General features: G+C 42.5%; 4 protein-coding genes across 13 annotated transcripts; 3 read left to right on the top strand and 1 right to left on the bottom strand.

The window, feature by feature from the left end:
* Positions 1-89,199: 89,199 nt before the first annotated feature.
* Positions 89,200-120,111, bottom strand: cpsf2 (cleavage and polyadenylation specific factor 2). Its single transcript, XM_033027759.1, has 15 exons — positions 119,931-120,111; positions 118,316-118,491; positions 113,886-114,045; positions 113,484-113,589; positions 112,648-112,777; positions 112,205-112,320; positions 110,855-111,042; positions 108,934-109,224; positions 107,197-107,297; positions 106,020-106,220; positions 102,407-102,559; positions 102,069-102,294; positions 100,658-100,966; positions 91,020-91,154; positions 89,200-90,214 (listed from the first exon to the last, which is right to left on the bottom strand). The coding sequence occupies exons 2-15, from the start codon at positions 118,462-118,464 to the stop codon at positions 90,122-90,124; spliced, it is 2,358 nt and encodes a 785-aa protein (XP_032883650.1). The 5' UTR covers positions 118,465-118,491; positions 119,931-120,111; the 3' UTR covers positions 89,200-90,121.
* A 96-nt stretch (positions 120,112-120,207) lies between these two features.
* On the top strand, positions 120,208-127,116 carry ndufb1 (NADH:ubiquinone oxidoreductase subunit B1). 3 transcript variants are annotated; one of them, XM_033027762.1, is made up of 3 exons: positions 120,208-120,236; positions 124,179-124,319; positions 126,974-127,116. In XM_033027762.1, exons 1-3 carry the CDS (start codon positions 120,223-120,225, stop codon positions 127,008-127,010), a joined length of 192 nt encoding a protein of 63 aa, XP_032883653.1. In that variant the 5' UTR covers positions 120,208-120,222; the 3' UTR covers positions 127,011-127,116. The 3 variants fall into 3 exon arrangements, with proteins under 3 accessions (XP_032883653.1, XP_032883654.1, XP_032883652.1); XM_033027763.1 differs by lacking the exon at positions 120,208-120,236 and adding an exon at positions 120,886-120,923; XM_033027761.1 differs by lacking the exon at positions 120,208-120,236 and adding an exon at positions 122,193-122,233.
* A 5,122-nt stretch (positions 127,117-132,238) lies between these two features.
* Positions 132,239-243,411, top strand: atxn3 (ataxin 3). Of its 7 annotated transcripts, none has more exons than XM_033027764.1 (12): positions 132,239-132,323; positions 138,211-138,375; positions 140,468-140,512; positions 149,029-149,114; positions 149,367-149,433; positions 152,008-152,095; positions 165,038-165,176; positions 165,573-165,751; positions 184,661-184,793; positions 194,988-195,061; positions 237,248-237,337; positions 242,971-243,411. In XM_033027764.1, the coding sequence occupies exons 1-12, from the start codon at positions 132,300-132,302 to the stop codon at positions 243,039-243,041; spliced, it is 1,161 nt and encodes a 386-aa protein (XP_032883655.1). In that variant the 5' UTR covers positions 132,239-132,299; the 3' UTR covers positions 243,042-243,411. The 7 variants fall into 7 exon arrangements, with proteins under 7 accessions (XP_032883655.1, XP_032883656.1, XP_032883660.1 ...); XM_033027765.1 differs by having other exon boundaries at positions 165,573-165,745; XM_033027769.1 differs by lacking the exon at positions 242,971-243,411 and adding an exon at positions 180,591-180,682 and having other exon boundaries at positions 165,573-165,745.
* A 31,589-nt stretch (positions 243,412-275,000) lies between these two features.
* Positions 275,001-279,106, top strand: wdr89 (WD repeat domain 89). Of its 2 annotated transcripts, none has more exons than XM_033027772.1 (2): positions 275,001-275,161; positions 277,600-279,106. In XM_033027772.1, exon 2 carries the CDS (start codon positions 277,623-277,625, stop codon positions 278,787-278,789), a length of 1,167 nt encoding a protein of 388 aa, XP_032883663.1. In that variant the 5' UTR covers positions 275,001-275,161; positions 277,600-277,622; the 3' UTR covers positions 278,790-279,106. The 2 variants fall into 2 exon arrangements, with proteins under 2 accessions (XP_032883663.1, XP_032883664.1); XM_033027773.1 differs by having other exon boundaries at positions 275,144-275,165.
* Positions 279,107-280,092: the final 986 nt, after the last annotated feature.

Genomic DNA, 280,092 nt, shown 5'->3' on the forward strand with positions numbered 1-280,092 from the left:
TGGGGAATTATAGACCAGTTAGCCTTAAATCAGTAGTGGGGAAGATGCTTGAGTTGATTATTAAAGATGTGATAGCAGCGCATTTGGAAAGCAGTGACAGGATCGGTCAATGTCAGCATGGATTTATGAAGGGGAAATCATGCTTGACTAATCTTTTGGAATTTTTTGAGGATGTAACAAGTAGAATGGACAAGGGAAAGCCAGTGGATGTGGTGTATCTGGACTTTCAAAAAACCTTTGGCAAGGTCCCACGCAAGTATTAGTGTCAAAATGAGGGTACATGATATTGGGGGTAGGGTATTGACATGGATAGAGAACTGGTTGGCAGACAGGAAGCAAAGAGTAGGAATTAATGGCTCCTTTTCAGAATGGCAGGCAGTGACTAGTGGGGTTCTGCAAGGCTTGATGCTGGGACCCCAGTTGTTTACAATATATATTAACGACTAGACTAAGTGGGACCTGTTGGGTCCCATGTTCACACGGGAGGGCTGATCCCCACAATGCAATATTCCACCTCTCCACCAATGAGGGGGCTTTCTGGAACGCTAGTATGTGTGTTGGGGGCCGAAGGGACTGGTTTCCAGAGGGCTAGTATGGACATTGTGGGATGAATGGATTCGTGGGCTGGCAGCTCAGTCACAGGCCTGGTGGGCTGGCAGCTCATCCACTCAGGCGGGGTGGAAGATTGCAACCTTCACATGGTCCGCCCTGAGGAGGAGGAGGAGGAGGAGGAGGAGGAGGAGGAGGAGGAGGAGGAGGAGGAGGAGGAGGAGGAGGAGGAGGAGGTGGTGGTGGAGGTGGTGGTGGTGGTCACTCAGGGCTGGTGGGCTGGCAGCTCATAAACTGCCAGAACTTCTGTCCAAAACAGGTGAGAGACTCTGTGAGAGAGAGAGAAGGGGGCGAGGGTGTAGAATAGTAAGATTAAACGAGAACTTACCAGTTTGAAGTTTGATCGTTATTTTATGAGGAGATCAGCGGTGTGAAATCACAGATAACTGTAATGACTAAACATAGTAAGATTTGAGAAGTGATACCAGTTGAGTATATGATCAAGGGTGGGAGCGGAGGGCACGTATTCCCTCAACGTTACTCCTCATAAAATAACGATCAAACTTCAAACTGGTAAGTTCTCGTTTAATCTTACTATTTTACTTCGGAGTCACGTGAGTGACTACGTGAAGATTTTAAAGCTCTGTGATTTCATGCCTTGGAAACGAGTCCATGCATCACATCTGCCTTGATTATGGGGAGAATAATGTTAACATCATTAGACATCAATACGATATTGAAAACCCAACGATAAATATATTAACACCAAATTATAGCCCCTATTTATGGGGTAAAATTATATTACAGAACTTAAAATTGTTTCTGCAAATGTTCCAGGTTCAATGACTGGTTTGTTAAAAATTCGTTGGAAAGTTTTCTCCGTTGACCATCCTGCTGTCTTGAGGATTTGGTCCATAGGAACATCCAACTTCATAGCTGCCGATGTAGCTGCAGCCCTGGTGGAGTGAGATTTTAAAAATGCTAGTGTCTACTCCAGCCTTTATTAGGACCTGTTTTAGCCACATAGAGATGGTCTGGACTGTCACTGTTTTGAGTGGCTGTTTGTAGCTGATTAAAAGTGACATTTCTTTCCCTCTGATGATCTTAGTATACTCCATATATAATAGTAAGTGTGTTACAATGCAGAGACGATCATCTGTCGGGTAGGCCCTGAATTCTGTTTTAGGCCTGCTGACCCCTGTCTGTTCTGTTTGACTAATTCATTGATGTGAAAAGTTAAATTTCCAGATGAAATAGTCATGTTGTCCAGCCTTAGTTTCTGTAGTGACTGGACCCTTTGTGCCATGATCAAGGCCATCAGCATGACTGTTTTCATAGTCAGTTTCTGTAGGGACAGTGCTGTAGCTGGAGACCAGTTTCTTAACATGGTCAGTACAATGCTCACATCCCATATTTGGGAGTACCTGGTTCTTGGGGGATTAACATTAAAAATGCCCCTCATGAGTTTGGTTACCAGGGTGTGTCCCAACAGAATGTCGCTCTGTTCCTTGCCACAGGTATGTTGACAGAGCACTTCTGGCGCAGTTGATAGCACTATGACTGAGCCTCTCATCGTAATGGAGGCTTGCCAGGAATTCCAGAACAGACGGGATGTTCATAGATCTGTGGGTGATGTTTATTGTTGTGACAGTACTTCCCATTTCTTGATGACACCAAGTACTGTTTTTTGGCGGACTGTCTGTGGGCCGCTGAAATAATATCCACTGTTCGGTCCGTCAGTCCCAGGTGTAGTAGAGGTGCTTTCAAACTCTACAAATTAATAGGTTTATATCATTATGACATGGGTAACTTCCCCTTGTTGCGGGATGAACCAGTAAATTAGGTCTATGATGGATGGTGATGCATGGTTCTAATACCATGTCGAGTATCACCGGGACCCATGGTTGAGTAGGCCAATCGGGTACTATCAAAATACCAGACACGGAGTCTTGCTGTATATTCCTAAATACCCGACTGATGAGGCAGAAAGGAGGGAATGCATAAATAAACAATCCCCCAATGCAGCGAAAATGCATCTGTTGCTGCTGCCCCAGGTTCTGGTTCCCATGAACATAATTCGATAACTGGTGTGAGCCTGGATGCGAATAGGTCGATATCTGGTTTTCCATACCGTGCTGTAATTTCAGCAAATACATTTTTATCCAACATCCATTCAGTGTTTTCATTGAATTTGCATGACCTGTTGTCTGCCACCAAATTTAGTTTACCTGGTAAGTAGGTAGCTGATATCCAAATATCTCTCTGGATACACTATTGCCAAATTGTGTTGGCCAGATTGTCACATAATGTCGATTTGTTTCCACCCATATGGTTGATATATGCTACCACGGTGGTGTTGTCAATTTGTAGTCTAACATGCTGGTGATATAACCCAGAACAATATGATTTAAGGCCATGGAATGCACTTAACATTCCCAGGTAGTTTATGCCCAGTGTTTGTAATAATCATGCCTCCTGTGCATTCCATCTCCCACACAGCTGGAGATGGAATTGGTAGCACCCCATCCAAGTGCACTGGCATCAGTTTGTAGTTCCATAGATGGGTAGCTGATAATGTTTGGATTGGAACAATGCCTAATGTTATCTTTCCACCATTTTAGTTCCATTATGGCCTCTGTTGGTAGCTTCATTGGTCTGTCAAAATGACCACCATAATTTTTGAGTGCTCGTATTTTAGCCCTCTGTAATTTTTGATAATGTAACGGTCCGATTTGTGTGGCTGGAAACGCAGCCACTATTATGCCAATATTCTTGCTACCAGTCTGATGGATGGTTTTGTGATGTCAATGATTTTGCTGCAAGCCTCCATTAAGGCTGTAACCTTTTCTTTCGGCAAAGTCACTGACATGTGAACTGAGTTAAGGGTGAACCCCAGATGATCCATTGTGTTAAATAACATCTGTGGTCACCTATAATGGGTACTGTATAGCAAGCATCTTTTAAATCGATGCTTGCCATGTAGTAACCTTAGGAAATCAATTGCTTAGCAGTAACAAAGGTTTCCATCTAGTAATGAATATATAGTACGAAGTATTCAAATTAGTCAAATCTATGATGATGCGGCAACCACCATCTTGTTTATGATAAAGATTTTGGACACGAATTCCTGTGATTCGTGTTGGGTTTTCTCCATTACTCCTTTTTTATATGGCCACTGTAGTTCAGCATGCTCTTTTGATTTTTCTTTGATAGATAATATTGGCGGATGTATCAACACAACAGCCTTTGAGAACTGCAGACCATAACTTCTGAAACATTACTTTGATTTTTCTTATGTTTTTGTATAAATTCTATGGTATAACCCTATACTTCTGAAAATATAAGTGTCGGTAGTTCATTTATTCCATGCATCCAGATAGAATTGTAATCTCCCACCAACCTCGTAAGGAACCAGACCCACCTACCTCCATGGTTACTATTGGTAGGTTTGTTACTTTTTCGGCATCCTCCGTGGACGTTGAGGCGCCGGTGTCTGGATCTGTAGTTGGGTCGGTGTTGAGGGTTAGCGCATTCCCCAGGAAGGCCGGTCTGGGCCATGGCCTAAAAAGACCGATGTTGAATGTTCCTGGCCTTTGAGCTTTCACCAGTTTGTCTTGGCCGACTGGTGGTGCGTAGGGGTGCTGTTTCTGGCCGAAGTAGTTTTTAGACGTTGCTTTAATGAGCCCCAGGGTTTTACCCTCTTCGTCAAGTTCTTTTACCTGTTTTGATAAGTTGCCTCCAAATGGTAATATTGGTGGTTTGGAGGTTCCAGGTTTGCATAGGCCTGCAAATTAGGGTCTAAAGCCGGTTGGATGGCACTTCTTCCTAATGCTGTTTACTTGTATTGGTAGTTGCAAAATAAAGCCAGTTATCCTGGTGATCTTGTGTCATGTCTTTTTCGTTTATTTGTGCGGGCGAAAACCGTAATTCCCGCTGTTAGGACTTTCAGAACTTTTTGTAGTTTCAAGTCCCTGGCTCTGATTGAGGCTCCGACATGTTTTCAAATACACCGGTTGACACTGGGAACATTCAGTGTTTTGCAGTTCCCTGGTGGTAAGTGTCTTGCTGTGGTGTCCAATAATGCCTGTCCTTATAGCTGGTTGAATGACAAGTAGTCGAAACTTGCAGCTATTTTAGGTTCCAGGTTTTGGCCAGTTTGGTCGGGTTGAATAAACTGGGACACTATATCCAATAGGTTTTCTTGCACCCCATGTGCACTAGGGGTATGTTCTGCACCCCTCTTCAGGGTCAGCCCAGAATTGACCCCCTGTACTCCCCTCTGATGTGGGAGAAACACTGTGCAGCCCTACAAGAGGTACTGCTGTAGGACTTACTAGCTGCCCACTGTGACTAGTCACCATCTCCCGGAGCCTGTCACTTTGGAGTATTTGCTCCAACAGCCGCTCCAACTGGCTCCAATGCTCTCGGGCACTGGCCACCCGTGGATGCTCCAGTTCCTGCAGCCGCTCCAACCGGCTCCAATGCTCACGGGCATTGGCCGTCGCGGCTGCTCCTGAAGCCGCTCCAACCGGCCCCAATGCTCACGGGCACTGGCCGCTCACGGCTGCTCCAGTTCCTGCAGCCGCTCCAACCGGCTCCAATGCTCACGGGCATTGGCCGTCGCGGCTGCTCCTGAAGCCGCTCCAACCGGCCCCAATGCTCACGGGCACTGGCCGCTCACGGCTGCTCCAGTTCCTGCAGCCGCTCCAACCGGCTCCAATGCTCACGGGCACTGGCCGTCGCGGCTGCTCTGGTTCCCCGCTCCCAGCCGCTCCAACCGGCCCCAATGTTCACGGGCACTGGCCGCTCGCGGCTGCTCCTGAAGCCGCTCCAACCGGCCCCAATGTTCACGGGCACTGGCCGCTCGCGGCTATTCAGAGTCGGACTCATCGGAGTCAACGACTCTGTTAGTTTTTTGCTTCGCTCTACCGCCCGGCCGTGGCCGGTGCAGGAGCGAAGTCGGGCACAGCTGTTCCCATTACAGGAGATTGGCGTGCCGTTGGCTGCTGCTGCCGGCTGCCCGCAACTCCGCGGTTCTCCCCCACCAGCTTTTTCGCAGCCTTCGTGGATTGTGTCCATGTCTCCACCTGTAAGGTAAGTGGAAGGAACGCAGAGTCTCCTTACCTGCTGTTCCCGGCTTTCAAATTCTGCCGCTAAGGGGAACGTCGTTACCCCTGCTGTGACTCGTTGCAATGCGTGTAGCGATATGACACGCATGCGTCCTAGCGGGGTTCTTCACATAGTCACTCACGTGACTCCGAAGTAAAATCAATTTTAGACATTGTTCATCTATTTCTGCAGATCACAGCAATGAAGGAGGAAAGGATGCCATCTCTCTGGCCCTTCACACTGACCTGACTCACCTGGACAGACAGGGCACGTATGTGAGGATGCTCTTCATTGACTATAGCTCTGCATTCAAAACGGTCATCCCCACCAAACTCCACCAGCTAGGCCTCAGCTCACCGATATGCGCTTGGATCCTGAACTTTCTCACGGAGCGACCGCAGGCAGTGAGACTGGGCCCGCACCTGTCCTCCACCATCACCCTGAGCACCGGCACACCACAGGGTTGTGTACTAAGCCCCATGCTCTACTCCCTCTTCACTCACGACTGTGTCCCTGCATTCGACACCAACACCATCGTGAAGTTTGCAGACGACACAACAGTGATTGGGCTGATCACCAACGGTGATGAAACAAAATACAGAGCGGAGGTGCAGAACCTGGCGGACTGGTGCGCCAATAACAACTTGGCACTAAACACCTCCAAGACCAAGGAGCTGATTATTGACTTCAGGAGGTCCCATTCTGGAGAATACGCCCCAATCTCCATTTACGGGGAAAGTGTGGAGAGAGTGTCCAGCTTTAAGTTTCTGGGCACTCACATTTCAGAAGACCTCACATGGTCCACAAACACCGCCGCGCTGGTCAAGAAGGCACAGCAACGACTGTTCTTCCTGAGGACATTAAAAAAGACTGGTCTGCCCCAACAGCTGCTGACAACATTCTACCGCTGCACCACAGAGAGCATACTAACGTATGGCATCTCTGTGTGGTATCTCAGCTGCACGGATGCGGAGAGGAGAGCTCTTCAGCGCGTCGTCAACAGAGCGCAGAGGATCATCGGGACAGAGCTACCAGCCTTGGAGGGCATCTACCACACGCGGTGCCTCAGGAAGGCCCTCAGCATCCATAAGGACTCATCACACCCCTGCCACGGTCTGTTTCAACTACTTCCCTCCGGCAGACGTTACAAGGCCTTCTACGCCCGAACCTCCAGACTCAGGAACAGTTTTATCCCAAGAGCTATAGCGGCTCTGAACCGGCCCTAATGAGTGCCCCCCCCACCCACCCCATTTGGACAGTCTCCCTCAGATGGTCACGTCAATCAATTCAGCTTGTTTATTTATGTATTGCATTTATTTACCTTTCTTGTACATCAGTGGAGCTGCATACTAAATCTCGTTGCACTGACGTGCAATGACAATAAAAGATATATTATTATTATTATTATTATTAAGTCTATCATGGTCTGGATCTCACAGGGAGCCAATGAAGGGAGGGAGAAAAATAGTGGGGTGAGGTTTAATACTTGCAGGGGGAATTTTCAACTCTCAAAACACAGCTCAAGGCTCCTCTGCTTGCTCTGATAGTAGTTGTTTTTTTGAGGGACAAGCCTTTACTTTTGACGCTGTTACACTTTCAGAGGTGCATAAGGCCCTGAGATGTTTAGACACAAAAAAATCGGCAGGTCCAGACAACCTTGAGCCTTACTTCCTAAAGTTAGCCGCTGATTTTATTGCATTGCCTCTGACTTATCTTTTTAATCTATCCCTGGAGACAAACGAAATTCCCCTTATTTGGAAATCTGCCTTTGTTCTCCCACTGTTAAAAGGGGGGGACCCCACTGTGCTAAACAACTATAGGCCCATCTCCAAACTGTCTGTTTTAATTAAGGTGCTGGAATCCATTGTAAACCAACAACTGAAGGACTTTTTATCAACTAACAGTTTTTTATCTGAATTTCAATCTGGTTTTAGGAAAAAATATAGTACATCAACAGCTGCTTTAAAAGTAGTAAATGATTTTATTGAATTTTTAGACAATAAGCAACACATTTGCAGCCCTTTTCGTTGACCTATCAAAGGCTTTCGATACTGTGGATCATGCCTTATTGTTACAAAGACTATGCAGCATCAGTTTGTCTGATCAAGCTGTTTGTTGGTTTAAAAACTATCTATCAGGCAGATCCCAGTGTGTGCGAGCAGAAGGTATTACTTCTAGCTCTCTTAATGTATCCAAGGGTGTGCCACAGGGATCGGTTCTAGGACCTTTATTATTTACTATTTATATTAATAATCTAGATCATAAAGCTCCGAACGCAAATTTTCACTTTTATGCTGACGACACAATGATATATTGCTCTGCGTCTACCCCAAATCAGGCTCTCTGTCAGCTCCAAACTGCTTTTTACACTGTGCAACGTAACCTGTGTGATTTTAAACTTGTTTTAAATGCTGACAAGACAAAGCTCATGCTGTTCACTAAAGCTAAATCAAAGCCCTCAGACCTCCCTCCTATCACCACTTTGCAGGGCTCTGTGATTGAATCTGTGTCTCAATATAAATATCTGGGAATTATAATTGACGATTCTCTCTCTTTTAAACCTCATATCCAGCAACTTGTGAAAAAACTAAAGATAAAATTAGGTTTTTACTTTAGAAACAAATCTTGTTTTTCTTTTGAAGTCAAAAAAAGACTTTTTGCTGCAACATTTATGTCTGTGTTGGACTATGGTGATGTTTTATATATGAATGCATCTTCAAAATGCCTACAGTCTTTGGACACGGTCTACCACGGAGCACTGAGATTTGTTACTAATTTTAAAACCCTCACGCACCACTGCTCTTTGTATGCTCAAGTTGGATGGTTTGCCCTGTCCACCCGCAGACTCCATCATTGGCATATCCTTATTTATAAGACTATCCTCGGTGTTCTTCCTTCATACCTGCAGAAGTATGTAATTCGAAAAAGCACAGGAACTTATCAGCTCCGCTCTGAGGACTTGTTCTTACTAACGGTACCTAAAGTCCGTACTGAACTGGGGAAAAGGGCATTTAGTTATGCTGCTCCCTTCGCATGGAACCAGCTGCAGAATGAACTGAAACTTAAGGAGCTGGTTTCTATGAACAGATTTAAATCCCTTCTTAATGATGTTGAAGCGGGCTCTTCTGTCTGTACATGCTTTGTTTGATGACTGCCTGTCTTGGCCAGGACTTTTTAATCTCAATGAGACTTCTCCTGGTTAAATAAAGGTTAAATAAAAAATAAATAAAAAAACTTACTGATGGGCCGAAGGGACCCCTCCTGGGCTAGTACCAGCCTAATGGGATGAAGGGACTTTAAAAAAATTGGAGTGAAATCTCAGTGAAATGCACTTTTTCTGGACTTTTCCTGGCCTGGCACGAGCCTTTTGGGCCAAAATGCTCTTCCTAGGCTAATACAGGCATTTTGGGCAAAAGGGGCTGATTTCTCAGCTACTCGGGGCCTTGTGGGCTGAAATGGCAGGTCAAACAACTCATTTCATTTCATTACCATTTCAGTTTCAAGCACAGGGCAGGCCAAACAACTTATCTCATTTTCATTTCATTCCATTTCCATTGCCATTTCAGTTTCAAGCACAGGGCAGGCCAAACAACTCATTTTACTTTCATTTAGGGCGAACAAATAATTTATTGCAAGTACATAACTCAAAGTTCAGTAGACTCACAGTTCAGTTGACTCACAGCAGAATCAAAGTTGTGGCCTCTCCCTGGTGATCTTCCAGAGTGACTGACTCGCGTGACTGACTCGCGTGACTGACTTGCGTGACTGACTCGCGTGACTGACTCACTCAGGCATCCAGGGTTTTATAGTCCTGCCCCCCCCACCCCGGAAGGGGAGTTACCTTTATCATGACGATTGACAGGCAAGAGGACCAATCAGCTGATCTCAAGATTTTTTAAACACTCATAACTTTTTTATTTTTCATCGATCAGAAAAATCCTCGGGGCTGCCTCAGCGGAGGAGGACTTTGAGTAAGATGGACAAAAATCATAATGCTATAAGGTACCATTTTTTTCTAAAATCAATATACAGCCCAGACAGGAAGTGGTCAAGATGAGACTTTTAGTTATATAGATTTAGATGAGGGAATTAAATGAAAAATCTCTAAGTTTGCGGATGGCACAAAGGTGGGTGGCCATGTGAGCTGCGAGGAGGATGCAGGGTGAATGGGCAGAAGCATTGCAGATATAGTTTAATGTGGATAAATGTGAGGTTATCCACTTTGGTGGCAAGAACAGGAAGGCAGATTATTATCTGAATGGTGTCAGATTAGGAGAAGGGGAGATGCAATGAGACCTGGGTGTGCTTGTACATTAGTCACTGAAAGTAAGCATGCAGGTACAGCAGGTAGTGAGAGGATTTGAGTTTAGGAACAAGGAGGTCCTACTGCAGTTGACAGGGCCCTGGTGAGACCGCACATGGATTATTGTGTGCAATTTTTGTCTCCTAATTTGAGGAAGGACATTATTGTTATTGAGGTAGTGCAGCGTAGGTTCACCTGGTTAATTCCCGGGATGGCGGGACTAACATATAATGAATGGGTCGACTGGGCTTGTATTCACTGGAATGTATAAGGATGAGAGGATATCTTATAGAAACATAAAATTCTTAGAGGATTGGACAGGGTAGATGCAGGAAAAATGTTCCTGATGTTGGGGGAGTCTAAAACCAGGCGTCACAGTTTGAGAATAAGGGGTAGGCCATTTAGGACTGAGATGAGGAAAAACGTTTTCACCCAGAGAGTTGTGAATCTGTGGAATTCTTTGCCACAGAAGGCAGTGGAGGCCAATTCACTGCATGGTTTCAAGAGTATAAGAGTTGGATTTAGCTCTTTGGGCTAAGGGAAACAAGGGATATGGGGGAAAAAACATAACGGGGTACTGTTTTTGGATGATCAGCCATGATCATATTGAATAGCGGTGCTAGCCCGAAGGGCCGAATGGCCTACTCCTGCACCTATTTTCTATGTTTCTATGTGCACTACTTAAACGCTGTCAATAATTCCTTCCACCAATCTCGCTGCAATAAACCCCAGTACTCACCAAAAGGTCCTTTTCCTAAATGTATGCCCTGTTGTTTTATCTACCTACATCTGGTGTGAACCCTTTCTATATCCATCATAATCTTATATATCTAGATGACGTCATCTCTTAAACTTCTGTGCCCCAGGTAAATTAGGCCCAACTTCTCCAGTCTCTCCTCATAATTGAACTGCTCTTTCTCAGGAAATGTCCTGGTGCATCTCCACCCTCTCTCGTGCTATTAAATCTCTCCGATAGTGAGGTGACCAGAAATGCACACAGTACTCTAGATGTCACCTGGCCAATATTTTACAAAGCTGGAGCATAATCCTTCGTTCAATACCTCAACTAATGAAGGCTCCTAACCTTGAAGGTGGCAGTGCAGACAGAGAAAGTGATTAAGAATCCTTAATCACTTTATCTGTCTGCACTGCCACCTTCAATGATCTTTGGACATGAACTCCAAGATCATTCTGTATTCCAATACCCATTTGGACCCTCGCCACGGTGTATATCCCAACCTCACTGATACTCCCAAAATGCATCACCTCTCATTTATCTTCATTAAACTCTGTATGCCATCTCTCAGCCCATTTCACCCAAACATGCAGATCACATTTTGTCCTACTACTATCAACAACTGCCAATGTTAGTGTCATCTGTGAAGTTATTAATGATGCCTCTTCCATCAACATTCAAATCATTCACAATTGCAATCAGCAAGGATCCTAGCATCAATCTCTTCAGAACACCGCAAATCACAACATACCCCATCACAAAAACAACCCTCTACCATCACCTGTGTAGGAAGGAACTGCAGATGCTGGTTAATACCGATGATAGACATAAATGCTGGAGTAACTCAATGGATCAGGGCTGCATCTCTGGAAAAATGCGTTCTGAAGAAGGGTCCTGACCCTGAAACATCACTTATTCCTTATAGAGATGCTGCCTCAATGGATCATGGCTGATCTATCTCTCCCTCCCAACACCATTCTCCAGCCTTCTCCCCATAACCCCTGACACCTGTGACCCCTGACAAGTTAATGATGTCTCTGCCATGACCTTCTGTCTCCTATTGAGAAGCCCTCACCTTTTCCTTATTGGACCTTGTCAAAAGCCTCACTGAAGTCCACGTAAACCACATCTTCAGCACTGCCCTCATCAATACACGTTACTGTTGCTTGAAAAGACTTAAATCAGAATGGTCAGAAATGACCTGCCCTTGACAACATCATGTTGGCTACTTCTGATTAATCCCTGCCTTTCCAAATGATCATTAATACTGTCCCTTAGAAATGTGTCCAATATCTTCACCAGTCTATTACTCACCCAGGCTCATCCCACTGCCCTTCTTGAAGAAGGGACCACATGTGCCACCCTCCAATGGTCTGGCACCTCACTTGAAGATTTAAAACTCTCAATCAAAGCCACAGCAATTTTTGCCCTTGCCTCTCACAGCAACCTGGGATAAATCTCACCTGTGCCTGGGGATTTATCCAACTTTAAACCCATCAATGGATTGATTATTTTGTCTTTATTTACCACCAATTATTTTTTACATTTCGGATATATGTAACTACTTACACCTATATTCCCTTATACAATGGTGGGATTTGAAACCATGCCCCCCAAATCAATAATTCAGGTATTTTGTAATGTATAGTTTGTAATTGTAATAGTATGTAATTAATAGTAATGTTCAGTAATTCAGCCACTGCAGGGAAAATGCTCTGAATCCACAACATTTAGACCCAAGTGCCTATATTACAACAAATGATCCCAAAAATATTTTATTGGCTGCAAAGTGCTTTGGGATGTGCTGAAGGGGGTTATATAAATGAAAGTCTATTTTAAAAGTCGTTTGTGCTGAAAGCTGAATCAGTCTGTGCCTCCCAGAACCAGGGATGAAAGATGTGTGCACACAAGGATTTGACAGACAAAGTAAGGAGAAACTGCTTCATTGGTGGCAAGGCCCTGAGCCAGAAAATGTTGCTTTAAAATAATTGGCAAAGGAACAAAAATGAGGTATACATACATGTCCAGATTCAGGGACAGTTTCTTCCCAGTTGTTATCAGGCAACTGAACCATCCTGAACCATCCTACCGGATTCCAGAGTGCAGTCCTGAACTACTATCTAACTCATTGGAGACTAGGGTTGCCAACTTTCTCACTCCCCAATAAGGGACGTCGCCGGCCCTGATTTGTTCTGGTCTTTTCTTGCCTCCAGTTTCCTTCTCCCCACCATCTTTCAGTCTGAAGAAGGGTTCCCACCCAAAACATTGCCTATTCCTTTTCTCCAGAGATGCTGCCTGCCCCACTGAGTTATTCCAGCATTTTGCGTCTATCTGTCAATTTTATGAGTATTTGATTATGTATGTACCGTAATGTTCATGTCAGTGAAGGACCTCAGATGAACTAACTTGCCTTTTACCACTTACCATGTTTCCCATGTGTTGGTCTGGGCAGTTGGCATGTTACTTTGGCAGTGACAAGGACACTGCACATGCAATGAGGAAGCGATTGTTAAAAATGAAATTTGCCTTAAGTAACAAAGATATCAAGCGCATCAAGGACTGTATCTCTGGAACATCTAAGGTCGCGGGGATACCTAATAGACATGTTAAATTATGAGAGCCATAGACAGGGTAGACAGTCAGAACACTTTTCTCAGCATGGAAAAAGCAAACACACGGGGCATTGCTTTAAGGTGGCATGGGCAAAGTTTAAAGGAGATATGCAATACATGTTTTTACACAGAGACTGGTGAGTGCCTAGAATGTTCTACTGAGGGTGGTGATTGAGCAGATACGATAGTGGTATTTAAGAGACTTTTGGAAAGACATATGGACATGCAGAGAATGGTGGGATATGGATTATGTATAGGCAGATAAGAGATGGCACCATGTCCAATACAGACATGGGTGGATCGAAAGGTCTGTTCTATGTTCGTTGTATACTCACAGTGATAGAGTGAGTCTGGAGGATCAAAATGAATCACAGCAACTTCAACAGGCTGGCTTGAAACATTGCAACTCAAGTTCAGACTCAAGCATAGACAGAAGAAGGGGTAGTTACTGCTTGTCATTGGGTGAGGCAAGATGGCAGCTCAGCACACGAACATCAGGAACCTCGGCAATTATAATCAAACACAGGTATTCATCAATCTTGTGCAAAACCAATGGATTTGTTCTCCAGGACAAGCAATATCATCAGAAATTGAGAAAGGTGCTACAAATGTGACTGGTCAGGAGTGCTTCTTAAGAGGGCTCTGGAGGCTCAGTCATCAAAGCGTGGATTGATAAATTTCCAGACGTTACGGGAATCAAAGGGGGTACGGTGACACAGCGGTAGAGTTGCTTCCTTACTGCGCCAGAGATCCTGACTACGGGTGCTATCTGTACATAGTTTGTATATTCTCCCCATGACTAGCACAGTTTTCTCCAGGCACTCCGGTTTCCTTCCGCACTCCAAAGACATACAGGTTTGTAGGTTAATTAGCTTTGGTATAAATTATAAATTGCCCCGAGTGTATAGGGTCGTGTTAGTGTACGGGGATCGCTGGTCAGCATGGACACGGTGGGCCAAATGGCCTGTTTCCACGATGCATCTCTAAATGAAACCAAACTAAAGAAAGCGGGTGAGAATTGCACAAGAAAGTGCTACTGAAGGAGACCAGCTATATTTTAATGAAAATTGGAGAAGGCTTAAGAGTTGGACAACCTCTTCCTGCTTCTATTTCCTAACTTCTTAGATAGGGGTTGGTGTCGCAAAGAGAGATGTTAAACTACTTTCAGTTTTTCTTTTCATTCAAAGTGGAGAAAAATGTAGTATATCTAAGGTGTCAGAGGATATGGGTAGAAGGCAGGAGAATGGGGTTAGGAGGGAGAGATAGATCAGCCATGATTGAATGGCAGAGTAGACTTGATGGGTCGAATGGCCTAATTCTATTCCTATTCCTTATGACCATATGACCACAAAAACCACTGGAGTAAAGGCATTAGAGGTCATTCATAACAAAATCGGGTTGTACTGAAATGGTAAGATGGCCTAGGAGGAAGAAAGATTCCAAGGGGAGAAAGGACGACCATGGCTGACAAAGGATGTCAGGGACAATTTAAAAATTAAAGCGAAGAAGTACAACGTAGCAAAGATGAGTGGGAAGCAAGAGGATTGGGTAATGTTTAAAGAACAACAGAAGATAACCGAAAAGACAATACGGGAAGAAAAGATGAGGTACGAAGGTAAGCTAGCCAAGAATATAAAGCAGGATAGTAAAAGCTTCTTTAGGTATGTGAAGAGGAAAAATGTAGTTAAGACCAAAGTTGGACCCTTGAAGACTGAAAAAGGTGAATTTATTATGGGGAACAAGGAAATGGCAGATGAGTTGAATAGGTACTTTGGATCTGTCTTCACTAAGGCGGACACAAACAATCTTCCTGATATAGTAGTGGCCAGAGGATCTGGGGTGGCGGAGGAACTGAAGGAAATCCACATTAGGCAGGAAATGGTGTTGGGTAAACTGACGGGATTGAAGACTAATAAATCCCCAGGGCCTGATGGTCTGCATCCCAGGGTGCTTAAAGAAGTGGCTCTAGAAATTGTGGATGCATTGGTGATAATTTTCCAATGTTCTATAGACTCAGGATCAGTTCCTGTGGACTGGAGGGTAGCTAATGTTATCCCACTTTTTAAGAAAGGCAGGAGAGAGAAAACGGGGAATTATAGACCAGTTAGCCTGATATTGGTGGTGGGGAAGATGCTGGAGTCAATTATAAAAGATGAGATAGCTGAACATTTGGATAGCAGTAACAGGATCGGTCCGAGTCAGCATGGATTTACGAAGGGGAAATCATGCTTGACTAATCTTCTGGAATTTTTTGAAGATGTAACTAGGAAAATGGACAAGGGAGAGTCAGTGGATGTAGTGTACCTGGACTTTCAGAAAGCATTTGATAAGGTCCCACATAGGAGACTAATGGGCAAAATTAGGGCACATGGTATTGGGGGTAGAGTGCTGACATGGATAGAGAAGTGGTTGGCAGACAGGAAACAAAGAGTAGGGATTAACGGGTCCCTTTCAGAATGGCAGGCAGTGACTAGTGGGGTACCGCAAGGCTCGGTGCTGGGACAGCAGCTATTTACAATATACATCAATGATTTGGGATTCAAAGTAACATTAGCAAATTTGCAGATGACACAAAGCTGGGTGGCAGTGTGAACTATGAGGAGGATGCTATGAGAATGCAGGATGACTTGGACAGGTTGGGGGAGTGGGCAGATGCATGACAGATGAAGTTTAATGTGGATAAATGTGAGGTTATCCACTTTGGTAGCAAAAACAGGAAGGCAGATTACTATCTAAATGGCGTCAAGGTGGGAAAAGGGGAAGTACAACGGGATCTGGGGGTCCTTGTACATCAGTCTATGAAAGTAAGCATGCAGGTACAGCAGGCAGTGAAGAAGGCGAATGGCATGTTGGCCTTTATAACAAGAGGAATCGAATATAGGAGCAAAGAGGTCCTTCTGCAGTTGTACAGAGCCCTAGTGAGACCACACCTGGAGTATTGTGTGCAGTTTTGGTCCCCTAATTTGAGGAAGGACATTCTTGCTATTGAGGGAGTGCAGCGTAGGTTTACAAGGTTAATTCTCGGGATGGCAGGACTGTCATATGCTGAGAGAATGGAGCAGCTGGGCTTGTACGCTCTGGAGTTTAGAAGGATGAGAGGAGATCTCATTGAAACATATTAGATTGTTAAGGGTTTGGACACGCTAGAGGCAGGAAACATGTTCCCGGTGTTGGGGGAGTCCAGAACCAGGGGCCACAGTTTAAGAATAAGGACTGGCAGCAGCCTCTACCTACAGCCTGTCTGTTATTTCAATCTTTTTTATTATTTTTAGTTAGTCTAAAGTTTTGTGTTGGGGGAAACTTTAACTTTTCTATGTGGGGGAGGGGGACAGGGTAAGGGGGAAACCGTTTCCCAGTCTCTTCCTGGCGGGGACGCGACTATTTCTCCGAGTCGCGTCCTCGCGCCCCACCTCGCGGCCTACCAGCTGGATCGGAGTGGCCAGGGCCAGGGCTGCTACAGCGGCGGCGCAGCGCTGGAGTCACCGCGGAGCGGGCGATGCCTACCTGGGTCGCCGTTTGGAGCGTTGGGCCGTTGCTCCAACATCGTGGAGCTCTGGCGCGGAGAGCTTCCAACGCGGGCGGCGCAGAACAACATCGTGGAGTCCTGGGGCGCCTTGCAGAGGGTCTGCAGCAGCAGTCTCCACCCGGCGCGGCCTACGGACTTTAGGAGCCGCCGACTCCGGTAGGAGGGGGCCGACTCTGTGTCCACGCCGCTGAGGACGTCCCGCAGCCCCGACGTTGGACTTACAACACCCCGGTGAGCGGGCTTGAACATCGGGCTGCCCGTAGCGGCAACTGCGGAGGGCTTAGGGAGGCCCTGGCCATGGGGAACAGTGGAGGAAGAGACTGACTTTGGTGCCTTCCCACACAGTGGGAAACTCTGATTCTGCTGTGTGGGGATGTTTTATGTTAAATTCTATCGTGTGTTGTGTCCTTTATTTTTATTGTATGGCTGTATGGGAATTACATTTCCAACTGGCACGTGACGAATAAATGTATCTTGTATCTTGTATTAAGAACGGAGACGAGCAAACACACTTTTTCTCACAGAGAGTGGTGAGTCTGTGGAATTCTCTGCCTCAGAGGGCGGTGGAGGCCAGTTCTCTGGATGCTTTCAAGAGAGAGCTAAATAGGGCTCTTAAAAATAGCGGAGTCAGGGGATATGGGGAGAAGGCAGGAACGGGGTACTGATTGGGGATGATCAGCCATGATCACATTGAATGTCGATCCTGGCTCGTAGGGCCGAATGGCCTACTCCTGCACCTATTGTCTATTGCCTCCTACACTGCACAATATTATCACCCGATAAGGGTATGCTGCCGATATTTAAGAGGATATATTTATTTTCTATAAAATGCTCTAATCAGGCTGCAGCTTGTTTTCAAACATTAATACATAGGTCCAGCGGAAAAATTGTAAAGTGCTCCTTTCTTGCCACTGACATGTTTCTGAAAAGAATAACAAGTTCCTGAGAGAGGTTTCGAAGTGGTAATCTAATCACGATGCTCAAATAACATCATAAACCACAAAAGCAAAACCCCAGTGGTTGCAACACTCATCCAAGATGAGATTGCAACTTTGGAGTTGTTTTTCGATTTCTATTACTTTCTAAAATATGTTGCTTCAATTTCAAGTAGGGACTTCAGTCAGTTCTTATGCTGGTTGTGGCTGCTGTCCTTGATGATGGAGTTTAATTTTTTTTTATTGATTGAGATGGCTGAGCAGTAAATGGACCACAGCCAGTTATGACAAAAATAGCTGCAGTGCGTTTATGCATGAACAACATGAAGAAACCATGCATTCCGCTGATAATCCTGCAACTCTCAAGCTGGTCGGGAACCTAACCCACTGGGCAAACGGTTTCTGCTCATCGTCTGTTGATTTCCCCTCCGGACTCCTAAATTCCTCTTTGCCCCTCCATGTTTTATTTCCTTTTGCTCTTAGAAACATAGAAAATACGTGCAGGAGTAGGCCATTCAGCCCTTTGAGCCAGCACCGCCATTCAATATGATCATGGCTGACCATCCAACTCAGTATCCTGTACCTGCTTTTCCCTCATATCCCTTGATTCCGTTAGCCCAAATAGCTAAATCTAACTCTCTCTTGAAAACATCCAGTGAATTGGCCTCCACTGCCTTCTGTGGCAGAGAATTTCACAGATTGTCAACTCTTGCTCTTTCCCCTCTGATGTTACCCTTCCCTGTTTTTCACCTAAAGCTAGCACTTCTGTGGGATATTCTTACACACTGACCACCATGTTGTGTCTCTCGATCTGACCCGTCGTCTTGCACAACCAAAATGTGGAAGGAAATACAGGGAATCTGAACGCTGTCTGTTTTGGACAGGATCTGCAAAGGCAGATACGGGCGGCACGGTGGCGCAGCGGTAGAATTGCTGCCTTACAGCATCAGAGTTCGATCCTGACTATGGGTGCTGTCTGTACTGAGTTTGTACATTCTCCCCATAACCAGCGTGGGTTTTCTCCGGTTTTCACCCACTCTCCAAAGGTGTCCAGGTTTGTAGGCTAATTGGCTTGGTAAAATAGTAAATTGTCCCTAATGTGCATAGGGTGGTGTCAGTGTGCAGGGATCGCTGGTCAGCGTGGATTCGATGGGCCAAAGGGCTTGTTTTTTGTGCTGTATGTCTAAACTAAACTAAACTGGCCCACAGCCTAGATTTGCAATACTTCCAGGGCAAGAGTCACTAGCCTTCTGCACTTTGTGTTGCACAGTGAGTTGCAGATAGTGTGGAGGTATCAAGATAATCTGAAGAAGGGTTTCGGCCCGAAACATTGCCTATTTCCTTCGCTCCATAGGTGCTGCCTCACCCGCTGAGTTTCTCCAGCACTTTTGGCTATCTTCGCTTTTCCAGCATCTGCAGTTCCTTCTTAAACAAGATAATCCTTACCTCCTGAAGGATTAGTGACAGCCTGTGACAGGAAGGAGAGCTTGGGCTTATCTCAATGCCTTTAAACTAATGCAACATTTAAAATGTCTCTATGACATTCTGAACAGATACATTTAAAAACTATTGAAACTTACAAATATTTTGATGCAATTCAAAATAAATTATCATGTCTAAATCACAGCATTAATTTCGAGAAGACAAGACTATAAAAGCAGGAATGTAATGCTCAGGCTTTATAGGACACCAGTCAGACTGCATTTAGGGTATTGTGAGTAATGTTGGACCCCATATCTGCGGTGGGATGTGCTGGCTTTTACGTTAGAGGTACAGCGTGGAAACAGGCCCTTCGGCCCATTGAGTCTGCGCCAACCAGCGATCCCTGTACACTACCACTATCCCACTCACTCCAGACAGTTTACAATTTTTACCGAAGCCAAATTAGCCCTCAAACCTGTATGTCTTTGGAGTGTGGGAGGAAACCGGAGCACCCGAGGAAAAATCATGCGGTCATGGGGAGAACGTACAAAATCCGTACAGACAGCACCCGTAGTCAGGATAGAACCCGGGTCTCTGGTGCTGTTATGCACCAATTGTACCACCGCGCTGCCCATCACCGTGTGGTGTTGACAATGATCCCGGGGATGATTGGGTTAATTTATGATGAGCATTTGACGGCTCTGGATCTGTACTTGCTAGAGTTTAGAGGGATCTCATTGAAACTTACCAAATAGTGAAAGGCCTGCACAGAGTGGATGTGAAGAGGATGTTTCCACCAGTGGGAGAGTCTCGAACCAGAGGGCACAGCCGCAGAATAAAAATACCTACATTTAGAAAGGCAGGCATTTCTTTAGTCAGAAGGTGGTGAATCTGTGAAATTTATTGCTACAGACGGCTGTGGAGGCCAAGTCAGTGGGATTTTTAAAGTGGAGATTGATAGGTAATATGGTTGTCAATGGTTACAGGGAGAAGGCAGGAGAATGAGGTTGAGAGGGAAAGACTGATCAGCCATGATTGAATGGTGGAGCGGCTCGATGGGCCGAAATGTCTAATTCTGCTTCTATGACTTATGAACTTACGTAACTGTGTACATTATCATGTATATTGTATACTCTATGAGCTTCATGCAGACAGGGAATTTCATTGCACCCATCTGAATATGACAATAAACTAATCTGAATCTGAATTTAATTAAAATAAATGAAGGTTCCCATTTCTAATTAGAAATATGATTATCATATCATATCTATCTATTAATATATAAAACTCTCGCCCAAAATTCCGAAACGGAACTCCGTCCGGCTGTCACATTTCTTCCATTGATTCCCTGCAACTCCGAAACTGGACGCAGAATCGCCGACATCTTTTCCATTTCGGTAGAGATTTCACTTTTCTTTCTAAGTATCCGCTCCTCATTACATTCCGTCGTGTTTAAGTACACGTTTTTAATCAAATCCTTCCCCCCCCCCCCCCCAATATTTCAAAACTAAACTGGCTTCACACCCACAGAACCTTCACCAGCCCCAGCCCCTGCTGAACGTTCCATCGTGTGATGTCACAATGCCCAATCTTCACATATGTCCAATCGGAATGGATCCATTTACATATGCCTATGCAGGAGCCCAAGCCAATGGTGAACGTTCCATCGTGTGATGTCACAATGCCCAATGCTCAAAGACATCGTTGCCATAGAGAGGGAGTACAGAGAAGGTTCACCAGGCTGATTCCTGTTATGTCAGAACTTTCATATGAAGAAAGACTGGATAGACTCGCCTTGTAATCGCTAGATTTTAGAAGATTGAGGGGGTATCTTATAGAGACGTTTAAAATTCTTAAGGGGTTGGACAGGCTAGATGCAGGAAGATTGTTCCGGATGTTGGGGAAGACCAGAACAAGGGGTCAAAGTTTAAGGATAAGGGGGAACGCTGAATCGCCGACATCTTTTCCATTTTGGTAGAGATTTCTCTTTTCTTTCTAAGTATCCGTTCCTCATTACATTTCGACGTGTTTAAGTGTACGTTTTTAATCAAATCCTAACCCACCCCCCCCCCCAGTGGGGGCTACGGGTAGGGAACGGCTGCGTTGGGGGATCAGACCCAACGGGTTTGCCATTGGTCGTCGTGTTTAAGTGCACGTTTTTAATCAAATCCTAACCCACCCCCCCACCCCCAATATTTCACAACTAAACTGGCTTCTCACCCATAGAAGCAGCACCAGCCCCAGCCCCTGGTGAACGTTCCATCGTGTGATGTCACAATGCCCAATGTTCAAATACATCGTTGCCATAGAGGGAGTACAGAGAAGGTTCACCAGACTGATTCCTGGGATGTCAGGACTTTCATATGACGAAAGACTGGATAGACTCGGCTTGTACATGCTAGAATTTAAAAGATTGAGGGGGTATCTTATAGAAACTTACAAAATTCTTAAGGGGTTGGACAGGCTAGATGCAGGAAGATTGTTCCAGATGTTGGGGAAGTCCAGAACAAGGGGTCACAGTTTAAGGATAAGGGGTAAATCTTTTAGGACCGAGATGAGAAAAACATTTTTAACACAGAGAGTGGTGAATCTCTGGAATTCACTGGCACAGAAGGTAGTTGAGGCCTGTTCATTGGCTGTATTTAAGAGGGAGTTAGATGTGGTCCTTGTGGCTAAAGGGATCAGGGGGTATGGAGAGAAGGCAGGTACAGGATACTGAGTTGGATGATCAGCCACGATCATATTGAATGGTGGTGCAGGCTCGAAGGGCCGAATGGCCTACTCCTGCACTTAATTTCAATGGTTCTATGTTTCCCTCTCCGAAACCCCTCTCCCACCCATCCCTCTCTCCCCCACCCCCCTTCCCTCTCTACGCCACCCCCTTCCTCCTACCCCTCTGTCCCTCTTCCATCACTCCCCCTACCCCTCTCCACCTCCCTCTCCACTCTTTCCCCTCTCTCCCCCACCCCTCTCCCCCTCCCTCCCTCCTTCCCTACCTCCCCATCCTCCCCCTCCACCACATCTCTCTCCCCATCCCCCTCTCTCACCCCCTACCCCGCTCTCCTTTCCCTCCCAAATCTGTCCCATTTCCTCCACCTCATCTCCCCTCCCTCCCCTCTTCACATCCCCCCTCCCTCCCCCCACCTGTGTGTTTGGGGGTTGGTTAATATGAGTTTGATGCCGCAGCCCCCCCTCCCCCCCCCCCCCTGCAAAACGCCGTTGGGGAAACAGACCCAACGGGTCTGCACTTGGTCTAGTTAATATATAAAACTCTCGCCCAAAATTCCGAAACGGAACTCCGTCCGGCTGTCACATTTCTTCCATTGATTCCCTGCAACTCCGAAACTGGACGCAGAATCGCCGACATCTTTTCCATTTCGGTAGAGATTTCACTTTTCTTTCTAAGTATCCGCTCCTCATTACATTCCGTCGTGTTTAAGTACACGTTTTTAATCACATCCTAACCCCCCCCCCCCCCAATATTTCAAAACTAAACTGGCGTCACACCCACAGAACCTTCACCAGCACCAGCCCCTGCTGAGCGTTCCATCGTGTGATGTCACAAGGCCCAATCTTCACATATGTCCAATCGGAATGGATTCATTTACATATGCCTATGCAGGAGCCCAAGCCAATGGTGAACGTTCCATCGTGTGATGTCACAATGCCCAATGTTCAAAGACATCGTTGCCATAGAGAGGGAGTACAGAGAAGGTTCACCAGGCTGATTCCTGTTATGTCAGAACTTTCATATGAAGAAAGACTGGATAGACTCGCCTTGTAATCGCTAGATTTTAGAAGATTGAGGGGGTATCTTATAGAGACGTTTAAAATTCTTAAGGGGTTGGACAGGCTAGATGCAGGAAGATTGTTCCGGATGTTGGGGAAGACCAGAACAAGGGGTCAAAGTTTAAGGATAAGGGGGAACGCTGAATCGCCGACATCTTTTCCATTTTGGTAGAGATTTCTCTTTTCTTTCTAAGTATCCGTTCCTCATTACATTTCGACGTGTTTAAGTGTACGTTTTTAATCAAATCCTAACCCCCCCCCCCCCCCAATATTTCAAAACTAAACTGGCTTCACACCCACAGAACCTTCACCAGCACCAGCCCCTGCTGAGCGTTCCATCGTGTGATGTCACAATGCCCAATCTTCACATATGTCCAATCGGAATGGATTCATTTACATATGCCTATGCAGGAGCCCCAGCCAATGGTGAACGTTCCATCGTGTGATGTCACAATGCCCAGTGCTCATAGACATCGTTGCCATAGTGACAGTACAGAGAGTCAGATGTGGGCCGAGGAGCCTTCAAGACAACATGAGATGTTCCCATATTGTGTGAAAATATTTACGTCATTCACCCCTGAACCTCGATAAGAACACCACCTGCACATCTTAATTAAATTAGAGAAAAACGGAAAAGAGGTCGGGCATTTACACTTTTAAGGCTCTGTGTGTGTCGAAGCTTCGTGTGTGTGATGCCGCACCGCTAACCCCCCCACCACCCCCCCCACGCGTTGCCGAGACGGACCCGACTTCGACGACTTCAAGATACGATATTTTAAGATGGCAGGGACCCGACTTCGACGACCAAATCTCCCCTGGGGGCTACAGGTAGGGAACGGTCTTTATGCACTTTTCCAACTCTGTGTGTGGGGGTGGTTAGTGTGTGTGAGGCGCCCGCCCCCCACCCCCCCCCCCAGTGGGGGCTACGGGTAGGGAACGGCTGCGTTGGGGGATCAGACCCAACGGGTTTGCCATTGGTCGTCGTGTTTAAGTGCACGTTTTTAATCAAATCCTAACCCACCCCCCCCCCCCCAATATTTCACAACTAAACTGGCTTCTCACCCATAGAAGCAGCACCAGCCCCAGCCCCTGGTGAACGTTCCATCGTGTGATGTCACAATGCCCAATGTTCAAATACATCGTTGCCATAGAGGGAGTACAGAGAAGGTTCACCAGACTGATTCCTGGGATGTCAGGACTTTCATATGACGAAAGACTGGATAGACTCGGCTTGTACATGCTAGAATTTAAAAGATTGAGGGGGTATCTTATAGAAACTTACAAAATTCTTAAGGGGTTGGACAGGCTAGATGCAGGAAGATTGTTCCAGATGTTGGGGAAGTCCAGAACAAGGGGTCACAGTTTAAGGATAAGGGGTAAATCTTTTAGGACCGAGATGAGAAAAACATTTTTAACACAGAGAGTGGTGAATCTCTGGAATTCACTGGCACAGAAGGTAGTTGAGGCCTGTTCATTGGCTGTATTTAAGAGGGAGTTAGATGTGGTCCTTGTGGCTAAAGGGATCAGGGGGTATGGAGAGAAGGCAGGTACAGGATACTGAGTTGGATGATCAGCCACGATCATATTGAATGGTGGTGCAGGCTCGAAGGGCCGAATGGCCTACTCCTGCACTTAATTTCAATGGTTCTATGTTTCCCTCTCCGAAACCCCTCTCCCACCCATCCCTCTCTCCCCCACCCCCCTTCCCTCTCTACGCCACCCCCTTCCTCCTACCCCTCTGTCCCTCTTCCATCACTCCCCCTACCCCTCTCCACCTCCCTCTCCACTCTTTCCCCTCTCTCCCCCACCCCTCTCCCCCTCCCTCCCTCCTTCCCTACCTCCCCATCCTCCCCCTCCACCACATCTATCTCCCCATCCCCCTCTCTCACCCCCTACCCCGCTCTCCTTTCCCTCCCAAATCTGTCCCATTTCCTCCACCTCCTCTCCCCTCCCTCCCCTCTTCACATCCCCCCTCCCTCCCCCCACCTGTGTGTTTGGGGGTTGGTTAATATGAGTTTGATGCCGCAGCCCCCCCTCCCCCCCCCCCCTGCAAAACGCCGTTGGGGAAACAGACCCAACGGGTCTGCACTTGGTCTAGTATTATATAAAGCTCTCTTCGTTAGTATGTTTGTTTGTTCGTTTGTTTGGATGTAAGTCACATCTCCTCCAAAACCCAACGCCTTAACGGAGAAATTTTTATATATTCCGGTAGAGATTTAGCTCATGAATTAAAAAATCTCCTCATCTGAAAATTTGGTTCATTATTTCCCGAGTTTTTAACTAAAATTGTTTTAAATATAACTGCTGCATGATGTCACAATGCCTTTAATCCTCGTGACCAGCTGCACAGACTTTTTAATGCGCAGCCAGTTACATGGATTGAAGCCCGTGAACACGTGATCAAGTCGTCCAGCGCGCTCCGCTGGGCTTCTTGAAGTTCAACAACATGGCGGCGGCGGTCGTTATTGCAGAAAGAACGAGCAGGCTCTGCAGATCCCGAGGTCACCGGAGGTCACTGGAGGTCACCGGAGGTCACCGGCTTGCTTTTGAATCCTCTCCGTCTCCCCCGTCCGATCGTCTGTCACGCTGGTGAGTGCGCTGCCGGCCCTCCGCTGTTTTTCACAGTCCTCAGAGCGAAATAAAACCACATTAAAACTTTAAGAAACATGAAACTATAGGAAAATAATGAAAATCAAAACTTACAGAGGATCTCCAACCTCAAGCAGGTTCCCGATGCACTGTTGAATAAATGATACTTTATTATCACATGTGGCATGTCAGAGGGAAATTCTTTCTTTTGCATACCATGTCCAATCTAAGCAAAGAGTCGCCAGGTACAGGCTGCTGACAAAGTTACATAGTAGCATTGGTAATGCCGGAATTTATTTATTTTTATTGATTGAGATGGCTGAGCAGTAAAAGGACTAAAGTAACATTAGTCAATGGGCAGCACGGTGGCGGCACGGCACACGGTCGTAGTGTTGCTGCCTCACAGCGCTTTCAGCACCAGAGACTCGGGTTCGATCCCGACTACGGGTGCTGTCTGTACGGAGGTTCTACATGGGTTTTCTCAGAGATCTTCAGTTTCCTCCCACACTCCAAAGAGGTACAGGTTTGTAGGTTAATTGACTAAATCGTCCCTGTACCCTTTCCAGCCCAATGACACCTTTCCTATATCAGGGTGAACACTGAACACAATGCTCAGTGGATATTTTTAAGACAGAGATAGATAGATTCTTGATTAGTACAGGTGTCCAAAGTTATGGGGAGAAGGTAGGAGAATGGGGTTAGGAAGGAGAGATCGATCACCCATGATTCAATGATGGAGTAGACTTGATGGGCCGAATGGCCTAATTCTACTCCTATCCTCCTATCACTTATAACCTCATAACCTCATCAATGTCACCAAGTGTAGTCTCATTCTTATTAAATCTTTCCCCTCTCCCCTTGATTTTTAATTCCCCTATCTTGGATAAGACAGTGCATTCACCCTGTCTATTCCCCTCATGAACCTGTACACCTCTATTGGATCACCCCTCAGCCTCCTGCACTCAAGAAATAAAGTCCTAGCCTACCCAATCTCTCCCTATAGATCAGGCCCTTGGGTTCTGGCAACATCCTTGCAAATCTTCTCTGGACTCTTTGCAGCTTAATGACATCCCAAAGACGTGCAGGTTTCTAGGTTAATTGGCCTCTGTAAAATTACCGCAAGTTGTACGGAATGGATGAGAAAGTGAGATAACATAGAACATAGTAAGAACGAGTGATTGATGGATGGCGTGGACTAGTTAAGCTCAAGGGCTTGTTTCCATATCTTTCAAATCTGTATCCTTTCAAACCAATTTCAAAAATCAAATGTTAAAAAGTTGTAAAGTCCATGATGAATATTAGACATGTATATTCAGGGTCATTTTAAATTCGGGCCTTTGGGAACTAGGTCAGAGGTTCAGAAGTGAAAAGTGAATGTATTTACCGTGATTTCAAACAGTCGGTTGAGTTTCTACATTATTTTTTAACCGCAATCTTCCAGTGGCTCAGCTCATAAAAATGGGGCTGAATCTCCGTGAAGCATAGATTCCAATTTTCTCCACAGCTCAAACTTGGACAAAGGATCAACTATGATGCTGGGATTGCATCGGGGCGATCAAGCTGCTGCATCGGGGGGATGGCAGCTCCCCGCGCCAGGCGATCGGACCCTAGGTCGGGGCTAGTCGAACTTTCTGCATCGTTGGAGTTCCCCGACTCGGTCCCTACTCGAGACTGCGAGCTCCGCCATGTTGAAATCAGCAGGCCGCGGTTGCAGCGTTGATCCCAGGCCAGGGATCGGCTCCGCGGGTAAGTCCACGGCCACACGGTGGGGCTCAAATTCAGTCCCGAGCAAGGCCGCCAGCTCCATAATGTTAGGCCATAGAGCGACTGGAAATATGATCCGGAAAACAATCGCATCTCCGGCAAGGTAAGAGAAAAAAAAATTCCCCCAACCCCCTCCCCCGCCCCTCACATAAAACACACCAGAGAACATTAACACAAACTCACTAAAAATAACAAAAAAATATGAAAAAACAGTCAGACTGTTAGCAAGGCTGCCATCCTGGTGGTATATTCCTGATGTGCTTACAGCTTTGTCAGGATTTTCCCTGTAGATCTTATCACATTTAACAATATTTTTCTCTGTACTCTGGGTTAACACAGTGAGTCATTAGTTACATTGAGAAGGGTTGTGTCCAGCTTTGATTTTCAGACATTCTGAGTGATAGATGTCATATTATCTGCCACAGAGCACTGCAAGGTATTCCAGTGTCAGACACATGGGCTTGCATGGCTACCCCAAGAACAAAGAGAGTCCTGGTGAAAGGGGGCTGCCAAGAACAAAGTGCGACCATTTTTGTTTAGTTTAGAGATACAGTGCGGAAACAAGCCCTTCGGCCCACCGGGTCCACGCCGACCAGCGATCCCCGCACATTAACACTATCCTACACCTACTAGGGACAATTTTTACTCTTGCCAAGCCAATTAAACTACAAACCTGTACGTCTTCGGAGTGTGGGAGGAAACAGAATATCTCGGAGAAAACCCACATAGATCATGGGGAGAACATGCAAACTCCGTACAGACAGCACCCGTAATCAGGATCGTACCCGGGTCTCCGACGCTGCATTCGCTGTAAGGCAGCAACTCTACCACTGCGCCACTGTAACTCTATGACTTGAAAGGCTAAATGTATGAAGGTTGTCTCTCCTAATTGAAGAATTTAGGACCATGAAGTACTGTTTCAAAATACAATATAGACCATTTAGGACTGAGGTGCAAGAAAATATCTTCACTAAGAAGGTGGTGAATCTTTGGGATTCTTTACTCCAGATGGCTAGGGTCAATCATTGAGTTGATTCTAAACACAGATTCATAATTTTCTGGATATTAAGGTAATCAGGAAGTATGATGGATAATGCTGGAAAATGGCACTGAACATGAAGATCCATTATGATCTTGATGAATGGCAGAGAAGACTCAATATGATAAATGACCTACTTCTAATCCTTTTCATTTATGTTTACATTTAATGTCTTTCTCCCCTCATTTTCTAGGTGCTCCATTTTCCCCATTTATTTTCCTGTACCCTTTTTGTATAAATACTCTCTGTCGCTGATCACCCAATTCATCAAGTTATTCATCGTTATTAATAGTAAGATTAAACGAGAACTTACCAGTTTGAAGTTTGATCTTTATTTTATGAGGAGTTACGTCGAGGGACTACGTGAAGAAGGCCGTCCAGGCGCACACGCGTCAAACTTCAAAGCAGCGGTGTGAAATCACAGATGATATACTCCGAAGCATAATAGTAAGCTACGTGATACAAACTTAACTTACCTTTGATCTTATTAGGGTGGGAGCGGAGGGCACGTAGTCCCTCGACGTAACTCCTCATAAAATATAGATCAAACTTCAAACTGGTAAGTTCTCGTTTAATCTTACTATTTTACTTCGGAGTCACGTGAGTGACTACGTGAAGATTTTAAAGCTTCTGTGATTTCAGGCCGTAGATTGGGTTCCGGCGTATCACTGCATTTTGCTTGACTCTGAGTGAAAAACAGTCAATAACATGCAAACCATCATACTTGTTTAATTAATTAATGGTTTATTTTATGGTAAAACATTATGTGTCCCATTTTAATCTCTAGAGACATTTAATACTGAATTCAAAATAGTACCACCAAATACACCAGGGTCTGCAATTTCTTTGTGATAATACTTGTGCAACATCCTTTCATTTTCCCAACCTGCGGCCGCAAGGATATGGTCTATTGGAACGTCCAAATTCTTGGCCGCCAATGTTGCCGCAGCCCTGGTGGAATGAGGTTTAAATTTGTCAGTATCAATTCCTGCATCCAATAGCACCTTCTTCAGCCATCTTGAAATTGTTTGTGTTGTCACTTTTTTGTGTGGCTTTTATGGCTGATGAATAATCCAGATTCTACACCTGTAAGATGTTTGGTAGTCTCAATGTAGTATTTTAAATATGTAACTATACAAAGTCTTCGATCTGCAGGATATGCTGAAAATCAATTTACACCCCAAGACTCCTGGTCTGCTCTATTGGTCATAGACATAGAATGTAATTTCCTCTGTTTTCATTCCCATTCTGTCTATCCTTAACTTGTGTAATGTTTGTACTCTTTAAGCCGATACTAAAGCCATTAACATGACTACTTTTATCGTAATTTTGTCTAACGACAAATTTGAGATGGGATCCCAATCCCTAAGTAGCATTAAAGATGCCCTTCATGTATCTACAAGTCAAAGGATGTGATCCTAGAACTTGATGTTCCGATGGTCTCGCTAAGTATGCCGACAAATCATTCCTTTCTGTGTTGATCACACTATAGCTTAAATTATCATCAAAATGTAATTTTGACAAATTTCTACAACATCTGAAGCGTCTGCAGTGTGGTAAGAAATATTTTGTGCTGAAGAAACTGTTCCCATTTCTTAATATAAGAAATGTACTGCTTCTAGGTACTTTTTAGAATCTGCAAATCAATAAATCAATACGATCATGTAAAGGATGAAATTCACCAGTTACAGGGTGCACAAGTAGGTTTTCTTGTCTAAAGACATCCATAATGGGTTCAGTCACCATTTTTAACCCTAATGGATACCATGTTTGTGTGGGCCAATCTGGAACCACCAACCACCAAGCATAATCTTGTTTGATCTTCTGTAGACACCTATTGATGAGACAAAAGGGAGGAAATGCATACAAACATTCCACCCCAATTTAACATAAACTCATCTACCCCCTGGTGTTTTCCAAATTTTTTCACAATTTTGTGGAAAATGTCACGATTTAACATCCATTCTGTGTTGTCATTGAAATTTCTTGACCTAGTATCTGCAATTATGTTGAATTTACCTGGTAAGTAAATTGCAGAAAACCAAATATCTTTCTCAATGAACCAGTGCCAAATCATGTTTGCCAATCTGTCACATGCTTCTGACTTGATTCCACCCATGTGATTGACATGTGCCACTGCCGTAGTATTGTCAATCTGAACCTGTACATGCAAATTTTGTACCTTTTGGCAAGCCCATGCAATACACTTAGTAATTCAAGATAATTTATGCCATGAGTCTCGAGCAAAGGTTCTTCCTCCGCATTCCATCTATCTCCACAGCTTGAGATGGCATCCGCAGCTCCCCATCCCAGTGCACTTGCATCTGTTTGTAAAATGGTAGCTGGTGATTCAATCAGAATTTTCCTGTAAGAGTAATCCACATTTTAAATTTACCATTTTATATCCTCAATTGCTGTGTTAGTTAGTTGCATAGGCCTATCGAAATGTCCAGCATGTCTTCCCAATACTGACACCTTTGCTCACTGCAGCTGCTGATAATGCAGTGGTCCAAACTGAACAGCTGGAAATGAAGCAATTAACTTGCCAATTAGACTTGCTACTTGCCTGATTGATGGTTGTTTGCCTGCAATTAGCTCTTACAACCCTTAATCACTTGCAACTTTTTGGCCTTGGGTAAGCTCACTGTCTTGTGTTTTGAATTAATAGTGAACCCCAAGTAATCAATTATTTTGTTGTGTGTCAGTCTGGATTTTTCTCGGTGAATCACAAAGCCCAGTTATTGAAATGTAAGTTTATCTTTTAAAACTGAGGCTTGTTGCCATGTCTTCAGTGTCTCCCACAATAACATGTCATCCAAATAAGCCATTATCAAATGGCCTTGAGCTCTTATGCTAAGATTGTTTTCAGCAGTTCTGTAAACAATCTAGTAACTGAAGTTAATACATTAGGCAATGCTTTGAATTGCCACAATTGAGTCATCCAGACAAATTTGAAATCTCTACGATCTTTATCTTGGAGAGGTATGCTTGCCATATAGCATTCTGTTGAAATTAATTGCAAAGCATTAGTAAAATCTCCATTTTGAAATATTTATACTGTACAAAAGGTTTGCGATTTGTGAGGTTTTTTTATGTTGTTTCCTCTATTACCCCTTTTTTACTCAAAATATCAATTTCTATTTGAATTTTCTAATCTCTTCATTAGAGAAAATTGAATACTTTTTGGAATATGTTGAGTAGGGGAATTTCAGTCTGTTAAAATTCAATTCTAAACCTCATTATACTGCACAGTATATATGCATCAGATGTTATTAGTTTCCATTCTTTAAAAGCAAATTGTAACCTACCCCCAATTTGTAAGTAGGACACATCTGATATTCTTTCAGAACCAGAACCACCTACCTCAGGGTTTACCGGTATCACTTTTTGTACCTTGTCCCTTGTGGGAATACCATGTCCTCCACGTCCTGGGGTTTTATTCAGTTCCCCTTCGGTATAGATTTTGCCTTCTAGCTGTGCTGCCAAACATCGGTGGCTTCATCATCCCGATGGTTATTGATTCTTTGTTGAGAACCTTCAGTTTTTTGGCAAGCATCACTCCAAAGAGTAAGTATGGCAATTATATATTAGATGGTTTACAAAGCCCTGCAAACTTAGGATGTATATCACAGACTTACTCCAAAATGTGCATTACACATCATTCCCATCACATTTCCTTCTTCCAGATCTCTGGCAAATGCCGTAATGCTTGACCCCATTAATTTTAATACCCGCTGTAATCTCATTTCTTGAGCTCTTACTGCAGTGCCCATATAATTCCACACTTCTTTGTTAACAGCTGGAACTCCTAACCGAGCACAGTTCTGCGGGATTTTATATTTGTTCACAATTTCATCCATCGTTGCTTCCAACTGATGCGAAAGCAGGTAATTTATACTCTCTGCTATCTCCTCTGATAGAGGTTGTCCCTTGTTTCTGGGACTAGAGAACTTTTGGGCCAGCCCTGGCACTTTTCTTTTTTGCATTGGCTCTGGTCCTCAACTGATTCGTTATCAGAGTATTCTGGATATTCCTCCTCATAATGGGTTTCACCTGGATTTTCATATCAGGTATTACATGCGATGGGTCTATGATAGGCCTACGCTTTTTTGTTCCGCTTTGGGGTACATCAAGCTCTTCATTTGAGCTGTATATTGGCAGCCCACTTTTGGGTCCTGCTCCATATTCTGTGTCTCCTGTAGACCAACGCCTGTATTGTCTTTCAGACATTTCTGGTGCTGCCTCCATGTCAGGACAGCCCATATATTCATCTTTATCATCAGACATTTCGGTCGCTGGCTCAAATCTGGGCCAACGTTTCCCAGAACCTCTTCTGGGTGTTCCATGCGGTTGCTCTTTAAGCCCGCGTCTTTTATACTCCTTCTGGAGTTTGTTTTACCCATGAGGAATTCCAGTTTATAAATTCTATAGTTCAGACTCCTCAGACTCTTCCAGGCCTGTTATTTCTTTATGGCCTTGCTCCCTATGGGAGTTTCAACGGGAGTTTCAACGGGACTCCCCCCCCCCCCCCCCGTGTAAAATAGTTATTTCTTTACCGTCGACTTTTAGTCGGGCGCCCGCTACTCTCAGACACTTTGTGTTATTAAGTGCTTACTGCGGTGCGCTTACTATTCTTCCTCCCACCTTTCTCCATACATAAGACTTGCCTGTGTCTCTGCACGCAGTCTCCGGAGAAAAGCAGCCTGAGAGTAAAAGTAGAAAATACTTACATTCAGGTTTTCTTTCACTCACCGCTTGGAGGTTCCACACCTGCTACCGCGGTCGCAGCGCAATGCGTCTGACGAGATGACGCGCGTGCGCCTGGACGGCCTTCTTCACGTAGTCACTCACATGACTCCGAAGTAAAATAGTAAGATTAAACGAGAACTTACCAGTTTGAAGTTTGATCTGTATTTTATGAGGAGTTACGATGAGGGATTACGTGAAGAGCCCGCTCAGCACGCATGCGCGGCATACTTTAAAGCAGCGGTGTGGAATCACAGATAGACACAGTTATTGAAATAAACATAGTAAAGAAAAGGAGACATCAGTTATCAGTTTGACCCATATTATTGAGGGTGGGAGCGGAGGGCACGTAATCCCTCATCGTAACTCCTCATAAAATACAGATCAAACTTCAAACTGGTAAGTTCTCGTTTAATCTTACTATTTTACTTCGTAGTCACGTGATGAACTACGTGAAGATTTCAAAGCTCTGTGATTTCAAACTGTGTAACAGTTATGACTTCACTCACTGCCGAAGTTCTTGAGGGAGGAAGTGTGTTATCGTAATCAACCAATGAATCTGTTTGTAGAAAAACACAATGGTATTTTTTAACAATAAAAACAAAGAAATTAAATTGCTCCCCTGGACTTAAATTAAATATTTGCAGTCTGTAACATTTTTTCTGCAAATAAAGCAGGTTTTGCCAACGGCTTATTATAAAAAGTTCTGAACGTTCTTTCCCCCGACCATCCTGCTGTAGCCAGGATGTGGTCTATAGGCACGTCCATTCTTTTGGCCGTCAACGTAGATGCTGCCCTGGTGGAGTGAGATTTGTACATGTTAGTGTTTATCCCAGCAGCTTTTAGCACCTGCTTGAGCCATCTCGAAACGGTTTGGTTCGTCACCCGACCATAAGGTTTTTTATGACTGACCCATAAGGCTTTTTCACTCCCTCGAATATTTTTGGTTGTATCTATGTAGGACAGTAGGTGGGTCATGGCACATAACCGTGGTTCTGGCGGGTAAACCCGGAATTCCACGACTGGATTAGGTGTTCCTGGTCTGCTCTTTGATCAGTCCCTGGATAATGAAAGAGATCTGGTCTGGAGCTGTGATCATGTTGTCCAGTCGCAATAGGTGTGGTGACTGGACCCTCTGTGCAGATACAAGTGCCATCAACATGAGTGTTTTAAGGGTAGATTGTTCCAGGTTGAGGGATCTGGCTGGTGGCCATCACCTGAGGTATGTCAGGACCACACTGACATCCCATATATGGGTGTACCTTGGTCTAGGGGGGTTAGAGTTGTAAATACCCTTCATTAGTTTGACCACCAGCGGGTGGGACCCCATGGCCTGTTGTCCTGGAGCTTGTTTTAAATAGACAGACAGGGTACTTCTAGCTGTGTTGATGGCACTGTAGCTGAGTCCTTCATCGTGGTGAAGGTTCGCCAGGAATTCCAGTACGTTGGTAACTGTAGCGGTTGAGTAGGTGGTCCCTGTATCCAAGCAGTACTTCTCCCACTTTTTGATGCTGGACAAGTACTGTTTTCTTGTGGATGTTCGGAGGGATGTCGTGGAGTAATGGGAACCATGGCTGTGTAGGCCAGTCGGGTACTATCAAAATACCTGAAGCAGAGTCTATTTGTATTTTGCGTAGTACACGGCTGATGAGGCAGAAGGGAGGAAATGCATAGAAGAAGAAATTTCCCCAATCCAGCGCGAACGCATCTACCGCTGCTGCCTCAGGGTCTGGTTCCCAAGCGACATACATAGGTGCCTGGTGATTTAGCCTTAATGCAAATAAGTCGACATCTGGTGTGCCATATTGCTTAATAATCTTTGCAAACACTTTGGGGTTTAACATCCATTCGGTGTTGTCATTAAATTTGCGTGACCTGGTGTCTGCCACTGTATTTAGCTTACCTGGCAGGTAAGTTGCTGATAGCCAAATATGTCTTTCGACACACCATTGCCAAATTGTGTTGACCAATTTGTTGCATGATATCGATTTTATGCCGCCCATATGGTCAATGTAGGCCACCACCGTAGTATTGTCTATTTGTAACCGTACATGCAAGTGATGCATATTGGATGCATATGCTTTTAAACCATAAAAGGCACCCAACATCTCTAGATAGTTAATGCCCAGTGTAAGTAGTAATGATGACTCTAGGTTAGTCCCTCTACCACCTGTGCTGGATATGGAGTTAGTCGCTCCCCAGCCTTGAGTACTGGCATCTGTTTGGATAGCTAAAGTAGGGTTAATGATGATGATAGGGCTGAAACTATGCCAAACGTTTTCTGCCCACCACTGTAGTTCTGATATTGCTTCAGTGGGCAATTTCATGATACGATCATAATGACCTGCATGCCGTTTTAGTGCCTGTACCTTTGCTCTTTGTAAGTTTTGATGCAAAGGTCCAAATTGTGTAGCCGGAAATGCTGCTACCATTTCCCCAATTACTCTTGCTACTTGTCGAATAGTTGGTCGCTCGTTGACCATTAAATTGTTGCATGATTGTGCCAATTCAGTTGTTTTGTCTTTTGGCAAAGTTACAGACATGTGGGTTGAGTTAATTGTGAAGCCCAAGTAGTCCATGGTTGTGGATGGCTTCAACTTAGAGTTACCTGGATGTAAGACAAATCCCAAGGTTTCGAACAACTGTTTGGTAGCTGACACAGCTGATATGCCAATTCCATGGTCTTACCTACTATTAAGATATCATCAAGATATGCCATGACCATAGGTTTTTGTCTTCTTAATATTGCCAGGGCTGGTTTTAGTATCTTGGTGAATAATCTTGGGGCTGATGTTAAACCATAGGGTAATGCTTTAAACTGCCATTGCTGCCCCATCCAGGTAAATTTCAGGTATCTGCGATGATCCTTGTGAATGGGTACTGAATAGTAAGCATCTTTGAGGTCAATGCTTGCCATGAAGTATCCTTTGGAAATCAGTTGTTTGGCAGTAACAACGTTTCCATTTTGAAATGTACATACTTAACAAACATATTTAGTGAAGTTAAGTCAATGATGATGCGACATCCACCATCTTTTTTAGTATTAGTGAATATTTTTCTAGTATAAATTGTATTTTGTATCCACTAATGCTATTGAGTATATACTTGTCACTCGTGATAGACTCCCATGCTTCCTTAAACAGGTGTAATCTCCACCCTGTTAGTATTGCACCCCTACTTTCTATATGCTGGTAGGAACCAGACCCACCTACCTCCATGGTTATGGGTGTTTCTTCTGTCTCTTCCCAGACCAGCGAGTCTTGCGCGTTGTCTGACGTGGCAGTGATGTTTGGGGGTGGCGCATTTTCCATGGGGTCCGCTCTGGGCCTTGGTTTAAAAAAGACTTCAGGTGGTGATATGCGGACCCCGAGCTTTCACCAGTCCCATAGGGTAGACGTCGACTGGTGGACGCGATGGGGTGCTGCTGCTTGGGTATTGTTGTTTTGGGTTTGCTCGACCCGGAGCCTGCCCTCATGAGACCGAAAGTTTTTTAGAGGCCTCTTCCATATCCTTTACATTTTTCTTGAGGTCTTTGCCAAAGAGCAGTGTGTCTGGCTCAGTGGCTGGGGTTTTGCACAACCCCGCAAATTTTGGATTTAGGGCAGGTCTTATAATTTCTTTACGGAGGTTATTTATCTCGAACTGCGTGTTGCACAACAGCGCGAGAGTTGGTTAGTGGTCATCTCCGTATTGTCCACAGAACGAGCAAATGATGTGATGGCTGACGTCAGGAGCCTGAGGATCCACTGCAGTTTCAGCTCCTGGTTCCGAATATTGGTCCCGACGTGCCCCCAGATTTGGCTGTTGACAGCCGGCACTTTGAGAGACTCACAATTTTTTGGAGCTGTGTACAATTCTAAGGCCTCATTAACCACCTGCTCCTGTAGGGGCCTGTTGGAGAGGTGGTTGATGCTGGCCGCTAGTTTAGGCTCTATTGCCCTTCCTGCACGTGGGGCTGCCACGTAGCGGTCCACCACACCCAGCAGCTCTTCCTGGTCCTGCACCCCTTGCATACTCCCGACTTCTTCAGCCAGCTTCCTGACCAGCCCAGTCCTGGTCGCCAAAGCTGCTCTCGGGTGAGGAGGAAGCGATGGCCAGTGCACAAGGCACTGTGGAGGGAGTGCCTGAACTCCCCCTGCGAGAGCGCCCCTCACACAGCGCGTCTCGCTGGAGCACCTGCTCCAGGAGCCGTTCCATGCGGCACAGGCGGCTGTCTCTCCCCCGAACGGGTGGTGAGACGTCCCCGTCCGACGAGTCGGAAACCACCGGCCGGATGCTCTTCCTGGTGGCTTTACAACCAGCCCACTGCTCAGGCGCTAGCGGGACTGGTCTCGGCGCGGTGTCGGGGATGGCGGAGCGCTCGGTAAGCGGTCCTACGGCCTGTTGCTGCCCCCCCCAGATGGAACGTTCCTCCGTTGGAGTCAAGCGGTGGACAGGTTTGTTCAAGAGCCTTTGTTCTCTGCCTGTAAAACAAAGCAGAAGGCTCTCCTGTGAAAGAAACCCGACCTCAGGGTACTTACCTGACGGTCCGTTCTTTCCAGTGCCGAATTTACGTATAAGCTAAACAAGCTATAGCTTAGGGCCCCCACTTTCTAGGGGGGCCCCCGAAAAAATTGATGGGCCTCGAGGTCTAGGGGGGCCTCCGGCCAAGGCAGAACACCTACCATTCAACTCTGGGCGGCCCCCCTCTCTATCTCTCTCTCTCCATCTCCCCCCGCTATCCGTGTCCGGGCCGCAGGGCTCCGCTCGCTCCTCATCCGCCGGCACGGCAGGCCGCCTTGCACATGCGCACAACCACGGCCAGCACATCATCGGCCGCCCTGCGCATGCGCACTGCAACGGCAACTGGTCGGCGCTGGGCACTTTCTCCCTCGCTTTGAATTGTGGGAGATTTGGCCGCCATGGCTGTCCGGACGTTGGGGGCCTCACAAGTGGAACAGCTTAGGGCCTCTCTTCATCTAAATCCGGCACTGGTTCTTTCAATCTGTAGCGGGAGCGCCTGACTCCTGATGCGGCTGCTGTTGCACTGCTGAACGCAATGCCGCGCATGCATGCTGAGCGGGATCTTCACGTAGTCACTCACGTGACTCCGAAGTAAAATTAATATACTTTAGCTCTTGTGGCTTTTTGATTGGAATTGCTGGCTTTCTAAACAAGCAAAGTACAGGATTTTATATGAAAGGGAAATAACAGATCAAAGAAGCAACATTGGGATCAAATGTTGAGGATAAATTCAGGTAGAAGGAAATCATTTTTAACGGAGAGTGGAGATACATATTCCACAAATAAAAAATCAAAATACTAAATATGGAATGATTTTTCAGTGCCTGTGTGTGTTTTTGCAATTTAGCACAATATTGTAAATTAGGTGATGAGATAGTCTGACATTCTCATCCGAAAACATTTTAGGAAACTGCGGGTAAAGTCCATGATTTGCCATTCTTTAAATTTAATTGCAATTAATAGTTGGAAAATCAGTTCCTCTCATAATACTTGGCAAATCATGTTTCACACTTTGAGCAGGCAGTCTTCTCCCAGACCTCTGCTTTATAACGTCATGTATGTGGGTGGACTGGGCTAAGACTCAGATAGATTACTTCCAGCTCCCTGTGGTGAAATGTTTGGCTTCCGTCAGTTGGCTGCCTCCAACTGACTGTCAGTCGGTGATTGAGAAATCACTGCTGATGTTGCCAGCTTTCAACCTATAACTCTTTTGGCAGTAAGGGAGTTTCCTTCTGAGATTAAAACACAAAGTGCTGGGGTAACTCAATAGGTCATGCAGCATCTGTGGAAGGTGGCATTTTGGGACAGGACCAAAAGCTCCCGTACTGAGCATGCATGGTAGTCACAGGTCTTGCTTGGACCTTACAGTGGCAGATACTCGGGTTCGATCCTGTTTACGGGTGATGTCTGTACATAGTTTGTACATTCTCCCCGTGACCGTGAGTGCTGTGGTTTCCAAATGTAGGTTCATTGGCTTCAGTAAAAATTGTAAATGTTCCCTAGTGTGTAGGATAGTGCTAATGTATGGGGATCGCTGGTTGCTACGTTGGTGGGTCGAAGGGCCTATTTCCATGCTGTGTCTCCTTAGACCGCAGGAGGCTGAGGTGTCATCTTGTGGAGGTATATAAAATCATAAAGAGAATCCATAAGGTGAATGCACAGTCTTTTACCCAAAGTAGGGGAATCAAGAACCAAGGGACATAAGTTTAAGGTGAAAGGGAAAGACTTACTAAAAACCTGAGCGGCACAATTTTCACACAGAGGGTGGTGGGTATACGGAATGAGCTACCAAAGGAGGTATTTGAGGCAAGTAATATTACAACATTTAAAAGACATTTGGACAGGGATAGGAAAGGTTTAGAGAGTTATGGGCCAAATGCAGGCAAATGGGATTAGCGTAGATGGAGCATCTTGGTCACCATGGGCAAGTTGGGCCGAAGGGTCTGTTTCCGTGCTGTATGCCCCAATGATTCTCTGACGTGGGCAGAATGTTTGGGATTACGTGCATTCTTTTAGGTTAATTGATAATTAGCCTGTGAGTGAGTGGGAGAGGAGATGGGTCAGGTTCCGATTCAAATTTAGATTCAGATTAGTTTATTGCCATATATACAAGGAGTGAAATGAAATTCCTTGTTCGCATGAAGTTCATGAAAAAAACAATACACAAGTTAATGATAAATAAAATGGCAAGTGCGAAACTACAGAATGGTGCAAAGATTGTAGTGCAATGTGAAGTTGTGCAAAAAATCACAAACTACAATAACTAAAGGAGGTAGAGGTAAGAGTAAGCCTACCTGGCAGTGGGATGAAGCTGTTCTTAAGCCTGGATGTCTGCGCTTTCAAACGCCTATATGTTCTCCAAGAAAATAGAAGAGAGAAAAGGTAATGGCCAGGGTTGCAGGCATCATTGACAATACTTCCAGTCTTCTTAATGAAATGCACCATGAAGCTGTAGGTACTACAATTAGTCTGGAATTACTGTAGATGGTAAATGCGATCAGACCCCAAACTATTTGGTGGGTGGTAGAAGAGGAGTTGGGGAGCAGACATTTTTATTATTATAAATGGGCGGCACAGTGGCACAGCGGTAGAGTTGCTGCCTCACAGCGCCAGAGACCGGTATTCGATCCTGACTATGGGTGCTGTCTGTACGGAGTTTGTACGTTCTCACTGTGACCGCGTGGGTTTATTCCAGCTGCTCCGGTTTCCTCCCATGCTTGTAGGCTCATTTGTTTCAGTAAAATTGTAAATTGTCCCCAGTGTGCATGAGTGCTAGTGTATTGGGTTGTCACTGGTCGGAGCAGACCCGATAGACCGACTGGCCTGTTTCCACGCTGTATCTCTAAAGCCTAAAGTTGAACGTTTCTGCAGTGACTGGTTTATTAAAAAATAAACTCATTGTCCCCATGATGACATATTTTACTGCTTTCAGCATTGAACTGAGTGTTAATAATCATGGATTTTTGATCCAAATTTCTGACATTAAATAAATAAAACATTCCACATCAACTCAAAATGAAGAGATTATGTTGGCACAGGCAGATGGCCATGGTTGGAATTTTAATAGGATTTGTGTGTAAATATGACATTACTTCTACAGAAGCACATTACAGTTTATGCACTATCAGTCCATAAAAATGAGTCCAATTGAATTTTCTCTCAAACCATTTCCAGGCAGAAGTATTTGGATTTGCATTTCACGGTAGTAATTAGAGAAATTATGCACTGTAGCCCCTCGGACAAAAATAGCTTTTTCTAAGTAGTGCAGCCAAACCTCTCGTGCCTATTTGAGAGTTTAATGGCATCCTTGAAGTTTGGAAGCTTTGATAGTATTCCATCAGTACAGCTAATTATGGAAGCTTGAATGAAAGTACATCACATCTGCAGTCTTTACTAGGGAAACTTGATTGACCTTGAACCAAGTCGTGATCGGTTGGTAGCTGTCCTATCCTGCTGTGCACAATACAGCATGCCGACTGCAAGATGGGTTTTGATTGGACTTCGTTCACTCGTGTGTCAGACAACATATAAGCTGTTGGCTTCTGTCGTCGTCTAACATGTTGACAGAATTGGTCACCCGACTCGTCACAGAGTGCATCGTTACCTTGTTTCCGGGTATTGCCACTAGGAGGCTATTGTCATGATCCCCTTGAATGGACTGGTGGAATGGAAATTGGATGTTGGATAGTTTTCTCAGCAGTAATTCTATTATGGCAGGTGAAAGCATTCATTGATATTTAGTGTCCGAGAGTGACCACAGTGTGGAAAACAGGCTCTTCGGCCCAACTTGCCCACGCTGGCCAACATGTCCCAGTTACACTGGTCCAATCTGCCTGCATTTGGACTATATTCCTCCAAACTTATTATCCATGTACCTGTCTAACTATTTCTTAAACGTCGGGATAGTCCCAACCTCAACTACCTCCTCTGGCAGCTTGTTCCATGCACCCACCACCGTATGTGTGAAAAAATCACCCCTCAAATTCCTGTTAAATCTTTCCCCTTCACCTTGAACCTTTGCCCTCTAGTCCTCGACTAACCTACTCGGGGCAAGAGATTCTGTGCATCTACCCGATTTATTCCTCTCATGATTTTATAAGATCACCCCTCATCCTCCCAATCTGCATTGGTTTAATATTGGTGCGGTCGAAAGGCAGGAGTGGTGGGCTGCGTGACCAGACGGTAGGTGGGCTACGGCCTGTAGAGGAAAGCTGCCAAGACAGCTCCTGTCCTCATAGGAATTGAATTGAATTGATTTTATTAGGGACAGTGCATATTAATAAACATTTGCATGTAATATGCAAGATTGTAGCCAGTAGCTAATTTCCATCTTTAGTCCCACACAAGGTAAACACATCCCAAACAAGGTAAAAACAAAAGACAAAAACAAAAACAAAACAAACAATATGGTTTAGCCTGCAGTCATAACATAGAATAAATAACAAACACTCAACACAGTTTAAACACAGGAGGCGGCGCGACTGATGTCGCAGCGGCCTCTGCAGTCCGTCTGTCTTTTTTTATTTTATTGTCCTGTTGAGGGTATAGTTTGTGTTGTTTTTTTGACTGTGTATGTGTGGGGGGCGGGGGGTGGGTGGGGGGAAACTTTGAAATCTCTTCCCTGTACGGGGACCCGACCTTTTCCCTGTCGGGACTCTGTTGCCGTTGTGGCCTAGCATCGTGGAGCGGCCTCCAACCGGAACGACAGCTCAAGTCACGGAGCCTGCGGAGCTGCGGACTTACCATCGTGGAGCTGGCCGGCTTCGGAGCGTGGAGAGCTATGGTGGCGCGCGGCTGCGACCCGACTCCGGTGGATGGTGACACCGGGAGCTCACGGGTCCCCGGTGGGAGACCGCTTTGCGGGGCACCGGCAGCGGCGACTTCTCCCGCTCGAATTGCGGGGTTGAGAGTGACCTGGAGCGGGGCCTCACATCGCCCGGCGCGGCTTTAAATGGCCGCGGACTTGCTAGCGCCCGCCGGGGGCTCCAACATCAAGACCCGGGGCAGGGCCTTACATCGCCCGGCGCAGCTTTAAGTGGCCGTGGGACTTGCTAGCGCCTGCCGGGGGCTTTGACTTTGACTTCAGGAGAGGAATAGAAACATAGAAACATAGAAATTAGGTGCAGGAGTAGGCCATTCGGCCCTTCGAGCCTGCACCGCCATTCAATATGATCATGGCTGAGGGTTGGAGAATGGAGAGAATGGAGAGCAGGGGAGAGACAAGACTTTGCCTTCCATCACAGTGAGGAGGAGATTCACTGTGATGGATGTTTGTGTAAATTGTGTTGGTGTGTGTCTTGGTTCTTTTCTTGCATGACTGCAGAAACCAAATTTCGTTTGAACTTCATGTGAGGTTCAAATGACAAATAAACGGTATTGTATTGTATTGTATTGTACCAGGGAACTCGAGGGAGGGAACTGGCAATGGCAGAGGCAAGAGCAAGGACCAGTAAAAGAGCAAACCGGGAACTTACCGTCTGTACACTTAAGGTCCTATTTTCAGGGCTGCCAACATTGGGTGAGAGTTGGGAGTGAGAAATTGTGAGAGACCAAGCCTGAGGGAGTGTAGCAACCGAGGGGATGGGTGTGTGGGGGGGAGAGGTTGTGGGAGAGGGGTGCCCCCCTCCCATGGTACAGAGCTTTTGCATTTTTCAGCTTGAAATTGTGCAATCTGGTGCATACTGTAACAAGTCTTTTAACTTACACTTGAATGCAATATTTATGCTTTAAATTGGATTAGCTATGAATAAGTAGGCTAAATTACATTCCTAATTACATTCCACAGTAGAGCCAGGCTCTGATCAACAGGTGCAGCACATGAATGATCTTAGTATATTCATGTATGGAAATCAGATTATAATCAAACACTTGGCCCATGTTGACCAACCTGGGTCTCACTGACAACCTGGTACTACTCCTGACCCTGACTCCAGTTGCATACCTTCTCTCATTCCTGACCCTGAGTCCAGCCTTACACCTTGCCCCCTATTCTACCCTAATCATAGCTGCTTACCTGCTTAGGTTCCCAGTGCTGAACACTCCCATTGTCCCAGCTTTGACTGCACACCTAGTACTATTCCAGACCTTGACTCTGGATGCACACTTGGCCTTGCTCCTAGCCCCTCTGCACTGACAATATATCTGGCGCACACGTAAAGCCCCATAGCTGACCCCCTGGACTTAACCTATTATGTTCAAGTCCACAGGTGCTTATCTAATGCAGTAATCTTTTATGGGGCACTTCATGGACCAAATTTTTTATAACAAACTTTTCTATATCCATTGGCTTCCTTGTTATCTGACGTGCTAGTTACTTTGTCAAATAAGTCATCAATTGGTTGAACACACTTTCTCATCCATAAAATTATACTCACTCAGCTGTATAAGTATTCTGTTACCATTTCCTTAAGTTTCCTAACAAACTGTCCTGAAGTTATTTTCACCCCCAATATTTTCAGTATTTTGCTGTCTTCCTCTCAGCTGGGACTTTTCTGAAATGCAAAGTCCAATAACTATATATTTAAGCAATAATATTCTATTTAATGTTTTCTTGAGAGTACATAATATTTTCTGTGGTATTCGTAACACAACAATGATAAAATAGATCTTTGTTTTGATTGCACCTACCAACATGCATACATTATTATATTACAGTTAATATGTACCGAGGGCAAATTTTTGTTCCAATGCTCCCCATTCACAATTACTTTTACATCGAAGTGATTGAAATCCAATGGAAGTTTAAATGGCAACAGAAAAATAAAACCTCCGGAATGGATGATATTCGTTACGTGGTTGGTTGGAGTCAGTATCAGCACAATTACTATATTAAAATTTGAATCTTCAGATGTCCTGGGCGTGTGCTCAGGGCATGTGCTGGACAACTATCCCTGGTCTTCACTGACATTTTCAATCTGTCACTGGCCCAGGGTGTTGTCCCCACTTGCCTCAAGACCTCAACCATTGTGCCAGTGCCCAAACAATCAGCTTCAGGGAGTCTCAACGATTTCCGCCCAGTGGCACTCACCCCTGTCATCGCAAAGTGCTTCGAGCGGCTGATCTTGGCTCACCTCAAAGCCAGCCTCCCCCCCACACTGGACCCCCATCAGTTTGCCTACCGGACCAACAGGTCTACAGAGGACGCCATATCGGCGGCCCTACACTCTGCCCTGACCCACCTGGACAACAACAACTCCTACATCAGGTTGCTGTTCATCGATTTCAGCTCCGCCTTTAACACTGTCATCCCCGCTAGCTTGATCACCAAACTCAGCGGACTTGGCATCACCACCTCCCTCTTCAATTGGACACTGGATTTCCTCACCAACAGACCCCAGTCTGTTAGGATCAACAACCTCACCTCCTCCACTATAACACTGAACACCGGCGTGCCACAGGGCTGTGTGCTCATCCCTCTCCTCTACTCCCTCTTCACCCACGACTGCATCCCTAAATATGGCTCCAACGCCATCATAAAATTTGCCGACGACACCACGGTGGTAGGACTGATCAGTGACAACGACGAGTCAGCCTACAGGGATGAGGTCCAGAACCTGGCAGCCTGGTGTGCCAACAATAACCTCATCCTCAACTCCAAGAAGACAAAGGAAATTATTGTTGACTTCAGGAAGAACAGAGGGGGCAGACATACCCCCATCCATATAAACGGGACTGAGGTAGAGCGCGTCTCCAACTACAAATTCCTCGGGGTACACATCTCGGAGGATCTGTCCTGGTCCCTCAATACCACCAAATTGATCAAAAAGGCGCAGCAGTGCCTTTACTTCCTGAGGAGGCTCAAGAAAGCTCACCTGTCCCCACAGATCCTGACCAACTTTTACCGCTGTACCATCGAAAGCATCCTGACCACCTGCTTCACGGTATGGTACAGCAGCTGCACTGTTGCGGACAGGAAGGCACTGCAACGGGTGGTGAAAACCGCGCAGCACATCATCAGTGCCCCGCTCCCTGCCATGGATGCCCTCCACCGAAAACGGTGTCTGAGACGGGTCGGGAAAATCATCAAGGACCCCTCCCACCCCAACCATGGACTGTTTGCCCTCCTCCCATCAGGGAGGCGGTACAGGAGCCTCAGGTCTCGCACAAGCAGGATGAGGAACAGCTTTTTCAATAACACTATTACACTGCTGAACTCGGAGTCCCGTCGCTAGATATCTTTAGTCTCTCCCATTTGTATACAGTATTTGCCTATGTACCAGTTTTTTTTGTTTTTTTTCTAATCCATCCACATTCCACACATTGTTAACCAGTACTCTTTTACTCTATTGTATGCTTATTCTGTATTTATATTTTCTACTTCTACTATCTTGCACTATGACTATGACCAGACGCTAAACTGCATTTCGTTGTACCTATACTTGTATCTGTGCAATGACAATAAAGTTGAATTGAATTTAATTGAACGTCCTAGTTCAAGCTAAAACTAAAGACTCACACATTCCCCTGCAAGTATCTCTGTCACTTCTTTAAAATATGGCCCCTTCTTTGAACAAGCTCTTAAACATCGCATCTGAATCAGTTTCCATCTGATTACACTCCTTGAGGATGTTCATCTACGTGTTCAATTAATAAAATAATGAGATTGGGGGACATTTCTATTCAACCTGTCAAAGGTAAACACACATAATAGTTAAGTGGCAAATGACAATAGTGGTACCTTCCCAATATTTAACTGAAGGAAATAATGGGTTATCGAGGCTGTACGCATGTCATTTTCATATTACACTTATCCCATCCCCCTGGATATTCCAGATTAATAAATTAAGTTTTCGTCAACTAATTACAAATCAGGCTAATTACAAATCAATAACATTAAACAACTCCGAAACACGAAGCGCTGAGCATTGTGATCCAGACATCACGGACAACTGGCCTCAGTTCCCCGCTCACATCTGGCAGTGCTCTCCGTCTGAACCAGGGGCCGTGGAGCGCTTTTGAAAGTGGGGGGGGGAGCTGAGCAATCACTGATCATTGGCCTTGGGGGTACCCGGCGAGGGAGTGGAGCAACCGAGGGGGGGGGGGGGGGATGTATGGAACAAGCTGCCAGAGGAGGTAGTTGAGGCAGGGACCATCCTGACATTTAAGAAACAGTTATACTAATACATGGATAGGACAGGTTTGGAAGGGAAATGGACCAAAAGCAGGTAGTGTAGCTGGGACGTGTTTGCGGGTGTGGGCAAGTTGGGCCGAAGGGCCTGTTTTCACACTGTATCAGTCTATGACTACATTATACCTCCACCATGCATGAATGCTTTAAAATCAAGTGGTCGAGTTTTATTGTCATATACTCAAGCATAGAAACATAGAAAATAGGTGCAGGAATAGACCATTCGGCCCTTCGAGCCAGCACTGCCATTCAATATGATCATGGCTGTTCATCTAAAATCAGTACCTCTTTCCTGTGTTTTCCCCATATCCCTTGATTTCGCTAGCCCCAAGAGCTAAATGTAACTCTCTCTTGAAAACATCCAGTGAATTGGCCTCCACTGCCTTCTGTGGCAGAGAATTCCACAGATTCACAACTCTCTGGGTGAAGAAAGTTTGTCCACATCTCAGTCCTAAATAGCCTACTCCTTATTCTTAAACTGTGACCCCTGGTTCTGAACTCCCCTAACATCAGGAACATTTTTCCTGCAGTTACAGTAAGTGAAAATCTAGCAGGCAAGCAGGATGCTTTCTCCAACCACCCCCATTTGAAGGCCACTATCTTCCACCGCTTCTACCCAGTGCTTGATACCTACTTCCAGCAGCCACTGGTTGTCCTACAGGATGCACCGAGCCGCAGCCTGGTCCATGCCAGTCACCAGGGCGAATTTGGCACAGAGACTCTCACGGCAGCGGCGCAACGCTTCCGACGCCTCCGACGGCCCGGGACTCTTGCACTGAGGCTGCTCCACGGCCGGAGCTGCAGCGAGCGACTCGTTAGTTCAGCAAACACTCACCAGCCCCGGCTCCCCGTCTGCATCTGCCCCCGCCACTGCTTCTGCTGCCACCTCCCCCTCCGCCCCGGCTCACCAACACCCATGGCCCATGCAGTTGATATTAGTTTTGAAATTCTCGTTGATCACAGAATTTCTCACGACTGAGCGTGAGAAATTTGTGATCAGCGTGAGAGCGTGAGAATTGGGCAAAATGCGTGATTCTCATGCTCGATGCGTGAGAGTTGGCAGCCCTGTATTTTTTTTAATCCCGGAAATCCGCCAGGGAGCCCATGGACAGTGCGTAGTCCCTCTCTAAAACCACCCGGGCGCGAACGTAACCCCGGAAAAGATGCAGGCAGCCGGCTTGGGCAGAGCCCTTTCCCGCCTGGCACCGTGAGTTTGGCCAGGCCTAGGAGCAACCAGGGCATCTAGGAGCAACCCAACCAGGGCATCTAGGAGCAACCCAACCGGGGCATCTCTTGTGGTTGTGTAAACGAATTCCACTGTGCTGTGCATACATGACAATAACGAACCATCATTAATGGTGCATATATTCATGAGGAATAGGCATGATGGTGAAAGAAACAGAGCGTATAGGCTTCAGATGAGACGAAAACAAATTTAATAGGATTCTGAGGAGCATCTTTTTCACAAAGAGGGTGGTGGGTATACAAAACAAGTTGCCAGATGAAGTAGTGGAGGCAGGCGCAATAACAACATTTAAAAGACATTTGGATAGATACATGGATTCCTAAAGATTAGAGGATATAAGCTGGGTGAGGGCAAATTGGATTAGTTTGGATGGGATATCCTGGTCACCCAGGATGAGTTGTGCCAGCTTCTGTGCTTTATGACTCTAACTTAAGAAATTGAGGCAGATGTATACCTCGTGGTCCCTTGAGCTGGCTCGGCCACTTAAATTGATCTTAACCTATCTTGAGTCTCATCCACTTTCCTAGCCTGTTGCCATTATTTCCTGAAAAATGTAACAAGCTCAGCTTTAAATGTACACCAAAACATCCACAGGGCTCTGATGTAGAGCATGTAATAGTGAAATGGGACAAGTTGAGAATGAGGAATCAGAACGATTTCTAATATATATTCCAGTGGTGGAATTTATGCCGATGGTCATCTTTCCATCCGCAAAAGAGAAGGCAAGTCAGAGAAGGCAACGTTAATATTGTAAAGAATAAAATAAAAATTGTAATTCTGCTGGTTCTCTGTAGCATTTATACGTAGAGTCTCCAACTGAAATGTCAACTCTACATCTGGCTTCATAGATGCTGCCTGACCTGTTGTGTTATTTCTCACTAAATTCTGCTTTTATTGTCAATCTCCAGCATGTGCAGTCATTTTTACTTCCTGCAGCTTTTAGTCGACTAGTAAATGCGAAAGAAACATGCTTATGACTGAATAACACTTTCAATGCATCTTTGCTGCAAGATTTCAAATGTGATTCCCTGCAATTCAGCTGTCAGATCAGACGGCAAATAAGTGCATTTCATCATTGCTCCCCCTCCATCACAGAACACTCTTTTATTTGGGATCCCAGAAGTCTCAGACTGCTTTTACTGTGATTTTTACCAGGCATTCAGTGAGATTCACTTTGAAGTTTAAATTCTAATGGCACTTCTGTCAGTCCACAGTATAGTTTTCCTCGTTAAATATTAAAACATGGAAAAGTTAAATTATTAGCCTGAAAACAGAAACATCTACAGCATCTCTTGTCTAAAAAAAGCTGTTAAGCAGCATTACCTCTTAAATTTAAAGGAAGCATAATTTTACAGAACATTATGATTGATTTGAAGGACAATTTTATAAAGGTAAGTTGATGCTTTTGATATATTAAGTGCATTTCACAACATATCAGGATAACATTCCTCAGTCATTACCAAAATAACAAGCAATCAAGACCCTTTGTAGTAGATTCTGATGTTCAATATGTGGCAACACTGATTTAAATGAACCAACAGCATAACAACCTGCAGAAAGAGCTATTTCTTCCCACTGCCCTTGTCAATGACAAATGCGGACAGTTGATCAATACTCTGGGTATATCTTTCAGGACACAGTTCAATAATTTACACCCAGATTGTTTTAACTGTGCAGATAGAATGATGCAGCTAAAATGTACCATTCCTACTCTGTTTGTTCTGTGGTCTTGTGCAAGGAAGATAGAATAGATTGATGTACTTTGATTTAGCAGTACACTTAAATGGGTCATAGCCACAGAGAGTATGCCAGCCAGTATGCCACATCAATTATACTGCAGTATTGCATAACACTCAACATGCAGAAGGTAGCCTTGCTGTAAAGCACCAGGTGTGCTTACTGCAAATAACAATTGATTCAGCCGCACCACACATGTACGCAGATTATACTCTATCTGGCTTCACGTGGCATTCTCTGGATAGTCCCTTCTGGCAGCTATTTGACATCTTTCATCTGTCCATTAAGCACACAGCAATATTTAATGAATAGGCTCCCAGAGGTCAAATTAGTTTTCCTGACTTGATCTCAAAGGAAATCACGGACATCAGTTGTGTTATTTGTTGCTGAGATGAGAGGAAATTGCAAGAAAAGCAAGCACTTGCATTTCCACGGCCAGACATTCTTCACGTAGCACTGAAGGATTTAAGCTTGCATGGTTTTTCTCCTGAACAAACTGTACTCACAATGAATCCTTTAATGATATATATATAATGTAGTGCACTTTTTACTTGTAATTAATTCATGAAATACCTTTTTGCATCTTACCATATTTTTCAAGCCATTTCGAGAATCTGCTCCAGACGAGGAGGAGGAAAATGCCAAAAAGCATGAATTATTTATCAATTAAAACATTTATATAGTAAGTGCCAGGGTCAATTTCATCATGGTGCTTGCAAGAACGCATGCATATTATCTGAGTGTGCTTCATTGAATCAGATACCTTGAATCAATTATATAAATTACAAGAAACTAAATTCAGAGAGAGTAACTTTTTTTCTTGTAGGAAGCCACAAACAGCAGCATTGCCATTAACAAGCCTGATTTTTGGTTGGTAGAGCGGAGAACATATTATTGGAATTGCCATTGATGGGCCTGCTTTTGAGCAGGAGTGCAGGCGACATCTAATTTTACTTGTTTTATTGAACTTCCACTACAACGTCAAACTATCCACAAACAGCTTTTGCATTTGAGCATGCCTTCTAGAAATATGAAAGATTATTTCTCCCAGTTCCTACAATGTTTCTCCATCACGATAACCTCCTGTGAATGCCCCTGTTTGGATCCACATTCTGAAAAGTTTCACCACAAAGATCTCCACCATTCTATTCCTTTAAGGTTTATCTTGAACCTCAATTCGGAGATCAAATTTTTGTTTCCTACCTAGTCCTGCTTTATGGTGACATCAATTCTTTCAATAGACTTTTGAGAAGTAGAGTCGATTGTTTCTGTTTGAGATGCATACATAGGGTGTGTGTGTGTGTGTGTGTGTGTGTGTGTGTGTGTGTGTGTGTGTGTGTGTGTGTGTGTGTGTGTGTGTGTGTGTGTGTGTGTGTGTGTGTGTGTGTGTGTAAATAAATAAATAAATAAATAAGTGAAGTGATTCTAACAGAAAAAAATGTCACTGGGTCTGGAAAGTGGAAGAAGGGTGAGGTGTAATTGTTAAAGGAAGTGCCACCTTAAGGTTGATGGCAGCATCTTATCTTATAGCATAGCTTATACACGCTTGCAGTTGAGTTGAGGACCATTGGCCACAAATAAAGAGTGCTTGAAGTGCCGTGTCTAAGCTATTGAATTGTGACATTAATACTCAGCTTTAGTACTTTAGTTTACTTTATGTTTGAGATACAGAGCAGTAACAGGCCCTTTAGCCCACTGAGTCCATGCTGACCAGCGATCACCACGCGAACACTATCCTACACACAAGGGACAATTTATTATTTTAACAAAGCTTACTGTGAGGAAAGAGTTAACAGACATGGTTGATTTAGACTAGGGATAGAAAAATAACATAGAAAGAAATAAGGTGTCAGCAGAAGCCAGACTGCTAGTAGAATAGAAAGTAACGATATAAAGAACAGAGAGAAATTCTAGATAAAAAGTAGCAATAGAAAGACTTCAGCAGGGGATAGCAGAGAAATTAGAACAAAGGGGAGAGGGACACGAAGTCACGCTCAACTACGCATGCTTGATGAGATTCCATGAATATGTACACACACCCAGTATGACAAGATGCCTAATTTAAATGCACATGCGATGCATGATAGGGGAGGTGTCTTTGACGTTGGGTGGGCATTCCACGACGTTTTCGTGGGAATCTGGGCTTTATGTTATGATTGGAAGAAGCTCAATGGGGAGAGATGAGAATGTGATAATAATGAAAAGAAATGTATAAAGATAGAAGACATCCCGATCCTCGGTGTGCCTCTAGGGGACATCAGAAAAGAGGCACCTATTCTGCAGAATATGAAATTAATAAAAACACTTCTTTGTCTGAATTTGTCTCAAGAGCATTTGTGATTTTTGAATCTCACAACTTGGGGGCTCGTTTCCGAGATCAAATACTCTGGACAGCTGACGGGAGTAGACGGACGAAGGGAAGGTGCACCCTGCTGAGTTCAGCGGTCTCAGACTCCTTGCTTGCCATCAGCTGTTTAAGCAGTAGTATCCGGACCACACAGAGACTTGACAAAGAAGTGGGAGTAGTTGGAAATCGCGAAAAATCAATCGAGCAATTCCAGTGCATGGAACCCAGGTAGGAAAATGACTATTAAGTACTTCCTGGGCTATTGAGAATGATGAACACGGTACGATGAACACGGTATTAAGAATATAAGACCTTGTGGTTAACGCCCTGAAGGATTCAGGGGGCTGCAAGGCAAACCCAGAAGGGAGGGGAAAAGGCTGTGGGCCAAATCCCCGCATTCTGCCCAATAGTCCGTTGGGGCAAATGCTGGACCCTGGAGGACAGGAAATACCCAGGGGTTGGAGAAGCCAACAATGATAAGTTATAGTCAGTTGGGGAAAATGCAGAGCTGCATATGGGCAGGAAGTACCCACGGAAAATGCAGAGCTGCATATGGGCAGGAGATACCCACAGAAAATGCAGAGCCGGAGGGGGCCAAAATACCCAAGGGAAAGAGAAGACAGGGGCCGGGGTGGACGAAGATCACCCGGCCAACAGGACGGGGAGTCAAAGGGCAGAAGGGGAAGATAAGAAGTTCGGTAGAAATTAGACCCCTGAGGGAGGTACCTAGGAGAGGACCCTGAGGGGGAAGGGGGTTTGTTAAATAGCCTCCTTGAAGATCCTTTAGGTCTGACAAGAACAGTTAGATCAATTCCTTTTCACAGAAGGGAAAAACAAGTAGTAAAGATTATGTTGCAGGCAGTAGAAAAACAGCAAATAAGGAACAGATAGAGACAGGATGATGAGGGAGTTACTCCCGAAAGTAGCAGATAAGAAGACGGCAAAGGCCGGGGACAAGAGTGCAGGACAGGGAGAAAATATAAATTGAATAATCTATTTGAAGTAAGAATGAAACGAAGTGATTTGTTTGAAAACCGGTTCGGAACAAATGGTTGAAATGAGCAAGTTGTAAAATTGAACACAGACGCCCCCGTGGCGGAGGTGGGAATTCCCACTGTGTTTGGGCCGTAGGGGATTGCGAACAAGCTGAAAAAAAAATGAACTCTTTGTATCCTGGTAACCTGAAAAAGAGAAGTTGTAAAAATCGTTTCTTGATGTTCTTTTAGATTTCTTGTCAGTAAAGTTAACTGGAAATAAGTTAATTGATGAAACATGACCAGCTTTTATGTTGTTTTATGGTAGACATACAAGTTGAGAGAGAGAGAGAGAGAGAGAGAGAGAGAGAGAGAGAGAGAGAGAGAGAGAGACAGAGAGAGAGAGAGAGAGAGAGAGAGAGAGAGGGAGAGGAGAGAGGAGAGAGAGAGAGAGAGAGAGAGAGAGGCTAGAGATAGAATAGAGAGAGGAGAGAGAGCTCTCTCTCTCTCGCTCTCGCTCTGCTAGCTCTCGCTCGCTCTCTTCGCTATCTTAGCTCTCTCTCTCTCTCTCTCTTCTCTCGTATCTCTCTCTCTTCTCTCTCTCTCTCTCTGCTCTCTCTCTCTCTCTCTTCTCTCTCTCTTCTTTCTATCTCTCTTCTCTCTCTCTCTCTCTCTCTCTCTCTCTCTCTCTCTCTCTTCTTTCTATCTCTCTTCTCTCTTCTCTCTTTCTCTCTTCTCTCTCTCTCTTCTCTCTCTCTCTCGCTCTCTCTCTCTCGCTCATCTCCTCTCTCTCTCTCTCTCTCTCTCTCCTCGTCTCCTCTCTCTCTCTCCTTCTCTCTCTCTTCTCTCTTCTCTCTCTATCTCTCTCTCTCTCTCTCTCTCTTCTCTCTCTCTCTCTCTCTCTCTCTCTCTCTCTCTCTCTCTTCTCTCTCTCTCTCTCTCCTCTCGCTCCTCTCCTCCTCTCTCTCTCTCTCTCTCTCTACCATAGCTCTCTCTCTCTCGACAACCTCCTACTACCGAGATAGATAGAGAGAGTAGATAGAGCAGACACAGAGACAGCAGACAGAGAGAGAGAGATTTTTATTTATTTAACGAATGCAAAGTCCTTTAGCCAAGCAGTTGCCTCTTGATCTGCTGTATGAAGGGTGACAAGTCCTCCTTTGAGTCTTTGTTGAAGGCATGCTTCAATGGTGTGTTGTAAGGGAGTGTCACAAGCACACCGTGGGGTTGGACTGCTGCCCCATTTGTGAAGGCTGGCCAAGCAGGGGCCATGTCCAATCCTGAATCTATTCAGCGTTGAGAGAGAGAGAGAGAGAGAGAGAGAGAGACAGAGAGAGACAGAGAGAGAGAGAGAGACACAGACACAGTACGAGTAAGACAGTACCCCATTTCGACCGAGGGACGAAAAGGCTTACAACCAATCATTGAGAATTTATTAGAGGACGGGTTATTGGAACCATGTATGTCCCCCTACAATACTCCGATCCTACCAGTCAGAAAGACCGACGGGACATTTAGACTCGTACAGGACTTGAGGGAACTGAACAAGGTGGTCCAAGCCCGACACCCGGTAATGCCTAACCCTTACACCATCATGGGACGGATACCCCCAAGCCACAAATGGTTTAGTGTGGTAGATTTAAAGGATGCCTTCTGGAGCTGTCCGCTGGCAACAGAGAGTAGAGACTTATTCGCCTTTGAGTGGGAAAACCTAAAAACCGGGCGAAAGCAACAATTCCGGTGGGCAGTGCTCCCTCAAGGTTTTACAGAATCACCAAATTTATTCGGCCAAATTTTAGAGCAGGTATTGGAGGATTTCCCCAGGACATGGGGAAACGCAACTATTACAGTATGTGGATGACCTCCTTTTGTCAGGAGAGAGAGAAGAGGAAGTAAGGGACGCCACAATAAGCCTGTTAAACTTCTTGGGAAGGAAGGGGTTAAGAGTGTCTCGTAACAAGCTTCAATTTGTGAAACAAGAGGTAAAATATCTGGGACATCTGATAAGTGGAGGAAAGAGACGAATAAACCCCGAAAGGATAGCTGGGATCACGGGAGTACCACTACCAAAGAATAAGAAAGAGAACCGAAAATTCCTGGGATTGATAGGATACTGTCGACTGTGGATAGATGATTACTCCAGACAAGTGAAATTCCTGTATGATAAATTGGGAGAAGAAAAAGACAAAGTTCAGTGGACCCCAGAACAGGAGTTGGAATTTGGGAAATTAAAGAACAGTTTGATTACTGCTCCCGTGTTGGCTCTGCCCTCAGTAGAACAACCTTTCCACCTGTTTGTAAATTCAGACAAGGGGGTGGCACTAGGGGTACTCACCCAGAAAAGAGGGGGAAATCGACAACCAGTGGCCTTCCTCTCGAAAATATTAGAACCAGTCTCCAGGGGATGGCCGGGATGCATACAAGCGGTAGCAGCTACCGCAATATTGGTGGAAGAGAGTAGGAAATTAACCTTTGGAGGCACTCTGGTTGTTTCTACACCACACACAGTAAGAACCATACTCACTCAGAAATCCAACAGATGGTTAACAGACTCTAGACTTTTGAAGTATGAGGCCATCCTGATGGAAAAAGACGATTTGATGATAATTACGGATAAGAACCTTAATCCATCCCAATTCCTTTATCCAGCAGAGAAACAGGGTGACAAGGAAGAGGGCCCAGTACACTGCTGTAGTGAAATAATAGATTTACAGACAAAAAGTAGAGAAGACTTAGAAGAGCAACCTCTGGCTGAGGGCAGCCGGTGGTTTATAGATGGATCCTCCAGGTGCATAGGTGGAAAAAGACATAGTGGGTACGGTATAGTAAATGGGGAAACGATGGAGGAAATTTAAAGCGGCAGGCCGCCTGGTAGTTGGTCAGCTCAATCTTGTGAATTATATGCATTAATGAGAGCTTTAGAATTATTGGAGGGGAAGGAAGGAACAGTATATACCGATTCAAAATACGCTTTTGGAGTAGTACACACCTTTGGGAAGATCTGCAAAGAGCGAGGAATGATAACAACTCGAGGTAAAGAATTAGCGCATGAGCAATTGGTAGGACAGACACTGGAAGCCTTGCAAAAACCAGAACGAATAGCCATAGCACATGTGGCAGGGCATCAGAAGGGTAACACCCTGGAGGCCAGAGGAAATAGGGCAGTGGATGGGGTTGCAAAAAGAGCAGCCACAGAACAGATGGTAGAAATGAAGTCACAAATACCTTTAAGGGAACCAGAGGAAAAGATACCTATCTTTAGTGAGAAAGAACAGGAAAACATGAAAGAAATGGGGGCTCAGCGTGCTTCAAATGGGAAATGGTGGACACCAAATGGAAAGCAGCTATTGAACAAAGAAATAATGAGGGAGTTATTAGGGAGATTACATGGACAAAGCCACTGGGGAACACAAGCCCTCTGTGACACCCTCCTCAGAACCTACGCTTGCCGTGGGATGTTTACCATGGCCAAACAAGTCATAAGGGGCTGTGTAATATGTCAGCGAATTAATAAGAAAATCATGAGAGCAGTCCCAGGAGGAGGACAACCATTAGCAGTTAGGCCCTTCCAAAGAATACAGATATATTTTACCGAGCTGCCCCGGGTACGAACATGGAAGTACCTGTTAGTGGAAGTGGACCATTTCACCAGATGGGTAGAGGCATTCCCCACGGCAACTGCCACCTCACAGGCGGTAGCCAAGATATTATTAGAACAAATTATACCCAGATATGGGATTGTGGAAACAATAGACTCAGATAGAGGGACCCATTTTGCCTCCAAAACACATGAAATGATATGTGAAGCACTGGGAATAGAATGGAAATTGCATACACCATGGCATCCCCAGAGCTCAGGAAAGGTGGAAAGAATGAATGGCACCTTAAAGACCCAAATCACCAAGTTGATAGAGGAAACGAGACTCCCCTGGACTAAGTGCCTTCCGATAGCCCTGTTGAGAATCCGAACGGCACCTCGAAAAGACATAGGGATATCACCATATGAAATGTTATTCGGTCTCCCATACTTAGGGAAGATAGAAGGAGTCCCAACAATACAAGGGAACGATGTGTTCCTGAGGAACTATTTACTGGCAGTGTCCCAATCTCTTGCAGAACTAAAAATTAAAGGATTGCTGGCCCAGAGCCCACCACTGGACTTTCCGATTCACTCAGTCAAGGCTGGAGACTGGGTATTAATAAAAACGTGGAAAGAAGAAAAGCTGCAAGCTAAGTGGACTGGACCCTACTTGGTATTACTAATCACGGAGACAGCAGTACGAACAAAAGAGAAAGGCTGGACACACGCAAGTCGAGTTAAGGGTCCTGTGGAGGCCCCACCAGACGATATCAGCCCGTGGACTGTGCGCAAAGGAGAAGAACCATTGACTTTAACATTTACCAAGAACTCGCAGGAAAAATGAAGATTTCGTGTTGGTGGGTCGTGTGTTGGGTGGTTACCCAACTTGTAAGTAATGTAACATGCATAAAAATCACAATACCACAGAATAGAAGGTCCACCACCATCCCATTTAATGTATGTAAAGGAAAAATGGTGGTGCGGCTATAGAATGTATGTATGCACCCATCCCTGTAAAGATTGGCACGCGGTGTTTACTTCATCAAAATATGGGTGGCATCAGACCACCTATCAAACTGATAGGTGGAGAGTATCTCAAAACCCGAACGAGAAATTGCCAGGACGCGTATATGTGAGCATACAGAGTGTCCAAATACAGGAAAGTGATAGGTATTGGATATGTGCAGATACAACAGGGAAGGACGCATGTCTGAAGTTTGAGATGGAAGTAAAGTGAGATGGGAAGATGGGAAGATACGAGGATAGGGGAGAGGTGTTCAAGATAGATGACAGTCAGAATAGGGATCCCGGGGCAACACCAGCACCACCAGTAGTCAGCAATGTCACCAGGGAAAATGAGTCTAAGGATCTGAAGATAATGATAGTAGCAGGAGAAACAGGATTAAGGCAGTTATATAAGAAAGGAATACCAACAGGGGGAAAAGGAGCCGACACCTGGCTTGCCTGGATGATGTACACAGCCAGAAGTATGCAACGAACCAATTGTTACGCCTGCGCTGGAGCTAGGCCTCAGCTGGTCCCAGTACCATTTCCCCTGAATTAGGATAGAACACCTAGGACTATGACATGTATACTACAGCTATTCACGAATCCGCTCTTACCAAAGAATGTGATATGCCAGCAACAACAATACGAAGGGCCGAGGGAAGACCCTCGACCTCCTCCATTTACCATTGCTTTTGGGGAGGAGGGGTTTGAGTGCTATACAAGAAATAACCCAGAGGGACAGGACATGGGGGAGGTGCTCAACTGCAATAAGATGTATAACATAACAGCTGAGGAACAGGGGCCACGGAAATGGAAGCACATCTTTACATCAGCCCTAACATCAGTGATAGTCATGGTGGGGTTATTGTGTTTGTTCGGATGTTGTATCATTCCCTGCGTACGGGGATTGGCTCAGCGATTGATAGAAACATCCCTGACGAAGAACAGTGCTGCCACCATAATGGCCTTCAGAACACAGTATGACCAACGAGAGGAGGATAGGGAAGTGAAGAATCTTCTGCTAGCATTAGAAAAGGAGGAGATAGTATAAATCAAGGGTGCGTAGCAAAAAGAAAAGGATGGATTGTGAAGAAAGAGTTAACAGACATGGTTGATTTAGACTAGGGATAGAAAAATAACTTAGAAAGAAATAAGGTGTCAGCAGAAGCCAGACTGCTAGTAGAATAGAAAGTAACGATATAAAGAACAGAGAGAAATTCTAGATAAAAAGTAGCAATAGAAAGACTTCAGCAGGGGATAGCAGAGAAATTAGAACAAAGGGGAGAGGGACACGGTCACGCTCAACTACGCATGCTTGATGAGATTCCATGAATATGTACACACACCCACTATGACAAGATGCCTAATTTAAATGCACATGCGATGCATGATAGGGGAGGTGTCTTTGACGTTGGGTGGGCGTTCCACGACGTTCTCGTGGGAATCTGGGCTTTATGTTATGATTGGAAGAAACTCAATGGGGAGAGATGAGAATGTGATAATAATGAAAAGATATGTATAAAGATAGAAGACATCCCGATCCTCGGTGTGCCTCTAGGAGACATCAGAAAAGAGGCACCTATTCTGCAGAATATGAAATTAATAAAAACACTTCTTTGTCTGAATTTGTCTCAAGAGCATTTGTGATTTTTGAATCTCACACTTACTAACCACCAAACCTGCATGTCTATGGAATGCGGGAGGAAACCGCAGCATCCGGAGAAAGCCCATACGGTCACAGGGAGAACGTACAAAAAACATTGATCTTGTGCTGAAAACTCTGCAGTAGAACTTGAACATACTCAAATTAATTCTGGAATAAGAATCCAACTTATTGCTACATCTGTGATGTGGTTGGGATATTGTAATTTGACCACCTCAGGGCTACCTATTTGAACTAACTTAAATATTTTCATGTAGGTTAATTTAAATGTTATTAATTTGTACGCATAACACTGAGTCAGAATTGATTTTGAAAATAAATCACTTATAAGACACAACTGTGCAGCCACAGACACAGTGTTACAAAACCCTAGCCATTTTCTATACGGCTTTGCAGGTCTTCCACTAGGCTGTGATTTTGACCAATGAAGTCCAATTGGTTTGGGGAGATGTCCAGGTCTTCCTGGTTTTGATGAATTTGTACAATTCCTCACACTTTTTCTCTGTTTTGTGATCTCCATCGCAAGTCCAACCAGGGAAGTAAAGTAGTCTCTAGAACAGTATATTGCATCAATTGCATAATCCCACAGTTGAGAAAACAGTTGCCAAGCAACCATTTATGAAGCACTTATCAACCGATTGTGTTTATCAGGGCCCAGAGACTTGAACTGCACATGCGTACTGCTATATCATGAGACATTGTTACTTCAAAAGCTCGATAGCCACACAAAATCAAAAATGAAATTGTGACTGAATTTTCTTCAGAAATAAATTTGACTTCAGCTTTGAGGATTCAAATGTTAATGAAAAGCTAAATTCAAATGTAATCTTATGTGTTGACGGTTATTAATATGATCAAACTAACAATGACTAAAATGTATTCATTATATTTTTCAGTTGATTATAATGACTACATGGACATAGTGTGACTAATACTTGTCAGGTGTGAACTATCTGCTCTTATTGCCGACCTTCACATTTACTTTTACTACAGGTGTAAGCACGCTACCCCAAACCATCCTGATCCTAATTGGTCATGCCTAATGGGGCTTTTTCACGGGGCGACTTGACGCAAGAGTTAACCAGAGTTTAACATCGTGGGAACCTCGTGCGATAACAGTACGGCATTCGTGGACCACCGTGGACCACCGTGGACCACCGTGGCGCTAACGGCAGGTCATCGTGTAACTTGGTGACTCGGGAGAAAATTCAAGCAAGTTTGAATTTCTCCAAGAGTGACTTGTACACTTGTGGTTGAGCATTGCAACATTGTATGAACGTAGTGGCCAGTGCGATATCCGTGCGATATCCGTAATAACTCTTGCGGTTACCGTGGGAACTCCTGCGAACGGTAAACCCGGAAGCTGGACAGAGGGGACAGAAGGTGAGTAAAAATTGTCTTCTGTGGGATTGAATTTAAAAAATAAAGATTTACATCCGCATATGGACATCAACTTATTCATGAGTTATGTTAATGAGATTCAAGAATCTTTAAAAGGGACTTTACTGAAAGGTCCCGCATTTTTAGGGTCCGTGAGAAAATTTTCACATGTACTTCTTTGAGAGATACAGCTCGGAGTCCTCGCCGACTAGCGATCGATGCCTTTCCGAAGCAGGGTCCGGAACGCTACCAATCAATGTTCTCCAGAGACCCGTGTAAGGAGTGAACTGCACATGCTGGTTTAAATTGTAGACAGACACAAAAAGCTGGAGTAACTCAGCGAGTCAAGCAGCATCTCTGGAGAAAAATAGGTGATGTTTCGGGACGAGACACATCTTCAGACTCAATTCCCCCCCCCCCCCCCCCAACTCCCACCCACACACACAAATGCTGGAGAAACTCAGCGGGTGCAGCAGCATCTATGGAACAAAGGAAATAGGCAACGTTTCGGCCCGAAGAGTTGCCTATTTCTTGTGCATGTGTCGGAAGGAACAGCAGATGCCGGTTTAAAGAGAATGCTGGAGTAACTCGACGGCAGGCAGCATCTCTGGGGAGAAGGAATGGGTGACATTTCGGGTCGAGACCCTTCTGATATGCTGCCTGTGCCGCTGAGCTACATGTTGTGTCTATCTTCGTTTTAATCCAGCATCTGCAGTTCCTTCCTGGCCGAACCCGATTGAAAGATGACAGGCTGGGCGATAGAGCACTGGGTGTGACAAGGATCAGGCTTCAGTAAGCAAAGTAAAGAGAGGTGCAACGTTATGGAAATGAAGCGGGTAATCCGAGTGATGGCGAGACGGTATCCTCTAATGTGTCGGAAAGAACTGTAGATGTTGGTTTGCGCCGATGATAGACACAGTAATACTGGAGACAGACATAAAATACTGGACGGGCAGCATCTGGATAAAAGGAATGGGTGACGTTTCGGGACGAGACTCTGAAGAAGGGTCTCGAACCGAAACGTCACACATTCCTTCTCTCCAGAGATGCTGCCCGTCCCACTGTGTTACTCCAGCATTTCGTGTCTATCTTCCGTATGCTCTGTGATGGTCATCTCGGAGTCAAGTGGCAACTCTGGTCTGTAGACACGAGGAACTGCAGATGCAGGAATCACGAGCAAAACACAGAGCGTTGGACGAGCCTGACCCTTTGAGTTCCTCCATCACTTTGTGTTGAAGTCAGGTCTGGACATTGCTTGGCTCAGTCTCAGGCGCCGGCTAACTAGGAAGGTCGAGTCAAAGTCCAGCACTAACACTCAAGAAATAACGTTTGCGGCCTGATGTTCCCAATATTTAATTGAAATCATTAATAAAGTAAATAAATAGATACCGGTCTAATCAGTATCTACGGGATTGGACAGGCTAGATGCAGGAAGAATGTTCCCGATGTTGGGGGAGTCCAGACCCAGGGTCCCAGTTTTACAGTCTACCTGGGAACTCTTTAACTCAGTAAAGTAAAGTAGCCTTTATTGTCATATCAGCGCACAGGCAGCAGTTGATTGTTGCTCTATTCAGTTTCCCAGGGGGTCGGGACGGGACTGGAGTTGGGAGGGAAAGGTGGGGGAGTCGAGGGAGAGGAGGGGGAGACAGATGGGGGTGTCTTCATTTACTGGCGGCGGGTGTTTGTCACTGAAACAGGCAGGTGAGATTTCACATCCACCTTGTGTGTGCCTCTCTCTCTCTCTCCCTCCCTCCCTCTTACACAGGCTGAGAGACTCTGCCTCTGTGAGTGTACGTCTCTTTCTCCCCCTCTCCCACACACAGTAAGACCGAGGTACTGTGCTCAGTCCATCTGTGTCTCCCACATACACAGTAAAACATGTCTCCAAATGAGCCAATTCAACCAAGGGAGGATATTTATAGTGTGTGAAAAAAAAGTGACATCATTTGTGCCACGTGATGATTTGACAACACTTCACAATGTTCATTCAAGATTTAACGGGAAAGCTCGGGAGACGGACAAGTCACTCGCACAAATAACAGAAATGCCGAGTACCGTGGGAACTCTTTATCTACCCCCCCGTTATATCGTGTGATATCGTGCTAGACCACGACCACTTCACTCTGGTTACATCTTGCGTCAAGTCGCCCCGTGAAAAAGCCGCATTACTTGGTAGCAAGAGTTTATACAATGCAAGGCATGAATAACAGCTAGGGAAAAAAATCTTTGACAGTCAACTGACACATGCCTCGGCTCAACTGATCGTCAAACTCTTTACGTGTAGGAACTGCAGATGCTGGTTTAAACTAAGATAGACACAAAATGCTGGAGTAACTCAACAGGACAGGCAGTATCTCTGCAGAGAAGGAATGGGTGACGTTTCGGGTCGAGACCCTTCTTCAATCCTTTATGACTGTTAAATGTTGCCTGTTAGAAACATGATTAAATGCTCATAAACTAAAATGAAAAATGTATGAAACAATTTAAAAAGGCATTACAAATGTTTAACATTTTTTAAAAGCCTAACACTTTTAAACAATTAAAGACTTAGGTAAAATTAATCAGTTAAAATTAAGGGAAATCACCTAATTCCTACGTCATTTGCTGCCATTCCTTTCCATTGAAATAAATAGACTCAATGTTCCTGTGCCAGAACTAACCTGTCATGAATTCATTGGACTGATTCACAGTATATGTGCCAAGTTATTAAGGCATGCAGTTACATCTATGGCTTCAATATTGAGCACAGCAATGGAGCACATTCATCTAAAATCCAGGATAAACCTCCCAGCAGCTTTGGGCTCCTGCATTCAATTGTTAACATTTTTACTCAACAGTTGACTGAAACCTACCCGATTTTGGGAGTTAAATCTACGCTCTTGATTCTCCTCTTTAGACGTGAACAAATCTTCCACCAAGAATGTTCCATCTTTTATTAAGAATGTTCATTTCCATCAGTCTGAAGACAGGCTAGTCTGAAAAAGGGTTTTAACCCAAAACACCAACCATCCTTTTTCTCCAAAGATGCTACCTGACCCCCTTAGTTGCTCCAGCACTTTGTGTCTATCTTCATTTCCATCATGTCAATTTCCCCCCAAATTACAGCGCACCATATTAATAACAGGGGGTTAACTCTTGGCACCTGTTTAGACTAAAAATTGGTGTGAATATCTCAATCAGTGTTTAACAGGCTTCTAAAATTAAAGTTTGTTAAAAGAAGTGGAGATAAGAAGTCGACCACAAAATGCTTCTTCTCAATTTTGCATAAATAGGGAAATTATGGATTTTCAGCAGGTCCGATAGCAGCTGTGAGGAAAGAATCAGAGTTAATATTTCATTCAGAACTGGAAGGTGAGATACAAAATCCAATAGTTGCTGCAAATCTAAAACAGAGGAGAGTCACCCAACAGATCAGGTAGCATTTATGGAAAGAAAATAACTGAGCAAATGTTACAGGTATATAACATGATTTTTCCATATGTTTTGCAAATGTATTGACAGCTTCTGATATTTAAAAAAAGGAGGAAAATGCAATCAGTTGAAATGTTTCTGCAAAGTGCATCCTTGCCTGAAACTTTCTCTGCATTTTTGTTCCATTTGCTGGTTTTGAAGTTCTTGCTCAGACTCTTTACTTCCGTCCCTAGCTGGATGGTACATCAACAATACACAGAGGGAGGCAATAATAATGCTTCAACCTGTCAGCTCAATAATGCTTCAACCTGAAGAGAGATGAAGGGCTGCAATATCTCGTGGACATATCTATCTAGATGGTGTAGTGCCTGTAATATGTTTGTGGCTGCAGGAGTCAGTACTTTAGAAGCTATCCTAAGAAATCACATGTATAAATTCATTTGCAGGATAAATGACTCTAAAAATGTAATTTTTGTGGCCTTGTCAAACATAAGGGTTAGCACTACACGCTACGAATCCCAGTTGTGGAGACACTGGTATCGTTGTCTCATTGTAGGACATTGATCATTCTTTTAATCTGGATTTTTAACTCATGTATTGTGTTTTTTTTTTTAAATATAATTTATGATGCTTTTACAAGTGATATACTAAGATTTTATATGTACTTTATGATATGATGAGTCCGTAATAAAGTGTATTATTATTATTATTATTATTGGACATAAGAGATATTTGAAACAACTAGTCACAGGACAGACCAAGAAGGACTGGTTGAATCCAATGCCAATAAGAGATGATTGGCCTTGGCACACATATTGCCTGGCATGCTAATGTTCATGAAATAATCACCTGTGGTGCACACCTCCACAATTATGCCAGACAAATATAACAATCTGGATTTACATTATGGCTTTAATAAAGTGAATCGTTACAGAATAGGGTTTGTGAATTTAAATTTGAATGAATGAAACCAGTGCAATAGTACATTTTGTCATTCAAAGACAATCTTTACCAGATCTGACTAAATATTCTGGTTCCAATTACTCTAAAATAAATTAGTGTATTTTACATATTTTAAATACATTAAGCGGGTCTCAAAATAAAAGCAGAGATAGGAATAGAGTGAACTGTGAAGGAAAGGCTTAGAGGGGTATGGGCCACAGTTGGGAAGAGTGAAGAATGAAGCAAAGTTTAAACATTCTGAGGAAAGATGGAATCAGCCTGAAACATGAACTGCTTATCTCTCTGCAGCTTTCCCCTTGACCAAATGGATATTCACAACTCCACTATTATTTCTGTCTTGTATTTTTGTTATACTAAGTAATTTTGAAAAAGTAATAAAGGGTACCACACATATATATGTAGAAAAGCTCATCAAATGAAAAGCATCAAAGGCTAGCTCTGTGATTATCTGTACCAGTAACAGTAGGCCCTGATCAAGTGATCAGGACATGCTAACATAATGAAAAGTAGAGGCCCTCTTGCTAATCCCACGTGTTCACTTACAATCAGAAGGCCTGTTACATTTTGTGCATTCCATAATTGTTAACTTCAGGATCCAGAAGTACATTTTAACTTATTAATGGTGCATTTTACATATTTGATTGAAGTCATTTAGATGCGTATAAATTGAAAATGTTCAAAACCTTGTCTAGAACTTTCAAAATTGAGCTTTGTGAGGGGAACATAAGGTTTTTTGGATGGATACAAGCTTAAGTACAATCCTTGCAAATTTGTTTTCCCGCTCTCTTATACCTTGTAACAATTCTGCTGTAATTTCTGGAGTCATTTTTATGTTTCTATGATGACACATTATTTTCTATGTGTTGCCAGAAGTACAATTTGCCACCTATGGGATAGGCACTGTGCTGGATTGATTGTACCACTTTATTTGCCAGTTTTGTAGGCGGAATAGGAGATTCTGAATAGATGATCGATGTGTTCGTATTTGTACATGAAGCTGCTTATTCTACCCACCATTGCCAAGCTCCTGTGTCAATAGACCAAGGCGTCCTGATATATGTCCAACTGCCCCTTGTACATCATTGAGGAAGAACTTATCAAAAGTGCAAATTCCTCGTTAGACCCTTGGACAAGTTCCCACAATAATAAAAAAAGACTCCAGTAGTTGCCTCCAGGCAACAAGTAGTTTACCTCTTATAATAGAATTGTTCAAGCAACAACAGTAACAGGAACGTGTAAATATATTTCTTTAACATGGTAAAATGTCCCAAGATACCTCACATAAATATAAAAAGATTTGTATATTTCAAGCATTTGTGCTCCCTTGAAGAAAAATTTTCTTAAATGAAAGCTGTTCCTAACACTTAGCACTTAAAATAAGCAGTGGAGGACCAGTTCCAATTGCAAATGAGCTGACGCATTTTTAATTCCTGCAGCTCACTTGAGCAACACGAACCACGCCAGTCTGAATTATTTAGGACATGTCGTCATGTTATCTGCCCCAGTTCACAAGCAGCAGTTATCATACCCCATAGAAAATATAGGCCAACATGTCCTTGTATGATGCCGAATCAATTAGTTGATGCATACAATCTCTCGGATCCACGAGTCTTTAAGATGGGAAATCTCTGCACTTAATAAATCAGATTTCCCAAAAGCATTACTCAATTAAAACTCATAATATGTATGATTAAAGTCTGACTCGTACAGCATGAAAACAGGCCCTTCGGCCCAACTCGTCCAGACCAACCAAGATGCCCCTTCTAAACTAATCCCATTTGATCTGTTTGGCCCATATATTTCTAAACATTTTCGAAAACATTCCCTGTCTAAATGTTTAGTTTAGAAAAACAGTGCGGAAACAGACCGTTCGGCACACTGAGTCCGTAGCGACAAGCGATCCTGACACATTAACACTATCCTATACACATAAGAGACAATTTACATTTATACCAAGCCAATTAAGCTACAAACCTGTACATCTTTGGAGTGTAGGAGGAAACTGAGGATCTCGTAGAAAACCCATGCAGGTCACAGGGAGAACGTACAAATTCCATACAGACAGCACCCCAACTCAGGATGGGACCCGGGTCTCTCGGGTTGTAAGGCAGCAACTCTACCGCTCCGACACCATACCTTCCGATGAAAGGTCTGATCTGACAAGACCTCTATAAGATCACTATCCAACCTCCTGTGCTCCAAGGAATAAAGTCCTTGTCTGCCCAAACTCTTCCTATGGCTCAGGCCCATGTGTTCTGGCAATATCCTTGTAAATCTGAGTTCTCTTTACAGTTCTCTTTACAGTTTAATAACATCTTTCCAACAGCAGGGTGATCAAAAGTGAACACAGTGCTCCAGCTTGTACAATTGATTTTCAAGGCTAAAGATGTTACAGCCCAATACAGGATATATGCAAGATCTTAAATATGATTATGTTCAGAGGGACACAGTTGATGCATATTATACACATTTGTGCACAATTAATAATATCAGTCAGTTTCAACCTACTTGGTAACTGTATTCCTAAGCTTCTTATTATCTGCAAACTTTCTTGAAACTATGCTGCAGGTCAATAATAGTGTTGCAGACACTGACCTCTGGTACACATCACAGCAAACTTCCAACTATCCATGAAATATGTTCACCATTGGTCTGCTTTTATCCCTTAAACAAATCCACATCCATATCACCCATACCCTCTACACACCACAGGTGTCATTTTGCCTCAGACCTAATGTGTGCCACTTAAATGTATTATCTAAGTAATCTATCTATCTATCTATCTATCTATCTATCTATCTATCTATCTATCTATCTATCTATCTATCTATCTATCTATCTATCTATCTATCTATCTATCTATCTATCTATCCATCTATCCATCTATCTATCTAAAACTCCCATCTTGTTTGTTTCTATGCGTGTGTGTGTGTGTCTGTCTGCATGCCTGTGATCCTGGAACAACGCCACAATGGTACACGATAGCGCTACAATTTTTGCACCACCTTATATACAATTGTCCCGTGGTGTGGTGTCTTGTTTTGTTCAGGTTGATGTTATATTTTAAGTTATTCACATTTTTAACTGTACAAAACCCCAATTTGAGAAAGATTTATTCCCTCTGCACTGGCACTTACAGCTATGATGTCACAATGAGATTGTAGCCCTGCTCGCTACAATGTTGCTATCCCAGGACACTGAGTCCTGCCAGCCCTCGCTTGCATTTTTTAAAAAGTTTAAATGAGGGAGGGTGAATAAGGGGAAATGACCAGCCTCTGCCCAGTTGGGGGCTATGGGTGATTGGTGAAATATTGAGTTGGGGGAACAGGTTGCATTGGGGGAACAGGTGAGTGGTGGAATGTTGCCTTGGGGAACGGGTTGCGTTTGGGGACCAGGCCTTCCGTGGGGGCTATGGGTGAGTGGTGGAATATTGCGTTGGGGGAACGGGTTGCATTGGGGGAATCGGGCCTCTCGTGTGACAGGGACCCAATGGGCCCCACTTGGTTATATATATATATATTGTGTGTGTGTGTGTGTGTGTGTGTGTGTGTGTGTGTGTGTGTGTGTGTGTGTGTGTGTGTGTGTGTGTGTGTGTGTGTGTGTGTACACACACACACTATATTATATATATATATATATATATATATATAATAGAAATATATATGATATATATATAATATAAGCATTATATTGATATAAATTATAAATATATGATACATATAGATATAAATATATCAGCATGATCTATCTCTAACTCTAAATCTATGATATATATCGAACTATCCTCTATGATCATCTCTCCTCTCACTGCTATCTCCCTCTCTCATATCTCTCTCCTCTTCTCTCCTCCTCTCTCCTCTCTCCTCTCTCCTCTCTCTTTCTCTCTCCTCTCTCCCCTCCTCTCTATCTCCCTCTCTCTCTCTCTCTCTCTCTCTCCTCCTCATCTCTCTCTCTCCTTCTCTCTGTCTCTCCTTCTCTCTCTCCCTCTCCTTCTCTCTCTCTATCTCTCTCTCCCTCTCTCTCTCTCTCCTCTGTCTCTATCTCTCTCCCTCTCCTTCTCTCTCTCTCTCCCTCTCTCTCCCTCCCCCCTCTCTCTCTCTCTCTCCTCTATTCTCTCTCTCCTATATACGGCAAGGCAACTGCAAGGCAAGGCAAGGCAACTTTATTTATATAGCACATTTCATACACGAGGCAGACTCAAAGTGCTTCACATAAAAACATGTCATACAATAAATGAAATAATAAAATGAAATAAAATAGAAGAACTAAAAGAAAAGAAAAGCAAAATTAAAAATGCATTATAAAAAGTGCAAAAGTTAAAAGTGCAATGTAGTTAAGATTTATCTGAAAGCTAAAGTAAACATAAAAGTTTTCAGTCTTGTTTTAAAAGTGGTCAAAGTTGAGGCAAGTCTTAAATCTTCAGGAAGTTTATTCCAGCTATTTGATGCATAGTAACTAAATCCTGCTTTCCCATGTTTTGTATTTACTCTGGGAATCACTAGCAGATTGGTTTCAAAGATCTTAGCGGTCTAGAAGGCTTATATAGTGGAAGCATGTCAGTGATATACTTTGGCCCTAAACCATGTAGTGATTCATAGGTGAGCAGCAGGATTTTAAAATCAATTCTCTGACATACAGGGAGCCAATGTAAGGATTTAAGAATTGGTGTAATGTGTTCAAATTTTTTGGTCTTTGTTAGAACTCTAGCAACAGCGTTCTGAACAAGCTGTAGCTGCCTGGCAGTTTTTTTTTGGAAGACCTGCAAGGAGACCGTTACAATAATCTAGCCTACTATTAATAAAGGCATGTACAAGTTTTTCTAAGTCTTGAGCTGACATGAGTCCTCTTAATCTTGCTATGTTTTTGAGGTGATAGTAGGCCGATTTTGTTACTGATTTGATGTGACTGTCGAAATTTAAATCTGAATCCATAATGACCCCAAGATTTCTGGCTTTGTTTGAAGTTTTCAGGGACAGAGAGTGAAGGTGTTGGGTTACTTTAAGCCTTTCTTTTTTAGCACCAAAAACAATTATCTCCGTTTTGTCCTTATTTAGTTGGAGAACATTTTGGCACATCCAGTCTTTGACTTGCTCAATGCACTGGCACAACAGATCTATGGGGCGATAGTCATTTAGTGATAGCGCTACATAGATTTGAGTGTCATCGGCATAGCAGTGGTGGTCGATATTATTATTTCGCATGATTTGCCCTAGTGGGAGCATAAATATAATATATATATAAATATAATATATATATATAAATATATAAATATATAATATTATACATAAAAGATTATATGTATATATATACACATACATATATATAAAAGTCTGATTTTGACCACTTCCTGTTGTGCTGTATATTAATTTTAGAAAAAACGCTGCCACTTACAGCTGTGATTTTTGGCCATCTTACTCAAGAGGCCCCCTCCGCTGTGCAGGACAAGACGATTTTTCCCATCAATGGAAAATAAAAGAGTTATTAGTATTTAAAACATGTTGAGATTCTCTCTCCTGAAGGCCATGCCCCTTCCAGAGGGACTATAAAACCCGGAAGAACACTTCCTCAGTCAATCTCTGCAAGATGGGGGAAGCGAGAGGGTCACGTCCCTCAGTCTGAGCTGTGAATAACACTGAACACATGTCTACTAAACTGTGAGTGGGTTTACTGACCTGTCAGTGCCCTTAATGTGGTTGAAAATATAGTTTGGAAATGCTAAAGCTGTGTTGCCTTTGGTTTGGAAATGCTAAAGCTGTGTTGCCTTTGGTTTGGAAATGCTAAAGCTGTGTTGCCTAATTAAAGTTGCCTTGCCTTCTATATAATTAAAAGTCTAATCTTGACCACTCCCTGTTTGCACTTTATAATTAAAGTTTGTAGATTCGCTATTGCATGTTAGCCAATCAGAATGCTTAGTAATTATAACTCCACCTAATTATAACATTCATAGTGTAAGAACTCGCCCACTGCCCGCCAGTAGCCGTAGCAGTGTGAACATGTGTGATGTACTGCTTAGATGATAATGACCTGAACAACAAAGATGCTAGTGCTTCAACCTGTGTGAGATTAAATCTTTACATAGTGTCAGAAAATCGGGTCTACCCCGAAACTGTTTACCGTGATTTATTTTATCAGTTTTTATTTGTGAGTGATTTTGACGACATGGCTAACTCTTGTCGAAAGCCTAGAGCGCTCATGTTTGACTCCGATATCGCCGAGCCATGGCGAATGTTTGAGTGAGACAATGCTCATTATATCCGCTTCGTTCACCGAAACAACCTCAACGATTTGAAGGCATCGCTGTTGTTGAATCTAGCGGGTCCGGAAGCTATGATCCACGCTGACTCTTTTGAATTTGCACCAGCTCACCTCGACACGAATGGTCTGGTAGTGGTGCCAGTGAGGCTATTGATAACCCGACGGTTAGAGAAGTTTAGAGAACTGTGTGACCCGTCTAATCGAATCCTCGAGAGGACGAGATTCTTTGCCCGACAGCAACAGGCTGATGAGCCTGTGGAATAATTTATCAGCGACCTGAGACATATCAGCTCTCGATGCCGATTTGGTGAGTTGACAAATGAGCTAGTACGTGATAAAATTGTGGGAGGAATGAGCGACCGCAAGTTAAGAGCCGAACTGCAGCGGAACGCTGAACTGACTTTAGAGCAAGCGATTCATGCTTGTCGGATGGCAGTGACTGTAGCACCACTTGCTGATTTTGATAGCGTTAACCCTCAACAACAACATAATGTAAATCTGGCTAGTTATTCTCCACAAAGGTTTCTCACTGTGTCCCGCAAAGATCAAAATGTGCCTGCCACGAGGTGCTCTAACTGTAACTATTTCCACCCCAGAGGGCACCAATTTTGCATAGCCCATGGGAAAGTATGTCATAATTGCAAGGTACTCAACCACTTTGCTAATTGTTGTCAGTCTAGTAGGAGTACAGCTTCAAGGATGAAGCTGCACCTGATTCAACAAGACCCGTCCGATTCTGATTCCCATGAGCAGGACAAATCTTCCCATGGGAACAACTCTGATAATACAGACACTGAGTCTACCGCATTTTTCCTAAACCTGCGCTCCCCAGGCCAAGTGACTGATCCTGCGGTGACCATGATAATTAATAACAAACCTCTGATCACCAAAGTCGATACCGGCGCCAGAGTAAATGTCATGTCACTCAAAGTGTTCAACAAGATAAGAACGACAGAGCTCATGAAAAAAGACTCCTCCACTCTACATGCTTACGGAGAGGAAATTCTTCACCCGTTGGGAAAAGCTGATCTGAATGTACCATCAACTTACCCTTTTACATAGTCCAACCAAGTCCTGAAACCCTGCTTTTAGCATTAATGCATGACTTGGGTCTGGTTTATTTTGGGCGTGCTGTCCACAAACTCTGTTTGACAGAGGAACCAACACAACAGATGCTATCCAACTATAAGGACTTGTTTGACGACAAACTCGGCAAACTACCGACAATATATAAGATCACTATTGACCATACGGTCACCTCGATTGTACGTGCACCTCATCGCGTCCCCCAAGGCATGCGAGAGAAACTACACGACGAACTTAAAAGTATGGTCTCTATCAGAGTTATTGCCGAGGTCAGCGAACCATCAGACTGGGTCTCCACCATGGTCGTCACCACAAAGAAGGAATTACGCATCTGCATCAATCCTAAAGATTTGAACACAGCAATCAAACGGCAACACTATCCGATGAGAACCACTGAGGATGTAGCGGCACAGATCGGCAACGCAACAGTATTCTCAGTCCTAGATGCCAAAAGCTCTTTCTGGCAAATCCCGTTAGACCATGCGTCATCTGCACTAACAACCTTTGCTTCCCTGTTCGGCTGCTACCGTTTTTTAAGAATGCCCTTCGGTATCAACTCTGCTGGCGAAGTCTTTCAGCGCGCAATGGAACAGCTATTCGCAGAATATCCTTGTGCCATCATTGTTGATGACATTCGAGTATACGTCCGAGATTTAACCGAACATGATGTTAACCTACGAAGAGTGTTGAACCAGAGACATTAACTTAAAGCTCAACCCACTGAAATGCAAGTTCAGAGTTCCCAAAGTCACATACGTCAGTCACGTGTTCACCAGCAATCCTGACGCATTGAAGACTGCAGCGATTAACGAGCTGCCAGTACCAACCAACGTCACCAGCCGACAACGATTTTTAGGCATGGTCAACTATTTGGGCAGATTCATCCCCAACCTCAGTGAACTATCAGCCCCACTACGACAATTGACCCACAAGGACAACACCTAGTCCTGTTACCCACAACATCAAAGAGCTTTCGAGACTTTGTTACAGCTCGCCAGTGCACCAACTCTGGCATATTTCAACATCAATCTGCCTGTCACTATCACCTGCAATGCAACCCAGTACGGACTAAGCGCAGCATGCCTGCAAACTTCCTTCAACGGTGACGTGATGCCCATATCCTACGCATCGTGTACCCTGACTGATACTGAACACGCTACGCACAGATAGAGAAGGAACTGCTTGACGTGGTTTTCGCCTGCTCGAAATTTAAGGACTTTATTTTTGGCAAGACCTTCACGGTAGAGACTGATCACCAGCCACTAGTTACCATCCTGAGCAAACCTATCCATGCAGACCCAGCTAGACTTCAACGCATGATGATGCAGCTACAATGGTTTGATTTTCGCATCGTCTACAAAAAAGGTAAAGACGTGCACATCGCAGACGCTCTATCTAGAGCTCCGCGCACCACCAGCGAACATCACCCATTCGAACAGGACGAATTCTCCCTCCTGAAAGTCTCGCTCGTGTCCACCGACCGCCTGCGTCGCCTTGCTGAACACACAGCTGCAGATAAAACCTCCCAACTACTGACCTCCATCATTAAAGGTGGGTGGACAAACAAACAGTCTAACACCCCTTTTGAAGTACGACCCTACTTCCTGGTACGTGACGAACTGGTACTACAGGATGGAGTAATTGTCAAGGGTCACAAGGCGATCATCCCCTCATCCCTGTGAAACGAGTACAATGAGGAAATCCACGGTGGTCACCCTGGCGTGGAGGCTACCTTACAGCGTGCGAAAGAAATGATCTGGCCCGGAATGACCAAGTACATTTGGGAGAAAATAGAATCGTGCGCGATCTGTAACAGTCAAGCACCGCACCAGCAAAACAACCCCTCTTGTCTCAACCAGTTCCCTCTCTACCATGGTCGTCGGTCACTGCTGACATCTTCGATTGGCACGGGAAACACTATCACGTGTTAGTGGACTCCTACTCTAACTGGTTTGAAATTGATTTTCTACCAACAATCACTTCAGAGATCGTAGTCCAAAAGCACAAAATACACTTCTCTGTACACGGAATTCCAGCTCGTCTACAGACTGACAACGGGACCCAATGCACCAGCCAAAAGTTTAAAGACTTTGCAAAACGGTGGAACTTTCGACATGTCACTAGCAACCCGGATTACCCACAGTCCAATGGACTTGCCGAGCGCGCTGTTCGAAGTGCTAAACAACTCGTGGAGCGCTCCTACATAGCCAAATCTGATGTCTACCTGGACCTGTTGAACCTACGAAATATTGCAAGAGATAACATTCTAGGTTCTCCAGCCCAGCGCCTGATGTCCCGCCGAATGTGACCTCCGCTGCCTGTCGTCCATAAACACCTAAAGCCTAAAGTCTGCCTCCCTGCCGTGAAATAAAAGCGCGTACAGTTCAATCGAGACGCGCAGAAACGAAGTTATGACAAGACCAGCAAACCACTTAAGCCACTTATTCAAGGCCGAATGGTCCGACTACAGACAGACAAAGGACATACCAAACTAGGGTACATTTACGGCCCCTCAAAGGAACCGCGTTCCTACCTGGTCGATTTCGATGGTACCATCTATAGACGCAACCGTCAATACCTCCTTCCTGTGAAGGAACGGCATCCGGCCCGCCAGGGTCTTGATGCCCCACCGCTCAAGTTTAAAATGATCACAGCTTCAGCCATTCCGGCATCTGCTGCCACCAGTCCCATCCACTCCCCGCGTCGGTCTGTCCCTACTTCCCCTATTGTAACCAGCTCTCCGGTGTCCCCGCGATGGTCTTCCTTGAGTTCTCCTGCGGTGTCTCCTTACAGCCCATTTAATTCACTGAACCGCACCCTCAGCTTTTCGGAGGAAAAGGTTGATGAGGCAGCTCCATACCGTACGAGGACCGGGCGGGTTAGCAAGCCACCCATTAGATATGGAGATTATGTTTAACCTCGTTATTACCAGATGTGGCGATTTGCGTTTAACATTTTTATTTACTCATTGTAGTTGTAATGCCTTAATTGCTTTTTCATTTATACAAGAGATGTAGATTGGCTTTTGCATGTTAGCCAATTAGAATGCTTAATAATTATAACTCCGCCTAATTATAACATTCATAGTATAAGAACTCGCCCACTGCCTGGCAGTAGCCGTAGCAGTGTGAACGTGTGCTGTACCGGTTAGATGATAATGACCTTGTAGTGCGTGGGTCTCAGAATGAAGCACGAAGTCGTGTTTTGAGAGGCACTTTTTATTCTGTTCCTCCCGGTTGTAGGGAAGACTAAACGAGAGGAAGATGGCACCCAAACCCCTGCCTTTAAAGCGTCCGGCTAAGGACCGCCTCCGGACTGAACCACTCCTGTGCCGAGGGGTTCGACACTATGGTGGCACGACCCTTGGGAGCCGCCACAACCTGAACAATAAAGATGCTAGTGCTTCAACCTGTGAGAGATTAAGCTCTTTACAAAATTGCCTTGCTTAATTAAAGTTGCCTTGCCTTCTACACAATTAAAAGTCTAATCTTGACCACTTCCTGTTTGCGATTTATATTGATTTTAGAGTCCCCCTCCGCTGCGCAGGACAAGACAATTTTTCCCATCGATTAATAAGAAGAGTTTTTAGTGTTTAAAAAATGTTGAGATTCTCTCTCCTGAAGGCCACGCCCCTTCCGGAGGGACTATAAAACCCAGAAGTGTGAGTGCCTCAGTCAGTCTCTGCAAGATGGGGGAGCGAGAGGGTCACGTCTCTCAGTGAGCTGTGAATAACACTGAACACATGTCAATAAAACTGTGAGTGGTTATACTGACCTGCCAGTGCCCTTAATCTGGTTTGGAAGTGCTAAAGCTCTGTTGCTTTTGGTTTGGAAATGCTAAAGCTGTGTTGCCTAATTAAAGTTGCCTTGCAAAATTAAAGTTGCCTTGCCTTCTATATAATTAAAAGTCTAATCTTGACCACTTCCTGTTTGTGCTTTATATTGATTTTAGAAATAACGCTACCACGTACTGCTGGGATTTTTGGACATCTTACTCGGAGTCCCCCTCCGCTCATCAGGTGCCGAGGATTTTTCCCATCGATGAAAAATAAAAGAGTTATTAGTGTTTTTTTTAATGTTGAGATTCTCTCCTGTCAATCATGCCATGAAGGCCACGCCCCTTCTGGTGTGAGGGGGAGGGACTATAAACCCAGTAGTGTGGTCGTGGCTCTGTCTCTGCAAGATGGAGGAGGGAGAAGTCACGACCCGCTGTCTTTAGTGGCCTTGCACCCTGCTTGAAATGGTATGAAACTGCACGTGAATTTGGTGGCCTTGCACCCTGCTTGAAGTGGTAAGAAACTGCACTTGAATTTGGTGGCCTTGCACCCTGCTTGAAATGGAATTTCAAGGAATAGCCACGAGTCAATTGCCAGCCCACCAGCCGTGAGCGAGTGAGCTGCCAGCACAACAGGCTTGAGTGACTGAGCTGCCAGCCCAAGAATCCATTCGGCCCACAATGTCCATTCTAGCCCTCTGGAAACAAGTCCCTTCAGCCCACAACACCCCCCCCCCCGCCCCCCCCAGCCACCAATATTGGAATTGGTGGAGAGGTGGAATATTGCGTTGGTGGACCAGCCCGCCCGTATGATGCTGGGACCCAACGGGTCCCACTTAGTCTAGTCTATATTACTAAATCTCTGTTCTTGACTGCTTTTGGCAGTCTGTGCTGCGATTTCCGAGAGAACGCCGCCACCTACGGCCGTCATTTTTGGCCACCTCGCTCGGAGCCCCCCTCCGCCGCATGTCTGCCGAGGATTTTTCCCGTCGATGAAAAATGACTGAGATATTAATGTTTTTACAAAATTCACCATTCACTCTGCTGCCCCTGCTGGAGGGAGGGGGAGGGACTATAAAACCAGGAAGTGGTGTGCCTCAATTAGTCTCTGCAAGATGGAGCTCTGTCAATTAGCCTCTGTCACTCTGAGCTCTGAATGACACTTAACAAATGTCTACATCACTGTGAGTAACCTTAATGTGGTTTGAAAATGAATATATGGTTAGTTTGAAGTAAAAAAGCACTGCCTGCAAATGGTTGTTTGGGTTTGGGTTTGGGTTTGGGTTGAAGTAAAAAGGCACTCTCTCTCTCTCCCTCTCCCTCTCCCTCTCTTTCTCTCTCTCTCTCCCATCTCACTCCCTTTCTCTCTCACTCTCCCCTCCTCTCTCTCCCCCCCCCTCCTCGCCCCCCCCCCCCCTCTCCTCTCCCCCCTCCTCTCTCCCCCTCCTCCCCTCTTCTCCCCCTCTCCTCTCTTACCCCTCATCCCTCCTCTCCCCCTCTCTCATCCCCCCCTCCTCTCCCCCCCCTCTCCTCTCCCCCTCCTCCCCCCCCCTCTCCTCTCCCCCCCTCTCCTCTCCCCCTCTCCCCCCCTCTCCTCTCCCCCTCTCCTCTCCCCCCTCTCTCACCCCCCCTCTCCTCTCTCCCTCCCCCTCTCTCCCCACCTCTCTCTCTCCATATCCCTCTCTCTTTCTCCCCCCTTTCTCTCTCCCCTCCTCTCTCCCCCCTCCTCTCCCCCCCTCCCTCTCACCCCCACCTCTCTCCCCCCTCCCTCTCTCCTCTCTTCCCCCCTCTCCACTCTTACCCCTCCTCTCTCCTCTTCCCCCCCCTCTCCTCTTCTCCCCTTCTCCCCTCCTCTCCTTCTCCCCCCCTCCTCTTCTCCCCCCTCTCCTCTTCTCCCCCCCTCCTCTTCCTCCCCCCCTTCCCCTCCTCTCCTTCTCCCCCCCTCCTCCTTCCCCCCCTCTCTCCCCCCTGTCTCTCTCTCCCCTCCTCTCTCCCCCCTCCTCTCCCCCTCTCCTTCCCCCCCTCCTCGCCTTCCCCCCCCCCTCCTTCCCCCCCTCCTCTTCCTCCCCCCTCTCCTTCTCCCCTCCCTCCTCCTTCCCCCCCTCCTCCTTCCCTCCCTCTCCTCCTCTCTCCCCCTTCCTCTCTCTCCCCCCTCTCTCTCCACCCCTCCTCTTCTCCCCCCTCCTCTTCTCCCCCCTCCTCTTCTCCCCCCTCCTCTTCCTCCCCCTCCTCTTCTCCCACCTTCTCCTCCTACCCCCCTCCTCCTTCTCCCCCTACCTCACTCCTTCCCCCCTCTCCTCCTCTCCCCCCGCTCCTCCTCTCCCCCCTCCTCTCACCACCCTCCTCTCCTCTTTCCCCCTCTCTCTTTCCCCCCATCGTCCTCTTCCCCCCCCTCTCCCCCCTCTCCTCTCCTCCCCCTCTCTCTCTCTCCCCTCTTTCTCTCCCCTCCTCCCCCACCGTCCCTCCCCTAAACCCCCCTTCCCTCCACCCTCCCTCCACCCTCCCTGCTCCCCACCTCTCCCCCTCACCCCCCTCTCAGCTCCCTCTCTCTCCCCCTCAATCTCACCCTCTCTCTCTCCTCCCCCCTCACCCACCCTCCCTCTTCTCCACCCTCCTATCCCTCTTGCCCCTCTCTCTGTGTCTCTCTGTCTCTGCCCCTTCTCTCTCTGCCCTCACTCTCTACCCCCCCCCCCCCTCTCTAGATGTGACTGCGTTGGGGGCTATGCGTCAGTAGATAGGGTGGTTATGGGGTAAAAGGTGCACATTAATAATATTAATATAATATCAAGGGGGGTAATTAGCGCGAGTGGGGGGGGGGGAAAGATAGTTAGTGTGTGTGACGCTGCATGCCGCCTCCCCCCCCACAACCGCACGTTGGGTCAAGAACTTCAAATTCCTGGGGGTGCACATCTCTGAAGATCTTTCCTGGTCCGAGAACACTAACGCAATTATCAAAAAAGCTCATCAGTGCCTCTACTTCCTGAGAAGATTACGGAGAGTCGGATTGTCCAGGAAGACTCTCTCTAACTTCTACAGGTGCACAGTCGAGAGCATGCTGACCGGTTGCATCGTGGCTTGGTTCGGAAATTTGAGCGCCCTGGAGAGGAAAAGACTACAAAAAGTAGTAAACACTGCCCAGTCCATCATCGGCTCTGACCTTCCTTCCATCGAGGGGATTTATCGCAGTCGCTGCCTCAAAAAGGCTGGCAGTATCATCAAAGACCCTCACCATCCTGGCCACACACTCATCTCCCTGCTACCTTCAGGTAGAAGGTACAGGAGCCTGAAGACTGCAATAACCAGGTTCAGGAATAGCTACTTCCCCTCAGCCGTCAGGCTATTAAACCTGGCTCGGACAAAACTCTGATTATTAGCAACCACTTTCTGTTATTTGCACTACCAGTTTATTTATTCATGTGTGTATATATTTATATCATGGTATATGGACACATTTATCTGTTTTGTAGTAAATGCCTACTATTTTCTGTGTGCTTAAGCAAAGCAAGAATTTCATTGTCCTATACAGGGACACATGACAATAAACTCACTTGAACTTGAACTTGGACTTGGGGGAACAGACCCAACGGGTCTGCAATTGGTCTAGTATATTATTAAAACTCTCATCTTGTTTGTTTCTGTGTGTGTGTCTGTCTGTGTGCCTATGTGATCCTGGAACTATGCCATAATTGTACACAATAGCGCTACAATTGTTGCACCACCTTACTCACAATTGTCCTTTGGTGTGGTGTCTCAGATTTTGGTCAGATTGATGTTATATATTCACATTTTTAACTTTACAAAACCCCAATTTAAGAAAGATTTCTTCCCTCTGCACTAGCACTTACAGCTATGACATCACAATAGGATTTGAGCCCTGCTCGCTAAAATGTTGCCATCCCAGGACACCGAGTCCTGCCAGCCATAGCAAGCATGTTTTTAAAGTTTAAAATGAGGGAGGGTGAATAAGGGGAAATGAGCAGCCCCAGCGCATTTAGGGGCTATGGGTGAGTGGTGGAATATTGCGTTGGGGGAACGGGTTGCGTTGGGGGACGGGTGAGTGGTGGAATATTGCCTTGGGGAACAGGTTGCGTTGGGGGACCAGGCTTCCCGTGTGTCAGGTACCTAACGGGTCGTCCCACTTGGACTAGTTATTTCTAAAAATCACCTTGTAAACATGGGTTGTGTTTGGAAAATTGAAAAACTAACAATTTCAGGGTAGACAAAAATGCTGGAGAAACTCAGTGGGTGAGGCAGCATCTATGGAGCGAAGGAATAGGTGACGTTTCGGGTCAGAAACAGAAACATAGAAAATAGGTGCGGGAGGCCATTCGAGCCAGCACCGCCATTCATTGTGATCATGGCTGATCGTCCCAAATCGATAACCCGTGCCTGCCTTCTCCCTAATCCCTTGATTCCACTAGCCCCTAGAGTCTTAGTAACTCTCTCTTAAATCCATCCAGTGATTTGGCCTCCACTGTCCTCTGTGGCAGTGAATTCCACAAATTCACAACTCTCTGGGTGAAGAAGTTTTTTCTCGCCTCAGTCTTAAATGGTCTCCCCTTTATTCTAAGACAGTGGCCCTTTCTTCAGAAGAAGCGGAGCCAATGAGCAGTGGGAGAGCTGAGAAGGGGAGGGGAAGGAGGGAGAAAGCAAGGACTATCTGAAATTGGAGATCAATGTTCATCATTTCAGGGGAAGCCTTTCACCTGCACATGGATAAACCTAAATCATACATTTAAACAGTTACATTATTTTAAATCCATCAGTCACACGTTTCACATTTATGTTCATTTGGACCATTCACTTTTTAGAAAAGGCAGAAGTAAATTGATGTGATAACTAAGCACTGAACATGGGAAAATATCAGCTGTATTAGATCTGATTAGATACATAACACTATTTTTTCACAAATAACAGCCATGTCTGAGTAATGAGAAAGGATACCTGTATTATATACGAAGGTGAAACAGTGCCATCTTTTGCAAATTTAGGTGAAATGCAATGTACCACATCATTCAGTCCAAATCACTCAACAATACCATACATAGAAACATAGAAAATAGGTGCAGGAGTAGGCCATTCGGCCCTTCGAGCCTGTGCCGCCATTCAATATGATCATGGCTGATCATCCAACTCAGTATCCTGTACCTGCCTTCTCTCCATACCCCCTGATCCCTTTAGCCACAAGGGCCACATCTAACTCCCTCTTAAATATAGCCAATGAACTGGCCTCAACTACCTACTGTGGCAGAGAATTCCAGAGATTCACCACTCTCTGCGTGAAAAATGTTTTCCTCGGTCCTAAAAGATTTCCCCCTTATCCTTAAACTGTGACCCCTTGTTCTGGACTTCCCCAACATCGGGAACAATCTTCCTGCATCTAGCCTGTCCAACCCCTTAAGAATTTTGTAAGTTTCTATAAGATCCCCCCTCAATCTTCTAAATTCCAGCGAGTACAAGCAGAGTCTATCCAGTCTTTCTTCATATGAAAGTCCTGACATCCCAGGAATCAGTCTGGTGAACCTTCTTTGTACTCCGTCTATGGCAAGAATGTCCTTCCTCAGATTAGGAGACCAAAACTGTACGCAATACTCCAGATGTGGTCTCACCAAGACCTTGTACAACTGCAGTAGAACCTCCCTGCTCCTATACTCAAATCCTTTTGCAATGAATGCTAACATACCATTCGCCTTCTTCACTGCCTGCTGCACCTGCATGCCTACTTTTAATGACTGGTGTACCATGACACCCAGGTCTCGTTGCATCTCCCCCTTTCCTAATCGGCCACCATTCAGATAATAGTCTACTTTCCTGTTTTTGCCACCAAAGTGGATAACCTCACATTTATCCACAATATACTGCATCTGCCATGCATTTGCCCACTTACCCAGCCTATCCAAGTCACCTTGCAGCCTCCTAGCATCCTCCACACAGCTAACACTGCCCCCAGCTTTGCGTCATCCGCAAATTTGGAGATGTTGCATTCAATTCCCTCGTCCAAATCGTTAATATATATCGTAAATAGCTGGGGTCCCAGCACTGAGCCTTGCGGTACCCCACTAGTCACTGCCTGCCATTGTGAAAAGGACCCGTTTACTCCTACTCTTTGCTTCCTGTCTGCCAGCCAGTTCTCTATCCACATCAATACTGAACCCCCAATACCGTGTGCTTTAAGTTTGTATACTAATCTCTTATGTGGGACCTTGTCGAAAGCCTTCTGAAAGTCCAGATACACCACATCCACTGGTTCTCCCTTATCCACTCTACTAGTTACATCCTCGAAAAATTCTATAAGATTCGTCAGACATGATTTACCTTTCGTAAATCCATGCTGACTTTGTCCAATGATTTCACCACTTTCCAAATGTGCTGCTATCCCATCTTTAATAACTGACTCGAGCAGTTTCCCCATTACCGATGTTAGACTAACTGGTCTGTAATTCCCCGTTTTCTCTCTCCCTCCCTTTTTAAAAAGTGAGATTACATTAGCTACCCTCCAATCCTCAGGAACTACTCCAGAATCTAAAGAGTTTTGAAAAATTATCACTAATGCATCCACTATTTCTGTGGCTACTTCCTTAAGTACTCTGGGATGCAGCCTATCTGGCCCTGGGGATTTATCGGCCTTTAATCCATTCAATTTACCTAACACCACTTCCCGGCTAACCTGGATTTCACTCAGTTCCTCCATCTCATTTGACCCCCGGTCCCCTGCTATTTCCGGCAGATTATTTATGTCTTCCTTAGTGAAGACAGAACCAAAGTAGTTATTCAATTGGTCTGCCATGTCCTTGTTCCCCATGATCAATTCACCTGTTTCTGACTGCAAGGGACCTACATTTGTTTTAACTAATCTTTTTCTCTTCATATATCTATAAAAGCTTTTGCAGTCAGTTTTTATGTTCCCTGCCAGTTTTCTTTCATAATCTATTTTCCTTTTCCTAATTAAGCCCTTTGTCCTCCTCTGCTGGTCTCTGAATTTCTCCCAGTCCTCTGGTAGGCTGTTTTTTCTGGCTAATTTGTACGCTTCATCTTTTGTTTTGATACTATCCCTGATTTCCCTTGTTATCCACGGATGCACTACCTTCCCTGATTTTTTTTTTTGCCAAACTGGGATGAACAATTGTTGTAGTTCATCCATGCAGTCTTTAAATGCCTTCCATTGCATATCCACCGTCAACCCATTAAGAATCAATTGCCAGTCTATCTTGGCCAATTCACGTCTCATACCCTCAAAGTTACCTTTCTTTAAGTTCAGGACCCTTGTTTCTGAATTAACAATGTCACTCTCCATCCTAATGAAGAACTCAACCATATTATGGTCACTCTTGCCCAAGGGGCCACGCAGAACAAGACTGCTAACTAACCCTTCCTCATTACTCAATACCCAATCTAGAATAGCCTGCTCTCTCGTTGGTTCCTCTACATGTTGGTTTAGAAAACTATCCCGCATACATTCCAAGAAATCCTCTTTCTCAGCACCCATGCCAATTTGATTCACCCAATCTATATGTAGATTGAAGTCCCCATTATAACTGTTTTACCTTTGTTGCACGCATTTCTAATTTCCTGTTTGATGCCATCCCCAACTCCATTACTACTGTTAGGTGGCCTGTACACAACTCCCACTGGCGTTTTCTGCCCCTTAATGTTTCGCAGCTCTACCATATCGATTCCACATCCAAGCTAATGTCCTTCCTTTCTATTGCGTTAATCTGCTCTCTAACCAGCAACGCTACCCCATTCTAATATTGTCTTATTCTAATTCTAATACATTCTAATATTGGCTTATAAACTGTAGTGTCATAAAAAAAACTTACAATCCTGAAAAATCTATATCTTATGTCTTTGTCAATTTCATTTCTGGTCTTTGTTGACAGAATTAGGACTACCAGGAAGGAATGTGAACATTTGATATTCATATATCAAGGGCCAGGAAGTGAGCGGGCAAGATCATCTCTGACCCTTCTCACCCTGGCCACAAACTCTTTGAATCACTTCCCTCTGGAAGGCGACGCCGGACTGTCAAAGCTGCCACAGCCAGAAATAAAAACAGTTTTTATCCACGAGTAGTTGCTCTACTCAACAGCCAAAAATCTGTAGCCTCCCTTTGATCTGGTATTTTGTTGGTTCACATGCTTGATCAATGGTGTTTTATCATTAATGTTTTATTATTATTAATGTTTAGTGTTTTCTGAGTCATTCGTAACTGTCACTGTATGTCATGTTGTTACTTGGGGGCGGAGCACCAAGGCAAATTCCTTGTATGTGAATACTTGGCCAATAAACTTACTTACTTATATACTCTTATTTTCCTAATACAGTTCCAATCCCCCCAATACTGGCCTGCCAAGGCTGCGGTGTATACCATCTCCAAGATGCATTGAGCACTCAACCACGCTCCTTCTATTGCACTTCCCATTGCGTTGGGGGATGGGTGAGTGGTGGAATATTGCCTTGGGGAACGGGTTGCGTTGAGGGACCAGGCTTCCCGTGTGACAGGGACCTAACGGGTCCCACTTGGTCTAGTTATTTCTAAAAATCTCCTTGTAAACATGGGTTGTGTTTGGAAAATTGAAAGAAAATTAACAATTTTAACGTCCGATTTGGATACTCCTTTGGAAAACATTCTGTGACCTGGGTATCTTCTCGCCGAATTAATATTATGCAGATTTGCACCCTTCCTCAAACGAGACATGGGAGCTTTGACCCTAACAACTTTGAGAAGATCTGCCACCCTTTCAATGCATGTTCTTTCAAATCTTGCAGTAACACTCTCACTTTCTTATGCATCATCGTCAAACTGAGTACAAGCTGTTGATCCTGATTTTCTAACCATACCTGTAACCCTTTTTCAATTCTCTCCATTATGTCAACTACCCTTTGAAACACATGGCACATTTCCAGGGTTAACATACCGTTACAACTAATAGAGATCCATTTCTAATAACCATTATGTCAGTAGGCAAATATGTCAACAGGCTGCATTTTATTTCACTATGTACTTATATCAATGGTCAGATGTTGGTGACTTGGGAGGACAGGACATATTACCTTAGTCCTTCAGATGGGGGAGGTTGGTGCATTTGAAGAATTGTTGAGTGCTCAATTCATCTTGAAGATGCTACACACTGCAGCCTTGGTGGGCTGGTATAGGGGCAGATGGGTTGCTGCTCAAGGTGGTACATTGGGAAAGTAAAAGTAAAGGATTATCAAAACATAGAAAATAGGTGCAGGAGGAGGCCATTCGGCCCTTCGAGCCAGCAGCACCATTCATTGTGACCATGGCTGATCGTCCTCAATCAATAACCCGTGCCTGCCCTCTCCCCATATCCCTTGATTGCACTAGCCCCTAGAGCTCTATCTAACTCTCTCTTAAATCCATCCAGTGATTTGGCCTCCACTGCCCTCTGTGGCAGGGAATTCCACAAATTCATAACTCTCTGGGTGAAAATGTTTCTCACCTCAGTCTTAAATGGCCTCCCCTTTATTCTAAGACTGTGGCCCCTGGTTCTGGACTCGCCCAACATTGGGAACATTTTTCCTGCATCTCGCTTGTCCAGTTCTTTTATAATTTTATATGTTCCTATAAGATCACCCCTCATCCTTCTCAACTCCAGTGAATACAAGCCTAGTCTTTTCAATCTTTCCTCATATGACAGTCCCGCCATCCCAGGGATCAATCTTGTGAACCTAAGCTGCACTGCCTCAATCACAACGATGTCCTTCCTCAAAGTGCAATAATCAGTGTATTGTAAAGTAGTTGTCAACCAAATCGATGGTGATTTTTATTGGCACAGCTACAACCATTGAAATTTCATTTTTGATGACTATCAATAATAATGTCCATCCTTGTCTCAACAAGAATTATTCACAATTGTCAAAATGATCAATTATAACAAATATTTACAAATTGAATATTCATAAATCAAAGTATATCAGATCTCACCTCACACTTGAGCAAACAGCCAAATCATTACGCCCATCACATATTTATGCATGCACACATTAGATTTAGCTATAAACCCATAGCTGATTTCTGCAACAATTCACTTCTTCATAAGGCGATTTCACAAATGTTCCATCATGGAGGATTTATCTAGATGCAAGAATGGATCTTCGAAAACTAAAAATGCATTGTGTCATAATTTTCTCGAGGGTTTAGTTAAAATGGCCGTGTTTATTGAAGGTATTTTATAATGCTTGGATGCATAAATTGTACTCAAAAGTATAAGCCGTTTTAATCTTAAAACCTTGCACACTATTGGAAAATAAATATTAACTTATCATTATCAGTGGGAAGAAAATGATGCACGGATTTAGAAATTTGCCTCATGGTACCAGAAGAGGGCATGGCTTGGATGATGGGGATCTTTGATGATCGTAAGGTCATAAGGGATAGTAGAATTAGGCCATTCGGCCCATCGTCTACTCCACCATTCAATCATGGCTGATCAATCTCTCCCTCCTATACAGTCAAGTGTACCACCAAAAGCAACATCAGGGAATTTACCACTGATAAGAAATGTAATTTGAACAAGCCACATACTCTTTGTGGCTACAAGAGCTATTTGGAATTTGAATACATTTCAATGCCTAATTAATGTCCTGAATCTCCAAAGCTTTTACATCATTTATAAGACATAAGATATTTATTAATATATTCTTCTTCGGCATAATTGATTGCATCTCCATTAGCATTCAAGACCATCCAGGAAAAGGCAGAATAATTACTTGGTATCCCATTCCTTTCAGAACGTTCACTTCCTCCACCAGAGTCCACATTTAGGTTTAGGTTTATTATTACATGCACTGAGGTACCGTTAAAACCTTTTTTTTTTGCATGCTATCCAAACAGATCAGATATGCCATATATAAACACAATCAGTTCAACCTCAAGTACAATAGATTGATAAGGGAAGATACAGAGTGCATAATATAGTCCTTAGACTGATGTGCTACAATGGCCAAAGTGTGTAACATGAACAAAAAGTACTGCACCAACCCCCACATCTGTACACGTTTATTATATTTAAGGACAAGTGCAACAGAATCAAAGTTTCCCTGTCTTAGAAATTGAAATCAGTGATTTTATTGTTGCTAAATCAAAATTCTGGAACTACAAATCTAATGACACTGTGGAAGCACACATGGACTGCAACAGCTAAGAAGATTACCACTCCTTACATAAGGCATCAAAGGCTTTCATTGAGGTTTGCATTGCAAAAACCATGGTTAAAATAACATCAATTTGGAAATTCCAGTTATGCTCGAAATGTTCTGAAAATGGTAACGTGATTATCAAACATTGTGAAAGCGTAAATATTACAGGAGCAGTGAAAAATATTAATTTGCCAATAAGCTTAATTTGCCTCAGTGATTTTATATTGACATTCCCCAGTTCCAACCATTTTATCAAGGAGCAGTCAATGATGCAGGGTGAAAAAGCATGTCCCAAAAGGCAAAGAAAACATACTTAAATTGTTTCCCTTCTCCCCTCCCATCCACACCTATCACTATCAAAGAGAACTAACATAATAAAACTTTATTAAAATGAAATTCTTTCATGCTCAGCTGATGAGAATGCCCTCTAAGTATCCTACAGTGGATATCTTCCGAATGATAAATTTCTCAAAAATTGTATGACTGATGGGAATACTTAAGACTTACGGTACTTCTAAACAGAAGACTACACTCTTTTCAATAATTTGCAATGTAGATCACCACAAAAAAAAACAAGATTACCAGCACATAGGTAATAAGTTTGCTATTAATGTTAATCTCACATGTGCACAATAATATGTAGAGATAAATGCAAAATACATGAAAATTATGCCATTCAATGCAGCTCAAAAGATTACAGCCATGGCAAGCAGGGAGATGCAATTAATACTTGACAGTGGGAAAATTCTGCCAAAACTCAGCAGGTCAGGCAACATCCATGAAAAGAGATAAAGAGTCAATGCCCCTGTCCCACTTAGGAAACCTGAACGGTTTACCTCTGGAGACTTTGCGCCCCACCCAAGGTTTCCGTGCGGTTCCCGGAGGTTGCAGGTGGTTGCCGGAGGTTGCAGGTAGTGGAAGCAGGTAGGGAGACTGACAAAACCCTCAGGGAACCTCCGGGAACCGCACGGAAACCTTGGGTGGGGCGCAAAGTCTCCAGAGGTTTCCGTTCAGGTTTCCTAAGTGGGACAGGGGCATTAACGATTCAGTTCCAGGGCCCTTAGTTAGAATTTAAACCATAACTTTATTTCTCTTTCCACAGATGCTTCCCGATCTGCTGAGTGTATCTGGAATTTTTAAAATTTCAGATTGGGGCAGCACTGTGGCGCAGCGGTGGAGTTGCTGCCTTACAGCACCAGAGACCCGGGTTCAAACTTGACTATGGGTGCTGCGTGTATGGAGTTTGTACGTTCCCCCTGTGACTGCATGGTTTTTCTCCGGGTGCTCCGGTTCCCTCCCACACTCCAAAAATGTACATGTTTGTAGGTTAATTGGCTTCAGTAAAATTGTAAATTGTCCCTAGTGTGTAAGATAATGCTAGTGTACGGGGTTCGCTGGTCAGCGCAGACCCAGTAAGCCAAAAGGCCTGCTTCCATGCTAAAGTTTACAACATCAGTAATTATTTTAGTTTAGTTTAGTTTAGAGATACAGCGAGGAAACAGGCCCTGCGGCCCACAGAGTCCGTCCGACCAGCGATCCCCTCACACTGATACTATCCTACATGCACCAGGAACAATTAGTTATACCAAGCCAATTAGCTTACAAAACTGTATGTCTTTGGAGTGTGGGAGGAAGGGGGGGATCCCGGAGAAAACCCACGCACGTCACGGGGAGAACGTACAAACTCTGTACAGACAGCATCCGTACTGCAGCACCACCCATGCTGCCAAATTTTGATTCAATTTTGATTTTCATATTATCAATAATTGCCTACTATCTACTGAGTACGATCTACTCAAGAACTACATTAGAATGCACACTTTCAGTAAGAACAGGGTGAATTCAAGAAAAAAATTTAAAGGCTAAATTTTATAAACAATTTAATTATGTTTTTATGGATTGCAAAACTAAGTTACAACTTATTTGTAAACAAATCTCAAACAGCATTTCTCCTTTATAAATGCAATCTATTTACAATATTTATGCATTGGTGAGTCCGGTATTTTATAATTTTACAAAAAACTGATAAACCAACTTAATAGTCCCATATTGTATAGGATGAGCACACCAAATTCTCCAAAATACATACTAACATTTCAGAAAAAAATTTAAAACTTTAAAATTATTTTGGGCTTTTCTTGGTCGAAAACTCACCTGTTTTATTTCTCTGCTGGCTAAGATAGACACAAAAAGCTGGAGTAACTTAGCAGGACAGGCACATCTTTGGAGAAAAGGTATAGGTGACATTTCAGGTCAAGACCATTGTTCAGACTGGAGAAGTCTGAAGGGTCTCAACCCAAAATGTCATCTATTCCATTTCTCCAGAGATGCTGACTTACTCCCGCTTTTTGTGTCTATCTTCGGTTTAAACCATATTATATGTTCGTTCCTACACATATAATAGGCCAAGTTAGTTTGACACAGCTTGATAAAATTACAGCATCCCAAGTTGCAGTGTTATTACGTAAATAGGCAAATTAAATCTGGTATTCCGTGAGCCCTCAAAATGTACTGTAATTGGTCAAGAAATCATTTCTAAAGGAATCCAGTGAAAAGAGAACGTAATCTTATGTTTAACAGAGCAGTTTTGACATACACAAAGACAAATTTGCACCTCAAATTTCTTCCAATGGAATGAGAAAAGAATACCAAATTCGAAAGACAAAGAATTGCTATTGTAGAAAGAAAAAATTGTCCAGATTTTTCATGTCACTTTCAAGCCTTCCAGAGTTCGAGATGACTCCCAGTGAGTAGAATAGATTTTCCAAGAGAATTCCACACACAATTATACAATTGCATACTGTTCGTATAAAAGGTCCCTTATTTTATAATAATCTTCGCACAAACATCCTTCTAATCCAATGCGTCCTGTCTCAGTCTACAAATAAAATTGAAAAACAAGTAAGAATTTATAGAGAACAAACACTTAGTTTTACATCACATCTAAATGAGTACTGGAATTTGACATTTAAATGTTTGCTATTTATTGCAAAATAGTAATGTTGGGTAGAACAATTCTAAACACTATGGGTAGAGCAATTCAAAACATTATTCAAAGGTTTCTTAATAATTCTCAGATAAACAAAATATTGATCAAGTAATGTAACAGTTCATTTCACTGTAAATCAAATTTGAAAAAAAGATAAATGACTTTCATGACAATTCAATGACAGTCCATGCAGATGTATTTTAATTATAAATGTATTTTCTATTTATTATCAATCTGCAAAATGCAACAATGTGCTTTACACTTGGATATTATAAATGATTCCTCAACCAAAACAACATTGTAATAGGCGATGGCTACACAGAAGATTGGTCAAATCACTGCAGAGCAATATGCCGTTTAAATATTTTTTAATCAAGACAAGAATAATGATAAGCAACTATAACCTTAACACAAGTGCCCATTTTGCAACTCCAATGATTGAAACAAATAGGTTAACTTCCTACACGAGTCAAAGGAAATGCATGCTGCTTAAATTACTTTGCTTCATCTAATTTTGTTCAATATTACTGTGAATACCTCTGGCTGCTTTTCTGACCTTGCTCAGTGACAAGCCAAAGGAAAATCATACAAAATATGTAGTATTAATTAAATTTATCAAATTTCACTTCCATCAGATTTACTAACTTTGCTCGTGTTGTTTTAATGCAATAACATACCGGATGAAAATACTTACTCTTCGAACAGCTACTAAATTATTGCAGACAAGCACACCTCCAACAAATTCTGCCTGGATACCTTCCCGCAAAAGAACTTGTTTAAAATCAGATAATCTTGGCTCATTAATAAAGACTGCTTGATGACCAGGAACCTAAAAAATAAAAATTATTGATTTGTGAATGATCATTTGCATTTTAATTATCCCATTCAATTTGAAATAAACATATTAATACAACAGGCAAAATAAAAGGTAAAATCAGAAAGAATTTCAGAAGCCACTTGATCTCCAGGATAGATATCGGAATAGAATTGTTTATTCAAAATGAGCATGGAATCGAGTAATATGGACAGGCACAGTGGAGATAAAATTGCATCCCGTTTGTTGATGGTTACATTATTGAGCAATGCTGCATAGCGTTTTACTTCCACAACATTGTTATGTTATACAACTACCTGAAGAAAATGCTAGAAATACCAGTAGGACAGGCTGAGGAGAGAGGAAAGAGAAACAGAATGATGAGAACAGAGAAGGAGACAAAAAAGGCTTGTTAACTGTAGGAAAGAACGTTTTTAATATAATTAATCCAGGGTGACCATGCGAATAAGCCGTAAACAAGGTTATCTGGTCATGATCTCCGACTGAAATCACAGGGAGGACTGCCACATGTAGGTATAACAAAAGATTGTCAATCGGAAATGCAACCAAAAATGTGAAGAAAAACTTAATGGATGCTAAATCAAATCTGAAAAGAAAACAGGCAATAGGTGCAGTAGTAGGCCATTTGGCCCTTCGAGCTAGCACCGCCATTCAATGTGATCATGACTGATCATTCACAATCAGTACCCCGTTCCTGCCTTCTCCCCATATCCCCTGACTCCGCTATCTTTAAGAGCCTTATCTAGCTCTCTCTTAAAAGTATCCAGAGAACTGGCCTCCACCAGAGAATTCCATAAACTCACAACTGTGTGTGAAAAAGTGTTTCTTCATCTCCGTTCTAAATGGCTTACCCATTCTTAAACTGTGGCCCTGGTTCTGGACTCCCCCAACATCGGGAACATGTTTCCTGCCTCTAGCGTGTCCAAACCCTTAATAATCTTATATGTTTCAATAAGATTCCCTCTCATCCTTCTAAATTCCAGAGTATACAAGCCCAGCCACCCCCATTTTGAGTTGCTAAATTTTGAAAAAATGCTGGCGGGACATAGAATTTCTTACACTCAAAAAAATAAAAAATAAAAATAATGTATCAATTCAATTTGCCCAAGGGTTCCAAATCTCCTCCACTCTGAATGGGTGGGGGGGTGGAGGGTGACGACAGGTGAAGAGATAGTGGGAAAAACGGGAGCACACCAGGACAAGTTGAATCAGTTGTGATCTTATTGAATGGCAATACTAGTTCAAGGGACCATTTGGGGGGGGGGGGGGGGGGGGGGGGGGGGGGGGGGCTGTTCCTTTCACAGCATGTGGGGAGCCTGGCCAGGGGTAAAGTTGCGGGGAGGGCAGGAGCGTTGAGAAGGAGGGGGTGGGGATCATGCCAGCAACTCACTCACTCACCGCTGCCTGACCCCCTCCTTCTCAACACTCCTACCCTCCGCGCAACTTTACCCCTGGCCAGACTCACCACACAATGTGAAAGGACCCCCCCCAGGTAAATTTTCGTGCCTTATTTTTGGGTAAAAAATTGTGTCTTCATTGCCGAGAAATACAGTATTTAAAAACATTTAGCTCAAAGAAATTTACGTACTACATTATTTGTACACAAACTCCATTCTTCTCTCTTTGTTTCCTAAGATACACTTAAGATAATGACATCCATGTTTGAAAAACCGGCCAAGAAACTTGCACTGCGCATGCGCAGTACGCAGTCCACGGTGCAAAGGCAGAATTTCAGCTGGCTTCAGCTCCCCTTGTCGTGAAGGCTTGAAGCAGCGTCGACGGCACTTGAGCTGCACATACTTTTGCATATTACATGTACTGTGGATGAAAGGCACGGGAGAATTATGCCTACCTAAGAGATCGATCTCTTAGGTCGGCATAATTGTCTCGTGCTTTTACTATTTATTTTTAATAATTACCATTTTATAATTTTAGTCAGGGTAGGCAGTGCCTACCTTGCCCACCCTGACGGCACGTGCCTGTTCCACTGGCTCTCCCTTATGATTTCCCCTTCTTAAATCCATGCTGACTCCGACCGATCCTGTTACTGCTATTTCACTATTTCATCTTTTATGATTTACTCCAGCATCTTCCCCAACACTGAAGTCAGGCTAAGCATTTACTTTCTCTTCCATGGATGCTGCTTGACCTGCTCACTATTTCCAGAAATTTAATTAGTCATTATACCTTTGGGACATTCGTTTTGGGGGCAATGGGGCTTGTTAGGATCGATTCAAAGCATTTCTTCTCATTATCATATTTTCAATTTTTATTCTCAAAGTGCAAGTGATAAAAACAGGACAACACATCATGTCTATCCAAACCATATTCTTGGCTGACAAATAGCCCCATTGTTTGAAGGAAACAGAAACAGAGGTAGTTCTAAAAAAGGCCCATCTGACCTTTAAGAACGGAGGTTCTCATTGATGATACAGCTAAATATTATATAGCCAGGCATACTGCTCTGAGCAGCTGCATCCCAGTCTGCAACTTCTGGACTTCTCCTGGGAAATTGCATTCCTGACATAGTTCTGCTGAGACTGTTGGTGCTGTAAGTAGTTGAGTTGCCTCAGAGTCGAGCACAGACTTTCTCAGTTCTCTTACATCAGTCAGGCTGCAATGGTATCGAAACCTGAAAGGCTCTGGCAGAATCCAAACGAAGTATCAGCAAGTAGGTTGTGGGTGACGTGTTGCTAAATTATTGTTGTAAATTATTAGTCGGGCTGATGTCTGATGAAGAGTTCACTGGCTATTTATAAATGCTGTTTACAGACCTTTAATACGGGCTTCAACACTTCTAATTAACCTGGCACGAAAGAGTTAACATTTCAACAGCAGAGTTGCACTGTTATTTTGATGTCTTGTGCAGTAAAAAGGAACAGTACATCTCACTGTAAAAACTGCATTTGTGGATTTTATGTAAAAAATAATCAAGTTTGTTTGCTCCTGCTGTGGTCAACCAACTGGAGTGTTTTACAGTTCATCATCCACAACGGTAGTAAAATGTTTATGGCTGTAGCTGCAAGTTCAGTGTTCAGGGCACACAGTGATAGTTCTATATCATGGACCCAAAGCCAAGCTGAACTTTAACCAAATAATAGACAGTAAAAGTATTTCTAATCAAAATTCACTCTGACTGTGAACCATCGATCTTAGGAATTTTACTTTAAAAAACAATTAAGAAATATATTTAGAGATTCCCAGGAAATATAGACAATTAATCCAATTATTTGAAAATATGAGCAAAATAATCACTAATCACAAGTACTAAATGGAAAATGTTTTGTGAATGATATCGTGTGTGTTTCTGTGTTATCCCTGTTCTTCAAAAATAGTTACATTGCAGTCAAACAATTTGTTTGTAGAAATTATAAAGATAACATTATGCCATAATACAGTGAACTCTTACCTGAATCAATGACAAATGAGGAATAATAAGTACAAAATAAGATTTGATGACATTGACAGTAGCGTCATACAGCATGGAAACAGGCCCTGCGGCCCAACTTGCCCATGCTGACCAAGATCTAAACTAGTCTCACCTGCCTATTTTTGACCATATCATTCTAAACCTATCCTATCCACGTACCTGTTCAAATGTCTTTTAAATGTTGTGATAGTATCTTCCTCAACCACCTCCTCTGGCAGCTCGATCTATATACCCACTATTCTTTGTGTGAAATGGTTGCCCCTTGGGTTCCTATTAAATCTTTCCCCTCTTACCTTAAACCTATGTCCTCTGATTATTGATTCCCCAACATCTTTCCTCTTAACAGGCAGACCAAAACTAAACACGATACTCCAAATGTGGCCTCACCAATGCCTTGTACAACTGTAAAATAACACCCCAACTCTATACTCAGACTAATAAGTTCTATAAAAACAGGCTAATCCTTTGACTTTATCAAGAGTTTCCTCCTCCGTCCCTCTCCAATAAAAAGTCATTGTTTTACTTCTGGCAAGGGCAAAGACTGAATAATTAATACTTACATTTTAATTAAGTTCACATTACAAACTATCAAATTTTACAGATTCTATCTCCAAGCTTTGATCCATTGTGCCCAATCGCTCAACTTAATTACACGCTCAAGAGGAAATAAACAAGTTAAGCGTTTTTTGACATCAAAGTCTTTGAAAAATAACTCTGTCTAGACAATGATCTGTCACTTTAGTAACAGCGTGATGTATCCTGCCTTTCAAATTTAGTTTCTTAAAGTTAATGAAATTAAGTTTTGGAGACAGAATCAAATGTGTTGCTGTTTTATAATGTGCTTGGCACCATTACTGAGGACCAATTTCTAACCACACAAGCCTTGAATCTTAGCTTTACGTTTTAAAAAGTCAGTTTTGTTTTAATCAAGCAAGGCAATTGAAGTCCACTGCTAATCAGACATTTCCCCCCACTTTAGGTTGTCTAACTATACATTCACTTCAAATCCCAATGTTATCAGTTCCTAGTTTAATTAAAGTACAAAAAAAGATGATTTCATATTTTAATAGGGGCAGATAGTTCTGTTATACAATATAATATATTATATTGAATATAATGCAAGAGATGAATTAGGGGAAATTATTTGCATTACTCGTACTGAATTGATTGTAACGCAATTTTAACGGGGACTAGAGAACCACTTAAAGGTTACTTCGGAAATTGATGAGCAGAAAAATGAATGGTCTTGGATTTAAACAGTATAGGGAACAAAGACCCTGTTTCCGTGTAACTTTTGTGCAGTAATCGGACACCATTGTCTCTTAACTGAACAGCTGCTGCTAATCAAGGGTGGCCATTGAAATTGACTGGTAATCATTTCTATTGACACCAGTGCAACTATACTCTGGTGAACAATGTGACATAGAATCGTTAGTATTATTAGCTTGCAATGACAATAAACCTAGTGCTGTTGAAAAGATCTTCATTTTCGAAAACCTTGCAGCCAAAATATCTTTGTTATTAAGAGTCGGCAATTCTTAACCCCTATATGGCCCTGTCTCACGGCAGGGCTCTCGCTTAACTTTTTTTCCATGTTGCCAGCCAGGCAACCCCGGCAGCATTTTAGGTTGCCAAATGACAGTTTAGGTGGTCATTTATGACGGCTTGCATGACGCATGCGATAATGTGCTCGGACGAAGTGCGTAGTTACCAGTCGGAATTATGGTCAATGAAGCATTCACATATTATTTCTGCTTCAAATAAAGTCACAAACTAAACATATTCACCAATCAAGACGTGATATATACCACAAAGACATGCAGCAAAATAACAATATAGTATCTCATCTCCTTTTACACGTTGCAAAGAATGCAATTTCTATTATTTCTTTCCACTTCCAAACAAAATTCTGGTTGGATTATTCAGCGTATGATCAACCTCAGTGAGACCAAGTGCAGGCTTGGCGATCGCTTCGCACAACACCTGCACTCAGTTCACAATAACCAACCTGATCTCCCGGTGGCTCAGCACTTCAACTACCCCTCCCATTCCGAATCCCACCTTTCTGTCCTGGGCCTCCTCCATGGCCAGAGTGAGGCCCACCGCAAATTGGAGGAAACAGCACCTCATATTTTGCTTGGGTAGTTTACACCCCAGCGGTATGAACATTGACCTCTACAATGTCAGGTAGTCCTTGCTTTCTCCCTCCTTCCCCTCCCATTCCCAGCTCTCCCACAGCTTACTGTCTCCGCCTCTACCTTTCTTTTCCCGACCCCCCTCACCCCCCGCCCCCGACATCAGCCTGAAGAAGGGTCGCTTTGCCCAATACCTCCGCTCGGTTCGCAATAACCAACCTGATCTCCCGGTGGCTCAGCACTTCAACTCCCCCTCCCATTCCGAATCAGACTTTTCTGTCCTGGGCCTCCTCCATGGCCAGAGTGAGGCCCACCGTAAATTGGAGGAGCAGCACCTCATATTTTGCTTGGGCAGTTTACACCCCAGCGGTATGAAAATTGACCTCCAATTTCAGGTAGTCCCTGCTTTCTCCTCCGCTTCCCAGCTCTCCCTCAGCCCACTGTCGCCGCATCTCCCTTTCTTCTTCCCACCCCCTGCACCCTCACATCAGTCTGAAGAAAGGTCTCGACCCAAAACGTCACCTATTTCCTTCGCTCCATAGATGCTGCCTCACCCGCTGAGTTTCTCCATCATTTTTGTCTCCCCATTCACACAAGTTCTGTTATCCCACTTTCCTCACCCACTCCCTACACATTAGGGCAATTTTACAGAGACATGTTAAGCTACAGAGCCAATGCATCTTTGGGATGTGGGAGGAAACCTACATGCTTGAGGGAGAATGTGCAAATTCAACACAGACAGTGCCCGAGGACAGGATCGAACACAGATCTCTGGCGTGTGAGGTAGCAAGTCCACCAGCTGTGCCACTATATTTTATTTTCCAACACACAAAAAAATTATACGTTGATAACTTTGGTTACTAAAAAAAAAAGAAACGTTCCATTTTCAGTCTTAAATCTCTAAGTGACGCTATGTCCCCCTCTACAGCTACTGTATGTTTTAATTCAGTTCAAGACTATGGGGCAGTACATCGGCCATAAAGTTGCTGCCTAAAATTGCCAGAGACCCGGAATTGATCCTGAATATGGGTGCTGTCTGTATGGAGTTTGCTCCTTTTCCCTTTGATTGCATGGGTTTTCTCCGGGTGCTCTTATTTCCTTCCACATTCCAAAGGTGTGCAAGAACCTTTTTCAGACCCAAACCAAAACATAATATTTCCTGATCTGTTGAGTCACTCCAGCTTTTTGTGTCTATCTTCAGTTTAACCCAGCATCTGCAGTTCTTACCCACACACGATACTATACGATAAAACTTTATTTATCCAAGGAGGGAAATTGTGTGTGTGTGTGTGTGTGTGTGTGTGTGTGTGTGTGTGTGTGTATAGTTATATATTCATATATAAATATACTGTTTTGTTTTCTCGTTGATAACATTGTTTACAGAGTACTATGTTTACATATTCTGTTGTGCTGCTGCAAGTAAGGATTTCATTGGGACATGAGAGAATAAAACAATCTTGACTCTTGACTTACGTCGCTAATGTGTGGGATAGAACTAGTGTACGGGTGATCGGTGATGACTCGGTGGGCCGAAGGACCTGTTTCCACCCTGTATGCTTAAAACACTAAAATCAGAGGAAATCTAAAGACGGGTCGCTACCCGAAACGTCACCCAATTTCTTCTATCCAGAGATGCTGGCTGCTCCATGGAGTTCCCCCACACAATTAAAGCATGGAATAGTCTTCACCCTACTATAGGTACCCACCCAGAAGCAATTAAATTGAAGGCAGCTCTATTTTTCCCCCCAAGAACCCTTTTTTGTTTACGTCCAAGGGAGAGAGGAGAGAGGAGAGAGGAGAGAGGAGCGAGGAGAGAGGGGAGAGGAGAGAGGAGAGAGGAGAGAGGAGAGAGGAGAGAGGAGAGAGGAAGGCCAGCCAGCCAGCCAGCCAGCGCAAAATGGCATGGCTTTTAGGCTGCCCCGCGGGCCTGTGGGTTGCAACCGCTCATTTTCAGCCCTGCACGGTGCGTGTCCACCCATGAGTGATCCGGAGTTTAAAACAAATCAAACGCGTGGTAATCACGTTGAATTAATGTAGCGGCAATGTCGGAACTCATAACGCTAACGGCAGGTACTCGGGAAATTTGTTAACTCGTGAAAATCTTTCAACATGATGAAAGATTTCCACGAAGTAAAAATTTTAAACTTTTAAACTTGTTCTAAGAACGTAGTAGCCCATGGGTTTACCGTGACTCGTGAGCCTACCGTGGGCACTCTTTAACTCACCGGACAGGCAGCATCTCTGGAGAGAAGGAATGGGTGACGGGATGACGTTTCCAAAATTCTGCTGCGTCTTTGTGTTACTCCAGCACTGTGTGTTCACTTTATGTCAACCAGCATCTGCCCTTTCTTGTGTATGACTTTATTTGTATCCGTGGCAGTTGATTGTCGCTCCCTTCAGTTTCCCAGGGGGTTGGGACGGGACTGGAGTTGGGAGGGAAAGGTGGGGGGGAGGGGAGTTGGGATGACTTAGTACGGGAGACAAGTGTAGGAGAGGTGTACTGACTGTGTGGGCAGACACTTTGGTAGTGATTGCCCATGGGGTTCACTGTCGAGGACTTCATAATGCAGAGAGCATTATAAACAGTTGCCGCAAAAAAAGATTTTGTGTGGATCTGGTATAGCTGGGTATTGAAGGCGCTTCTGGTCTGCAGTGTGCAATAGTCACCAAAATACACTGCATCTTTAGAAAGGAAAAATACAAAACATGTCAATCCCGCACCGTCCAAGTTGGCGTCTTGGGGTTGTCCTATTTGCTTGCATGTGGCCCATAGCCCTCTAAACCCTTCCCATCCATTTATCTGTCGTTAATAACCTCAAGAAAATATTAAGTCTACGTGAGCCTGCTTCTGTTTCCTGGGTCCAACTCAGAGAGAAGTCTCCCCCCTTCCAGGGTTAATCGCTTCACTGTTTATAATGCTCTCTGCATTATGAAGTCCTCGACAGTGAACCCCATGGGCAATCACTACCAAAGTGTCTGCCCTCAGTCAGTACACCTCTCCTCCACTTGTCTCCCGTACTAAGTCACCCCAACCTCCCCCCCCCCCCCTCCCCCCTCCCCCCTCCCCCCTCCCCCTCTCCCCTCCCCTCCCCTCCCCCCCCCAACTCCAGTCCCGTCCTGACCCCCTGGGAAACTGAAGGGAGCGACAATCAACTGCCACGGATACAAATACACAAGAAAGGGCAGAGCTGGTTGACAAAAGGTGAACACACAGTGCTGGAGTAACACAAAGATGCAGCAGAATTTTGGAAACGTCATCCCGTCACCCATTCCTTCTCTCCAGAGATGCTGCCTGTCCCGCTGAGTTAAAGAGTGCCCACGGTAGGCTCACGAGTCACTAGGGTAAACTCATGGGCTACTACGTTCTTACAACGAGTTTAAAAGTTTAAAATTTTTACTTCAAGTGTAAATTTGACATCATGTTGAAAGATTTTTACGAGTTAACAAGTTTCCCGAGTACCTGTCGTTAGCATTACGAGTTCCGACGTTCCGCTACGTTAATTCTACGTGATTACCACGTTACTACGTTTGATTTGTTTTAAACTCGGGATCACTCGTGGCTGGAATCTCACCGTGAGACAGGGGTTTAACTCTTTCCCCATTGACACAATTGTTTTTATAATGTGATTTTCTGTATCTTAAGGTTTCTTAATAATGTGACTATTGTATACCTTTTACAATTTATGCAACACAAAGCGAGAAAATATCTTATTATGATTCAGAATAAGACACCATGTATATTAAAATAATACATTTGTGTTAAATGGAAATATAAAATAATCTTTAAAACATTCAGTTTTAACATAAAGAACATTATTATAAAACTGCAATAATTTTCTTCATTTCAAAACTTAAATCAAGCTTGATAATGTATGCCTTGTAAGAAAATGCAAGTTTGCAACTATGAATGACTGGTATTTAGATGTTGTTACCTCATTTGGTGGCAATGGTTCCAAAGTGGGAATTACATCAAGATCTTCATTGTTCTCTTTATCATCATCATCAAATAGGTTCTTCATTGCCTTTTGTTGAGCTGCAACTTGATCCGAGCTGTGTGTAGATGTAGGAGCATCCACCTGCATTTCTCCTTCTTCATCATCTCTTAACTCCCCCTCTTCAAGAATGACCCCAGTATCTACTTTTGACACCCGCATGTCCAAAATACCATCTATCCAGGCCAATTCTGCATCCTTTGCTTTACAGAACTGAAGGGAACTGACCAAAGAATCCTTTAGTCTAACCTGTGAGAATAAAATATGCACATTTTAGAAAATCATGGAATACGAAGAGCCAACAGCCCTAGGACCATCTACCTAATTACACAAAGGCAACTAAAGCAATTTAACAAGCAGTTAATTTACATCCATCCCATATATATTAATATATTTTAAAATATAATATCAGTGGTATAAAATAAATATTAAAGGTCACTTTAAATTATAAGGTTTAAGATAGAGATGAAATGTTTTTCTCCCTGGGGGAGTCTGAAGTCTGGATCTCTCACCCTTAAAAGGGCAGTGGAAACAAAGTCTTTAAATATTTTTTTAAGGCCAATGTTGATAGATTATTTAATAACATGGGGGTGATAGGTTACTGTGGGTAGACTGGAAAACGGAGTTCAGATTATAATGTGCTTCTAATTTAAATGCTATTAAATATGTATTCAGTGATTTATGAACTATAATCAAATTCAATAGGTTTATGTAGATTTTTAAAAGTTGTTTATTAGTGTTAATTTAGAATATTTATCTAAATGTACCGTTGAATGCTTTTTCCAATGCACAGTTTTATTTAAATGTTTATAATAGATCTCTTACAAATGAGTCAGTAATTTTCTCCTCCCATTTATACTTTCAGCTAATGTTATCATATCCTTCACAGTAAAATTTATTATTTTCTCAGTTGCTGAGTAGGCAACATAATATTTTGTCAACTCTAATTTGCTTCGGAAAGCATCAAATTTAGGCTTTGCATATGTAAGACTTGAAGGTCCAACACCGAGAGGATGTTAAATTCATAAATCTAATTCTTTCTGGACTGACAAGTTTTTGTTTCAAGCTGCACATTTATAGTAATTCCTAGTGGAAATGATACCTACAAACTACCTGCCCAAAAATATAAAATACAATCACCTTTGAAATACACTTCATTATATTTGTTCGAGGGAAACTATTTCCTTTGTGACAAATCACAACTTCAATAATGGAGTCATTTTTCCTAGATTACGAGGGTAGGAACCATCTGCTATCCTGGAAATTATTATTCAGCCTACAAAATTGAAGCAAAAAGCCTACGTCCAGCAATTAATATCCATCAAGTATATTAACCTTCAAGCTGCATTACCTGGTAAATATGAGTTTCGCTTGTAGCATCTATTGTTTCTTGAAGCTTTGGTGTGTAAAGTTTTATGTCCTTTCCACCAAATATTTTGCAGGATTCAGCAAGATCTTGGCTAGACTCTGGAGGTCCGTGAACAATAATTAACTGACGGGGTTTCATCTGATTAATGATTTTTTTGATAGAGTCACCATCTGAACGCCCCTCATAATCAATATATGTCACTCTTGCTCTGTTTGAGAAAGGCAAATTATTTGATGAAGATACATTTCACTTTAGAAGATAAATAAGCAGATTTTCTCTTTACAAATCATTTTACTTTCAAATATTAGGGTTTCATTAACCTGATATCTATGGTTTCTGTTGCAGCAATGCACTTGGTTGGAACATCAGATAGATCCTGATCCATAGGTTCATCTCCATTACTCAGACCAGCATCAAGTTTGCTCTTTTCTTCTTCTGTGGCCTGAAGCTCTGGAACTAAAAAATCTTCAGCTCTATATAAAAAAAAACCCAGTAATAAACACAAATCAGGAAGCACAGAGCAAAGAAGCTCACTGTTGAATTTCGCATCTGCATAGATATCAAATTGAATGATTAAAAAAAAAGTTTCAAAAGGAAAGGATGACTCAAGTTGAAGATGAGTTAAAAACCTACAGGCATTGAGGAACATGGCTGTTCCAAATAAAACTCCAGCAGGCTAAAACAATCAATAATCTTGGATGATATCAGCACTTGTTTAGATCAATGAGAATACCAGAAATTATGCAACTACAGACAGGGATTTAATGGATCACGAATAAAAGGTCACTAGGTGCACTGAGGAGGAGGTAAGAATAATGACAGGTTGCCTGAAAAGATTTTCCTCCTTCTTTTTGTAAAGCTTTTACTGAGAAACATTATCAGAATTTGTATTTAATGAGACCAATTGAGAAAAAAAATACATTAAAAGGCATTTCATAGAAGTGGAATCCAGTAAAAATGCACTCAAAGAAAATAATAGGCAAGATAATTAAAAGGCTGGTGTGGGTGCAAGAATGGAAACAAACACAGAGAGGAAAGAGAGTCAGGAGACGAGGATGATGATCTCAAAGTATAAGATCAAGTATGGAATTCTGAGAAAGGTTGGAATAGCAGCTTTGAAGGAGAGAGAGTGTCAGATGAGAGAGAATGATTTACAATGTCATGCAGCATGCAAATTAGGACAGCCAGTAAATTGGTCAGGTTTGTTAGAGTCACATCAACAAAATATGAGATTGGTCTCATGGACGAGAAACCTAATCGGAGGATGAGTGCAGCGTGAGAAAGTGAGAGAACGCGAATGTAATTGGGTAAAATAAAGTGAAAATCTCTGATAAAGGTTGGTGGTGGAGACAGAAACAACAGTGGCATTTAAGAGGTGTTTATATAGGCACAGGAATATGCAGGGAATGGAAGGAAATTGTAAAAGTGCATGCAAAGGCCAAGTGCAAATAGTGGAAGGGATATGCAAGATTTCAGTCAAGGCATGGGCTGACTATGTCAAGCTTCACCTATCCCAACCTCAATGATGATGGTGATCTGGGAACAAAAAAGTCTCTATACTGTTTCAGTAATAAATGGCAATGAAATGTAGGATTAAAATTACTATGCACATTTTTAAAAAGTATATATTGACATAATTACACTAAATGATTAACAATGTGACTGCTGATCTTTTCTTAAAATTAAAATGCTCAAGTCCAGAAGCTCTGGCAGGAAATTGCAAAGTTGCAGCACTGCCCATCATACAAACCAGCCTCCCCCATCAATTCCATCTATAGGGTGATTTCACGAAAGGTCACTGGAGCGTAGATCCGCACCCACGTGACCGAAAATTTTAACTGGGGGACAAGCGTCACTTCCAGTACATGTTAGTGAATGGGAAAACACGCACTTTCACACCCATTAAAAACATCGAAAACGGCCAGTTTTTGAGCTGCAATTAACTGTACTAGTCAGGGTGGCCGTGAGGAACAGCTACCTAAATTTACAGTCCAAAAAAAAGATAGAAACTAAGGTAAATTCAAGAGAGAGCTGAAGGTGTAAATACAGCGGAAGTGCTAGCGGACATTTGCCGTGGAGATTTAAAGATCCAAAATATCGGGAATTATCGCGTTTACTCGCTGCATTTCATCAAAAGTAAGGCATTATTGACTTTTTATCTTTATTCATTTGTTATATGAAAAGTATTAAAAGTTAAAAATGCGTCAGTAAAATTGCAAAATCGCCCATGGTTCTCAGGTGGGTTTTAACATGCAAAATGAAAACGCTTCTGAAGCTCCATTTACCATTTAAATAATCGTAAACTATCAATGCATTTTGAAATAAATTTTACTGAGATGCAAGCTGTCAGCTGTTAGTTGGACAAAAGCAGGACATTTTATTATTTGCCAAAATATATTTCTCAATGTTTCTTGTTTAAAGCCTGCACAATCACCCAAACTACTTATTTATTTATTTATCATCTAATAACAGACAAGCCTGCAGCATGGAATGATGTCAACAATCCTGATTGGGCACCCACTGTGAGCAGGATAGACAATGTGCACAAGAACGCCATCAACTTGCAGAGCTATAGATGCTTGAGCTGCAACCAAATCTGCTTTAATACTCTCTTCTTGTTGCACGTGCATGGCGTTCTTGTGCAAGCTGTGTGTCGTGACCATCCGAGGGAGACAATCCAGGGGGGGATGGGGGGCACTCAGCAGGGCCGGTTCAGAGCCGCTATAGCTCTTGGAATAAAGCTGTTTCTGAGTCTAAATCGTGTAACTCCGGGTTGAAGAACAGCTGCTTTCCCACTGTTAACAGACTCTTTAATGGACCTCTCAGATGCAGAGGATGAATTTCCCAACCCTTCCACCTGCCTCATAGCAGCCCTTGCATGTTTTTAGTCTGCATTGTCTCCTTAGCTGTAATTATATTCTGCATGCACAAATTTATGTTAGAATGCTGATGCAAAACAAGGTTTTTCCACTATATCTCAGGACATGTGACAATAATAAACCAAAACCAAATCCATGATTCAATAGTTCAAAAATTATCATTCAAAACATCTCTAAACTTAAACCTGCATGAAAGATGCTGTAAGGAACAAATTAGTAATATGCTGCATTGTAAACCATATAACAATTACAGCACGGAAACAGGCCATCTTGGCTCTTCTAGTCCGTGCCAAACACTTACTCTCACCTAGTCCCATATACCTGCACTCAGACCATAACCCTCCATTCCTTTCCCGTCCATATACCTATCCAATTTATTTTTAAATGCTAAAATAGAACCTGCCTCCACCACTTCCACTGGAAGCTCATTCCACACAGCTACCATTCTCTGAGTAAAGAAGTTCCCCCTCATGTTACCCCTAAACTTTTGTCCCTTAATTCTCAAATCATGTCCTCTTGTTTGAATCTTCCCTACTCTCAATGGAAAAAGCTTATCCACGTCAACTCTGTCTATCCCTCTCATAATTTTAAAGACCTCTACAAGTCCCCCCTTAACCTTCTGCGCTCCAAAGAATAAAGACATGAAACAGACATAGTGAGGGTCTGCTAGCAAAGTGAAATACTAACTTTATACGACTATACTGAAGAAACTAACATGCTTTTTGCAGCATTTTAATAGTTTAAAAAGACATTGTGCTAAATAGGCATAGGCAGTGGAAAGCACTGTTTGCAAAGGAACTGCACTAGGGAACCAGACAAGTTTGTAGGAAAGCATTTTTTTTCACCACATAAAACGCATAAGATTGTATATGTATGTATCACAACTCCACAAACATCCATCGCTTTCACAGTCATATAAGAAGTGAAACCAAAGATTAATCTCCCACCATGATTGGAACACTTAAAAAAGTAAATGGCAACAGGAATCACCACCTCAAATGGTGGAATTGACGGGGTAGATTAGGTATCACAAGTGGAGGACAACAGGATATACCTTATTATCTCTCCATATTCATCCCACTTCACTCTCTCCTCTGTGGCTGGGAACATGGGATAAGATTTTTTAGCTTGTTTGAAGAAGCTTCCCTTGCGACTACTCTCACTTTTCATCATGAGATCATGTTTGGCTTTTCCGGCAAGCGGTTGATCCAAGTCTTCCTCAACGTCACTCTCGTCACTGGAGTCAACATCTCGCCTGGAAGAAAAATAAAATCAGACTCTACATTTTTGTTTCGAACAACATTAATAATGTAACAAATATAAGTTTAAATAATATTACACTGACACATTGGAATTTTGATGATTCATTAACATTTTAAGAATTCCATCTAGACTCTGAATGTTTAAGGATCCTATTTGCATTTTCAAATGCAGAAGACCCAAAGGTACTGACAGATTCTGCAGGCCAAGTCTGTCAGTTTTCTTTACTTCTGGACTCTTGGAGCCCCTTGCAAGGGTGGCTCTGAGTTTCCAGTTGTATGTTACGTTAATCTTTCCTCTTTCACTCTATATTGCTCTCCTTTGCTGTTCCAGTAAAGTTCAATCTAAGTTCCATGAACAACACCTTTTCTTCCAACTTAGCAGGCCACTGCCTTCAGGACTCTACAATCAAAATGTGCAAAAGAAGATAAAAAAACATTTGGAATATTGTGAGTAGTTCTGTGGAAGAAGTGCTGGCATTGGAGAGTGCCCAGAGGTAGTTTACGAGAATGATACAGAAGATGATTGGGTTAACACATGAGGAGCGTTTGATGGCTCCAGGCCTGTACTCACTCGAATTTAGACTGATGAGAGGGGATCTCATTGAAACCTACCGAATTATGAAAGGCCTAGATAGAATGGATGTGGAGAGGATGTTTGCAGCAGTGGGAGTCTCAGAATAAAAGGTTGTACGTTTAGAATGGAGATTAGAATAGTAGGGGAATTTATTTAGCTAAAGTGTGGTAAATCTGTGGAATTCATTACCACAGACAACTGTGGAGGTCAAGTCATAGTGTATTTTTAAAGTGAAGATTGATAAGACCTTAATTAGTAAGCGTGTGAAAGATTAATGGGAGAAGGCAGGAGAAGGAAAGTGAAAAATAGATCGGCCATGATCGAATGGCAGAGCAGACCCGATGGGCCGAATGGCCCAATTCTGCTCCCATGACTTACGATCTTGAGCTACTTACTCTTTTTCTTGTTCCTGCTTTTTAGCCGCTTCTTTCTTGAGCCTTTCCTTTTCCAGATATTCTTCTAAATCTTTCCCTTCCAATTTTACACGACGCCTAATCTATTAACAAAACATTATGATAGTCAGTCTGACGAAGGGTCTCAACCCGAAATGTCACAGATTCCTTCTCTCCAGAGATGCTGCCTGTCCCGCTGAGTTACTCCAGCATTGTGTCTATTATGATAGTCATAGTAGAATAACACAGAAACAGGTGACCCTTGCAAAACACATGACAAAAATAAATTAACATTTGAGTATGTAGCTTGCCAGAAATGAGAGAGCACCCATTGGAAGAGAAAAGAGCAAGTGAAAAGAAAATCAATTCTTCAAATTTGATTGAACTATGATTATATTACTATAACTATATTATTATTTTCCTATGCGCTCATGACTGTGGCCAAATTCTGCTGTAACTCAATTTACTAATTTGCAGATAATACCAATGTAGTTGGCTGGATCTCAAACAATAGTGAGACGGAATACAGGAAGGAGATGGAGAGCTTAATATCATGGTGTCAAGACAACAACCTCTCCCTCAATGTCAGCAAGACGAACAAGTTAGTTATTGACTTCAGGAAATGAGATCATGTGCACAACTCATTCAGCATCAAACCTGCTGAAGTTAAAATGGTTGAGAGCTTCAAGATTCCAGGTGTAAATAGCATCAAAGATTTGTCCTAGACCGATCACATTGAAGCTACAGTGACAAAAGCACACCAATGCCTCTACTTCCTCAGAAGTTTAAGGAAGTTCAGCATGTCTCCATGATTCAGCATGATTCTTATGAACTTCTAAATATGCACCAAAAAAAAAAAAAAAAGTATCATGATGTATCATGGATTGGTGTGGCACCAACTCTGCTCAAGACGCAAGAAATTGTAGATGACTGTGGCTGTAGCCTGATCCATTATACAAACCAGCTACAACCCCAACTATCCCCCCCCAACACACCCACATCAACTCCATCTACACTTAACAATGCCTCAGAAAGCAGCCAACATAATCAAGGACCATTTACATCCTAGTTACTCCCTCTCCTGTCAGCCAGATGATTCATAAGCATGAAAGTGTGTACAACTAGATTCAGCAACAGTTTCTTGTCTGCTGTCATTAGACTGTCTGGTCCTCTCATAAACTAAGGATTGGTTCTAATCTCTCAAACTAACTCATTGCAGCCCTTGAACTTTTTTTATATCTATACTTTCCCTGTAACTGTAATGCTTTAATGCTGTACCACTATAGTCTGCTCTCTGGTACTTTTTTCTTTGGACTACATTTTTTCCACGAGTAGTAGCTCTACTCAATAACCAAAAGTCTGTAGCATCCATTTGCTCTGGTATTTTATTTCATTCACACGTTTAAACTATAATGTTTTATTTTCAATGTTTTGTTTTGTTCTTAATTGTTTACTGTATGTAGTGGTTACTTGCGAGCCGAGCACCAAGGCAGATTCCTTGTATGTGTACATACTTGGCCAATAAACTTATTAATTCGTTCATTCATTCATTCATTCATTGTTGTACTTGTGTACGGCCTGATTGCACCCATGCATTGTATGATTTGATTGAATAGCACACAAAGTATTTGAAACTATATCTTCAGCAACTGAAACTGCTTTCATTTACAGTGGTTACATTGTAATTCAGAATAACAACTTTAATTGCAATCTACAGGCTTTTTTTTTTTAAACTCTTACCTCTATTTCCATTTTCTTGGTGAGTGGATTGTCTATCAGATATCTGGCCAGTGTACCTGGGGTTGTTCTGTATGTGAGAATTACAGAGTTCTTTGGGTCCTGACACCACTGTATGAATAGGTCACGTGAAAATCCACATTCCATATCGGACTGACTAGCAAGCACCACCTTTGGACTAGGCACCCGTGCCAAATCCGAGAGGCTGTGGCACAATGAAAGGTGACGGAATTGAAAGGGATTGTTTCGCTTGTCTTCAAAGCATCTCATTAACTTGTCACTCATCCATTCTACCTAAAATTGATGGAATAATTAAGACAATATTTTATAAATGCATCCTACTGGCAGCTTAACATATTCTACGGCGAAGGTTTCTAACCGCATAAGTTACATCTTGTAAAAAAAGCTATTGAAGCCACATTGACACCTCAATTATAATACACTTACAAACACACGTGAATATTCCACAAAAGAGCCTTGTCAAATCGATGGCTGATTTCTGGGACTTAATGAAAAAAAGACAGAGGTGATTTTGTTTGGCCCCAATGGCTGCCGTGAACCTCCCTTTGTTGACTTGGGTCCACTGGCATTGTCCGTAAAGCCAAAAGTTTTAAACCTGGATTTTAGGATGGACGGTGATTTTAAACTAGATAAACAAATAGGCGCGGTGGTTAAGTCCAGCTTCTTTCACCTAAGGAAGCTGGCAAAGGTGAAGCCCATCCTCGAGCGGCAGCATTTTGAAACAGAATCCATGCCTTTATTACATCTAGGCTGGATTACTGTAACGCACTCTACTCTGGAGTCGCACGAGCCTCATTGGCTCGTCTCCAGCTGGTTCAAAATGCTGCCGCTGGCCTTTTGACCGGAACTCGAAAGAGGGAGCACATTACGGCAATTTTGGCCTCCCTTCACTGGCTCCCAGTGCACTTTCGAGTTCATTTTAAAATTATTTTATTTGTTTTCAAATCGTTGAATGGGCTCGCCCCGCCTTACCTCTCTGAGCTGCTCCACCTATATGCTCCTGCCCGGTGCCTCAGGTCAGCTGATCAGCTGCTCCTTGAGGTACCAAGGTCTAAGTGGAAGCTCAGAGGGGATAGAGCCTTTTCTGTTGCTGCTCCGGCACTCTGGAACACCTTGCCGTTGCACATTAGACAGGCCCCCTCACTGTCCATCTTCAAATCCTCCCAAAAAACTCATTTTTATTCTCTGGCTTTCGACACTGGCTGAGACATTGCTCCTGTTCTTAGTGCTTTTAATGTCTTTTAATTTTTACTGTTTTTTAGTCCTTCGTTTTACGGTTTTTAATGGTTTGTAATAACTTTTTGTCCATGAGTTTTCATGTACAGCACTTTGTGGCAACTGCGGTTGTTTAAAGTGCTTTATAAATAAAGTTATTATTATTATTATTATAACAGTCACATTTCTTTCAAAATAAGATTACTGATCACCAAATTATGCGCATGATTGAAACCAACTTGTCACTAAGTACAATGATTAAATGTAAGCCTCAGAGGAAGTTATTATTTAGTTAAAATTAGTTAAAATTTGTTAACTTTAGTTCTCGAAACTCCTCCAGGGATACACTTGATCCCAGCTGCCTATACCTGCGTCATTCTTGCCCTTCACACTAACTTTGCCTGCCTTGCCCTTAACTCTAACACAGAATTTGTCTGAAACTTATGGTGCAAGATTTCTCTCACTTAGGATTCTGTACGAGATAAAAGTAAAAAAGGAAATAGAGTTTTATAGAAAGCATTTCAATGGCCTAAAGTCAATCTCTTTCTGAAAATAACGTTATTTTTTAGGTAATTATGCCTGACATTTAAAGAAAAAGAAACAGCTGAACTCTAATTTAATAAATAAAATTTTAAAAATGTAATCTATAATAACAACAAAAGTATGAAGTGAAAACGTTCAGACTAACCTGCGATTTGGAAAACTCCACCACATTGTAGCTAACGTTATTGAGTAAAGCAAGAGAGTAGACGCTCAGCCCAGCATCTTTTGTCCTCCAGATTTGATCCAAAAGCTGAGCTAGTTCCAGAACTCTGCCAGCAGTATCCAGAGCTATGAGCACATTGCCATCTCCACGTAAAGTCTCCAGGACATTGGCTGCAAAGCAAGGCCATTTGCATGGAAAGAATCTTTGACAATGCTATATAATGTTATATGGTTATATGCTAATGCAGCAAAAATAAACAACTTTCAGAAATACAAGGTTATATATTTCTTACATGCATGTTCTTAATTGTCTACAATTCTACTGAGGATCAAGAACTCAGCATTTGTTCCTCAAGGAATCCACAGAACGTTGTTATACTTTCACTCTATTTGTCATTTTCCCTTCTTTTACTGATGGCACTTTATTTATTTCTTCTCTGCCACCAATTTAATGAGAAATTAAAAAGTCTCGACCCGAAACGGCGCCTATTCCTTTGCTCCATAGATGCTGCCTCACCCGCTGAGTTTCTCCAGCTTTTTTGTCTACTTTCGATTTTACCAGCATCTGCAGTTCTTTCTTAAACAAAAGGTTCAATTTCTTGCTCCCTTTGAACTCGCTCTAGTTCAGCTTTATGCCTACAGTTGAAACTCACCAGGTTCAATTAAAAAAATCTACTATAGTCCTGTACAACATGCAACAATTATGAAATACAAGTGGGATTGGGGTTTTAACAGGAGTAAAATTCAATAGACCAGATATGTTAGTCCAGCACTAACAGAATCCTGAGTGTTGGATTATCAGGGTTTTACTATACTTTATTTAACAATATTAAAGTAGTTAAAATCTAGTCATGCTGTCTCCCATTACTATAAAGTATAAAGTCAAATATGATGGCACCAGAAAAAACAGAAGCCATGGTAAAATAAAATCTAGGTATGGATTTCAATTAGATTAAAAGAATAATATTAATGAGCCAAACAGAAGACAAGAACAACTAGAATTTTGTCTAATACAAAACAAATCTCTCTATTCCTTGATAACTTTGCATGCCAATATCTCTATTGCCTTCAAAACAGATCTTGCACAACTACTTGGTTAGATAACAGCCAGCAAACAAAGAAAGTACGGGTTACCATATTCACAATTTGAAGCAATTAACACTCAGTTTATTTGAACCAATAAAGAGATCTAGTTTGGCTGGCATACATGGCAAAATCCACAATTTTAGTTAAAAACAAAAAAAAGGTTTTTGATGTCACACAGAGAATGCTAATGGACCAAATGATTCAGAATCCCTCTAGTTCTGATTTTCCATTGTTGACAAATACATACTGAGCAGTTGTTCATCACGTTGCTTTCTTCGGGGTTGAACATATGTGGCATTGAAAGAATCCGTGATGAGTAAAGATGGCCGACTAATCATTTCCAGTGAACATCCGTTCAGATGGCTAAGAAGTAAAACAGATAATGAACTTGGAAGCTGTGCCCACACAAATTAGTTCTGAATCTAGTCTTATTAGGGCTTTAAATACGAGAGTCCACAGTATTAACAACATATCTGATTTAAATCAAAGTTCGAAAACTTTGAATTTGCTTCAGATGGGATGTTTGTCTTGCACAAGAATCATTTAATATTAAAAGCATTCCGCTTCACATACAGCTACTTCTGAATTTCTTCAGATGACTTTTAGATATTAACTAGCGCTGTATAGATGATTTGACAAGTGGCAAATGTTGCATGATTATGTAAATGTGATGCTAGAAGCATTACTCACATTTCTCTCTTATGGTTAAAATCAACTGCATACACAATCTCCTCTTCACCATCTTTCACAATCTTCCAAATTGTTCCTCCAATCATGTGACCTGCAGGTAATGGAGTTATGGATAGGCCATGTCCTTTACCTAAATACAAGGCAGAAATTAAAAAGTTCAATAATTGAGTGCAACTAAACTGCTCATTGGATTTTTAAACATGTTCAACCCGTAATTTGTTGCAGTCGTTTTGGCCACATAACACACGGCACCCAAATACTCTACATCCAAAACACGAGCCACTTTGCATTGATAACATAGAGTTGTCATCACCATTTGTGTATCTGGAGGAAAAACATCTACTTACTAAGACAGACACAAAATATTGGATTAACTCAGTGAGTCTGGCAGCATCACTGGAGAAAAGGAATATGTTTTAAAGAACCTATTCCTTTTCTCCAGAGATGCTGCCTGACCCGCTGAGAAACTCCAGCATTTTGTGTCTATCTTCGGTGTAAACCAGCATCTGCAGATCCTTCCTACACATTTACTAAGACATCCTTATTACCAACAGTGATTGTACTTCAGAGTTGGTTCATTGGCTGTGAACCTCTTTGGAACATTCAGTTTGTGAAGAGAATGACAGTGCAAGTTTTCCAAGTGAGGTACCTTGTTTCCACACGATACATCAGCAAACAACACAGCTGAGATTTAAGATGTTGGAGATGAGCTGGTCATAAATCTAAAGGCCATCATTGTAGTGATGCAAACCTATTCCACTAATAAAATAAACTGATCAATTGCCCGATGCTCAAGTTGAACTTGAGGGTTATTACCCGAGTTTGTGAGCTCGCACCTTTTAAGTTGACAATCTGAGAGTATTTCAGTTGCTGGATTTTATCAAATGCTGCATCCACATCATCCAATGTAAACAGGGAGAACTCTTCAGTATTGTGCCGAGACTTGTAACGAGAAATTAAATTAATTTACAACTTCACAGTAAGAAATTATATCTTAATGAACTTCATTGTAATCTATTAAGTTAAATCAGTCTTACATTCTTAGAATATTATTAATTTTAGATCAATCTACGATTTAAGCAAAAACGTTAATGCATTAAACTGAGCTTTGCTGCATCTTGGCTGCTCCATTTAAATTACCATTAGCTGCTACTACCAAGGTTATAATGTTTAAACAGAAATTAGTACAAACAACATTTTATATATTTGACACCACATATAGTTATCAATTAATTTACCTGATAGAGATCGTACATAAACATCTGCCCCATCTTGTAAACTGGAATAGTGGCATAAATGGAGCAGTTTAACCCTAGCCTCCCAACAGCATAAGGGAGTGCTCCCAGGTGTAAGGGGTCAGGATGAGAAAGGAGGATTGCATCAATCAAATGTACATATCTGCAAAATAAAGATTACAAAAATCATTGTAACACAGCAACAAGTCATATCTTCAAATCTAACTGGATCAAATCGTACAGGATTCGAACATGTCACTGATTTCTCTCAGTATTTCCATGATCCAGACGCACAGGGCCAGCCCAGTTAACACTCTCACGTTCACCTGCAAAGTGGGACAGACAAGCCCATTTCCACCTACAAAGTTGGTCAGGCAAATGGTGACCAGGTGGATCTCCTAAATCTGGACCACTCTTTGACAAAAAAAATCCTATCAAAGGCCCATGAATTGTTCTCAAACGCTTCATAATCAGAACTAGTTAAGGCTAAATGTCATTAAGCATTCGAATCCAAAATAATACGTCACCTTCTTGTCGGAGAAGTCATTTAAAAGCATAAAGATGCCGTAAAATAAAGACAGACAAGTAAATCGACTGCCTGCACATTTATTCAGGATTTTTGACCCCACTGAAATGAATGGCGCCAGCCAACAACTGATGGGAAGTCAGATGTGCCAGAATCTGACATCCATTTAATCTCTGACCCAGTGTTTCAGTGCTTAGGTACAGAACTCAATCTCCAAATAAAAAGAAGTCAAAAATACACAATGGTTTAGGCAATATTTATGGTTTAAAGCTCATGACTTGCAGTTTCATAATTAATATTGTGCTGCATACAGCAGCAAAATTTCACGTATGTTGAACTATAAATTCTAAAAGTTTAGGAATTACTTTTAAGCTGGTTGAGGACATTAAACAATGCAGATAAAATCAACACAATTTAGAGACCTCAGAAGAAGCCAAGAAAATAAATTGTCAGAACATAGAAAATAAGTGCAGGAGGAGGCCATTCAGCCCTTCGAGCCAGCACCGCCATTCATTGTGATCATGGCTGATCGTCCCCGATCAATAACCCGTTCTGCCTTCTCCCCATATCCCTTGATTCCACTAGCCCCTAGAGCTCTATCTAACTCTCTCTTAAATCCATCCAGTGATTTGGCCTCCACTGCCCTCTGTGGCAGGGAATTCCACAGGACGTGAACGGAAATAAGAACATGGAAATAAAAATGGTTTTAGGCCACACGAGACATGAGACTGCTCAGCCACACATCAAGATTGTGACCAATTTTGCACAATGGCACTTTTCACCAAAGCCTCAAATCCCTTGATTCCCTTCATGATCTATTGATCTGTTTCAAATTAAGATGACAATTGAGCTTCTACAATTATCTGGGGTGAAGAATTCAAAAGGCTTGCCATCTGAGGCAAGAAATTTCATATCTTCTCAGTCTTGAATGGCTAACCCCTAATTCTCAAAATACCCCCCAGTCTCTGACTCCTCCATCAGGGGAAATGTCCTCCCTGCAACTAGCCTGGCAGGCCCTTTAAGAAATTTCAAACCTTCAATCTTCTTAACTACAGTATAAAAAATAGAGACCGAGTCTATTCAATCTTTCTTCATAGGATATACCCGCTACCCTGGAACAGTCTAATGAATCTTCACTGCACTGCCTCCACAGTAAATATATCATTTTGTGGATAGAGAAACCAAAACTGTCTACAATACTCCAGAGATGCAGTCTCACCCCATACAGCGGTAATAAAATGTCCTTGGATAGTTCAAAAGCAACTTTAAAACAGAAACACTGAAAAATGTACTAATTTTAAAGTGATAAATATTTATATTAGACGAGCAAGCAAGATTATAGATGCAAAAACATTGTGCTATTGAAAATGCAAATTAGTGCTTTGTTATTAATATAGAGGGATGAAAATAATTGATCTTCTGGGGTGATCTTGTTCATCTTTAACTTCTTACAGAAAGAGTTTTTGTATGGAGTATAAACACAGAAATCATGATGAATTGTCAATAAATAATTGACATGCCAAAAAGTAGCCTTTGGATAGGGCATCCAATACTTCTTTAATCAGGTACCATATTTCCCCCATCATTATAGAGTCTAGAACAAGGCCATTCAGGTACAAGGCCAAAATCATGGTTGACTTTATTGAATCAAATCATCTGCAGTTCCTTCATACACATGGTTGGTTTTATCCCAGCTCAGTTCACTTCATCTTTCCTGTGTACCCTATTATCTGTATCCATTGACAAATTAATGAACTTCATATTCCTCCATGGTCTTTGGGTTTCACCACAAACACTGTCTCCAGCCATCAACTTTATTCCCCCTCCCTGGGCAGATTATTGACAACCCAAGCTGCATATCTTCTGCCCATCCATTATAGCGATTGTATTAATGGTGCAAAGTGAGACAAAGGAATTTAATGCGATGGTCATTACTTACAATAAATTTCAGACTAATTTGTATTATCGAAACTGATGTACAAGCACACCCTGGTCTTGTTGCACCCCTCCTTTTCCTAATCTGACACCATTCAGATAACAATCTTCCATCCTGTTCTTCCCACCAAAGTGGATAATCTCACATTTATCCACATAATACTGCATCTGCCATGCATCTGCCCACTCACCTAACCTATCCAAGTCACCTTGCAGCCTCATAGCATCCTCCTCGCAGCTCACACTGCCACCCAGCTTTGTGTCATCCGCAAACTTGCAGATATCCCATTTAATTCCCTCGTCTAAATATATTGTAAATAACTGGGGTCCCAGCATCGAGCCTCGCGCCAAGAGATCAAGAATTAAGAATCATGGTCTCAAAATAAGACTTCAAACATTTGGACTAAAATGATAATTCTTTGGAATTTTCTACCCAAGAGGCCTTTGGAGGCTTAGTCATTAATATTCAACAATTATATAGATAAGACTTTTGCAAAGAATACGCGGTTGGGATGTTCAGCATGTCCCCAGCAACTCTCACTAACTTCTACTGATGCGCCGTTGAAAGCATTTTATCGGGATACATCACAACATGGTCTAGGAACAGCTTCATCCAAGTCCACAAAAAAACTACAGAGAGTTATGGACATAGTCCAGACACTCATGCAAAGTAATCTTCCTTCCATTGACTCCGTCAACATGTCATGCTGCTTCGGCAAGGCCTCCAGCATAATCAAGGTCCAGTCACACTCCTTTTCCCCTCTCCCATTAGGCAAGTGGTAACAGAAGTTTAAAACGCATACCTCCAGATTCAGGGAGAGTTTCTTCTCAGCGTTTACCAGGCAACTGAACGGTCATCTCATCAGTTGAAGTGCGGCCCTGACCTCCCATCTATCTCATTGGAGAATTTTGAACACTCATTAATTGGATTTTCCCTTGCACTATATTCCGTACCGTTTATCTGTGTATAGGGCTTGATTGTAATGTGTAGTATTTTCTTTGACTGGATTGCACGCAACAAACAATTTCACTGTACTTCAGTATAGGTGACATTAATAAACTAAATTAAACTAAATAGGGCACAACAGTAGTAGGCCCCCCCTCGGTCATGACTGATCACGGGTGATGCATCCTAGTTTGTCGGATGCAAGCCTGGGCTGACGAGCCCCATCTGCCCGAGACTCGTGGGGCGGGAGCATCTACCTTCCCGTGCAGGTCTATAGCACCTGCCCACTGCCACAAGGGCACAACATTAGTATTGAAATAGAAGATAGTCAAAGATCTGATTGAATGGAGCAACAGGTTCAAAGACCCTCCATAAACTTCAGTATGTCAACACTACAACAATTTCTAACTTGAACCAAGTTACTTTTATCCTTCTACATAAAATTTGCCAACTTAGAGGGTAAGCATTAAGAACCGATTAAGGTAGATAGTCAGAACCTATTAACGTAGTGCTAGGGGTGGTGGAGGAGACAGATACGGTAGTGGCATTTAAGACACTTTTGGATAAGCACTTGGATAGGCAGGGAATGGAGGGATATTGATCATATGACCAGAAGATATAGGAGCAGAATTAGGCCATTGAGCCCTTCGAATCCACTTCGCCATTTAATCGAGGCTGATCTATTTTTCTTTCTCAACTCATTTTCCTGCCTTCTCCCCATAACCTTGGACACCCTTACTAATCAATTATCTATCAATATGATGTGCAATCAGATAAGGCTTGGTCTCAGCATCATGTCCAACAAATATTATGGCCTGAAGGGCCTGTTCCAGTGCGTTACTGCCCTATGTTCTATGTATTTAAAATTTCCATTAAATCCTTGCACAGCCTTATTCGTCAGCATATTTGTAATTTTTGCCAGCTTCACCAGCTTCCAACATCTCTGCACTCCTCCAATTCTTGAAACTTCTATTTGATTTCCTTCAACGTCAATCTTGCCTTCATCTGTCAGTTGTTATCACTTACTTTTTCAGTGCATCTATGATGTCCATGGAAAAGCTTTCATCCCAGCCACAATCAAGCAGAAAGCGGAATTCATCCACCTGCAGCAAATAACAGAGGGCAGATTCCTCCTGTACTCCAGAAATGGCAGTCAGCTTTATGATAGACGTCATTGTTGTTTTTCAAATATGCGCAGACCTCTGGCAAAATAAAAAAATACACCAATATGTAAAAGTAGAACTTTACATTGCTGAAATAGAATAAAAGAATGTAAATCAATTGGACACAAGAATTGGACACAATTGTGGATGCTGGAATCTTGAGTAAACAAAATGCAAATGCTGATCAAAACACAAAGTGCTGGAGAAATTCATGGATCAGGCAGCATCTGTGGAGGCACAGCTTCAGGTTGGGACTCGTCTTATGGACTAATGGAGTGGGTGAAAAAAATGGAAAAAAAGAGGTAGGAGGGAAACAAAGTCTTGCAAGCTTTGTCACTTACTCCATCCATCTGCCAATCATCTTGTTCCCCCCTCACTAGTGCCCACCTATCACTTGCCAGACTTTGCCCACTCCCACTTTTTCAGCTTTCTCCATCAGTATGAAGACGCATCATCTGACCATTTTTCACCACAGATGCTGCCTGATCTGCTGATATCCTCCAGCACTTTGGTTTTTGTAAGTAAATTGTTCACTTGAAATGTTTATGGACTAGAATTAGGGTGGGGATCGCTGGTCAGTACGGGCTCTCTGGGCCTGTTTCCACACTATATCTCTAAACTAAAACTAAACTAACTCTGAAAACTCATCAACTGCTCCCTTTCTAAAGACTCTCCTGCATGACCCGAATCTTTCAGTGGCATGTTAAATTGAGGTCCTAAAACCCCCCTTCAAATAACTTCAAAGGGAGTTGGTGGAAGGATATTAATCCAACAAATTTCCATCAAAGTGATCTGGTCACTGTCTACTGGATGGCAATTGGTTGTAGCGTTTCCTATATATCATAGAAACATAGAAATTAGGTGCAGGAGTAGGCCATTCGGCCCTTCGAGCCTGCACCGCCATTCAATATGATCATGGATATCGACAGCCTATCTATGAAACTGATGCGCGACAATGCTGATAACTATATTCTGCACTCCAAATGTAGAAACAAGGAACTGTAGATGATGATTAATACACAAAAGGACAGTGGTGGATTAACTCAGCAGGTCAGGCAGCATCTCTGGAGAACATGGATAGGTGACTGAAGAACGATCTCGACCTGAAATGTTCTCCAGAGATGCTATCTGGCCTGCCGAGTTACTCCAGCACTTTGTGCCCTTTTGCGAATACTGCACTCTATTCCCCTTCAAACCATCTATTGTACTGAAGTTTGACTTTACCTATGCATGTATCTGATTAGATAGCATGCAAAATAAAGTTTTCCACTTTACCTCAGTACAGGCGACAATAATAATAATAATAAACCTAAACCTAACGTCACCAACAGCTGCATTTTATCGCCTGAGAAGAGTTTGAGAAATTCGCGGCTCCCTTCACCTTCCCCCCCATCCTATCCCTTGATAGCCCAGGGCCGGGCCTCGAAACACGGAGCGGGGCTGAATGAAGATACGGCGACTGGTTGCGGTGAACGTACCGGGCCGGGCCGGACTGGGACGGGCCGGACTGGGCCGGGCTGGGCTGGGCCGGGCTGGGCTGGGCCGGGCTGGACTGGGCCGGACTGGGACGAGACGGGCGGGGTTGGTGAGGCCCGAGCAGCGAGCGGCTGCAGTCAGAGCACACGCCTTGCCGCCATCTTCCGCCGACGAGCCACCGGGTCAGAGGGTAACGGGCGACACCATTCCATCCATCCACCCCCACCAGCCAAACATCCTCATTTCTAATCTTACTCACCTGAAACATTTACTTCCCAGACGTAAACCAAATTAATGCCAGTAACATGGTGTGTCAATGCATAACTTCATATGTATCTGATATTGTCCGACATGTGTGTGTGTGTGTATTGATTGATAAGACTTTATTAATCCCCTTATTCAGGGGAAATTCTGATGTCCTTGCAGCACACTAATAAAAATACAACACAGTATTCATGAAGAAATTCAACACCAAAACATAAAAACATCCCCCCACAGTGATTCCCACTGTGGGGGAAGGCACAAAGTCCATATATATATATATATATATATATATATATATATATATATATACACACACACACATACATTGTGTATATACTGAACTTGATTTTCGTTTATTGTATTGTTTAGTTCTTACTTGCAGCAGCACCAAAGATATGGAAACATAGTACACTGTAAATTGATTTTGCCTTTTTGCACTATTATTGTTTTATGTGTGTGTGCATATAATGTGTATATGTATACATATGAAAGTATGTGTGTGTGTGTGTATATATACACATATACCACACACTGAACTAGTTTCTCGTTTATTATTGTGTTTACACATCTTGTTGTGCTGCTGCTGCAAGAATGTCATTGTTCCACCTGGGACTTGATATTCATCACCCCCCATCTCCATGGTAATGTAGTGGGTGGTAGAGCCTGCTGCCCTTTGCCCCGGAACCAGTTGCGGACCCGCGTTGTGGGCGGAGAGCCGCGGCTTGGGGCAGGTGAGTGAAGTCTGATCGCGACCTGCGCTCCGGGGCCGGCGGGGAGAGCAGGACAGGACAGGACAGGAGCCCGACCTGACCTGACCCCCCGCCCTGACCTGACCCCCCGCCCGACCACGCTCTTCCAGTGCCGGCGTGACTCACTGAGCCTCGCTCTCCTCGCCCCCGTCCTGCGGCCTGTGGCTGCTGCTTGGCGGCGCCGCTGAAGGTCAGAGTGGGGACGGCGCTGACACCAGGACAGGACCTGCATCAAGGCGACACCTGCTCCCTGTTGCCAATTCATCTTCCCATCCCCACATGACCTTTCTGTCCTGGACCACCTCCGCCGACAGAGTGAGGAAAAGGGGCGGTGAAGCGAGACCTGTGTGTCCTCGTACATCAGTTACTGAAAGTAAACGTGCAGGTACAGCAGGCAGTGAATAAATCTAATGGCATGTTGGCCTTCATTGCGCGAGCATTTGAGTATTGGAGCAAGGAGGTCCTACTGCTGTTGTACAGGGCCCTGGTGAGACCGCTCCTGGAGTATTGTGTACAATTTTGGTCTCCTAATTTGAGGAAGGACATTATTGCTGTTGTGGCAGTGCACCGTAGGTTCACGAGATTAATTCCTGGGATGGCGGGACTGTCAAATGAGGGAAGATTGAAAAGACTAGGCTTGTATTCACTGGAGTTTAGAAGGATGAGGGGGAATCGTATAGAAACATATAAAATTATAAAAGGACTGGACAAGCTAGATGCAGGAAAAATGTTCCCAATGTTGGGCGAGTCCAGAACCAGGGACCTCCCCTTAGAATAAAGGGGAGATCATTTAAGACTGAGATGAGAGACTGAGGGATATGGGGAGAAGGCAGGCACGGGTTATTGATAGGGGATGATCAGCCATGATCACAATGAATGGCGGTACTGGCTCGAAGGACCAGGTGGTCACAATTTAAGAATAAGGGGTAGGCATTCAGGACTGAGATGAGGGAAAAAAATTCACCCAGAGAGTTGTGAATCTGTGGAATTCTTTGCCACAGAAGGCAGTGGAGGCCAATTCACTGGATGTTTTCAAGAGAGAGTTAGATTTAACTCTTAGGGTTAAAGGAATCAACGGATTTGGGGAAAATGCAGGAACAGGGTACTGATTTTGGATGATCAGTCTTGATCATATTGAATGGCGGTGCTGTCTCAAAGAGTCGAATGGCCTACTCCTGCACCTATTTTCTATGTTTCTATGAGGACATACGCAAACTGGAGGAACAGCACCTCACATTCCGCTGGGTTAGCCTGCATCCCAACTGTATGAACAGTAAATTCTCCTATTTTAGGTAACTCCAGACACCTCAACCCTACCCTTCCCAGTGCGCACACATTTCCCCCACTATCCAGCCCCCCTTTTTCTAATACAGTCATCTCCCATCCCTGATGGGTCTTGTTCTTTTCTCACCATCAGCTCTTCACCTCCTCTATCCCCCCCCCCCCCCCCCCCCCCCCCCACTTTCAATCTGAAGGGTCCGGACCCGCAATGTCACCCGTTCTTTTTCTCCAGAGATGTTGCCTGACTTGCTGAGTTTCCGCAGCACTTTGTGTCTGTCCCATCCCCGAGTCCTGGTTTCTCTTTTCTCACCTCTCCCCCTCCCCCTCCCCCTCCCCCTCCCTCTCCCTCCCTCCAAGATTTCCAAGTCATGGTGATGTTTTGGCTTAAATGGCATCTTCCTGATGGTGACTTTTTAAAATTAAATGATCCTTCTAGGGAAGTGGGGACAATTCATTAAACATTTCAATTGATAGGTTGGAATATTTTAAATGTATAAACTTGCCCCTCCATGCAATTAAATCCAAACTAATCAATAATTATCTATGTCTCATAGCCCTTCACCCTAACTTTCTCTATTTATCCTCCTACCCTCTTTTTATTTGCCATTTTGTTGCCATCATTCTGACTCCTCCTTCCCCTCATGCCTCTATTTCTCTCTGGAATGTGAGATAAAATAGGAGCACCTGGTGTACCCACAGAGTTACAGCAAGAATGGTCAAATTCCACACAGTCAGAACCTGGGTTGCTGGAACTCTAAGGCAGTTGATGGAGTAACTATGCCACAGTGCAGTATGTAAATATTTTTAATGTTGCAGTTATAAACTGCATGCTGCACATCAATAAAAACCTTGTTTCAATAACATAGTTCATTATTCTTTCATTTCTACCTGACATTCTTGTTTCATTACTTTTCCATAATAATTGAGAATTATATCACACTTGTGTAGCGTTGTTACAATCCCTGCCATCAGTAGCGCGCCAGATCTGCCGACTGCTGTGCGCGGGACTCGGGAGGCTGTAGGGGGGGGGGGGGGTTGAGTAAACTGCAGGTTTTTCATTGTTGTCAGGGATGGATTTCCTCTTAAAACAAGCTTATGATGTAGAGGAAACCCCCTTCTGTCTTGGCTCGGCTGTCTTGGCTCGAAGGGCCGAATGGCCTCCTGCACTTATTTTCTATGTTTCTATGTCATCCGCTCATGGGTTTTTTTTCAACACATTGCTGATCTATTGAATCGCTGGATTTGAAAGTCAGGGCTCAAATTCAAGGCCTTCAAAATCACGGATCACAAGTTCACGCTAAAACAAAATGTATGTAGGACGTTTACTTAACATCTTATCTAGTTTTTGGTGTAATTTAATTTTAAGCTAATTATGCGAAATAAGTTAATTAGGCCCCGATATCGGCAACATGATCATTATCCGTATTGTGTAATTGTCTATCAGTGAACACTATTTTCATGCTAAAAATCTAACTAAAAACTTCCACAGTACATACAGATCGGATTGTGGGCGCCGCCATATTAAACATGGCGACAGCCATGACAGATCTGTATGTGTGTCTGTGTAAAACGGCCCTTGTGACAAGGCTTGTCCTTGATCGCAGCTTTTGAGTTAACAATACAAAACAATAGGGAACAAGATGCTAATTTCCTAGTATGAAAATGACCATAATTTTTTTAAATACTGAAGATATGAAAGTGAATTAGGTAAATATTAAAGTTTTTTTATGCTTTATCTGATGGGATAAATTACAGGCTTGATTTTTAAAATCTCAAAATTTTGTAACATTCTTGTGCATATTAATTTTACTGTCAAAAGTGCTGGCTGGATTGTTTTGCTTGTTGCGAGTAGAAATTGTGTATGAAATTATTTTCATAATGTACAGGGTTAAAAGGAGAATCTCATTATCTTATTTGTACCAACAGTAATTTTGTAATTTGTTTTCCTCCTTTCAGCATAATGAACCTGGTAGGTTTTGTGCGTGATCACTGGTACAATATCCTTGTCCCTCTGGGTTTTGTGCTGGGATGTTATCTAGATAGAATGAATGATGAAAAGCTCACTGCATTCAGAAACAAAAGCTTATTGTTCAAACGGTGAGTGTATGTTTTGCATTTTGAAACCATCAGTTTGTAAGAATTATCTATATTACTAATAGTAAAATCTTGACCACTTCCTATTTTTCTGTTTCATGATTTTTGAAAAAACGCTGCCACTTACAGCTGTGAATTTTGGCCATCTTACTAGGAGTCCGCCTCCGCTGCGCAGGACAAGAGGATTTTTCCCATCGATGAAAAATAAAAGTGTTATTAGTGTTTTAAAAAATGTTGAGAATGTCTTTCCTGTCAATCATGCCATGAATGCCACACCCCTTCCGGTGGGAGGGGGGAGGGATTATAAAACCTGGAAGTGTGCGTGTGGCTCAGTCTGTGCAAGATGGGGGAGGGAGAGATCCCGACTGTCTGAGCTGTGAATCAACTGAACACACTGAATGTCTACTGAACTGTGAGTGTGGTATTTATGTGGTGTTTTGTGTAGTTATATGGTGGTTTTATGGTGGTTTCACCTTGCTTGAAATGGTATGAAACTGCATTTCAATGTGGTGGCCTTGCACCCTGTATGAAATGGTATGAAACTGCATTTGAATTTGGTGGCCTTGCACCCTGCATGAAATGGTCTGAAACTGCATTTGAATTTGGTGGCCCTGCATGAAATGGTCTGAAACTGCAATTGAATTTTGTGGCCCTGCGCCCTGCTTGAAGTGGAATGAAACTGCACTTGAATTTGGTGGCCTTGCACCCTGCTTGAAGTGGTAGGAAACCACCTGAATTTGGTGGCCTTGCACCCTATGTGAAGTGGTATGAAACTGCAATTGAATGTGGTGGCCTTGCACCCTGTATGAAATTGTATGAAACTGCATTTGAATTTGGTGGCCTTGCACCCTGCATGAAATGGTATGAAACTGCACTTGAATTTGGTGGCCTTGCACCCTGTTTGAAATGGTATGAAACTGCACTTCAATTTGGTTGTCTTACACCCTGCTTGAAGTGGTATGAAACTGCACTTGAATTTAGTGGCCTTGCACCCTGCTTGAAATGGCATTAAACAGCACTAGCATTTGGTGGCCTTGCACCCTGCTTGAAGTGGTATGAAACTGCACTTGAATTTGGTGGCCCTGCACCCTGCTTGAAGTGGTATGAAACTGCACTTGAATTCGGTGGCCTTGCACCTTGCTTGAAGTGGTAGGAAACTGCACTTGAATTTGGTGGCCTTGCACCCTGCTTGAAATGGTAAGAATCTGCATTTGAATTTGGTGGCCTTGCACCCTGCTTGAAATGGAATTTCAAGGAATAGCCATGTCAACTCGCCCACCAGCCGTGAGTGATCTGCCAGCACATCAGGCTTGAGTGACTGAGCTGTCACCTTAAGAATCCATTAGGCCTTCAATGTCCATACCAGCCCTCTGGAAACCAGTCCCTTCTGCTCACAATACCCATACTAGCGCTCCAGAAAGCCCCCCCCCCCACTGGCCACCAATATTGGAATCGATGGAGAGGTGGAATATTGCGTTGGGGCCGTGTGAACATGGGACCCAATGGGTCCCACTTAGTCTAGTTACTAATATGTTCTTGCAAGACACAAAGTGCTAGAGTAACTCAGCGAGTTACGTAGCATCCCTGGAGGACATAGATATGTGTGTTTCGGGGCAGGACCCTTCTTCAGACTGGAGAAGAGTCCTGACCCAAAACGTCATCTATCCATGTTCTTCCGGGATGCTGCCTGACCTGCTGAGTTACTACACACTCAGTTTTTTTCTTATTAGTAATTAATTTGGGTGGTTGCAGTGTCGTTTGAGAATTGATCACATTTTTTTGTAAAGGTTTCAGTGTTAGTCTTTCCCTGATTGAATAGATCAATGACATTTTGAATACGTTTATTTAATCCAACTATGGAAATATATATATAATGTTTTAATGATTTATGCTACATTTCCCTGCACAGGGAAGAGTGTAAGGAAAGGATAAACAATCTAATCACTCAGTATTGTACATTTTCAGAAAATATATTAAGATCTTAAGGTGCAGCAGTACCAGAAATAATGTAACTCATCATTGCAGAAAGATTGCTGAGGTTGAGATTGTTCTCCAAACCAATGACATTCCGTGACCTTTTGAAAAACGGTCAAAATCTATCAGGATTTTGAAGAATGGCAAAGTTTTTGCCATTAGTAGGGGGATTTTTGATCAGAGTACATGGTTTTAGGATAATTAACAAACAAAACTTGAGTCAGTGAAATGATTGATAAGAATCATGTTTTACTCAGCAAGTTGTTCTGATCTGAAATGCATTATTGAAAGGACCTTGGAAGTAGATTCAGTGCTAACTTTGAAAATGCTTGGATACGATTGAAAATAATCAAGAATTAACTGTCCAGTGGGACTAATTTGTAGAAACCAGGATTTGCAGGTGCTGATTTGCAAAATAGACAAAGTGTTGTAGTAGCTCAGCGGATCAGGCAGCATCACTGGAGAACATAAAAAGATATTTCAAAGTGCCAACATGGTCATTGAGAAGAATGGTAATCTCTTAAGTTTTATAACTAATTGCCACAACTGGAAGAATAAACTTATTCTACCAATTTTGGCAATGTTATAAAGTTAAGATTTTAAGAGTATATAAAAAATACATGTAATACCTATCTACTTCTATCCACGAGCTGCATATTTAAATTGTTATCTTTCCCTTTTAGGGAATTGAAACCAGGTGAAGAAACTACATGGAAGTGATTCAAATACTTTGCTGCAGAAAAGAACATTAAAAAGAATCACCACAACAGTTTTATTCTCGATGGACTTTCATTTAAGAATTAAATTAAATATTATATGAAAAATGCAAGTGTTGTTTCGTTTGTATTCTGATCTATCACAAGAAATAGCTATCTACATGTAGCAAATGATAATTAGCTTAAAATTCACATTTGACAGAACTTTCCTCAGGAGTATAAAATTTAAGGGAATATTTCATTAAATTGGACATGCACAATGATGCATATAACTTGATAAATATGATATTTTTAACGTTTTATTTTCACAATAACATCCAGGGATAATGTTAAATAACAGCAGCAGAGATTGTGCTTTTTATTCTATTGCAGGGTAATTGGCTAGGGAACATAGAACCATTTCAATCATTCCAAATGATTAGAGTGCTAGTGATGCCGTATACTTGATAATGTCTCATAAGGGCATTTATCCATTTTAAACTGTTAATAATATTTTTAAATATAGCTGACATTTAATGTAGCAGTGAAATTTGATTGGCAGTGTTTGAGCAGATTCAATGCATTGCCTGTGTGTTGATTAACTTTGCAGCATATTCTCTTCACTCTTGAGGATTTTTTGGTTTTCTATTGTAAATTATTTTGTTCTGAAAGGACAGGAGTTTTACATGTAATATTGTTTTTGATTAAGCGTGTGCCTAAATAAATGAATGTTTCTTGTAAAATATTTATTGACTAAGTGACAGGAGCAGAATTAGGCCATTTGACCCATCAAATCTCCTCTGCCATTTAATCATGGCTGATCTATCTCTTGCCCTCAACCCCATTCTCCTGCCTTCTCCCCAAAACCCCTGACACCAGTACTAATCAAGTGGTCACTTGTAATGGATTGACGTCAGATCAAAATCATCTACCACGAACATTGTACTATTATTCTTGTATTTGTAATCCTTTGGCTTTTTTTTGCACAATTTGACAGACTGTTTATGTGAGCTGAAGAGTAAATTCATTGGAAATTTATGGATACTAATCTTTTTCGGTTTGTTTTAGTGCTGTTCGATTATTGGATTGGTAGAGGAAAATTGGGAGGGGAGTTTGAGCTATATCCTGTAAATAATTTTTTAAAAATCCTTGAATGGAATGTGATTCCCTCCCCTTTATAAGATACTGGTTTTCACTTGAAAAGTTGATGACCTTTTTTTAAAATAGTTTTGAGACAATTTTATATCAATGATTTGGATGAGAACATACAGTGCAAGATTATCAAGTTTGCTGATGATACAAGTTAATGGTTTTGCAGATAGTGAATATGGTTGTGAACGATTGCAGCAGGATCTGGATCGATTGGCCAGGTGGGCCGAGGAATGGTTGATGGAATATAATACAGAGAAGTGTGAGGTGTTGCATTTTGGAATGTCGAACAAGGGCAAGACCTACACAGTAAATGGTAGGCCTCTGGGCTGTGTTGTAGAGCAGAGGGATCTAGGAGTACAGGTGCATGGTTCCTTGACGGTCGAGTTGCTGATAGATAAGGTGGTCAAAAAAGCTTTTGCCACTTTGGCCTTCATCAGTCAGAGTATTGAGTATAGAAGTTGGAAGTTCATATTGCAGTTGTATAAGACATTGGTGAGACCACATTTCGAATATTGTGTTCAGTTCTGGGATATAGGAAAGATATTGTCAAGCTTGAAAGGGTTCAGAAAAGATTTACGAGAATGTTGCCAGGACTAGAGGGTGGAAGTTACAGGGATAGTAGGCTGGGTCTTTATTCCATGGAGCGCAGGAGGATGAGGAGAGATCTTATCGAGGTATACAAAATCATGAGAGGAATAGATTGGGTAGATGCACAGAGTCTTTTGCCCAGAGTAGGGGAATTGAGGACCAGAAGACATAGGTTCAAGGTGAAGGGGAAAAGATTTAATCGAAATCCGAGGGGTAACTTTTTCACACAAAGGGTGGTGGGTGTATGGAACAAGCTGCCAGAGGAGGTAGTTGAGGCTGGGATTATCCCATCATTTAAGAAACAGTTGGACAGGTACATGGATAGGACAGGTTTGGAGGGACATGGACCAAGCGCAGGCAAGTGGGACTAGCGTAGCTGGGACATTGTTGGGTGAGTTGGGCCGAAGGGCCTGTTTCTACACTATGACTATGAGAGCCTTTGAAAACCCTCATGCCATTTTCAATATAGTCCTGTGGTTGGATAGTGAGGGGTTATATAAAGCAAAACTTGATGTGGCATTCCACTGCTAAGATGAAGCCAATTTCCCTTTAGGTTTGCTCAGTAAACAGGCTTTATACATTCCCACCCCAGATGCTGCCTGACCTGCTGAATTCCTCTGGCACTTTGTATTTTGCTCAAGATTTCAGCATCTCCAATCTCATGTGTCTCAATTAGATGAGATCTGTTCAATTGCTCTTCAAGCAGTAGGTCAGAATCTACTTTCTGATTCAACTACAGTTTTTGGACATATTCTGTCAGAGTTAAGAAATTGCCATGTTTTGTTTTAGAAAGAAACATTGAATGTGTAAAGAAAATGTTCATTGGACAATGTTTATGTAAGAGGTCCTGTGAATAGCTTATTTGCTTTTTGGTTTATCACTGTTAGTGCCCCCAGGGTCGAGGCACGCCTGCTCATCAATGGTGGCGTGGCGCCAGTGCAGAGATCCACCCTCACATCACTGGCATGCAAAGTGAGGGTCAGTACCGCCTATTGTGTTTGAATGGCTTAGAACATAAGGGTATGAACACTGGAGATTAGTTACCAAAGATAGGAGGATTCAAATATCCCCACAAACGTTCTGTTTCGGGGCATATGACAATAAAACACATTTGACTCGCCCATTCCTTCCACCTATATTCCTTACTCTAACTTCACAATCCATACATCTATCCTCATCTCGCACCTTTCTGGTGTTTTTTCATCTCTGGCCTTTGTTCAATCATAGGCCTATCAAAAAAACACTCACCTGTCTTCGGTGCAGAACTCGACTCAGTCATTGCTGCCACAGTTCCCATTGCAGACCTTCACCCTCGCATCTCCAGCTGCTAAGCCATACTCTCATCCCGACAGTGTCCCCAGTGCAGAGCTTTGCCTTCTCAACCCCGGCATTGTCCCCAATGCAGAGCAATGCTTTCTCATCTCGGCAGTGTCCCCAGTGGAGAAGGAGGAGAACACCTATCCATGTTCAAGAAGGAACTGCAGATGCTGGAAAATCAAAGGTAGACAAAAATGCTGGAGAAACTCAGCAGGTGAGGCTCTCCCCATCCCCCCCACTCGTAACAAGGACAGAGTCCCCCTTGTCCTCACCTTCCACCCTACCAGCCGTCACAATAATCCTCCAACATTTTCGCCACCTCCAACGTGATCCCACCACTTGCCACATCTTCCCATCTCCTCCCCTGTCTGCTTTCTGCAGAGACTGCTCCCTCTGTAACTCCCTGGTCAATTTGTCCCTTCCCACCCGAACCACCCCCTCTCCGGGCACCTTCCCTTGCAACCGCAGGAAATGCTACACTTGTTGCTTTACCTCCCCCCTTGACTCCATTCAAGGACCCAAGCAGTCTTTCCAGGTGCGGCAGAGGTTCACCTGCATCTCCTCCAACCTCATCTATTGCATCTGCTGCTCTAGATGTCAGCTGCTATACATTGGTGAGACCAAGCGTAGGCTTCGCCGAACACCTCCCGCTCGGTTCGCAATAACCTACCTGATCTCCCTGTGGCTCAGCACTTCAACTCCCCCTCCCATTCCGAATCTGACCTGTCCTGTATGAGGCCCACCATAAATTGGAGGAGCAGCACCTCATATTTCGCTTGGGCAGTCTACACCCCAGCGGTATGAACATTGACTTCTCTAATTTCAGGTAGTCCCTGCTTTCTCCTCCCCTACTCAGCTCTCCCTCAGCCCACTGGCGCCACCTCTTCCTTTCTTCATCCCGTCCAACCCTCCCCTCACATCAGTCTGAAGAAGGGTTTCGACCCGAAACGTTGCCTATTTCCTTCGCTCCATAGATGCTGCCTCACCCGCTGAGTTTGTGTGTGACCAACTCCTTGCCTCCGAGAGCAAGCAACCCCCTCCCCCTAAGGGCATCAACCTTTGTCCGAGAAGGACAGAAAACATCTAACCATCCTTCCACCAGATCAGAAGAAGGAAACCTATGCAGGGCCCGCGACTGGAGGATGCTGGCGGACATCGGCCGACAACTAGTTTTTCCACCTGAAATTGCTTCCACCAACCTCAGGCCAGACTTGGTGTTCTGGTCCCCTTCACAGAAGACTGCTTACATCATAGAGCTCACAGTTCCATGGGAGAACTCTGTTGAGGAGGCCTATGAGCGTAAGAAGCTGCGTTACGCAGAGCTTGCAGCAGAGGCAACGCAGCGTGGCTGGAACACCAAAGTCTATCCAGTTGAAGTGGGATGCAGAGGATTTGTTGCGTCATCTACCATCAGACTGCTGAAGGAGCTTGGAATCCACGGTCAGGCTCTGCGGAAGACCATAAGATCACTCTCAGAGGCGGCTGAAAGAAGCAGCCGGTGGATTTGGCTCAAGAGGAAAGACCCATGCTGGGCCCCAAGTATTTCAGGGTGAATCTTTGGGACGGTTTGACACGGGACACGCGCTGAGGGCTGATCATCCTGCAGCGGGCCGCCCTTGTGGAGGGTGTATAGTGATAAAAGGCCGAAACACCCAGTGATGCAAGGGTACACTACTGATGATGTCCTGTGCCCAACTGTCCTGAAGGTTACCCAGGCCAAGATATACGTATCCACTCCCCCCGCCCCCCCCCCACAGATGTTGAGCGTCTACCACTCTCAACAATCAACGAATGTCGTGAAATGCTCCCCACCTATTGGCACAAGGTACTTCTTAACATCTTGTCCTGTGTATTTGATTCTCTCCAGCATCTTTGAACACCTATCCATGTTCTCCAGAGACGGTGCCTGACCCGCTGAGTAACTCGAGCACTTTGTGTCCCCAGGGCAGAGCTCCGCCTTTTCATCCCGAAAGTTGTCCCAGTACACAAGGAGAAGGGTCCAGAAAGGAAACCTTGCCCATCCATGTTCTCCAGACACGCTGCCTGACCTGTTGAGTTACTCCAGTACTTGGTGTCAAAGATCCTATAGCGGATCTTTGCTTGGTGTCCCCAGTGCAGAGCTCCGTCCCGCCGCCGGTGTCCCCAGCGCAGAGCTCCGCCCTGCCGCCCCGGCGTTGTCCCCAGTGCAGAGCTGATTGGTTTGTGAGGTTTGACCTTGGCGGGTCATGCCGCACAGGACGATGGTCCATTATCCATCATGGAGGCGATATTTCACGAGAAAGTAAGTTGATGGCGGAAATTGTGTTTTAAACCGGCAGCGCCGGCGGCGGCGGGAAGGCGAGGCGGGGCGAGGCGGCATCACTATCAGAGGGTTTATCGGAGGGAGATCTAATGAAGCTGGGCCGCCCTGAACTGATCCCTTTCCACCAGGCCAGGGCTTCATGCACCGGGAGGGGGGTGGATGGTGTCGGGTGTTTACTCGGGTCCGGGTTTGCAGGGCAAGAACTTCCTTTATCCGAGGCGGCAAGAGTGGGAAAACCTCAGGCAGAATGGCCTGGGGAAGAGGGGCGCTAATTTGGAAGGGTTGACAGCTGGAAATGCTAGAAAAGACGGTAAATGAGCTTGATCGAAGAGGTATTAAATGTTTCAACAATTGGAACAAAAAGTAATGAGGCAAGGGGGATGTGAGACCTATTCAAACGAAGAATTTCACCTGATCCAGGTCGGGGAAATGGAGAGGAGAGTTTAAGCTAAGGGGAATGGGACACAGAGAAGGAAGAGAGTATCAGCCAAATTAAAGAAAGCTAAGTTCCAGCACATGGGAAGAATAGAAGGCTGGATTTCATCTATTAGAATACAAGTAATCACTTATGTAAGGATATAATAATAATAATAATAATAATAATATATCTTTTATTGTCTGAACTGAGGATGACGTATAATTTTAACAACTCAATGCACAGAGTTGTTCATCTTTGTGGGACAGGGGAATGATGTTATGGACAAGATGGCATGACAATATTGATCAAGAAGTCGGAAGGGAGTGGAGGTGTGTGTGGGCAGGGGGAGTGTAGGAGGGGGGGAGAGCGTGGGGAGGGAGGGGAGGTGTGTATGGGGGAGGGGTGTGTGTGGGGGAGGGGGTGTAGCGGTAGAGTTGCTTCCGTGGGGGAGAGCTGGGGAGGGGAAGGAGGGAGAAAGTAAGGACTACTTGAAACTGGAGAAGTCAATTTGTCTTCGGAGAGAGGAGGAGAGGTTCTTCAATTTTGTCTTTGGTGAGACTTCTCCAATTTCAGGTATCCTTGCTTTCTCCCTCCTTCCCCTCCCCTTCCCAGCTCTCCCATAACCTCTTCCTTTCTTCTTCCCGCCCCCACCCACCTCCACATCAGTCTGAAGAAGGGTCTCGACCCGAAACGTCACCTATTCCTTCGCTCCATAGACGCTGCCTCCAGCATTTTTTGTCTAAGAGGAAAGGCCATTTTTCAAAGGAAACATGAAAACTGATACTTTGTTTGCCCTCAACAATGCCATGTAGTTGTTCCAGTGTCCTAAGTAGAATTTCTTGCTTAACTAACGTCACTAAAGTAGATCATTTTGTGATTTTTAATTTCTTGCTGTTTGAGGGAAGTCAGGGGTTGATTGTTACATTTTCCTACGTTTCAGCAGTACTTGCATTGCAAAATTACTCCATTGTCTGTAAAGTCCTTTGGGATTGCAAGGTTATGAGGAAGATACTTTGTTCTTCAATATATTATGGCATTGGTAGAGTCCAATGTAATTCTGGAAATGCTGATAATTATTAATGAACATAACAAGGTTAGTTAGCTGTCAATATGGAGCATTTTTGAGTCAGAATATTACAATGCAAAGTCTCGGTGAAAAACTATTTGGCACAGACTATTTATACTAAATGCTCAATTTCTGCGTTGTATATCATATCAAGATTCTTTGTTAAAATATCATGTCAGGTTTGGCACATCATCTCATTTTTAATTCAAATTTCAACATGCATCAAAGCTGGATTTCAGCATCATTTAGAACATTGACAAAAAACGAATAAGTATCAGTTAACATTCCACCCCGTCCAGACATTAAGCTTTCACCGGATGATCTAAACACTGCTACTGATGATAGCCTTGAAGCTGAGTACTCTGAGGCTTTGTTCATCATTGCCAGGTGCTTCAACTAGGCCATCTCAGTATCAAAATACTATCAACATGTCTCCTGATCCACCAGAGGCACAGACTCCCTAAAGAATGGCTAGACAATCATCAATGATGGTAACCACTCCAGAGAAGCCTGTTAAATTTGGATTTGCCATTATTAATAATAAAGATGAAATGAACAAATTTCACCCAAGCCTATTTTAGGTATTGCATGATACTCTTGAAATAAGATTTTTCTGCAGACAAGGTTTTAAATGCCATATCAGGTTTAAAAAAAGGACACAGTTTCTGATGTGCACAGCTTGTCTCTAGAAATAAGTGAAATCCAGGTTAGCCGGGAAGTGGTGTTAGGTAAATTGAATGGATTAAAGGCCGATAAATGCCCAGGGCCAGATAGGCTGCATCCCAGAGTACTTAAGGAAGTAGCCACAGAAATAGTGGATGCATTAGTGATAATTTTTCAAAACTCTTTAGATTCTGGAGTAGTTCCTGAGGATTAGAGGGTAGCTAATGTAATCCCACTTTTTAAAAAGGGAGGGAGAGAGAAAACGGGGAATTACAGACCAGTTAGTCTAACATCGGTAGTGGGGAAACTGCTAGAGTCGGTTATTAAAGATGGGATAGCAGCACATTTGGAAAGTGGTGAAATCATTGGACAAAGTTAGCATGGATTTACGAAAGGTAAATCATGTCTGACGAATCTTATAGAATTTTTCGAGGATGTAACTAGTAGAGTGGATAAGGGAGAACCAGGGGATGTTATATCTGGACTTTCAGAAGGCTTTCGACAAGGTCCCACATAAGAGATTAGTATACAAACTTAAAGCACACGGTATTGGGGGTTCAGTATTGATGTGGATAGAGAACTGGCTGGCAGACAGGAAGCAAAGAGTAGGAGTAAATGGGTCCTTTTCAGAATGGCAGGCAGTGACTAGTGGGGTACCGCAAGGCTCAGTGCTGGGACCCCAGCTATTTACAATATATATTAATGATTTGGACGAGGGAATTGAATGCAACATCTCCAAGTTTGCGGATGACACGAAGCTGGGGGGCAGTGTTAGCTGTGAGGAGGATGCTAGGAGGCTGCAAGGTGACTTGGATAGGCTGGGTGAGTGGGCAAATGCATGGCAGATGCAGTATAATGTGGATAAATGTGAGGTTATCCACTTTGGTAGCAAAAACAGGAAAGTTGACTATTATCTGAATGGTGGCCGATTAGGAAAAGGGGAGATGCAACGAGACCTGGGTGTCATGGTACACCAGTCATTGAAAGTAGGCATGCAGGTGCAGCAGGCAGTGAAGAAAGCGAATGGTATGTTAGCATTCATAGCAAAAGGATTTGAGTATAGGTGCAGGGAGGTTCTACTGCAGTTATACAGGGTCTTGGTGAGACCACACCTGGAGTATTGTGTACAGTCTTGGTCTCCTAATCTGAGGAAGGACATTCTTGCCATAGAGGGAGTACAGAGAAGGTTCACCAGCCTGATTCATGGGATGTCAGGACTTTCACATGAAGAAAGACTGGATAGACTCGGCTTGTACTCGCTAGAATTTAGAAGATTGAGGGGGGATCTTATAGAAACGTACAAAACTCTTAAGGGGTTGGACAGGCTAGATGCAGGAAGATTGTTCCCGATGTTGGGGAAGTCCAGAACAAGGGGTCACAGTTTAAGGATAAGGGGGAAATCTTTTAGGACTGAGATGAGAAAAAAATATTTACACAGAGTGGTGAATCTTTGGAATTCTCTGCCACAGATTGTAGTTGAAGCCACTTCATTGGCTATATTTAAGAGGGAGTTAGATGTGGCCCTTGTGGCTAAAGGGATCAGGGGGTATGGAGAGAAGGCAGGTACAGGATACTGAGTTGGATGATCAGCCATGATCATATTGAATGGCGGTGCAGGCTCGAAGGGCTGAATGGCCTACTCCTGCACCTATTTTCTATGTTTCTATAATTTGCAAACTGGTTACTTTAGTTTAGTTAAGCGATGCAGCATGGGACGGGCCTTTCAGCTCACCGTGTCCACGCCGACCAGCGATCCCTGCACATTAACAGTATCCTACACACACGAGGGACAATGTACAATTTTTACCAAAGCCAATTAGCCTACAAAACTGGACGTCTTTGGGAGTGTGGGAGGAAACCGAAGATCCCGGCGAAAACCCATGTAGCTCACGGGGAGAACGTACATACTCCATACAAACTCCACATGTAGTCAGGGTCGAACCTGGGTCTTTGGCGCTGAAAGGCTGCAACTCTACCGCTACGCCACCGTGCCACGCCTTTTGTGTTACCTGGAATGGATTCTTCCTGAGTTTGGCGTAACGAACAGTTGTCTGCAACTCAGTAGCAGCGGCAAATCTATTTCCCCAGTCTATATGTATAAATAGTGCATTTATAAACTGGAGGCTATCTGTTCCATGGGATGAGATGTATAAATACTATAGTTATTTGTGAAACATAGAAACATAGAAATTAGGTGCAGGAGTAGGCCATTCGGCCCTTCGAGCCTGCACCGCCATTCAATATGATCATGGCTGATCATCCAACTCAGTATCCCGTACCTGCCTTCTCTCCATACCCTCTGATCCCCTTAGCCACAAGGGCCACATCTAACTCCCTCTTAAATATAGCCAATGAACTGGCCTCGACTACCCTCTGTGGCAGAGAGTTCCAGAGATTCACCACTCTCTGTGTGAAAAAAGTTCTTCTCATCTCGGTTTTAAAGGATTTCCCCCTTATCCTTAAGCTGTGACCCCTTGTCCTGGACTTCCCCAACATCGGGAGCAATCTTCCTGCATCTAGCCTGTCCAACCCCTTAAGAATTTTATAAGTTTCTATAAGATCCCCTCTCAATCTCCTAAATTCTAGAGAGTATAAACCAAGTCTATCCAGTCTTTCTTCATAAGACAGTCCTGACATCACAAGTTTGCTAACAATTGATTATAGAGAAAGATTTGTTTTGGAGAAATGGACTGTTAGGAATCTCTAAGCTTGGTTGATTAATTTGCCAATTCTCCAGAGACGGCAGAGGCATGATAGTTGTTTAATTTACTTTGCTTCACTTATTCATCTGGTTAGCCTGTGCCTTAGAAATGTGCTTCAACTTCGCAGTGCTTACAGTTTGTGTGCAATAACCTCAATTGAATAATTGCTATTAACAAGATTTTTTGGAGTCTCTAAACAAGTTATTCTATTTGGTTCAGTGAGTAGGGTAATGGACTAAGGATAATGCCTGTGCCCTAATCTCACTGTTAATTTATTTGTAATTATCTTATGAATTAATGAATTAGTGAGATGTACTACTTACTGTTTATGGTGGATCTCTTTAGTGCTGCTGCTACATCTAGTACATGCCACAAAACTATAACAAGTAATTTTTCATCATACAATCTGCGATTCCAGGTAATTAGTGCAGCATGCCAGAGTTGGTGTTGCTTTTCTTAGCTGGTCCCTGAGGATTGTCCTGCTACCTCTTCAGTTTAGTGAGTTCTGAGTGATTTTATGAGCCTGGTAACTGCAGACTGTTCCACGAATGGGCAGGTGGTGGCTGACAGACAAGGCCTGAGCATAGTTTGTGAGGTACTGTAGCATAGTTTGTGAGGTACTGTGCTCTTTTGATTCAGAGGTTTCATGTGTTTCTAAAGCAAGGCCACTTTATCCTGAATGCTGCTTTTCCCTTTTGAGCAGTCGTGGGCCAGATGTTCCTGGGAGTCAATGAGGATGTTGCACTTCTTTAAGGAAGCTTTTAACATACCCCAGCTTTTAAGCCATAAAAAGTACCACGTTTAGCTTTAATCCATCTTGGTAAGAAGATTGAATTGCAATTTGTTTGTTTTTTAATCTCCACTGTAAGATTTAAAAAATTAGATTAAGATGTGTCTTTTAATGACCAAGCAATGAGTCTTTTTAAGAATTGGTGACATTTTCAGAATGCGCCAAGGGACACTGCTCCCAGAGTTTACATGAAAATCTTATGTGCTTTATTCTGCTTGATCCTGCAGCAAGAAGGGTCTCTCTGTGCTCAACATTGCCTCAACAATTTGCTTCAGGGTGAGTACTTCAGCCCCATAGATCTGTCTACAATTGCACAACAATTGGATGAAGAAGAGCGAGCAAGAATGGCAGAGGGGGGAACTACCACAGAAGAATACAAAATATTTTTACAGGTAAAAGTTGTGTCTTAAATCAAACCTGTGTTTACTTCTATTGTTTCAAATAGACTTTTGCAATAACTAGATTTTAACAACTCAACTCCAAGTCAAACAGTTGTGGGTCTAACATGGGCAGGACCTACACAGTGAATGAAACATAGAAACATAGAAGAATAGGTCCAGCAGTTGGCCATTTGGCCCTTCGAGCTGATCATCTAAAATCAGTACCCCGTTCCTGCTTTTTCCCCATATCCCTTAATTCCTTTAGCGCTAAGAGCTAAATCTCTCTCTTGAAAACATCCGGTGAATCCGTGGCAGAAAATTCCACAGATTCACAACTCTGAGTGAAGATGTTTTTCCATAACTCAGTCCTAATAGGCATACCCCTTATTCTTAAACTGTGACCCCTGGTTCTGGACTCCCCCAACTTTGGGAATTTTTTTCCTGCATCTAGCCTGTCCAACCCTTTAAGAATCTCATGTGTTTCTATAAGTTCCCCTTTCATCCTTCTAAATTCCAGTGAATACAAGCCCAGTCGGCCCATTCTTTCATCATATGTCAGTCCCGCCATCCTGGGAATTAACCTGGTGAACTTATGCTGCACACCCTCAATAGCAATAATGTCCTTCCTCAAATTAGGAGACCAAAATTGCACACACTACTCCGGTGCGGTCTCACCAGGGCCCTGTACAACTGCAGTAGGACCTCCTTGCTCCTAGTAATGGTAGGGCTCTGGGGAATGTTGTAGAGGAGAGGGATCTAGGAGTGCAGGTGCATGGTTCCTTAAAGGTGAAGTCGCAGGTAGATATGGTGGTCAAAAAGGTGATTGGCACATTGGCCTTCATCAGTATTGAGTATAGAAGTTCGGAGGTCATATTGCAGTTGGTAAGTCGTTGGTAAGGCTGCATTTAGAGTATTGTGTTCCGTCCTGGGCACCATGCTATAGAAAAGATGTTATCAAGCTAGAAAGGGTACAGAGAAGATTTACTAGGATATTGCAAGGGCTAGAGGGTCTATGCTGTCGGGAGAGGTTGAGTAGGCCAAAGGGCCTGTTTCCACACTGTATCACTCTATGACTATGGGTTTGTTTTTGCCTGCAGAGAAGCAATTCAAAGTAATGAAAAATGATATATGGCTGCATATTTGCATAAACGGGGAAAGTCACTTTCAGTGCAGTATAATTAAATAATTAACCAATGATTTCAGATTGTTATAGTAATATAATCCAAACCAACAAAGCAAAGAGTAGTTTGGTGGATTTTTCTGAATTGCAGTAGTTGTGGATGGATGCAGTTGTCTCCACGCACCATCCTGCTATTTCTAGCAATATCCTTGTATTGTCTTTAGTGGGTGCTTATGAGTATCTCAAATGACTTCTCATTCCCCTCTTTCCTTAATATCTTCTCTGAAAAGCAACTGAGAACAGAAATACATTATATGGGAGATGAAGATAAATAAAATGTATTCACCACTTTACAGTGGAGTTTCCGTTTACCATTTTAACAAATGATTGAGATGAGCAAATTATTTGATTTGAAACTTGCTTGATCGAAGTGATTGTGCAACACTAAACATACACGCTAACTAAATTCATTATTCTGTGAACTTGCTTTACTTTGTCAATCTGGGGCAGCAGTCCATAAATATATCCCCTTCAAAAAGAATGTTTATACTTGGTAGACAAAAATGCTGGAGAAACTCAGCGGGTGATGCAGCATCTATGGAGCGAAGGAAATGGGCAACGTTTCGGGTCCAAGACCATTCTTCAGACTTTATACTTGGTGTCAGGTTCATGAGAAGAAATTCAGAGTATAGAGTTGGGTTCTTCTGAGTAACTTCTGTTTTTAAAATGAAATTTTAACTGTGCATTTTGGTGCCGCAACTACAATAATAATTTATTTTCGATGTAAAGATCAGGTTTATAACTGCAATATTGATTATGTATATTGTTGAAATATTATTCCCACATTGATGCTTTCAGCTCTGTTTGATAAAATAAGTCCGATATTGAAATTCTATGTTTGGCATTTAGCATTGTGCATTTTTAGTCACAGTACGATGAATGTTTGTATTATCCCATCTTTACAAACTCTCTCTCATTTTAAAGCAACCGTCAGGGAATATGGATGATAGTGGATTCTTTTCAATTCAAGTAAGTATCTAATTTTATGCCAGTGACCTGTTACTTTTAAATATAAATTTAATTTTATTCTGGCAGGCAGGTTTGCTAGTGCTATACGGGTAGGTTTAAACTTAAAAGTGGGGAGGTGGAGTCAACAACGTGGACGCATATCCGTGCAGCTAACCGGAAAGAAAGTGGAGGAAACATCACGTTTAAACTAACAGGGCAGGCAGGAGGATGGGACCCAATGCAAGGAGACAGGGCCATAAAAGGAGGACAGAAGCAAAAGGTAGAAGGGAGATAAGAAAAACTAACCTGAAAGCTTTGTGCCTTAATGCAAGGAGCATTCAAAATAAGGTGGATGAATTGAATGCGCAGTTAGTAGTTAAAGGATATGATAGAGTTGGAGTTACAGAGACATGGCTCCAAGGTGACCAAGGCTGGGAGCTAAACATGCTGGGGTTCAGGAAGAATAGACAGAAATGAAGAGGAGGTGGGGTGGCATTGTTGGTTAAAGAGGAGATGAATGCAATAGCAAGGAGAGACATTTGCTTGGATGCTGTAGAATCAGTATAGGTAGAACTGCGAAATAGTCACGGCAGATAGAAACATCATCTGTAGGTTGGATACAGACCACCAAACAGCAGTACGGTGGTTGGGGATAGCATCAAGCAGGAAATTAGAGATGCTTGTAGCAAAGGCACAGCGGTTAACATGCGTAATTTTAATCTACATATAGATTGGGCCAACCAAATTGGAAACAGTGCTGAGGAGGAAGATTTCCTGGAATGTATACGGGATGGGATTTTAAACCAATATGTAGAGGAACCGCCTAGAGGGCAGGCCATCCTAGATTGGGTATTGTGTAATGAGGAAGGATTAGTTAGCAATCTTGTTGTGCAAGGCCCTTGGGCAACAGTGACCATAATATGGTGAAATTCTGCATTAGGATAGAGTGTGACATGGTTAATTCAGAGACTAGGGTCCTGAACTTGAACCTGACTTTGAAGGTATGAGACGGGAATTGGCTGGGATAGACTGGCTAACTATACTTAAAGGGTTGACAGTGAAGATGCAATGGTGAAGATTTAAATACCGCATGGATGAACTCCAGAAATTGTTCATTCCTATCTGGCGAAAAAATAAAACTGGGACGGGCGGCTCAACCGTGGCTGACGAGGGAAGTAAAGGATAGTATTAAATCCAAGGAAGAGGCATATCAATTGGCCAGAAGAAGCGGCAAACCAGAGGGCTGGGAGAAATTTAAAACTCAACAGAGGACGACAAAGGGGTTAATTGAGAGGGGGGAAAAAGAACATGAAAGAAAGCTTGCGGGGAATATAAAAACTGACTTGTAAAAGTTTCTATAGGTATGTAAAAAGGAAAAGATTAGTGAAGACGAATGTAGGTCCCTAAGTCAGAGACAGGTGAATTTACAATGGGAAACAAGGAATGGCGGAACAGTTAAATGAATGTTTTGGTTCTGTCTTCACTAAGGAAGACACAAACAATCTCCCAGATATACTGGGGGACTGAGGATCTAGTGGGAGGGAGGAACTGAAGGGAATCCACATTAGTCAGAAAATGGTGTTGGGTAAATTGTTGGGACTGAAGGCAGATTAATCCCCCGGGCCCGATGGTCTGCATCCCAGAGTACCAAGGAGGTGGCCCTAGAAATCGTGGATGCATTGGTGATCATTTTCCAATGTTCTCTCAACTCTGGGATCAGTTCCTGTGGACTGGAGGGTAGCCAATGTAATTCCACTTTTTAAGAAAGGAGGGAGAGAGAAAACGGAATTATAGACCAGTTAGCCTTAAATCAGTAGTGGGGAAGATGCTGTAGTCGATTATTAAAGATGTTATAGCAATGCATTTGGAAAGCAGTGACGGGATTGATCAAAGTCAGCATGGATATATGATGGGGAAATCATGCTTGACTAATCTTTTGGAATTTCTTGAGGATGTAACAAGTAGAATGGATAAGGGAGAACCAGTGGATGTGGTGTATCTGGACTTTCAAAAAACCTTTGACACCGGTCCCACGCAAGAGATTAGTGTGCAAAATTAGAGCACGTGGTATTGGGGGCAGGGTATTGTCATGGATAGAGAACTGGTTGGCAGACAGGAAGCAAAGAGTAGGAATTAACGGGTCCTTTTCAGAATGGTAGGTAGTGACTAGTGGGGTGCCGCAAGGCTCGGTGCTGGGCCCCCAGTTGTTTACAATATATATTAACGATTTAGACGAGGGAATTAAATGTAACATCTCTAATTTTGCGGATGACACAAAGCTGGGTGGCAGTGTGAGCTGCGAGGAGGAATGCTATGAGGCTGCAGGGTCACTTGGATAGGTTGGGTGAGTAGGCAGAAGCATGGCATATGCAGTATAATGTGGATAAATGTGAGGATTATCCACTTTGGTGGCAAGAACAGGAAGGCAGATGGTGTCCGATTAGGAGATTGGGAGGTGCAACATTATCTGGGTGTCCTTGTACATCAGTCACTGAAAGTAAGCATGAAGGCACAGCAGGCAGTGAAGAAAGCCAATTGGCCTTCATTGCGAGAGGATTTGAGTTTAGGAGCAAGTTGGCCCTACTGCAGTTGTACAGGACCCTGATGAGACCGCACCTGAAGTATTGTGTGTAATTTTGGTCTCCTAATTTGAGGAACGACATTATTGCTTTTGAGGGAGTGCAGCATAGGTTCACCAGGTTAACATAGAAACATAGAAAATAGGTGCAGGAGTAGGCCATTCAGCCCTTCGAGCCTGCACCGCCAGTATCCTGTACCTGCCTTCTCTCCATTCCCCCTGATACCTTTAGCCACAAGGGCCACATCTAACTCCCTCTTAAATATAGCCAATGAACTGGCCTCAACTACCTTCTGTGGCAGAGAATTCCAGAGATTCACCACTCTCTGTGTGAAAAATGTTTTTCTCATCTTGGTCCTAAAAGATTTCCCCCTTATCCTTAAACTGTGACCCCTTGTTCTGGACTTCCCCAACATCGGGAACAATCTTCCTGCATCTAGCCTGTCCAACCCCTTAAGAATTTTGTACGTTTCTATAAGATCCCCCCTCAATCTTCTAAATTCTAGCGAGTACAAGCCTATCCTTTCTTCATATGAAAGTCCTGACATCCCAGGAATCAGTCTGGTGAACCTTCTCTGTACTCCCTCTATCGCAAGAACGTCTTTCCTCGGATTAGGAGACCAAAACTGTATGCAATACTCCAGGTGTGGTCTCACCAATACCCTGTACAACTGCAGTAGAATCTCCATGCTCCTATACTCAAATCCTTTTGCTATGAATGCTAACATACCATTCGCTTTCTTCACTGCCTGCTGCACTTGCATGCCTACTTTAATGACTGGTGTACCATGACACCCAGGTCTCGTTGCATCTCCCCTTTTCCTAATCATCCACCATTCAGATAATAGTCTACTTTCCTGTTTTTGCCACCAAAGTGGATAACCTCATATTTATCCACATTATACTGCATCTGCCATTAATTCCCGGGATGGCGACTGACGTATGATGAAAGAATGGGTCGATTAGGCTTGTATTCGCTGGTAATTTAGAAGGATGAGAGGGTATTTATTGAAATATAAAATTCTTAGAGGATTGGACAGGATAGATGCAGGAAATAAATTCCCGATGTTGGGGGAATCCAGAACCAGGGGTCACAGCTTAAGAATAAGGGGCCGGCCATTTAGGACTGAGATGAGGAAAAATCTTTTCACCCAGAGAGTTGTGAATCTGTGGAATTCTCTGCCACAGAAGGCAGTGGAGGCCAATTCACTGGATGATTTCAAGAGAGAGTTCAATTTAGCTCTTAAGGGCTACAGGAATCAAGGGATATGGGGGAAAAGCCGGAACAGGGTACTAATTTTGGATGATCAGCCATGATCATATTGAATGGCGGTGCTGGCTCGAAGGGCCGAATGGCCTACTTCTGCACCTATTTTCTATGTTTCTACCCTTCAACCCCTGATTGCCCATTTTCTGCATGCCAATCTAAATTGATGAGGAAGGATTATATTTACTTTTGTTATTGATTTATTAAATATTGCCATGTAGTTTATAGTTCCAAGGTAGCCACATCTTTAGATACATGCAATAGATAAAAGTAATCTGCAGACAGAACTAACCCTAAAGAACTGAAACAGGTGGTTGCATGGGATTAACAGTTTTGATCATTCGTGTTGTAGATGCTAATAAAGGTTGAACACTTATTTTCCAGCACCCTTGGTTCCAGAGTCTTTCTGGATTATCCGATTTTCTGGACCAACAGAGGTCACGTGATAATGAAACGACACACACCCCAGCCCCGCTATCGACACCTCGTCTCTCTAAAGCACCATGGGCCATAAACCTAAATAAAGCAAATATAAAATGTAAATTGAATGTGAATAGAATGACCTGCCGATCCATCCCGGCTCACACCATCTCCCTGGCTGCTTGGACCCTTGACCTCTGACCCCACTCCAGACTCGCAAGGTGCACCAGCGAGCCCTTCTTCACCCCCCGAAAGGACACAAAGTGCTGGAGGAATTCGGTGGGTCAGGATCTCTTGAGAACACAGATAGGTGACTGATTCAGTCAGCTGAGTTACTCCAGCATTTAGTGTTGTTTCACTTTAAAACTAGGTGCCGATGCCGCTGGTCTGCACTAGCGAGCCCGTCTTTCCTATCGGTAATGCATAATCTGAGATCTTTGGACTCGTGCACTGAGGTTTTTTCTATTCTTCAATATTCACTGGAATCCTTCCATTCATTGTATATGTCCTGCACTTACAAGTCCTCCTGAAATGCATCTCATTTATCAGGATTAAATTCCGTGCCATTTACCTGCTCATCTAATCAACTGATCAATACCATCTTGCTGCCTTTGACAATCTTTCTCACCATTAACATTTTATGGGTAATTTGTTAACTAACTGATCATAACTCCTAGTTTCATGTTCAAATTATTAAAATACATAAGATCCCAACACTGATTCCCCTGTTACATTATAGTAACATTGTGATCATCCACTAGCTGACTATTTGGAAACCCCCATTGGTTCATCATCTGGCTCACCAGATGCTAATTCCTGCACTACCTTTAACACACTGGGTCTTACTAAACTCCATGTAGTCTATATCAATTGCAATGCATCAATGTGTTTTGTCATTTCTTTGAGAAATTCAATCAATTTGGTTGGAAAGAATATTCCCTCTAACAAAGCCATGGCTAGTATCTGTATTTAATCCTTGCCTTTCCATGTGTAGATTAATCTTATCCACCAGAATTTGTCACCCAGATCTGTGCCAGACTTAACCCTACTCCCTTTCTTGAATTAAAAAAGCATGTTTTCACTTCAACAGTGGCGGGTGAAGATTTTAAAATAACTTTGTCAGGGCTCCAACAATTTCCGTGGAATGTAGGAGGCTGAGGTGTGACCTGACTGAGGTTTATATAATAATGAGGGGTGTAGCTAAGGTGAATAACCATAATCTTTTCCCCAGAGTAGAGGATTCAAAAACTAGAAAGGATAGGTTTAAGTTAAGGGGAAAGAGACCTAAGGGGCAGCATTTTCCCAAAGAGGGTGATGTGTAGATAGAACAAGCTGTCAGAGGCAGTGGTAGAGGTTATGGTTAGCAATTGCAACATTTAAAAAACATGTAGACATATTCATGGATAGGAGAGGTTTGGAAATTTATGGGCTAGTTGCAGGCAAGTAATTGTGACTAGCTGCGTTAAGTAACTTAGTCAGTCTGTACGAGTTGGACTGTAGGGGCAGTTTCTTGGCTTTATAGCTCTTTCACTTTGATTCTATAATAACAATGTGGGAGTACTTTCACTGAGAGGATTGCAATAGTACAAGAATTTGGCTCAAATCCTTCTCAAGAATAATCAAGGATGGGCAATAAATACTGGCCTTGCCGGCATTACCCACATTTACAAAGATTGTTAGAATATATGTTTTTTAAAGTGAACATTTATCTCCCCTAAAGGCACAGTAGCAAGTGGTTAACTTATGGACTAGCAGCCAGGGTTTTGAATGATCGATCCAGAGATGACTTTGAGCTTCCATTGCAGCTAGGGCGATTTATATTGTACGCAGTTAGCACATTCTCCATGTGCTCAGCTTTCCTCCCGCATTCTAAAGATATGCAAGTTTGTATGTTATTCATACAAACTTGTTTTGTATGTTATATTAAACTTGGAATTTGTATATAACATACAAAATGTGTGTCTATTTGTATGTTATTCATACCCATTCCTTCTCTCCAGAGATGCTGCCTGTCCCGCTGAGTTACTCCAGCTTTTTGTGTCTAAGTTTGTATGTTAACTGGCTTTTGTAAATTGTCCCTAGTGTGTAGGATAGAATTAGCTGGTGGGTGTGGACTCATTGGGCTAAAGGGCCTTTTTCCATGCTGTGTCTATAAAATTAAAAACTAAACTAAATCTTCAATTTAATGGGAAAAATCTAGTTTTTGATAAAGATAGTGATAGCCATAAAAATACTGGATTGTTTTAAAAAGCCACAAATGTCCTTTGGGGAAGGAAATGTGCCATTCTTTCCTGTTTTGGCCGATGTGTGATTCCAGACCAATCAATGCGGTTCACACTTAACTGTCTGCCTAGGTCAGGGATAGTTAAGAATGGACAATAAATGTCCGTGTTTCAAGTGCCATCTGCATCCTGTGAATGAACATAATGAAAAAGGACATTATTTGAAACTTAGAATCATACTATTGACGAGTGAAAACAAGGGGAACCATTAGTATAGACAGATCTCGCCACGCTCTCCCCTTCTCTCTTTATCATGGCTTGTAACAAAATTGAGGCAGTGGACAATTTCAAGACAGATTAACCTTTTATTGGGGTTTACTACAATATATCACACACAGAATATAGAACAGCACAGTACAAGTACAGGTCCTTCTGCCCACAATCTCTGTGCCGAACACTTATACTCAATTCCCCTATCGATGAAAGCAAGCATACTAAATGCCTTCTTTACCACTCTTATCAACTTGTGTTGCCACTTTCAGGGAGTTCTGGACTTGGATTCAAAAAGCCTTCTATACATCAACGCTGCTAAGGCTCATCCATTAATTATACATTCTACACTTACATTTCACCTCCCAAAGTGCCACGCCTCACAATTGCCCAAATTAAACTCCATCTGCTGTTTCTCCGCCCATTTCTGTAGCTGATCAATAACCCGCTGTATATTTTGACAGCCTTTCTCACAGTCCACGACCCCAGCAATCTTAATATTATTTGCAAACGTATTAACCAACTCGTCTACATTTACGTCTAAGTCATTTACATATGTCACAAACCGCAGAGGTCCCAGCACAGATCCCTGCAAAACTCCACTGGTCACAAATCTCCAGCTGAATATTGTCCTTCCATTACTACCCTCTGTCCTCTCAGTAAGCCAGTTCTGAATCCATATGACAAAGTCACTCTTAATCCTGAGTATCTTAATCTTCTGCATCAATTTACCATGGGGGACTTTACCAAATACCTTACTAAAATCATGTAGACAACATCCACCACCCTACCCTCATCGATCACCTTTGTTCCCTCTTCAAAAAACATGATCAGGTTAGTATGACACAACCTGCCATGCACAAAGCCATGCTGACTGTCCCCAGTTCACCCATTTTCTTCCAAAGTAAATTTGATCCCAAAGAATCCTCTCGAATAGCTTCCCTACCAGTAATGTGATGTGCTCTGACCTATAACTCCTTGAATTCTCTCTAGTTCCCTTCTGAAACAATGGAGCAACTTAAGCTACTCTCCAGTCCTCCAGGACCTTGCCTGTAGCTGGAGAAGGCACAAAGATCTTTGTCAAGGCTCCTGCAATCTCTTAATAACTTAAAATAGATCCCATCAGGTCTTGGGGATTTATCCACCCTAAAAGTCTTCAAGAACCCCAACAGCCCCTCCTGCTTAATCCTAAACTTCCTTTGTTTGTTAGTAATCTCCACATGGATCTCACTGTCCTCCATGTCCTTCTCTTTAGTGAAAACTTGTGTAATACCTTGTGCTCACATCCCCAGACTCCAAGCACAAATTCCCTCCTTTATCCTGAATTCTCTCCTTTATCCATAGTAAAACAGATTCAAGGGCCTATTCTTGGGTACTTGTGCAAGTGCTTTCAGTAGTGCTGAAGAGGTATTGGAAAATTGCATTTGGGAAACTTGTATTTGCACTGTTCATACATTTGGAAGAAAATGTCTAATTTGCCATACTATTTATAACATGTTTATAGAAAGGTCACAGAAGCCAGTGAAGTCATTTCCACAGAGAAAATAATTAAAAGTTCCGCACAGATTGTATTCCGAATTGTTATATGGGAGGGAAGGGGCTGATTGATGCATTAATGTCCAAAATATGAAACCAATAGAGGTTTATTGATAAATATATTTTAATGCTTACATTTCTGTGCATTACAACAGCTGTTGCTAGTAGAATTATGTATTTTAAATGGGCTGCATTGTATTTATGTAAAATCCAAAACACTTTCAAATAAATGTTATTTCTACAGGTGATTAGTAGTGCCTTGAGAGTCTGGGGGTTAGAGATTACCCTCTTCAACAGCCCAGAATATCAGCGATTAAGGATTGATCCAATGTAAGACACATTATATATAAACACAGTGTGTTTTCATTATTTCTTTGATTGAAATTATAATTATTGTTAATGCGGCTTAATTTTAATTTTCAGAATTTGGACTCAGATTTGCAAATTATGCTCTTAAAACTCACAAATAAACAATAGCCATTTTGTTTGGAAGTAGGCATTTTGAAAAAATTAAATTGATACTTTCAATAAATTCCTTGTGAAATGGTTTACGGTCTATCTATATGTTTGTTGTTTCCACAGAATTGAAAGGGCATTTATATGCAACTACAAAGAACATTGGTTTACAGTACGAAAATTAGGAAATCAGGTAGTTTACTCTTTGACATTAAATAATTAGTATGGAATTTCCATTCTCACAATCAGGAAAAATTAGAGCATTCCCTTTCCAATATTTCCAATGATTGTTTATTTCTATTTGACCACTAAAAATATTTTTAAAAATACGCTCCACTAATAGTTTGCTAGACTTTACAGTGCTGTAGTTTGAATTACTTCTATCTCAAAAATCTTCATTTAATTGAATTGTGAAAATAAATTTGTTTCTTTGTGAAGATTGCGGAATTTTAAAATATTGCTACAAAAATGCGTTAAGTTGGTTGTCTTTCACCTAAACCAGGTTGTGCTCCCCCTCACAGTATCAAAATGCCCCTAACTAAACAGACTAATGATATTCACTGTGGCATGGTATATTATCTGCAGCTTTCGGCACGACCGATCACAGTATTTCAGTCTGAAGAAGGATCTCGACCCGAAACGTCGCCCATTCCTTCTCCCCAGAGATTCTGCCTCACCCGCTGAGTTACTCCAGCATTTTGTGTCTACCTACAATAATTCAGCACTTCCCCTTGGCCCAGACTCCAGAGTATCATCAAATAAATATGAAAGGAACCAAACATCTTTTCCCTCCATATAACCATATAACCATATAACAATTACAGCACGGAAACAGGCCATCTCGACCCTTCTAGTCCGTGCCGAACACATAATCTCCCCTAGTCCCATATACCTGCGCTCAGACCATAACCCTCCATTCCTTTCCCATCCATATAACTATCCAATTTATTTTTAAATGATAAAAACGAACCTGCCTCCACCACCTTCACTGGAAGCTCATTCCACACAGCTACCACTCTCTGAGTAAAGAAGTTCCCCCTCATGTTACCCCTAAACTTCAGTCCCTTAATTCTCAAGTCATGTCCCCTTGTTTGAATCTTCCCTACTCTCAGTGGGAAAAGCTTTACCTCCTTACCTTGTTAGTTTAGAACAAGTGTACGGGTGATCAATGGTCAGCGTGGACTCTGTGGGCCGAAGAGCCTGTTTTCATGCTGTGTTACTAAGTTCAAATCCTTCACCTTTCATCAGCAAAACCTGCAATTTTTATCATATCGTGCACTGGCCATTATCCCATACCACATAACACCAGTTCCTCAATACATAGATACATAGAAAATAGGTGCAGGAGTAGGCCATTCGGCCCTTCGAGCCTGCACCGCCATTCAATATGATCATGGCTGATCATCCAACCCAGTATCCCGTACCTGCCCTCTCCATACCCCCTGATCCCTTTAGCCCCAAGGGCCACATCTAACTCCCTCTTAAATATAGCCAATGAACTGGCCTCAACTACCCTCTGTGGCAGAGAGTTCCAGAGATTCACTACTCTCTGTGTGAAAAATGTTTTTCTCATCTCGGTCTTAAAGGATTTCCCCCTTATCCTTAAGCTGTGACCCCTTGTTCTGGACTTCCCCAACATCGGGAACAATCTTCCTGCATCTAGCCTGTCCAACCCCTTAAGAATTTAATCCTCAAAGCTTAACTTCAAAGCTTAACTTCTAATCATGTCGTTTAAACCCTTTCCTGGCCATTCCACCTTACATCTGTCACGCCACTTTCTGCATTTTTATTGATTATCCTAACTCTGTTTTATTTTTGCCCCATTGGCCTGCATTTACCAAGGTTTTGCAGTCTGACATTGCCTTACGTTTGTCCACCACACTTTTTAAATTTTTTCTGGAAATGTACCTCTTTGACTTTCTCCATTGCTTCAGTATTTCTTTAACCAGCATAATTGTTATTTTGTTTAAGGCTCCCTAAAAATGTTATTACGAAATGCAAGAAACCCATCGTTTATATAACTCAGTTGTTTGAAGTGGAGCATTTATAATCTAATTTAATAAATTGGAATAATCAAATTTTCTGTTACCTCAAGTGGCAGTTTCCCTACATGGTGAAACATTCAATCTTTAGGAACATTTCACGCTTAGTATCTATCTGTTAAGTTGGTCTTGACTGTTGTGACTACATTGTCTCTCCTTCCCACCCCTCTCCCTCCTCTTGTTAAATGGGGTAAATCTTGTGGTCATCAGCTAGCCTCAAAACAAAGTATGTATTTGTGCAATTTACCTCACCAACCCCCCCCCCCCCAACAACCTTGCTGGGGTAAGCTGACCTAATCCTCAGTGGTAATGTACCACGTGTTGATAGGGCCCTCTGCCATGTAATATCAGAACATGGGGATAGGAGACCGAACATAATACAGCTGGCTAAACTACTCCCCTTACTTAGCCATACTCACTAAAATAATTCATAATCACTCAGAATGGCTAAGTTCAAAAATTATTAAGACTTTTCAAAGAAAAGAACAATAAAATGTAATATTTCTTAAGATTCAAGCAGTTTTGTCTAAATTAACAAACTCATCAAATACTTCTCAAGCATAGTTTACCACTAGGCGGCGCAGTTGATGTATTTTCTAGCAGAGTTAAACTAATAAGGAGTAAACTTAGAATTACTTTAAGATGGGTTAATGTGAAGACGATTCATCTTTCCAGTAACTGTGTCACAGATGTAACAAATAACTGTTGCTTTCTTTTCCGACCAGTGGTTTAACCTGAATTCTTTATTGACGGGTCCAGAATTGATCTCCGACACATACCTCGCTCTATTCCTGGCTCAGTTACAGCAAGAAGGTATTCCCTATTCAACATCCCTGCAAGTTATCTTATTATTAATCTGCATAAAGAAAATGTCTATAAAGCTTTTGATACAACAGGCTTTGAATAGGAAAAGAAGGAAGTCTTGCTGCAATTGTTCAGTGCTTTGTGGTGCCAAATGGTGCCAAAAACATGGCGGTGCCTGCGTATGTAAATATGCAACAAAAGAAATTCACTATGCAGTTGCACATGTGATAAATAAAGCACCATTGAACTATTGTTAATTCCATACATGGAGTATAGTGGACCGTTTAAGCTTCCTGACGAGAAAGAATAGTCTTGCCTTTTGATGTGGCGCAGAGTAAATTATCTATAAAGCCGCATGCAGTTTTAATCTATACTCTCAAATTTAAAAACATGTGATGTGATCTCTATCAGCACAATTTTGAGAAGGTTTAGCATGATAAATAGGAACCTTAGTCTCGAAATAAGGGTTTGGGTGCTTAAAGGGCCTGTCCCACTTACGTAATTTTTTTGGCGACTGCTGGCACCCGTCATAGTCTCAGCAGGTCGCCGAAATTTTCCAACATGTTGAAAATCCAGCGGTGGCCAGAAAAAGGTACGACTCTTTGGGCAACTACTCATGACCATACAGGCGTCACCCTGCAACATGTTGCCTGTTTGGTCATGAGTAGTCGCCCAAAGAGTCTGGTCGACGCTGGATTCTCAGCATGTTGAAGATTTTCGGCAACCTGCTGCGATTAATGACAGATACCGGCAGTTGCCGAAAAAAATCGAGTAAGTGGGACAGGCCCTTCAGGCATTCCATTCACGAGATGAGAGATTTATATTCTAGGAGGTCTTTAGAATTCCCTATTCTAGAGAAATGTGGGTGAGTGTGTTCAAGCTGAGATAAATAGGTTATTAAACATAGAGAATTAGGGTCATCATTCTCAGTGGAAAAGTGTGACTTAGAAAGAAGCTTTTGGATGCTGTTTATGTTCTTGTAAGATCATGCTCTAACTGATATGATAGATGGAGCAGACCTCGATGGCCTAATGGGCTAAGGCGTACAGGTTTGTAGGCTAATTGGCTTGGTAAAATTGTACATTGTCCATAGAGTGTGTAGGATAATGTTAGTGTGCGGGAATCACTGGCCAGCGCGGACTAGGTGGGCCGAAAGGCCTGTTTCCGCGCTGTATCTCCAAACTAAACTATTTCTGTGTCTTGGGTTTAATTTTTTTAATTCTTTCATGGGATGTGGAAAGCCAGCATTTAGTTGCCTGATCCATAATTTCCCTTTGAGAGGACATTGGTGAACTACTGCCTTGAACCGCAGCAGTGCTTGAGGTGTGGGCACACCCGGAATGCTGTTAGGTGGAGAGTTCCATGATTTTGACCCAGGAAGGGTGATATATCTCTGAGTTATGGTGGTGTATTGCTTGGAGGTTAACTTCTAGGTGGTGGTGTTCCTATGGTTTTGTGGTTCATAAGATCATAAGTGAGAGGAGTAGAATTAGGCCATTCAGCCCATTTTGTGGTCTATTCCGCCATTCAATCATGGCTGATCTATCTCTCCCACCTAACCCCATTCTCCTGCCTTCTCCCCATAACCTCTGACACCCGTACTAATCAATAATCCATCTCTGCCTTAAAAATATCCATTGACTTGGCCTTCACAGCCATCTGTGGCAAAGAATTCCACAGATTCACCACCCTCTGACTAAAGAAATTTCTTCTCATCCTCCTTCCTAAAGAACATCCTTTAATTCTGAGACACTCCCACTCGTGGATATCCTCTCCACATCCACTCTATCGAAGCCTTTCACTATTCTGTACATTTCATTGAGGTCCCCTCTCATTCTTCTAAACTCCAGCGAGTACAGTCCCAGTGCTGTCAAGCTCTCATCATATGTTGACCTACTCATTCCTGGGTTCTTATCCTACTAACTGGTAGAGGTAGTGGGTTTGGAAAGTGCTGTTGAGGTGAATTGCTGCAGTGCATCCAGCAGATGGTACAGATTGCTACAATTGCATGCCAGTGCTGCAGTGAGTGAACGGTTGTGGAAAGGGTACCTATCAAACAGGCTGCTATGTCCTCTATGATGAATAATCTTGAGTGTTGTTGAAGCTGCTCTTATCAAGGCATTTGGGGAATCTTCCATCGCATTAAATTTAAAGTTCTTAATTCAAGCCCAATAAATAATAGATGGCAAAGTGATAGCTTTCACATCCTTTCAGTCATTTAGTTAACAAGTAATAAATAATATCATTATATTAGCTTCCTGATTCATAAAAGCCTTTATCATCTGCAAGATATAAAAGGTGTTTGGAAGGGTCTGCTTCATCAACACTTGAAGCTTGATACAGTACTGTCCAGCATTTTAATTCAGTTTAGTTTGTTGCCATACACAGCAGGATACAATGAAATTCTTAGTTCACACGAAGCTAATAGAGGACTGGCATTCCGTCCACTTTGTTATACATGATGAAGATACTTTATTGTCACTTGTACTAGGTGCAGTGAAATTCTTTGTTTTCGCATACAAAGTCACAAAAGAGTCGCCGCAAAGGCGCAGACAAAGTTATAAAAAGTACTCATCCAATCATCGTCTACCAAGGATAGCACACGGCTAGTAATGCTAGTTTGTACTACCAAGGCAGTAAGTACCATCTGCCGAATGCACTTCCGTAACATCCCATGGCTACTTGAATAGCACTACCTAAAACACTGCCAAGCAGTCAGACAAAGGTAGAAGAGGCAAGGAGGTATGACCATCTGCACACATTGTTGACTTGGAAATATATCACCATTCCTTCATCATCGCAAGGTTTAATTCTGGAAGTCCGTGTCAAATAACCCCTCTGAGAGTTCCCTCACTGGACAGGGTTCAGCATTCCAGGATGATAGCTTAGAAACATAGAAACATAGAAAATAAGTGCAGGAGTAGGAGTAGGCCATTCGACCCTTCGAGCCTCCACCACCATTCAATATGATGGCTGATCATCCAACTCAGTATCCTGTACCTGCCTTCTCTCCATACCCCCTGATACCTTTAGCCACAAGGGCCACATCTAACCCTCTTAAATATAGCCAATGAACTGGCCTCAATGACCTTCTGTGGCAGAGAATTCCAGAGATTCACCACTCTCTGTGTGAAAAATGTTTTTCTCATCTCAGTCCTAAAAGATTTCCCCCTTATCCTTCAACTGTGACCCCTTGTTCTGGACTTCCCCAACATCGGGAATAATCTTCCTGCATCTAGCCTGTCCAACCCCTTAAGAATTTTGTAAGTTTCTATAAGATCCCCCCTCAATCTTCTAAATTCTAGCGAGTACAAGCCGAGTCAATCCAGTCTTTCTTCATATGAAAGTCCTGACATCCCAGGAATCAGTCTGGTGAACCTTCAGGATTTCGACCTCTTCATAGCACCGAGACCGCTCTTATTAAAGTTGTAAACGACATCCGTCTTAACACAGACTCTGGCAAAGTTTCAATATTAATGCTATTAGATCTCAGTGCTGCATTCGACACTGTTGATCACTCAATACTTTTGGACAGGTTGGAAAAATGGGTGGGGCTCTCAGGCACAGTCTTAAGTTGGTTCAGGTCATATTTACAAGATAGGAACTATTTTGTTTCCATTGGAGACTTTGTATCAGAACCAACCAACGTGACGTGTGGAGTACCGCAAGGTTCGATCTTAGGGCCCTCTTTATTCAACATCTACATGCTCCCACTAGGGCAAATCATGCGATATAATAATATTGACCACCACTGCTATGCCGATGACACTCAAATCTATGTAGCGCTATCACCAAATGATTATCGCCCCATAGATCTGTTGTGCCAGTGCATTGAGCAAGTCAAAGACTGGATGTGCCAAAATTTTCTCCAACTAAATAAGGACAAAACGGAGATAATTGTTTTTGGTGCTAAAAAAGAAAGGCTTAAAGTAACCCAACACCTTCACTCTCTGTCCCTGAAAACTTCAAACAAAGCCAGAAATCTTGGGGTCATTATGGATTCAGATTTAAATTTCGACAGTCACATCAAATCAGTAACAAAATCGGCCTACTATCACCTCAAAAACATAGCAAGATTAAGAGGACTCATGTCAGCTCAAGATTTAGAAAAACTTGTACATGCCTTTATTAATAGTAGGCTAGATTATTGCAACGGTCTCCTTGCAGGTCTTCCAAAAAAAACTGTCAGGCAGCTACAGCTTGTTCAGAACGCTGTTGCTAGAGTTCTAACAAAGACCAAAAAATTTGAGCATATTACACCAATTCTTAAATCCTTACATTGGCTCCCTGTATGTCAGAGAATTGATTTTAAAATCCTGCTGCTCACCTATAAATCACTACATGGTTTAGGGCCAAAGTATATCACTGACATGCTTCCACTATATAAGCCTTCTAGACCGCTAAGATCTTCTGAAACCAATCTGCTAGTGATTCCCAGAGTAAATACAAAACATGGGAAAGCAGGATTTAGTTACTATGCAACAAATAGCTGGAATAAACTTCCTGAAGATTTAAGACTTGCCTCAACTTTGACCACTTTTAAAACAAGGCTGAAAACTTTTATGTTTACTTTAGCTTTCAGCTAAATCTTAACTACATTGCACTTTTAACTTTTGCACTTTTTATAATGCATTTTTAATTTTGTTTTTCTTTTCTTTTAGTTCTTCTATTTTATTTCATTTTATTATTTCATTTATTGTATGACATGTTTTTATGTGAAGCACTTTGAGTCTGCCTCGTGTATGAAATGTGCTATATAAATAAAGTTGCCTTGCCTTGCCTTGCCTTCTCTGTACTCCCTCTATGGCAAGAATGTCTTTCCTCAGATTAGGAGACCAAAACTGTACACAATACTCCAGGTGTGGTCTTACCAAGACCCTGTACAACTGCAGTAGAATCTCCCTGCTCCTATACTCAAATCCTTTTGCTATTAATGCTAACATACCATTCGCTTTCTTCACTGCCTGCTGCACCTGCATGCCTACTTTCAATGACTGGTGTACCATGACACCCAGGTCTCGTTGCATTTCCCCTTTTCCTAATCGGCTACCATTCAGATAATAGTCTACTTTCCTGTTTTTGCCACTAATGTGGATAACCTCACATTTATCCACATAATACTGCACCTGCCATGCATTTGCCCACTCACCCTGCCTATCCAAGTCACCCAAGTCACCTTGCAGCCTCCTAGTATCCTCCTCACAGCTAACACTGCCCCCCAGCTTTGTGTCATCTGCAAACTTGGAGATGTTGCATTCAATTCCCTCGTCCAAATCATTAATATATATTGTAAATAGCTGGGGTTCCAGCACTGAGCCTTGCGGTATCCCACTAGTCACTGCCTGCCATTGTGAAAAGGACCCATTTACTCCTACTCTTTGCTTCCTGTCTGCCAGCCAGTTCTCTATCCACATCAAGACTGAACCCCCAATACCTTGTGCTTTAAGTTTGTATACTAATCTCTTATGTGGGACCTTGTCGAAAGCCTTCTGAAAGTCCAGATATAACACATCCACTGGTTCTCCCTTATCCACTCTACTAGTTACATCCTCGAAAAATTCTATGAGATTCGTCAGACATGATTTACCTTTCATAAATCCATGCTGACTTTGTCCAATGATTTCACCACTTTCCAAATGTGCTGCTATCCCATCTTTAATAACTGACTCGAGCAGTTTCCCCACTACCGATGTTAGACTAACTGGTCTGTAATTCCCCGTTTTCTCTCTCCCTCCCTTTTTAAAAAGTGGGGTTACATTAGCTACCCTCCAATCCTCAGGAACTACTCCAGAATCTAAAGAGTTTTGAAAAATTATCAGTAATGCATCCACTATTTCTGGGGCTACTTCCTTAAGTACTCTGGGATGCAGCCTATCTGGCTCTGGGGATTTATCGGCCTTTAGTCCATTCAATTTACCAAACACCACTTCCCGGCTAACCTGGATTTCACTCAGTTCCTCCATCTCATTTGACCCCCGGTCTGCTGCTATTTCCGGCAGATTATTTGTGTCTTCCTTAGTGAAGACAGAACCAAAGTAGCTATTCAATTGGTCTGCCATGTCCTTGTTCCCCATGATCAATTCACCTGTTTCTGACTGCAAGGGACCTACATTTGTTTTAACTAATCTTTTTCTCTTCACATATCTATTAAAACTTTTGCAGTCAGTTTTTATGTTCCCTGCCAGTTTTCTTTCATAATCTATTTTCCCTTTCCTAATTAAACCCTTTGTCCTCCTCTGCTGGACTGAATTTCTCCCAGTCCTCTGGTAGGCTGCTTTTTCTGGCTAATTTGTATGCTTCATCTTTTGTTTTGATACTATCCCTGATTTCCCTTGTTATCCACAGATGTACTACCTTCCCTGATTTATTCTTTTGCCAAACTGGGTGAACAATTGTTGTAGTTCATCCATGCAGTCTTTAAATGCCTTCCATTGCATATCCACCGTCAACCCTTTAAGAATCAATTGCCAGTCTATCTTGGCCAATTCACGTCATACCCTCAAAGTTACCTTTCTATAAGTTCAGAACCATTGTTTCTGAATTAATTATGTCACTCTCCATCCTAATGAAGAACTCAACCATATTCTGGTCACTCTTGCCCAAGGATTGTAGATTGAAGTGACCCATTATAACTGTTTTACCTTTGCTGCACGCATTTCTAATTTCCTGTTTGATGCCATCCCCAATTCCACTACCACTGTTAGGTGGCCAGTACACAACTCCCACTAGCGTTTTCTGCCCCTTAGTGTTTCGCAGCTCTACCCATATCGATTCCACATCTTCCAAGCTAATGTCCTTCCTTTCTATTGCGTTATTTAATTAATTGATTAATTACACATTTAAGAAACCTTTTCCCTTTAACTCCATTCTCAACTATCCCATTTGACACCCCACCCCCTTATTCAGTTTAAAACCACCCGTGTAGCAGTGGCAAACCTGCCTGCCAGAATGCTGGTCCCACTCCTGTTAAGATGCAATCCGTCCCTTTTGTACAGTTCCCCCTTACTCCGAAACAGATCCCAGTGATCTAAGAATCTAAATCCCTGCCCCGTGCACCAGTTCCTCAGCCACACATTCAGGTCCCGTATCTCCCTGTTCCTGCTCTCGCCAGCACGAGGAACTGGAAGCAAACCGGAGATAACAACCCTGGAGGTCCTGCTTTTCAGCATTTTTCCGAGCTCGCTAAAGTCACACTGCAGAATATTTATCCCCTTCCTTCCGACATCGTTTGTGCCGACATGCACTACGACTTCCGGCTGTTCACCTTCGCCCTTGAGGATTTTCTGCACTCTGTCCGTGACATCCTGGATCCTGGCACCAGGAAGGCAGCACACCATCCTCGAATCCCGTCTGTTGCCGCAGAAACCCCTGTCCGTATCTCTCACAATGGAGTCTCCAACTACAATGGCGTTGCCTGACATTGGCCTCTTTGGTTTTGGCTCAATAGCCCTTTTTGCTTCGCAAGCCAGTCCGCCGTTCAGTGTAATAACGTCTTCTTTCCCGACAGCTTCTAAGTGGGTGAACCTGTTCACAAGAGGTACAACACCCGGGGATGTTTGCATTCCATGCTTCCCTCCATTTCTCACCGTCACCCACCTTCTCCCTTCCAGTATCTTAGGTGTAACAATCTTACTGTAGGACTTGTCGAGGAACGACTCAGTTTCTCGGACGAACCTGAGGTCATCCACTTGCTTCTCCAGTTCCCCAACATGGTCCTTCAGGAGCTGTACCTGGATGCACTTCTCACATTTGTAGCAGCCAGAGGCACCAGCAGTGAACTTGGCCTCCCACATACTGCAAGCATCACACTGAATCAGCTTTCCTGACATCTCCTTCTTTCGTCTCTCCCTCTCCAGCATTTTGCGTAGCCTCCTCTCCTCAGCCTTCTTCTCAAGAGCATTTAAGCATGTTGAGTAAATGCTGGCTTTGCTGATGTTAATGAATGTAAAAAGTTGCCACCAAAGTGGATAACCTCACATTTATCCACATAATACTGCATCTGCCATGCATTTGTAAAAAGTTCTTTCAAAGTTGATGCAAATTACAACTGATTTACATTGCTAACAATGACTCATTTATTTTAATGAACACTAGAACCAAATACAACTTTGCATTTGATAATATCTCTAAAGTATAGAAAAATACCTGTTGTTCAATGATTGATAGGAATAATCTCATTTTTTAAGGATTCCACTAACCTTTTATGATTTGATACTCTGCTATAATTATCAGTTTGGCACAAACATGGGAAATTACCATTTAGCTGTGGAGCGACAACCAAGCAAGAACCTGACTCTCAGAAAATATCACCAGAAGTTGAGGCAGGGAAATAGAAATGTAGGGCAGGATTAAAGTTCAAAGTTAATCTTTGTAAAAGTTTTTAATGATGGAGATCCCTGTTGTGCATCTCGCATTCAATCATCTTGTAACAAAAATAGAAAAATAACTTTGATGCTTCAAAAATAATTATAATATTTTAAAATCTCACTTCCCAGAACATGTCATCCCAGTTTACAAACACCTGACTTTGCGTCCTGCCCCTATATATGGATGAGTGTTTAGGGGACTGGGGAGGGTAGATTTGCCGGCTGCTGCTGGGCTGCGGGTGACTGTTCCTGACAATAACTGGAAAATTGCCACATCAAACCCAAACACATCAAAATAGGAAGAATACATTCTAGATAGCACATCGATATTCATTTTGCATTTATTTTCTGAAGACACACCGTCTGAGCCAGAAGCAGTGTTTAAAAAAAAATAAAGCCATAAACAGCATTTAAAATGTTATCTGCAGTAAAATAGTTTGAAAGCGTACTGTTTTCAGCCCAAGATTGCTCAGACCAAATTTTATTAATATCAGCTTCATTAGGACGAATGACAAAGAGATTTAAATGCTTCTCCAGACTATCCATTCCTATGGGACTGCTCGCCTCTACAGATATCTGCTGCTGTGTCCAACCTGCGAACAACTTGGGTTTTGAATAATTCACAAAAACGGAACTCTGCTCTAAACTGGGAAGGACATGTAAGCTGGAGTGGCTTTTAATTAAAAGGTATCATAGTGACAGTCATACAGCACAGAAACATGCCCTGTGGCCCAACTCGCTCAAGCTGACTAGAATGCCCCATATAAGCTCCTGTTTGTATTTCAGTCATTTCCCTTCATGATTTAATACACCTCTATAAGATCTGCCCTCAGTCTCCTGCTCCACAAGAAATAAAGTCTGAGCCTGTTCAACCTCTCCCTTTAGCAACATCCCCGTAAATCTTCTTTGCACTATTTCCAGCTTAATGACATCAATGTGTGAAAAGTTAATCCATTCTTTTCTACCTTCACTTCCTCATTGCTTCTTTGTGAATTTTATTGAGATACTAGACCAACTGGGACCCATTGGGTCCCTGTCACATGGGAGGCCTGGTCCCCCAAAGCAAACCGTTCCCCAATGCAATATTGCACCACTAACCCGTAGCCCCCACGGGAGGCGTGGTCCCACAACTCAACCCGTTGCCGAACGTAAGATTCCAGCATTCCCCTGCCTCCCCCAGTACTGGACAAAAAAAAATCCCAATTGCACTTGCCCAATTGCAATACCAATACACCCTACCCCTCCCGTCCTGCCAGGAGCTGGAGTAAGTGTTGTATGATGGCAACATTGTTGCAAATGTCAGGTGGAGGACTGTGATATCCCATCCAGGTGAAAAGTTGGTGGAAACACAGAGTGTTCCTGTATTGCAACGTTGTATTGAGGTTTGTTAGAAGCTGACAGGAAGGATTTTAAAGTAAAAATCTTATTAAAGTTGGCTTTTTTAAACCTTGAAATATCAATAACGTGAAATATAACATCAAATCTGAAGGAAACCTGACAAGAGCGACGACAGGAAGAAGCTGAGTAAGGTTCTGCAAATAAATGTGCACTATTGTGTACCGTTTTTGGCGTAGCTCCTGAGTTGACAGACAGACAGACAAACAAGTCGAGACTTTTAATAGTATACTAGACCAAGTGCAGACCCGTTGGGTCTGTTCCCGCAACGCGCGGTTGCGAGGGGAGGGGGCGGCCTGAGGCGTCACACACACACTAACCAACCTCTCTCTCACACACACACACACACACACCACCCCCATTGATATTATATTATATCGCGGAGTACACCCACACACACAGAGTTTTCAAAGTATATAAATAGATTGAACATTTTCCACTGTGTCCACATTATCATTTCCCTGTACTGTCACTACTTATATAAATATTCAGTCTTTTTTGTGTGTATTTTCACGTGTACAGTAGAAAACCTTGTTTTGCATGCTATTCAGGCAGATAATGCCATTCATGAGTGCATTCATACCATAGTACAACAATGCAAAAAGAGAAAAGGAAACTGAAGGCAGCTTATGGTGTTACAGCTATTGAAGTGTGAATAAAAATAAAAGAAAGGGCCACAGGAGATAGATCAGTAGATTGGGAATGTAGCCTAAGCAATGAGAGGTCCATTGAGGAAAATGATAACAGTGGGGAGAAAGTGTTCTCGGGTTTGGTTGTGTGAGATTTCAACCTTTTTAATCTTCTGCTCAACGAGAGATGAGGGACTGACTGGGGTGTGAGTGGTCCTTGATTATTTTGACTGCTTTCCCAAGGGAGCAAGATGCAAGTAGTCAATGGGGGAAGGCTGGTTTGCGTGATGGGCTGGACTGCATTCACAACACTGCAATTTCTTGTGGAATTGAGCAATTGCCAATCCAAGCTGTGATGCATCTGGATAGATTGCTCTTAATGGTGCTTTGTAGATAAAGCCAATGGAGACATGCAAAATGTTCTCAGTCTTCCAAAGAAGTAGAGGATTTGTGTGCTTTCTTAGGAGTAGTGTCACTGTGATTGGACTAGGATAAATGTTTGGTGATATTTACACCTAGGAACCCTAGGTGTAAATCTAGGACACATCTCTGAAGATCTTTCCTGGTCCGAGAACACTAACTCAATTATCAAAAAAGGTTTCAAGAAGGAACTGCAGATGCTGGAAGATCGAAGGTACACAAAATTGCTGGAGAAACTCAGCGGGTGCAGCAGCATCTATGGAGCGAAGGAAATAGGCGACGTTTCGGGCCAAAACCCTTCTTCAGACTGATGGGGGGTGGGGGGGAGAAGGAAGGAAAAAGGGGAGGAGGAAAAGCTCATCAGCGCCTCTACTTCCTGAGAAGATTAAGGAGAGTCGGATTGTCAAGGAAGACTCTCTCTAACTTCTACAGGTGCACAGTCGAGAGCATACTGACCGGTTGCATCGTGGCTTGGTTCGGCAATTTGAGCGCCCTGGAGAGGAAAAGACTACAAAAAGTAGTAAACACTGCCCAGTCCATCATCGGCTCTGACCTTCCTTCCATCGAGGGGATTTATCGCAGTCGCTGCCTCAAAAAGGCTGGCAGTATCATCAAAGACTCACACCATCCTGGCCACACACTCATCTCCCTGCTACCTTCAGGTAGAAGGTACAGGAGCCTGAAGACTGCAACAACCAGGTTCAGGAATAGCTACTTCCCCACAGCCATCAGGCTATTAAACCTGGCTCGGCCAAAACTCTGATTATTAATAACCACTTTCTGTTATTTGCACTTTACCAGTTTATTTATTCATCTGTGTATATATTTATATCATGGTATATGGACACATTTATCTGTTTTGTAGTAAATGCCTACTATTTTTTGTGTGCTTAAGCAAAGCAAGAATTTCATTGTCCTATACAGGGACACATGACAATAAACTCACTTGAACTTGAACCTGAAGCTTTTGACCATCTCTATTTCACCACATTGAAGCAGACTGGGGTACTCCACACTGTTTTCTGAAGTCCATGACCAACTTCTTTGTGGTGCTGACATTACTTAGAGAAGTTGTTATCTTGGCATCATTTCTACTCAGTTGTTTATCATTGCTCAAGATCCAGCCTACAATGGTGGTGTCATCTCCAAGCATGTTAATGGGAGTTATGTGATGGTTCAGTTCTAATCAGTAGTGATCACATAGAGTTTGATGGAATGAGTGTTTAAAGTGTTGGACGACAAGGAAATGTAGTTAACCTTTCTACTGCAGATGGATATTGGGTGATAGAAAACCGTCTGCCACACACATGGTTCTAGTTTGTTGACTGTTCGTATCTTTCTGCAAGTGAAAGTATTTCTAATGTATGGTAAGAGATTACTTGGCTTTTTCGGTGATAGAGAATCAGGCAAAATGAATACTTTGAATTTTTAATAGGTGGTATCGTTAACGGATACATTTTCTCAATAAAATATGCAACAACCCCGGTAAAGAAAACGGTGTGTAGTACTTAATGTCTATGTGTGACTTTCTTAGGCACATGGCTTTTAATCAAATGTGCACCATTTGGTTGTGGCGCCATGGAAACTTGACCCACAACTCCAAATGAATAGAAACATAGAAAATAGGTGCAGGAGGAGGCCATTCGGCCCTTCGAGCCAGCACCGCCATTCATTGTGATCATGGATGATCGTCCCCAATCAATAACCCGTGCCTGCCTTCTCCCCATATCCTTTGATTCCACTAGCCCCTAGAGCTCTATCTAACTCTCTCTTAAATCTATCCAGTGATTTGGCCTCCACTGCCCTCTGTGGCAAGGAATTCCACAAATTCACAACTCTCTGGGTGAGAAAGGTTTTTCTCACCTCACTTAAATGGCCTCCCCTTTATTCTAAGTCTATGGCCCCTGGTTCTGGACTCGCCCAACATTGGGAATCTTTTTCCTGCATCTAGCCAGTCCTTTTATTTGTTTTTATTTATTTATTTATCGGCCTGTTTTTATTTATTTATTTTGATGATTCTTGAAGCAACTGGGTATTTTACAACATTTTGATAGGGCAGTAAGTTCTGGTGAAGCTGATTTCAAATAATTTGGTACTGGCTCAGTTTGAAATGAAAGGAACACATTTTGTTTGTCCCCCAGGTTATTCAATATTTGTCGTCAGAGGAGACCTCCCAGAGTGCGCGGCTGATGAGTTACTTAAAAGGATGAGAGTGGTGCAGCTAGAAAGACCAAAGCTAATTGGAGAAGAGGCAAATCAACAAACAGAAACTGAACAAAGGTACTGTGGATGAAAGGGCTAAAATTAACGTGCAAAATTTACACCTGGTAAATACTTTCTGGGCCATAAGTGTTGTGTAATTTATTTTTGGCAGTGATCCTAATGCTGCTCAATTAAGAATATAGGTGATTGATGTAACTCCAGTTACTACTTTCATTTCCTCCAGGGATTCATTTTGCCAGAGATCGAGTGTTCCAGAAAACGTTTACATTTCACAATAGATATTCACAAAAACATAAGCACTCGAAAAGACTAGTGGGAAGAACATCCCGTATGATATTTATAGGGCATGAAATATGTTTAAATGGCAGTAAAAATACCAGAGCAATGGAAGGTTTATGCACATGCATTCACCATTGCCATTTTCTGACTTGTTATTTTGAATCATTTCTCAAGGGTACAGAGCAATGATTGGGAGCAAGTAATTGATGTGAATAAATCAATTTCAAATGATTTGGATGATGATGAGGATGAAAATCTGCAGCATGCATTGTCACTAAGTCGTCAGCACATGGAGACAGAAGATGAAGAAGCAGATCTACGAAGAGCAATTCACCTCAGCATGCAAGGTAAAGGTTGGTCCACTGAGTTACAATCAGAAGTACTCCTTGACCAAGTTTAATGCTTGGCTCTTATCTGTTCAGCCAGACATTTTAAGTAGGAAGGATCTGCAGGTGCTGGCTTACATCGAAGATAGTCACAAAAAGCTGGAGTAACTCAGCGGGTCAGGCAGCATCTTTGGAGAAAAGGAACAGGTGACGTTTCGGATCGAGACCCAAAACGTCACCTATTCCTTCTCCAGGGATGCTGCCTGACCCGCTGATTTCCTCCAGAATTTTGTAACTTTGACATTTTAAGTACCATTTTAAGATAGACTGTCGGGCTAAAAACCGTGAATCCTTCCCATGGTTAGAAATATCCTGTCATAGATTCATACGTACAGAAACTGGCCCTTCAATCCAACTCATCCATGCTGACCAAGATACCCTATCAAAGCTATTCCCATTAACCTGTGTATGGTGCATAACCCTCTAAACCCTTCCTATCATGCACCTGTCCAAATGTCTTTTAAATGTTGTCATTTTAATTGCCCCATCTACGTCCTATGGCAGCTTGTTCCATATTCCCACAGCCCGCTTGGTGAAAAGTTGTCCCTCTGGTTCCTATTAAATCTTTCCCTTCATTTTAATCCTATACCCACCCGCTAGTTCTTGATGCCCTTACTCTCGGGGAATAAGACTCTGTGGCTTTGCATTTGCCCTATCTATTCCTCTCATGATCTTGTACACCTCTAGGATTACTCCTCATCCTCCTCCTGTCCATGGAATGAAGTCCTAACTTGCCCAACCGCTCCTATAGCTCAGGCCTTTCAGTCCCAGAGTGTTAGCAGTGTGATCAAAACGGAACAGTGCGGTCTCACCGACATTTTGTACATCTGTAACATCACACCCCAACCTCCATACTCAATTCCCTGACTAATGAAGGCCAATGTGCCAACAACCTTCTTCACTATCTACCTGTGATGCCACTTTCATGGAACTATGTACCGTACTTGTACTCCTTTATCCTTTATGCCCTAGGGCTCTATTGTTCTATGTGATCCTGCCCTGGTTTGACTTTCCAAAATGCAACATCTCACACTTATTTGAATTAAACTCCATTAACCATTCCTTGGCGCACTTGACTGGCTGCCGTAATTCTTGATAATCAACTTTGCTGTCTACAATGCCACCTATTTAAGCATCATCCGCAAACTGACTAATTATACCTTGTGCATTCTTATCCAAATCGTTGATATAAATGACGAACAGCAAAGGGCCCAGCACTGATTCCTGAGGCAGGCCACTAGCCATAGCCTTCAGTCTGAAAAACAACCTTCCACCACCCTCTGTTTCCTACCATGAAGCTAATTCTGTATCCAGTTGGCCTGCTGTCCCGAGATCCTATGTGATCTGATCTTCCAGAGCAGCCTACAGTGCAGAACCTTATCAAAGGCTTTGCTGAAGTCTATATCGACTACATCTACAACCCTGCCCTTGTCAACTTTCTTGCTACTTCTTCAATGAACTACATCAAACTGGTAAGACACCATCTCCCACGTACAAGACCATGCTGATTATTCGTAATCAACCTTTGTCTATCCAAATAATGTATATTTAATCCCTCAGAATCTTCTCCAGTAACTTTCCAAACACAGTTAGACCCACTCATCTATTGTTCCCAGGTTTTTCTTTGCAGTCCTTAAATAAAGGCACAGTGTAAACTACCCTGTAGTCTTCCAGCACCTCACCCATGTACAATAATGATTCATATATCTCAGCCAGGATTCTTGTAATTTATTTTCCCCTCTGTGTTTTTGATTATATATCTGATCAGGTCCCAGACATTTATCGACTTTCATATGTCTTAGGACAACCCGCACCTCCTCAACTGTAATAGAGGCATTCCTGAAGATGTTTCCATTAGTTTTCCCAAGTTGCCCAGACCTCATGTCTTTCTGTAGTAAAGTCAATTGTAATTCCACACATCATAATAAATATCTGCAGTTACTACAAACCACAAGCATCTTGCTGATGGTTCTTGCTGATGTTTTCTTGCTGGTAACAATAAATCAACATTCCGAAAAACATTGGTGCAACAAATTAACAAAATAAATTACTTTTTAAAAATGTCTTTTTAGTTTAGTTTAGAGATATAGCGCGGAAACAGGCCCACCGAGTCCGCACTGACCAGCGATCCCCGCACATTAACACAAGCCTACACCCATCAAGGACAATTTCCACTTATACCGAGTATACAAACCCAAGCCAATTAAGCTACAAACCTGTACGTTTTTGGAGTGTGGGAAGAAACCGAAGATAAAGCCCACGTGGTTGACGGGGAGACAGCACCCATAGTCAGGATCGAACCCGAGTCTCTGGCGCTGTAAGGCAGCAACTCTACTGCTGCCGCACTCTCATTTTATCTCATGACTTCAAATTGTGCAATGAAATTGAGCTGGAAATCCTCAAATGTTTATCACAAAGTGCTACTTCTAAAGATGCACAGTTGTGTGGGGGGCAAAAAAAAAACATGTGGTGAAGCATTAAAATGATAAAGGCTGAATCAGACACAGCCATGCCATTTTGCATCAGTCTTAGGTTTTTTTAGTTTTTAGAGATGCAGTGCGGAAACGGGCCCTTTGGCCCACTGGGTCCGCGCTGATCAGCGATTCCCTGCACATTAACACTATCCTACACCCACTAGGGACATTTTTTACATTTACCAAGCCAATTAACCTACAAACCTGTATGTCTTTGGGGTGTGGAAGGAAACCGAAGATCTCGGAGAAAACCCACACAGGTCCCGGGGAGAACGTAGAAACTCTGTACAGACAGCACCCGTATTCGGGATCGAATCCAGGTCTCCGGAGCTGCATTTGCTGTACGGCAGCAACATTACCGCTGCCCCACCGTCTGGAGCAATTACCTTGCAAACTCCTAATAGGAGATTGCATTGAATTATTAAAGTGCCAAATATCTTGGAGAAAATATACATCTATCTGTTCAGAAAGGAAGGCTCATATGGTGAACCTTCTTTACTCTTTATGCCAAGCCTAAGCCTGTCAAACCCTATAGTAGCAATATTACACAATTTTGAGATTTAAAAAATCAAGTCTGCAATTTATCCCATCAGATAAAGCATAAAAAGAAGTTTAATTTGACATCTAATTCACTTTCATATCTTCAGCATTAAAAAAAGTATGGCCATTTTCATACTCGGAAATTAGCATCTTGTTCCCTATTGATTTTCCATTGACTTAACACAAAAGCTGTGATCGAGGACAGTCTAAAGCCCATAACTTTATTAAAAATTAAGAGAACTGAAATAAATTTTCAGTTATTCTAGATTGAAGCATTCTGAAATGTGAGGTTATCCACTTTGGTGGCAAAAACAGGAAAGTAGATTATTATCTGAATGGTGACCGATTAGGAAAGGGGGAGATGCAACGAGACCTGGGTGTCATGGTACACCGGTCATTAAAAGTAGGCATGCAGGTGCAGCAGGCAGTGAAGAAGGCGAATGGTATGTTAGCATTCATAGCAAAAGGATTTGAGTTTTGGAGCAGGGAGGTTCTACTGCAGTTGTACAGGGTCTTGGTGAGACCACACCTGGAGTATTGCGTACAGTTTTGGTCTCCTAATCTGAGGAAAGACATTCTTGCCATAGAGGGAGTACAGAGAAGGTTCACCAGACTGATTCCTGGGATGTCAGGACTTTCATATGAAGAAAGACTGGATAGACTCGGTTTGTACTCGCTAGAATTTAGAAGATTGAGGGGGGATCTTGTAGAAGCTTGCAAAATTCTTAAGGGGTTGGACAGGCTATATGCAGGAAGATTGTTCTCGATGTTGGGGAAGTCCAGAACAAGGGGTCACAGTTTAAGGATAAGGGGGAAATCTTTTAGGACCGAGATGAGGAAAACTTTTTTCACACAGAGAGTGGTGAATCTCTGGAATTCTCTGCCGCAGAAGGTAGTTGAGGCCAGTTCATTGGCTATATTTAAGAGGGAGTTAGATGTGGCCCTTGTGGCTAAAGGGATCAGGGGGTATGGAGAGAACGCAGGTACAGGATACTGAGTTGGATGATCAGCCATGATCATATTGAATGGCGGTGCAGGCTCGAATGGCCTACTCCTGCACCTATTTTCTATGTTTCTATGAAACAAATATTAAACAATCTTACTTGGATGACCTGAAATTAAAGCATATAATTAGTTAGTTACCCAATTGTAGCCAATTCCAAAATTCAATTACTAGATCTAAACATCTATCCATTTCTTAAGGAAAGATTAAAATTTTTAAATAGCCTAAGTGTCCAAAGAACATTCAGACAAGAATTCACAATATAACATATTTTTAAATCTGATTGACATTAATTTATAGGCCAAATGGAAGGAATTTAGTGTTCAATTGCTGTAAATTAATGGCCATTTAAATCAGCTTTCGAGTGGGATCGTGTGGAACGCGATGGTTTGGAACATTCCCATTGCGGCGAATTTGTACTCCATATACCCAGAAAAATACTGCAGGATTTAATGGGCCCCCAAATCAGCTACTCGCAACATAAAATTTTGTATAAAGGGATCTTAAGAAGCACTTTTTAATGTAAAAATAAACAGCCTACCTTGCGTTGTCCCCTACATGAGATCCGTCCCGTTGGCGGCGGTCGCGGGTTTAGAGGATGATTTTTAACCTACTATAACAATTAAATAAACCAATTTAGTTTAAAAATAGCTGCAGCGAACTAATTTTGCAGCGATTTTTCGTCAGCAACTAAGTAGGCCGAACAACCTCGATTTGAATAGCCGAGAGAAAATCGCGTTTTAAACCCGCCCCCCTCAAAGGCGCCAAAATCGCGCACACGGGCAGCGACAGAACTGCAGCGCCGCTGAAGGTACGTTTTGCAACATACCTACCTATAGGCCTGTAAAAACATAGTGTGGCATCAGCTGATACACAGACCACCAGGTCGAACCCTCGTCAGTAGCTACGAGGGCTGGCACGTGATGTCATGGGCTAGGGGGAGTGTCCTGCTACTTAAGCTTATCTCACTTTGAGACCAAGCAGTCAACAGGTAGCTGAGTTCCAGAGGAAAAACCTCGCTCAGCTACAGTAGCAATGACAATTACGTTAACTAACATGTAACACCTGAATAAAACTACTGTTTGAACCTGCCTGACGTCTGGCCTTTTCCTGACCATGTTTCGTGCCGCTACATTGGTGACCCCGACTATCCAAATCGAAATTTGGATTTCTCCCGACGCACGCAGCCTTGGGAGACCTGATGTCTGCAGCCGACTGCCCAGCCCTGCACAACGACGCTGCCGCCAACCAGGCCCTACCCTAAGGTATGCCGCAGGCCGCCCGGGTCAAGGTCCAGTGACAGTCCTTGTGTGACGGCCGCCAAGCTCTCCCGCATGACCTGCCCGTAGCCGACCACCGGAGCTGAGAGGCCGCGGCAGCTTCCCCGTCAGCTGCTGCTCACCAGAGCTGAGCGGCCGCGGCTGCCGTCGCTTCCCCACCGGCCATCACTCTTGCACCAGCCACCGCTGCCCCACCAACTGCTGCAGGAGCTGCGAGCGTAGCAGCCCCCCATCCCCAGCATCACCGACGCACGCCCGACAGCCCCGGGAGCGGGGAGAGAATGGGCCTGCCCATTACCCCACCGGCTGCTGCCCGGGGCCTAGCCACCCGATAGGGCGGGCTTACCTGGGGCGACTGCCGAAGACGCCCTTCTGCTCCTCACCGGCACGGACCCCGGAGATCCCTGGGCGCTGGCTGCCTGTCCGGCCCAGCAGCGGGATCTTGAATCGCTGTTGAAGGCCTCCTCAGCCGTCCGGCAAAATGGCCGCTTCGGCCTCCAGAAACAAGCGGCCGCCCGACTACAAAAATGGCCGCCGCGGCTGGCCGGATGAGAAGTTCGACCTTCCCTGATCGCCGTCCACAGCGTCCCCTTCTGGCTGGATGCCGTCCCTGCAGCCTTACCACCGGCAACCGCCACCCTCAGGTCGGCTGTCGTCACTGCAACCTCTGGTTTTCCAGCACAGCTTCCCATCCTGCACCATGGACACTGGACAATTTGAACTTACCTAACACTTTGCACGTGATTGGTCACTGTAGTTTGTGTTGTTTCTTTACACTATCACCACGCCGGGTTTAGCAATCAGTTTATTTATTTGATTTCGTTTTTTCTTCATTGTTTCCGACGTCTCCCAGCTGTTGCTGTTGGGCCGTGTTTCTCAGGACACGATCCCTTAGCTGGTCGAGGAGATGCGACTCTGTCTCTTCCGTACGGTGGCTTTTGCATCGGTCTCCTCGCACCCCTCGGCATATGGCCGGGATTGCCCACAGTCGGCTGCGCCCGCGGGCCCCTCCGTCCCGACCCACGACCGGGGTGTCCCCGACCCACATGCAGGAGCAGCCCTCGACCATTCTATTTCTTCCTCCGGTTATGGGGGAGGGTCTTGTGGCGTCAGCTGATACACAGAGCACCAGGTCGAACCCTCGTCAGTAGTTACGAGGGCTGGCACGTGGCATCATGGGCTAGGGGGTGTGTCCTGCTACTTAAGCTTATCTCACCTTGAGACCAAGCAGTCAACAGGTAGCTGAGTTCCAGAGAACAACCTCGCTCAGCTACAGCAGCAATGACAATTACGTTAGATAGATAGATATAATTTAGATATAATTTATTGCCACACAACCAGGGTTGGTGGAAATTTGGGTTGTCAGCAGCAGTACAATAATAAAGAACACATAATAAAACTGTAACACAAACATCCACCACAGCATTCATCACTGTGGTGGAAGGCACAAAAATTTGGCCAGTCCTCCATTTCCCCCCCGTGTACAGGACCAGAGTCCAGTCAGTCCAGGATCGGCTCTTCCTCACCGGAGACCGTGGCTTTAGATTGTTGTAGGCCGCAGGCCGGCGGTCGAGATTTAAAGTCCCCGCCGCAGCCAGAAGCACCGTAGACTGCAGGGCCGGCGGTCGAAGCTCCCCTCCAGGGGTGATGGTAAGTCCATGCCGCACCCGCGGTAGAAGTTGGCCGCGGGCCGGCAGTGATGGCTTCTTCTTCCCCCGGGTCCCCCACGAGGGATGCCGGGCTGTAGACGCCGCACCAGCTGGAGCTCTGCAGACCGTGGCTTCAGGCTGCGACTTCAGGCTGCCGGCTGCCCCGGGCCAGCGAAACGGAGCGCTCCCCTCCAGTGAGCCCCAGCGAGGGTCGCCCGCTCCACGACGAGAGTCTACACTGCGCCCGCCGCTGAAGTCCCGGGCACGTCTCCGGGAAAGGCCGCGTCGATCCTTGATGTTAGGCCACGGGGGAGGCGACCTGGAAAAAGTCGCCTCTCCATGGAGGAGGCGACCAAAGCGGTTTCCCCCTTACCCCCCCACACCACCCCCCACACAAAACACACAAAGAAACATTAAATACATACTTTAAAACATACTAAAAAATTAAAAAAAGCTGGGAAAACTGACGCGCTGCTGACATGGCTGCACACAGAGGAGCGCCCCCTACAGCAATCAAACTAGCAGACCAAACTAACATGTAACACCTGAATAAAACTAATGTTTGAACCGGCCTGACGTCTGGCCTTTTCCTGACCACGTCTGGTGCCGCTACAATAGATTTTTTTGTTCATTGACAGTACAAAGGGATAGCCGTATTTTCAAGGAAGGTCTTGTAGAAAGATACCGGGGTGGGTGGAAGATCTGGAAGAGATGATTGCTGAAAAATAATTTATACTAGGCCGTTGGGTCTGCTCCCCCAACGCAGCCGTTCCCTACCCGTAGCCCCCACGGGAGACGTGGTCCTCCAACTCAAGCGGCTCAGGAATGAGCAGTGCGGCTGGTTTTAAATGGCGTCTTTGAGGCGAGATGCGGGCGCCAGCAGCCGTTATGGTCGCTGGCCAGCAGGAGGCGACAAAATGAGTGAGTGGGGGAGTGGGGGGGGGAGAAGGATTTAATGAAAAATGTGGACATAAACATAACTAAATCTAATGAGGAGTGGATAGTTGGAATTAAAAGTGAAATGTCTACCGAAATGGCTGCTTCTATGGGTGAGAAGCCAGTTTATTTTTGAAATATTTGGGGGGGGGGAGGGGAGGGGAGAAGGATTTGATTAAAAAGGTGTACTTAAACACGACGAAATGTAATGAGGAGCGGATACTTAGAAAGAAAAGTGAAATCTCTACCGAAATGGAAAAGATCTCGGCGATTGTGCGTCTGGATTCGGCGTGGCAAGGAATCAAAGGAAGAAATGCAGCCGGCAGCCGTACATGTAAATGGATCCATTCCGATTGGACATCTGCGAGCATCGGCCATTCCGATTGGACATCTGCGAGTATTGGGCATTGTGACATCACACGATGGAACGAATCGAAAGGCAGCCGGACGGCAGGCGGCAGCCACAGAGTTTTATATAATAATAGATAGATAGATATTCTATTCTTTAAGTGCGTGTATGTCACCTCTGAGTCAAAAGGCTGTGGTTTAAGTCCTATTCCAGAGACACAATCACGTAATCCAGACTAACATTTTTGTGTCAAGTTGTATTTGAGAGAGTAATTCAAGGCCCTGTATTCCCATTTAGTTGGGTGCAACTTGAAGGCCAGTGGTGTTCACTTAGCATTCTGCCAAGTATTAATCCATAACTATTAACTAAAACAGATCTTTTTTTACTTCATTGTTGTTTGTGGGATATTGCTATGTACAAATTCACATGAATATTCCACAATTGACTATCTCAAAAGTACTTCTGTTGTAAAGTGTTTTGGGATATCATTACAATGAAAAAGATACAAGAAAAATACAGGTTCCTTTTTTTGCATGTGTATGTGAATGGACAACCACCAAGTCTTATTTTGTCATGTCTTTTCTGCTTCAATTCGTCTTCAATGTAGTGTTTGCAAGTCTTCTCTTTAGTTTATAGTAGAACAATTGTCTAAGTTGTTGATTATTGAGTGCCATTTCTATAGAAAGCAAAATATGAAGACCACAGGCATTTTTAATATTTTTAATGAGCCAAATTAGATTACTGCTTTACTACAGTTGAATTTTGAAAAACAGATAGATTAAAATAGCTTTTATCCTTTGAAACAGAAATGTCCAAAAGAAGGTGATAGTCTTCACACCCCTGCATGGCTGGAAAGAGCGCAAAGCTGTACTGTATACCGTATGTACATACACTGTTAAGAGGGAGAGGATTCGTTACTGACCTGTTCTATAACTGGTTACTAAATAAAACATGAAAACCATGTTTTTATGTTTGTAGTTTACAAAAAAATGAACTGCATATAGAATTTAGCTGCAAAATAAAGTGTTTTTTTTAACGTAATCACGTTGTTGAAATGATTAGGTCTATATACGGAAATATTTTTGGGGCACTTGGTGAAACCAACCCCGTATGTACTTCTGAACAAATGTTCTACTTCTGAAAATGATTGCCTTAAGAATGAAATCTGTTACTTCAAAAACAAATTAGATATCTAACTAATAGCTGGTAGGCAACAAAGGTGATGCCTCCATCTCCATAATCAACAATCCACACTACAAAATTGCATTGTCAGATACCATGCCATAAATTGACAATTTCTTTTGATTTGAATTATAGAACTAGGCGCCACAACAACCCAGTTATTAATCATACTCGTGCGAGTTCTTGAGCAGCTATTTGCTTCCTCCATACCTTTTTACAACTCTATCTACCTTTCATGCTTGCTCGGGGAAAGTAGTTAACATAATCAAGGACCATCTTCACCCCAGTCCTTCCCTCTTCCCTCTACTCCCGTCAGGCAGCAGACACCAAAGCTCGAAAGCACGTACCACCCGATTCAGTGACCACTTCTCTGCAATTATCGAACAACTAATCGGTCCACCCATAAGCTAAAGAGTAGTCCTGACCTCCCAAACTATCTCACTGCGGACTTGCGTTTATTTTTCATCTGTACTTTCACTGTAACTGTACTGCTAGAAAGCTGTAACGCAATATTCTGCCCTTCGGTATTTTCCTCTTTGCCTACCTATTGTACTTGTGTATGGCTTGTTTGTACTTGGGAATGGTATGATTTGACTAGACAGCATACAATCAAAGTATTCCACTGTATCTCAGTACACTTGACAATAATAAGCCAATACTAATACTTTTAAAACTCAGTGAGACCAAGCGTGGGCCTGGCGATCGTTTCGCCGAACACCTCAGCTCGGTCCGCATTAACCAACCTGACCTCCCGGTGGCTCAGCACTTCAACTCCCCCTCCCATTCCGTATCCGACCTCTCTGTCCTGGGCCTGGGCCTGGGCCTCCTCCACGGCCAGAGTGAGCAACACCGGAAATTGGAGGAACAGCACCTCATATTCCGCTTGGGGAGTCTGCATCCTGGTGGCATGAACATTGAATTCTCACAATTCTGTTAGCCCTGGCTGTCTCCTCCCCTTCCTCCCTCTCCCTCAGCCCTCGGGCTTCTCCTTTTTCCTTTCTTCTCCCCGCCTCCCCCCACCCCCCATCAGTCTGAAGAAGGGTTTCAGCCCGAAACGTTGCCTATTTTCTTCGCTCCATAGATGCTGCTGCACCCACTGAGTTTCTCCAGCATTTTTGTGTACCTACTTTTAAAACTTATTGGATTGCAGTAAAATAGAGTCCTGATATGGCTACGTCTAGAATATTGTGCACAGGAAATGCTGTATATCTAAGACGGGATATACTTGTAGGAGATAAAGTGTATCAAAGGTTTACCAGATTGATATCTAGAATGATGAGATTTGTCCCATGAAGAGAGATGAAGCAGACTGATCATATACGCTCTAGAGTTTAGAAGAATGGAAGATGATCTTATTGAAGCATGCAAAATCCTTATGGGGTTGTCCATATTTTAGCAGGCTAATATAGCTTTTCTCCGAGTTGTAAATAAATGAATTTAGTTTATAACGAAGCCAAGGAAAATTGTTAGTGAATTTGCTGGTGAACCATTATCATCTGGCTCTTTTTACCATGTCATTACCATTTAAATTGGCCTGCTGAAATTATAACGCAAACATTGCTGTGCAGCAACGGACTTGATGCTGTCAAGTTTGGAAGCTCATTAACTGACAACTGAACCATGAACAATCGGATGTGTTTATGGAATCATAGAGGAACATTTCAGAATGAAGAACAAATAAGACAATCGAATGCTGAAGAGAGGCACAATTCATGCTGAGGTTTAATGTTACCGATGTTACCGATAGGGAATAAAAATCTTGAATTACTTTTGGGTGTTAAGTTACCAGGTTTAAAGAAGAAACATTGTTCTTGTCCCACATGAGAAGCAGAATATTTATTTTGTGTATATAGTGGATAAATGGGATGCGTTTTTGAAAGTTATTTTACTTTATAATTTTTGATATTTTCATTATTTTGACTAATACTGGTTTTTCCTACTACTTTTATTTTACATGGAGCAGCCTCAAAGGGATGGCGATGTATTAACAGTTCAGTTATATAATAATTGTAGCTTAAAAGCTGTATTTAAGCTTGGAGCACAGTTGTGTGATGTGGAGTTAAACTTTGTTCAAATAGGATGAAAATTAGGATATTTAAAACAATCTGTTCTGCTAACATTGAAAGATGAGTCGTGCATTCCCCTGAGGGTTTAGGGGAAATAGTAGGTATGTTCAAAGAGATATTGGAATATTTTAACGTACAATGTAGCCAGCTAATATTTGGTGGAATAGATAATATTGAAAGGAGAAAGTTGTCTCCATATGAATAACTAAAGCTTGAACGGTGTCATATGGCCTAACATGTTGCATGCTTTCTAGATATACAATACATTTTGATTAAATAAATGTAAGTGGTACTATAAAGAAAAATGACAAAGTTCAAACAATTAGGCTGTATGAATGAATATTGTAAATCCAGGGCATTATCAAAAGAAAATTTGTACATCCTGAACATTTTAAGGTCTTTTATCTTGTTGATAAATGAGCAATTTGGTGGCTGTTTTTTGTTTTTGGTATTGGAAGGAATAATGAGTATAAATTCTTCACTTTGCTGGACCAAAAACTTTTCTTTGGCAAAAGTTGTGAATAATATTAACATTTTAATCAAACAATAGGAAAGAAAGGGGAGCCATAAAGATAATGATGTAAATCTAGTGTCACGATTTTCCTTCTGTTCAGCCTGTCTAAAATGTAAGTTACAACTCTGATTATTAGTATTCCAGTTAACTATTTAAATTGAATTTTATTTCAGTCCTCTCTGCTTTGCAGTGGTTCATACTGAAACTGCCTAGGCATGTACTTGGAACACTTACAGCACCCTATACCATACAGCTGGATTTTAAAGTTTTAAATTAAAATTTTAGATTTTTAGTCTCAATTTTGAATATTCCAAATAAATTAATATTGTTGAAGTCAATGCTCTACCAATTAGACAAAGTGAGCTTGCATTAAAAAATAAATAGCGGGAAAACCTCAATATCTGTAAAAAGACGAACAGAATTAATGTTTTGGGTCAAAGATACTTCCTCAGATCCGGGAAAGAGAAAACAACTTGGTTTCATATTGCAGACGATTGGGGGAGGGATGGATTATCCCTGATAAACTGAGTAAAGAGCAGCACCAGGATAAACTGTAAACTAGGTCAGATGGTTAAAGGGAGGCAATAAAGGAGAGCAAGAATCGGAACAAAAGGATAATAACGGCGATGAAATGGGGGCAGTTAAAAAGTGAAAACACAAAGGAATATTAAAATCACAAAATGCAGCACATTTTGTCATTGTTGGTCGGTTATTTTGGGCTAATGAAGAGCGGGAAAACTGAGGTAATGTTACAGATAGAACGGTCATTCTGATGCAGCGAGAGAGAATTATCTGAAGTTGCAGAATTCAGTGTTGGGTTCTAAAGGCTGCAGTGTGCTCAGATGGAAGATGAGGTGCTTTTCCTCAAGCTCGCATTAAGCTGCCGACCGAAGACTCGGTGGGATGGAGAAATAAATTTGCAAGCGCTGGCTTAGTGCAGAAACTAAATAAAATTGGTGCTGAGTATGCTTATGTGAACATTACATAGAAACATAGAAAATAGGTGCAGGAGTAGGCCATTCGGCCCTTCGAGACTGCACCGCCATTCAATATGATCATGGCTGATCATCCAACTCAGTATCCTGTACCTGCCTTCTCTCCATACCCCCTGATCCCTTTAGCCACAAGGGCCACATCTAACTCCCTCTTAAATATAGCCAATGAACTGGCCTCAACTACATTCTGTGGCAGAGAATTCCAGAGATTCACCAAAAAAGTTCAAGTTGAGAGAGCTCAAAAGAAGGGTTACACTTATTAAGAAGAGTATGTATTGATCTGTAGAATGTAGCCAAGGAATTTTGCCAAACTTACATACACCGAGTAAATGGAATTTCTTACTTTAAACTATTAACAAGGCCAAAGACAAAATTTATCGGGACTTAAAATTATTTTGATTTTTAATTTATTGAACAGAAGATATGCTCTATGGACAAATTCTCACTGGGAAAACAAAAACTAGTGGAAATATAATCTAAGATAGTTGCAGCATAAAGTTTTGCTATATTAAACTCAAAAAGAAACAAAGTCATTTGAAAATAATAGAAACAGAAATGTTGGTTCATCTTTTATTGCCACATATTTATACTTTTTTTTAAAATATTTTTATTTATTAGAAGCAAATGTACAAAAATAGAACCAACGGCATATAAAATTATACAGTTATTGTACAGTTTCAATTTTAACTTTTTAGCTTTAGTTGGAAGAAAAGAAAGGAGAAAAAGCAAGAAAGAAAAAAGTGAGATGTGCAAAGATAGAACCCCTAGACTACCAAAGTAGTGTAGCCAAAGAGTGAATAAATGAAAGAAAGAAGAGAGGAATAGAAAAAAATAATAAAAGGACAAAAAGAGAAAGAAAGAGAAAAGTGATGATATACCTGCCTCGCATCCCTCCCCACCCATCACCCAACCCGTAATTAGATTTAAATCCAAAATTGTGTTGTACCATACTATCCTTGTAATAAATCAATGAATGGTGTCCATGCCTTCGAAAAATGATCTGTTTTTCTGCCAAGACAAGTCTAATATTTTCAAGATGTAGCGTCTCAGACATGTTTGTAATCCACATCTTAAGAGTAGAGACTGATGTATGTTTCCAAAATTTAAGTATTTGTTTTTTCGCCGTTATCAGGCCATAATTAAGGAAACGTCTTTGAAATAGTGATAGCTCAGAGCAGGCTTCTGACGTACCTAGAGTGATCAGTTCCGTGTCGGGGTACAATTTTGATTTTAGTGTTTTTGAAAAAATTTCAAAAATTCCTCTCCAGAAATTATGTAACTTTATACAAGAGGCAAAGGAATGGGTTATAGTTGCTTCCTGAAGAAGACATTTATCGCAAATAGGAGATACATTTGGAAAGATCTTATTCAGTTTAGACTTTGAATAATACTGTGCAGTATTTTAAATTGAATTAACGAATGCCTAACGTTGATCGAACAGTTGTGTATATATAGAAGGTTTTCCTCCCATCTGTCTTTTTAAATTTTTAGGCCAAGCTCATCTTCCCAAGCTCTTCTAATTACTTCTGACGATGGGATTTCTATATTTAAAAGGGTGTTATACAGATATGATATTAACTTGTTTGAATCCGAGTTTCTATTCATACATTCGTCTAGTATGTCTGGCAACAAAGATTGATAGTCTTGGGTATATGTTTTCAGACAGTCTTGAATTTGAAGGTATCTGAAATATTGACTACCTGTCAGGTGATATTTCGACTGTAATTCTTGAAACGAGAAGAATTCCCATCTCATAAAGATCTCCGAGTTTTTTAATTCCTAATCTTTCCCAATGTGTGAACGTTTTGTCTAAAATAGATGGCTTGAACGAAGGATTGTTGGCAATTGGTGAGAGAAGAGATACATTTCTCAGTTTAAGGGTTGACTTCACTTGTCTCCAGATTCGTAAGGTACTGTGGATAATTGGATTTTTCTCATATAATGTTTTCTTCAAATTTATAGGAGAGCGAAGAATCGCGCCTATGTTAAAAGGCGAGCAATCCTCTCTCTCCATTATTAACCATTTTACCTGTTGACATGTGTTGTCCAACCAATAGATTACTTTTTTAATATTCGTTGCCCAATAATAGTATAAAAAAATTGGGGAGAGCCAGCCACATTTATACTTGACCTTGTAAGGAATTGAAATGCCTCTGTGGTGCAATGCTACATTATTTTGTGTGTACTTTATTGGATACACAATAATAGTAACTCTTCTTCCAGATTTCTGCTCTAAACAATCGCAATCAGACCTTCAATTGAAGCCTTTTTTACATTCACCACCTGCACCATTTGATCCATGGCTGGTTGTCTCCCCTTGAGTGATGTCTTCCACTCACTGATACGAATCAATTCAATACCAACTGCAGGTCCAACTACAACATTTCCTAAAATTTGCATTTCCACCAGAAGAGCCCAGTAATTATAGTCTAAGCAAAACAACCGTATATCTGCTCTTTTTCTTTCCACATATGAAGATTCAACAGAGTGAGAATTGCAAAGTTTACACATAATCTGCATAGTTCAGCATTATTCAGCAGGTCAAGCAGCATCTGCGGAAACACACTGGACCCTCTGAGATCTTCCTGCTATTTATTTTTGGCTACAAATTCCAGCATCTGCAGTCATTTTTGTCTACAAAGTAATTATCTATCTGCATAAATGTGAAACGGCCAGTTACTCCATTATTCCGGAACATTTTAGCATGACGATGTAACTTATCGCTTATACCATCATACTAGCCAGATCAATGTACACCCCTGATGTCAGTCATCAATGCACAAGGACACCTGCGTATTCTTCCATTATCATAGGATTTTACATCTCAAAAGTACTTCAATGTACTTCAGAAGCACGGTGGTCAGAAAGATACAAATTAAATACAATTTTTTCCTTGTGTGTTAGTATGTTGCTTTTGTAAGTATAGGGAGGTTGCACGGCAGTCGGGTCACGACCCATGACCCGTACTGTTGCTACGCTACGCCAAGTGGAGTACACGCGATGAATTGCAGGTCAGCGTAGCGGGCCCGTTAAAACCCGCCAAAATGGTCAATTTTTGCGCTGTAAATAATTATGGATATCGGGATAAGCGTGAGAGACATTTATCCTACTTCAGAATTCCAAAAGTGAGGAGAAATGACGGTAGATAGAAGCGAGAGCTGAAGGGACAACAACAGCCAAAGTGCTTGGCGAACATTGGCCGTTTGCTCACTGCATTTCATCAACAGTAAGGCATTATTTGTGTTTTTTCATTTCCTTTGGCATCTAAAAAGTTTCAGAAGTGATAAATCTGGCTGTAAAATTTTAAAGTCGCCCATGGTTCTCAAGTGGGTTTTTAGATACAAAAAGAAAACGCCTCTGAAGCAAAATTTATCATTAAAAAAATCACAAACCATACGTGGGTTTTGAATTACATTTAACTCAGATGCAAGCCAAGGAATGGCATAATTGTTAGCTGTTAATTGGACATAATCAACCTCAGCAAATTGACAATATCCTATTGAAAGGGAGTGGGTGTTTAAGCTGTCAGGACATTTTATTATTTGCCAAAATATACATCTCAATAGCATAATGATAGAAGACTTACTATTCCACACACCACTCGTAAGTCTGGAGATTTTTCTAATGATAAATTTAGCTTCAGAAGCGTTTTCATTTTGCATGTAAAAACCCACTTCAGAACCATGGGCGATTTTAAAATTTTACAGCCAGATTTATCACTTCCACGACTTTTTAGATACCAAAGGAATCAAGAAAAAGCACAAATAATGCTTTACTGTTGATGAAATGCAGTGAGGAAACGCGATAATTCCCAATATTTTCAATTTCGATATCTGCACGGCCAATGTTCGCCAAGCACTTTAGCTGTTGTTGTCCCTTCAGCTCTCGCTTCTCTTTACCTTCATTTCGCTTCACTTTTGGAATTCTGAAGTTGGGTACATGTCTCTCACGCTTACCCCGACTTCCACAATTTTTTTACAGCGCAAAATTTCACCATTTTGGCGGTTTTTAACAGGTAGGAAAGTACGCGTTTCATGTATTAACAACATATACCGGAAGCTGCGATGTCCTCCAGATGGATTGAGCAGCTCCGTGCGTCAAGCCCTATGACCCGGTCGGTGACCTTACGTGCAACCCCCCTATACATTTTTTTAGGATCTAAACCTTAATGGAGATCCTGTTCAGTATTGATTCTGTGGTATTTACTTGTCAATGTCAACAAATTACAAGGATATATTTTTGAATATCCTGCTTGTTCTTGAGGTTGCTTCGCAGACTAGAAACATGGGAAATAGGTACAGTAGTAGGTCATTCGGCCCTTTGAGCCAGCACCAATCCATTCAATATGATCATGGCTGATCATCCTAAATCAGTACCCCATTGCTGCTTTCTCCCCATACCCCTTGATTCCGTTAGCCCCAAGCTCTCCCACTGGCTTAACATTTCACTCCTCCTCTTTCCTTATCTGACACTCTCTCTACTTTTCACATCTACCCTTGGTCACCGAGAAGATACGTTTCAATCTCTTATTTAGTTACCTGAGCTGAGGCTGATTTTTATTATATGAATTGTCTGCTGAATGGTGAAGTAGGAAGGACAGTTGTGTAATTTTCCCTTGCATTTGACCTTCCAAACTGCAATACCTCCTCACACTTGTTCAGGTTGCAATCCAGTCACCCTCAGTGAAAGTGCACATGTTGAATATAGCTCTGTATTGACATTGTTACTCTGACACTTGCTGCATGGTTTAGACATTATGAGGTCTGGGTCCATAGACTGGGTCTATGTTGAGACAGATCTCTGCTATTTGTGAAGTATATAAATGACTTGGAGATAAATGTAGACGGGTTAGTTAGCAAGTTTGCAGGTGAGACTGAGATTTCTGGGGTCGGACTGTGAGGAAGGCTGTAGGATTATACAGCTTGATTTAGATCAGCTACAGAAATAGGTGGAGAAATGGCAGATGGAATTTAATCTGAGCAAGTGTGAGGTGCTTCACTCTGGGAGGGCAAATGTAAGGGGAAATGTATGCGATTAATGGCGTGACCTGACACAGCATTAATTAGGGCTCTGGGTCCGTCCATAGCTCCCTGAAAGTGGCAACTCAAGTAGACAGAGCGGTAAAGAAGACATATGGTATGGTGTGCTTGCTTTCTTAGGTCAGGGGTTGAATATAAGAGTCATGATGCAGCTTGCAGTGCCCCATTGCAGGAAGGATGGGGAGGCTTTGGAAAGGGTGCAGAGGAGGTTTACCAGAATGAGGCCTGGAATAGAGAGTAAAGGGAGAGGTTGGACAGACTTGGATTGTTTTCTCTGGAACGTCGGAAGTTGCAGGGAGACCTGATAGAAATATATAAAATTATGAGTGGCCTAGATAGGGTAGACTGACAGAATCTTATTCCCAGGATGGAAAAATTACATAGTAAAGGACATGGCTTTAAGGTGAGGGGGGCGGAACAAAATTTTATTTTACACAGAGAATGATAAGTGCCTGGAACGCGCTGCCGGAGGTAGTCATTGAGGCAGAGATAGACACAAAAAGCTGGAGTGACTCAGTGGGACAGGCAGCATCTCTGGAGAGAAGGAATGGGTGACAATTCAGATCAAGACCCTTCTTCAGTCATTGAGGCCGATCCAATTTCAATTTCGATATCTGCATTGAATAGACTTTTGTATAGACATACAGGGAATGGAGGGATATGGATTATGTTCAGGATGGTAAGGATTGGTCTTGGTATAGTGTGTGCGACAGATACTGTGGGCTGAAGGGTCTGTTCCTGTGGTGTCCTATTCTAGTTGCTTGGTTCTCAGATATGACATTTGGAAGAATGTAATTTTAAGTGCTTGGATATATTCTATTTAATAATGTAATATTAACAAATCTTTAGGTTTTATACAAGGAACAGAAAATTCCGAAATGGCCACATCCCAAAATAGAACTACAGATCCTTCAGGAACAATTGCAGCTGAATCTCCTACAATGGAGGAGCTCCGAAGACGGAGACAAGCGTACTTTGAGAGGTGAGCATACCATTAGTCTCCATTACGGGAACACATGAGTTAATATCCATGATAGAACGGGCAACTTTTATTTTTAAAGTATTGATTTTCAAAATGTTCTTAGTCTCCAGTACTATAATAACATTTACAAGACATTTGGACAGGTTCATGGATAGGAAAGGTTTAGAGGAATATGGGCCAAATGCGTGCAGGTGGGCGTGGGCATGTTGGGCCATGCTGTGTGTGTGACTGATAATTGCTCTTTTCTAAGCTTCCGCCCAGTCTAGTTTCAGTAAAAACACTGAATCAAGCACTTGAAACAACTCCTTTTCGCTTTACCAGTAGCGCGTCACAGATCACACACTGTACCTATCCCACCGCGGGTTCGATCCTTGCGTCTGCCTGTTCAAGCCTTCTAGGACTCGCTCAGACAGAGACACTCCAGAGGTTCATGCAGTCCCGAGCGCTCTTCCAGAAGATCGACGCTGAGCCTCGTGATCGCGGACTTTTATATGTCCTGGGACCTTGAGGGGCCGAACCACATGGGGGTGGTCTCACAATAACCCAATTACAGATATTGATTAACCCCATACATAACAGGCATTGCTCTAACCCAATGATACAACAGTTCAATATATTATATTAAAAATGGACTTCGAGATGGTCAACTTAGAAACATTTACCCTGATTAACAGAAAACCCAGACAAGGCTCAACACCTCATCCAATCAACACTTGGCAAAGTTAAACTCTGCAACATTATTTACAACTATTTACAATGTGTATGTCTGGTTTGCAGCCATCCAATCCATTCTATGCATTTTGCACCAAATTGACAGGGTTTGCAGATCTTCCCATTCTTTGCTTGCAAATTGTATCTAAGCCCCAGACACTCTGGTACCTCTTTGCAGCTTGTCCAAGGTCTGCAGAGAGTAATTCCAATTTGACCAAATCTCCCAGCAACCCTGAAACTTTACCCCATTTTGAAGTCCTAGCTGCTCCAATTTAGCCAGGATTAACATTCCTTCCTTTTATCATAATGATAACCCATCATTAATGATAACCAAAGTGGCTCAATAAATAATCGGCTAACCAAATATACATAAGTGTGCTTTACATTTCCCATCCATCAGTAGCACAAGATGATGATGTTTCTTCTCAGAATCCTGTCAAGCATCCCGAGTTTTCATGGGCATAACTTCACAAGTTCTGTCTGAGGAGTCTTCACCTCCCGAGTTTTCGTGGGCACGAATTCCCTCCATCCGTATTCCTGCCCAGTCTTCCATCACCTTCCACAGTCAAACCTAAACCCTAGAAAATCCTAAGAAGCTTGGGACAAAGCAAGTTACCATCATGCACTCATGCTTTCCCACACATTCGCTATTTCTATTTCACTTGAACCTATCCCTCTTCTATTATCTATCGAACCTATTATATTGTGCTCTATTACTATATCCCTATTCCTATTCTATTCCCTAATATATTCTTTATTATTCTAGGATTGACACTAATTAGCCTTCTTCATACTCACACGGTGTTATACTATGTATATCTGATGACGGGTAATCATATAAATTTCAGCTGGGTTCAGTCCAGATTCCCCTAAAGGCGTGACTTTAATTTGAAGCAAACCATGATAAATGTTCCAATTTAATCAAATTCAGTCTCAGCCTTCAATTTACTATTTCTAATTCCAATGCCCATCTTATCCTTCTTATTCCACAGCATTGTAGCCGATAATACAATTCCCTTCCAATTCCTGTGGAATTCCCAGCTGTTCGAATTTAAACAATCAATTCCCTTTACTATTAATTTTATCCTTTTCCTGTTCCAATTCTCCAATTCCTGTGGAAGTCCAATCAAAAATGCCAAATCCAGGGACAATTTCTTTCCTCCTTGATAATATAAGCCGCTTTACCATCAAGGGTTAATCAATTCAAATCCATCTGGCGAATACACATCGGCTCTGCTATTCACAATACAATTCAAGTTTCCCATACAGTTAACCGGGTCTTTCCTCCAGTATCTCCTCTTATTTATGTGTGCACTCCTCACTATGGTAGCTCGTTACTATGGTGATTCTCCACTTTGTTGGTTCTTTACTCTATTAGTTCCTACTATGTTGGCTTTGTTCTCTGTCTAAGGGTTCTCGCTTTTACTCTATTGGCTTTGTTCTTTGTCTAGGGGTTCCTATCTCTAAGTAACTCTTCTAGATGACTAGATTTGATCTTCCAAGGGAAACATAAATTTTCAGTCTACCTCATCATTTTATACTACCACCTTACGTTTCCTTACCCTTCCTTAATGGTAACTAAATAGTCCAGTCCTATCTTCGACTGTCTCCTATGGGTGAGGCAAAAGAAGAATGATAATTTAACAGTCAATTCTCTAACAATTCTAAGTATCCCATAAACCCTCTTTGAACTAATTTATTTATAACTAAATTTTGGCACAAAGTGAGTATTTTGCCCCGAATCACAGAGAAATTCCGTTTTATTCAGATTCCATTTTAAAGAGGAGCCATCCCAACCGTCATTATCAGTTGTCAGTTTCGTTTGGAGATGATTAAAGTGTCCATCATTCTCCTTCCTTTTCTTCCTTCAGTAGCTAGGCGATATTAAAGTTGGGCACTAGGGTAGGTCCTTTCCTTCCTCCTTTCTGATGTTGGTGTCGGTTACTAGGGAGTGGAGATACTGAGGAGCATGTTGCTCTGCCTGCTGGCCTTCCCAAATATATTAAAGGGGCAGGACAGTATCAATTTTTCCTGCTGGTCACCTTTTTCTGGGAGCTACATTCCCTTTCGCTGTCTTCTTCCCGTGCTTAGGGGTCTGTGCAGTCTTTTACCTCACTCCCCAGATAGTCTCTTGTTGACATACTGTCCTGCAGGCACAAAACTCAGCAATACATTAATTCAATATCTTCTTTCCCCGCTCCCATTCCTCCTGCACGGTAAGTTTGTTTCTTCTCTCCCTAGTGCCATTTCTATTCCTTAATTGTTATCTCTTTTCACGATAGCTACTATGTTCCTTTTCTTACTTTCTTTATTGCCCCCTAGGATTTTCTTTAATCCAGCTATGTTCTGCCTCCTCGCTGGACACTCCTTACTCCAGTGACCTGTTTGTTTAAACAAGCCCTTGATTTACAATCTTCTTTGCTGTAAGGGGTTTTCTGGGGTAATCATAAGGGGGTTTATAATTTTCTTCCATAACATTTCCAGTTTTCATTATAAGGGTATATCCAATCTGCTCATTCTGGTAAGTTACTTGAGGGGGATCTAGAGTAAGGATCATGTCTCCACAATTCCAGGGCGGGTTGGTGAGTCAGGACTGAGAAAATGGGTTAGCTTGAGTGAACGGTGTGTGACTTCTCAGTTCCTGACATCGGACCATCTCTATCACTGGTTTCTTGGGTCCCAATGGTCTCCTGAATTAAAGGACCTCCCATAATTCCTTGGATTTCAGATGTCTCTATATTCTCTAGGATCTCTAAGTTCTTCATAATCCTGTAAATCCCTTCTTTGACCCCTCTCTTTCAATCTTTCCTTCGTTGGACAGGCCCTACTCCAACGTCCCATCCCTCTGCAAGTATAGCATTGGTTAGGCAGCATTGTGGGTCTTATTCTACCCCTGGGTTTCATTGAAATGGGCTCGAGATTGGGAGTATAGCGGTGATAGTAGTCCGAATAATCTGGGACCCTAATTTCTCCCAATCCGTAATTTGCTGGCACTCTCGGGATCCACGGTTCAGTTAGATTTTGGTAAATCTTCCTTTACTGTGCGTTCACTTTCTCTCCTAGTTACAGGATAATTTTCCTGGTTCCCACCTTCCTTCCAATAATATCTCACAGCTCTGGCTATTTGACTGGCTCGGCTCTCAGACCAGTTCCTGTTATTAGTTTTAATTAAATCCGCTATTTTAGTGGGGAGACAATTCAACAAGACTGCACAATTTTGAGGGGAACTTACTTCATTCTGATAGTCTAAATCACCTGATTGATCTATATATTATTCTATATATATATATGCGGTCTAGAAATTCTTCTGCTCCTTCACCCGTCTCTGGTTTTATTTCCAGGACTCAACCATTTCGCCTGGTTTCTGAAATGTTTTTGCAAGGGCCGTTAAAACGGCCTCTTCTCTTGCATAGTCATCCAATCCTGCTTTTGCCAATTTTTCATAAGTCTGGTGTCCTAGGGCTACTAGAAATTTGGTATTCTCAGCTGGAGTAATTATCTGTTGTATGGTCTCCCACAAATCCCATGAATCTGCATGGTATACACGCATTGTGGTCCGCAAGTACTCTATGAAATCAGCAGGGGACTTCTTCCTATCAGGGATTCTGTTTAGTACAGCCATTTTTTCATGGGGCTTCCACGGCATATGTAACGCGGGGTTTATTCATACACTGCACTGGCCAAATCTGCTATTCCTGCCCTTACTGGTAACTGCCTATGGGATACCTGTTCAATTCCTAAGCTTTCGGTTACGTCAAAGTCTATTTCAGTATCTAGAATCACTATCTCACCCTCCGATAATAATAATAATAATAATATCTTTTATTGTCATTGCACGTCAGTGCAACGAGATTTAGTATGCAGCTTCCAACCGATGTAAAAGAAAAGTAAAATAAATAAATAAGCTGTGTGACGTGACCATCCGAGGGAGACAGTCCAGGGGGGGTGGGGGGCACTCAGCAGGGCCGGTTCAGAGCCGCTATAGCTCTGGGAATAAAGCTGTTTCTGAGTCTGGAGGTTCGGGCGTAGAAGGCCTTGTAACGTCTGCCGGAGGGAAGTAGTTCGAACAGTCCGTTACAAGGGTGTGAGGAGTCTTTATGGATGCTGACTGCCTTCCTGAGGCACCGTGTGTGGTAGATGCCCTCCAAGGCTGGTAGCTGTATCCCAATGATCCTCTGCGCTCTGTGGACGACGCGCTGAAGAGCTCTCCTCTCCGCCTCCATGCAGCTGAGATACCACAGAGATGCCATACGTTAATATGCTCTCTGTTGTGCAGCGGTAGAACGTTGTCAGCAGCTGTTGGGGCAGACCAGTCTTTTTTAATGTCCTCAGGAAGAACAGTCGTTGCTGTGCCTTCTTGACCAGCGCAGCGGTGTTGGTGGACCATGTGAGGTCCTCTGAAATGTGAGTGCCCAGAAACTTAAAGCTGGACACTCTCTCCACACTTTCCCCATAAATGGAGATTGGGGCGTATTCTCCATTATGGGACCTCCTGAAGTCAATAATTAGATCCTTGGTCTTGGAGGTGTTTAGTGACAAGTTGTTACGTGCGCACCAGTCCACCAGGTTCTGCACCTCCGCTCTGTATTTGAAATCTAGGGGTTTCCTGATACTGCCCAAATAAATCATTCCTTTCCACCCGAGTGATCTGCCTAGGTTGTGGCTCACAGAAATACTCTGGCGGTTGCACTATATCTATCATACGTTTCTTTTCTTTAAACACTGGAGCTAACCTTTTCGTTCTACTCCGGGTGCCATAAGCCACTGGACGATCTATCAGTGATTGCGTGGATAAGATCGAAGGATCTGGTACCTCAGTATCTGCTGTTGGTAAAACCTGTTCAGATATAGAATCTGCAGTAGTTGTTACAGGTTCTGCGGACCTAAAATATTTATTACAGACACAAGTCATACACGGTGCTAATGAAGCCTGGGAAACGCATGAGGAACATGGTGGGAGCTGTGACATGCCGTTGACAGTTGTCCACTCTTCTAAATACTCATCCTCTTCCCCCTCGAAGTCAGCACTAACCATAGGATTCTTAATCTTTAATTTTACAGGGACTACTTTTCTTCCAGGAGATCCACCTTTCCCTTGTTCTGAGTGTTTCCCTTTATCTCCACTCCTGTTCCTACCACTACCTGGAGGTCGATCTACTTCACCTTATTTTAGTTCTAATCCTAGTTTAGCGATCGCTTTTTCCCAACTAGACATTCTCTTGACCTCCTTATTCGCCTTCCGATCCTCTAAATACTTTCTCCATAACCCTGTTAATTATTTTGCACCCTCGTTATTACAATGCTGCCAAATGATTCGTTCTATGTATTTTATCCCTTTTACTGTTCTAATTCCCCCCAGCAGCCTTGGCTTATTGTCTAATTTCTTATTTAATGCCCCTGATAAATTTCTTAATTTCTCTGCCTTGTGTGGAAACTCATAACACATTAGTTGTAATGGACTTTTCTCTTCTTCTGTTACATCCCTGTCTACATTATTCCCCATGCTTCCGAACACCTGAAACGGAATTTCTTTAATCCTTCCTTTTATCCCTAAATTTTCCAAGCACGCTCCTAGATAATGGCTAATGGTTCAAAGCGATCACCGCCTCCAAACTCTTTACTCCTTCGCTCCACCAGTCCTGTTCTCTTATTCAAATTCTTCTCCTATCTCCCACAAGTCCACACTCTTTCAACCTTATAATTTTCTCAATCAAAACATCTAAAAATGATTTTCAGACACGTAAGTAACACAGTCCACCAAAAGGATAACACGCTACCTATCACTATCAGGCACAACTAAACTCCTAAATAAACCACAAACATTCGTCTATTATAAATCAAGCACTCTAAGAAATCTTCCTCGTGGCACAATCAATCAGCAGGATCGAAGGAGTACAACCCCTGGTCAAACCACCCCGATTCAGATTCTTACAAAACGATATTAAACAAATACGAATATCTAACTTAAACACATTCTCCCTTCAAGTTTAAAATCTGTAAACACTCGCACGAGCAGCAACACAAATTACTCTAAATTTATTTACATACAGAGAATATTTACAAAAATCCAGATCCTGTAACAATACGGAAAGCTAGATTTTTATAATTTACAAAATGATTTAAAGCACTAGCGCACAATTCACGAACACTCGATCTCGACGCCGCGTCACGCTGTTATCACGCAGTGAACCTCTCCCTCTGATACCGAAGATTTTCCCCTTCTTAGTTTACTCTTTGCTGAGGGGTACTACTCCCTGAATGATTACTTTTCCTCCCGAATGTTACTATCCCTCTTCTAAGACTGGACTTCTATAGGGGGACCTCTATCCCTCCTCTCCAAGTTCGCCAGAATTAGGGGCACCCTTTGCTATTCGAATTACTTTTCGTCAAGTAGCGAGGCTCCTGCCTCTCAGGTACTCTTCGTTATCAGGTACTAGTCAACAATCGACCAGAGGGTTGCTATTCACTGTTGATCAGCCGCTATTCGGAATCGATCAAGGACATGCACCAACTTCGAAGTTCTATATACAGGAATTCGAATTCCATCTCACGCAGAACTTCAATATGAAATCCAGCATTTGAAAATTTAGCTGCAAATATAGACTCAGACTCGAACTCTATCTCCTAATTTTTAGTGCTTATCTCTCGAATCAGCTAAAATTGCCCGATTAAATTCTTGAACGAACTGGAGTATTCTGGCCAATCTTTACTCTGTTCGTCCAAGCTCGGTACCTTCTCGAGGGTCTTCATCCGTCACTTCAGGGAGAGACTCAGACACCTACACACAGATACACAACTTCTGTTAAGTACCGAGGATCCAGTACCTAGCCGCTTCGTGCTGTGAATTATCAATGCCGTTTTTCGAAGCGCACCTTTTCAATTCGCGCTCGAGGCAACGATCCGATCAAAGGCGAGACCTGTCTTTTAATACCCCACCAATTCGGATACCAAGTCTAACCCTGGGCCACTCCTCGCCCGATGAAGCGCGTTTGGCTCTCGTTAAAGGCAGCTGCAGGCTGCCCAACTACCACCAGTTTTGGGCCTCTAAACCAGGAAAGGGCCTCTAATCCAACCCCACTGGAGCCTCTAACCCCAGCCTGGTTTTATGGGCCTCCAACCCAAAGGCAAGCTAACCACTCCCCCGTGCTTGCTAGACTCTGTTCTAATGATCTCGATTAGACCCTTTCCCAAGCCCGCGAATGATCGATCCGCTCCAACTCACGAAGTGCCGAAAATCAATGCGAAAATCGCACCATGGGCCTGATTTCTGCACTCGCGATCGAAACAGCTCAACACCCTTGATCGCAAACTTGTGTTTGGGGGTCTTTTGAGATCTTGGACGAGCCCCCAATGATAATTGCTCTTTTCTAAGCTTCCCCCCCCAGTCTAGTTTCAGTAAAAACACTGAATCAAGCACTTGAAACAACTACATTTTATTTTACCAAAGGCGCGTCACAGTTCACACACTACACCTATCCCACCGCGGGTTTGATCCTTGCGCCTGCCTGTTCAAGCCTTCTAGGCCTTGCTCAGACAGACACTCCAGAGGTTCACGCAGTCCCAAGCGCTCTGTCAGAAGATCGGCGCTGAGCCTCGTGATCGCGGACTTTTATATGTCCCGGGACCTCGAGGGGCCGAGCCACATGGGGGTGGTCTCTCAATAACCCAATTACAAATATTGATTAACCCCATACATAACAGGCATTCCCCTAACCCAATGATACAACAGTTCAATACATTGTATTCAAAACGGACTTCAAGAGGAAGACAACTTGGAAACATTTACCCTGATTTACAGAATACCCAGACAAGGCTCAACACCTCATCCAATCAACACTTGGCAAAGTTAAACTCTGCAACATTATTTACAACTATTTACAATGTGTATGTCTGGTTTGCAGCCATCCAATCCATTCTATGCATTTTGCACCAAATTGACAGGGTTTACAGGGTTTGGCAATCCATTCTTTGCTTGCAAATTGTATCTAAGCCCCAGACACTCTGGTACCTCTTTGCAGCTTGTCCCAGGTCTGCAGAGAGTAATTCCAATTTGACCAAATCTCCCAGCAACCCTGAAACCTAATTCCATTTTGAAGAACTAGCAGCTCCAATTTAGCCAGGATTAACAACTCCGTGGCTTCTTATTTGTGATAATGAAAGAATGATTATTCACTCATCTCTGGAATAAAGAATTCCTAAGATTCACAGCCCTTTGAGTGAAGTTACTTATTTTTGTCTTGGTTCAAAATAGCTAAGCTTTTCTTTTGAGCCAAAGGCTTTGAGTTCTAAACCAGTAAACCAGGGTGACATTCTTCCAGTGTCCACCGTGTCAAGCTCCTTATGGTGTGTATTTCGATGAGATCTTTATACTACATCCCCAGATCTACTGATTCTCTTGAAGGGATAATCTGTTCTTCACTACGTTCGTCTAATGAATATTTGGGACGGGTTCCACTCATCGCTTTAATTTCATGTTTCATGTTTCTTGTTGTGGTTTATGACTGTGGCAGACCAATTTCCCTCCTGGGATAAATAAAGTTCTATTGTATTGTATAGTATTATCTTCCTCCATCTGCAAAGCCCAGCGTGGTTTCATTAAAGTTAAAATAATTATACTGATACATCTTTCCCCTTGCATTCCAGCCCATTTGTAATACAGACAACTGCATCATTTTATTTTCTAGTTGATCATCCAGGTTTAATGATCAGTGAATTGTGTATAAGAACACCTGAATCGCTTTGAATACCGTAAATGAAAAATTGTACCAAAATGCACAGCAACATTTAAGAAATTAATTAATCTGCAATGCTTTTACCTTGTTAACTTGTCTATATCTCTTTTGTGCTATTATGACATCATTATATACTGACCTTTGTTTTGTTGACAAAATTGGTTTTCTCATCCAAGTCATTAACATAGGTCGGCAATAACAAAACCTCTCGCTTTGACTCCTCACTGGTTGTAGCCTGTCAGTCACAATCGCAGAATGGTTAATGTACAGCCATTTTAGTAAATCCAACTCTTTAGATATTTTCCATAAAATCTGACACATTATAAAATTAAAAATTATCTGGGAATTTATAGTCGACAGATTGCATTCAATGAAAAATATTAATACTTTCATTTCATCAGACTGGTTTGGATTGATCACATTTGCGCAGACAAAATATTTAAAAACCCTTCTCGAGAAAGAGAAAGCAATATTCTCAGCATCGTGACCACTGCAATTTCTGTGTATAGCCCATATTTGCATGATCATAATATTTTAAAAAATATTATTAACTAAATCAAACCATTCCTTAAGAATTGAATTGATCAATTCGGAGTTCAATTATTTACAATAACTACTTCATGCATGTTAAAATATAAGGACATTAATATTTTATCACAATGGTGAAAACTAAGAATTATTTAGCAGTAGCAAACTACATTGCACTTGCTATTTGTTTTATTGTACGGTATCTTTTTTTTATTTCCACCAGAAAACAACATTTACTGCCTGAAAATTTGGTTCATCCAGAAAAACAAAGTTGTGCTGCGTTAAAGGCAAATTCAGGTCTGTTTCCCAATATGGTAGTTTTAAACCTTTTGAATAAACATGACTGCTCTAAAATATGTATTAGTTTCCTTTACATGCTGCCTAACCATAGCTCTGTGTTTGTGTTGATCATAATCCTGTTTAATAACATCCTGTGCACAAGAATTGGATCAGCTGAACTTCAGGTTTTTTTTGTTTCCTGTTGAGGGTGGGATGATTGTTTAAACAATCTCCATTTCAAAAGATCTTCCATTCTTGTCATTACACTGGCAGTTTATATAAAAGCTGATCACACAGACAGGGACAGATGTGCTTTCCCTTTTTTTTAATGTTAAATGTATGGATTAAAGGGAAAGAAAATTGCCTATGGTGAGGATATTGGGAAAATCCACTTTCTCTTATATAAGAAGAGTTTGGAAATATTTAGTTCCCCGGATTATCAGTGCTGTCAAGGTACTTACTTATAATGACACAGAAGGAAGCTATGCTAGTTCCCAACAGGGAATTCCCACTGGTTCCATCTTCCTCCTTGTTTTTCCTGTCCACCTGCTGCAACTTCTCTCCTATATACCCTTCAGTACCCGTTTATTTATTTTTGCTACTAAACTACACAAAGAAGTAATTTACTGTAGCAAGTTCTCCCCCAGTACAACTCTGGGCGATGTAGGTTCTTGAAGAGACCGGTGTTCAATTCAAGGCTGTATAATGAGATTAATCAATTCATACTCTCCATTGTAAACGGTATTCCCATCAGGAAACCCTGAATAGTTTTGGAATTATATCATGTTATTTTTTGAATGAAAGTTTAGTTTAGTTTCGAGAAACAGCGTTGCCCACTGTGTAGCGATCCCCAGACACTAGCACCATCCTACACATTAGGAACAAGTTACTATTTTTACTGAAGCCAATTGACCTACAAACCTGTACGTCTATGGAGTGTGGGAGGAAACCGGAGCACCGTGGGGAAACCCACGCGGTCACGGGGAGAATGTACAAACATCATACAGCCAATAACCATAGTCAGGATCGAACCCGGGTGTTTGGAGCTGTAAGGCAGCAACTCTACCATACCATGGCTGCGCCACCATGCCATCCTATAGCTAAAGCATCTAAAGGGTTGGTTTCAATCAGTGTTAGTTTTAAGGAGGTGACTGCTAATATTGCCAGTTATTTAACAATAAAGAGCTTTTAAATAACATTATAGCTCATGATTTTATGGGCATCCTTTCTTCAATGAGCTGATACATTTAGAACCAATAAGAGTTATTTTATCTTTCCTATCTATAGCTAACGTGACTGAAGGAGAACTGCCTCAAGCAGATGTGTTGAAACCACTAGAAGCTGGTGCCAATAATAATTCAAAAGGGGAAGGAAGTTAATTTGAGAACAAATATACCAGTAACAACTGTACTTCCACTACTGATTTGTGTGAACTGGTCTCCTCTTGTACATCAGCTATGAAGTAAAATAGGCAGATGTGTTGAGAGAGAACAAAGATAATGTTCACTTGATGCAATTGGCATTTGTGGTGTTTAACAAAATCGTTCGTGGTACAGAACGAGTTTTTGATCTTGAATTGTAGCACCTTACCTGCTGTAAAACCTTCTTCATGCACCACCTAGTAAATTACAGGGAAGTGTTGAAATATTTTGCACCCATATGTAAACTTTGCCATTTGGCAAACAGTTACTGATTTATTTCATGGTTTAATTGTGCAACTGGGCCTTGGAAGAAGGAAGTTTTGATGTGTTAAGTTCTTTGCTTTTTTTTAAATTAATATTCATGTTTAAGCCTCTTGCCTAATGTACTGTATCTGTGAAAATCAAGTTCATGTAAATGTCGGATTAAGGGATACAATATGTAGCAAATGCCTGAGGTTTGAGTGTTTTATTGATACTTGGAGGTTTTTAAGGTTGTTTATGTTTGGGTATTGATCCTGTGCTGGCACTGAAATGCCTTTGAAACTGAAACTCTGAAACTAATTACCTTTATGTTTAATGTGTTGTACTCAATTATGCAGGTTCTATTTATATCCTTGAATTTCTATTTTTGTCCATTTAATTTTGATGTTCAAGTCTGGGACAGGTGCAGAACATGGAAATACATGAAATAAGAAAAACTGTATTTGAATCATTAATCTGATGTCCATTATGACCTGTTTAAAAATTGTAGCTTCAGATCACGTTTTTGATTGTAATTAAGTAAATGCCTCTGTGTAAAATGCCTCTTTATGCATTATTCTGTTCTCCTTTCATTGAAACATTTAATCTCAGTCAAACATGTTATCCATTGAAACGTCATGAAACTTGCATTATTAGATTAACGTACAAAAATCATGTGTTTGTCTGTGTGGGCCAAGATAAAATAGTTTAGCATATTGCAATTTGTGTCCATCTTTGCAGGTGGGAGTGGTTATTTCTCCGTAGCTTAAATTTATGGCCCTGCAAAATACTGTTGCTAATTAGGGTCCAAAAATAAGAATAAATATTGCTTAATCAGATAAGATTGTATTTAAAAATAAATCAACAAGGAAAAGTTTATGTAAATTGCTGGATTTTCATAAAATCAAGCTATTCATAAATCACATTTTGGAAATAGAGCTTACTACAAGTCTGATCTACACTATACTCCAATCTAACACTAAGCTCTATCGGCAGCCAGAATGAGCAATAAATATTGTTTAGCTTTTGTTGCTTTCATTCCAGGAATAAATCTGGTTAACTTGTAAAGTGGCCTTTTTTTAGTTAAATATAAATTTGAAAAGTGAGAAGTATTTGTATTATTGCTCTATTTTCGTCCAAAGATTTTGACTGGATAGAATAGAGTTTAGTAGGCACTAGTGGTGACCCAGCGCCATGGTGCCAGCAGCACTCCTCTCTTCCTGGACTGAGTACCTTTGTAAACCAGTTATTCTAACATGGCTGTGGTTGGGGGTCAGGATGGCTAGGTAGAAGAGTGGAATTAGGAAATTGTGACTGAGCTCATTTATTTAACTAAAAGGTAATGCAATTTTTAAGCAGAAGGTGATGATGGACAAGAATGGTAATTGTGTTTTCACCATCACCACTTTGCCACCTTTTATCATGCAGCATTGCAAAATGTAGGCTCAGTTTTAGAAATCCCATTCTCAACTCGACTGACATCAGTTAACTCTGAGTCCAGGAATGGAACATTGATATTTGTGACATACCAGTCCTTTATGTCATACCAAGCAGGGTAAATGTTTTAGTTTAGTTTGAGTGTGTGTGAGAAAGAGAGAGAGGGAGAGCATGGAAACAGGCCTTTTTTGCCAAGGTATTGGTTCATCTGGATGCTAAGTATTTTCACTACTGGAATGAAAATAAAGTTACTGGAAATTCTTAGTATAGCGTATTAGAAATAGACCTTTATCCCCCAAAGCCCATTTTGCCATTTATTTTAGATAACAGATGATCGATATTTCAGCTCGTCTAGCTGCTATTAATATTCTTAGCTACTACAATCCTATTGATCTTACTTTTGAAGTCTGACCAAGGCTCAATAACCTATTTGAAGAGTTTTACATATTTCCACAGCCCCAGCTCCAATTTTAAGCTAAAAGTTCTCTCTCACTAACCTATCAAGTCTATTTATAATATCTCTTCAATTAAAATATCTTAATTTGAATGCCAGAAATGCTGAAGTGCCCGATTCAATTGTTAGTTTGAGTAAAGTTCAATTTACCTCAATTGGATGGAGAGTGGATACAATGATTACCCACTTGATTGTGTTTTCCAAGGCACAATCAAATAGACTTTCTGCTTTGGGCGACTGGCCTGACTTCCCCAATGGCCTCTGCAGAGGAATGGCCAGTTAACAGCATCTGGCTTCACTGAAGAGTAATCCCTTGTGCAAGGGTCCAGGGTGATTAATTCCTTGCCATACTTGCTAATTATTGCTTTTGGGAGGGAGGCTTGAACAGGAAATAAAAAGCAGAACATTTCAGCTTTCAGTGTGCTTTTAACTGTTTTCTCAGAACTATTGGCATTATTTGAAACTACTGCAATCTCCATATTATTTCTTTCCTGCTTACTTTTTTTTAATGGAATAGTTTTAAATGGGTCCTAGAAATGGTTGCACTGCCTGCCTGTATGTTATGTGTGCTGAAGTTTGGACTTTAATTTCTTCATGTTCTAAGAGTTATCTGCAGAATCAAATTTCTATTTGAATGCAGTTTTTTAAAGGTTAAGACCAAAATGGTAAAGAATGTTAGATGAAATGAGAATGTCTTCCTGCCTTGTTTTATTTTAGCAAGGAGGCAGATGACATTTTTAAAAAATTGGTTATTTGCATTTTGCAAGGCTTTTTTTTCATCTGCACACTGGAGATAAGATGTGTCGGTCTCTAAAATAGTATTCACATGGCTGTGTATTAAATAAAGCTGCATTTTGGTTTTGAAAGTCTGTGTCTTTTTTGATGTTATGTTGTGAGTTACTGAATGAGTCATGGCACTGACGTAATGAATAAGCATACTTGGCATAGGTTCATGCTTAAAAAGATTAAACGTGCAATCTTGTCTTTTAGAGATAGCCTAGTGGTCTTTCAACAGTCTGGAATGTTGTGACAATTTCCAGTGCATCTGCAAACTTAACAGATTTTTGAAAAATATTTTCTTACACCAATGATACGGATAGAGTTAAATAGCTTTGAAACGGGCCTTTCGGCTCAACTTGTCAACCAAGGTGCGGCCTTCAACTTGTCCCATTTGCTTGCATTCGGCCATATCCCTCTATTTCTTTTCGACCCATCTACGTGTCCAAATGTCTTTTAATTTAAATATAAATATACCTTCTTCTACCACTTCCACTGGCAGCTCGTTCTATATATCCACCACTTTCTGTGTGAAGAAATTGCCTCTCAGTTCCCCTTTCAATCCTCCCCCTATGACCATACACCAATGCCCTCTAGTTTTAGACTTCCCTATCCTGGGAAAAAGACTGTGACCTTTTCTATATCAGCATCATTGTACACACCTCTATAAGGTCTCCTTTCAGCCTCTTTCACTCCAGGGGGAAAATGGCCCAACCTATCCAGTCTGTCATAACCCAAGGCCTCTAGTCCTGGCAACCTCCTGGTGAATCTTTTCTGCTGCCTCCCTGGCTTAATCACATCTTTTTTTTTAAATAACACACATTTTTCAGATTCTAAACCTAATAAAATGCTTGGTGTTGAAGACTGTGTCTAGATTATGTAATAGCGCATTGATAATTAATGTTGGCAGCTTTCTAGTTCCATTGATTATGGTTTTATAATTCTAGACATTACTGAAGCTTTAATGTTTCTATGCAAGGCCTACATTTTTTCTACCCCCTTTTTTGGATTTTTTCTATACGTGTTCAGAGGTGCACATGGAAATCTAATCACCCATGTCAAAAGGTCTGAACAACAAACTTATTTAACATTTTATTAAGTCTTAAGATAACCAGTAGTAACCTCACAATTATACAGGGTTGACCTTGGCACTGTCATGCCCTGTACAAATATCATTTCTATATGTTTATAAACAGTAGAAGATCCTAGTCTGAATATTCACTGTGTGAAACATCCACCATTCGGAATACACACACGTTCAGGGTCCCTGCCAAAATGAATCTATTCCAAAGGTTGTCATTTCCACATGCAGTGCAGAATATTAATAAACAAAAGTTTTAGAAAGTTCAGTGCATCCAATAGTTTCCAAAGGCAGAATGGAACAAAAAGTGAAAATTCCTGTGTAATGACCATTGGCAACACGACAGTATATTTTTCCAGAGATCTTGTATAAATGAGAGAAAATGAATCGTGATATCCTGAACAAATAAGTTCCTTGTGTTGTTATCTTTAATTGTTAATATTCCATATTCTGCCTGTTAAATTATTAATTACTGGGGTTTTTTTTCAATTAATATATCCCAGAAATTTAGCAGCAAGGGATTTACTCAATGCAAATATCGCTAGATATGTCATGGATGGCATTTTGCTTCTGCGAGGAGCAATCATAAAATGAAACAGGAAGAGTAGGTTAGGAGCAGTCAACATGGATTTGTGCCTGGAAGGTCATGTTTGACTAATTTTCTTGAATTTTTTGAAGAGGTTACTCGGGAAATTGATGAGGGTAAAGCCGTGGATGTTGTATATATGGACTTCAGTAAGGCCTTTGACAAGGTTCCTCATGGAAGGTTGGTTAAGAAGGTTCAATGGTTGGGTATTAATGGTGGAGTAGCAAGATGGATTCAACCGTGGCTGAATGGGAGATGCCAGAGAGTAATGGTGGATGGTTGTTTGTCAGGTTGGAGGCCAGTGACTAGTGGGGTGCCACAGATATCTGTGTTGGGTCCACTGTTGTTTGTCATGTACATCAATGATCTGGATGATGGTGTGGTAAATTGGATTAGTAAGTATGCAGATGATACTAAGATAGGTGGGGTTGTGGATAATGAAGTAGATTTTCAAAGTCTACAGAGAGATTTATGCCAGTTGGAAGAGTGGGCTGAAAGATGGCAGATGGAGTTTAATGCTGATAAGTGTGAGGTGCTACATCTTGGCAGGACAAATCAAAATAGGACGTACATGGTAAATAGTAGGGAATTGAAGAATGCAGGTGAACAAAGGGATCTGGGAATAACTGTGCACAGTTCCCTGAAAGTGGAATCTCATGTAGATAGGGTGGTAAAGAAAGCTTTTGGTGTGCTGGCTTTTATAAATCAGAGCATTGAGTATAGAAGTTGGGATGTAATGTTAAAATTGTACAAGGCATTGGTGAGGCCATTTCTGGAGTATGGTGTACAATTTTGGTCGCCTAATTATAGGAAGGATGTCAACAAAATAGAGAGAGTACAGAGGAGATTTACTAGAATGTTGCCTGGGTTTCAGCAACTAAGTTACAGAGAAAGGTTAAACAAGTTAGGGCTTTATTCTTTGGAGCGCAGAAGGTTAAGGGGGGACTTGATAGAGGTCTTTAAAATGATGAGAGGGATAGACAGAGTTGACGTGGATAAGCTTTTCCCACTAAGAGTAGGGAAGATTCAAACAAGGGGACATGACTTGAGAATTAAGGGACAGAAGTTTAGGGGTAACATGAGGGGGAACTTCTTTACTCAGAGAGTGGTGGCTGTGTGGAATGAGCTTCCAGTGAAGGTGGTGGAGGTAGGTTCGTTTTTATCATTTAAAAATAAATTGGATAGTTATATGGACGGGAAAGGAATGGAGGGTTATGGTCTGAGCGCAGGTATATGGGACTAGGGGAGAATACGTGTTCGGCACGGACTAGAAGGGTCGAGATGGCCTGTTTCCGTGCTGTAATTGTTATATGGTTATATTATATGGTTATAGGTCATTTAATCCATCATGCCCGTGCCATTTTTCTCAAAGGCCTGCCCCCCTGTGCTTCCCGGGGGAGGGGGGAATATCTGAAGTATTAAATTCCATTTTGAAAGTTATTTTTGAATCTGCTCTCACCAGACTTAAATAAGTATTTTGCAGATTATAAATTACTGCAATTTTTTTTTGGTTCTTGTAAATGCCACACATTTTGCCAAGTACCTTAACTAGGTACTGCCTTTTTGCCTTTGAAAACAGTTGCTCCTTATTTACTTTCAAAATCCTGAATGATTTTGAATACTTATCTCAAATTTCCCCCTTCCATTATTCTGTTCCAAGGAAAACAGTTGCCGCTTCTCCAGACTTACATAGGACAGATACAGGAATAAGCCATGTAGCTTCTCAAGCCTGTATTTCCATTCAATCGTGAATTATCTGTAGCCAGATTCTTCCCTTTCTTCTCATCCCTTGACATCTTTGGTGAAAGAAGTTCATCCGTCTCAGAATTAAAATAGCAAATAAGTCAAAGTCAACTCCTTTCATACTTCCTCACGTTTAACATTTTGGAAGTATTTCCAAACATCCATCTTGAAAACCTGCCCAAAACTGTAGACTCATTTGTTAGTTGTAAACATCATTGTAGGACCCATTCATGCTTAAGCTAGAAACTGTCAGCATATTATTATTATTTGATCTAGATTTTCTAGCAGTATTATTTTCAACGCTTAGGGAGTGGGCTTTTGATAGGTAGATGAACGTTACATATAGCGTAGTCACAGGGAGTGGCTAGATCAGACTGGAGCAGGCACGGGAGAAAGAATACAGTTTTTACCAGATCAGATAGTAAGAACGGAAAGGTACAATTTGTATAAGAATAAAGAGGATCTGGTATGTTCACTTCTTAGTCTGTACAACTACATCAATAAAGAATCAATTAAACTGAAAAGAACAACTCGAGTATATGTTTCTTTTATCTTCAGCGTACGATGACACCTCCCTGCCTGTGTAGTAACGGGAAAGAAAAGTTGGACATTGGAAAAGCTTGAAATTGCCATTACATTCATAAACTCACTTAATCTGCCCTATCAGTTGCACTTCAAAGCTTTTAAAATGTTATCAAATAGTTGTTTATTCTTTCAAATTCCGGAGAAGACGACTCTAGTTTGTGTATTCTACGCCCTTGGAATCGATGTACGTTTCAATTAAATCCAAACTGCACCAATTGCAAAGGCAATATCTGCTTCCTAAATGTGCAGTGTACAGAAGTGAATGCAATGTTTGAGGTGCAGCCATAACTTACCTTTCCTTAAGTAATCCTTTGTGATCAAGAATGAGTCACTACAACACCCACAGTGACTGATGAGTTTTATGTGGGATCTACAGACTCTGCCATAGATCCCGTAGGCTGATTTCTTGACTGGTTGGGTGAGTTATCTGAGGTGTCATGCACTACTTTCACATTTACACATATGTGCTCCTAGCACAAAGATACAAGCTGCTATGTGCCTTTTGAATACTTCTCCATTTTGAATGATCACATGCCAAGGAGTCCTATGAGTCAGAGAGGATGTTAGGTTTTTGCATGCATTTTTTAAAAACATTGTTGGAGTATTTTCCTCTGTGCAGCAGAGAGAATGGTGTTTAACAGATTGTGTGTTGGGTGCCCAGAACTGGGAGAGTATGATCAAAGCCTGTTGATAGGGTTATTGCTCCAGAAGATGGTGCTGACATAGGCTGCCAGAAAGTAGAAAATTCAGTCAGAAATGCAATATCGCTGGTAATTTCACTTTTCAATATTCACTGTGTGCTCTGAAAAGTCCAGGGTGGCTCAGCGGTAGAGTTGCTGCCTTACAGCATTTACAATACCAGAGACCCGGGTTCGATCCTGTACGTTCTCCCCGTGACCAGCGTGGGTTTTCTCTGAGAACTTGGTTTCCTCCCACACTCCAAAGACATACAGGTTGTAGGTTGATTGACATGGTGTAAAATGTAAAAAAACTATCCACAGTGTGTGTAGGATAGTGTTACTATGCGGGGATTGCTTGTCGGTGTGGACTCGATGGGCCGAAGGGCTTGTTTCCACGCTGTATCTCTATAAACTAAACTAAACTAAATTAAAGACTTCCATTCCAATGTTTAACACACACAATAGGCCACAAGCACAAACTTCTGTTTCCATAAAGATTTAGAATAACTTTCTACAACCCAAAAGTTCATATGAGTTATAATGTTGCACCACCAACATTAAATTCTGTTTTGCTGGCATATATCCTGTTGAATAAAATTTATTCAATTATATGCCACAAGACTTTGCTTTTTCTGTTAATATTTGTACTGTTTAATATAAAGCTACAGTCCACTTATCCAAATAACATTTTACCAATTCCAAAGACAAAAAATGTTTCTGTGATGTTGAATTTATTTTAGTATATTCCAAAAGATTTCAATATTTATCAACATTTGTACAACTGTAAAAGCATTGAACATAAAGCAATGAATGTTAGATGTAGTGACTATTGGTATTGGTTTATTTTGTCACTTGCAGTGTTTGCATATTATCCAGTCAGATCATACTATACATGAGTACTATCAAGCCACACAAAGTGCAATAGTGCAAAGAGAAAAAATACCAGAGTGCAGAATATAATGTTACAGTTACAAAGAAACTAGCACAATGCTACCCGTTTTGCACTTCTGTGCAAGATGAATACCTAGACCAACAATCTTTCTTTTCAGTCTATAGCAAGTGTAATTAGCGAGGTTATGAACATTTGTTGCAAATCATAATTCAAGATAGAAAGAGGAAAAAGTGAACACAAAAATCTTGACAACTCTTGACAATTTTGCTGATTTGAATGAACTGCACTGCCCTTGTAAGTCAGCAATAAATATGTTTGTAGAGAGAGAAAAAAATGCATTCATTCTGATCCAAGTAATATTTGATGCCTTTTGGGATAATTTGTGGTATAACTTTAAATGGTTTTCAATCTTTAACTGTAACACTTATCGTCTGAAAACTCTTCCAAGCACAACCCCGCTGAGTGAATTAGAGGTCGGAATTGAAAGAATTTGAAAGAAGCCTCTTTTAAACTATTACAATAGACTAGTTATGTTTTAAAGATTTGTTTTTGGATGAATTTTTCAGCAGTATTTACATTTTTATTCACTAATATAGAATTTGGGTATGGTTATCACATTTATTGTCCGTTATATGTTGTTTGCATGTTCTAGATTCTATAATGTACTTTGTTTACATTTTCATGATCGCATCAGAGGACATAAATGTAAAATATGAAATTACATAAAATAAAACCAACTCTTTTTGATCCAAGTTTATTTTTGGATTTCTTTTCCAAACTGATTTCGTATCAAGTCATTCATTAATTAGGAAGTAGTGGCTGTATATTTTTTTTAAATTTGTATTTTTTCCAGTAATTGAAAAATAAAAATCCAGTCAAATTTTCCATGAATTAGAATCTATTGATGCTGTGAAAAATGTTTTTGACTATTGATAAACATAAAACAGAATGGCATGTAACACTTTGTCTTTCTAAATGCTTTAAACTTTGGCTATTTGGCTATCTTGCAGATTTAAATCTTTGAATGATACTGTAACTATGGTAGCCTTGTGATAGTGCTGGGCCCAGAGATCAAGGGTGCAATTGCTGCAGAAGCATTTGAAATTGAGTTCAAGAGATCAGATAATAGATGAGATATTATTGTGAATAATTGACAATGAAAGGTGCCAGATTTTCATATTAGTTTGCAAATGACCTGTACAGCAGGGAGAAAACAGGATCTGAAGAAGGGTCCCAACCCGAAAGGCCAAATGTCCATGTTCTCCATGGTTGCGGCCAAACCCGCTGAATTGCTCTTGTACTTTGTGTCCTTTTCTGTGGAGAATGGAGTTTACTATCAGTGTGATCTGCACATGATTCCAATCCAGCAGACTGTGGCAAATAAAATGAGCAACATATTTTGAAGTGTCGTTGTTTGCTGACACTCATGCATAAATCTGTTTTAACGCATCTTTTTAAAGGACTATTATTGGAAGTTGAAGGAGAAAAAATTGCAGTTTGATGCATTCCTTCATGGCATTGATTCTGTTGAGTTCAATTTTATAAGTTTGGGCAACCCTCAACACCATTGTGCATGTTGGACACGTTACACCATATAACAACTTTCACAACTTATTATTCTAGCAGAAAGGGAGGAAACAAACGACGTGACTGAGCAGAATCGTGGCCAAACAAGCAAGGAAAGATTTTTGATTAGGAGATTGGTGGTGTTTACAAAAAGGCAACAATAGCCTGCACTTTGTTGTCAAAAAGGAACAAAATAATCTTCTTAATGAAGGAAAATCTAAACCTATGTGGGTAGGTCAGTTTTCAGTTAGCCATCAGAGCTGTTGATTTTAATTTTCATCGCTACTTCATATGTTATTAGCCACCCAGCCTGTGAACGACACGAATTGTAGCAGGGTCATTCTCCCCAGACAACAAAGGGCATGAGAAGGTAAAGATTTGTGTCAAGGAAAGACACAAAATGCTGGAGTAACTCAGCGGGTCGGGCAGTATCTCTGGAGATCATGTTTGGGTGATGTTTCGGGTCAGGACCCTTCTTCAGATTGATTACAGGGGTGGGGAAAGAAAGGAAGCACTCAGCTTTCTAAATGTGTTTTGTGTTAAATCACTGATTCGTCAGGAAACAATGTACTTTCTTGTCGGGAAGAAAGGTAAATATGCCAAAGAAAATTCAACAGCGTCTTGGAAATAGAAATGTGCCTTTCAGCTCCACAGGTCAGGTCTGTTACTTATTTTAGATCAGGGCAGATCTGTAACTTAACTCCATCCGACCTCCATATTTCTGCATCCTACTGCTCTGACCTAATAAAAATCTATTGATTCCACTATTGAAATATGACCCAAGTAACTTTATTGGTTGATGGTATGGTGAGCAGGAGAATGAGTTCCAGATCTCGACTACCTTCATTTGCTTTGTTACCTTGCCCTCAGTCCTAATTTTATTCTATGTTTTCATAATTTATCCTTGTGATAAATTATGAAAACATCATTTATAATGTTAAATTACAAAACGAGCTAATCAAATTACTTGATTATCTTAATCAAACACATGATTGATTGAATGATTGAATGATACTATCCTATCACATGTGACATCTCACAGGGAAATATTTTGTTTTGCATTCCATACACAAGGGAGAGGGTGTCAACAAAGTCACTAAATATTTACCCTTATCCCTAACCAGTCTGAAGAAGGGTCTCGACCCGAAATGTCACCCATTCCTTCTCTCCAGAGATGCTGCTTGTCCCGCTGAGTTACTCCAGTTTTTTGTGTGTATCTTCGGTTTAAACCAGCATCTGCAGTTCCTTCTTACACATACTAAATATCTATTACAGTCCCCAATGATCGCCCTTTGTTCTCAACAGCCACCCTACTTAGGGTCCCTCTTTGTTCTCCTGGCCGCCCCCCCCACTGCGCCGGGTCCCTTTGTTCACGATGGCCCCTTCAGGCCGGGTCCTTCTTTAGAAGACTAAAAGACAAAAAAGTCAGGGGAATCCTGGTGCTCCTTTCAATAAATAGATTGCAGAAAGATCCTGAATTGCAGTGATTCAGTACAATTATTCAGCCCCAATGATCTGTTTTAGCATAGGACAACCAAACCTGTCATCCTCTTTTGTTCAAAAGGGAACTGTCATCCTCTTTTGATTGCTATCCAGTCTGCCTTGCTCAGTGGCTGCTGTTGTGGTTAACACTCAGTTGTCTAGACACATGGAAGGAAAAGCTTATTTCATAAGGAAACTGGAAAAAAAGGAACTGGAGTATCCCACAATCTGAAGAAGGGTCTCGACCCGAAACGTCATCTATTCCTTTTCTCCAGAGATGCTGCCCAGCCCGTTGAGTTACTCCAGCATTTTGTGTCTAGCTTTCTGTGTGTCTCTCACCACCATAGTTGCTTCAAGAGAAGGGTAAGCAAGATCTCTGAAACAAAACTTAAAATCCGGTTTGCTTTATGTATTATAATTTACACAATATTACTTATCAATTGCTGCTTAATGTAAAACTAATGTAATATGTTTACTTTCTTCTTTAAAACAAAAACAGCATAGTGGTACTGTAATATTTTAAGTGTCTAGAAAGGCTTGTAGTACATATGTTGGTTGTATGAGGTTTGGATCTTAACTATTTCACATTATAGAAGATTAATGCAAAATATCACAATTCGAATTCAGCTTTTTCAAAATGTAAAGACAATGTTGGTAGACGTAAGTCTCTTGCTATCCTATTTCATGTTTCCTAAGAGATAGATGACATGAAGCATGATTATTTATGTTTTGTAGACCTTTTTGTGTGTGCACATTGGAGATAAGATGTGTGCGCCCTAAAATAGTATAAAGTCATGTCTCCATATATCTCACGACATGAAAAATGTTTTCGTGCTGAGTTAATGAATGAGTCATTTTCAGTTCAGACAGGTTGACGTAATCAACTGATAAAGCTATTTTTGCAATGCTTACGTTATTTTCTGGTAAAATGTGTAATTTTGTCTTTTAGAGATAACGTCTAGAGTATCGTCTGTTTTGAATTCTGAGTGTTTGCCATGATACCATATATAGAGCAGAGAGAAAATGCTGAGGTTAGAATATGCTCATGATGATACAACAGAGGAAGAATCCATTCAACTAACTGTACCTCTGTTGGTATTTTGCAAGACTTATTCAATTATCGCCACATAGTTATTACCCTGGCAACTGTCACAGCTCATCTCCCAAAATACAATGAGTCTTCCCTTTTCAATGTTTTTAATTAATTTGCACATTTGGAAGTTACAATGTGTCTGTTTCCACCATTCCTTCAGGCGACACATTCCAGTCTATCACAAATTACTCATTGGGAAAAAAAAACAACTTCCTCACGTTGCCTAACTTATCCAAGCTCCCGTGTGGTAAAAAAGTTACGGGCGTACAATTCCATCCATTCTGAACACTAAGCAGTTTTAATATTTTATACTTAAAATATTGCAGGTCAGGTCGAGTTTGTTGACATATGAGGCGAGGTACAGCTGCAGTGAACATCTTATTTGCAGCAGCATCACTGGCACATAGACTCTGGCGACACAGGAAAACAAATTATGTGTAAATTATACAAATTAAAGGAAAATCGTTGTGCAAACAAAACAAGACATTAGTGTAAAATACAATTAGACAACAAGCCCATAGAGCAAGATGTGGTCCATAGTGTTCCATTGCCACGGTTCGATTAGGGTTGCACAGGTCATTTAAAAAAAATAGCTGCTACTCAACCGGATGGTTTGGGGCTTCTGTACCTCCTGCTTGATGGTGACAGTGGTGGCAGAGCACAAATGGGGCGATCTTTGATGATAGATGATGCTTTCTTGAGGCAGTGCATCATGTAGATGTTTTTGATGGTGGAGAGCACTGTGTGTCTGATGGACTGGGTTGAGTTCTTCTAGCGTTGGTGTGCATTGGAATTGCTGTACCGGATCATGATGCTATGCACAATGGATCTGCCGAAATGTGTTCGAGCATTCTGTGAGATGCCAAATATTGTTAAACTTGCCAGCATCTCCTCCGTAATTAAATCCTTGTGTTGGGCCCAGGACAGGTCATTAGCGATGTTAATGCCCAGGAATTTGAAGCTGTTAACTCTCTCTACTGCAAACCCAATAATGAAAATGGATACACAGTCTCCTAATTTCTTCTTTTTGCTGTCAATGATTTGTTCCTTGGTCTTGATACTGAATAAGAGGTTGACACGGCATCATTCAACCAGGTGCTCCATCTCTCTCCCATACGCCAACTAATCGCCACCTGTAGTTCGGACAACAGCAGAGGTGTCATCGGCAAATTAGTAGATGGGATTGGAGCTCAACTTAGCCACACGGTCATGAGTGTGAAGGTGGGGCAGGGGGCAGGGGGCAGGGGGCAGGGGGCTACGCACACAGCTTTGAGGTGCATTTTTGAGTTTAGACATTTTAGACTTTGGAGATTCAACATGGAAACCTTCAGCCCACCGAATCCACGCTGACCAGTGATCACCCCATACACCAACACTATCCAATACACTGGTGACAATTTACATTTTTTTACCAAAGCCAATTCACCTACAGAGTGTTGGAGGAAACCGGAGCACCCGGAGAACACGCACAGGGAGAACGTGCAAACTCCATACAGACAGCAGCCATAGTCAGGATTGAACCTGGGTGTCTGGCATATTAAGGTAGCAAATCTAGCTCTGTGCCTCTTGATGGTCAGTGAGGAGATGTTACCAATCTGCAATGATTGAGATCTGCCCGAGGAAGTCAAAGATCGAATTACAAAAGGGGGTCATAGGAGTCCAGGTTTTGGAGCCGAATGATGAGGTTTGAGTGCTTGATTGTAGTTTAGTTTATTATTTTATGTTTTTAACTGAAACATGGCTAGAACAAAATAACAGTGCAACCATTCTGATCGAGACAGCTCCTCCAAACTATAACTTTTTTGATGTATGTAGATCTGGAAAAAGAGGTGGAGGGGTTGCTGCTATATTTAAAAATGTATTTCAGGGGAAACAGATGTCACTTGGTGATTTTCCATCATTCGAATACCTTTGTGCTGTATTGAAATGTTCCCCCAGAGTTCTCCTATTAATTATTTACAGGCCTCCTAAATATTATGCTAATTTTTTCGATGACTTTACAGAATTATTGTCTAGCATCTCCACTGACTTTGACTGTCTAGTTATAACTGGTGATTTTAATTTTCATACTGATGATTTGAATGACAAGGGTGCAAAAGAATTTTTAACTATTTTAGACACATTTGACCTGTCTCAACATGTGAAAGAGGCTACTCATTGTAATGGGCACACCCTTGACTTGATTATCACAAAGGGTCTCATTGTTTCTGATATTTTCGTGACTGATCCTTCATTGTCTGACCACTTCTGTGTTTTCTTTAATATATCTTTTATTTCCGACATACAGACAAAATCAAATACTGTCAAAAAACGGTATATAAATGAACATTCTAATGTACTCTTTAAAAATGCCATCTCCCTCTTACCACCTCTAAACCCATGTTCTGCTGATGATCTTGTAGATAACTTTAACTCCAAAATTGTGAAAGTTATAGATGTCATTGCACCTGTTACGGTTAAAACGATTTCTGGTAAGCAAAAGGCACCCTGGAGAAAAGCTGCTTTTGTAACAGCCCAGAAAAGAGAATGCCGGAAAGCTGAGCGCATCTGGCGGAAAACAAAACTTCATATTCACCATGACATCTATAAAGAGAGCCTCCGTGCCTACAATTTAGACTTAAAAAGTGCTAGAGAAACATTTTTCTCCAATATCATTAACAACAACACTAATAAGGCAAAAACCCTATTTGCAACTGTTGACAGACTGACCAACCCCCCAACACAATTACCACCTGAACTCCATTCCACGCAGAAATGCAATGAGTTTGCATTATTCTATACAGATAAAATTGAAGGCATCAGACGTGCCATCAATATCACCGCTTCAAACAAAAATGTTGGATCACCACCCTGTTTAGGCAAAGGTAACGTGGCAATGATGACATGCTTTAATGTCATAGACTCTAAAACTCTTGTGGAAACGGTGACACAACTAAGGCCATCCACCTGCTGCCTTGATGCTTTACCTACCAACTTCTTTAAGAATGTTTTTGACTGCCTAGCAATAGACATACTGCAAATAGTTAACAGCTCTCTTCAATCAGGCAATTTCCCAAAAGCCTTGAAAACCAGTTATTAAACCTCTTTTAAAAAAGCGGAGCCTAGATGCCTCTATTATTAACAACTATAGACCAATTTCAAACCTATCTTTCATAAGCAAAATCATTGAGAAAGTTGTTCTCCAGCAACTTAATCAATTCCTGGCTTCAACTGGCTGCCAAGACAACTTCCAGTCAGGATTTCGACCTCTTCATAGCACCGAGACCGCTCTTATTAAAGTTGTAAACGACATCCGTCTTAACACAGACTCTGGCAAAGTTTCAATATTAATGCTATTAGATCTCAGTGCTGCATTCGACACTGTTGATCACTCAATACTTTTGGACAGGTTGGAAAAATGGGTGGGGCTCTCAGGCACAGTCTTAAGTTGGTTCAGGTCATATTTACAAGATAGGAACTATTTTGTTTCCATTGGAGACTTTGTATCAGAACCAACCAACGTGACGTGTGGAGTACCGCAAGGTTCGATCTTAGGGCCCTCTTTATTCAACATCTACATGCTCCCACTAGGGCAAATCATGCGATATAATAATATTGACCACCACTGCTATGCCGATGACACTCAAATCTATGTAGCGCTATCACCAAATGATTATCGCCCCATAGATCTGTTGTGCCAGTGCATTGAGCAAGTCAAAGACTGGATGTGCCAAAATTTTCTCCAACTAAATAAGGACAAAACGGAGATAATTGTTTTTGGTGCTAAAAAAGAAAGGCTTAAAGTAACCCAACACCTTCACTCTCTGTCCCTGAAAACTTCAAACAAAGCCAGAAATCTTGGGGTCATTATGGATTCAGATTTAAATTTCGACAGTCACATCAAATCAGTAACAAAATCGGCCTACTATCACCTCAAATACATAGCAAGATTAAGAGGACTCATGTCAGCTCAAGATTTAGAAAAACTTATACATGCCTTTATTAATAGTAGGCTAGATTATTGCAACGGTCTCCTTGCAGGTCTTCCAAAAAAAACTGTCAGGCAGCTACAGCTTGTTCAGAACGCTGTTGCTAGAGTTCTAACAAAGACCAAAACATTTGAGCATATTACACCAATTCTTAAATCCTTACATTGGCTCCCTGTATGTCAGAGAATTGATTTTAAAATCCTGCTGCTCACCTATAAATCACTACATGGTTTAGGGCCAAAGTATATCACTGACATGCTTCCACTATATAAGCCTTCTAGACCGCTAAGATCTTCTGAAACCAATCTGCTAGTGATTCCCAGAGTAAATACAAAACATGGGAAAGCAGGATTTAGTTACTATGCAACAAATAGCTGGAATAAACTTCCTGAAGATTTAAGACTTGCCTCAACTTTGACCACTTTTAAAACAAGACTGAAAACTTTTATGTTTACTTTAGCTTTCAGCTAAATCTTAACTACATTGCACTTTTAACTTTTGCACTTTTTATAATGCATTTTTAATTTTGTTTTTCATTTCTTTTAGTTCTTCTATTTTATTTCATTTTATTATTTCATTTATTGTATGACATGTTTTTATGTGAAGCACTTTGAGTCTGCCTCGTGTATGAAATGTGCTATATAAATAAAGTTGCCTTGCCTTGCCTTGCCTTGCCTATTGTTACGTATACCGAGGTACAGTGAAAAGCTTTTTGTTGCATGCAATCCAGCCATTATACATGATTACAATCAAGCCATCCACAGTGTACATATACAGGATAAAGGATACAACATTTAGTGCAAGATAAAGTCCAATTAAATATAGTTCAAAAATGTCCAGTGAGGTAGATGGGAGGTCAGAACTACATTCTAGTTGGTGAGAACTAGTTGTTAAGTTGCCCGATCACGACACGGAAGAAACTGTCCCTGAATCTGGAGATATGTTTTTGCATACTTCTCTCCCTCTTCCCTGGTAGGAGTGAGACTGGTCCTTGATTATGCTGGTGGCCTTGCCGAGGCAGCGTGAGGTGTAAACTGAGTCAATGTAAGGGAGGTTGCTTTGTGTGATGATCTGGGCTACATACACAAATATCCACAATTTCTTGCTGTCTTGGATGGAGCTGTTCCAAAACCAAATGACTGTTGTGCTGCAGTCAATGAACAGCAGGATCAAACTTACAATCAAACAAAGCCACTTGCAACATTGATTGGACAGCTAAAATTATCATTCTGAATGTTATGCTGTCCTTTTCTGATCAAAGGTCTGTTTCATACACCTGCTCTTTCCATTTCTACAAATTAAATTAATAATATTTTGGCCAGCTGCAGGTATTTTTTTAATTTGTTGTGTGCTTCTGTCACATCTTGCAGGAATATTTAACCTGTCAAAATTTTGCTTAATAGGTCAATCAATCTAAAACACATCAAGGCAACTCTATTTGCAAACTTTGTAAATCTACCAATAAGCCTGCTAAATATACCATTATTCAACAAGAAATCTCAAGTGCTGTTCTCATGCTCCTTGCTTCTTCTTGTCCCATGATAGCTGAATGAGAATAAACAGAAACAATAATCCATGTAACGTGTGCGTCTGCAAGTGAACTATTCCTTGGGATCATTTGTTTACATGCCAACCATGAGTTATAGTCTTCATAGCATCTGTGATGATATATCAACTGGAATGTAATCCAACATTAAACATTTTCACTGTTAGTCTTAATAGATTTGCACACAGCTGGTGACACGAGTCTCTTCCTTTATACTGGAAAGAGTTTGAATGTTAATTGATTTAAAATGCAATCCTGCAAATTTAAATGAGCTACAGTTCAATAATGTTTCCTTAAATGCCCTTCCAAAACAATTGGTGCCTACAGCAGCTGTTCCTCCAGATTGTACCTTTTAATATTTGTTTGTCTGTTTCTGACAACTGCTTCTCCAAGATGTGCTGAAGATGTCTTTGTAGAGAAATGCAATGTTTATGCAGATTCTTTACCTTCAATATTTCCCCTTCTCCCAATGTGTGTGAACGGATTATGACGTTATACTTGTTGAACTTAAGATGATGGGATTTTCAGAGAAGCTGTAACTTAAATGGGCGGATATCAGAGCAACTTTGTCCAAACTTTATTTATTCATAAGGGTGGTGTTGATCACTTTTGTTTTTTAACTATGGAAATCTCCTCTTTTGAGATTTTAAAAACCTATAGATATCATGAGCACACTGAGCTGTGTACTAGGCCCCATGCTCTACTCCCTCTTCACTCACGACTGTGTTCCTGCATTCGACACCAACACTATCGTGAAGTTTGCAGACGACACAACAGTGATTGGGCTGATCACCAACGGTGATGAAACAAAATACAGGGCGGAGGTGCAGAACCTGGCGGACTGGTGCGCACGTAACAACTTGTCACTAAACACCTCCAAGACCAAGGAGCTGATTATTGACTTCAGGAGGTCCCATAATGGAGAATACGCCCCAATCTCCATTTACGGGGAAAGTGTGGAGAGAGTGTCCAGCTTTAAGTTTCTGGGCACTCACATTTCAGAGGACCTCACATGGTCCACCAACACCGCTGCGCTGGTCAAGAAGGCACAGCAACGACTGTTCTTCCTGAGGACATTAAAAAAGACTGGTCTGCCCCAATAGCTGCTGACAACGTTCTACCGCAGCACCACAGAGAGCATATTAACATATGGCATCTCTGTGGTATCTCAGCTGCACGGAGGCGGAGAGGAGAGCTCTTCAGCGCGTCGTCCACAGTGCGCAGAGGATCATTGGGACACAGCTACCAGCCTTGGAGGGCATCTACCACACACGGTGCCTCAGGAAGGCCGTCAGCATCCATAAAGACTCCTCACACCCCTGTAACGGACTGTTCGAACTACTTCCCTCCGGCAGACGTTACAAGGCCTTCTACGCCCGAACCTCTAGACTCAGAAACAGCTTTATTCCCAGAGCAATAGTGGCTCTGAACCGGCCCTGCTGAGTGCCCCCCCACCCCCCCTGGACTGTCTCCCTCGGATGGTCACGTCACACAGCTTATTTATTTATTTTACTTTTCTTTTTCATCGGTTGGAAGCTGCATACTAAATCTCGTTGCACTGACGTGCAATGACAATAAAAGATATTATTGTTATTATTATTATTATTATTATTGCTGAATTGAATCAATGATTCGTCATTTTCCACCCTCTAGGGCAGAGAATTCCAAACATTCTTAACCTTCTGACTGAAGAAATTTATCACCTAACCCTTAAATGGTTGATTCTTTCCACAAGACAATGTATCTGTCTCTGATCTCTATAACCAGAAGTAAAGATGTAACATAATCACAATTTTCCAGCCCATTGTTTACCAGATTTAATCATGAAATTTTACATCATGGAAAAGTAATGTAAGTATTAACCCTAGCTGAATTTTGAAAAACACCCAGTGGTTAGATCTAATTGAGAAAGAAATAGAATGTTAATGAGAGTTAAATTGATAAAAGATTAAAGAACATTTATTGATACATGAAATAAGAGATTGTGGAAGGAAGATGTTACCTTCCTTATGTTATCATGAGTGGAGTAAAACTCTGACGAAAGGGCTCGACCCAAAACATCACCCATTCCTTCGCTCCATAGATGCTGCCTCACCTGCTGAGTTTTTCCAGCATATCTGTCTACCTTATGATATCATGATGTGTTTTATAACTGAGGAAATATTTCAAAGTCATTGTTAGATATAAAAGGTTTGTAACATTGAAACCAGCGGGCACAGCAAACACCCATCAGGAATAAATACAGTCATGGACATACAACATGGAAACAGGCCCTTCAGCCCAGCCTGTCAAGGCTGAGAATGTTGCCCCATCTAAGCAAGTCTCATTGACCCATATTTGGCCCATAACCCTCTGAAACCTGCCCTATCCATGTACCTGTTGAAATATATGTAGGAAGGAACAGATGCTGGTTAACACCGAAGATAGACATAAAATGCTGGAGTAACTCAGCGGGACAGGCAGCATCTCTGGATAGGAAGAATGGGTGATGTTTCGGGTCGAAACCCTTCTTCAGACTGTCAGGGGAGAAGGAGAGACATAGAGATATGGAAGGGTAAGGTGTGAAAACAAGACATCAAATGGGACACAGTTCAAGGATAATGTAGAATGGGTCATTGTTAGCTGAGGGAAAAGTGACAACGATGCATACAATCAGTAACATTTAATCAGGAGGACAGTGAAGCAAATCGGAGAACTGATGAGGGAGGGAGGGATGGAGAGCGAGAGAAAGCAAGGGTGACTTGAAGTTAAAGAAGTCAATATTCATACCGCTTGGTTGTAAGCTTCCCAAGTGAAATATGAGGTGCTGTTCCTCTGATTTGCATTGGGCCTCACTCTGACAGTGGAGGAGGCCCAGGACAGAAGGGTCAGTGTGGGAATGGGAGGGGGAGCTGTGTTTAGCAACTGGGAGATCACAGAGGTCGAGGCGGACTGAGCAGTGGTGTTCAGCGAAACAATTGCCGAGCCTGTGCTTGGTCTCGTTGATATATAGTTCACACCTGGAACAATTCCTCTTTCTACCACATCGACACCGAAGGTGACGTGTTCCATACCAGGACATCCATGATGTCCTCATTCTTTAGGGAACAGGGGTTCCCTTCTTCCATCATAGATGAGGCCCTCACACTCCGCTATTGCTCCCCCTCCCCCCTGAAGCAACAGGGAAAGTAACTGGGTACTGAAACTTGTTAACATTCAAATATCATTTAAGATTAATTTTAAACATATAAAATGCTATGATACACTAGGCTATATTGATTTAATTTGAAAATCTAACACAGGCATTCCATTAAAATGGTATGCCAATTTCACTCCCTAACAGTGGACTCTTTGTGGAAGGAGAATTAGTGTTAACGTTTCTGTTTTGTCCACAATCTGCTGCGTGATTTATGAACATTTTTGTAAATATGCTTTTTACTTCCCATATGCTGTTTTTTGTCTTTTCTTGGAACTATATTCCCCACCCCCTCTCGTGTGTGTAAAAAAAAACCATAGCAACGTTGGTTTATTCATTACTGTTTTCTCTGAAGGTTTGCAACAAGCGGGTGGGTCGCTGCTTCAGTCAGCCTTGGCTTGCTGCACGTTTCTGAGCATCATCAGTTACATTCGAAAGGAAACAACTCGCTTCGGTCCCACCTGGACGCGTGCTGTGAGCGAGCATCAGAGAGAGAGAGAGAGGGGGGGGGGAGAGGGAGGGAGGGAGAGAGGGAGGAGGGAGGGAGAGAGGGAGGAGGGAGGGAGAGAGGAAAGGAGGGAGAGAGGAAAGGAGGGAGAGAGGAAAGGAGGGAGAGAGGGAAAGAGGGAGAGAGGGAAGGAGGGAGAGAGGGAAGGAAGGAAGGAGAAGAGAGAGGGAGAGAGGGAAGGAGGGAGAGAGGGAAAGGGAGTGAGGGAGAGAGGGAAGGAGAAAGTGGAGAGAGGGATGGAGGGAAGGAAGAAGTGAGTGAAGGAGAGAGGAAAGGAGGGAAGGAGGGAAGGAAGGAGGGAGAGAGGGAAGGAGGGAGAGAGGGAAGGAGGGAGAGGGGGAAGGAGGGAGAGAGGGAAGGAGGGAGAGAGGGAAGGAGGGAGAGAGGGAAGGAGGGAAGGAGGGAAGGAGGGAGAGAGGGAAGGAGAAAGTGAAGGAGGGAGAGAGGGAAGGAGTGAAGGAGGAAAGGAGAGAGGGAAGGAGGGAGAAGGAGAGTGAAGGAGAGAGAGAGGGAAGGAGAAAGTGAAGGAGAGAGGGAAGGAGGGAAGGAGGGAGTGAAGGAGAGAGTGAAGGAGAGAGGGAGCGAGGGAAGGAGGGAGAGAGGGAAGGAGGGAGAGAGGGAAGGGGGGCGCGGGCACGTAGAGCAGCCCTGCCTCCTCCTACTCCGCCGCCCCTCCCCGCTCTGATGGAGCGAGGTTTGTAGACAGCGGAGGCCGGGGCGGGGCGACAATTAGCGGAGAATAAAACGGGAGCCCGCAGACACGGAGAATCTACTGGCCTGGCAAAACGGACAGCGGTGCACCAGAGTCTGGGGGAACCGAACCGAGCCGAGCCGAGCAGCCGCCCAGCGGGACAGCGCTGCACCCACCAGCGGGGAGAGGAGCGGGGCACCGGTCTCCTGGATAACCGAGCCGAGGACCCACTATCGGGGAGCGGGACATTGTGTCTGGGACCGCGCAGCCTCGGGCATCAATATCTGGGCCAGCGGGGAAGCTCCGGGGCCGCGCCGAGCACCGCTACACCCACATATACAGAGACAGACATGGGCGTGAGGGCAGGCGGATGGCGGCAGCTGGTCGACTACTTGCACGACCCGCACCGAGTGGCCAGGTTTCAGCAGCTTTGTGGCGTGTCCGCGTTGCGCTCCGCCCAACCGCTGGCGAACGGCGGCTGCCTCCATGGGGCCGGGGCTGGAGCCACTGGGGCTGGGGCCTGGGCTGAAGCCACTGGGGCTGGAACCACTGGTGTTGGGGCCGGAGCCATGGCCACTGGGGCTGGAGCTAGGTATGGGGCTGAAGCCACTGGGGCTGGGGCTAGGTATGGGGCTGGAGCCACTGGTGTTGGGGCTGGGGCCGGAGCCATGGCCACTGGGGCTAGGTATGGGGCTGGAGCCACTGGAGCCATGGCCACTGGGGCTGGCGAGGCCGGCGCCCGGTACCGCGGAGCCACCCCCGGCTCCCTGAGCAAGAACGGCGTGGCCTGCGCCCCGGCGACCGGCTACTGCGGAGACAACGACACCCAGCCGCCCGCCGCCCACCCCAAGAAGAAGCCGAGACGCACGAACTCGCTGAACGGCGAGACGGGAACTGAGTTCAGCATCCACAACCGGCTGCTCTACTACCTCTTCAGCCTGGGCACCGAGCTGGGCAACGAGCTCTTCTACATCACCTTCTTTCCCTTCTGGCTCTGGAACATCGACCCGTACGTCGGGCGCCGCCTGATTGTCATCTGGGTTTGGGTCATGTACCTGGGCCAATGTACCAAGGACATCATCCGCTGGCCGCGGCCCGCCTCCCCTCCCGTCGTCAAGGTGGAAGTCTTCTACGATTCCGAGTATGGGATGCCTTCCACTCACGCCATGTCCGGCACTGCCATCCCCTTCTCGCTCTTCTTCCTGACCTGCGGCAGATGGGAGGTAATGTCATCTCTTTCACTTATTAGTCTTTCCTTGTTTTTAAGCAATGTGGTTTTTTAAATGTCAATTCTTTAATGTGAGCGGATATTGCTTTTAACACTGCATGGATAACATGTAGTTTGCTATAGTGCTGCTAGGGGTGAAGGGAATACACCTTGAGTTAGCACGTTATTCCAACTATACCTTGGTGTGTACATGGATGTTTGGAATGGCTCTGCTTTATTTTATCAGAGTCACTACCCAATGATGTCTGCTTTGGTCATATTCTTCCATTTTCAGTGTTAGCACACTCTCACCTCCTGAATCTGACCGGCATCAATCCATGCCCTTGGACCTTCATGTATGCTGTACAGATGTGTAGTTAAGATGGAGGCATAGACTTATGGCCTTACAATTCCTGTCTTTCCAGATGACGAAAACGGTCTTGTACTGATACAGCAATTACATTGTTAGTGCAGAGTCCAATAGATTAAATAATCCAAATTTTCTGCTAAACTATTTCCTACTTACTTTATTTTGTAAGTGTTTCTCTTTCCTTGCCCATTTTGGGTGACGGAGCTCTGACCCAATATGGGATGTTCAATTTGCATCGCTGCATTTTACTTAGTGGGGTAATGGAGAGGAGGGGATGTTGTGATGTGGCTAGTTTCTTGCTGATGAAAAGTTAGATGCCAGTGTGGATTGTGAGTGGAATGCGGTGGAGCTTTGAGGAGACATGGACTGTGAAGTTATCCATTTTGATAGGAACAATAGAAACATTGATTCATTTTTAAATGGTGAACAATTAAAGTTGGTGCTCAGAGGGATCTGGTTCTCCTTGAACAAGAATCACTTGTGGCAAGCAAAGGAAGAATTTGCAGGGGCACTAGCAGAGAGTTTTATATCCTCTTCCATCAGAAGACCGGAGAGTGGCTAAAGTTATGACTTTATTTAAGAAGAGGTTGCAAGGTGAATGGCCACTGGGAATGACTAAGGAGGATGACTGAACTTTGGTGCCTTCCCTCACAGTGGGAAACTTTGATTCCGCTGTGTGGGGATGTCTATGTTAAAGACTATCGTGTTCTGTGCTCTTTTTTTATTCATATGGCTGTATGGTGCCCACACATTTCACTGTACCAATTGGTGACAATAAATGTCTCGTAGTGTCTCTTGTCTTGAATCCTGCATTATCTGGTCTTTCCATCTATTTTCCTGGTTGTCATCCAACTGTCTGTACCTTGAGTCTAACCTTTTCATGAAATTTCCTAAGATGCTCAGCATCATGGGTGCAGCTCCTGAGGAAGTTTAATTGTAGCTCCAGTTTGCTGATGAGGTAAGTCAGGAACTGCACCTGGCCACACTTCCCATAGTTACAGCCATCAGCTGTAGGTATGTGCCTACAGTTAGTGTCTGCAGTTTCCCTAAACTCCCACCTCGACAGGAGGAGAAAATGACTGCCTCGTTTGCTATGTCTACACCACTAAGATTCCAGAGGAAAGTAAAAGATTGTGCCTTTACATTGCACAGCCTCCTTGCTGAGGCCTCTTGAAGCAAAACCCCTCTCTGGCTGCTGTGCTGTAGCACACCACCTTTCAAATACTTGTTTCAGGCTTGACTCGTTGTGGGGCCAGAAAGCCATTAGGCATGGGTGGGTTGGGGTAAAGGACATGTTTCCATGCTGCATAACTCTGCACCTTAGTTACAATTAACTTTGAATGGGGATATTAATTGTTGAAGCTTCACAAAAGCAATTAAAAACATCTTTAACATCTAAAATTACTCTTGTAGATCTAAATACAGAATTTATTTGTACATGATGTACAACAAAAATAGGTTAAGTGGAAGGATTTGATGCACTCTGGTCAGATTGTATTGTCGCCTTGACCTAACTGGTTGTATTTAAGGCAGCTTTTCCATGTAATCGTTTTTAAGAGGCTAGATAAGTGTTAACTGGCTGACTATGAGCACAAATGCACTCTATCTGTTTGCACTTGTTATTCATATTTATTTTAGACGGGTCACTGAAAACAGATCAAGAGCAATTAATCAGGTTGCTTTTGTCCGTTTCTTAACTTGTGAACAGTAAATATATTCCTGGGATTACTTTGGTTTCTCTCAGCATGGTACATAAATTAAGGATCAAATTCCAGATTTTCATGGCACGAGCCGTTAGAGAATTTGTCCTCGAAGCTTTTGATGCCAACCCAAATGCATTTTCACCATTTTGACCTCAGCCAGGGATTGCCAGGAATCAATGGGAACGTTGCATTTATTTTCCAAGAAGATCTTGAGGACATTCTTGAATTCTATTCCCTTTTGTCTCTGGTAATCTCTTTCCCTGACAGAGCTCAGAATAGAGTTTCTGTTTTGGGAGTTTGGTGACATGTGAATGATGTATGTTTAAACGTATACGCTTACTTTAAGTGGTCCTGATCCAATGCAGTTTTTTTCTTATAATTTTTGCAAAGGATGATGTCATAGACTGTTATAGCAAATATATCATGTATTAACTTTATTGAAGTGATGAGGTTGAGAAGCAAAGCCTAATGGTCAGCTCAGGTCAAACATAAAGCTAACTGCAAAGGATGTTGCTTAGAGTGCATTTAAAACTTGCGGGACATGAAAGTTGGGGCACTAACTTAGACTGTTGGGTCAGGCAGCATCTCTGGAGAAAAGGAATAGGTGACATTTCTGGTCGAGACCCTTCTTCAGACTAGATGTTCTTCAGAGGAGTCGGAAGAAGGGTCCCGAAGTGAAACATCATATATTCAATAGACGCAGGAGTAGGCCATTTGGCCCTTCGAGCCAGCACCGCCATTCACTGTGATCATGGCTGATCATCTACATTCAGTACCCTGTTCCTGCCTTCTCACCATATCCCCTGACTCCACTATCTTTAAGATCTATTCCTTTTCTCCAGTGGTACTGCTTGACCCGCTGAGTTACTTCAGCAATTAGTGTCTATCTTTGGTGTAGATCAGCATCTGCAGTTCCTTCCAACACGACTTAAACTGTTGTTGTTTAAAGCCAGCATAGCCTTGGTCAGAATAACTATCGACCAGGAAGCTGCTCATGAAGGATGGCACTTGAAACAAATGAAGTAGGGAAGGTACTGTGATTGCGAGATAATAAAGCAAAAGGACATGTTGCTGAACGTGACATTTGAGACAATTAATACAGGGATACTATTCATTGGCATGGCTCAGTCTGCAAGGGTGTAAACAGTGACAAGGAATGTTTGAATCTGCAAAAGAGAAGACAGAAGATAGACACAAAATGCTTGAGTAACTCAGCAAGATAGGCAGCAGAGTTAGGATGTGTTTTTAAAAGGAAGAGACATGAGCTAACTCTGGAAATTGGTAGTTAGTGGTTGATATACGACAAATGGCTTATAATGGAGGAGAGAGAGCAGAAGCAAGAAAGAGAATATGCAGTCCACAGAATGAAGGAGGGCTGCATTAGTGAAATCAAGTGAGTGCAATTCGGGCCTTGGCGCTGGGATTATAAGCATGCTGTTATTCCTTTCAAAGGAGAATACTACGAGCTTTAGTCAGGAGAAAAGTCCTGACCCAAAATATCACCTTTCCGTGTGATATCCCACCCACAATATAACAGGCAGTCTAAAATTTAAAGACACATGCCATCGTTAATGACACACAAAACAAGCCAAATGGCCACTACAATCACTGCTGCTTACTATCGCAGATTGAACTTTGTCATGATTGGCACGGGAGAGGTTGCTGATACTAGTTTCCCTACCCTGCCATTTGGACTTTGCTGAGACACAGTTGATGGTATCTGTCCAAGACCTTGCATTGCCCGTACTACAAGTCAGCTGATAGGTGACTCTTTTATTCAAAGCCACTTACACTCAAGAAATAAAGTTTGCCATTCTAAAGATTTGAGGATTGTGGAAAAGCTCATTCAATTAGTAAATGTCAGATAAAATGGATAAGTTAGAAATAGTAGATCATAACTCTCCATAAATATGCTGCCATTTATTTATGCCAATACATTTGGCCTTCCTCGATTACTTTCCTTTATCATCTAACTTAAGCAGTGGAGTAGCTGGTAGAACTGCAACCTCACAACATTAAAGACCACAGTTTGATCCCGACATCAGGTGCTGTCTGTGTGGTATTTACAAGTTCTCCCTGTCATTCTGTGGGTTTTCTCCAAATGCTCCAGTTTCCTCCCACGTCCCAAAGGCATACGGGTTTGTAGGGTAAATGACCCCCAGTGTGTAGGGAATGGATGAGAAAGTGGGATAACATAATCTAGTGTGAATGGCTGATCGATGGTCGGCATGGATTTGTTGGGCTGAAGGGCCTGTTTCCAGGCTGTACCTCTAAACTAATAATATCCTGTAGAATATTTTGCCTTCGAAAATGTAGTTAACCTTAATTGTGGTATGCAGCAATTATTTCAAATTACTCAATTAGATTGCCATTTAGTTTGATAAAGTAATAAAGAGGAGGTAGAAGTAATCTGTCATCATTACTTGACCTTTGGGTTCTTGTTTTACTTCGATGCATCTGCACTGTGCACGTCCTTTATTTCCACCTCGAGACCATAGTACACGAGATTATGCAACAGAAACAAATCTTTCATTTCAATGCTTGTGCCATTAAAACCCTTTTAACCTTTAGTCATTTTACATACTATTATGCCTGAACATGGCCTTTATTACAGTATACGTGCCCCCCTTAATTCCATTCCTCCCTTCCAGTCTTTTGCCAGTGGACATATTCAGATTAAGCCTTCCTTTATCCAAAGTGGATCACTTTCTTGTACCTGTCATATTTGCCAGTTTCACTCACACTTGACTTGTGTCCCATGTTAACCTCTTGCTCATGTCTGCAGGAATGATTCTCCAACATTGTGCTGTTTGTACTCAGTCATTGATGTCGGATGCTAAAATCCCCCAAAAAGAGAAAACGTTGGAAAAATTCAGCAGGTCAGGGGCAAAAAAAGAAAGTTAGCACCTTGGAGACATATGTGACTTTGTCAGTGCCGTTTATGTGCCGACGATTTGCATACCTTGTGTACGCAAGCAAAGAATTTCATGGTGCCTTGTCACATGTGACAATAAAGTATTCCATTCCAACAGTCACATGTGACAAAGAACTCCGTCCATGACTGTTGATGCTGGCATCTTGAACAAACAGCAAAAGGCTGGTGAAACTTGACAGAACAGGCATCGTCTGTGGAGGTAAAGGGCAGATTATGTTTTCCAGACTGTGTTCCTCCAGCAAGTTAAGCTTCGTCAAGTTAACATTTCTGATTTAGGTGGTTTCGTCAGAATTTGCCCAAAAAATGCTTGTTCCCTTTTCTCTCATTCTGCTTGATGCAGCAGTTAGTTCTGCAGCGTCACAACTTCAGGGACCTGTGTATCACCCGGAGTCAAGTGGTGTTAAGGACAAAGGACATTTATTGTGCAGTGAAATTTGAGTTGCCATTGCAGCACACAAATAAAATAAACATAACACTATGGAATTTAACATTAAACATAAAAAACATCTCCCCCCCCCCACAGAGGGATCAACGTTTTCCACTGTGAGGGAAGGCAGCAAAGTTCAGTCCACTTCATCCATGTTCACCCGTGGTCGGGGCCTATTTGGCGTCGCCGCTACGGCGGCCCAATGTTTCAGGCCCTCTCGCCGGAATGATGGAACTCCGGCGTCGGAAGAACACTCTCAGCGGCTTGGAGTTCCGAAACGGCCGCTTCCTCCCGGAGACCGCGGCTCCTGAAGTACATAGGCCGAGCTGGGTGGAGCTCCAACACTGGCGACCTCGGCGAAAGATCCCAGGGCCCCGCATTGTTGAAGTCAGCGCCGCCACAGCTGGAAGCTCCGCAGACAACAGCTCCAGGATGTTGAAGTCGGCAGGCCCAGTACTCCGGAGCTCCACATGGCGACTCGGGTAAGGCATCGCCCGCTCCGCGATGGTACCTCAGTGCTGCGCCGCCGCTGAAGCTCGACTATCTGGCCGGACTCCGACAGGAAAGGCCACGCCAATCCAGGTGGTAGGCCGCGAGGAGTGGGCGAAGAAGCGGCTCGGAGGAAAGACTCATCCTCGACCCAGGTAGGGACTGGAAAAAAACGGTTTCCCCCCTCCATGGTGCTGCAGTTTCCTCCCACCTTTCAAAATGTAAAATTTTAATTAAAAATTGAGCATTAAGTGTAATTCTTGCCACAGAGATTTTGCCAGCAGGTGGCCAGATGGTATCTCGTGTCTATCAATGGTTTTTAAAAAAAGAATAATGAGCCATTTGAGCTCATGATGTTTGTAAAAGTCGATGTTTGTAAAATTAATATCTTAATTATTAATCCCACACCAACGTTCTCATTTTGTATTTCTGTTCTCCTGGAACAGTGACCTCTTCCTGATGTGCGTTTCCATAAGGAGTGGTTCCCCTCCAATATCTTGTTCAAGCATGTCATTATTAATTGGTGTTGGCAGTGCACAGATTCTGCTCAATCACTGAAACAGCATTTGATGCTTCTCAGTACAAACTTGCAGGAGGGATGAATCAAAGCATTTTATTTTTCTGGCACAGTTCTTCCAATTGGAGTCAGCTAACTTGTGGCATTTAGTCAATTGATCTAACACGAATAAGATAATTTAAAGCTGAATGTACTCATCCAAATGTAAAAGATGATTTAAAACAGGAAAATGTATAAAAACCCAGCCCTTTCCATCTTGCCTTTGTCAATCTTTATGTTCTCCTTGCAGCTACACTGTTTAAATTAAAGGTAGAGGTTTTTGTTCCAGGGCCTACCTTGGCTGATCTAGCATTTACCATCGGATGTCCATTGCACTGTGGATTAGGTAATTGAAGTCTTAACTAATAGCCCATTGGAAGTGGTACTTTTTTTATAAGAATCAGTTCGGTGCCCTGCCTAACTTTCAGTCATTTTTAGAGGTGACAAAAAGTCCATGGAACAAAAATATTTAGAATTTCTTTATTTAGTTTTTAGATCCATTGTTACGAAATCATAGTTTTTGAGTATCATTTTCTGCCATGCTCCCAAGAGTCATTCTTATGGATCTTTCTTCTTTTACTCATATCCATCTTGACATAAACCAAATGAAACAATAGATCGCATCGGATCACACAGTGGATGCAAGGCAATTATCTATTTAAAAGGCAATAATTGACCTTGAACTTGTAACCAGCCTGTGAATCTAAAGGAACTTGGATGAGTCCTTGTTTTTCTTAACATCAATTAGACTTTCTTGAAGTAGTCTTAGAAGTAGCAGAGTTCACTGCATTTATATAATGCTGTTTTGTAAAACACCACTGTACAATTTGCTGAGAGAATCATTAAGGAAGCCACTGGTATTTTTAAATAAATTGAAACACATGAAGCAATATATTTTATGCTCTATGAAGTACCATGCCAATTTAAAACAAAACTGGTCTGAGTAGTTGGTTCTGGCTCCATGGCATTGACTGACCTCTCCATCTTGTAAAAGGAGTAATCAGGCCTGAATAGAAATTAATTCCTTCCAGATGGTTTAGTAAGTGCTCTTTCCATGAATGGTGATACCTTGTGCGTCATTGTAATCTACCACCTGAATTATGAATGATGGGTTCCCAGTAGTTCGTTTTCCTTTCTCCAACAGTTAATCTATTAAATTAAACTTTGAATTTTTTTTTTCTGCAGTGAAGTTGTTGTAACTTCACATTTTGAAATCTCCTCAACAAATGTTATTTTGGCAATTCCAGTTTATAACAGTCTTTTCTATCGGGGTTCTTTTCTCATTGTCTTCATTGAGTTTTTCTCCTGCCCTCTTTACAAATAGCTTCCTGTTCTGCTGGTATAATCCAGACTGATTGGTTTGCAGTCTCTGAACTTTCCAAGCTTTATTCGTACTGTCTTGATCTGCACCCATGCCGTTGAATGTTCAACCCACTATGGGGTGTCCTGGCTTACCTATTTGTGTCTCTAATTTTAAATCATTGTTATATTACAAGGTAATGTTACTTTATGCTGGTGTTGGGGCAAATACACCCTCCTTGATCGTTTGAAAATACAAAGATTTTTATTTTAGTTCAGTTTAGAGATACAGGACATGAAACAAATCCTGGTATTTCCGGCCCACCGAGTCTGTGCCGACCAGCGATCCCTGCACACTAACACTATCCCACACACACTGGGGACAATTTACTATTTTACTGAAGCCAATGTATGCCTTTGGAGTGTGGGAGGAAAACCCATGTGGTCACAGGTGGAACGAACAAACTCCATACAGACAGCACCCGTTGTCAGAATTGGACTTGGGTCTCTAACTCTGTAAGGCAGCAATTCTATTGTTGCTCCACCGTGCCACCTCGCATTAATGGTGACGAGACAGCTAATTCGCAAACACATTAAACCTACCCCAACTCTAATCTGTGGTTTCACTTGTTTAAGATGACCACTATCATCCCAGTACCAACGGGAAACAAGGTATTGGCCATTAACTCTGATATCCACTGTCATGAAGTGCATCAAGAGGCTGGTCATGCACACGTCAACTTCAGCCTCGATCTGTTGCAATTTGCCAATCTGGTGCAACAGGGGCACGCCAGTGTAACAGGGGCCACGCCAGTGCAACCGGGGCCACGCCAGTGCGACAGGGGCCACGCCAGTGCAACAATGCCACGCCAGTGCAACAATGCCACGCCAGTGTAACAGGGCCCACGCCAGTGCAACACGGCCACGCCAGTGCAACACGGCCACGCCAGTGCAACAATGCCACGCCAGTGCGACAGGGGCCACGCCAGTGCAACAATGCCACGCCAGTGCAACACTGCCACGCCAGTGCGACAGGGGCCACGCCAGTGCAACAATGCCACGCCAGTGCAACACTGCCACGCCAGTGCGACAGGGGCCACGCCAGTGCAACAATGCCACGCCAGTGCCATCTCCCTGGTCCTACATTAGCCCCGGGAGCATCTGGAAACTCAGTGACACAAAATGCTGGAGTAACTCAACGGGCAGGCAGCATCTCTGGAGAGAAGGATTGGGTGATGTTTTGGGGCAAGACCCTTTTTCAGACTTGAGTGTGGAGTGTATGTTCATGTTCTTTTGTTTTCTCAGTGTGTGTGCGCTGAGATGTTAAGTTTAGGTCTATTTCTTGGTATGTAAATGTAAACCACCCTTGGTGTACAGCTGTCTGGCCCAATTAATGTGGGGACACTTAGTCATGGTTTTCTTACAGGATCCATTCCGGCTAATTACTGCCCTATCAGTTTACTCTGAACCATCAGCAAAGTGATTGAGGCTTTTACCAACTGCCATCAACCACCAAGTACTCGTCACGTATTCAGAGCGAGCATAATAACCATATAACCATATAACAATTACAGCACGGAAACAGGCCATCTCGACTCTTCTAGTCCGTGCCGAACACATAATCTCCCCTAGTCCCATATACCTGCGCTCAGACCAATGGATACTCAGTGTTCAGTTAGAAAACAAAAGATGCTGGAATCTTGAACAAAAAACTGAACACCGCAAGAACTCAGCTGGGCAAGCAGCAATCTGGGGTGGAAAAATGTGCAAGTCCACATTTCAGGTTGTGTCCCCACATCAGGACTGATAGAAAGTGGGGCAAGGGAAGGTCTTGAGCCAAAACCTCACCCATTCCTTCTCTCCAGAGATGCTGCCTGTCCCGCTGAGTTACTCTAGCTTGTTGTGTCTATCTTCAGTGCAAGGGAAGGGTGTGACAGAGGCTGGTAGATGATAGGTGGGACCAGATGGTGAGATCAGGAGCACTTGGTTCCAGACTTCTTCCCAGCCTTGTTGCAAATGTGGGCCAAAGAGCTTTCATTAAGGCAGCGTGAATCATGGCCCGGAATAACATTATAGTCATTGGGCATCAACTATATCATTGCAGGAATTCCAGCACAAATATCCATTGCTTCATTATGACCACATTTCCGTCAAGAAGTCAGAAGTAGGATGTTTGTTAATAATTGCAATGTTCAATCTTATTACCAATTCCTGCGCAAATGAAGCAATCCATGCCTGCTAACATTCAGACGTGTGCCCATTTGTAGTAGATACCATTTGTGCCACACAACTGTAAGGCAATGATCATCTCCAGCAAAAGGGAATCTTGTCGCCTATCCTGAGAGCCAGCATTGACCAGTCATACGAATAAAGTGGCTACAAGAAGCCAAACACTGGGTTTCTTGCGGTGAGACAGGCGCCTCCTGACAGCCAAGCCTTTTCTTCGACTCCAAGGCACGTCGGGGGCATGAAGGAATACTCTCCACATACTTGGAATACTGCAGATCCAAAATATTCAAGAGGCTTAGAGACATCCAAGACAAAGTAGTCTGCTTGATTAACAGCCCATGCACCACTGATGAACAATCCAATCCAATCCAACTTTATTTGTTAAGCACTTTAAAACAACCAATGTTGACCAAAGTGCTGTACAGAAGAATAAACAAGACATCATAAACAGACAACGTAACAGAACATAACAGCTCACATAAGGCGCAAAAATTACATATGAAATACAACAATAAATTAAAAGACATAAAACATGAGTAAAAATAATAGCCACGCAATAAAAGCAATCAAAATAAGAAATTAAATCAAGTAAATAAAGTCGAACAGTGGCGAGCGACTATATTCCATCTGTATAATGCGCTGCAGTTACTTGCCCAGGTTTGCCCAACGGCACCTCACGTCCACTATCATCTATCGCCATGAATGGCTGATGCAGCTAACATGAGGATCCCACCAATTGCAGGTTCCCTTACAACACACACGCATATAATGCTGGTGCTTCCTCATTATTCGAACCCAATCTCAATAGGGTGGCACAGTGGAGCAGCGCTAGAGACCCGAGTTCGATCCTGACTACGGATGCTTCCTGTGGAGTTTGTGCATTCTCCCTGTGGGTTTTCTCCGGATGCTCCGGTTTCCTGCCTACATTGCAAAGACATGCAGGTTTTTAGGTTAACTGGCTTTGATAAGTTGTAAAATTGTCCTTGGTGTGTGTAGGCTGATCGCTGGTCAGTGGGCTGAAGGGCCTGTTTCCATGCTGTATTTGAAGTCTAAAGTTAAAGTGCTCTACTTGCTGGTAATGGCCATATTTTTAACTATTAATAAAACAAAGCCAATATTCCACCAACTCTGCTCTTTGGCATAGGATCTGTACATACATAGATACATAGAAAATAGGTGCAGGAGTAGGCCATTCGGCCCTTCGAGCCTGCACCGCCATTCAATATGATCATGGCTGATCATCCAACTCAGTATCCAGTACCTGCCTTCTCTCCATACCCCCTGATCCCTTTAGCCACAAGGGCCACATCTAACTCCCTCTTAAATATAGCCAATGAACTGGCCTCAACTACCCTCTGTGGCAGAGAGTTCCAGAGATTCACCACTCTCTGTGTGAAAAAGTTTCTTCTCATCTTGGTCCTAAAGGATTTCCCCCTTATCCTTAAGCTGTGACCCCTTGTCCTGGACTTCCCCAACATCGGGAACAATCTTCCTGCATCTAGCCTGTCCAACCCCATAAGAATTTTGTACGTTTCTATAAGATCCCCTCTCAATCTCCTAAATTCTAGCGACTATAAGCCAAGTCTATCCTGCAGTACTGTGAAATGTCAGCAAACATGTCCTGTTTAGTTCTAATTTCACTCTTTTGCGGCTTTAGTGTTTGTGATGGTCTGGCTTTTTTATTTTAATGGAACATGGCAAATTAACATCAGCTCGCATTTAGTCTACAACTGTCACAAATTTGGCCCACAAGCATATCATGCTACTTCTCATTTCAAAACCTGTCATTAAAACCTTCCACAAACCACTTGGAATGAAGCATCAGACCGATTGAAGAGAATGTATCATTTTAACGTTAAAATCTATTTTTAACTTTAGATTCCTAATTTTTCACATTCCTCTTTGTCCTTGTCTGAGGTTTTTTTTTAATATATTTAACCGACCATGAGAAAATCAGAAAATGTAAAAATCGCAGGATTTCCCTGCAGTATGTGTTGGACTATCCAACTCCTATGTAGCACATTTTCTGAAGAACATTTTTTCTTGTGGCTGCAGGTTTTGGTTGGAAAAGTAATTGCCAAACATCATGACAAAGATTTATTTTTTAAATTGTGATGGACTGAGTAATTAAATTAATACAATCCAAATGCTTTATTTTTTAAAGAAAAAAACAATCTAAAAATGTAGGTAATACTCTTTAACTCTCACGTTGCAATAAACAATGCAAAGTGCTGGAGTAACGTAGGCAGGTCAGATAGCATCTCTGGAATGCATGGGTACTGGTAGGTGATGTTTTGGGTCTGGGCCCTTCAGACTTATGGTTGTGGATGGGGAAGTGAAAGCTGGCAGAGAGGTGGCAACAGGACAAAGCCTGGCATGCATGCTACCCCCACCCCCCCATAAACACTGAAGAAGGGTCACCTACCAATGTTCTCCAGAGATGCTGACCCACTTAGTTACTCCTGGCCGTTGTGTCTTTGTTTATATTTACAAAGATATATTAACGAGCATTAATAGTGCCTTTCACAGCAATAATGTTGAAACTTCCTTGGAAATTCATGCCAAAAGTCGAAACTGTCAGAAATGGCACATGATTTTGTTCAGTTTCACAATCTTTGTTCAACAATTGCAAATTGCTCCGACTTTACTGATCACTGATTGGCAGGAATGTTAACTTAGAAAATAAGAGACGCCATTTGGGATCTGCTTTTCATTCAGAATATGATTAGAAAATGGTTTATACAAGATATGTCCAATTGAAGCTACTTGTCATTGAATTTGTTTCTTTCTGGCCATGTGAAGTTATTCTGACTGTTGGCGTCAGGAGTATGTGCTGTTATACAATGTTGCCTTTGTTTCATTAAATAGCAAACGAGGAAGTGAGGATCAAAAAATGATTGTGCACATTTATCATCTCTCATGTTAACCAAAAGTGACACAAACGTGTTAAAGTATGCACGGCTGCACTGTTAAAATCATTTAAGATTATTTGAATTAGCATTTCTATATTTCAGTAATCCACATTAGTATTTGCAGTGTCACTAATGTATTGGACGACACAGGCCATGGAACCGCTAATATCTGTGCATTTCCTTTTAATATCCTCCAGCTTGATGATGTTTGCATAAAATTAACAAATTATACTTGCTTATTACCCACATTCTGCATACAAAAGCAAGGATTCTCTCCAGTGCTGCATTTTTAAGTCTTAACCCCGTTTAGCCATGTGGTAATGAAGGTGAACCTGCAACACTCAAGATCTAATTTTCTTTATTTGTGGGTCTACATTCTACCCTCTCAGCTTCTCACTTCAAAGGGGGGGAGGGGATAAATTTGTGATTTGGGGAAACTGTATTGTATGTATAGCCTCTGAGAATGTCGGATGGAGTTTTGTAAGGATCATGTATTGTATATATTTATTTCTCAAAGTCTATTTTGAAATATTTTTTTAAAGCAGGCAATCAAATGATTAGCATACAGAAGTAACACAGCCTTCCCAGAATATTTTTAATACTTCTCTGTTTTTCAAATAGCTTTGTCATGCAGATCAATAACATTTGAAATTCTCAACAATGAAACATCACATTAGACATTAATGTGTAACATTAAAGGGTAGCAGATCCCAAGATCTATGTTCGATCCTGACTACAGGTGCTTGTCCGTATGCAGTTTGTATATTCTCCCCGTGACCTACCTGGGTTTTCAAGGGATCTCCGGTTTCTTCCCACACTCCAAAAATGTACAAGTCTGGATGCTAATTGGCCTGGTATAATTATAAATCGTCCCTGGTGTGTGGGGATCGCTGGTCAGCACGGACTTGGTGGGCCGAAGGGCCTGCTTCATGCTGTATCTCTAAACTAAACTAAACTAAAATATGCAAGGGACATGGTGTGTTACTCCAGCATTTTGTATCCATCTGTGGTGTATCTGATCTTCTCTGTGCCAACTGGGAGCCTCCCCACCTGTGCTTTTTATTCTGACAATCTTCTGAAATGTGGAAGAGTCATTATTAATCCATGATTGATGTGCTAAGGGTGTATCAGAGTTCTTGGGATATGGAAGAGTTCTATCCTTTTCTGGAACCAGTAAAATCCAGTCACTGAGAAGTTCTATTGCAGATAATGGGTGTTGTCTGTCTGAGATTTGTGTGTTAAATAGAATCAGATGAATTTAACAAAATATTTGCTGTTGCCTAGAATGCATCAGCAGCTTTTTCGTGGGTTTTCTTACTCGGTAAGTTGGGTAGTGGTTGAGCTAAATTGTCGAGCTATTACTGGTTTAGAAAGCATTGGCGTGATAAATGAGCATGTTGCAATAAATGATTTTATGAAGTCATTCATTTTATGAAGAATGATGGCTCAGTTTTGAGAAGAGAAGAAATGACTGAAACCTTTTAGTGTTTATTAATATCTTAATCAGGCCTGAAAGTCATTATTCCAGCAACTTCCATTCCCTGGTTAGACATGCTGTCTCAGCATTGCTTGCCGCTGTTTACAGTGAAATGCACAGTCTGATTTGCCAGAAGAGGTAGTTGAGGCGGGGACTATCCCAATGTTTAAGAAGCAGTTAGACAGGTACATGGATAGGACAGGTTTGGTAGGATATGGACCAAGCGTGGCCAGGTGGGACTAGTGTAGCTGGGACATGTTGGCCAGTGTGGGCAAGTTGGGCCGAAGGGCCTGTTTCCATATTGTATCACTATTTCCGCATTGTTGGTGCTAAATGACTTGCTAACTTCTGATCACTGTTCCCACAGTGTAATAATAGAAGCAAGTTCCTGCCATATGCAATACAGACTGACGAGGCTAATTGAAATTTCTCTTTAATTTCCGTGTAAAAGCTGACGGATTTTCTGTCAGATTCAAGCATATCTGTTGAATTTTTAGATGAGATTACGTGACTATTCAAAACCTTGAAGCCTACTCTTTATATAAATCTGTTCTTTTTTTTTGAAGTGGAATCATTTAAATTGAAACACTTTAAAAAATAAAATGACAGCTAAAATGTTTGTACAACTTGTGGGCGGCCTAGTGACGCAGCGGTATAGTTGCTGCCTTACAGCACTTGCAGCACCAGAGATCCGGGTTCGATCTCGGCTACGGGCACTGTTTGTACGGAGTTTGTATGTTCTCCCCATGACTTGCGTGGGTTCTCTCCGAGAACTTCGGTTTCCTCCTACAGCCCAAAGGCCAATGGGTTTGGAAGTTAATTGGTTTGGGATAAGTGTAAATTGTCCCGAGTGTGTGTAGGATAGTGTTAATGTGCGGGAATCGTTGGTTAGTGTGGACCTGGTGGGATGAAGGGCCTGCTTCCACGCTGTATCTCTAAACTAAGCTAAAACTTCAACTCGAGTTAATAGGTTGTTTGAAGCAGATTCAATTTGACCAAACACTACACACCAATACCATTGATTATCCAATTAGAGATGGTATCTAACCATGTGATGTTTAGATGTGTGCTAACTTTGTGTGCATTTGTTTTCTTTTTTTCTGAATACATTTCCACTTGTTCATTAGTCTACATGATATTCTTAAATTGCATTTTTAAGAGATTGCATTGCATGTTAAAAACCAGAAGTCAGTTGAATTATTCAGCCAAGATTCAGTGAAGGTTCACTTGTGCTGTGCTCTCACTAGGGCATTTGTATGCCTTGGTGGTGCCAGCACACATTTGAATACTCCAGCTGTTTGTTTTACTGAAAAACTTATATTGTCCTAATGGAAGTGGGAGAGGAATAGAAAAAGATAAGCAAATTGCTGGTGCCTCAGAATTCAAGTAGTTACGTGACATAAACTAGTTTGCTTTAGTGCATTAAGCAATTATTTAGTCAAAACATAATCATGCTGCAGTGTGGAAATTTTACTGATTTAAAGTTTAATGTGTTAAAAGTGGATCAGAATACTCCTGACAGGTGAAAATGTTTATCCTTATCTAGAAACAGTGAACTCCAGTCATGAGAGGATTCAAGATTCTCACCAAAATCATGCTTCAGGAAATATCAAGTTTTTGCTCTCATTTGGCAGAATAGTTATTCGTTGACTTTTCATTGCATCTTTCTACGAGATGTTAGTTTTATTGCTTTATAACAAGGGGAATTATGGAATCTAAACTGTTGTGTTGCAAATGGTGGAAGCTGGGTTCCTTTGGGGGGGGGGGGGTTCATGCTTGGGCAATTCATTCATAATTTGTATCAACATTTCAAACACAAGGAATCAAATGTACTATTTTAAATTTGCAGCTAACCCACCGGGAGACATAGGATGGGTCAAGTAGCAAAATGGCCCACTGTGTCTGTTCCAACATCATGTATCTAACCATTATGCATCTTCACAAGCTAGATACAGGAAATCAATTCCCAATGTTGGGGGATACCAGAACCAGGGGCCACAGTCTAAGAATAAAGGCGAGGCCATTTAAAACTGAGATGAGAAAAAACGTTTTCACCCAGAGAGTTGTGGAATTCTCTGCCACAGAAGGCAGTGGAGGCCAATTCACAGGATGAATTTAAAAGAGTTAGGTAGAGCTCTTGGGGCTAGCGGAAACAAGGGATATGGGAGAAGGCAGGCATGGGTTACTGATTGTGGATGATCAGCCATGATCACAATGAATGGTGGTGCTGGCTCGAAGGGCCGAATGGCCGCCTCCTGCACCTATTTTCTATGTTTCTCTATTCCCATTTTCCAGCATTCTATGTCATATGCCCAGGGGAAAACCTTTGTACTCTCCTGTTTTGCATCTTATAATTTTGGACAACTCAATCAAGTCCCCTCTGCCTCGTTTGCTCTAAGGAATATAAACCCAATCTATCAAGGCTCTCCTCAGTTAAAATACTACATCCCAGACAGCATTCTGGAGGGCTTCTCGGCACCCTCACCAGTAATCACATCTTTCCTATAATGTGTTGACCAGAACTATATACATGGTGTGTAGATTGATTTTCTCAACGTGTCTCAAACTGGCAGCAACTAACAACACATAACTGAAATTGGTTTTAATTATGCAACTTTGAGAATAATTGTACTGCAGTGTGAACTTAATTTATTATTATTACCTTTCTTTTTCAGTATCCATATGTAATTGGACTACTGTTGGCTTCAAGCTGGTGCATCCTTGTTTGTCTCAGTCGACTTTACATGGGGATGCATTCTATTTTGGTAAGTGAATCATGAGATTTTATGTTGGCTGCTTTTGTTTGGATCTGTTTCCTGTCTTAAAGATTAAAGTATAATAACTCAGTTAATAACCACAAGCAAACGTTGTTAGTAATGCTGCATTCTGCCAGTTGCCACTAATTTGAATTTGCAGCCAATGTAGATTCCTGATCGTTTTGAACTACTTCACAAATATGTCTAATAAAATAAACATTTTCTCATTATCATTTAGTTTAATGGTGTGGATTTTTTTACACACTTTTTTTCCATTTAAGTAGTGGTAGTGATTTTCTATGCCTTATGATTCGGACTAGGAGGTGTCAGAGACATGACCATGAATTCATCACATCAAACGATGTCCATGTTACATTTCAAAGTAAAATAAAAACAGACTGCTGGAGGAACTCGACAGGTTGAGCAGCAGCTGTGGGATGGGGGTGGGAAGGAATTGTTGACCTTTCAGGTTGAGATTCTCCATCAGGACTGAGTAGAGAGGGAAGAGTAAACAGCGTAAAGAGGAGGGGGTGCAGTAAGGCCCAATTAGGTGCTAGGTGGACTGAGGAGTGGTGAAAGATGGAAGGCAGACAGAAGCGAGGGAGAGGAGAGGTGGAGATGGGAGATAGAAGCACGTAGCTGACAAATGAAACCAGACAGGGTGTCAGGGGAGTTGGGAGGAGGGCAGATGTAGCCAAGTAAGGGAAGATGAAGAGGTTGAGGGTTATATGGCGACATAAAGGCTCCCAGTTCAGGAATCTGATAAGTAAGGTGGCAATGGGATCCATTTAAGGGAAATATGAAGGGCAAATGGGGAAGGGATTCCAGAGGGTGAAATGAGTGGGGCAGGTGGATGGAACTAGGGGGTGGGAATTGAAATGGGAGGATTGGCGATGGGTTGGAAAGAGAGAATGCAAGGAACCTGGAGACAAAGCTTATCCTAAATTGGAAAATTCTGTTTATTTTTCCATTTTTATAGTGCAGTGGAATTTTTCTTTTGACTCGTCAATTGCATTAAATTAAAACAAAATTATTAATAGCCAGTAAAATTCCCAACAAGTATTCAATATCTCAAACATTAATCATTGCCACAAATTGACTTTGCCTTTGTGGCCAGAACACAATGGTGTGAACGTTTGCCAGAAAACTGATAAGCATAACTTTGTTTGTATTAGCTAGCTGGTGCTGAGATATCGTATTATCTTTGGAAATATGCATGGCCTTAATTTTTCAGCAAATATTTTAATATAGACAAGACAGTATTTTGTTAAATAAATATTCCGGATGCATGTAACAATTATCAGTGTTCTGATTCACTACTTTACACTGGCCTACCTGATTTCTGTCCGTTCAAATGCTGATTCTTGGAGCAGCCACACCTGTGATTGGTCCTGTCCTCACTTGTTTCATTGCTGTGTATGTGTACATATCTAGCCCAGGGGTACAGAGGTAGGTAATAACACAGAGCTGTTGTTTCTACTTCACCCAAGCTGAAAAGTTTAAGATTGAATCAAGACAACCTCTTGGCCTGTATGGTGGATCACAGCACTAAAATACTTAAATGATCCTTGGGCTTTTGAGGAATTACTTGCGTGGCAAATGTAAAGATCCTGTCCCACTTTCCCGAGTTTTCCCCCTGATTCAAACTCGGAGAATGTTCGTAACAGGTCCGTAGGAGTCCGTAACGGCTCGTTATGTCAGCTGTAGGTACTCGGGCATCAGGGAAGTCGGGACGATTTTTTCCCAGCATGACAAAAAATGTCCACGAGTAAAAAGATAGTCAGGAGGAGAAAAATTGCAACATTTAACGCCCCGAGTACCTACGGCTGACATAACGAGCCGCTACGATATATCTACGGACTCCTACGGACCCGTTACCAACATTCTCCCAGTTTGAATCAAGGGGGAAAACTCGGGAGAATTCATGAGCAGCACGGGGAAGTGGGACAGGCCCTTTAGAAACTTTTATTGGGGAAACTGGCAGTGTCTTTGCAATGTAGTTGTTCTCATTCTGGTGTTGTTGCATTAGAGTGGAGCCCTATTTATAATTAGTGCACAACCATTCATCAGCTACAACTTTTAGAATTGGAGTTCAGGATGACTATGGATTTTAAGATTGTCACCATTACTTGCCTAGGCAGGCAATGACTGAGGCGTAAGAGACTGAGTTGCAGTAATCTGGAGTAAACAAAAAACAACTGCTGGAGGAACTCAGTGTGCCGGGTAGTATCTAAACAGAAAGGGAAAATACGATTGTCTGGCCAATCATGGAAATGCTGTAGACTCCTCCCATACCCCCACCTCCTTTATCCAAAGATCCTATAGCGGAGCAAGATAGACCACTCCTGCTAAATGCTGATGTGTAGTACGGAAAGGAACTTGAGCCTTTTTTTCATCCATTTCCGTAACCGGACCCGACCCGACTCGCAGTGTAACCAACGTTGAGGGGGAACAGTTTGTGTTTAAATATGAAAACGAGGAGAAGATTTTTACCAAATAACTTTTATTTTTACAAGGATGTTCCGTAACCGGCTTCCGTCTCCGCATTAGTATCCTATGGGATCTTTGGTGCGGAGATGGAAGCCGGTTAAGGAAAGGGGCCGAAAATTACCCATGAATCTGCCCATGACCGTACTACGTCTTTTTCGGCGAGTGGACTATCTTGTTCGCTGTAGGATCTAGGAAAGACATTCTTGCCATAGAGGGAGTACAGAGAAGGTTCACCAGACTGATTCCTGGGATGGCAGGACTTTCATACGAGGAAAGACTGGATAGACTCGGCTTGTACACGTTGGAATTCAGAAGACTGAGGGGGGATCTTATAGAAACTTACAAAATTCTTAAGGGGTTGGACAGTCTAGATGCAGGAAGATTATTCCCGATGTTGGGGAAGTCCAGAACTAGGGGTCACAGATTAAGGATAAGAGGGAAGACTTTTAGGACCGAGATGAGGAAATCATTTTTTACACAGAGAGTGGTGAATCTGTGGAATTCTCTGCCACAGAAGGTAGTTGAGGGATCAGGGGGTATGGAGAGAAGGCAGGTACAGGATACTGAGTTGGATGATCAGCCATGATCATATCTAATGGCGGTGCAGGCTCGAAGGGCCGAATGGCCTACTCCTGCACCTATTTTCTATGTTTCTATGTTTGCCTTTATCTGTGATCTGCCTTCAGATATACAAATTCTAATCAATCAGAATCATCACACTGCTAACTAGCAGAGGCTATTTCAACTGTAGTAACTTTCGGTATCTTGCATGAAATCGGGGTTTTGCTTCCAAAAGCTAAAAATCTAACATAACGTGATGCAGAAAACAGCAATGTCTCTCTGGACAAAATGGACTCTGATTTTGATCAGTTATTGGTGAAAGTCAATGAAATCTGTCAGCAATAATCCTTTTAAATAGTTTTCAGCGGGCATCTTGCTGTCAAATGTTGGTAATCAATCCTAGAACCTTTGCCAACATGCAGATAAATTGTTTCTAAAAATATATATATTTGTAAATGTCATGAAAGCCACAAAGCGAGTACTGTAGACTAGAGTGGACTGGGTAAGTGGAGCTTCCTGTTACACTGACAGTGTGAAAGGGCCTCATGTGTTCCTGCTGCTGACTTGCCTCACTCAGGTTTGTTTTGAGCATTTACACACGTGCCCTATATTAAATGCCATCTTTTGAGTCACTTGTTTGTTCTGGTGCTTAGATGTGATCTAATTCAGTCCCAAATCCATGATTTGTGGAAAATGTGGCATCTTTCGGTATTGTGTCCACATATTTGTTCCTCTATCTCTCGCTTACTATTGAGGGGCCTATAGTACAATCCCATTAGAATGCTAGCACCGTTCTTATTTCTTGGCTGTACCCATATCGCCCCAGTATGTCCTCTCGGAGTGTTGCAGTGACGGTCTCACACGATGAGTAGCGCAAATCCTCCTCCTCGTTTGTCTTGCTTGTAATCGCATCCGAAACATCAAAACCTCAACATTGAACTGCCAGCCGTAACCCTCTCCCAACCATGTTCCCGCAATGACCACAACGTCATAATCCTAAAATGGCAAAACCCTTATCAGCATTGATGTAGAGATGGATTTGGGGGTTTCAAATCCATAACATGTGAGTAGATAGAATGACGAAGTCATGATGCAGTTTTATAGTTCTTTGGTTAGGCCACATTTAGAGTATTGTGTGCATTTCTGGTCACTCCAATACATGAAGGATACAGAGGCTTTGGTAAGAAGGTTACAGAGGAAGTTTATCAGAATGATGCCTGGATTAGGGACCACTAGCTTCAGGAAGAGGTTGGACAGACTTGGCTTGTTTTCTCTGGAATGCCCGAGGTTGAGGGGCAACCTGGTGGAAGTTTTTAATATTTAAAGGGGATGTGCAGTGCAAATCCTGTACACGTGAATGTCTGGAACATGCTGTCATGATGGTTGTTGAGGCAAATACGATAGTGGGATATAAGAGACTTTTAGATGGACATATGGATATGGAGGGATAGGGATTATGTGCAGGCAGATGAAAGTTAGATGTGGCATCATTATCAGCACGGACATTGTGGTCTGAAGGGCCTGTTTCTGTGCTGTGTTCTGAAGGACTTGTAATTGTGTGCTGTGTGTGTGTGCGCGCTTCCTTATCTTTTGAACTTTGGAATTATAACAAGCATGCTCCAGATGACTTCAATGGCCTTGTCCCAGGAATAAGAAAGTCAATCAGATAAGGGAAACAGAGAGCTGCCTTTCACGTTTTGAAAAAGTATGGACTTTATGAAGTTGAAAGTAATATTGGGTTTATTTGCAGCATCAATCCGTGGTCAAATAATTTACCCGTGCACCATCATAGCTGACGTCTATCGCCACGTTAAAGTCCACCACACAATTTGGCATCTGCCGTGTTGGCACACTTGCTTCTGATTTGGAAGATTCTGAGATCGATTTCCATCCCATAGACTTGCAAACACAAATTCTTCTCTTTTCCCTCATTATGTGGTCTCTCCCAATCTTGCCCATGAGATCACCTTCCCATTCAGACTCCCTTGCTGCCAAATAGCTCTTTGAACCAACATGGCAGCTGTCAATCTGAAGAAGGGTTTCGGCCCGAAACGTTGCCTATTTCCTTCGCTCCATAGATGCTGCGGCACCCGCTGAGTTTCTCCAGCACTTTTGTGTACCTATGGCAGCTGACATTGTAGGTGATCCTTTGCCTCGGGTTTTCATTTTGGAATACGTTGCTGCAGAATTCTGAGCTTGCTCAGTTGCTAATCAGTTCTGCTACTATGTATTTAAATATGACCTTGATAATAAGCACTTTAATGCCCAAGATAATTATAGATAAGTAAGTCAGTAGGTGACTACAAAGGTGGCGTTTACAAAGTACTAAGTGGGTGATCTACCAATGGACTGTTCAGGAAAATCTAAACTAATTACATAAGTGCTGCATAATATGAACCTTTAAATTAGGCACAGAAACCACAATTACAACAACTAATTTACAACTGTGGTTTCTAGTTGAGCTCTGTGTGCTGTTATGTATTATCTTCATTGGTAAATTGATAAATTGTGGTTTTCATTTAAGAAACAAACTTTTGGATTTAATGAATCAGATAATGCTTTAAACTAACGAGTCTTTCCTTTCTTGACAGGATATTATTGCTGGTGTTCTTTACAGTATTCTAATCCTGATCATCTTCCACCCAGCGTTGGACTTAATTGACAACTTCAACTTGACCTACAAGTATGCCCCTTTATTCATCATCAGCCTTCACCTGGGAATGGGCCTCTTCTCATTTACCTTGGACACGTGGAGCACATCTCGTGGAGATACAGCTGAAATTCTAGGCACGGGAGCAGGTATCGCTTGTGCTTCTCACGTCAATCACATATTTGGCATCTTGCCCGACCCACCACTTGTCGCTCTCCCATTTTCTCCCCCCTCGATCACATTCAATCTCGTCGCAAGAGCTTTTCTCCGATTTGCAGTCGGGGTGGTGGTCCTGCTATTGACCAGAGCAGTGCTGAAGGCAATTACTATCCCTCTGGCCTGCAAAATATTCCATATCCCATGCACCGACATTCTCCAGGCACGAAAAAGAATGGAAGTAGAACTTCCCTACCGTTACTTAACATATGGAACAGTAGGATTTGTGGCGCTCTTCCTGGTTCCATGCTTATTCAATTACCTGAACCTCTCTTGATGGGAAGGACAAGGCATTTTTGACACTGCTATTGACTGCAAGAAGGAATGCAGAGTTTTTACTGCTAAGAAATAAAAACCAACTACACACTCTCCTGCTACCCCTGATCTGCCATTTGTATGGACACATGAAACATGGAAGTTGGCAATAATGGACATGACCCAAATTTAAACTGGTTGCTTATCCCACTATCCAATAGAATCTTCCTGAGGCTATCCATTCTGAAGAGAACATGAGGAGAATGAACTCTGAATGATCAAGAAAATTCTTCTTAAATTCTAGCAGAAGCCGATTAAATCTGTGCAGAATGGTCTTGCTGTAATCTAGTCATAATAGATTCAAGGTTCAGGTATCTAACAGCATACAATTGTGCCTTTTAGTTTATTGCTTCGAAATGCTGTAATTTCTGCAGTGATCATAAATTCTAAATGCCTCAGATGAGTTGTGCAGCTTTTTTGTTTCCTGTCACTTCCTTTTACACTTACTGGCATTTTAATCCTGATACCTGTTCAAGATGGTTCACATACTTGCAATTTACACTTGCTTTCTGAGGATTACGGTTGTAAAAGGAGTTTCATCTGAGATCAAAGATCTTTTTTTCCGTTTAGTTGGACCTGCCTTTATATAGAAGTTCTGCAATAAGAACTTGGATCACTTTGTAGATAAACACATTCCAAGGGTTTAAATTTTCATTTCCACAAGATTGTTAAATCTTAATAGTTTGTGTCTCCCATTTAGACCCATTGGCCTATTGGAATCTTCATATTAAAGGGAAAGATTAGATTACTGGACAGTCTGTAAGCCAAAGTTAATTTTTCACATGCTGGAAGATAGACCTGGCTCCAACCAAAAGTCCTCTGATGGAAGGACTAAACTGACAATATTCAACGGTATAATATTCTGTGCCCTGAGCTCTGTTTTTGGGAAAATGCGGCATTGACGATTCGTTTTGAGCCTCGGGCATTGATGGAGTAAATAAATATTTTTTCATTGACTCTCTATGTGCTCCCGTTGAATGCAGATCCTATTGGTTGGACAATGAAGAAACCTAAACAATGAAAACTGCAGTGGTCATTCTAGATTTCAGCATTGTTGCATGACTTATTTTAGTGGTAGCCAAGATCGCATATGGTACTAACTGTGATGTTGGTGTTTAAGTCATTGAAGTAGACCTTGTTTATATTTTACAATGTGGCTTTGCAACCTTGCCCTCTATGCAGTTTGAGATCAGGTTGTCGTGCGGTGAGCCTGTTAATGTAACGATCGCTTCTAATAAATTATGTTTTTGACTCCTTAAATCTGTAGATTGTTATCATGCACAAGATGATTCCCTCATTCGAAGATTGCTGTTTGGATTGTGTGTGAAGTGAACCCTGTACTTTTTGCATGTGACAAATGTCTGACATAAAAGCTACTTTTTATATGCATCTGTTTTTCATGTCAGTTATTTCACCCCCCCTCCCCTTATCATCGAAAGTGGTAATTCTGCCAAAAGGAACATGAGTTGCACTAGTCTTAATATTGCATTAATCACAACTACACTGTTGCAACACCAACTAAATTGGAAAAAAGAAGTTTAGTTTGCAGGATGGTTCTTTTCTTCCCCCCTCTTTCCTTTCTACATTTTGGTCCTTACTAGTACGGCCCTTACTAGAAAGTCCAATAAGAAGATTGAGGACTTGTTTCTTTCAAATAGTTGTAATTTGCTCGTGCAAAAGAATTATTTTTACAAATGTAATCACAGTCTGATAATAGAAACATAGAAATTAGGTGCAGGAGTAGGCCATTCGGCCCTTCGAGCCTGCACCGCCATTCAGTATGATCATGGCTGATAATGTTAGATAAAAGTGAATTGATCCATAAATTCACATTACTGCATCATTCAAAATCTTTATCATGCAACATGTGGGAGATCAGGGATATGGTCGGTGTCCCTGGTGACTACGTTTGCAGGAACTGTGTCCAGCTGCAGCTCCTGGCAGACCGCATTGAACGATTGGAACTGCGGTTGGATTTATACTGGAGCATCCACGATGCTGAGAAAGTCGTGAATAGCACGTACAGTGAGTTGGTCACACCGCAGGTAAAAGGTAAGAGGACAGAAAGGGAACGGGTGGCCAATAGCCAGCGTAGCAGTAGGCAGGTAGTGCAGGAGTCCCCTGCGGTGATCTCCCTCCTAAACAGGTATACCATTTTGGATACTGTTGGGGGAGATGGCTCATCAGAGGAATGCAGCAACAGCCAAGTTCATGGCACCATGGGTGGCTCTGCGGCACATGAGGGGGGGAAAAGAGTGGAAAGGCAATAGTAATAGGGGATTCAATTGTCAGGGGAATAGATAGGCGTTTCTGCGGCCGCAAACAAGACTCCAGGATGGTATGTTGCCTCCCTGGTGCAAGGGTCAGGGATGTCACTGAACGGCTGCAGAACATTCTGGAGGGGGAGGGTGAACAGCCAGTTGTCGTGGTGCATATTGGCACCAACGATATAGGTAAAAAAAGGGATGAGGTCCTACAAGGTGAATTTAGGGAGCTAGGAGATAAACTTAAAAGTAGGACCTCAAAGGTAATAATCTCTGGATTACTACCAGTACCACGGGCCAGTCAGAGTAGAAATAGGATGATATTGCAGATGAATACGTGGCTTGAAAAATGGTGCAAGGGGGAGGGATTCAAATTTTTAGGGCATTGGACAGTTCTGGGGGAGGTGGGACCAGTACAAACAGGACGGTCTGCACCTGGGCTGGAATGGAACCAATGTCCTTGGGGGAGTGTTAGCTAGTGCTGTCGGGGAGGATTTAAACTAATGTGGCGGGGGGATGGGTGCAAGAGCAGAGAGGCAGGGGGGTGTAAAATGAGGGTAGAAGCAATAGGTAGCAAGGTGAAAAGTAAAAGTGGCAGGCAGACAAATCCAGGGCAAAAATCAAAAAGGGCCACTTTTCAACATAATTGTTTAAGGGATAAGAGCGTTGTAAAAACAAGCCTGAAGGCTTTGTATCTCAATGCAAGGAGCATTCGTAATAAGGTGGATGAGTTGAATGTGCAGATAGTTATTAATGAATATGATATAGTTGGGATCACGGAGACATGGCTCCAGGGTGACCAAGGCTGGGAGCTGAACATCCAGGGATATTCAATATTCAGGAGGGATAGAGAGAAAGGAAAAGGAGGTGGGGTAGCGTTGCTGGTTAGAGAGGAGATTAAAGCAATGGAAAGGAAGGACATTAGTTTGGAGGATGTGGAATCGGTATGGGTAGAGTTGCGAAACACTAAGGGGCAGAAAACGCTGGTGGGTGTTGTGTACAGGCCACCTAACAGTAGTAGTGAAGTTGGAGATGGTATCAAACAGGAAATTAGAAATGCGTGCGACAAAGGCAAAACAGTTATAATGGGTGACTTCAATCTACATATAGATTGGGTGAATCAAATTGGCAGGGGAGCTGAGGAAGAGTATTTCTTGGAATGTATGCGGGATAGTTATCTAAATCAACATGTAGAGGAACCAACGAGAGAGAAGGCTATTTTAGACTGGGTATTGAGTAATGAGGAAGGGTTAGTTAGCAGTTTTGTTGTACGTGCCCCCTTGGGCAAGAGTGACCATAATATGGTTGAGTTCTTCATTAGGATGGAGAGTGACATTGTTAATTCAGAAACAATGGTTCTGAACTTAAAGAAAGGTAACTTTGAGGGTATGAGACGTGAATTGGCCAAGATTGACTGGCAATTAATTCTAAAAGGGTTGACGGTGGATATGCAATGGAAGACATTTAAAGACTGCATGGATGAACTACAAAAATTGTTCATCCCAGTTTGGCAAAAGAATAAATCAGGGAAGGTAGTGCATCCGTGGATAACAAGGGAAATCAGGGATAGTATCAAAGCAAAGGATGATGCGTACAAATTAGCCAGAAAAAGCAGCATACCAGAGGACTGGGAGAAATTCAGAGACCAGCAGAGGAGGACAAAGGGCTTAATTAGGAAAGGAAAAATAGATTATGAAAGAAAACTGGCAGGGAACATAAAAACTGACTGCAAAAGTTTTTATAGATATGTGAAAAAAAAGAGATTAGTTAAAACAAATGTAGGTCCCTTGCAGTCAGAAACAGGTGAGTTGATCATGGGGAACAAGGATATGGCGGACGAATTGAATAACTACTTTGGTTCCGTCTTCACTAAGGAAGACATAAATAATCTGCCGGAAATAGCAGTGGACCGCGGGTCAAAGGAGTTGGAGGAATTGAGTGAAATCCAGGTTAGTCGGGAAGTGGTGTTGGGTAAATTGAATGGATTAAAGGTTGATAAATCCCCAGGGCCAGATAGGCTGCATCCCAGAGTACTTAAGGAAGTAGCTCCAGAAATAGTGGATGCATTAATAATAATCTTTCAAAACTCTTTAGATTCTGGAGTAGTTCCTGAGGATTGGCGGGTAGCAAACGTAACCCCACTTTTTAAGAAGGGAGGGAGAGAGAAAACGGGGAATTACAGACCAGTTAGTCTAACATCGGTAGTGGGGAAACTGCTAGTCAGTTATTAAAGATGGGATAGCAGCACATTTGGAAAGTGGTGAAATCATTGGACAAAGTCAGCATGGATTTATGAAAGGTAAATCACGTCTGACGAATCTTATAGAATTTTTCGAGGATGTAACTAGTAGTGTGGATAGGGGAGAACCAGTGGATGTGGTGTATCTGGACTTCCAGAAGGCTTTCGACAAGGTCCCACATAAGAGATTAGTATACAAACTTAAAGCACACGGCATTGGGGGTTCAGTATTGATGTGGATAGAGAACTGGCTGGCAAACAGGAAGCAAAGAGTAGGAGTAAACGGGTCCTTTTCACAATGGCGGGCAGTGACTAGTGTGGTACCGCAAGGCTCAGTGCTGGGACCCCAGCTATTTACAATATATGTTAATGATCTGGATGAGGGAATTGAAGGCAATATCTCCAAGTTTGCGGATGACACTAAGCTGGGGGGCAGTGTTAGCTGTGAGGAGGATGCTAGGAGACTGCAAGGTGACTTGGATAGGCTGGGTGAGTGGGCAAATGTTTGGCAGATGCAGTATAATGTGGATAAATGTGAGGTTATCCATTTTGGTGGCAAAAACAGGAAAGCAGACTATTATCTAAATGGTGGCCGATTAGGAAAAGGGGAGATGCAACGAGACCTGGGTGTCATGGTACATCAGTCATTGAAAGTAGGCATGCAGGTGCAGCAGGCAGTGAAGAAAGCGAATGGTATGTTGGCTTTCATAGCAAAGGGATTTGAGTACAGGAGCAGGGAGGGTCTACTGCAGTTGTACAGGGTCTTGGTGAGACCACACCTGGAGTATTGCGTACAGTTTTGGTCTCCAAATCTGAGGAAGGACATTATTGCCCTAGAGGGAGTGCAGAGAAGGTTCACCAGACTGATTCCTGGGATGTCAGGACTGTCTTATGAAGAAAGACTGGATAGACTTGGTTTATACTCTCTAGAATTTAGGAGATTGAGAGGGGATCTTATAGAAACTTATAAAATTCTTAAGGGGTTGGACAGGCTAGATGCAGGAAGATTGCTCCCGATGTTGGGGAAGTCCAGGACAAGGGGTCACAGCTTAAGGATAAGGGGGAAATCCTTTAAAACCGAGATGAGAAGAACATTTTTCACACAGAGAGTGGTGAATCTCTGGAACTCTCTGCCACAGAGGGTAGTCGAGGCCAGTTCATTGGCTATATTTAAGAGGGAGTTAGATGTGGCCCTTGTGGCTAACGGGATCAGGGGGTATGGAGAGAAGGCAGGTACGGGATACTGAGTTGGATGATCAGCCATGATCATATTGAATGGCGGTGCAGGCTCGAAGGGCCGAATGGCCTACTCCTGCACCTAATTTCTATGTTTCCCTCTCTGACTTTTTAAGCATTCAGAATTTTTGTTTTTTAAGAGAAAAAGTTGCTGCTGCACTTGACAACATAGTATTTGTGCGTTGCATAATTGGTCTTAGGCCAAATAGTGTAATTTATAAAATCATTACTTGGAAAGAGATTCTATTGAATCTAATTGACCTTGTTTACATCTCAAAGTTGGACTTTTTATATGGAGCTAATCTGACTGATTAGAACCCATGATATTAGTTTACTTTTACAGATCAACAGTATTCTATGGTAATGTACAGGTGGTATGGTTTGTTCCTGTACCTATCCAATAAGCCATCAATGTATTGATGAGATTTACTGTCGCCGTGTCATGGGATGGAATGTGGAAGGGTATTATGAAGGGAAGGAATAGGCTGGAATTACTTTTATAAAATAATTCTACAAATACTTTGTGTAAACCAACCTACCAACTCCTTCAATCTTTGTAACTGGTTAAAGTCATCAAGAAAAATGGTTATAATTGTCTGATGTGTAAAACAACTGCAGCAAAATACAAAAGCTGCAGATGTGCTTGAGCAATGCAGTGTAGAGCATCATGGAGCTGGCGGCCTCTTGCTGGGGATCGACCTCGGGAGCTCCATGCGGCAGGAGCTTTGACCGCCCCGATCACGGAAGCTTCGATCGTCCCGACATGGGAGCTTCGATCACCAGCTGCGGGAGCTTTGATTCCCCCAATTGCGGATGGTTCGACTGCCCCCACCGCAGGAGGAAAGAAGATAGGACTTTATTATCTTCCATCACAGTGGGGAATGTGGAGGAGCCGATTTGATTGCTGTTTATGTCCATTCTTTGTGTAGTTGTGTGTTTTGTTAGTTTTTTGGTATGACTGTATGACAAATCAAATTCCTCGTATGTTGCAAAACATACTTGGCTAATAAATGACGATTATGTTTTATGATGATTATTATGATATGACTTTCACTAAGTCATGAACCCAGTACAATGGTACCTTGCTTGGCACTCAGGATGCACACCCATTAACAAGGATTCTCCTGGAATCTGCACTATATATAAATTACAGACATTATTGATTGCAGTGCTGTGCCAAGAATCTGGCATGAAACCCATCTCTTGATCTCAGCAATGAATCATCCATGGCTCAATGTGTCGAGGCCTTCAATGAAAGCTAGTGTCAGGTGTCTGGGACAGGCAATGTGGTTACTCACCATGACGGTATATGCTAGGAGCAACACACCTTGTTGGATGTGATGGAAACTGCTTTCTCCCCCTTTGTTTTTAGCCAGGCCCTGACAGTTCTCTGTGATACAAAGCTCAACAGCAGCCACTGGCCTTTGATCTCATCGTGTCCAACAGGAGGTGATAAGAGAGGCCACAGAATCTGGGGAACATGTCAACATGTGGTGTAGGTGTTGCTAGTCCTGAGCAGTGGCCAACTCAACAAACCTGCTAATGTTGCCATGGACTACAGATCCTGGCGTGCTGCTTATCCAAACCCTCGTAGGCACCCAACCACAAAGCTGTGGGCAATTAACTCCTCTGCAACTGCCAGCATGCTACATAGCAGCATGCAGCCTGAGTGGATGTATTTTAAAGGTGCAGAGGGTATGTGCCTCTGACTGAGGATTGTAATGAATGAGTGCTCTCGGGCCTACGCTAATTGAGGAATGTATGAGTATCTTGCTCCATGCTGCACTTCAAAGAATTAGCGAAGGTTGTACCAGGAAAGGAAAGTTGATGTTGTCCTGATCCTGGCTACACCTTGCGCTCCGGTGGAATAAATGTATAGAAATTGGATAAGATCGTGTCTGACTGCTAGAACAGTGACATTATATCGCAATGCAAAAAAAGCAAGCTTGGTAGTGCAATGCTGCCACCAACTTGAGTTGTAGCTTCTAAGAGATTAGTAAACGGTAAAATATGAATTAAAAGAATCTCTTTGCTGGGATATTTGGTTTCATTCTTTGTAAATTGCAGTCAGGGATTTGTATTAATTTTTTTAATATCTTTTAGTTTTGATAAAAAGCGGTCTGATCCTGATCCGTTGGCAGACTGCTTCTGATTGTGTTTTGACCTTATCATTGCACCCTTTCACTGTTCTGGTGGTGATATTCAAGGCCTAGAAAGTACACTGTAATGACAGCTGCACTTGTAAATGTTATCCACTGCTGGAAGGGCTAACTTTTTAAGCAAGGACTATCTGTCCAAATGGGCATTTGTTGATCCCGTTAATCATCAGTGCTGCAAATACGTTTATCAGCTCTTGACGGTAAAAGGCGACGTGCATTATGTTAAAAAAAATAAAAAAATAAAAAATACTTAAAGGTTCATGATGTAAGAACGGATTAATTTGTGCAAAAGGTTAGTTTGGGTGGAAATTTACCTTTTTTGTTTCGGCCCCTTCTGAACATGGGTGTTCGGTTGTGGAGAACATGTTTCTAAATGCATATTTCTTCAATGGATTTAAAAGATATTGAGTGGTTATCTTGTCAACTACATTTCATATTATATGAACAATATGATAATCCATTGTAAAGTTTGAACTGTAGGTGTATACATTTATCCCGTGAACAATAAATTGTTTGGAAGACTTTATCCTTTATTCATTCCATGACGGTAAATTAAGCTTGTTATATTTGGGGAGCACAATTATAGTTGGATTTTGTTTAACCTTTAAGTGTTATAACTAAAGCAGTGTCTCTGCAACACTGAAAACTGGGTATACTCGACGAAACTTAATAAATCCTGATGCAGCTCAGAATTGTGTTGCTTGCAATTTAAAAACAAAGTATTGAAGTTTGTTTTTTGATCCCTTGGACCTGAGGTGCTTTTGACATGTTTGTACCATTTTTCTGATCGTATGCACAGAAAAGGTTTTGATTTCTCAGCTATTTCCAGTGATGCATGTTGAAAGTGGAATTGGTGAATCACTTGAAACCAAACTTTTTTAAACCGTTATGGGAAAAGGAAAACAATATTTGAGATTTAATTCTGAAATGCTCCAGTGCGTGAAGGATTAAAATATTTAAATAAAATAGATTTATTTATGGAAACTCTGCATTTCTTTTGTTTAAGTGATAACCAAGATTCTACATGATGCACTATTGTTCTGAGAGTTATATTGATTCTTTGAAACTTTAATGGCCACCGATAGCAATGGCTAAATATTCATGTGCCAAGACTATGTGGTTGACTTGCCTCCAATTTAACCCCTTTGACATTATTACCATGCACATATTCAAAATCGTCCTCCAGTTGAAACTGCATGAATACCTGGCCCCAAGCCAGTTGGTTGCTGTGATTAAATTTGCACTTTCCAAATAGAATTGTGAGTGTACATAGTGCACAGATGGAAAAGGGATGCAGGCAACATAGAAAATTATCTCTGCCCTAAGAGTAGTCTGCGGGATACATTGGTACTCAATGTAAATCTCACTGACAAACAGTGAATCCAGTAAAAAGTTCTGGCGCGTGCGTGTTTCTAACAAAAATGTTGCCCTTGCCTTTCATAATAGACTCTGTCATTTCAGATAACTAATTAAGATAGCAAGAGTGAATTGCAGAGTCCTGGTACAATAACAAAGCATATTAACTGCCTTGCAGTTGCAGTAGATTGCTGTTTGTCCTTTTAATATTCATTTGAACAATTCACAAAGACTGTGGGCTTTGCAATGAATACGTTTTTGCATTTCAGATTGCAATCATATGGCTGCTATGGACTGTAGCTGAATTTGTGAATTCATTTTTTTTTTTTAAATTGCATAATAAATTCCTTCAGTATTCACTGTGCCAGAAATTCTACATATGGGACTTTTCAAATTGAACACAATTCAGGAAGGGGCTTAACATTAACTATTTGCTTCCTTTACTTACTCAGAATTGTTTCCTATTTCCTCTTGGATCATTATTAAGCTTCCATTAACTGCTGTCATCGTTTATTTTTCATCCGGCAAGTTGAAGTTTTTTGTTCAATTATCTTTGTTCATTCTGCTGACATGAATCGTATGCTCATTCTCTTAGCCATTAACACTTAAACTAGTTCAGTAATCTACCAATAAAGCAAGGAAGATGTTTCATTTTTCATCAATGTCAGCTATTTAGGGTTTCTCTCAAAACTAATCCCATTTTTCCGAGTGCTAGTGTTCCAATTTAAGAAATAGTTCATTAAGGATTAAACACTCATGGACAAAGTCTTTGCCCAACTTGTGTGCGATGATATACCATCTCCACCTATTCATAAAAGTTGGAGTGTGTGCGCTATGAATTGATTGTGAAAAATTACTTTACATTATAAAAAAATTCCCAGCAAGCCGTGAAGGAAAATAAGACAATTGCCAAAGTTAATATACTGATAATTAAATGTTTAACAATATTGTTTGAATGTCAAACAGTTGCGAATAAAGATGCTCTGCATATTTTTCTCAAAGTTGTTCAACCAACAACAGAACCGTTTTTTGTCAAATCTTTTTTTTTTTTTTGCTCTTTAAACATTATTTTTCTGCTTTGAACTCTGTGGCTTGATGTATTGTGAGTGTGTGTGTGTGTGTGTGTGTGTGTGTGTGTGTGTGTGTGTGTGTGTGTGTGTGTGTGTGTGTGTGTGTGTCTCTCACTGATGTTACTACCCTCACTAAATGCTGTTATCTCAACTCTGCAGTCAGCAATATCTTGTGCTTGGCACAGCTCACAATTCACTTGAGTAATTGCACTTTGCACTTTGCTGAAAATTTAAAAAAATATATAAGACTTGGCCGATTGGTGTTTTTTATTGTTTGTATTGTGAACAAAGTACTTGCAGAATTGCTCTTTGGCTAGTAACTACTGATAATACTTTGTGCTGGCTGATTCACTTTTTTATTAGCTCAGCAAGACTGAGAGATCAGATATTAAATGGTCTCCACAACTAACGTCATAACATGCATGAAGTATTTGAAATTAGTCACTGAATTATGAATAATCAGTTACCTCGCTCTGTATTCGATTCTGTTGGCTGTGTTTGCTCCCCGGCATTGGATACCATTAATTAATCTGGCTTGAAAAAACATATTTTGTTATAGCCACTCTGCTCATCAAGTTCACAGAGCAATCGGATTCCTCCCACTGATATTATCTGCAACCTATTCTCGCCACATTCTCACAAACTCACCGATTTACCTTTCACCTACTCTGTGGGCATTTTTTTATTAAACCTGTATCACTGAATCCAGGGCTGCCAACATTGGGTGAGATTTGGAGTGAGAAATTGCAAGAGACCAAGCCAAGGGAGCATAGCGACCGAGGGGTGTGGGAGGGGGGTGTCCCCCCTCCCCTGGTACAGAGCTTTTGCATTTTTCAGCTTGAAATTGTGCAATCTTGTGCATACTGTAGCGAGTCTTTTAACTTACACTTGAATGCAATATTTATGCTTTCAATTGGATTAGCTATGAATAAGGTTAGGCTAAATTACATTCCTAATTACATTCCACAGTAGAGCCAGGCTCTGATCACAGGTGCAGCACATGAATGATCTTAGTATATTCATGTAAGGAAATCAGATTATAATCAAACACTTGGCCCATGTTGACCAACCTGGGTCTCACTGCACAACTGGTACTACTCCTGACCCTGACTCCAGTTGCATACCTTCTCTCATTCCTGACCCTGAGTCCAGCCTTACACCTTGCCCCCTATTCTACCCTGATCATAGCTGCTTACCTGCTTAGGTTCCCAGTGCTGAACACTCCCATTGTCCCAGCTTTGACTGCACACCTAGTACTATTCTAGACCTTGACTCTGGATGCACACTTGGCCTTGCTCCTAGCCCCTCTGCACTGACAATATATCTGGCCCTCACATAAAGCCCCATATCTGACCCCCTGGACTTAACCTATTTCGTTCAAGTCCACAGGTGCTTATCTAATGCAGTAATCGTTTATGGGGCACTTCACAGACCAAATAATCTATAACAAAATTTGCTACATCCATTGGCTTGTTATCTAAGGTACACAAAAATGCTGGAGAAACTCAGCGGGTGCAGCAGCATTTTTATATCTAACATGCTAGTTACTTTGTCAAAGAAGTCTTCAATTGGTTGAACACTATTTCTCATCCATAAAATTATACTCAGCTGTATAAGTATTCTGTTACCATTTCTTTAATTTTCCTAACAAACTGTCCTGTCGTCATTTTCACCCCCAATATTTTCAGTATTTTGTTGTCTTCCTCTCAGCTGGGACTTTTCCGAAATGCAAAGTCCTATAACAATATATATTTAAGTAATAATATTCTATTTAATGGGATGTTTAGAGTACATAATAATTTATGTGGTATTCATAACACAACAATGATAAAAAGATCTTTGTTTTGCTTGCACCTACCAACATGCATACATTATTATATTACAGTTAATATGTACCCAGGGCAAATTTTTGTTCCAATGCTCCCCATTCCCAATTACTTTTACTTTGAAGTGATTGAAATCGAAGTGAAGTTTAAATGGCATCAGAAAAATAAAACCTCCCGAATGGATGATATTCATTACGTGGTTGGTTGGGGTCAGTATCGGCACAATTACTATATTAAACTTTGAATCTTCAGTTGTCCTGGTTCAAGCTAAAGCTAAAGACAAATAATAACCACCTCACACATTCCCCTGCAAGTATCTCTGTCACTCCTTTAAAATATGCCCCTTCTTTGTGAGGAAATATTATATAATAGAATTGCTTAGATAATAACTTTCGTGTGAGGAACTTATGTTGAGTTGCAAGAGAAGGGTTTGGGGTTTTCAGAAATACATGTCCCCACAACATCACATGGAAATGTTGATCTGAATAGGCATAACTATGTAGTTGTGGGGAAATTATTTGTGAAGTTTATTGTGTTTTAATTAGGATTGTAAGTATTAGACTTTGTTTAAATCTGAAGTTTTAGAAATAACTTTATTTTCCAAAAGTGAAATATATGTTTTGTGTGTATGTATTGTGTGATTGCTGTATGATGTGTATTTTATATTCTGAGAGGTGGTCTATGAGAATTGATTTTATATTTCTGTGGTTTTACTTCATTGAAATGAAATGATTTTGAGCAAAGAGGGTGAAGCAAACCATAGAGGAAGCAAGGGTTGTAAAGAGGCCAGAAATGGGGAAATCATGTGACTACACGTGTTGTCAATCACTGGAAAGGATTTAGTTGATTGGTTAATGCAAATAAGCTAACGTATGGTAAACCATAATGATTGGTTAATAGTTTGCCACACCTTCTGTACCATAATTGTCTAATATCTATATAATGCGTTAAGTGTGTACCAAAGTCACTAGCTCTTTGAACCTGCCCTGGAGCTTCCAGCTCTGTGTTGGAAGGTTTAAAGAATTATCCAGCCCTGTCAGAATAAATAATCGATTTCAACAGCAGCAATGGTTTGAATCAAGTTTTCTTGAATTAGACTGGCAAAAGAACTCAGTTTAACATTTGAACAAGCTCTTAACCATCGCATCTGAATCAGTTTCCATCTGATTACACTCCTTGAGGATGTTCATCTACGTGTTCAATTAATAAAACAACAAAAATTGGGAACATTTCTATTCAACCTGTCAAAGGAATTTGGGGTACACAAAAATGCTGGAGAAACTCAGCGGGTGCAGCAGCATCTATGGAGCGAAGGAAATAGGCGACGTTTCGGGCCGAAACCCTTCTTCAAAAGGAATTTGGGGGGGGGGGGTGGGGTGGGGGGGACGGGGTTAGAAATAGTCAGTGATATAAACAAACATAATAGTTGAGTGGCAAATGACAATAGTGCTACCTTCCCAATATTTAACTGAAGGAAATTATGGCATATCGGGGTTTTAAGTTGTGACAGACAGCCTGACACCTTGCATGTCATTTTAATATTACACTTATCCCATCCCCCTGAATATTCTAGATTAATAAATTAAGGTTTTGTCAACGAATTACAAATTGGGCTAATTACAAATCAATAACATTAGCCAACTCCGAAACACGAAGCGCTGAGCATTGGGATCCAGACATCACGGACAACTGGCCTCAGTTCCCCGCTCGCATCTGGCAGTGCTCTCCGTCTGAACCAGGGGCCGCGGAGCATTTTTGAAAGTGGGTTGGGGGGGGGTGGGTGGGGGCTGAGCGATCACTGATCACTGGCCTTGGGGGTACCCACGGTAGGGACCTTATGAAATTTGATTATTAAAATCATGTTTTAGTGCATTGTAGAAGTATGATTTCAATGTTTTTTTGTTTGAAGTATTTTTAAGGTAACTTTTTCCACACAAAGGGTGGTGGGTGTATGGAACAAGCTGCCAGATGAGGTAGTTAAGGCAGGGACTATCCCAACATTTAACAGCTAGACTGATACATGGATAGGATAGGTTTGGAGGGATATGGACCAAAAGCAGGTAGTGTAGCTGGGACATGTTGGCGGGTGTGGGCAAGTTGCACTGAAGGGCCTGTTTTCACACTGTATCATTCTATGACCACATTATATCTCCACATGCATGAAGCTTCAAAAATCAAGTCGTCGAGTTTTATTGCCATATACTCAAGCATAGATAAATAGGTGCAGGAATAGGCCATTCGGCCCTTCGAGCCAGCACTACCATTCAATATGATCATGGCTGTTCATCTAAAATCAGTACCTCTTTCCTGTTTTTTCCCCAAATCCCTGATTTCGCTAACCCCAAGAGCTAAATGTAACTCTCTCTTGAAAACATCCAGTGAATTGGCCTCCACTGCCTTCTGTGGCAGAGAATTCCACAGATTCACAACTCTCTGGGTGAAGAAAGTTTGTTCTCATCTCAGTCCTAAATTGCCTACCCCTTATTCTTAAACTGTGTGAACCTTGGTGCTGAAGTCCCCCAACATCGGGCACATTTTTCCTGCAGTTATAGTAAGTGAAAATCAAGCAGGATGCTTTCTCCAACCACCCCCATTTGAAGGCCACTATCTTCCACCGCTTCCACCCAGTGCCTGGTCCATGCCGGTCACCAGGGCGAATTCGGCACAGAGACTCTCACGGCAGCGGAGCAATCCCTCCGACAGCCCGGGACTCTTGCACTGAGGCTGCTCCATGGCCGGAGCTGCAGTGAGCAAATCGCCAGCGACTCGCCAGCCCGGCAAACTCACCAGCCCCGGCTCCCCATCCGCATCTGCCCCCGCCGGTGCTTCTGCTTCCATCCCTCCCTCAGCCCCTGCTCACTAACACCCACGACCAGGTTGCTCAGAGCACAGCAGCGCCTCGTCCAAAGTCGGAGACACTGAAACATGTCTAGCCAAAAAAGTGGGGGGGGCTGCAGCCTCCCCCCACGGCCGGTTCCGCGGCCCATGCACCTCTCTCCTGCCGCCCGCCGGCCTCACTCATGTCAGCCGCTTCCTGCAAATCCTTTAATTCCGACTGCCGCCGGGAGCAGGACTTGGCCTTACTTGCTGCGCTGGGTCATTCACTGCCCAGTCCGTGCCTTTCAATGTAAATTTGCATGGGGGCATTGTTTGGAGGGGTGTGACGGTTCGGTCAAGTGAGAATAACAGAGAATAAGAATGCTGCTGTCTTGTCAACAGACGCGTACACAAGCAGTTGATATTAGTTTTGAAATTCTTGTTGATCACAGAATTTCTCACGACCTTGGGATATTAGAGGAGCACCACCTTGAATGGTGCAAGATTGCAGGGCCAAATCAGTCAGTTTAGTTTATTTATTGTCAAGTGTACCGAGGTACAGTGAAAGGCTTTTGTTGCGTGCTGTCCACTGCGGAAAGACAATACATGATTACCATCGAGTTATTTACTGTGTACATGATAAGGAAATAACGTTTAGTGCAAGGTAAAGCCAGTAATGTCCGATAGTCTGGGGGTCACCAATGAGATATATAGTAGCTTAGGACTGCTCTCTAGTTATGGTAGGATGTCGAAATACGGACAGATTGAAGAGTTTAAGATGATCACAGTTAATGTAAGAAAAATTGTTGTTGCAGGAGTAGTGATTAAAGAGTGTGGAGGAACTAACATGTAATTGTAGATCTGCTTCTGTGGCTAGTATGCAAATAGTCGGCTGGGCGCCATCTGACCCAGTCATTTGGCACGAATTTACCCACTCATTTGTCACAGCCATACAACGTGGATGCAACCATTTAGCCCACCATGTCTATGTCTACCAGTGGGGACCTCTCTGTATTCATCGCATCTACAGCCCTTGGTCCATAGCCCTCTGTGCCGAGACAATTCAAGTGCTCTTCTTAAAAGCTATCGGCAACTCTGCTTCCACCACTCTCTCCAGTAGTGCGTTCCAGGTACTTGTCACTCTCTGGGTAAAAAAGGTCCCTCTCATATTCCCTCTAAATCTCTTTACACTAAATCTATGGTCTAATTTTATCTGCTTCTGATGTGGGAAATAGATTCCTGCAGTCTATCCCCTCTGTACCCCTCAAACTTTTATATTCCCCAGTCATGTCCCCTGTTAACTTCCTCTGTTCCAGACAAAATATACGGAACCTCTCCAACCTTTCTCCTTGAGCGGCACGGTGGCGCAGCGGTGGCATTGCTGCCTTGCAGCGCCAGAGATCTTCAGTTTCCTCCCACACTACAAAGATGTACAGGTTTGTAGATACATTGGTTTGGTATAAGTGTAAATTGTCCCTAGTGTGTGTGTAGGATAGTGCCAATGTGCGGGGGTCGCTGGTCGGTGGGCTGAAGGGCCTGTTTCCGTGCTGTATCTCTAGATTAAAGTAAACTAAACCGAAATGCTCCAATCCAGGCAACATCCCGGTGAACCTCCTCTGCACCCACTCCAGTGCTATCGGATCTTTCTTATCGTGTGGTGACTAGAACTGCATGCAGTACACCAGCTGAGCTCTGCCTCATGTTTTATAAAGTAAGTTGAGACCTACTTAGTGCCCCAAGTAATGAAGGCCAGCATCCCTGCACTGCCATCTTTGAGGATCTTTGCCATGGTCCCTCTTTTTCAAAGCTCCTTAGACTCAATTATTTATGGTATATTTTCTAGCCTCATCGGCACCCAAAAATGAATCACCTCACAATTATTCAGATTCAGCTTGTTGTCGGGAATTTTGAGAATTTTGAGAATTATAAGGAAGATGACTAGGTTATAATTTAGTTATGATCATATTGAATGGCGGTGCAGGCTCGAAGGGCCGAATGGCCTACTCCTGCGCCTATTTTCTATGTTTCTATGTTAACCCTAGAGCTCTCATACTGCAGAGCATGGTGGGGAAAATGGCCAACATGGAATGTAGTTAAAATAGCTAAAGCTGAAACATTCTGCTGAACAGCAGGCTTTCTTATCTATTGGGAGGGGAGAATAGTCATTTGCAGTTCTGTCTAGGTGCTTGTCTGTTGCAATCTTGAGATTACAACTGCTCTTTGTCACTGTGTTTAGCAGGCAAGTCTCCCAAAGGTTAACAAATGAACTCTTTAACCAGGGGACCCCATTTAGCAAGGAGAATCCAGTCTCCCTACAGGGACATTTGTGGTTTTTATTTGTTAGATATAAGGGAGAGAGATTCTTAAAAGTACAAGAAACTCGTGGTTAAAGTTAACTGGGGAAAGACAAAGATGGAAGGTCACAGAGACATTGATTAATGATTTATTTCAGCTCCACAATTAACTATTGTCATGAGGATATAAAAATCCTATATTTACTATGGCTTGTTGACCTTTGAGTCTCTTCACACTGTTTCCCAATGCACATCGATAAGGCCTTTAATAAATCGACTTGTTCAATAGACTCACCGCTGATTGACGAGCTGGTTTATTTTGATTCCGTGCGTATCTGAGTAATGTCAGATATAGGTCAAGGGTATAGTACAAAATTCCCTACTTCACAGCTTGTCTCCATTCATTTTACTAACACATCACTATCACCCTGTAGCCTGAAAATACCAACGCTACCAAAAACACCACCAACTTTGTGTCATCTGCAAACTTGCTAATCACGCCTACATCCAAATCATTCTTGTGCATTACAAACAGCTAGGAACACAGTACTGATTCTTGTGGGACACTACTTGTCATGAACATCCAATCTCAAAAATAATCCTCTACAATCACTCTATCTCCTATTGCCAAGGTAATATTGAATCCAATTTGCCATGGATCAAAAGGGTCCTAACATTTTGGGGCTGTCTCCCAAATGGGACCTTGGTAAAGGCCTTACTGAACCACGTCTAATGCACTTTTGTATGCTTGTAAGCTTCCTTATTAAATGTGAAATGTTATTTGACTTCAAAACTGTAGTCTAACAATTGTTCAACAGTGTAATGGTGCCTCTAGAGATGAACTGTGTACTAATCCAATAACCCATGCACATTTAACCATTAATATTTGTATTTTAAGTAACACTTGAATAAATAAATTAATTACAAGAATCAATTATGAAAGCAATTAAAGTATTTCAAGTAGCACCCCATTTTCTGGAATTGATTATGTTTTGGAAGAATAAATCAGGTAAAACCTGTCTCCTTGGCGATGAAGTGTTTTGATTGTTAAGTACTTCAAGATTTAATTGTCTTAATCTATGTTCGTACTACTATGATTTTTACACTGCAATCTCATGCCAACATGCTGTTTGGACTCATATTTATTGTTTTATTTATCATCACTGTATGAATACCATTTACTCTGAGCTTCATGTGAACAATGAGCTTCGTTGCACACTGGTGAATATAGGACAATAACCTTGGTGTATACAGTATAAAGTACTCTAATCTCTTGTTGTTCAATTACTGAAGTCTAAATTGCTACGCTCTTTTATGAATGTTCCATTATTTACTTAGATATAATGGAAGTAATATATTCCATTATATCTAATTATAATGTTTTTTACAGGAAACTGAACAGACATGAGAAGCCAAATAGAGGTTTAGCGCACTCATCTGCTTTCTTTAGACAAAATATGTTTTGAAACTTAGGATATTGAGAAACTTTTTGTAAGAGGTCATTATGGACCAATGATCCTTCATAGTTTGCAAAACTTATTTACAAATGAAATATTTTAAACAAGTTTTGTGAAAAACCTGTAGTAACAACATTTGTATGTTGCGGACTTTCCTTGGTTAGTAACTTTTAAAATATCTTTCCTGTTTCTGCATGTGTTTCCTGAGAAAGAAGAAAGATGTGGTATCACGTGCGATGGTTACATTTTCCAACTATGTATGACATTTAATATTTTGACATCAGAAGAACAACTTTGTTTCTGTAATATTTCACAACTTTATAAATGTGTTTGAAAAGCCATTGTAATAAGAACAATGCCTTTCATGCTCGTTGAGATATATTAGATTTCTCTGAATTGAAGAGACAACTGGATGAAGACTATAACTCATGGCAGAGTATATACTGATATTTGAACAGATTATGGGAAAAACAGTGAAAAGACAAATTTTTTAATTGTTTTAGACAATTGTTAGACAATTACAAAATTTGTCTAAAACCGAAATATAATACCAAACCTAAAATGAAAACATCATTGTAGATTGGCTATTGCATGTTAGCCAATCATAGTGCATGTTAGTAGAAGCCCTGCCTTATACATGCTTTATAATATCAGAATTCGCCTACGTCAGGCAGTAGATGTAGCAGCTGGAAATGTAACGTACTGCAGATCCTGAGCTGTAAGTGTTTAATAAAAGATGTTGTATCTCTACATGTGTTTGAGTCATAGCAGTTACATGGTGTCAGACAGTGGCTAAGACTCACTCCGCTAAGTTTATCAATTAGTTGTTATCATGGCTGATTCTTGCCGCAGACCGAGCCTTTTGATCTTTGATTCCGACATTGCAGAGCGCTGGTGTCTATTCGAACGTGATTTACACTCATTATATCCGTATCGTTCACCGCAGTGACCCAACTGACTTGAAAGCATCACTTCTGCTGAACCTAGCTGGTCCTGAGGCAATGAATCATGCTGACAGCTTTGTTTTTGTTCCTGCTGTTCTGGACGCACAAGGGCAGGTCCGGGTTCCTGCTGAAACTAGATGACCCTGAGGTGTTGATCAGAAAATTTAGAGAACTGTGCGATCTGCGTCTAATCACATAATTGAACGGACAAAGTTTTATGCTCGCATGCAGCAGCCTGACGAACCAGTTGAACGGTTTATTGAAGACTTCAAACACATGGCCGCTCGCTGTCGCTTTGGTGAGTTAACTGATCAGCTAGTTAGAGATAAGATCGTTTGTGGGATGATTGATAGAAAACTGAGAGCTGAGTAACAATGAACTTACTTTGACCCAAGCTGAACACGAGTGTCACAGAGCTAACTGCACCCCATGCAGACCAAATCTCTATTGCCCCAAGACAGCAACAAAATATTAATTTTACTGACCACCTGTCCCAAATGCCTTCTAATGTGCCGGCTGCGCGTTGCTAGAATTGCAACTATTTCCACCCTAAGGGACGTCAGTTCTGTGTAGCAAACGGAAAGACTTGTAATTATTGTAAAAAAATAAAATCATTTCGCAAAATGCTGCCATTCTTGTGGGACTTCCACTGCTTCAAGGACAAACCTGCACCTGATTCAACAAGAGCTCTCAGATAACGATTCCCAAGAACTTGAAATGCCGGCTCACAAGCAGTGTTACACCTAAGGTACTGGAAGAGAGAAGGTGGGAGACGGTGAGAAAGAGAGGGAAGCATGAAATGCAAACATCCCCGGGTGTTGTACCTCTTGTGAACAGGTTCACCCACTTAGAAGCTGTCGGGACAGAAGACGTTGTTACACTGAGCGGCGGAATGGCTTGCGATGCAAATAGGGCTGTTGAGCCAAAACCAAATAGGCCAAAGTCAGGCAACACCATTGTAGTGGGAGACTCCATTGTGAGAGGTACGGACAGGGATTTCTGCGGCAACAGACGGGATGCGAGGATGGTGTGCTGCCTTCCTGGTGCCAGGATCCAGGATGTCACAGACAGAGTGCAGAAAATCCTCAAGGGCGAAGGTGAACAGCCGGAAGTCGTAGTGCATGTCGGCACAAACGATGTCGGAAAGAAGGGGATGAATATTCTGCAGCGTGACTTTAGAGAGCTCAGAAAAATGCTGAAAAGCAGGACCTCCAGGGTTGTTATCTCTGGTTTGCTTCCAGTTCCTCGTGCTGGCGAGAGCAGGAACAGGGAGCTACGGGACCTGAATGTATGGCTGAGGAACTGGTGCACGGGGCAGGGATTTAGATTCTTAGATCACTGGGATCTGTTTTGGAGTAAGGGGGATCTGTACAAAAGGGACGGATTGCATCTTAACAGGTGAGGGACCAGCATTCTGGCAGGCAGTTTTGCCACTGCTACACGGGTGGTTTAAACTGAATAAGGGGGGTGGGGTGTCGAATGGGATAGTCGAGGATGGAGTTAAAGGGAAAGGGGTTCTTAAATGTGTGAGCGGAGAGACAGAGGGGTGTAAAATGATGGTAGAAGCAATAGGTAGCAAGGTGAAAAGTAAAAGTGGCAGGCAGACAAATCCAGGGCAAAAATCAAAAAGGGCCACTTTTCAACATAATTGTATAAGGGGTAAGAGTGTTGTAAAAACAAGCCTGAAGGCTCTGTGTCTCAATGCAAGGAGCATTCGTAATAAGGTGGATGAGTTGAATGTGCAGATAGCTATTAATGACTATGATATAGTTGGGATCACGGCGACATGGCTCCAGGGTGACCAAGGCTGGGAGCTGAACATCCAGGGATATTCAATATTCAGGAGGAATAGACAGAAAGGGAAAGGAGGTGGGGTAGCGTTGCTGGTTAGAGAGCAGATTAACACAATAGAAAGGAAGGACATTAGCTTGGAGGATGTGGAATCGATATGGGTAGAGCTGCGAAACACTAAGGGGCAGAAAACGCTAGTGGGAGTTGTGTACAGGCCACCTAACAGTAGTAGGGGAGTTGGGGATGGCATCAAACAGGAAATTAGAAATGCGTGCAACAAAGGTAAAACAGTTATAATGGGTGACTTCAATCTACATATAGATTTGGTGAATCAAATTGGCAAGGGTGCTGAGGAAGAGGATTTCTTGGAATGTATGCGGGATAGTTTTCTAAACCAACATGTAGAGGAACCAACGAGAGAGCAGGCTATTCTAGATTGGGTATTGAGTAATGAGGAAGGGTTAGTTAGCAGTCTTGTTGTGCGTGGCCCCTTGGGCAAGAGTGACCATAATATGGTTGAGTTCTTCATTAGGATGGAGAGTGACATTGTTAATTCAGAAACAAGGGTCCTGAATTTAAAGAAAGGTAACTTTGAGGGTATGAGATGTGAATTGGCCAAGATAGACTGGCAATTGATTCTTAAAGGGTTGACGTTGGATATGCAATGGAAGGCATTTAAAGACTGCATGGATGAACTACAACAATTGTTCATCCCAGTTTGGCAAAAAAATAAATCAGGGAAGGTAGTGCATCCATGGATAACAAGGGAAATCAGGGATAGTATCAAAACAAAAGATGAAGCGTACAAATTAGCCAGAAAAAGCAGCCTACCAGAGGACTAGGAGAAATTCAGAGTCCAGCAGAGGAGGACAAAGGGCTTAATTAGGAAAGGGAAAATAGATTATGAAAGAAAACTGGCAGGGAACATAAAAACTGACTGCAAAAGCTTTTATAGATATGTGAAGAGAAAAAGATTAGTTAAAACAAATGTAGGTCCCTTGCAGTCAGAAACAGGCGAATTGATCATGGGGAACAAGGACATGGCAGACCAATTGAATAACTACTTTGGTTCTGTCTTCACTAAGGAAGACATAAATAATCTGCCGGAAATAGCAGGGGACCGGGGATCAAATGAGATGGAGGTGTGAATGGAAATCCTGAATCAACGCTGTAAGATTGTTCTGTAAAGGTAAAATGGTTGGCCAGGTAGACTGAAATAAAGAGCATAAGATGGCTGCTGACCAGGCTTGCTGGAACTGAGGCTGCAGGTTTCAAGAAGGGAATACACATTGTCTTGCAGTTACTTCATAGTCGTGAATAGGGGATCACAGGCCCCGTCTGACAAGATTGAGGAATATACAATCCCCCTCGCCGGGAAGACTAAGGAATGTACTGGTCGGAGCTCTAGTGTGGTTCCTCTAATTAACATCTCTTTATATGTACATACCTGTTGTCCTGTAATTTGCGTACGTGTCGGTTCTTTGATCGGGGAATGTGGGAGGTGCTAAACAGTGGCATTAACATATAAAAGGCATTGCAATTAAGGGCAGAGAGCTTGACTCTTTGCCGGGTTGTAACCTGTGTGAAGACTCCTGCTCAATAAACGTACGTTTAAAGCAACCCCGGTGCCTGGTCGATTATTGTCGAAACAACCGATGTGAGAGAAAAACGTGAATCAACAGAGGAACTGAGTGAAATCCAGGTTAGCCGGGAAGTGGTGTTAGGTAAATTGAATGGATTAAAGGCCGATAAATCCCCAGGGCCAGATAGGCTGCACCCCAGAGCACTTAAGGAAGTAGCCCCAGAAATAGTGGATGCATTAGTGATAATTTTTCAAAACTCTTTAGATTCTGGAGTAGTTCCTGAGGATTGGAGGGTAGCTAATGTAACCCCACTTTTTAAAAAGGGAGGGAGAGAGAAAATGGGGAATTACAGACCAGTTAGTCTAACGTTGGTAGTGGGGAAACTGCTAGAATCAGTTATTAAAGATGGGATAGCAGCACATTTGGAAAGTGGTGAAATCATTGGACAAAGTCAGCATGGATTTATGAAAGGTAAATCATGTCTGACGAATCTTATAGAATTTTTCGAGGATGTAACTAGTAGAGTGGATAAGGGAGAACCAGTGGATGTGTTATATCTGGACTTTTTTCAGAAGGCTTTCGACAAGGTCCCACATAAGAGATTAGTATACAAACTTAAAGCACACGGTATTGGGGGTTCAGTATTGATGTGGATAGAGAACTGGCTGGCAGACAGGAAGCAAAGAGTAGGAGTAAACGGGTCCTTTTCACAATGGCAGGCAGTGACTAGTGGGGTACCGCAAGGCTCAGTGCTGGGACCCCAGTTATTTACGATATATATTAATGATTTGGACGAGGGAATTAAATGCAACATCTCTAAATTTGCGGATGACACAAAGCTGGGGGGCAGTGTTAGCTGTGTGGAGGATGCTAGGAGGCTGCAAGGTGACTTGGATAGGCTGGGTGAGTGGGCAAATGCATGGCAGATGCAGTATAATGTGGATAAATGTGAGGTTATCCACTTTGGTGGCAAAAACAGGAAAGTAGACTATTATCTGAATGGTGGCCGATTAGGAAAGGGGGAGATGCAACGAGACCTGGGTGTCATGGTACACCAGTCATTAAAAGTAGGCATGCAGGTGCAGCAGGCAGTGAAGAAGGCGAATGGTATGTTGGCATTCATAGCAAAAGGATTTGACTATAGGAGCAGGGAGGTTCTACTGCAGTTGTACAGGGTCTTGGTGAGACCACACCTGGAGTATTGCGTACAGTTTTGGTCTCCTAATCTGAGGAAGGACATTCTTGCCATAGAGGGAGTACAGAGAAGGTTCACCAGACTGATTCCTGGGATGTCAGGACTTTCATATGAAGAAAGACTGGATAGACTCGGTTTGTACTTGCTAGAATTTAGAAGATTGAGGGGGGATCTTATAGAAACTTACAAAATTCTTAAGGGGTTGGACAGGCTAGATGCAGGAAGATTGTTCCCGATGTTGGGGAAGTCCAAACAAGAGTTCACAGTTTAAGGATAAGGGGGAAATCTTTTAGGACCGAGATGAGGAAAACATTTTTCACACAGAGAGTGGTGAATCTCTGGAATTCTCTGCCACAGAAGGTAGTTGAGGCCAGTTCATTGGCTATATTTAAGAGGGAGTTAGATGTGGCCCTTGTGGCTAAAGGGATCAGAGGGTATGGAGAGAAGGCAGGTACAGGATACTGAGTTGGATGATCAGCCATGATCATATTGAATGGCGGTGCAGGCTCAAAGGGTCGAATGGCCTACTCCTGCACCTATTTTCTATGCTTAAACACTGTCGATAACAACTCCGCTATTCACTCCCTCCTCCCTTCCACAAACGAGCCCCTGGACCCTGAATTAACTATTTTATGAATAACAGGCCCATACTCGTCAAGGTCGACACGGGTGCAAAGGTCAACGTCATGTCGATGGCAGAGTTTAATAAAAAGTCTATATGCTGAACGACTGCTCAAGGACTCCACAACTCTTTGGGCCTACGGGGGAGAGACTTTACACCCACTCTGAAAAGCTGATTTAAAGTGTACAGTCAACCAGCAAACTCGCAACCTGCTGTTTTACATTGTCGAGTCAGACTCAGAGACTTTACTCGGTGTCAATGCATGCCATGATCTCGGCCTGGTGTATTTTGGATGTGCAGTCCACAAATTATGTCTAACTGACAAGCCAGTACAACGCTTGCTTTCCCAGTACAAAGACTTGTTTGATGATGGACTAGGCAAGCTGCCTATTAAATATCGAATCACTGTTGATCCTACTGTCACACCAGTAGTCCGAGCACCTCATCGTGTCCCGCATGCCATGCACGACAGAATACAAAATGAACAATGGGGGTAATTGCTGAAGTGACCGATCCATCTGACTGGGTCTCCACCATGGTCGTTGCAACCAAGAAAAACAAAGGGGAGATACGCATCTGTATCAATCCCAAAGATCTGAATACTGCAATCAAGTGCCCCCACTATCCAATGAGAACCACAGAAGATGTCGCTGAACAGATTGGTAACACAGCAATGTTTTGCATTCTGGATGCCAAAAGCTCCTTCTGGCAGATTCCGTTAGACCAGGACTCATCCAACCTCACTACTTTTGCCATGCCACTCCACAGAGTCTGTACTTGCACGGAAAGTGTCATCATCGAATGGCTGGACATATAATAATTGAGTACAGTCCTTTGTCCTCTATCCATATGAACACAGTTAATGGACAATAAAAAAATGCACCATAAAGTTGCTACAAACTGTAATTTTGGATGATGTATGTAAAAACCAAATGATCCTTTATAAACTAATTAAATGTTAGGCACATCACTTCAGCTGTTAAGAAAAATATATATGAAATGGTACTCCATGGAACTGGTTAGGGTAGAGGCTTGGTACAATGCCCCTTTTCAGCTCCCGAGGTTTGAATCCAAGCCAGTTTTCTGGGTGTATGAAGACAATCTCTCTCTCTCTCTTGGAGTTATATAAATCCCATGTGGTTAATTTGAATTTACCAAATGATTATATAAAGGCAATATGTTGAAGAGAATCACAAGATAGTTGGAAGAGATGTGGGAAAACAATAAGACTATTTTTCTAATGCATGCCATTCTGCGGTAGTGATTCAGATTTTGACATGTGTGGCAAAGTAATGAATACTGGGTGATTAAAAGTTGAGATGGAAATGAAATGGTGCCCTCCAATCATTTTGGCTTGCTGCACATGAAACATACTGTACCTAGGTGGAGAACCATTAAAGCAATATTTTGATTTGTAGCTTATTTTCAGAAAATAGGAATTTAAATTTGAATGTTATTTTCTTCTTACATTAGTCCATAAATATGTCACATAACCCAGACCTCTGGAAAAATATTTGTATGATTTTTAATAACATATTCTGTGCACGTTTACAGTGCACAAGGCTGATCTATTGGAAATAATTGTAATCTGCTTCAGTTCAATGGCAGCATCTTACATCCGAGTCAAAGCTGAGTTTGTCGATTCCACAAAATGAAGCACATAAATGGACTGGTGTTTTAACCATATAACCATATAACCATATAACAATTACAGCACGGAAACAGGCCATCTCGGCCCTACAAGTCCGTGCCGAACAACATTTTTCCCTTAGTCCCACCTGCCTGCACTCATACCATAACCCTCCATTCCCTTCTCATCCATATGCCTATCCAATTTATTTTTAAATGATACCAACGAACCTGCCGCCACCACTTCCACTGGAAGCTCATTCCACACCGCTACCACTCTCTGAGTAAAGAAGTTCCCCCTCATGTTACCCCTAAACTTCTGTCCCTTAATTCTGAAGTCATGTCCTCTTGTTTGAATCTTCCCTATTCTCAAAGGGAAAAGCTTGATCACATCAACTCTGTCTATCCCTCTCATCATTTTAAAGACCTCTATCAAGTCCCCCCTTAACCTTCTGCGCTCCAGAGAATAAAGACCTAACTTATTCAACCTATCTCTGTAACTTAGTTGTTGAAACCCAGGCAACATTCTAGTAAATCTCCTCTGTACTCTCTCTATTTTGCTGATATCCTTCCTATAATTGGGCGACCAAAATTGTACACCATACTCCAGATTTGGTCTCACCAATGCCTTGTACAATTTTAACATTACATCCCAGCTTCTATACTCAATGCTCTGAATTATAAAGGCTAGCATACCAAAAGCTTTCTTTACCACCCTATCTATTTGAGATTCCACCTTCAAGGAACTATGCACGGTTATTCCCAGATCCCTCTGTTCAACTGTATTCTTCAATTCCCTACCATTTATCATGTACGTCCTATTTTGATTTGTCCTGCCAAGGTGTAACACCTCACATTTATCAGCATTAAACTCCATCTGCCATCTTTCAGCCCATTTTTCCAAATGGCCTAAATCACTCTGTAGACTTTGGAAATCCTCTTCATTATCTTGGTATCATCTGCATACTTACTAATCCAATTTACCACCCCTTCATCCAGATCATTGATGTACATGACAAACAACAAAGGACCCAACACAGATCCCTGAGGCACCCCACTAGTCACCTGCCTCCAACCCGACAAACAGCCATCCACCATTACCCTCTGGCTTCTCCCATTCAGCCACTGCTGAATCCATCTTGCTATTCCTGCATTTATACCCAACAGTTTAACCTTCTTAACCAACCTTCCATGAGGAACCTTGTCAAAGGCCTTACTAAAGTCCATATAGACAACATCCACTGCTTTACCCTCATCAATTTCCCTGGTAACCTCTTCAAAAAATTCAAGAAGATTAGTAAAACATGACCTTCCAGGCACAAATCCATGTTGACTGTTCCTAATCAGACCCTGTTTATCCAGATACTTATATATATTATCTCTAAGTATCTTTTCCATTAATTTGCCCACCACTGAAGTCAAACTAACAGGTCTATAATTGCTAGGTTTACTCTTAGAACCCTTTTTAAACAATGGAACAACATGCGCAGTACGCCAATCCTCGGGGACTATTCCCGTTTCTAATGACATTTGAAATATTTCTGTCATAGCCCCGGCTATTTCTACACTAACTTCCCTCAATGTCCTAGGGAATATCCTGTCAGGACCTGGAGACTTATCCACTTTTATATTTTTCAAAAGTGTCAGTACTTCTTTTACTTTGAAACTCATAGTATCCATAACTACTCTATTCGTTTCCCTTACCTCACATAATTCAATATCCTTCTCCTTGGTGAATACCGAAGAAAATAAATTGTTCAATATCTCCCCCATCTCTTTTGGCTCTGCAGATAGCTGCCCACTCTGTTTCTCCAATGGACCAATTTTATCCCTCGTTATCCTTTTGCTATTAATATAGCTGTAGAAACCCTTTGGATTTACTTTCACCTTACTTGCCAAAGCAACCTCATATCTTCTTTTAGCTTTTCTAATTTCTTTCTTAAGATTCTTTTTACATTCCTTATACTCCACAAGCACCTCATTTACTTCATGCTGCCTATAATTATTGTAGATCTCCCTCTTTTTCCGAACAAGATGTCCAATTTCCCTTGAAAACCAGGGCTCTTTCCAATTTTTACTGTTTCCTTTCAACCGAACAGGAACATAAAGATTCTGTACTCTTAAAATTTCCTCTTTAAATGTCCACCATTTCTCTTCTACATCTTTCCCATAAAACAAAATGTCCCAGTCCACTCCTTTTAAATCATCTCGCATCTCATCAAAGTTAGCCTTTCTCCAATCAAAAATCTCAACCCTAGGTCCAGTTCTGACCTTCTCCATAATTATATTGAAACTAATGGTATTGTGATCACTGGACCCGAAGTGCTCCCCAACGCATACCTCCGCCACCTGTCCCGTCTCATTTCCTAACAGGAGGTCCAGCACTGCCCCTCCTCTAGTAGGTACCTCTATGTATTGCTGCAAAAAACTATCCTGCACACATTTTACACACTCCAAACCATCCAGCCCATTTACAGAATGTGTTTCCCAGTCTATGTGTGGAAAGTTGAAATCTCCCACAATCACTACCTTGTGCTTACTACTAATATCTGCTATCTCCTTACATATTTGCTCTTCCAATTCTCGTTCCCCATTTGGCGGTCTATAATACAACCCTATAAGTGTTGCTACACCTTTCCCACTTCTCAGTTCCACCCAAATAGCCTCCCTAGATGAGCCCTCCAATCTATCCTTTTATGTTTTATGTGTGGTTCTATAGGTATGATGTTAAACCAAAACACTACTTTCCCAATGAGGTAGATGGAAACTACACCATAGGCAATCTACTTAATTTATTTCAATGTGATTTTATGTGCTCAATGCAGGTTCCTCCATTACACCAACGTTTATATTTCAGGAACTGTCAGTCCGTCTTGGACAATGAGATTGTGAAATCCAGTTCATTCTTTAAAAGAAAGGGGAAGCAAGGGTGCCCTCACCTGGTCAGTGACAACTTTACAGCAAATATTCAGTACAGCAATATTTGGCCAAGAACCAATAACCACTATTTTAAATCAAATGAAATATTGCACATAATATTCAGAATCACAGAAGATTCTGTTTAATACCAAATGACCTCGGTATATAATAAGGATGCTTGGAGTTGGAACTGTGAGCAAAGAGACTTTTAGCTTGTTAACTATTAAATTGGAGGTAGACAAAAATGCTGGAGAAACTCAGCGGGTGCAGCAGCATCTATGGAGCAATGGAAATAGGCAACGTTTCGGGCCGAAACCCTTCTACAAGATTGGAGATTGACTCAAAAAGCTGGAGCAACTCAGTGGGTCAGACAGCATCTCTGGAGAAAAGGAATAGGTGACGTTTCGCGTTGAGATCCTATTCAGATTGTCAAACGTACCCAGGGTGCAATGAAATTCATTGATTGCATGAAGCTCAGCGTAAACAGTATGCAAACACCAATGATAAATATAACAATAAATAAATGACGAGTACAAAACGTAGATTGGGACAAAGATTGTGGTGCAATCTGAAGTAATGTAAAATAAAACCAAAATACAAAAACAGGATAAACAAATGAGGTAGCGCTATGACCATGTGACAGGACCTCTGAACGAGGCAATTAGTTCAGGAGTTTGATAGCAGTGCGGTGAAACTGTTCTGAAGTCAGAACAACTGGGCTCTCAAGATCCTACTCTTCTCCTAGAAGGCAACGAGGAAAGCTTTTGAGTTGGCGCAACGGTAGAGTTGCTGCCTTGCAGTGTCAGAGGCGCTGATCCGATCCTGACTACGGGTGCTGTCTGCACGGAGTTTTACGTTATCCCTGTGGCCGGGTGTGTTTTCTCTGGGTGCTCCAGTTTCCTCCCACATTCCAAAGCCATTCAGGTTTGTCGGTTAATTGGCTTCTGGAAATTGTAAATTGTAGAGGATAGTGCTAGTGTATGGGGTGATCGCTGGTCTGAGCGGACTCGGTGGGCTGAAGGGCCTGTTTCCACGCTGTATCTCTAAAGTCCAAATGCCAGGGTAGCAGGCAATCTTGGAGATACTTCCAACTTTCCTGAGGCACCAAACCGTGAAGATGGATTGGATGGAAGGCGGGGCCAAGCCGATGATGGATGGAAGATAGACACAAAATGCTGGAGTAACTCAGTGGGACAGGCAGATGGACTGGGCTGTGTTCACCAGACTCTGCTGGTTCAGGTGATCAAGGGCATAAGCAGTTGCCGCACCAGGCTGAGATGCATCCTGTCAGAATATTTATAGTACATCTGTAGAAGTTAGTGATAATCCTTATGGACAAAGATCATACAATCTTTGTTTATGGACATGCAGAATCTTCTTCGATACATAAGAAACCAAATATGCTGATGTGCTTTCCTGATCTCTGCATCAATGTGAAGCGATAAGAATTGTGATGCTAGTACCATCCACAGATTCACCGATTACACCGCTGTTGTTGGCTGCGGCACAGGTTAGTTTACACTGTAAACTCGGAAAGAGAGGGAACATTTATGTTTAAGATCTCATTCAAGGTCAACAAAACCAAGGGACTAATCCTTGATTCAGAAAGTGGAAGTTGGGAGACCATGTGCCAGTTTTAATTGATGGGTCAGCAGTAGAGTTTGCAGCTTCAAATTCCTGGGCTTTAATATCTTGAACGACTTGCACAGCCCATAAATAAAATACAGGTGGATTTTGCTCGCTGTCTCTTTTAATACAAGTGAAGAGATTGCGATCCCTTAAATACAAGAGGAATAAATACCTTGTCTAATTATATGGGAAGTGAATCCGCCCAACTCATATAATACAATAGATGGGGCTGTGATTCCTTTAATGATGTTTTCTATTTTCTATGTTTCTATGGGTTATTGATTGGGGATGATCATAATGAATGGCGAATGGTGCTGGCTCAAAGGGCCGAATGGCCTCCTCCGGCACCTATTGTCTATGTTTCTAATGCATGTAGAGTGAATGGTCACTGTTGCTGTAACGCATAGGGAGTGAGTGTTTCCCGCCCCCTTTTGATGCAAAGGAAGAGGAGGTTGTGTTACTGCGTGGGTGTGGATGCTGGCGGTGCTTAATCTGCGGGGAGTGAATGGAAGAGTTTGCGGGGCCGTCCTTTAACCCCGGCGATGGTCGTTCGGCGGCTCAGTGACCACTGGTAGGTGGCTCGTTATCCCCGCTGTGTCCCGGGTGTAGAGGGGCTGCAACACCGGCCGGGCCGGGCCCGCTGCACACACCCACCGCCTCCCGCTGTGTCCCGGGTGTAGAGGGGCCGCAACACCGGCCGGGCCGGGCCCGCTGCTAACATCCACCCACCCGCCTCCCGCCGCCCCGCCCGGCCTCGGCCGCCTCCCGCTGCCCCGCTTGCTCGGGCTCGGGCTCGGGCCCCACTGACTGGGCGAGTGAGAGCCGGTGAGCGCTGGGCCCACGCCCGGCGGCCATGATCCACTCGGCCCGGCGGCTGTGGGGTAAAGGCCAGGCCCACCAGGCCCACAGGCCCCAGGCCCAGCCCCCAGCCCCCAGCCCCAGGCCCCAGGCGCGGGGTGTACAGCTGGGGCCCGGGTTATGCCGGTTACAGGCCGGCGGGGGATCAAAGAAAGGGGGAAGAGGATAAGACCAGGGTAAAGGAGGGAAGGAGAGAACGTGGAGGAGGAGGTGGAGGGGGTAAGGGGGTAAGGGGGTAAGGGGTGGAGGGGGGGGGGGGGGGTGGAGGGGGGGGGGGGGGGGAGAGGTTGGGGTCTGAGAAGGACAAGGAGATCAGCTGGAATTTACATGAAACAGCGCGACACGGGAACAATGTTTGTGCGGAATATGATGCCAAGTTAAACTGATCTAATTTACCTGTACATGATCTATATCCCTCTACTCACTACACTTCCACGTGCCTATCTAAAAACCTCATAAATGCCACTAATACATCTGCTTCTACCATTCCCCTATTACTCCCTGTGTGTAAAAAACATTTACCCCGCACATCTCCTTCACACTTCTCACATTATAGCTAAGCCCTCTAGTATTGGACATTTCAACTGTGTGACAAAAGGTTCTGACTATCTCTATCCATGCCTCACATCATTTTATATACACTATAAACACACTTTGTTCAGAGTCACACATTGTGGAAACAGCCAGTTGGCCCAACTTGCCCATGCAAACCAACATGCCCCATCCATATGAGCCTCACCTGCCTGCGCTTGACCCATAGCCCTCTAAACCTATCCTACCCATGTACATGTCCAAATGTCTCGTTATGATAGTACTTCAACTACCACCTCCGGCAGCTCGTTCCATATATACAGTATACTTTGTGTTTTAAAAAAAGTTACTCCTCTGATTCCTATTCTCCTTATCTCATCTTAAATCAATGCCCTCTGCTTCTCGATTTCCCCACTAGGCAAAAGTTGCATTTACCAGATCTATTCAGCCTCATGATCTTGTACACCTGTATAGGATCACCCCTCATCTTTCTGTGCTCCCAAGGAATAAATTCCTAGCCTGCTCAAGTTTTCCCTATAGCTCAGGCCCACCGAGTTCTGGTAACATCCTTGAAAATCTTCTCTGCACCCTTTTTAGTTAAAAATTTTTTTAGATGAAGACATAGATGTATAGAAAATTGGATTACTGTAGGTGGGTACTGGCTGGCTGGCATGAACACGGTAGGCAGAAGAACCTGTTATGGGACCAGAGATGGGATGAAGTGTCTCTTGATGAACATTGAGACAGACTCGGGCCAGGGATTGCAGATTGTATAATTTATCAACAAGAGAGACAATTTCCTGCTTCATAAGGTCATAAGTGATTAGAATTAGGCCATTCGGCCCACCAAGTATACTCCACCATTCTATCATAGCTGATCTATCTCACTCCTAACCTCATTCTCCTGCCTTCTCCCCATAACTTCTGTCACCTGTACTTGCTTGTGAGAAGTTGCTTGGAATAGACCAAGGGGGTAACTGGTCGTATTCCATTCTATAGTTCTGAATTGGAAATTATGAAAATTATATTAGTGTTTTGTAAGTCTCAGCTTTGGAAACATTAGGAAGAAAGTAAGGCCATTTTTATTGTTTCAATCGGTTGTTTGTGCTCAAACGATCAGTGTTATCGGTTTGGGACCTCTTAACCAGTGGAGTTGGAAAGTCATATTTTACAAGTGGTTTTATTAACTCCAGACTGAACAACACATTTCATCATCTGGCCTGAAACTGAATTCTCACTTTTTTTTTGGAGTGATTGTAAGAACTGTTACGAGAGCTGTTGTGTTTGTGAGTCACAGATGGGGTAAAAAATAATTTGGAATTTATTTTCTTGCTCATCATCCAGTGCATTGTGGGGGGGGGGAGGAATGCATTTGTGGATTTCATGTGGTGGATTTGAAATGTAACCTTTGTTTTGTGGATTGAAAGTGACTTTCTTAGTCTTAACAATCACGAGCTAGAAATTTGAACCGTTGGCTGCTGAATGCATCACATTTTTAATGGACAACTTGGAAAACACCACTAAAAATGTGTCTTTTTGCTGCCAAAATATGTTGGACAGGGTGAAGTTTGTCAGTTTACTTATATTTGCTTATTTATCTCATTCCATATTACCATTAAGATCGTGGAGGGATAACTTCACTCATGGAGGAAATTGAGCGGTGGTTTCATGACCTGCGCATTGCAAAGAGATCAACACAGAAAACTGATGATTTAACCTACCTGCTGGATATTGACTGCATCAAATCACCCACTGGTCAAAGTAGTCATCTAGTTGCTGTTTCGTGTTCCAACCACTGCATACGTGTATACAATAAACAGACTCTGGCTCTGGTTCAACAGTTCCAGGGCCATTCTGCACCCATAAGTGGAATAAGATTTGCACAAACCAACAGCCAGTTACTCTACTCTGCATCGTGTGATGGGACACTGAAGTGCTGGGATGTGCGTTCGTCCAGCACCGATGCAGTGCAGATTTTTAAAGGCTATCCTAATAATGCCTTTACCAGCTTTGACATTAGCTGTGATGATTTAGTAATCTGCGCCGGAACAGAAAAGATTAAAGAAGATACTTACATGGTTTTCTGGGATGCTCGAAGTGGAACAAACACGGATTATCCTGGAGCTCAGGAACCTCTCGGGGTGTATTCGGAAACCCACAACAACGACATTACCCAAGTGCGTTTCCACCCCTCAAATCCCAACATGGTGGCATCAGGCTCAATGGATGGGTTGGTCAACATTTTTGACATCAGCCAAGAAACAGAAGATGATGCTCTCCTTGCAACTTGCAACTCTGATTCTTCAGTCAGTTTCATTGGTTGGTCAGGTAAGCAGCACCAGCAGATTTTTTGCTTGACCCATGACGAAGGTTTCTTTCTATGGGATCTCGCCCATCTCCATAACGATGAGCCCATCACACTGGTTAAGATGCAGGATGCCAGAAAGAGCTTGAAGTTGGACAGTGGCTCCCTGGAATACCTGATTGGAGGATTTTACCACAAGAAAGCCGATCGATTGTTTGTGTTGGGCGGCAGCCATATGGGGAAGCTTCACTTCTTAGACTGTGAAGCCGGTGGCCTTGCCTATATGTATTCACCAAGGGATGGACACTCAGCTATAGTTCGTGCCTTCTACTGGGATCCTGAGGATAATTCTTTGTTGACGTGTGGGGAAGACTCTCAACTGGTTTTATGGAAACCAAATGCCATAGAAACGACCACAGAAAATAAGCCAACAATGAAACTTCCTTCTGATATGCAGATAAAAATGAGAGTTCATGGCAAAAGCACTTACAAAAGCAAGAAATAAGAACTGCAGATGCACGGTTGTATTTGGCACAGCTGAATTTCATGAGATTAACGATTTTGCTCAGAGAAAAACAATTCTTCATGTCGAATGGCAATTTAGCCATTTTAAGGCAGCAAATTGGCAGATTTAAACTGCATCCAAACAATGTAGTTTTTATTGGAAAAAGCGCATGAGTGCAAGACAATGAAAAAGATAGGGCGAGTGTTGGAATTTCATTTGCATAATTATTCTTTTCTTTATGATATTAAAAACATATCTTTGTACCATAAATCAAATTTTAATGGTCAATGGTAAAATGATATCTCCCTCACACAAAACTATGCTGTCATTAATCAATCCTTGTCTTTCCAAATGCGTAGTTTAGAGATGCAGCATGGAAACAGGCCTTTTGGCCCACTGGGTCCATGCCGACCATCCATCATCCACTTGTTCTGTGTGATCCCATTTTCGCATCCACTATGTACACATGAGGGTAATTTACAGAGATCAATTAACCGACAAACTTGCACGTTAGGGATGTGGAAGGAAACTGGAGCACATGGTCAGAGGGAGAATGTGTAAACTCCACACAGACAGCACCCAAGGTCAGTATCAAATCAGGATCTCGGATGTTGTGAGGCAGCAGCTTTACCAGCTGTGTCACAGTGCCGCCCATGTATCAGCCCTCAGAATCTTCTCCAGTAACTTTCCTGATGCAGATGTTAAGCTTACTGGGCTATAATTCCCACGTTTTACCTTGCAGAACTCCCACAACATTAGACATCCTCCATCATCTGGCAACTCACTCGTGGCTAACAATGATTTTGGTGTTCAAAATTTCTATGGAAAATTGTACCAGTTTGATAATATATGTGGCATAGGGTGTAAATCACAAGGAGCAACTTTTTATCTTTTCCTTCATATTGACAATGAAAATTATTCTGCTTTGGGAAAAGCTGCCCTGCCCACTCCTGGACAGAGCAGCATTTTTCATGATCCATCAGGTGGCTAAAGTATTTTATAACTTCACTTTTAGCCTTGATCTAATTATTATTATTATCAAATGTACAATGATACAGTGGAAAACAAGTTTGTGTAACATCCTAAATAACCATAGGATATGCAAGTGCAGCAAAGAGAAAAAGAAACAATGCAAAATATAGAAAGAGTAGATAGAAAAAAAGTGCAAAGGCTGGGGAGGGAGATTGGAAATTCATCCTTAGTATAAGAGAGGTCAGTTGAAGAGTCTGATAACTGTGAAAGAAGCTGTTCTAGAATCTAGTGATGATGTATCCTCCTGTGATATTCTTCAGAGGAAATAATT

Source organism: Amblyraja radiata, chromosome 9 (genome assembly GCF_010909765.2).
Source record: "Amblyraja radiata isolate CabotCenter1 chromosome 9, sAmbRad1.1.pri, whole genome shotgun sequence".
In the NCBI taxonomy this organism is placed as follows: Eukaryota; Metazoa; Chordata; class Chondrichthyes; order Rajiformes; family Rajidae; genus Amblyraja; species Amblyraja radiata.

What these genes read in the sequence shown, in the direction of transcription:
- cpsf2 (XM_033027759.1), bottom strand. Translation starts at nt 118,464, where the DNA reads ATGACGTCTATCATAAAGCTGACTGCCATTTCTGGAGTACAGGAGGAA. An exon ending in CCAAGAAAATGGAAATAGAG is followed by an intron (nt 107,298 to 108,933) that starts GTAAGAGTTTAA and finishes TTTTGTTAATAG; the next exon opens with ATTAGGCGTCGTGTAAAATT. An exon ending in AACCATTGCCACCAAATGAG is followed by an intron (nt 91,155 to 100,657) that starts GTAACAACATCT and finishes TTTATTTTTTAG; the next exon opens with GTTCCTGGTCATCAAGCAGT.
- ndufb1 (XM_033027761.1), top strand. Translation starts at nt 122,208, where the DNA reads ATGAACAGTAAATTCTCCTATTTTAG. An exon ending in AGTAAATTCTCCTATTTTAG is followed by an intron (nt 122,234 to 124,178) that starts GTAACTCCAGAC and finishes TCCTCCTTTCAG; the next exon opens with CATAATGAACCTGGTAGGTT. An exon ending in AAAAGCTTATTGTTCAAACG is followed by an intron (nt 124,320 to 126,973) that starts GTGAGTGTATGT and finishes TTTCCCTTTTAG; the next exon opens with GGAATTGAAACCAGGTGAAG.
- atxn3 (XM_033027764.1), top strand. Translation starts at nt 132,300, where the DNA reads ATGGAGGCGATATTTCACGAGAAA. An exon ending in CCTCAGCATGCAAGGTAAAG is followed by an intron (nt 165,752 to 184,660) that starts GTTGGTCCACTG and finishes ACAAATCTTTAG; the next exon opens with GTTTTATACAAGGAACAGAA. An exon ending in TGGGGATGCATTCTATTTTG is followed by an intron (nt 237,338 to 242,970) that starts GTAAGTGAATCA and finishes CTTTCTTGACAG; the next exon opens with GATATTATTGCTGGTGTTCT.
- wdr89 (XM_033027772.1), top strand. Translation starts at nt 277,623, where the DNA reads ATGGAGGAAATTGAGCGGTGGTTTCATGACCTGCGCATTGCAAAGAGA.